At 42.9% G+C, this 288,358-nt stretch overlaps 1 protein-coding gene across 2 annotated transcripts; it reads right to left on the bottom strand.

Annotated features, from left to right (window-relative positions):
- Nucleotides 1–77,477: 77,477 nt before the first annotated feature.
- Nucleotides 77,478–243,132, bottom strand: PIP4K2A (phosphatidylinositol-5-phosphate 4-kinase type 2 alpha). 2 transcript variants are annotated; one of them, XM_079770645.1, is made up of 10 exons: nucleotides 242,729–243,128; nucleotides 147,874–147,971; nucleotides 145,568–145,664; nucleotides 128,146–128,298; nucleotides 111,697–111,843; nucleotides 106,043–106,081; nucleotides 91,332–91,445; nucleotides 83,958–84,201; nucleotides 82,518–82,621; nucleotides 77,482–80,296 (listed from the first exon to the last, which is right to left on the bottom strand). In XM_079770645.1, the coding sequence occupies exons 1-10, from the start codon at nucleotides 242,870–242,872 to the stop codon at nucleotides 80,216–80,218; spliced, it is 1,221 nt and encodes a 406-aa protein (XP_079626771.1). In that variant the 5' UTR covers nucleotides 242,873–243,128; the 3' UTR covers nucleotides 77,482–80,215. The 2 variants fall into 2 exon arrangements, with proteins under 2 accessions (XP_079626772.1, XP_079626771.1); XM_079770646.1 differs by lacking the exon at nucleotides 91,332–91,445 and having other exon boundaries at nucleotides 77,478–80,296; nucleotides 242,729–243,132.
- Between the last annotated feature and the right edge of the window lie 45,226 nt (nucleotides 243,133–288,358).

Genomic DNA, 288,358 nt, shown 5'->3' with positions numbered 1-288,358 from the left:
TTTACAGAGATGAAGGGAGAGAGATAGTTAGAAACATTGATGAGAGAGAAACATCCATCAGCTGCCTCCTGCATGCCCCCCACTGGGGATGTGCTAGCAACCCGTACGTGCCCTTGACTGGAATCCAACCCAGGACCCTTCAGTCCACAGGCCGACACTCTATCTACTGAGCCAAACCGGTTTCGGCCAGATAAAACATTTTTAAATGCAAAGGTTAAATATTGTTTACATGATAGGATATCAAAGTTTTCTCTGCAAAAATCAATTCACTATGATGTAGGCAGAACATGCTTTTAAAAATAATTTTTGAATGCTCTGATAGGCCAAATTATAAAAAGTATTGTGACAATAGAAAGGTAGATTTGCAGGTGTGACCTTTGCCAACATATGTCTCAGAAGATCATCAGATCCATGTGTTTGTAGATTATGTAACAGTATTTAAGTGGCCAGGAAAGGGAGGATTTTGTAGCCTAGAAAGTGGAAATGTCCTATTTAACATATGACCCTGTCCAGTCCCATCTGAAATTATTGTTGATCAAGTTACAGATGGCTAACAAGGTGGGAGCAGAGGGGTGGGGGGAAAGTCTGACAAACTTGGCAATAAACAGGAGGCCACAAAGCCAGTGGCTATGGTTAAAAATACAAACTTACTGAGGTCTTCAGTATGTAAAATAACATAAAGAAAAAATTGTTTTGCAAAGCATTCTGAACCAGGAGTCAAGCTTTAGCATAGCCTTCCCCGATAAGATTTTATGAAAGATAAGAACATGACTTTATGAATGAACCAAAAACATAATTAGACCCCTACCCCGGACTAACAGCTTTATGATCATTATTGAAAAGCATGTTCTTTATTTGACACCCACATGCATCTCAAATTTTTCAAGTTTCCAAATATTTAAAACATGTGCTAGTAAGTGCCTGTGATCTAGGAATTTATTCTTGAGAGGAAACACTACGAGGCACCGATAAGAGGAAAACTAAACTTTTATCTGTACTAATTTCAACAGAGACATGTATGTCGAAATGTGTGTATTTAGTAGTGGTCTCAACTGGATGCCTTTGACAGTCGTGGTTTAGGGCTAATAGGACAGTAAGCCAGAGCCCCAAATAACCTTAGTTTTGTGACTGTGGCTGTGAAATGGTTAGTAAAGAAGAGAGCTAAAGCCCAAATGCTGCTGAAGGATTACCTGGAAAGCAGAGCTTGAGGCCAAAGTTTGTAAGTGCTAAGATTTTATTGGGAGGGGCGATCCCAGGGCAGTAAGAGTGCGGGGAAATGCAAAGGAGAGCAAAAATATATCTATCGAGCTGCAAACAACTTCACAAGAAAGTAAACTCTTCGCTTAGTCCCAAGGACAGCTTCCAGACAAGCCGTGCGGAACCATCATAACGTGAGACCTTCTGGCCGTGGAGCGGGAGAGGAGTCTATATGCTGGCCGCTTCTTGCTTTCTACACTCTTGGATGCAAGTCTGTCTCGTGGGGCCCCCGTGCCCCAACTCTTCTGGGTGTGGCAGCTCTTCTGGGTGTGGCAACAGACCCCTCTCAACTGCCGGGGAAGCCCGAGGTTTTTCACCCGCGGTTAGGATGGCGAGCGGAGCCTGCGCTTCCACCCGAGCCACGGTGTGCAGGGCCGGGCCGGAGCCTGAGCCCCCTCCCCAGGGGGAGGCTGCCCCGGGCGGGAAGCCAAAGCCGCGGAGGCCCGACCTGAGCGCTGGACGGGAGGCTGCAATGGGGGCGCGGGGGTGGAATTCGCCAAATCTTGGGAGCGGCGGAAACGGGGTGCGGCGTAGTGCATCCTTCGGGGGCCCCAGCTGCTCCTGTGCTGGTGTCCACGGAGTCTCAGCAAACAGGGAGCCACTCCTTAGGAGAGAGCGCTCGTTTGGCACTCGGATGTTGTACATCGTGGAATTTCCTCACCAACCTGCCCTTTATTCCTCAACTACCCGTGGCCGCTATTTACCCCCCCCCCCCCACACACACACTTTTTTGAGGTATAATTGGAGTCTCTTAAAATTCATCTCTCTGAGCACTGCAGTGTGATGCACTTTGCCAACTGTCTTTGTCCTGTAACTACCACTCCTCTCAAAACGTGGAAATGTTTTAGCCCCAAAGTTCCCTCTCGCTCCTCGCATTCCATCCTCTTCCCTGTCACCCCTCCCAGGCAGCTGCCCCGTGTAACCCGTTTTGCCTCTTCCAGAATTTCACGGAAACGGAACGCCTGTGGCTGTTTGCGTTTACCTTTTCCCTACCGTGATGCTTTGAGATACACGCCTGTTGCCGCGTGTGTGAATGCTGTGTCCTCGTTTACCCCTCTGTCTTGGAGACGTTGCTGTGTATGCTGCACGGGGGGCACGTTCACCGGCACCGTCCCGCTTGGACCCTCACCACCATCCCGGGGCGCGAGGCTGCGGCGCCGGGCCGAGTCCTGCCGGTCAGCCCGGCCGCCAAGCCCGCCAGGTCCGGGCCCGACCCTGGTGTCAAGCTTCAGGGGCAGACGGGGCCTGGCCCCGGGCCGGCTCTGGCCCAACGCGCCGGAGCCGCCGCCCCGGTTCCACCGCCGGCGTCTCGGACCGCCCGCTCCTGCCGAGCGGCCCGCGGCTGCTCCCGCGTCACAGGCCGGGCGGCCGCGCTCCCCAGGCGGGCGAGGGCCGCCGCGTGACACTCCGTGGACGCGTCACCTAGCGAGAGGGGAGCGCGCCGCGCGTCGGCATTTCCCTCCGTCCGCATTTCCCTCCGCGCGGACGGCACTTCCCTCCGCGCGGACGGCACTACTTCCCGCGGAGCCGGGTCCTGGGAGCGGCGCAGCGCAGAACGTGCCGCCTCCGCCGCGGCCGAGGGAACGAGCCGGCGAGGCGCGGGCGCGGGCCGTCTTCTCGCCGCGTCCTCCTCGGTGCAGCAGTTACGGCAATGTTGGCCGACGTCATTTTAAGGACGCGGCGGAGACCCTGTGGCGGGGAGCGGCCTGCTCGCCGCTTTTGTCTGGCCGCCTGGCGGGCTGCGGCAGCTCCATTTTTCTTATTCCGGTCGTGGCTATCGGGACGGCGGAGGGACTTACAGGGAGGCTTTGTCTGAGGAAAAAGCCGTTGCCCAACGGTCTCTCCGGAATGGCGGCCACACGCCGCCAGCGGGGAGCGCCCCGGGAACCGCTGGCAGCCTTTCCCCGTGCCAATTAAAAAAAAAAGGAAAAAATCTGCCCTTTTCCCTCACATTTTCCTTCCGATTTGGGTCTTAGTGTCTGCAGGAGTAGAAAGCAGTCATTCGCCTTCACGCCATCTCCTCTAATATTGTATTCCTTCGTTGCTCTGCACATGTAAACGGAACCAGAGTCTCTGTGGCCCTTTCTACCGTCTTTCCCTCAGAAATAATGGGGTTTCGCAGAAAAGCGTGGAGGTGGGCTGTGCTCACAGACGGCGCCGCGGCGCCTCAGAACCCTGCCGGCGGGGGGAGGGGAGGGGCTGTGGGGGTCACGCGGTTCTGGGTGTGTGTGTGTGTGTGTGTGTGTGTGTGTGTGTGTGTGTGTGTGTGTGTGTGTGTGTGTGATTTTTGATTTTTATGCCCACCTGAGGGGAGGGCCTGGTCAGAGAAGGCGGGAGGCCACTGGACCTGAGCAAGGGGCTTGGGGGGAGCTGAGAGAACACGTATTGTTTGATGACATCACAACCTGCGGTGGCAGGAAAGAGGGAAGTGGAAATATTTTTTGACAACACCGCGTCAAGTTTGGGTTTAGAGCTTGTGACTGCCGATCTCCCATCCTCCTCGTTTCTCTCTCTTCACAGCCGCACGCTGTCGCCCGCTTCACACAGTCACCGATTGGCTTCTCTCCCCGCTAAACAGAAAACCCGTGGGAGCCGGGAGGGGTTTGTTCGCCATTGTTCCGGGGAACCTGGCAAAGTACTTGGGTCTTCGTAAATATTTACGGACTCCGTGAATAAAAAGCAAACACGGCACATTACTTAGGGGCGTTGTGAGAGAAGCACAGCATCGGAAACCACATGGCCCAAGGAAAACTGGTCTCTTCACACCTGTTCTTTTCATTTTGGAGCAATAATTGGTCAACACTAGCCAAGCGATAGTCACACCACCATTGCATTTTCCAATGAAGGATAATGAAAGCAATGGCCTTGCACTTCTAGGATGCTTTCCACTTCGTTCTAGGGAGTGTGTGTGTGTGTGTGTGTGTGTGTGTGTGTGGTGGTGGGGGGGGGAAGGAGGTGTGAGGATGAGGAGGTTGGGGGGGAGGAATGGGTCAAAAAGTACAACCTTTCAGTTATAAAATAAGGCATGGATGTAATGTATAGCATTGCAACTATAGTTAATACTGCATTACATTGCATTAGAAAGTTGCTAAGAGCGTAAATCTTAAAAGTTTTCCTCACAAGAAAAAATTTAACTGTCTCATGACAGATGTTAACTAGACTTATTGTGGTGATTATTTGACAATATATGCAAATATTGAATCACGACTGAAACGAATATAGGTCAATACACCTCAAGTTTAAAAGAGAAAAAGCAGTAAGAGAAGTAGAAGCGCTTTAAGGTAAAACATTTATATACCTAGCATTTTTCCTCACGACATTTTCCTTCAGATTTGAGTTTGAGTGTTTGCAGTAGTAGAAAGCTATCATTCGCCTTCACCTGAGGGAAATTCTGTCGGACCTTAAAAGAAAACAGGGCAGAAGGTTCATTATTTCAGTTACTACTGCGGTGTCACAAGCCACCCTCGAAGTTAGTGGCTTAAGCAAAGATCACTTCATCTGCTCGCGACTCTTGGGGTTAGGAATTCAGGCAGAGCTCAGGAAGGATGGCTCTTGTTTGCTCCCTGCCATCTTGGCTGGGTGCCTTCACTGGGGCTGGGGCCAGGGTGGCTGCATCTACTCGCTGAGGCCTTGGTGCTGGGGAATCTGAGTTCTGCTCCACAGGGCCAGCCCCACCCTCCACCACTCCCTCTGCCTCTCCTCCCCCTCTCTCCCCAGGTGGTCTCTCATACTGCAGTATTCTAGCTCAAGCATTTTCACGTGGTGGCTGTCTTCCAGGGGGGTGGGGTGGGGTGAAAGAGATTACAAAGCATCACTTTAATCTTATTCTGTTGGTCAGAGCAAGTCAGAAGGCTAGTGAGCCTGGATACAACAGATTGGGCAATAGATTCAACTCTTAAGAGGAGAATGGTATTGGCACATTGCAAAAGGGATGTGGCTCTGATGAGTGAAAAAAGACAGTCACAAAAGAGTATATTATGTATGATCCTATTTATATGAAATTCTATGAAAGGCAAACTAATCTGGAGGGACAGGAAGCAGATCACTGATTGTCCAGGGCTGGCGGGTAGGGATTGACAAAAGGGCATGAGAGAACTTTTGGGGGTGATAGAAATGTTCTGTACCTTGATTGTGGTGGTGTGTGCACAGGTGTATACAGTTGTCAAAATGTGTGCATTTTATTATAATTATTAGGCAAATTATACAAAAGAAGGGTAGGAAATAGGAGGTAGGAGGGACTATTGTGACCAACTTCATAAAAAAATCTACCACACATAGAACCTTATATTTGATAGAACCTGTAAAGAGCATCTGGTTCAGTGTCTTCATTTTATGGTTAAGGAAAGTGAGGCCCAAAAGGAAACTTGTCAAAGAATACTCTGCTAGTTAGTGACAAAACCAGGATTGGAACCCAGACTCCTTTCCACAGTCTTCCTGTTACTTCTCCCACCCCCTCTGAGAAGACTGGGGGAAAGGATGCCCTGGGCCCGAGTCCCCCTGAGACTCACTTAGATGTAAGCATGTCTGGGAATGAGGGCAGGGCCATGATCGCTGTCAACATCTCTGTGTACTCCGAAGTTTTCAGGGGCTCCAGTGGTCAACAGGAAAAGTACGGAGCAAGATTTCTGTGTTCTGTTTCTAGTTCTGAGAGACTATCAGCAAGTTCCTATAGCTACTCTGTAAGTTGTTGTCTATAATAAAGGTAAATGGAGCAATATTTATAAATAGAATTTAACACTGTGTGGGGGGGGGGGGAATAGAAGAGCAGCTATGCCATAGCCACCTGTTGTCTACAGTGCTATTTTGGGGTTTCCTAAGAGCTTATTGGTGGGAAAGGACAAGGAAGGATATGTGACTATTGAAACATTATTTATTTAAGCTTTACTAAGTTAATAAACCCATTTTTCAGTCTTATAAGCCAAGAATTCTTGCTAGCTTTTGTAAAGTGCTTCATATAGTAAGATAGTGTTGAAAAAATAAATAATGGTATTGCTACCTATAGAAATATACAAATGTTAGAACATTTAGGGAATTTGAAAAGGTGAATATAGTCCATTCTCTAGCTTTAGTATAATGTCTTCACTTAGAAAAAAATGACTTTGAAACATGTCCAAAGTGTCTCAGATATTTATCGGATGTATTCAACTCCTCTGGATGCCAAAGAACCTTTTAAAAATATCTGTGAGAGATGGCAGAGTGATGTGGGCTGAAATGATTTGTGGCTGGTATATCAGACAGTAATCCCTTGCTGATTTCAGGTACTCACCCAGAAACCTAGGGCCTTGAACTGTGGATGAAATCTGAACTTTTTGCTAACACAAAGCCACTTTTTAAATTTGTTACTGGAACAATAAAAATGATTCAGCAAGGGAAGTTTGTTTAAGAGAACATCACTCTGATAGATTTCTGAAGCTTGGGTTTTTCTTTAGTTTTCAGTTGTTGTTACCCCCCCCCCCCCATTTTTTCTAATATTTGTATCTTAAACATTATTATATATTTATATAGTAAGCAATTTATTAAATGAGGGGACACTGATTTGCATCTTGAAGTTGTGATTTCTGTCTCAAAACTGCTGATTGGGAGGAGCCTGTTCTTTCAAAAACTTAAAAACTCTACTGGCCTAACACTAATGTCAGGTGGACAGTGATGTATTTATGGAAATAATTCAAGCCCAAACAATCTACTCTTGTTTGGATTACCCTAGGTGGGCAGTGCTTTGGTCCTAATGGATTCCCCTTGGTGTAAGTTGGGTGAAAGAGGACAAAACAATATGGCATGTAAGGGAATCAGCCGGGGCTCTCTTGGAGTTTAATCTCAGCAATCCTACAAAACAGCTTGGTTTAGGCCAGAAATTCTCAACTAAAGACCTTTTAGAAGTTACATTTCCACTCCATGGCTGCCATGTTTTGAAATATCTGGATGACCCAACATGTATTATTATTCATAACCTTTGTAGCCTTTACTCAGGTACACACACATTTTTGTAAGGTGTTTTTTATTTTTTTTTGTGTGTGTGTTTTTTGTTTTTTTTCAATAGCATTGGGGACCATGCACAGATCACTGGTTCTACCTTAGGAACTCAGGAGCCCGTCATGACATGAAACTCAGAATAATGATGAACTAAGACTTCTAGGTCTTCTACATACATTCCTGCCAACCTGGTTCCCACTTTTTCCCTCTGGAACTGATGGTTTTAATTGCCTCCTATTCATGCCATTGGTGAGGGAGGGGTTTCTGCCTTAGAATTATGGCGATGGCCAGACACACAATGCCTGACACTGGATGGATGAGGTTAACAGCAGTTTCTTAGTCACCTTAGTCAGGGGGAGGAGCATACCGAACACACGGCTACCTGGAGGTTGCACACTGTGATAGAATGAACAACCAGGAGCTTGTGGGGAGGGGTGTGACAGGCTTCTTTGTGGAATCAAAAGAATGGGGTGCTCCCTGGTTCCATGGGAGGATTTGAATTCTGAGGGCTGACAGGAAACTGAAACCCACTACTCGGGGACAAGCAGGAATGATACCTGGTCTATTTGATAAGAAGGGTTGTTTGGTTAAAGGACCTATCCGCTGGAGCAGAGCAGGGAAGGGAACTTGTGATAGGCTATTGGAGGTCTCCAAGTTTTCCCCAGATGTCAAGGTGTACATAATAGTGGACCTTAATTTTTAGCCTTTACACCACAATAACAAGGTCAGGACATTACTTCTTGACTGCCATATACAATAATCTATAACTGGGAGGGGAAAAAGGTAAAGTGAGGCAAAGAGTGCAGGCCAAACCTTTCTAATTTATACCTTCAAGTATATAGTCACAAGCAAATGTTTACTGAATGTCTTCATGTGCCAGCCCTAGACTAGGCACAAAGACTTAAGAGTGAGTGGAACATAGTCCCTATTTTGAAGGAGTCAATGGAAGAGAAATAGAGAACATAAGCAGATAATCACAATACAGAGTGATGGATACAGGAGCAAAGATCTGTGCATGTCTGAGAGCACAGTAATGGGAGCAGTTCATTGAGCTGGGGCACAATGAAAGCTTCCACAGGGACAAGGGACAATGACCCTTGAGCTGGCCTTGAAGGACCAGTGGAAGTTGGTCAATCAGAGAAGGGAGGTTGGGAGCATCAAATAAAAGGGACCAGCATTTCTACCATTTCCAAAGGTGGAAATGATTACATGTTAAAAATAAGTGTCAAATTGCTCTGGCTGGTGTTGCTAAATGGTTAGAGCATTGGCCCCACACACACCTAGGGTCCAGGGTTTGATTCCCAGTCAAGGGCATGTACCTGGGTTGCAGGTTTGATCCCTGGCCCTGGTTGGGAGCATGTGATAGACTATCAATCTCTCACATCATTCCTCCCTCTCTCTCTCTCCCTCCCTCCCTCCTCCCCTATTTACCTCCCTTTCATTTTCTCTTTAAAAAACAACGGAAAAAATATCCTTAGGTGAGCGAGGATTAACAACAGTAACAAAAAGGTGACAAATCCTCATGTGAGGGTTATGGGGGTGTTGTTAGCTTTGAGATGCAGGGAGAGGATTGACACTGTCTCAGAGAGGGAAACCTGGGATATTTGGGAGCATCACACCAGGAGGGCTGCCCAGGAACTCTGCTTCTCTCCCAGTCCTCCCTCGACATTTCCATCTATTCCTTCTTTCTCAACCCCAGGCATCTTTTTGTATTTGCAGAATCAGACTCTGCCCTTACATTAATGGTGGTGGGTGGTGGTGGTGAGGGAGGGAGCAGGGAAAGATGAGAGGAAAGGAGAAGGGAGAGGAGAAGGGGAGGGGAGGGAGGAGGGGAGGAGGTGGGAGCATGCTCAGGGGGCTGAGGATAAACTTCACTTGCCTGAGTATCCTACCAAAGGATGCCTCTGAATACATTGTAAAATGCTATGTCAATCACTGAATGTGCCCAAGTGTCCTGCCCAAAGCTTTGTCACAGTGCTCAGATTCTCTGCCGATCCATCCCCTTTTATTCCTTCTCTGCTGCTCCTGGAATCTTCTCCATACTTTGCGTCTACTCCCTTTGGCCAAGATGGTCAACTCTGTAAAAGCCACAAAATTCTCTAAATACTGAGGAGGCAGGAATTATGCAACTGATTTTCCTGGAGTAGAAATAGGGAAATGGAAATTAAAGATATTTTTATCCAGTTCAGGAACACTGTCATAGGTGTTCCTACCTAAAATGAATAGATCTTTAAGCTGTGTTTATGTTCTTACACAATTTTTGTCTTCACATGTGCTGATCCCTTGGATTGAAAATTACCTGCCCTTCCTCTCTCCCTATGTTCCTGAGGCAGAAAAGTTAGAAAAGCGAACAAAGGCCTCAAGCTCTAGTCCTCTCCTTTTCCATTTAGGCTGGAATTTCCTGAACTTGACTTTTATTGACCACCTATTCCCCCCAGTTTTTTCTCCCCAATTCCTGTAGTTGAGACAAAAACATATCACAACTAGATTGGGCAGCTATCCTACCTTATAATAGACAAATATGCAAATTGACCGCACCTTCGCTACGCCCAAGCCACGCCCACCAACCAATCAGGACGAGTATGCAAATTACCCCAACAAAGATGGCGGCTAATTTGCATATCAAGACAGCATAGCAAAAAGCCAAGAGATGCTGAAGGGAGCAAAGCTGCAGAGAAGCAAGCAAACCGGGGGGAGGAGAAGGGAGGAGCGGAGGCGGGGCCGGGGGCGAAGGAAGGAGAATGGGGCGGGCTGGTAGAGAAGGCGGGCCGGGGGACAAGGGAGGAGCAGAGGCGGGGCGGGGTAGAGTGCAGCAGGAAACCCTATTGCAGGATTTTTCCTGCAACGGGAACGCTAGTAATGACATAAAAGTGACCAACAGGGCCATTATAATATCTTTATAATAAATTTGCATTGAGATTTCAGGACCGCTTTGCCCTGAATCGCCATGACAGACCCAAATAAGCAATTGCTATCTGGAGAGGAGGGACAAGGACAATCTGAATCAGCAGTCACCCCACCAGTGTTAGATGCCAGGACCACCCTATCGCTGCCCCTCTTGCCTATTCTATATAATAAAAGCCTAATATGCTAAGTGTCTGGTCATCCGTTCAACCAATCAATGCGTAATATGCTAATGATATGCTAAGGCTGCTCAACCGCTCACTATGACGTGCACTGACCACCAGGAGGCAGATGCTCCAACCAGTAGGTTAGCTTGCTGCTGGGGTCCGGCCGATCAGGACTGAGAGAGATGGGCCAGACACGCCCTGGAGCCCTCCCACAGTCACTCCCCAGCTGGCCAACCTCCTACATCCCTCCCTGACCCCGATCGTGCACCGGTGGGGTCCCTAGGCCTGGCCTGGGCCCTCTCGCAATCCAGGACCCCTCGGAGGATGTTGGAGAGCCAGTTTCAGCCCAATCCCACAGGTCAGGCCGAGGGACCCCACTAGTGCATGAATTCATGCACCGGGCCTCTAGTGTTTAATAAAAACTTCCACTCAGACTCCATCAGAGCCACCTGCTCTCACTTCTTGACTGCATACTTTTGATTTAATAAATCTACTGTGCTTTGTTAAACCTTTTCATCCATTCTCAAATCCTTTCTTGTGTGGTGACAAGAACCAGGACTCCAGTATAGGTATCAGGTGGAGGCCACCTGGCATCATTCTCATCTGGAAAAATCCTACTCATCTTTCAAAATGTAGTTCAAAAGCCACCTCTTTAATGAAATCTCCACCAGACAATGTAGTTGCTCCCTTAGCAGCTATTTTAAGCTTTCTTTTAACACTGAATACTTGATTATAATTCTGTTGCCATGCATTTCCTCCCCTCATCTAAATTCCTGAGGTATCTTTCCATAGCAACCAGCAGTAACAGACACATAGTAGGTATTCAGTAAAACTTGAATGAATAAAAGGGAATGAAAGCCAAAGAAAACACTTAAAACTAAGGAGGGAACATAAGGAAGATTACATGGAGGTGTGGGGAAAGCAAGGTGGGGATTGGGTTACAGGATAGTTTACAAGATTATGTGCTCTCTTGACAGTGGTTATTTCAAAGGTGCTTTAACCTAGATGCACAGAAACAATGAACATGGCTTGCTTAAAGCAAATACAAGGTTTTTATAAGGAAGTTATATGTCTGGGACATGACCATCCACCGTCACCTGTCCAGTTAGGAATTTATGATTAGATCACCCTGTGAGGTTACTTTCTTTCATAGAATCCCCCTTTTCATCCACATTTCCCCTTTTGGTCATAAATCAATCCAAATGAGCAACCTTTTGGACTAACAGTGTGGTCTCACAGAGCTACAAAGGCTCATTCCTAGGAAGTCCTCACTATCAACATGTTCTTTTGCCCATTGGGGAGGGGGTAATACTGCAACCATGGGATCTTAGTTGAGGCTGAATTTTCCCAAAATGCAAAGGTCAGGTAAATGTAAGGCAGTTAGGTCTTATGGCCTTCATTGTGAAAAAAAACGGAGTCATTTCTATCCAGTGAACTGATGCACAAATTCCTGAGTTTGGCCTCCTGTCTCATTTTTTCTGTATTTGGCATCTAGTATAACTTTTACATAAGCTATGAAGAGTATTAATTATCTTATACGAGTTCAGTAATCATAAACCATTTAACTATATAGAAAAAGTCAAAGTACAAGTGTATCTATCATTATGACTAATATCACTAGTAGACAGGCGAGAAAAACCAAACAAAATGAATTCTGAGTTCATTATCAATCCATAGGTATACAGACCTTGTCAATGTCTTAAGATAGTTGTCTATCTCTGATATCAACGGCTTCATATGATATATGCACCCCTATGTTCATAGCAGCACAATTTACTATAGCTAAGATTTGGAAATAGCCTAAGTGCCCATCAGCAGATGAGTGGATTAAAAAACTGTTGTACATCTACACAATGGAATACCATGCTGCTGTAAAAAGGAAGGAATTCCTACCATTTGCAACAGCATGGATGGAGCTGGAGAGCATTATGCTAAGAGAAATAAGTCAGTCAGAGAAAGATAATATCACATGATCTCACTCATTTGTGGATTATAATGAACAACATAAACTGATTAACAAAAACAGATCCAGAGACAGAGAAGCATCTATCAGATCCTCAAACCTCAGAGGGTAGGTAGGGGAGGGTGGGGGTAAGGGGAAGAGATCAACCAAAGGACTTGTATGCATGCATATAAAGCATAACTAATGGTCGCAGACACCAGGGAGGTGAGGACATGAAAGGGTTTGGGGTGGCGGGGGGGCAATGTAAGGACACATATGTAATACCTTCATCAATAAAGAAAAAAGAAAGAGAAAATAGTTCAGCAGCCCAATGACTTGCTGCTGGCCCTCTGGAGGCAATTACCAGTAAGATAGCAATTCCAGAAGCTGCAGAAGAAAGGCAGTTCCCCTAGACCAGTGGTCAGCAAACTCATTAGTCAACAGAGCCAAATATCAGCAGTACAACGATTGAAATTTCTTTTGAGAGCCAATTTTTTAGAACTTAAACTTCTTCTAATGCCACTTCTTCAAAATAGACTCACCCAGGCCATGGTATTTTGTGGAAGAGCCACACTCAAGGGGCCAAAGAGCCGCATGTGGCTCTCGAGCCGAAGTTTGCCTAGACCAGTATGCCTCCAGGACTTTTTAGACTCCCCTGGAAAGGAGGACTTTGATCTCCTAAACTGAGGAACAGGCTGAGGCACCTGGTTAAGGGGGGACCCCAGAGGACTGGAGGCTGCATGTAGAACTCATTATATATTGGTCTCCCCCCCCCCCCCAAGCAACATGCAACATGTGTTGACATTGGTACACACCAGTGCAGACTGCAGTTTGCTCTAAGGTAACCTGGACAGACATAAGGGCCTGGTAGTTCATATAGACAGGTACAGAGGGTGATGTTAGGTCTGATCAAATAATTGAATTGATACCCCTCCTCCAGGAACTGGCTTTTCAGGTCATTTCACTAAGGACATTCCCTTTGCTGAGACCACATTTCACTTGTGGTGACCACATTCCATTATCTCCCCTCTGGGTATGCATAAGAAGTCTCCGCCCAGAAAAAGCCCGCCAAAAGTCCTTTAAAAGCTGCTGACTCCAGTCACAGGATGCTGGAGTCATCCAGGCTCAGCCACCTGGTGTGCAGATGATTGAATAAATTTGTAATCCCTCACACACACACACACACACACACACACAAAAGCTTTTTCTGTATTGATAATGATCACATGATTTTCATCTTTTATTTTGTTTATGTGACGTATCACATTTATTGAGGTGATTATTGTACCATCCTTGCTTCCCAGGATAAAACCCACTTGGTTATGGTGAATAGTTTTGTTTTGTTTTAATATATTGCTGGATCTGTTTACTAATATTTTGTTGAAGATTTGGGCATCTATATTCATCAGGCCTGTAATTTTTGTTCTTTGTCATTGTCATTATCTGGTTTTGGAATTAGGATAATGCTGGCCTCATAAAAAAGAGCTTGGAAGTCTTCCTTCCTCTTGAATTCTTTCTTGAATGGTTTGAGGAGAATAGATGTTAGTTCTTCTTTGACTGTCTGGTAAAACTCCACTGGGAAGCTGTCCAGAAGGACAGCCATTATTAATACCTCAAAGAATTGGGTTGATACCTAAACAACATCATAGGCTGATCCATTTATCTAAATACTCCCTCTCTCTCTTTGTAAATCCTTTACATAGTTCACTTTAGCTTAGGGGGAAAAGCCTATTTTAAGTTCTGAGATAGTCTCTAAACACCTCCCCCCCCCGCCCTCACTTTCATTCTGCCTAATTTTGTACCTAGCTTTTTCTAATTGTGTGCACAAAAGATTAGAAGTATAATAGGATCCTAATTTTGGCTATCTTAGTATTAATAGGAAACTGTTGGTGGGGCTTGTTGGCCTCAGAGTCATGATTTCCTGTGTTAATATTGAGATTTGTACAGTCTGAATAAACTTCTACGAAAACCAGCCTTTACATTCACCTTTCAGAAGGGCCAAAATTCTGTGGTTATCCCTATAGGGCTGATATGTGCCTTGGAAGAAAATTCTTCCTCAGGCAACCCACTAAGTTTCTTAGTCACCTAACAATACCTGAGCAAAGACCAGCAAGAGCTTATTAGACACTGCTGGAGCCGAGGCTCTTTCCAGTGCACAGGCCCCTCTCTTTGGATGAACTCATTCCAGGGCACCCTGCCCTTCTCTCAGGGGTTTCCGTGAGCTGCTTCACAATCACACTGGACACCTTGTGGCACCCATCTCCACCACTCTGGATTTGGGAATCTGAACAATTGTCATCACCCCTTTGTTTATTCCAGTTGGGAAAACAAGTGTCCTTTCTCTTTCAGACTAAAGAAAGTTCAGTTTTTCTTTTGACCACCAAAGAGTTTGTTCAGACTCTCAGTAAACAACCTGGAGAGTATTATGCTAAGTGAAATAAGCCAATCAAGTATCACATGATCTCACTCATGTGTAATCTAGTGAGCAAAATAAACTGATGAACAAAATAGATCCAGAGACATAGAAGTATGAAACAAACTGATGGATTTCAGAGGGAAGGCAAAGGTGGGGGTGGGAAGAGATTAACCAAAGAATTTATATGCATATATACATAACCCATGGACTCAGACAATAGTTCAATGAAGGCCTGAGGGCAGGGGGAGGAGTCAGTGGGGGGAAAAAAGGAGACATCTGTTATACCTTCAACAACAGAGATAAATTTTTTAAAACTTAAAATTAAAAGCAGTAACCGTTTTTTCTTCTCCTGAGTTTTCTTAACCCTAATCCACCTCGAGGATTTTCTAATAAAAGAAAATTAAAGAAAGGAGGCCCAAAATTCCAAGAGAAACTTACCCAAGTTCACCCAATGTAAAGCAGGGAGCTGGTGGGGTACCATGGGCCCATGCTTATACCTACCTCCGATCTGGGTGGTCTTGGGTGAGCTACCTCAGAATCCTGCTGACGATACCTAGTAAATGTCAATGTAAGACTATCTAAACCTGTAGAGAATTTTTATAAGAGTTTATTTGAGCCCAATTGATGCTATATGCTTGGGAGCAAGATCTCAAATGCTCTGCTGTGTACTTGAAATTTTTGTTGCATTGTTTAAAAAATTTTTTTTAATTCCTTAATTTGCATTCAGATTTTTTGGTACAATAACTTTAAATAACAAAATGATTACTGCTCACCTCAATGTGAAAAAGTTTATTGTATGCATATGTATGATTTTATTATGTATTTGTGCTAGATTTTTTTCCAAAGGAACATCTTTATTTTTTAAAAAAGTAAAGCCACCCTGGCTGATGTGGTCACTTGGTTGGAGTGTCCTCCCATACACCAAAAGGTCACCGGCATGTACCTGGGTTGTGGGTTCGATTTCCAGTCCTAGTGCCTCCTAGGCAGCCAATCATTGTTTCTCTCTCACATCAATGTTTCTCTTTTCCTCTCTCTCTAAAAAATCAGTAGAGACATATCCTGGGTGATGATTAAAAAATAAATAAAATAAAATAAAAAAGTAAAACCAATTAGAAAATAGATTCTATATTTAAAAATTAACTTTCTTAGACTATTTTTAGGAACACACCTGTTTTTTCAAAGGGATAATCTATAGTGATATCTAGTTGAATTTGTCAACTAGTAAGCTATAGTATTTTAATATTACCAGTTACAGACAGTTCTTAGGTGCAAAGCAAATTTGGAAAAATGGTTTCTAAGCTCAATCACCAACAACATTAATAAGTAGATTTTGAAGTTTGTTCACTTCACAGAGTCCAAAGTTCTATAAGTTAAACAGTGAGTTTTCAGGGGTGCTTATCGGTGTGGATAAACAAGGTGTGGTGATTCTCACACAGGTAGTGCTTTTGAAAAAATAAAAACTTCATTGAATCATTTTGCACAATATTGGTTACTTAGAACATTTTATTAATCTGTATTTTCAACTTGACACTGCCTTTGATTTTTTTTATGGTAAATATATTCTAAAACTTAAAGATTATGTATCAAAACTTGTATTTACTTTTGTCAGACTTGCTCAACATAATCTGAGGATGAGGGTTCATTAACCTGCACTCCCCTACCCCTGAACTCTTACCATGTGACTTATGGACACCGAGTCAGTTAGTCCTTGGAATTGAGGTTGCTAAATGTGTGGGTTTAATTAATATAGCAGTGTTACATGTAAATTTAATTAAAATAGTTATTTAATTAAAATATTTCTCAGTTTTAAATGCATGTTTTAAGATTTTTTTTAAAGGTGTGTGTGATTGTTGCTGTAAAAATGGGAAGTAGGGGTAGAGGGTAAGAACTATTGAATGTGTACTATGCCAGCTAACATGCTTAAGTAAGTGCTTCTCAAGTATTGTTTATTTAATTCTCCCAATATACAGTCAAGAAAAGTTTTACTATTTCCACTTACAGATGGGGAGTGTAAGGCTCAGAGAAACAAATAAACTTGCCCAAAGTCACACAGCTTTTAAGGGGTAGAGCAGGTCAAGTGTTGGTTACCCTGGTTTATACTCTTTTCCCCTTGTGCCCTGTTTAATTATTTTCTCAAGATTATGAGCCCCTCAAGAGCAGTTTTTCCTTAGTCTTTGGGACCTTCATGGCTTCCTAATCCCAGTGGATGTTTAATAATTGTTAGATAATCTCAGGAAATTATTTGAGTGTCAGTGTCCTACAGCTGTAGCTTCTTTTGGTCAAGAGCTGAAGGTCTTTTGCCCACATTTTCCAAGCTCACCTTTGGAGTGAACCATGTATGATTACCCAATAACCACTTAAGAAAAATGTTTGAGAACATATCTGTAAGCATAAAATTATATAAAGAAAAGGTGGGAAAATGAATGATGCCAAAGACAAGGGTCATGGCTGAGAAAAATTGAGATTTAAATTTGGAAAATGACAAATCAACCAGAAATATTGATGTAGTGTAGGCTTCACTATTTAGTCTTGCTTCAGGACAGGTAGAGAAATCTTGTAGCATTTATAATATACAAACATTATAATGTTATTAGAAATGCTTAGTCTAAAATTTTTTCTATAAAATAGTCGTGTTCTATTTAGAAAGAACCTTATTTGCTAAGATTTTTGTAAGGAGCATTTCATGAGAAGCATGTGAGTTTCATATAGCCTGAAACTGCTTTTACTGGTACATTATGTCTGCTTCCTTAGAACAAAACTGATAGTCACTTTGTTAAGGACAGTAAATAAGCCAATTTCGAATAATTTCTAACCCAACAGTTTGCTAATAAAATACAACATGGGAAAGCAAAATATTTTTGTCATCAGAGTGAAATTATAATATAAAATTTCTTAAAAACACAAGTAAACTGATATCACTACCACTCTGGGCCTAGAGAAACAAAACATATTTTGACATTCATCTCAATGTGAGGTGCATCTCAGCTGCTCAAAGGGAGCTGTGAGTATAATGTAATATAGGATTATTAATGCCTTAAATTCAGACTCTGACAGTATACTGTCACATAATTAAAATCAGTATGGTAAATGCTAAGTGAACAATGGCCAAATACTATGGTAATAGACCTAAAATGCAACCCACGAAAGAGCTCTTTTTCCACCAACTTGAATGGTGAACCTGTTTTCAGGAGTTGATATATCTCTTCTCAGCACCTACAATGAAATCCCCCTCCTTGGATATTTTGTTGAGTGGACAAGTCAACTTAAATTTCAAGGTCACAAGTCAACTTTTCAAAAGAGGTCCCTGTTTAGACCAATGTTTCCAGAAGTACCCTCAGCATGTTCCTTCTTCTGTAAGGTCTCATATAATAGTAATAGTAGTAGTCACAGTGGTAATAACAATAATATGTAAGATCTCATAATCATAATAGTAGCAGTGGTAGTGGTAGTAACAACAACAACAACAATAATAACAGGTAATGTTTATATAATGTGTTTTAGTCCATTCAGGCTGCTATCACAGAATGCCATAGACTTGGTGGCTTAAACAACAAAAATTATATTTCACATTCTGGAGGCTGATAAATCCAAGATCAAGGTACTGGCAGATCTGGTGTCTGGTGAAAGCTTGTGTCCTGGTTTGCCAATGGCTGACTTTTCATTGTATCCTCTCATGGCAGAGAGTAGAGAGAGGGAAAGCAAGCTCTTTTCTTGCAAGAGCACTAATCCCATACATGAGGGCTCCAGCCTCATGACCTAATAGGTTACATTCCAAAGGCCCCACCTCCCAAAACAGAATTGTTGTTAGTGTTTTCTGTATATTCAACCATTTAATCCTGTCAACAACTTAGCAAGGCAACTATTAAACTACTAGAGGCCCGGTGCACGAAATTTGTGCACGGATAGGGTCCCTAGGCCTGGCTGGCTATCAGGGCCGATCTGCAGGGGCAACTAATGGGGCAATCAGGAGGCCCCCACTGGCACCCGCCTTGGCTGGCCTGGCGCCGCCCGCTCACCCTCCCCACCCCCGACCACCGGTCAGGGCCTGCAGGCTGGGGGCAGCTCTGTGTTGAGCGTCTGCCCCCTGGTGGTCAATGCACATCATAGCAACTGGTTGTTCTGCCAGTCATTCCATTGTTTGGTTGATTTGCATATTAGGCTTTTATTATATACTAAAGGCCTGGTGCATGAATTTGTGCACAGGTGGGGTCCAGCCAGCCCACCCTGATGGGGGCCTATCGGGCCAGGTCGGGGGGGTTGAGGGGCTGTGAGTGGTTGGCTGGCTGGCCCCACATCTAGTCGGGGTGGGGGGGCAATCAGGGGTGTGGCCGGCAGGGGGAAGGGGCCACAGGAGGTTGGCCAGCCGGCCCTGCCCTCGATCAGGGTGTTGGGGGCCTATTGGGGGCTGCGCTGGCTGGGGGGGGGGCTATTGGGGGCTTTTATATATATAGATAGATCATCACCATTCCCTTTTATAGGGGATAAAAATTGAGGCACAGAGAGGTAAGGAGATTTGGCCATGGTTATGTAGCTAGTAGGGAAAAAAGTCAGGATTCTGACTCTGGGCAGTGATTCTCAACCTTGACTGCATTTTGGTTTCACCTGGAGAGCTTTTTAAGCTCTGGTGCCTGGGTCTCGCCTGCAGTATCCTCCACTCCACCCTCTAGCTGCAATTCCAGATGCTAATTTAATTGTTAAGGATTTTTTTTTTTTTAATGTTTCTCGGGCAATTCTAATGAGCTTCCATAGTTGAGATCTTTGGTCTGGGGCATCTTAGTATTATGCTATGCAGTCCATGAGAAATTCTTATGACTTTCCCCATTGGGCACAACTGGTTAAAGTATCAGTCAATGGAAGGAAAAGTCTTGTGAATAAAATAAAGACAACCCATGGTCATTTAGCTGGCCACAGGGTTTCAGGCAAGTGCCACTGCTATTCAAGCTTCCTTCCAGTGTTATGTGTTTATGAAATCAATATATTAAACCCTTGATTATCCATGAGAGGGTGATACACAGGAAATGTTTAATCTGGGAACTGGCTTCCTTCAGTCAACTTTCTTATCAATTGTGTATGCCCAAGGAGTGCACATCAATTTTATTTTTGGCCTAAGAGAAACTTAACGAGGAAGGAAAGAATCCTGTATGTTTGTGTGTGTGTGTGTACATGTGAAAACCATTCAAAAGATAAATTTTTGATTTGGAGGAGTTATCTGCTGTTTTGGATTACTCACATCACTGCCCCCTCCAATAGTGTTGATAATTGAAAGTTGCCTGTAGTCTGATTGCTGACAGCTGAAGGATCCATGTTGCCAAGGAAGCTATGGCTGTATGCCAAGTAATGGCCTGATTAATTATCCTTCTTTTTGTGCTACTCAAGCTCTCCATACTTTTCCCTCACCAGAGTGGTATCCAGTTTCAAGAGTATGGAAGGGAACAGGAAGTCCCCCAAATGAACAGTCCCTATTTTCTGAGGCAGAAAATACACCAGAGTGGCTTTTTTTGTATCCCCTCAGGTCCTTTGCTTACTGCCCTACTTGTTGAGTTTACCACAGACAATAATTAAATCAAGGAGGGTCAGTCTAGACTCAATGGCTTTCCACAGGGAGGGGTTTGGCAAAATGCTTTCTCTCCTGCAATCGGATGCGTATGGAGGTCACCCAAAATAGTTCCTCAGAGATTCCCAGATAAGAACAAACTATTATGGTCAAGAGGCTACATGAGGCTAATTCTTAATCTTGTTGGCTTTATGCTGACTGGGCTAAAATGAGTAATTATCCTCAGTATTTTAGTTTGGAGTATCATATAGAATTCTGACAGCCTTTTCTAAAACCAGTTTCAAAGGATTGGCATTTAGAAGGGTATTAAATGGGCATTGAACTTATGACTGCAGGGGAAATGCATTGATAGCAGAGAGTGCAGTTTCTGGACTACACCACCTGCAGGAGTGCCTGGCAATGGAGAAGACCCCCATATTTCTCCATAGCCTGGGTTAATATCATAGCCTTGGGTACTTGATGCAATGGCAGTTGTGGACTCTGAAGGCTTTCCCTGTCCATGACTCAGTCAGTGGCCTTAGCACAGAGTCCCCGGTTCCTGAGAAACCATGTCCTGCTTTTTACTGGGGGTGCCTGTCAGGGCCAGCTCTGCACTGGTCTGCTGGGCTTGCAATGCTGGCGCTCCAGGGCTGGCCTCTGGAATGTGTCACCTCAGCTCTGGGAAACAACCTCAGGAAGAGGGTGCTCTGCTCACCTCCAGAACTTTTCTCCATCAACAAGGTCTGACTGTCTGTTTGGTAGAGTCAGCCAGACCTTAGGCATCTGGCCATCTGAGTCATGGCTTTGGTTCAGTGGTGGTGATTATTTCACTGAGAACCAGTCTGATTTTACGTAAATTTCAAACAAATCTTTTAAGAGGGCGTCCTTCCTATCCTGGAGGCAGCTGGAAGGGGAGAGTTTTTCTTCTTCGAATTTGGCCTGTGAAGTGGAATCCGACAGCTCTCTTGCTCTGAGCTTCTCATGAATACTGTTGTAAACCGAGTTGGGAGTTTGTCCTGAGAGGCTGGCAAACAGCTTTCTTGTGTCGGGGGCTCAGTGAAAACACTATTTTGAAACCACTGCAACTCTGCAAAGAGCCCCCTCCAATGAGATTGTTTCAGACCTTCCTGGGCTAATTTTTAAGTAATACTATAGCTTCAGCTCTAGCCAGTTTGACTCAGTGGATAGAGCTTCGGCCTGAGGACTGAAAGGTCCCGGGTTCGATTCTGGTCAAGGGTACATGCCCGGGTTGTGGGCTTGATCCCCACTGGGAGGCTTGCAGGAGGCAGCCAATCAATGATTCTCTCTAATCATTGGTGTTTCTATTTTTCCCTTTCCCTTCCTCTCTGAAATCAATAAAATTATATTAAAAAAATAAATGAATGATGAAAACTTAAAAAAATACTACAGCTTCATAAAAGAACTTTAGCCTGCTCTAAAATTGTTTTGCTGGTCTGCACATTCCACAGGTTTACTGGGGTGTAAAACACCAAATTAATGTTTTCTTTATCTGTTCACTAAATTACTTTATGACTTTACCTATTGTCCTAAAAATACTTGTTAAAACATATGGAGACCTATTAAATTTTATAAACTGAAACTAGAAGATAATGATTTTTCACCCATCAAATAGTCATTTTGGCAAGGAAATTAATTTACCACATATTGCTAGTGTGACATCTAGGAACATATCTTGACACAGAATGACTTGTTTTGCTATCCTTACCCGATGATATTTTTTCCATTGATTTTTAGAGAGAGTGGAAGGGAATGAGGGGAGAGAGAGAGAGACATCGATGTGAGAGAGACACATCAATTAGTTGCCTCCTGCACATGCCCAACCAGGGCCAGGGATCAAACCTGCAACCCTTTGGTGTATGGGCCAATGCTCTATCCACTGAGCAACACTGGCCAGGGCCAGAATTACTTTCAAATAGGAGGGAAAGTTTTATGTACAAGTTACTCAGCACTACTCTAATTTAAAATAAATCAGTTGAAAGAAGTCTAAATATCTGATTACAAGGATATGATTTAGTGACTGGCTATTAAAAATGGCTCTTATGAAGAACACTAAAAATGTTTATGAGCCCTGGCAGGGTAGATCAATTGGTTAGAGCATCGTCCTGATACACCAAGGTTGTGGGTTTGATCCCTGGTCAGGGCACATACAAGAATCAACCAATGAATACATAAATAAGTAGAATAACAAATCAGTGTTTCTCTTTCTCCCCCTTCCTGTCTCTCTCTAAAATCAATCAATAAATTAAAAAGCAGAAAATTTTTATGATATACAGCCAGTGGAAAAAAAGCAGGTTATAACAGAGACTATGGACAATGGCAACTACATTTTAAAAAAATCTGTATATAAAATCTCTTTCTGGAGATAACCACTACCCCCCTTTCAGTGTCTGTTCAGTGCTTTAATTGTGACAAAGCCCTAAAATTTAAGGGCTAGGCCCTGCTAGGCCCAGCTAGGCCCAGCTTCCCATCCACTCCCACACTGCTCTGCTTCTGTCAGACTAGCTTGCTCTCCAATACACTCTGCCTCTATGCCTTTGCATGTACTATTCTCTTGCCCAGAAAATGCTTCTCTCTTCTTCATCTCAGTGCACCCTCCGGTTCTCCTTCACAAGTATTTTCTGTGCTATATAGTTGACTATTTAAGGTTTTGCAATCTCTCCTAATTTTTTATATGATTTCATTTTTTTCATATCCATACAAAGCAGATTTCAGATACCCACGAAGCTGATAGCTTGTGATTGTTTTATCATATTTACTAAACCTACCCTGAAATGTATTTTATGAACAAACCAAAGAGTTATAGGTACCCAGATCCCTTGCTGCAGGTCCCAGGGAGCCTTGCAATCAGTGCTTCAGGATCCAGCCGAAAGTGGATTAAAGTTGTGTTAAAAACCTTAATTCATGTTTATAACTTAGACACAAGATTACTAGCCCTGGAAATAGCAGAACCAGTGATCTTGAGAGAGAAAAAACTTGGAAGTGATGCAGTCACCTCATAAGCCTGCACTTGGGACACTGCCCTGCTCTACCCAGGCTTGGTGCTACCCTGGAGTTGGTGCTGAGTGTTTATTCCCAGACTGGACCTTGCTCATATTAAACATTTCTAACATTGGTGGGAAGCAAAAAATAGCAAGTGTCTATCAGGCAAGCAAGATAATACATAAAAATGCAAAATAAATTTTCCGTGATCAACAGCATGTGGATCAGGAACTGGAGCAGTGACTATAGAATGTCCCTCAACATTATTTCTGACAATACAAAAATCAATGTACATTTAACACATTTAAAATAACCAATCCACCCATAATATTTGATATTACTAACAAGAGCTGAAATGGAATCTTAAGTGGTTTGTGAGCATATTCAGCAGAGGTTTAATATTTCTAAAAAACGCTTGGTATGATCACAGAACTTCATTGTTGAAATTGCCAAATTTTGTGATTCATAATAAAACGCTATTGTCTATTAATGCTACCATGACACTAGTAGATGGAAAAGTGTTTGCCAAGCAGACACTTTAAAAAATCCTATACACTTTTAAGGCTGAGTGAGCTCCTCTTTTAGGAGAGATTTTCCCTATACATGGTTTACTTATTAATATAATCAATCCAGAAAAGAATAAAGTATTGTAAGAATGAGTGCTAATGAGGCCTAAGATCACAAAATTGGAAATAGTTATGGCTTTGCCCAAACTGTGAAATAGTCCCTTTGGGCTACCCCCTCTTCTGTGGTTTTACAGTGGCATCAACTCCTAAGATTCATCAATGTGGTCAGAGTCATTAAAGAAAGCTTGTAAAAATATAATGAAAGTTTATTTAAAAGAAGGTTTCTGTATAATCAGAAGAGCTCATCCTACCCCCTACTTTATGATTTTCGGAAACGAATGGTAACCTCCTAGCAGCAGTGGTCGGCAAACTCATTAGTCAACAGAGCCAAATATCAACAGTACAACGATTGAAATTTCTTTTGAGAGCCAAATTTTTTAAACTTAAACTTCTTCTAACGCCACTTCTTCAAAATAGACTCGCCCAGGCCGTGGTATTTTGTGGAAGAGCCACACTCAAGGGGCCAAAGAGCCGCATGTGGCTCGCGAGCCGTGGTTTGCTGACAACGGGTTTAGGGGGAATAAGAAGTTTGTTGCCACAGGACTCTGGGGCAGGAGAGTGAAGCACAGTGAGAATGGCTGACAAGAGTGAGGCAGGAGTGAAACTGGACTGGAAGGGTAGTGAAAAAGGGGCTCGGGAATGTTTCTTCAGGTGTCTCTGTCCTTCACCCACAAGGCAGTCAAAACTCTAAAAGGGTTTGGAGTATGCTGCTTTTGGAAAGTAACAGTGTATTTCTGCCTTCCACCATCCTAGGCATTTGCCTAGATGCCTCCAGACTAAAATAAACCAGACTTTGGGGCTTTAGGAAAACCAGGTATTTGGCCCTTAAAGGCTAATAATACCTTCACATTCTTGAATAAACTGTCTTGTCTGCGTTGGTTGAATTTTCATGAAAATCTGCACTGGTAAAATGGAATTGACTAAAGCAGAGGCACCCAGCCTTTACCACCAAGAACTCTTATTAATACCCTCCATTGTGGAAAAAAGAAGTAGTCATTAACTAGTTTTTTACTTTTAAGTTCAGGACACCTGATCAGCAGGAGGGACAAGCTGATGGACTTCTAGCCAAATGCCATGGCTCATGCCATTTTAGTCAGGTCCATGTATGGTAGTTGTTAGACTTTTGGAAACATTTAAAATAGTCTGAGGACTCCCTTCACTGTCATGAAGACTCTTGATGGGCTGAGGCTTGCTGTGCTGAGCAGACAGAATCTGGGGGGGAGGTCAGTGTAGATGCTGGGGAGCTGAGACTTCCCACACTTCCTGTGACAGGGTGGAGATGGAAGGTGGAGCTCGAAGTACTGAGCAGGGCAGTTTCCAGGGGTGGGGGCAGCTCTCAAAGAGATGGAAAAGGGAAACAATTATTCAAGCTAGGTGCTGCAGGGGACACAAACCTTAAAGACAACAACACAAAGATATTTTTAATGCTTAAAAATAGTAAAAAGAAAAACCTAAGGGAAAAACATATAATCAACTGTGCCTTTCAGACCACAGGTAACAGATGTATTTAAAGAGGGAAGGGCCATTTCAACAGGGAAAATCAGCATTATTGAGTAGGTGTCCTGTGCCAGGCATTGTTTTGGCTGCTTTATGGGGCTGGGTTTTCTTACAATAGTGTAGTGGGGATCACACAGGTTGTCCTCTTGCCTTCACCCCATGGACTCATGGCTGAATGCCAGCATGAAGGGGACTGTAGTCAGCACAGCAACAGTAACTTCAACTACAGTAGCATGAACAGAAACAGGTAATGTTTATTAAGTGCCTGATGAAGATCAGTCACCAAGATGAGCCCTAGACATGGACCCATTAGTTTATTCCTGAGGACATCTTAATTACAGAGGTAGTATGATCATCCCATTTTACACCTGAAAAAAACTGAGGCTCAGTGACTTGCCCTAGATGGCAAAGCTAGAGAAGAGTGTCTGGGAGCCAAATCCCAAGTCTGTCTGACTTCAGAATTATTGCTTATAATAATTAAAGCAAATAGTAGGAGGGGTAAAAACTAAGAGCTGCTTCACTAAGATTTTCATGGAATATAGAGAAAAAGGAAGGCAGTGTCAGTGGCTGTGAGGTAGAGTCATACTTAATATGGAGACTCAGTGAATCCTGTGAGGACTGAGGCAGGCCCTGCAGTAACTTCCACTCCAGGCCACACAGGACAGCCTGCTGTGAGTTGGCACTGAAGAGAAGGAAAATTGAACAACTGACCTTCTAGAAGAGAGACAGCTCCCACTTTTCCCAACCATCCCGTACACCAAAGTCCTGGAAGTGTGTGGGAGGAACCTGGGAATCTGAGTGGAGAGCTGGAGCTCCTTCTGAGTGAGTGATACTGCTTTCTGAGAAATTGTGACTATTAATTGGGCACTGTTTTTAATCCCAAACTGGTGGGCCTGGGACATATCCTAATATCCTAATATATAAAAACGAAGGGTTCGTAACATTGACAATGACTGGAGGCTCAACCAATCGAAAGTCAGTGCTGGGTTGCTGCGGCGACCCAGCATTGACTGCCTCGGCTGCGGGAGCCCGGATCCAGCACTGACTGCCAAGGGGGCTGCGGATCAGGCCCGGAGAGAGGCCTGGGGAGAAAGAAGCAGAGTCTGATCCATAGCCTCCATGGAAGCTGTTGATCAGCACTTGCCTCTCTCTTTTGCTCTGGGCCTGGCCAGCAGCCACACCTCTCTTTCTCTCTGGCCTCCACTGGGGCTGCTGATCAGCCCTGCCTCTCTGATCAGGCCTGTTGATAGGCCCGGAGACACTGACTGGCATAGAAACAGACCATTCAGAACCAAATCTGGGTGAAGTGCGAGGAGCCAATGGCTGCCTAGGAGGCAGAGCTTTTGACACTGACTGGCATAGAAACCGACTAATCAGAACCTAATCTGGGTGAACTGTGAAGGCAGAACCTAAGGTGGGGGCTGAGGAGGGGTTTTAAGGGCAACAGCTATTTGGTGTAAGGTGTAAGAAAGCAGTTCAATTTTTTAATGACCGGTTTGGTAGTATAGTGCATATGGCTGGCTATCAGTCCAGATATAGGGATTATGTATTTTTGTCTGCCAAGAGCATCTCCTCCTGCTGAAAAAGGCTTCCCCTCCCCGCATTTAAGCAATCCTATCCTATATAATCTATCTATCTATACTAATAAAAGGGTAATATGCTAATTAGACCAGGTTGACTGGCCATCTTCCGGACGTCCGACTTCCTTCCGGACAAAGCCATGGTGGTGGGGGCTGAGGCAGAGGTCATTAGGGGTGATCAGGCTGGCAGGGGAGGGCAGTTGGGGGCAAGATCAGGCTGGCAGGGGAGGGCAGTTGGGGGCAACCAGGCCAGCAGGGGAGGGCAGGTGGGGGCGAGATCAGGCCAGCAGGGGAGGACAGTTGGGGGCAACCAGGCCAGCAGGGGAGGGCAGTTGGGGACAAGATCAGGCCAGCAGGGAAGGGCAGTTGGGGGTGAGATTAGGCTGGCAAGGGAGGACCATTGGGGGCGAGATCAAGCCAGCAGGGGAGGGCATTTGGGGGCAACCAGGCCAGCAGGGGAGAGCAGTTGGGGGTGAGATCAGGCTGGCAGGGGAGGGCAGGTAGGGGCGATCAGGCAGGCAGGCAGGTGAGCAGTTAGGAGTCAGTGGGATTGGGCCTAAACCGGCGGTCGGACATCCCTCAAGAGGTCCCCAATTGGAGAGGGTGCAGGCTGGGCTGAGGGAACTCCCCCTCCCCCATGCACAAATTTTGTGCACCGGGCCACTAATGGCTTATATTTTACTAGAGAACTGATGCACGAAATACATGCAAGAGTAGGCCTTCCTTTCACTGGGTGCCAGCACCGGCTTCCCTCTGGCACTTGGGACCTGGGCTTCCCTTGCAGCCCCATCTTCGTCTGGAAGGAAGTCTGGTCTAATTAGCATATTATGCTTTTATTGTTATAGATAGTAAGTGGATAGTCTGCTTGACTGATGGATCTTGCATCTTTTTCTGAGTTGGAGTTTAAGCTTCCTTTATGCAAAGACTTCACCTGCTTCTACATATAGAATTCTGCAGTGTTGCATGAATTTCAACTTTTTATCTTTTTTAAGATGATGGCAAATATTACTAAGATATAGGGCTTTTCTTCACAAAATTATTCAATTTCAGGGGGCCTGCTCCTTAACAAATCCTTGTTACCCTTTTCTTAGAAATAAGGAAACTGTTCCACTCCTATTTTTAAATCATTGGATATGTTCACAGCATGTTAGTTCCTGACACATTTTAGAGTTAGAGGGTTTGAGCCCCATCTAGATCATTTGAGGTTTGACTGCTTGGCCATCAAGTAGATTGCTTTACAATCTGATTTGATTGTTATAAGTCACCAAAAGGAACCCACAAGACAAATGGTTCCTAACGGGCTCTCATTGTGCCAATGCTCTAGGACTTTCAGTGGCTCCCCATTGCCCTTTGGAGTCAATAGATACTCCAGCTCACACTATTCCTCTCCCTCACAATGCATTTCATGCTGCAGCCCCTATCTGCTCAGGAGCCTTTATCCCCTGGGGAGCTCATGAGGAGAAACATGCCTCCCTCCTAGAGGCACGTTGTGGTAACTACTAGTAAATGAAGACATGTTCAATTTATAATTAACACTGTATTCAATGGCCTGATAAGTATCATTCTGAAAATCAAAGACAGGATTAGATATTACTATTTTCAAGAGTGTAAAAAAAAATAAAAGCTTTAAATAACGAGTTTACCTTTGTCACTATTTCTACCTGAAATAATAAAAAACTGAGAACAGAAGCAGCCTTGTGAAAAACAGCCTGTTCCAAACACTGAGATATGTTAACATATACACCAGCACAGACATTCTGTCACTTTAAAAATGTTTTGAATCCCCAATGCTAAGCAGAATGCTAGGGGGCTTCTTGCAGCCAGCACCAAGTGTTAAGAAAACATTAGAAGGAAAAAAACCAACACACACACACACACACACACACACACAAAACCAACCAATTCTTTGTGTTGACTCAGTTAAAATAAACATTTTATTACTCCCATAATAAAGACAACTTCTTGATTGAGTAGATAAAATTCCAGGTAGCCAGATTTCCAGGTTGTGCTGTGTAGGCAATTTTCAGAGATAGTAAATAGTGTGCATGAAAAAGTGTTGCATTTGATTGGCTGGAGGGAGACTAAAGGAGAGAGACAGCACGGTGAGTTAGTATAGTAGGCATTACCAGGGAATTTGATGGATGATTAAACCCAAGGACCAATGTGCAATGCACTTACTAGGTGCTTACTGACAATGACCAGAAACTTAAAAATAAACTAATTGTTGCAAATTCAAGGAGACTGCCTCCAGGAAACATGCTTAAAAAAATAAATAAATTGCAGGCTGGTTTATGGAATTTTTTTTTAAGAAGAAGAAAGGAAGGGAGAGAAGGAGGGAGGGTAGAAGAGAAGGAGGGGGGAATGGAGGAAGGAAAAGAGGGAAAAGCCATGACTTAAGTGCCTTTGTAATTTATCCCCCTATTCATAGGAGTAGCAATCACACATACATTATTCACAGTGTTTTCTCATATTTTATCTGTTTTACTCTTATCACAACCTTGAGGGAACCATTTTTTTAAGCAAGGAAATAAGCACACAATGATTAAATGACTTGCCCAGGATGATCCAGCAAAATATGTCTAATCCCTCCAATGAGCAAAGTCAAGAGGGCCTGTTCTGTATGTGGAGCGAAACTCATGCTTCTTGCCTAGGGTTCCTCGGCCCTCATATCACTGCTCAAGTCACCATATGGAATGATTTAGAGAAATAGTCTCTCTGAAGGTAGGAGCATGGACTTAATAACGCCCAGAGGTCCCCGGCCACATGATGGTTTTCTTCTGGTTCTAAAAAAACATAGTGGGCCTCCAGGGAAACAGAGTCCCATGTGCAGGAAGTCGGGGTTGGGCTTTGCTTCTTGTCATTGATCAGTTGCATATGTTGGGAAAGGGCATAAAAGGAAAGAAACAGATGTTCATTGATGGTCTGTCTTCCTTAGAGAGATCTCGTTGCTCAACCAGCGGCCCTCACCTGGCCTATGAGAACTTCACGTCAAGTCCAGTCGACAGAATTCTGAATTTAGATGTGGCTTTCTTCAGGGGCCTTTACCAGCTGCTCCTCATCCTCTCCTCTCCAGGGCTCAAAACTCTGTTGGTATCTGCACCCTTCAGTTCCCCATGGCAGGCAGGGGATGCAGGCTCTTTTAGGGTGTGGGGTGGCTGGAAGGGGTCTTTGGGATGGATTTTTCTCTCTGTTACTCAGATCATCTCCTGGAGAAAAAATGTTGCCGTTTTTGTTCTACAGTCATTTAGTGTGGTGAAGAGTTTCCATAGCAACATGATTTCTGCATCAGGTTTACATAAATTCATGCTTTCCTTGTTTGAAAAGAAAATTTGGACATTCAATCCCCACCAGAGAATGTGTATATAGGAGCAGAGAATAGCTATAAATCCTGACTTTATTATTATTTTTTAACTTTTTAGTATGGGTTTGAACACATACAAAAATAGAGACTAGTCTAATAAAGCTTCATGTGTTGTTAGCTTCAACAATTATCAATATATGGCCACCCACTGTGTTATTTTGAAACAAGTTCCAGATATCATCTAATTTCATCCACAAATACTTCAGTATGAATCTCTAAAAGGCAAGGACTCTTATTTTTAATGATTTTCACATGAATAATAAATAAAAATAAAGAGCCTTGGCCTAGTAGCTCAGTTGGTTGGAGCACTGTCCAGATGCTCCAGGGTTTCGGGTTTGATCCCCTTGAGGGATGTCCGACTGCCCGGTGGGATCGGGCCTAAAAGGGCAGTCGGACATCCCTCTCACAATCCAGGACTGCTGGCTCCCAACTGCTTGCCTGCCTGCCTTCCTGATCACCCCCTAACCACTCCCCTGCCAGCCTGATTGATGTCTAACTGCTCCCCTGCCAGCCTCATTGCCCCTAACTGCCCTCCCCTGCAGGCCTAGTCACCCCTAACTGCCCTCCCCTGCAAGCCTGGTCCCCCCCCCCCCCCCCAACTTCTCTCCACTACAGGCCTGGGTCCCCCCCAACTGCCCTTCCCTGCAGGCCCGGACACCTCCAACTTCCCTCCTCTGCCGGCCTGGTGATCCCTAACATGCCCTCCCCTGCAGGCCTGGTCTCCCCAAACTGCTCTCCACTGCAGGCCTGGGTCCCCCCCAACTGCTCTTCCCTGCATGCCTGGTCACCCCCAACTTCCCTCCTCTGCCCGCCTGGTCCCTCCCAACTGCCCTTCCCTGCTGGCCATCTTGTGGGTGAGCATCTTGTGTCCACATGGGGGAAGGATCTTTGACCACATGGGGACAGCCATATTGTGTGTTGGAGTGATGGTCAATCTGCATATTACTCTTTTATTAGATAGGATGATTTGTGCTGCGATTATATTAAAAATGATTTTTAAAATGTAACTGTGTAGTCTATGTAGTTCAAGCTGTTTCTTGAGAAATAAAAATAATCCTAGCAATCACTATGTAAAATATAAAAAGTCTGGTAATTTACTCTACCCTTTCATTTATTATTAAAATATAGGAAACAATTTTTTAAATGTGTTTTTTTATTTTAGAGAGGAAGGGAGAGGGAGAGAGAGATAGAAACATCAATGATGAGAGAGAATCATTGACCAGCTGCCTCCTACACACCCGCTACTGGGGATCGAGCCTGCAACCCAGGCATGTGCTCCAACCTTGAATCAAACTGTGACCTCCTGATTCTTGGGTCGGTGCTCAACCACTGAGTCACATTGGCTAGGCTAAATTATAGGAAACAACTTAACATTTAGCATATATGTCGTCCATCACCTATTTTCTTCATTTTTGTCAAAGATTCTAAAAATGGTAGTTTTGATATTCAAGGGTGTGTATGTGTTGGTGCAGTCATAATTAAGGGATCTGAAATTCCAGTTACACTGACTTCTTTGCCACCATAGAGAAATTGCTTAATTTGTGGTGGTTACTTTAATCTGCCAAAAAATGGGATATATGTGTCTTCCTTATGAGGTTGTTGTAAAAGACAGTGAAACATCACTATAGTAAATTCTTAGGAAATATAGTCATATGTCTGTGCAGTGATTTAACATTCAACAAAGATTTATTTGATAAATATTTACTCTTTTGCCAAAGCAATAGTCATGGATGTTGTTCCAGGTTCTTGAACTCTTCACTTCCTAACTCCACCCCTCTTGATTCATCTGAAGTTCTTTATTTTTTATTGATTTCAGAGAGGGAGAAATAGAATCAATGATGAGAGAAACTTATTGATTAGCTGCCTCCTGCACGCCCCCTACTGGGGATTGAGCCCGTAACCCAGGCATGTGCCCTTGACAGTAATCAAACCTGGGACCCTTCAGTCCCGACACTCTATCCACTGAGCCAAATCAGCTAGGGCCATCTGAAGTTCTTTATTCAGTCAAGAAAAACACAGGAGCAACTGATAATATGTACATTGAGTGCATAAGAAAGGTTTGGACCTACAGAAGTCATGGTGACAGTCTCATGAGTGGGCAGGAGGGGCAGTTTGTCTGCAACACTTCCCTGGATCCCCTGAACCCTCAAGGCGCCCTCCTGAGACCATCCCATGCTGGAAAGGCTCTGGCTCTCCATGCAGAATGGCGGCATTCCCACAGAGCAACCTGTTTCTGACTTTTACCTCTTTCCTGAATGCGGAGCAGGCAGGGATGTTGACCAAATGTAACTTTCTGCTAAATTAAATGTGACTCCTTGACAAAAACAACATTTAAAATTGTACTTCCTTTTGCAGTGGAGTTGTAGTGCGCCAATTTCAGAGCTCTCAGAGAAGCAGCATTCACACTGTGTTCATCAAAGCTCATGGTGCTAGAGCAAGTCATTGACACAAAGGCTGGCCTCACTTTCCAGGCTGCAGAGTTCACTCTTCATGGCTCCTTCAGAAACATTTGAAGAACTGATGGAAAGTCAACTAAACTAAGAATCAGAAAGTGTTGCCTTCATCATTACAGTTTAGGAGAAAGCATAGTGCAGGTCTCAATTTTACCTAAGAAATGACACCTAAAACTTTGTATTTGTTTTTATTGATGTAAAATGATAGTCCCTGAAATATGTAAGGCCATTCCTTCTATTATAATTTTGTTCAATGCAGGCGGAATTCTATGGACAATAGAAAACCCTGAAATAGCTTGTTGGAAGAACCCGATTTTAAGAAGTAAATTACTCAAGAGATACCAACTTACTCAGAACAAAAGTTGGCCCCAAGATAGTTAAGTAGACTGTCAGTAATAGCTAAATTTATTGAGATTTACTATGTAGCAAGTGTTGTGCTAAGGATATTACATGGTTTACTTGATTGAATCTTCATATCACAAGAAAAGTACTAGTATGATATCCAGTATTCTAGGAGAGGAAACTGAGATTTGGAGGAAAGAATTTGCCCAAGGTCATATAGTTAGCAAGTGGTAAAGCCTGGCTCACTCTAATGCCCATGCTCTCAACTTCAATGCCACACCATCTCTCCTAAATTATGGATTATGATCTCCCTCAACACCCACACCCACCAGGCCATTTGAGTCAGTAAGAGTGATTTCTTTGTTTATAAGTCTTAGAACTTCTTATTTTTTTTTGTTATTAGTGTGCCCCAAAAAATAAGCAAAGGAGTTGGCAGAAGTGAAATGTATTTATTATAAATCATTTTCACAATTCCTAAAACCTCTTGAGAAATTTTATAAAAAAATTTTAGCTATATAAGGGAACTAACTCTAATTCTGTACATTTATCATTGTAATGTGTTTAATTTAGTTATAAAGTGACTTTCTACAGAGTGAATGCCATTTTCCTATTGAGTTTTTCCACTGATGAGAACTGTTAAATCTATATATTTTTTACAAGAAATTATCTGACCTAAAAGGGTTAAGGTTATAGAAATTATAATGTTGGATACCCTAGAAAACCTTGTAGCAAGCTTTCATGTTTCCAAATCAGATATAACCCCCTAAATTCCCATTTTTCTATTCTTATGTCTTTTCCCCTTCCTAGACCATAGGGATTTCTCCCAGGAGACAAGTTGGTTTCTCACAAAATTCTTGGTGCTCTCCTTTCGATTAACTATCTTTCCTTCTATATCTGGGAATTGCATAAGACAGTGACATCCATTAGCATATCTTCTGCTTCACCCCTTCCTTGGGCAGATTGCCCCTCATTAGTTTGGCCACAGGGATGGGCTTTTAACTCATGTAAATGTTATAGTCCCTCCTACCTTCCCTCACACCTTTACAACCTTGCATCCATCTGTAGACTGGATAGCTCCATTTGCCTGTCCCCTGGACACCTCAAACTTGGTGAGATCAAATAAGACATCTTCTTCCAAACCTGCTCTTTTTACAGGATTCCCCCCTTGGTCAATGGGTCCATCATCCATCCAGTGTGCCAAACAAAAACCTGGGTCTTCCTTCATTCCCTCTTTTCCCTTACTCCCCACATCCACTTCGTGGCCAGGCTTTGCCTCTTCTTCTTCTAGAACCTAATCCCTTCTCTTCATCCACAGACCATTCTCAGCTCACCCTCCTTATTTCTCACCTTGATCAATGCCATGATTTTTCCTCAACACATCAGGCATTTCTCTAGGAGGCTTTACTTGCCTACCTGCACCCCTCAGTCTGGGCTCAATGTCCCATGTTCACACTGCATCTTGTGTGTATCTTTATCACAATACTTATCTGTGTACCCTAATTGTGTGTTTCCTTTTGTGTCTTGCCCCAATGCACCATAAGTTTCTTGAGGGCTGGGACTGTGTCTTAACTATGAACAGCTAGCTCTGAGCAGTGCCTGGCACTTGGCAATTACTCATTAACGTTTGTTGAGTAAATGGGGGAGACTTTGCAGTTGGTCCCGGCTTCTGTATTCCTGGGGAATCTTGTCAGGATCTGTGTGTGATTACACAGCTTATCGACCTGGGACTTTGGGCAGGCTCACCGGGAGTTACATTTTCTTTTCGTTTGTATCTCGTTTGTGATAATGAACAAGAACACAGCAAACTCAACAGCAATTACCCCAATGTTACATTATAGGCCAGAAATAACTGTTTGTGAAATTAAAATGGACAGGTCAAACAGGGCTCAAAGCTAGAGATTCAGTTTTTAGGCTCCAGGCAGTAACACATCTGTTTTCTATATCACTAAAAACGCAGCATATAATATACTACCTGGCTACAGTAGCTATTTAAAAATTAGTAAAAACAATAATGATAATATTTATTACTAAATACTTCCTATTCTGAGTGTTATGTGCATATGTTATTTACTATAATCCTCACAACAATTTTATAAAGCTGGTATTATGATCCCCTTTTTACAGTTAAGGGCACAGATTTTAAGTGACATGCTTGAAATAACCTGCAAGTCAGTGGTGGCCAGATATGGAGCCGGCTGTCTAATTTCAAAGGCCGCGTTCATTAGTCACTATTGCCTGAACCAGTGCACACACGACTCTGCCGTGCTGTACCAGCTGGACACTCAGCCTGTGAGTGACAGTTGCTGACATGTGAATTGTAAGCACGTAGAAAACACAGATTTTTGTTCCTGACATCCTTTCTGAGTTTCTTTTTTTAAATGGGCAGAAAATGTATTTATGCTAATTACACAGATTTTTGAATCTTCTTTGGCCATGGTAAAAGAATGAAAATCATCTGCTTGCTGCTACCCACACCTTTTGAACAGTCTTCTACTCTAGTTGGGTTAGTTTTTGCTTGTGGATTGGGAAAGATATCATGGGCCAGAATTATATTGGCACAAAATGGCCTGACTCTGAAAGCTATGTTACCCAAAGATTTCTTCTGAAAGGCAGCTCCTGAAATTACTGATAGAAGCATCCTCTGACATGACAGCTTCAATTAAATGTTGTTAGAAGGTCTATATTTCACTGAGCGGATTTGTGGGTTTCTTTAAAAGTTTTGCATGAATGGTGAATGGCAAGGAGGAGAAATTCGGATTTAAATTTTATATTTTCTCTCTGATATCCACTACTCTATGTTACCAACCATAAAAATGTGGTCCACTGGGCCTGATAACATGAAACACCACAGAAATAAAGAGGAAATTAGATTATATTAAGTGATTTCTTCATCTATTTAAATGTGTCTGCATCAAGTTCTGGGTTATAGTATAAGTGTTAAAAATGGTGTAAGACCTGTTTTCTTTTTCCTCACAGTGAAACACCAGTTCTAAAGCTGTTAACATCACTTACAAACACATCTTTGGGGTTATAACATGTTGCAAATTCTTAAAGACAAATGTGTGTGGGGTTTTTTTTGTTTTGTTTTGTTTTGTTTTTTATAATTAGGAAAATCAGTGATCTATGACAAAATCCCTGAAATATATTTTAAAAAACAATTCCCCCAAGAGCTGTGCATAAAACTGTTTTTAAAATTGCTAACTATCCCAGTAAGTGTCCCAGACTGATACATCCCCTAGTTTCCTGGTTTCTTAAGAGCATGCCTAGACTAGACTCTCCACAAAGAAAATGTTCTAGAATGGAGAACAGTTGTGTAGCTTAAATGTGTCCAAAAGAAGATTAGTGAAGTAAATGATCAACAACTCATTAAGATAACATGAGGTTAATAGTTCTTTAACATGCTTTGGAACTGAAAATTTTAAAATATTAAGTTGGAATAGAAAGGTTGTGAAGAAATTTGTAATAGTGTGCATGTGTGAGAAACTCTACCAATTTTCTGCAACATTTGTGTGACAATATTTCAAATATAAGATTTGGTGTTTTCTATGAAAAACTGGGTTATATTAGATGTATGCAATTGTCAAAACTCATAAAACTGTAACTTGAGGTCTCTGCATTCTACTACATGTAAATTATACCCCAATTTAAACAAATCTTCAAACTCTCAAGGTCATCAAAAACAAGGAAAGTCTGAGAAACTATCGCTGCCTAGGGAGACATGAGGATTGTATCTAAGAGCAGAAAAAGAAAAATGTTTAAAATAAAATCCAAATAAAGTATGAAGTTTAGTAAGTAATAGTGTATCAGAATTGGTTCATTAGTGGTGACAAATGTACCACACTAATGTAAAATGTTAACAATAGGAGAAGCTGTGGACTGAGCATAGAAAAAACTCTCTGCCACCTTTCTACAAGCCTAAAACTATTCTAAAACTTAAAAAGCTTAAAAAAATAGAAACAAGCAGGAAAAGGGGGTGAGTGGGAGTTAATATGGCAGTTACCAAGACACCACTAGAAAGTCAAGAAAATGAAAATAGCAGTATAATCTATTTCAAGCAATCAGTGTAAATAAGCAATAAAGAGCAAATGTTTTTATCTACTGGACATTAGCATAAAATAGATTACTTTTCTATCAGATTTACTTTCCCATGATAAAACTGAAGACTGCCATCCTTACCACATTATTTTTTTAGTTGGCTAACATTAGAAAGAGCTGTACACATACAATGGACAGAATGGATGGTATAGTTTTCACATAGCATATTCCTCATTGTAAATCATCTAGTCCCACCGTTCTGTCCTGTTAAATGCCAGCATCCGGGAGTAGTTACACACATCCTTTATATGGACACATAGAAAAACTCATTTCATGCCTGCCAAAAGGTTTTCTCATCAGGTGTGAGCGTGTGTATAGAGATGTGTTAAAAAACCTCCTGCAATACCATCTACTTCTCTTTGTTAAGTATGCCACTGTCCTACAATCCATAATCATATTTAAATCCTGTGGATCCCCCTTGTAATAAGCAGGGAGTCTTCCTCATCATTTATTGGTGTCGGGGTTGACCAGCCCTCAGAGCGGCTCAGACGGGTCAAGTACAAAGCAGTGCCTGATGTTGCCACATTTGGGCCCGGCTGCCAGAGGCAGGGTACCCACAGGATGTAGCCGGATCCTTCCCTTGTGGGGCGCAGCTCCAACGGGAATACCTCTTGCGACAGACAAATCCCGCTTCAGTTAACAGTTCTGCGGCAGAGGCTGGTGGACAGGCCCAGAGCCCACGTAGACAGACGCGAAGATGATGAAGATCAAGAGTAGGAAAAGGGTGGCTGCTGCGGCGACCGCAGCGACGAGCTCCATCTGCAGCGCAAGCTCTCGCAGCCCACGCTCGCGGGTCCACGCCGCCGGCCGCTGCGTTGCCATGGCAACCGGCCCCCGCGAAACCCCGCGCGTGTGACGAGAAAATCCACCCGCGCGGACCCCGCCCACACGGCGGGGCGGAGGGCCGCGCTTCCTCCCCGCCCCCATCACCCCCGCAGGAAAAGCAGGAACCAGACCGCCGAGCGAAGAGCACACTGGAAGCGCTCCGGGAGCGTCACCTGGAGCCGGCCGCTCCGAGCCCCACGCAGAGGCGGGTGCGGGACCGGCCAGCCAGCTCCTCCTTCCCCGCCGCTCCCGCGCGTCCGCTGGTCAGGGGCTCCACGTGGGCCGCAGAGAGACGCGCTGGCCGGTCGGGGCTCCCCGGACACCCTCGGGCCGCGCGGGGACGGCAGCCCGCGGTGGAGGATGTCAGAGGAGCCGGGTGGGCGGTTTTGGCAGAACCGCCCCAAATCGAGGCGGCGTTTATCCTCCTCGCCCTTGCCCACAGGCTCTCACAGGGAAGGCGGAAGCATAAGAAGATATTTACCCACAGTCCTACTCATGGAAACATTTCCTGAGCACGCCGTCGGTCCCGGGGTAGAAGGCTGTCTGGGTGACAGATAAAGAGCCTCACGGGGCTCCCGAACGCCGGCTGCCAGGAGCCGGGCCTGCGCGGTGGCCCTCAGCCGCCCTGGGGACGAGCAGACCGCGTTCGGCGGGCGCGTCCACACCTCGTGGGCCTGATCCGGCCCCGCATTGAGCAGAAACACAGAAGGCGGGCGATGCCCCTTTTACCCACCAAACCTTCTCCTCCCGGGTCACTGACGAGGCCCCCGGGCTCCCCGCCCCCGCGCCTCGGCCTGAAAAATCCTCCTCCAGGGAGCGAAGGTCTTGTCGCTTTGGGCTATAAATATTAATAAGCTGAGCTGCTGGGGCATAATTATTTTCTTTAATTGCAACTCAAATATTCAGACCCTGCCACTCAGGCCCTCCTAAATAGGGATTGCTGGGTGTAGGCATCAGCAGACTCCGCGTAAGTCGTTCTTTGCATGCGCCGCCCACGGAAACCTAGGCGTGTTGAAATCGCCCTCCGAGAGATCCCAGCGGAGCCCCTTCGCCTTTCATTCGGTCGCCTGCATCCCCGGGGCGACCAGGGGACCCCGTCTCTACCCACCCAGACTTCATGCTACTAAAGCCATAGTCTGGCGGGTTTGACAATCAGGGTGGCCCCTGCAGGAGGTGGGATTCCCCCTGGGTTTGACCAGGAGGCCCCCGTATGGACCCAGCCCGGACGAGGTCTGCGGGCAGTGGAAGGGCCTCACCCCGCTGCGCCCAGGCTAGCAGCCCTCGCGGCTCCCCAGCGGCCGGGGCGCTTCGGTCCGCAGGCCTGGGTGCCCAGGGTCGGCTGCGCCGGGGGCCCTCTGCCCGCCACCCTGCTTGCCCACTCGCTTCCATAGAGAAGGGCGGCAAAGGGGCTCAGCACTCTCTTCCCGGGGTCGAAGGTTGGGATGGTGCGGGGCGTGGGCTGGTGCAATTGGCCGCGCGCTCTCTCCAATGCTAAGAGCCGAGGTGTAGGCGCGACCCTGGGAACACCGAGCCTCGGTCTGGCTGCGCTCCTTTTCCAGGCCTCCAAGCCATCGGGCTTCCACATTGCAGCCCCAAATTTCCCACTCCTTGTTCCCAGGGTTTGTGTGGCCAAAAGGAGGCCCCCCTCTCGCCTCCCCAGGTGCGGAACCAGCAGCGGGAGCAGGCTTAGGGTAACCCAGTCTTCCAGGCGCGGGAGGGAGCCCAGCCACGCTCCCTCTGGAAAAGCGGCAGAGGCCAGGAGCCCTTCAGGGAGGGCACACCGCCCGCCCAAGAAGGCCCAGCTTCTGCGCACGGATTCACCATTGGAACTGCCCACTTATTTTGGTTTGAGGAGTTGTGTGCCAACAAACAGTGGATCACATCCCCGAGGCAGAGGGCTGTGATCCACTCCCTAGAGATGATTACGATTTAAAAATATGCATGCCCATGTATCCTGTGCATCCCCATTTAAATTGCATCAAGAAGAAAGTTCAAAATGCAAAATAAAGATATAGGTAAAACACCCGCGGTAGTGAAATTAGTATCCATTTTTATTTCAGTTAGGAAATGCAGACCCATCTGAGGCCCAATTAAAAATACAATGTGCTCGACAAGCTCAAGTGTCAGTGATCAGATTCGGTGGTCACTGAGTTTCATGAATGTTAACTGTCCACTGAAATAACAAAAGTCCATCTGGGAGGTCAGATGCTTGGACCATAACTATGTGAATTGTAGGCAGTTTCTGCAAATCACTCCAGGGGCAAAATCAGCTTTTGGGCTCATCAAATCAGTTTCCTGCAAAATTAGTCTAGGCTCAAGGCTCTGGCAGCAAATGGTTAACTGAGGTCCACAGGTGGGGGAACCCGTTTTGATGGCCAGGGCAGGATGTCAGTGCTACCAGCATTAGCACTGTGGGGTCCCATCTTCCCCTCTTTGTTCCCACCATTCAGCACTCAGTACGGTGGCTTGGGAGGACATGAGGGTATGAAGGCATCAGGTGCAAGACAAGCGGAGGTGACAGCAGTGGGCGTTCAGACAGACATTTTATTTATTATTATTCCTACACCCAGCAGGTGTTGACTAATTGTTAAAAGACCCAGAGCTACACGAAGACAATGTGGGACTGGCCTTCTCTAAAGGGAAAGTTAGCTCCAAGGGCGTGGCTCAGAACCAGGCCTAAGCCTGCATGGAGTAAGGTGTTGGATCCCACTTTTCTTTCCCACGGTGGGCAGAGGCAGGCAGTGTTGGAGGGGGTCATCTGCCAAGGCCGCCTGCCACTTAGAGCACAGGAAGGCATCTGGAGACCTGCTAATGAAAACAGTGCTCTGATCATCTTGGAAACGCTTTCATATTGACCAAGAAGGGTTTCACAAGGCTGAAGCCGTGTTTAGAAACTGTTGTTTACTGATAACAGTCTTGGGATCTCTCTCTCCACCCGCCCCCACCCCAAATCTACTTTTTTTTAAACCCTCACCTAAGGATATATATTTATTGATCTTAGAGAGGAAGTGTGTGTGTGTGTATGTGTGTGTGTAGAGGAAGGTAGTGAGGAAGGGGGGGGGGAGAGAGAGAGAGAGAGAGAGAGAGAGAGAGAGAGAGAGAGAGAGAGAGAGAAACATCAATTCGGTTGCCTCCCATACGTGGCCTAACCGGGGATCAAACCCGCAACCTAGGTATGTATGTCCTATGACTAGTAATCAAACCTGCAACCCTTTGGTGCATGGGACAATACTCCAACCAACTCAGCTACCCCCAAAAGCACAAACTGCCCTTTTATATTTTGTGTTAAACTTTTTTGCTTGATAAAGATCAAAGTCATGTACCAACTTGTCTCTCCAAAACCCTACTCCCAACTCCAAGTCAAAGCTGTTTTTGAATTCTGCTAGTTCAGCCTCCCCGCTCCTCCCCAGATGATGCAATACTAGAACAGGACCCAGAGAGCTGCTGGGTCTGTCACCAGCTGGCTGAGTCTGCCCTCGAGGTGCCAGACTGGACCAAACAGGAGTTTGTTGAGTGATCCCTCAACCCCTGGAGCTGTGACAGAAATCAAAACATAGCACTTTCCAAACATTAGAACTGACAAAATTCTTGCTAGCTCCTTACAACATCTTCCTGTGATTTGTATTTATAGTTGAAGAACCTGAGTCCAGAGAAGTGAAGTGATTAGACCAAGGCCATAAGGAAAGATGGGTTTTGTGACTCTGTCCTTGGGCTCTTTCTACCACACTTGTCACTTTAAAGTTGGCAGTAAACACTGTGACTGCTAACCGGGGTTTTCCCCTGGAATTCACGTTGCATCTCTGCTGTTTGGCAGGAGGTGGGTGCAGCACATCTCTTGGCAGCAGAGACTAGTGGGTTCCTAACAAAAAACTGGGTGCAGTCCAGGCAAGAGAGCCAAAGACACAAGTGTGAGTGAGACCTTTCCACAGGACAAGGCCTTCCAGCTGGAGGATGTTATGCCAGTAAACAAAAGCCCCTCTTTCCAAAGGTAGCAGCAGGATGGGGGGTTTCCTCTGTGGAAGGGATGGGTCCCGCCCCCCCCCCCCCCCCGCCCTGTCTTTCTCCTCTTCCCTCCACCTTGCCTGACTCACTGGACACAGGCCCAGGCAGCTGGCCTTGATTAGTAGTGCAGGCCATGGACAGGGACAGTTTTTCCCTTCTCAGAAGCTGCAGATGTGACATTTATTAGCACTAGATATTAAACAATTTCAGACCGGTAATGCCTCCTGAATTTTATAGAGCATAGACACCCAGATACATCCACCATTCGTGGTCATGAACACCCACTCTAATCTACACCTCTCACCTGGTTAGGTCTTGAGATACTGAGACTGGGATCTAAAAGAATTGACTGTAGTCTTTCTTTTGCTTGGATTTTCATATTTGCTACTTAGAGATATTCATGTCTTTAGCCTGGTGGCATAGAAAATATTGGAAAGAGGTAGGAAGTTGTATTAGAAGAGAGAAGATGGCATATTTGTGATGGATCCTCCCTTCCCCCAACTGATGGACAGAGTATGATGTAAACTCCACCTGCAGCCCAGCCGGACATTCCTGAACACCTTATATGGACTGTACATTGAACCACCAATCAGCACCTGCCAAATACCCTAAGCCCCCGATTCCTAAGTCCCTCGGTGCCTAATCATGTGCCTTACATGAAACCACCAATCAGCGTGTGCTGAGTGCCCTAAGCCCCGTCCCCTCTTTTCCTCCCCTTAAAAGGCACTCTCACCCCGGCAAGCTCTCTCTCTCTCTCTCTCTCTTCCCTTTCCCCCTCTGGAAGGCGGCCAGGCAGGGTGATCGCCAATAAAGCCTGTGTCCTGGTATCCCATGGTCTCCGGCCCTCTGTTTCATCTTTCAATTTGATGGTTAGGTCTGGGGCTAACATGCTTTTGAGGATTTGAAGATTTTGTAAATTGCTTATAAATGTATGAAAATGAGTGCTAGACTGCTGTTTGCCAAAGCAGTGAGTCTGGTTGACAATAATAGCTGACAAGTATGAGCACTTACTATGTGCCTGGCACTGTGCTGAGCATTTAACATGTATTGTCTCATTTCACCTTCATGACAACCCTATGCAGCAGTGACTATGACTATATGCATTTTACAGGTGAGAAGACCGAGGCATAGCAATGTTCTGTAACAGTGCTGGTAAGAAGCAGAGTTAGGATTGACTAAATTTTGTTCACCTGTGAATTAGTACCAGCCATCAATCAAACAGGTAAAGCTGGTTTCACCAAAGTTGTGGTCACTAATGCTTGGTGACTTCATTTGGAAAGTTAAGTCTTCACTACCCTTGCAAGAACATATTTCAAGTTTGTTCTCCTCCTTCCTCCCCCGACCCCCCACCCCCAGTTGAGATTCCTGTGGTCAGGCCTGGAGTGGTTAAAAATGGAATGATTTGTTGCCATGAGTTCCCCTTGCCACCTATGTCCCACACAGCTCCTAGTTAGCAGCACCTCAGGCCAAGTCCAGCTGGGCTGAGGTGTATGAAGTATATACCTGTTACCAGTTACTCAACATTCAATGTGTCATAGGCCAATGGCAATAGTGCTTTTTACACATTTTGCACTTTCTGAGTATTTACAGATTTACAGTCTCTGAGACATATTCATCCTGGTCTCATTTTAAATGTTTCCTCTTTGCACTTGGGGCCTTATCTATAATTGTGGAATGGAAGGCTGCGTCCCTGTGAAAAAGACCCCAGGCTAGGCCGGCCCGCTCCAGATAGAACTCACTGAAGGAGCAAAGTGCAAATGCAGCCCTCAGGGTCAAAGGGAGGCAGCCTTTCCCACACACAGTCCCTCAGTGGTCTCCCTTCATTACATTTTGTACTATTGGCTCACACTTCAACTTGTTTTTCCTAAATTGTTCTTATCCTGTCCCCCAAATCAGAGTTTGGAAACCCTACCATCCATGGGCCAGTCTGTACCATGATGCAGAGCAGCTATTGGGTCTCTCCTGCCTTAGCAATTCATTTTGCTCTTGGGAGACAGACAAGAGACCAAATCCAGGGTGTGGTCAGAGTAATGTCTCCAGAAAGGGGATGTGTGTTAAAGGAATTCCAGGCATCTTTTTCCTCCCCATCCTTTTTTCCTGGCTTTGGCAAGACAGAAAGGGGGATGATCCACATGTAGGTCTCTTCATGAGTGGAAGAATCAAGTCAGGGTCACGTGAGCATGTGCCCTTTGCTGCTGCATCTGCTTCTGTCACTCTGTTATGAACACTCCAACTTTCTGTGTGAGTTCCTCCCCTTTTCACAGGGCTAGGATTAGGGAAAATGGAGTATTTGTCTTATGCACAAAATTTAAGGAGGTGCCAGAAAACACATCATCAAAACAAACATTTTAACATAATATTTTTAAAAAATCAAAATCGACACAAAGAAATTCATGGTGAAGAAATAATCAAAAATTAAAAAACAACAACAACGCAGTATTACTGACATTTTCTTTTCCCTCAAAAGGAAATGTCAGTCTGGCTTGTAACAACACTGATTTCTTATTTATCTTTCTCTTAAATCAGAAGAAATGAGGAAGTGGCAGCAGGATAAAGCTAACTGAAATCAGTGTAATAAACCAGAGAAACTAGATGTGAACAAAACAAAACCAAAAGTAAAATAATGTGTTGAAAATAAGAGAGAATGAGAGGGAGTGACTAGGTTAATATATAAATAACTTTTTATCATTGACAAAAATTTTTACAGAGAAAAATCATAAAAATCTGCTTCTCAGGAGTGAAGGGTCTTGTCGCTCTGGGCTCTAAATATTAATCAGTTGAGTAACTATTAAAAATCTTTCTATAGTTTAAAGTGTTTTTAGACAGGTGTATTTCCCCTAGTTCTCCAAACATACACTTTTAGTAACAATACTCTGTGCTTTTAGATCGCTTCTTTATTTTTCAAAGCACCTTTTTGGGGGGGACATGTTATTTCATTCATTTTTCTCACATTGAGAGACTTAGATAGGACATGTTACCCTTTCTCAGAAAATGGTTAGGTGGGATTTTGGAAGAAAAGAAAAAGTCATATTCCCAGTGATAGGCACTGAGCTAACTGCTTTACATATGTTTTCTCATTTATTTCCTAAATAACCTTGAATTATGGATGATCAGCTCTTTTTACAGATCCAGGGGATTGATTAACTAGGTGGTAATATTCTCATATATTTAGCTTATAAAAAGTACATTGCATCATTGTTCTCGTGATTTCGGTTGTTATTAAAACTAAATAAGCCAAATGGGCTAAGAAGTTATATTCTAGCATTAAAAGATGTTGTATGCCTCCATATCTAGTCAAAGTAACTCTAAGCTTTTCCTTTTAATTCTTCTGAATTGACTACATGTACTTACACCAGAATGTGTCAACTTCTAAAGTGCTAGTTTGATAGAAGTAAAGGATCTCTTACCTGGAAATATTTTGAATTAAGTAGATATATATGATTGGTCAGAAAGTGATTCATGCACAAGGGGTCTCCTCAGCCCCACCTGCACACTCTCCAATCCGGGACTCCTGGGGGGATGTCCAATCCCGGGGATTGGGCCTAAACCAGCAGTCAGACATCCCTCTCACAATCCTGGACCACTGGCTCCTAATCACTCATCTGCCTGCCTGCCTGCCTGGTCGCCCCTAACTGCCCCCACTGCCAGCCTGATCACCCCTAACTGCCTCAGCCTGATCACCCCTCACTGCCTCTGCGTGCTGGCCTGATCGCTCCTAACTGCCCCTGCCCCTGCTGGCCTGGTCACCCCTAACTGCCCCCCCGCTGCTGGCCAGGTTGCCCCCAATCGCCCCCTCCCTGCCAGCCTGGTTGCCCCTAACTGCCCCCCCACTGGCCTGGTTGCCCCCAACTGCCCCCCCTGCCGGCCTGGTAGCCCCTCCACCGGCCTGGTCGCCCCACGCAGCCTGCTGTTCAGTCGTTTGATCATCCCTCACTAACCCCCCAGCCAGCCTGGTTGTAGGCAGCCATCTTGTGAGGGTGTGATGGTCAATTTGCATATTATCTCTTTATTATATAGAATGTCTCTGAAAATGAAAAATTAAGTGTTTCAATTTTATTGTTTTGGTCTTAATTGATAAAAATAATGTAGTCTGCCATTTATTAAGCACTTACTCTGTTCCATGCACTATGTTTAGCACTTTAAAAGCATATATGATTGCACTTAAGGCTTATAGAAGGATCAGAACATAGTTTTTATTAATCTCATTTTACTTGGAAACTGAAGCTTGGAATGGGAGTGGCAGATACAGGAAGGGGCTAGGCAGGGATTTGGAGTCAGCTAAGGTTATCTTCCGCCATGTGCTTTCAGTCACTCTGTGGCAATTAAGGCTCATGCCCTCACTTGTAGACTTTTATTGATCAATTTCCAGGGGAGAAAAATATTTTTGCCTGCTCATCTGCTCTGCCATATTGCTTTTTGATGGTGTTGCAATAGTGTATAGTCCTTCTAGTAAGGAAGAAGAGAAATAGTCTCTCCTTTACCTTGATAACATTGGATGTTATCTATATACTAGAGGCACAGTACACAAAATTCATGCACGGGGGGGGGGGCCCTCAGCCCAGCCTGCACCCTCTCCAATCTGGGACCCCTCGGGGGATCGAGCCTAAACCAGCAGTCAGACATCCCTCTCACAATCTGGACCGCTGGCTCCTAACCGCTTGCCTGCCTGCCTGCCTGCCTGATCGCCCCTAACCCCTCTGCCTGCCTGCCTGATCACCCCCACCTTGCCCCTCTGCCAGCCTGATTGCCCCCACCTTGCCCCCTGCCAGCCTGATCACCCCTACCTTGCCCCCCTGCTGGCCTGATTGACCCTAACTTGCTCCCCTGACAGCCTCATTGCCCCTAACTGCCTCTGCCTTGGCCCCCAGCCTAAGCCGCAGTCTGGCCTCCCTCTGTGGGAGGTTACCTGGCAGATCAGGGAAAGGCGCCACCCCCATTCCCCCGCTGCTGCCGCCACTGCCGGTCTGAGCCTTGGCCCTTTACAGCCACCTGAGGCTGCTTGAGCCTCAGCCCTTGCAGCAGATGCAGCTTTGTCCTGAAGGTCGTCCAGAAGACATTTGCCCTAATTAGCATATTATACTTTTATTAGTATAGATATGTAAAAGCCTAAGTGACTGAACGACCAAACGACTGGTCGACCGGTCTCTATGACGTGCACTGACTACCAGGGAATGCACAGGATCGGGCTCCTTCCTATCTGGATCGGGCCTGCAAGGATGGGGCTGAAACTGGCTCTACGACATCCCCCGAGGGGTCCCAGATTGCAAGAGGGTGCAGGCCAGACTGAGGGACCCCACCAGTGCACGAATTTGTGCATCGGGCCTCTAGTTATTTTATAAAGATGCTACCTGGGCAGGTGTAAAATCGAAGCTTGGGTTTGCTCTGTGTATTTTTTTTTATTACAAATGAAGACATATATACTTTTTATATGTTTGCTAATTTGTCTTTCCTCTTACATGTGAATTGTGGTTAATATACTTTGCCCACTTATCTATTGGTGTCAATGTTTTTCTTATGAATTTGAATGCTCTGTTTATATTTTACACATAAAAATCCTTTTCTTTTATAGTGGATTCAAATATTGTCCTACTCTGTGGTTGACCTTGTAATTTTTTTTGTAGACTACACTTTAAAAAATAGCTTCATGATTAAAATGATCAATTTTGCAGTACTGCCGGATGACTCAGTGGTAATTTGATTATACAGTATTATTTATCAAAACTAATTGAAGCTGACTATTTGAAATTAAGGGTGAACTTCCTCAAATCTAACAAGTCAAGTTCAAGCTTGGATGGAATAGGGAACATATTTCTGCCATTTTTTATCATCAAAGTCAGAGACACTTAAATAGAATCATGTAAGCTTATGTAACCTTTATGTTTATCTTTTAAAATAACAACTGACATTTATATTAACAAAAACTGGCATGGATATCTCTGATTTTATGTTTTTAGCTATAAAAACATTTTAAAGCAAAGAATAGGGTCAATATTTTATTTGCGTTAACCTGAGTAACCTGAAAGGATTGATTTAACTCAGATTTAGTCTTCATTTTCCTCTTCCTGTACTTTCCCAAAACAAAAAATAAAAAATTTCTAAAATCTTTCTAGGTAGTCTGCCAGACAGTCTCTGGGGACTATTCTCCCCTAATTATAAAGGCTTTCTGAGGTGGAAATATCATGTGTATCAGAGTTATTTTTTCCTAATTTATGGTATAACCTCTGACTATATGCCTTAAAGTTGTGCGTTTTAGCAAACACACAACACACACACATAAACAATGAATCTTTTAAAATTCATTCACAGAGATTTTTTTTATTTTTTATTTTTAAAAAGAATTTGTTCTTGGGTAGTTACCAATGCTAAGAAACACCCATTATGTGGAGAGAAGTGGTAGGATTATGTGTTCCTCTCCCCTACCACTTTTTCACTCCCTCCCTGCCCCACTACAAACACGGTTTTTTAAAGGTCTAACCCCCCAGATTGCCCTCAGTTCTCCAGGGTCCCTAAGAGCAACACCAGCAGCTGGGCTATAACCAGAGGCCACATATGCCTTTGGGCAAAGTTACACAACCCCTCACTTTTTTATGTAGGAGAATGTTGTCTTTGTCTTTGGCCTTCTTGAAAGTTTCTTTGCTGCAAATATGCAGATAACAGATCTGAATATAAAAATAAGTCAGGAAAATAAGACGTTTACAGAGCAGCACCTGGCCTTTGTGAAGAGAGAGGCAATCATGGCCCATCGTCTTGAAGGCCATGGTTGGTATTTGCCCAACCACTCTTTTTTCCAGAAAAGTGGCAAGAAGCAGGGGCCTCCTGTTTCTCTTGGAGACCATCAACTTTTACACCAAGCTCTGCCACCAAAAATGGTTATGTACTCTTAGAACATCTGAGGGGCTTGCTGAGGCAAAGTTCAAAAACTGCAAGTGAGATTGGATAGGTTATATTTTACTTCCAACAGATGCTGCAAAATTGTTCAAAGTACAAAGTAGCTTCAGAAAACAGTATATCCCTGAACCATGGAGTTAATTTGACCCATGTGGTGTTCAGGGTACCAAGGAATCAGTACTGAGACAAGTTTATTGCCAATGTTCGTTTCTCTTCTCTCTTTTTCTTTCTCATATTCTGATAACTTATGCTATATAAGCTATCCTTTGGCCTTCCTTCTCCAATTCTGACATCTTTACAGGTGTTTTTCTTCCTGAACCAGTCCAACGAGCTGAGCTGATTGTATGCTTGGGGCTTGAAATGTCTCTAAAGTTAATCTCAATATTTACATATAAAAGCAACTTACAAAGTCCTTTATTGAAAAAGAGGAGTCAGAAATTGTCCTCTGCTGGGTTGTACTTTGTCCTTTTTTAGAAGCCAATTATTTTAAACAAATTTGCTTTTTTTTTAATCATCATAGAAGAAGTGAGGATATATTTTCCATTGATTTTTTTTTTTTCAGAGAGAGTAGAAGGGAGGAGGGAGAGGGGAGAGAAAGAGAAACATGGATAGGAGAGAAACACATCAATCAGCTGCCTCCCAAACGTTCACCAACCAAGGGTGGGGAACAAACTGGCAACCAAGGTACATGCCCGGGAATCAAACCAGAGACCCTCTGGTCCAAGGGCCGATGCCTCAACCACTAAGCAAAACCGGCCAGGGCGAAATTTATTTACATTTTTTAAAGTGTACCTGATCTTCATACATGAAGAGAGGGGAGTAACTTATTGTAAAGACCCAAATGAATCTCATTGGAGGAAAAAGGGAGGTAACTCATAATTCTTCAAATTTGAATTCAGCAGTTACTATTTGTTATGTAAAATAGTTGCATTCTTATGATTACACTAGAGGCCCGGTGCACAAAATTTGTGCACAGGGGGGGTGGGTGGGGTGTGTGTGTCCCTCAGCCCAGCCTGCACCCTCTCCAATCTGGTACCCGTGCCAGGCAGTCGGACATTCCTCTCACAATCCAGGACTGCTGGCTCCCAACCGCTCGCCTGCCTGCCTGATTGCCCCTAACTGCTTCTGCCTGCCAGCCTGATCACCCCCTAACCACTTTCCTGCCAGCCTGATTGACACCCAACTGCTCATCTGCTGGCCCAATTGCCCCTAATTGCCCTCCCCCGCAGGCCTGGTCGCTCCCAACTGTCCTCCCCTGCAGGCCTGGTCCCCCCAAACTGCCCTCCCCTGCAGGCCTGGTTACCCCCAATTGCCCTCCCCTGCTGGCCTGGTCACCCCTAACTGCTGTCCCCTGCAGGCCTGGGTCCCTGTAACTGCCCTCCCTTGCTGGCCTGGTCACCCCCAACTGCCCTCCTCTGATGGCCTGGTCACCCCTAACTGCTGTCCCCTGCTGGCCTGGGTGCCCCTAACTGCCCCCCCCTTGCCAGCCTGATTGCCCCCAACTGCCATCCCTTTCAGGCCTGGTCCCTCCCAACTGCCCTCCCCTGCCGGCCATCTTGTGGCAGCCATCTTGTGTCCACATGGGGGCAGCCATCTTGTGTGTTGGAGTGATGGTCAATTTGCATATTACTGCTTTATTATGTAGGACTAGGGACCTGTTGCAGGAATATTCCTGCAAGACTTCTGGCGGGTTTCCCTCCCGCCACGGCCACCTCTCCCAGCCCCCCACCTCTCCTGCTGCGGCGGGCGGGGCGGGGCAAGGCGGGTGGAATGGGTGGGGAGGGCGGAACGGGCAGGGCACCCCCAGCCCGTCCCTCCCACCCCACTCAGCCCTCGGCCACCTCTGCCTCCGAGGCCACGTGGAGAACACAGCCTCTGCCGCTGCATGCCTCGCCCCGCACTCCTGACCCTCCGCGCCCGCTGATGCAGCTGCCTCTGTGGCCGCGCGCTGCCGCCTCCTCTGAGCACCCTGACCTGCCGCGCATGCTGCCGCCGCCTCCTCTGCCATGCGCGCTGCTGCTGCACGCCCCACCCCACCCACCCGCCCTGCCACGCCCCACCCGCCTCGCCACGCCCTGCCCGGAACCACCACCACCTCCGAGGCCACCATGGCCTCGCACACCGACTGCCACTCCCTGCCCACCGCCACCGCCGCTGCCACCGCCTCTGAGGCCATCATGGCCACGTGCTCAATAGCTGTGCTGCCGCCCGCCCCCACAGGCACCTTGCTTTCTGCTTTCTTCACTCCTCCCTCCCTCAGCATATGCAAATTAACCGCCATCTTGTTCACTCTGATTGGCTGTGGGCGTAGCGAAGGTACGGCCAATTTGCATATTACTCTTTTATTAGTGTAGATTTTAGCTTCCGATAATTTTGGAACACCTCATAAGTAGTTCTTGACAATTTTTTAAAATTGAATTTGTTCAGGTGACATTGGTTCACAAAACCATACAGGTTTCAAGTGTACAATTTAGCAAAACATCATCTGAGTCCTAGCCAGTTTGTTCAATGGATAGAGCGTCAGCCTGCAGAATGAAGGGTCCCAGGTTTGTTTCCAGTCAAGGGCACATGCCTGGGTTGTGGGCTCGATCCCCAGTGGGGGGTGTGTAGGAGGCAGCTGATCAATGATTATCTCTCATCATTGATGTTTCTATCTCTCTCTCTCTCCCTCTCCATTTCTCTCTGAAGTCAATAAAAATACATTAAAAAAAACACACACACACAAAAAACCCCCAAACATCATCTGAACACTGCATTGTGCACCCATCGCTTAAAGCAAGGTCTCTTTCTGTCCCTATTTATCCCCCATTGCCCACCTCTGTCTACCTCTACCCCTCTTTCCCTCTGGCTATCACCACACTGTTATATATATATTTAATCCCTTCACCTTCTTTCATCCAGCCCCCAACACTCCTCCCCTCTGGCAGCTGTCAATCTGTTCCATGAATTCATGCCTCTGTTTCTATTTTATTCGTTAGTTTATTTTGTTCATTAGATTCCACATATAAATGAGATTATATGGTATTTGTCCTTCTCTGACTGGCTTATTTCACTTAGCATAATAATCTCCAGGTTGATCCACAAAACTTTTGTAGACCATAATATAGTCACTTATTTTCTCTGAGGTCTAGTAGATAGGAACATTTTCTGTCACAGGTTTTCTTCAAAACAATAAAGCTCGAGTAACACTGGAATATAAAACAAATGCCACATTGATTTAATAGTAGCTTTTAAATGAAGTGGAAGGATCTTTGTTTAATTACATTTATTACATGCCTGTCACATGCCCCAACTGGGAGAAACATCTGCCTGTCACTCTGTCATGCCATCGTGGCTGCCATTCTCTTGAGCTTGCACAACATGTCAAGCTTTGTGTTCAGGATCTACACATAATTTTATCTAATCTTCTGAACAATCTGTCCAGGTAGGTATCATTCCTCTCCTTTTAAACACCAGGAAGCGGAGTCTTACATGGCTTATCTCTCTCAGCTGGTAGCAGCGGAGCAGGGTTGGCCCCACTTGGCCTAACTCCAAGTTTGGGCCTGGAATCACTTTAGGTCCCTGACAAGTTCTCCTTCAAAAGAATACTGCGAATGGAGTAAAGATAAGAGGGTTGAAACTAAGGTAATCATGAAAAGAGTACACTAAGGTCACTTTATGGCCTTATTGTTGGTTTCACTGTGGCTGCTGATTGACTTTTAGACCATGTTATTGCACCCTGTTGTCACCTGTTAATTTACAAAGCCGGCACTCCTCAATTTAAAACTGTATAAATGTATTGTTCTAGGCCTCTGCACTCAGTCCCCACTGGTCTCTAATACCTGCGTTTCCCAGGGCTTACGTAAATCTGACTGACCTCCTCCGAGACCTCCCTGACCGCTCAGGCTATGCTTCTCTCTCCGTCTTAGATTTCCCATCACAGCCACGTACGCCTTTCACTGCATGCTGCTCCAGAACTATGTTCCTTTGGATGACCAGAGCAGGGCCTCTCTCATACACTTCCTTTGAATCCTCCGTGGTACCTTGCATGTGGTATGTTCCTAGTACACACTAGTATGTGCTAAATGTAGTCACACCACTTACTGCTTCTGAGCAATCACGGAGGGGAAAGGGCTGGATAGTTTCATGATATGCTCAGCTCTCTGAGAATAGCAAGACTGCGGCAGGGGGAAAGGCTCTACTGAAAACCTCTGTCAGTTTGTTAATTTCCAAAGAGGCCAGCCTGAAAGAAATGCAGTCCACGGCTCATAAAGACCAGATAAATGTTGTATATGGAAAGTAAGTTAGCAAATTCACTGTCAAATTCCAAATGGCAAGGAAGCATGGAAAGTCACAGCTTAACTTCCTGAGCAAACCTGTCACCGAGAGCCAGATGACAGAGCCTGTCAGAGCAACCGTGTGTCACTTCAGAGACAGATTGCTCTCTGACATACAGCACTCATTCCCAGGACCATCCCTTAAGACTAGAAGAAGGGTGAAATCTCACAAAACCAATTGCCATTTGACTGTACAGAAGTTTCCCTTCAATTTTAAGGGTATTTTTAAGCTGTGTGGATTCCCACCTATGAAAAAGAGTGCTTGTCATTGGAGTCTTTTATGGGAAGTAAAATATATTAAAAATCTACTCCAATTACATCATTTCATGTAATTTGGGGGTTTGCTCATGGCAGACATATTATGAGTCAGATAGGGCGTACCCAATTCATTTATTTGTCATAAAGACTTCCCAAATCTGGCCTTGGCTGCTAAGTATACCCATATTTAATCAATGTAATGGGGAAGTAAGAATTACCATACTATGTATATGCCAAAATATTCCAAGAGGGTCAGAGAGATAATGAGCTAAGGACAACAGTATACTGATGGATTGAAACTCTAAGTGGAATAAATAAACTCATTCATGACCTATGTGTTCAACAAACATTTATCGAGCACCTACTGTTTGCCAAGTGCTGTGTTAGGTGCTGAAGAAACAATATGAAGTCAGACACACCCCGTGTGGTGAAAAGGGCTGTGATGGACTTAGGTGCCTCACAACCCTTGAAGAGTTCCATGAATTCATTTCTGGAAAATCAACTTCATTAAGTCCTTGATTCATGACATCCCACACTGAAAACTCACATGCAAATAGAATATTGATCTTTTTATTGATAACTGAGGAAATGGCACCTGGTGTCTCTGAGCAGCCCTATTTACTAAACAAAGCCTTAAATTTTATTTTTCTTGCTAAAATGAAACATTAGTTTACTGTGGGTCTTAGATGAAACTTAAGCAGGACAAAACTGAAACTTAAAAATAAAACCTTACTACTACAAAAGAAAGCATGGCATACTAAAAGGAATAATAGGTAATAATAATAATAATTATAAAGCTTTTAGAGGTAGACAGAACTAGACCCAGCTGAGTGACACAGGCGGAATTTCTCAGGTTGGTCATCTGGGAGCTCTCAGGGAAGCAGTAATAGGAGTGATTGGAATAAAGGGTTTATACGGATTAGATTATTGCATGCTACTGCTGCCTCTGAGCTTGGGGCCATCCTCTACCCACATTAGGTCAGCAGAGCTGGCAGTTGTGGGGCGGGGGTGGGGGGTGGGGATCTGGATGCAAATATGAGAGAGTGAGAACAAACGAACCCACAGGGACAACCTGGAACCTGCATTTTCTCATTGGGTCACAGGAGACCTACAGAGGAGCTGGCATCCTTTGCCTTGGAGCTGCATGCACACCTAGTCCAGGTCTCAGAGAAGCTGAGTGGAGATTTGGTGGGAGCTGAAGGAGCTGCTGGCCACATGCTGCTCGTGACCCACAAGGCAGGCCAGCAGGTCACGGGCATACACTACAGTGGCACCTGGTGTCCTACACTAACCATCTGAGTGTCATGGCTGTTGCTTCGCTTCTGTCTTCCAAATCCAGTGCAAATTTCTCCTGGCCAAGTCTCACCTGGAATCATACTGGGAGGAGAATTCTGAGGAACAGTTTTAGCTTAGCTCAGCCTCTGATGGGAAACATGCATTGCATCGCAGCCCCAGAGCAGGTTCTTTCATCTTTCTTTAGTTTTCTGTCCCTCCTCCCCCTCCCCCATTCCCACCCCCCTGCCCTTTCACACTTTCACAAATATCTGTTGAGTACTGACTGTTCTTGCCCATGGATATCATGTTCTTTCACAGGATCTCAAGGAAAGCATTCTGAGAGACTCACGGGTGGGGATTGTGGCATGGTAAGGTTATAAGGCTGCCCCCAGGTTTCCCATGTCCCATCTCTGTCCATCCTACCATGGAAAAAGTCCAGTCTCATTTTCATAAAGGCCAAAACAAAGGCCAGTGTCCAAAGACTCTGTGCCATTGGTCTGGCATCAGCAGTCTCAGCCCCCATCCAGGTAGCTTAACGCTGTTCCTGGCTGCAATCTGTTGCTCTGCTGCTGTGCCCAGACTCCCACCTGGACCCTGTGTTTGGAGTCTATTCAGCTGCTGACTGGATGGCTGCTAAGGCCATATGGTTGTTAAGGAAAGAGAACATGTGAATGAAAGGGGCAAGTGCATGTAACCCAGCAAGAGGGAGCAAAGTTCTTTGTTAGTTAGGATTATATTATTTTGGGCTTGGGAAGGACCAGGTGCTTTTTCAAACTAACCAATGAACTCCCTAAGCTTTTCTGAGCTTTTGATGGGTCCACCCCCTAACCAGTTTATTTCCTAGATCTTCCTGGGTTGTGTCTTTTGTCCAATCTGATTCTTCTCTCAGGCTAGACTGACAGGCCTCTATGTTGCCATCTTGGCTTCCATTGCCCATGTGCTTACCTCCCCTTTTATTGTTCTATCCCTCCCCCCAGTAATCTGCAAGAAAGACCAGGGGCTCCCTGAGGAGTGTGTGAAGTTGTGACTTCCTGGTAAAGCAAGCAGGCTTCTGCTCCCTAGTTTATTATGCTTAATAATATCCAATTCCCTTTGCTCTCTTCCTTTATTAATACTTAGCTACCTATGCTAACACTATGTTCCAGATACTATATTGGAAAAAAATGGGTTATATTGGGTTCTTTGGAAAAAAATTGTGGGATGAAACAGACATGGTACTTACCCTCATGACTCTTATAGTCTAATGGGTGGGAGAGTTAATTAAATAATCACACACATCAGTGTAAAATTTCAACTATGGTTAGTGCCATGAGGGAGGTGGTATGTGGTACTTTTGAGAATGCACAAAAGGAGGATTTCACCTAAACTAATAAAAACACCTGAAACTTGATGATTAAAGTATCACTTCTCTAAAAGCTACAGATTTATTTAAAAGCACTGATGATACTGATTCTCATTGTCTCCTAAGGGCACTCTCAGACCATCATCATCATGAATACAAAATCATCATAGCAACCAGAAGGAGGAAATTTTACATCAGCCAAAAATTACATCAAAATCTGAGTTGTGTTATCTGACAAGTTAGCTTTTTAGGGAATTCCAGTTCATGTACTGACAGAGAGCTGAGTCATATAGAAGGGGGAATGGAATGGAAAGGTCAAGTGGCAACACCCATGTTGCTTACCCAGTGTCCCAGTAGGACATCCCACCGAATTAATCATTTTTCAACTATAAGACCTGGTACAATTCAGATTACTATACAAAAGTGGCACCTCAGTTACAAAACAGATAATTTAAGTATCCTCCAACATTTTGTAAATGATGAACACTTTTTTTCAAGATAGCATACAAATCAAAACATAATGCATGCTACATAAAGATAGGAACTTGTTTTCTATCTGTAGCCCTGCCATGGGGTAGGTGCTCAGTGTGTGTCCTGTCAGATAGGGCTGCTGTAACAAAATATCACGGACTGGGTGGCTTTTAAACAGCAAAAGTGTATTTCTCACAATTCCAGAGGCTGGCAAGTCTAAGATCGAGGTGCTGGCAGTTTCAGTGTCTGGTGAATACCTGCTTTCCTGTTCATAGATGGCCATCTTCTTGTTGTGTCCTCATGGTGGAAGTACCAAAGGATCTCTCTGAGATCCCTTTTATGAGGGCACTAATCCCATTCATGTGGGCTCCACCCTTATAATCTGATAACCTCCCAAAGCATTAGATTTGAACATATGAATTTGGGGGAGAGGGGCACAAACATTCAGTCTGTAGCAGTAAGTATTAGTTGAATGAATGAATCCATCTGATGACTTGTTTGGTATCAGGACTTGCCTCATATGTCAGGTATACTGTAGCAAACATTTCATTTTCTTCCAACAGCAGGGAGAGTATAAAAGATTTCACACTTGAGATAGGATTTGCCCAAATCAAGGTTTTCCTGTACCTGGGGTCTTCCATTGCCCTGAGTGCTAAGCTGGCTCTGACCCTCGGTTCTGTAATAACCTTTAGGTTCTTTGTACTTCAGTGGGGTGAGTTGTCCAGTGTTGACTCGCCCCGCAATCACTACCTCTGAGTCTTGCACACCCCAAACTCAATTTTGTTTGTCCTGACACTCAGTTTGCAGAGATGGTTTTCTGTTTTTTGGATCTTGGCTCTATCTCTGATTTTACTCTCACTGCCCATTCCCCATGCGACTATAGTTGTCAAACCTCCAGTATATAAAGGACCAGCATGTCAACTAAGGACCGGCAGGCTAAAACAACACATGGGGAAGTTGCCTGATGACTACAAGGCAGCCACCAGCATGGTAGGTGCTGCTGAGTGATGCCATCATAGGCGACTCAGGAGTGATGTTCCAGAGCCATGTTCTCTAGATGTCGAGTGCAGGGGCTAGTCCTAGTTCCCAAAATTCTTTTGAAATTAGATGCTAGCTTAATTTTTATAAGTAATACTTTTGCTTAAAAAATAGAGAAGTTTTCTGATTATAAAAGAAAAGCATGTTTATTATAATTTGGAGAACATAAGATGTTATTGAGAAAGCACATTATCTGTTACTTAACCACCTAGAAATAATCATTGTTCACATTTAGACCCCGTTTAAAAAGCACAAGGTGGGAGCCATGACTTATGTGGTGTGTGTGGGCTTAGAAGCCATGTGGAGCACTTTCTTCCTAATCAAGGGAACTGCCAAACTTGTCTCCTTCAGGCAGCTGGCTCTAGGGCTGGACATTATAGTCCTGGTTGTGAGCCATCCTCCCTGTTGTTGTCAAAGCATCTTCCTAAAGCACAAATCCCACCTGTCTCTTCCCTGCTTAGGCTGCTTCCCATTGACTTCCTGAGCCTTCCAGATGAAGTTCATCCTTTTAGCATGACACACAAGCTTCCTTCTCTCCTCTCTTCTCCTCTCCCCTCCCCTCCCCTCCCCTCCCCTCCCCTCCCCTCCTCTCCTCTTCTCTCTCTCTCCCTTTCTTTCAGCTTCATGGAGGTATCACATACAATAAAATTCACTGATGTTACATGTACATTTCAATGAATTTAGCAGGTGTGTTTTTCCATGAAGCCACCACCACTACAATTAGGATATAGGACAATTTCCTCAGTCTCTTTGATTCTACCCCCTTCCCATATCTTCTCTCCCTAGAAACTATCTATCTGCTTCATGTCACTCTAATTTTGCCTTTAAAAAAGAATCTCTATATATAAAAGCCTAAGCAACCGGCCGACAGGTTGGTAGCTATGATGTGCACTGACCACCGGGGGCAGATGCTCAATGCAGGAGCTGCCCCCTGGTGGTCAGTGTGCTCCCACAGTGGGAATGCTGCTCAGCTGATGGTCGGGCGCCAAATGGAGAGCGCAGTGGAGCCACAGGAGTGGCAGCGGTGGCAGGCGCAGTGGGGCTGGGATGAGCAGGAGCGGCAGGCGGCATTGGACTGCTGGTTTCAGCCCGATCCCCGCAGGCCACGCTGACGAACCCCACCGGGCCTCTAGTTTTATATAAAAGGAATCATAGAGAATGTAGTATTTTATGTCGGGCTTCTTTTCACTTATCATAATGCTTTTTATATTTATCCACGATGCTTTGTGTATCAGAAGTTTGCTCTTTTTAACAGTAGACTAGTATTCCATTGGGTGGACATATCAATTAGTTTATCCATTCACCAGTTGATGGGCATTTGGGTTATTTCCAGTGTTTCCCTATACTGAATACAGCTGCTAGGAACATTTGTGTACATGTCTTTGTGTGAATGTGTGTTTGCATATCTCTCAGGTAGATTCCTAGGAGCAGGGTTGCTGCATTGCATGCTAAGTGTGTGTTCAGTTTTATAACAGTCCTTCAAGCTGTTTTCTACAGTGGCTGTACTATTTTATGTTCCCTTTACTAGCATTTGAGAATTCCAGTTCCACATCCTCACCAACATCTGGTATTGTCCATCTTTTAATTTTAGTCATTCTAGTGGGTTACCCAACCTTTTTAAGCCCACCCTCCTGCTCCAGACATACAATTCAGCTGAATACAGCTGCTCTCTCACACTGCTCCCTCAAGTGATCAGCTTTCCTAAGGGAGTTCTTTGCCCTTCTTAAGGTTGAACTGGGGTCCTAGATCTAGCACTCACAGTATCCTATGCACATCCACCTGTTCTGTGTTTGTTGTGTTTTTTTCCCCGGCCCTCTTCCTTTCTTCCTTCCTTCCTTCCTTCCTTCCTTCCTTCCTTCCTTCCTTCCTTCCTTCCTCCCTCTCTCCCTCCCTTCCTCCCCCTTTCTCTTCCTCCCTTCTTTCTTTCCTTCCTTCCTTCCTTTTTAAAATATTTTTATTGATTTCAGAGAGGAAGGAAGAGGGAGAGAGAGATAGAAACATCAATGATGAGGGAGAATCATTGATTGGCTGCCTCCTGCACACCCCCCACGGGGAATCGCGCCCACAACCCGGGCATATGCCCTTGACCGGAATCGAACCTGGGACCCTTCAGTCCACAGGCCGACACTCTATCCACCAAGCCAAACAGGCTAGGGCTCCCCCGGCCCTCTTTCAATTCAAAGTTTAGTGCAGAGTGAAGAGTGGAAAGTTTACCCAGTGTTTACCACAGAGTAAATGAACCATGTCCAGCACTGCCAGAGGTGAACCTAAGGAGGGGCGGTGAAGGATTAAAGAAGACAGACAAGAGAATACAGTTGGGGCTCGGTGGATCACTGTGCCTGGATGAGGAAACAGTGACCCTGCCTGTAAACAGGACCTTTATTTTATAGTCAGATCACACAAAGCAAAACAAGGGCAAGATGTTTACAATGTTCTTGAGAATTTCAAATCTGCTTCTTTCCTGTTGTTGCCATTCTCTGAACTCTATCAAGCTTTCTTTAGGCAGCACTTGCTGCACGCCCTGCAGCCCACATCCCCTAGCTACCTAGAACTGCAGGGCCAGACTATAAGGTCAAGCTTACAGCCATAGCCTTTTGGCTATAATTGTGCTGGGAGGGCTTTGCCCTCGAAGCTGGGATGTGTATGTGGCTTTGGCACAAATCAGTCCAAGGCTTGATCCTGTCCGAATGTTGTAGCCACTCTCTACAAGTAAAGATTATTTGTTCAGTGAAAGAATGAACAAAATAATCTTTAGACTTTAATATGTTTCTAATCGACAGGACACATCCTCCATCAAAACATGACTCAGAAGACATCTTTTAAAGAATGCATTTGTATACATCTTCTTCCCAGGGGTGTCTTGCTTTCACTTTCAAGAAAGCCAGTGAGGCATCCAGCCCCAGACTAGGAGATGCAACATGGAGTGGGCATTCGTTTTGACTTTACTTTCTCTGTCCATCAAAGCCATTCCCTCATTTAAAAGTGTTTATTAAACACTCAGCATGTGCAGGCACTTTGGCTGGGTTCTGAGGGTCCCATGGCAGAATGGCTCCAGTGGAACACTCAGGCAGAGCCGTGGGGGAGTAAATATAACTGGACAGATAGAGATAGGGGAAAGGCATTCCTGGTCGCAGAGTTTCTGCTCACAAAACTGAAAGGTAAACCTAGTCTGGCTCTGGTCAGAGCAGAGAGTCCCTAGTGAGAACTATAGCATGTTATCAGAGGGGCGCATGCCAATTGGGAGAAGCTCTAGAATGCTTAGTGGAGGGGTTTGAATTCTTTGTTACAAACAAAGGGCTGGAGGTGAGGTGGGGGCAGACTCATGTATTTATTTTTAACAGGAAAGTAACACGATGAGGTTAGTATTTTAGGAAAAGATTCTGATAACCATTTGAGGCAAAGGGCAGGGAGCCTGAGCCAGTCCAGAAGGCATCCTCAACGTTTGTGCTAACTAGCACCAGCTTTCTGGGCTCCTAACCACCCGCCCCCCCCCCCCCCCCCCCCCGCCGCCCTGAAATATTTCACATCTTTAGCAGCCGACCTGGTCTCCATTCCCCAAGTCTGTTTCCCCAGGATGTTTGCTGATACCCTAAGTCTGTTTCTGATGATACATGGTCTTCCAGTGGGATGGCTCTCTCTCTTTCCAGCCCCATCACCAAAAAAAGCAAAGCTATTGTGGAACACGTCTAGTTTTATTTAACCATACTAGTTATCCATCTGATAAGAAAAATTAACATTGGCAAAGTGATTTAGAATTTACTGTATACTTAGGAGGTCCTAGATACCCGGAATAGTGACTTTCAATAAGCACCTTGTAAAATTATGTGTATGATCACCCAAGACTATTCTCTGTAGCAGGTCACCAGGCCCTCAAGGGGAGGACCTGGACAAAGTTCTGCTTGTTGGAAGTGGGGTGAGACGCTGGCGACTAGGCACGGGGACTGGGGCAGGGGTCATACCAACTGGGAACTTAAATGGTGCCCTCTGCCCCACTGCATTTTTAATCTCTTCTCAAAGGTCACAGGCTTCCCCTTGGAACCCGCCATATTTTCAGGAAATAACCATCTTCACCTCTTATACTAGGAAATCCTCACTAGAGGGTCCCATGTGCAGAATATTCTGTGAAGATCCCCCTTAGGCAACGTGGGCCTTATTGCTTTTCAGATGGTTGGAAACAGCATCCAGCTGGTGTGTGTAGGAACGCAGAGCTGTCAGCCAGGAGAACCTGGTGGTACTCTTATTTTGATGGTCATCACCATCACCTTTTTGTTTATATGCTGTTAGAGCAAATATAAAGCTCTATACATTCAAATAAACTCAAGAGGGTACCAGTCCACGAGGCATTCAGAGTCCCTGCACAGAACCCTGGGTCTGGAGCCGCTTCATCTGGTCCTTCTGATGGGCTGGTTAGTCCCTGGTGAGGCTCCCAGAGGAGGTGGTACAGCCTCAGACCTGGACCCATGTTTCCTGATAAGCCCGTCTTCTCTCTTCAAATCACTACCTCAGCTTCCTTCTCTCTGTTCTCACTCAGAATGGAAAACAGCTGGCCAACATCCTTCCTTCTTACAGATGGTTACTGAGTTCTGCCCTTTGCATTTTCCCTCTGTAGCTTGTAGCCCCTTTGTCACTTACTGGGCAGCTGAGGTACCGTGTCAGCATGAAAACTCATAACCTTCCCATCTTGTTCCACTGCCTCAGCTCCTTCTTGGAAGCAGGTGGCCTCTCCATGATGAATATATTAAAAAGAAGGGAAAAAAAATCCTGATTTGTTGTTAGACCAGCTTATTATTAGAGATATAGTTCTCATTCTAGTTAAGTGTATTCTAAACCTCACGAAGGAGCTTCATGTGTGGAAAGTAATTTTTCTTCAGTGATTGAAAAATGCAAGTTCCCAGGTAACTCAATTGGCCAATTAAGGGAGATATAAATATTGCTTAGTTATGCAGATGCAAAGGTGTTTCCTCTTTCCAGAGTGCAATAAGTCCTGGATAGTGGCGGTAGGGGCAGAAAAAGCTGCACTTAAGAGACCTAACCCTCCCCCTGAGGCAGAACTGCTTTGGCAGTGGTGAGCTGCTCTGGGGGCAGGTGTGCCTGGAGAAGTGACATCTACCTGACTCAGGAAGAAACCATCAGCAATTAGTGATGCAGGAGTGATTATCAAAAAACAGTCAGGCCTGGCAGCAATGTCTGAGGGGAGGAGCCTTAGGGCGAACACAGAGCATTTCCAAATGTGGTCTCCAAATTAAAATATTAATTTCAATGACTTTAGATTAATTGGTATCAATTCCCATGAGGAGAGGAGAGGAATGAGGAGGAGAGAGATGGATAAGAGAACTCAGATATTTGTAAAGTAAAGGAAAAGTTATTTGTTGAAATTAGACCAGGCCTGTGAGGCCTTTGACTGCTGGAAGATGCCAGTTTGTACCAGGCCGTTAACTATTTAAATTTTGGTAGCTTGAAAGGCTTTTTACAAACCTCTTTTGCAGGGTTGATTTTAACATAAATCTTGAGTAAGCATAGCATGTAAAACACCACTCAGGGCCATTACAATTATGTTAAGGTTTTATTTTCTCTCGCCAGGGGGATTTCTCTCTCTGCTGGTATATACGTGCCTGCCAAAACCATATAAAAAGCATTCATGGAGAAAAGTTTCCAGTGGCAGCAGCCAATTCAGTTCTTTCCCCAATCCGAAGGTTAGCACAAGGCCTGGAGACTGGTAGGAACTAGCTGTTAGAAAAGATGCTGAGTGAGGAAAGCCTGAAGGGAAGATGAATGCATTCAGTGTGCAGTGGTCCCGGCTTCGGAGGGAGGACGCAGACGCTGCCATTCAGCACAGCTAACGCTGAACAGACTCAGAAGCTCCCGGTGTCTATCAGTGATGTTCATCTGCTCATCTGTCAGGAGTTGTTTTCTGTCAACAGTGAGAAGCTGCTAAAAAGCAAAACCAAATCAAACCTTGCAATTCATAAGAATCACTATGTACATTTGCACTTTATTCCACACATTTCTGCCAACACGAGTCATCCTGTTTCCCCTCCCCCTTTAAAATGAGGAATTAGAGAGGAACATATGGAAAAATGATTACTTATAGTAATGGCTTTGATGAAACACACACACACACACACACACACACACACCCTTCCTGTGGCATTTACAGTAACACAAACTTGTCCTGAGCTGACTTATATTTTTATACTATGACACAAGCCATATATTCAGGACCATTGAGACAGATAAGAATTCTGACGTCTTCTGTGACTATGCTGAGGGAAGAAGCCTTTGTTCAGCTCGTGGCAGTGTTCACAAGACAATGGACTGCGAGTGATATATGCAAATGTGTCCTTTTATCATTACTGAAAGTGACCTTTATGATTAGATTGAAATAGCAACATCAATACCTGGGTTAATATGACTTATTGGCCTAAAGGGAGGGAGCATGTTCTCTAGCAAGATTTAAAAACTAGGAAGTAGACATATCAAATTCTAACCTTCACCACAGCCCCAGAATTCTTATGTGATGCAAGAGAAAACTTTCACCTCTGTGGGACTTGTTTGCTGTCTCTGGAAATCAGAGAAAACTGCCTTTTTCAGGAATGTTATGAGCCTTTATTAAGACTTTCACAAAAAAGTCAGAAGAGATGTCTAAAGTAATATCATGACCTATCAGCTCCCCACACAGAACTCTTTTCAGATTATTCCAAGTCCCACCCAGTGCAATGGGCTGAGTCAGGTCAGATCCAGAGATGTGCATATCAATAAAAATCAATATTAAATGGGGAGGGTGGGCAGAAAATGGGGATGTAATGTATGACACAGGAGATACAGTCATTAATATCATAATAATTATGTATGGTGATGCATGGTTACTAGACTTACTGTGGGTGATCACTTAGTAAGGTATATAAATGTTGAATCACTATTTTATATGCCTGAAACTCATATAATGTTGCATGTTAAGTATAATTAAAAAATATGCATACTTAAATTTTTTTTAAAAAAAAAAGAGTTCATGTTTCCTGCAAAACAGTTCTGTTGTAGCTAAATACAGAAAACAAATAAGAAGGTGATTTTCCTGGAGTGGTGTGGCCTCACCAGCACATGCCCCCTCCAGCCATCCCCCAAGCAAGAGAGCATAAGTTGAGCTGTAGTTTAATGGCTCTTCCATATGTAGCATTGTTATTTATTTGCCCTGTGATGACATTTACATTTTTTCAATGGCTGAACATAACTTGACCAGTTTCTCCAAGTCCACACGTACTAAGAATTGGGGGAGGAAGACACAAAACGAAGTAAGCGTGTGCTGACAAGTGCCGTACAGTCACTGGCAAAGCAAGCAGAGATGAATGTGAATACATTCTTCTTTTAGTGAGGGCTGGGTTTCAAAAGAAAAAAAAATTAAAATATTATCATTTAAAGAAAGACAGCACCAGCTGCTGTTAGGGACTCCAGACACTTTTTAGTTAAAAGAAAAAAAGTGAAGACAAAATTTGCAACTGGGTGAATATCTATGCAGTTTACTCTTAACCATTTGCCAATAAAGAGGCATTTTAAAGTGCTACTGAAGTGGATTCATCAAAAGAAATTTACTTCACCTTGTTAAAATATTGTTCTATGTAAAAGAGGCATTTGGCTGGGTTTGCCATCTACAGGGTTACAATGGTTAAGTAATTGCTTAGAAAGTAATTGTTATTTCAGATTTCATGCGTAATGAATTCTTTTTCTTAATTTGGGAAACTGTGAGGAGAAGGTGAGATTCTTTGGTAAGCTGAGTTTTGAAAAAGCCCATCATCTAAGCGGCCTCGCAGGAAGAGGCTCTCGGCAGCGACTGAGGAGCAGGTACCAGGAGATGAATGTGGGAAACCCATGTGACAGTCAAGTGAGGTGATGTCTGCCCTCGGTTCCCAGCATGAAATCACCATAAAAACATGACTTTCCAGAAGCAGGGCATAAATGGATACTTTGTTCCATTAAAGCCTTTAATATTTCTCATAGGAAGTTGTGCGTTTCAGCAAATGTCTCACTCAAGTATGTAAAAGTAAATTTGTGTAACTTCCTGAAATTTGGAGGAAATGGGACCTGCCTTTATTTCAGAACTTCTGTCACAAATGACTAGACAAGAAGGTGATTAGGAACTGAGGGGAGAAAAGGACAGGTGGGTCGGGTCGGTGGAGGTACTGGCCGAATAGAGGACATGCAGGCTCCGCAGAGCTCCCAGCATGTGATGCAGACGCCAGCGAAGATTTGTTGTTTGGGTGGCTGACTGGATGGACCGAGTGAAAGGTTTTATGATCACAAAGAAAGGCCAGTCAATGCTTTTTCTTGTGGTAATCCCCCCGCCCCCCCCCCCCCCCCACACACACACACAATGATTGGGAAAGAGGGAATTCTGATTAAGTTGATTAATATGCCCTAAATGAACCACTTAATTTCAAAAAAGTGTTCAAAGGCCTTAATAGCATTCACACCACGCAGACCAATCCAACCAACCATGATTTATGTGATTCTTTGGTGAGTCATAAAGCCCTTTAGGATATTGCAGTGCCTGGGGATCATTTATCATTGCAGGGTTCAACAAAAGCATTCTGTGAACTCTGGTTTTCAGATAACTTTTATTCTTCAAAAATAAGAATTTATCTTACTTACCTTTTTAGCCTTGCTTTTAGATTATGAAACATGCTATTATCTAATCTATGCTTGAAAATTTGACAGGGGAATATTGCAGTAGGGGCTACCACAGCATTGACCTTTGTTGATGGGTTTGACCTTTGCTAAGTGGGATTCTACTCAGTGGGCTGCTGGGGGCTTGGAGAAAGGGACCCTCTGGAGGGGAGAAGAATTGGCTGATTCAAGCCACAAGCAAAAAACCAAGGTTTTGGCATTTGTGTTGTTGAATTTCTCTTTCTGACCTTGATTATATTTATAAGTTGATGGTTTAGACATCTTTTTTTTATGCTCTTAAAACTTTTTCTTTGTTCTTTAAACACATTTTGAGGAAGTTTCCATTATTATGTGTGTGTTTTTAATTTAGTAACACATCACTTACAGTATCCAAGAAGCTGGGAATGACTTTCCCTTACTTCCTCATCCCTCTGTCTCTTTCAGACAGAGAACACACTCATCAGCATGCTTTCCCTGAATTCCTGGTCCAATAAAGCTTTTTTTTTTTTTCTTTTCTCTGAGTTGCATCCAAGATCCTCCCAAGAATACTTTGCCTGAGGGTCTGCACACAGTTTATCTGTCCAGAGAAATCAGGCTGGAAGTCATTAGGCAGAGAGGAAGGCTTTAGGAAGATATTGAGCAAGGAGGCAAGGTGAAGGTGAAGGAAAACTATGTTTGACACGTTACGACACTTTCAGATGGAATTCCAGTCCCAACAGAAAACCCATCAGAGATATGCACACCAGGTACTGCAAAGCTGTTTTTCCGTCCCTGGAGGTGAGAGTCTGCATGTCATCTTCCTGGGAGAAAATTCTCATTGGAAGGTTGGTGTGTGGGGTGAGCAGTCAGCTGGACCTTTTTACCTGCTGTGTTTCCTGTTGCTTTAACCCAGAGCCTGGACTTCTGAAGTAGGCCCACCAGTTCTATACAATCATAATCTTCTCTTCATCCTATTGCTTTCTATAATGGCCTGAAAAGGCATTACTTCTTCTAGGGCACCATCTGATCCCATTTGTTCCTACTTCCTTGGAGCCTACTTTGTTGTACCTACAATCAAATTATAACCCCAAAATGTTGACCTTGCACTGACATATTAAAGTAGACATGGCTGACCTTGCTCTGAGACATCATGTGAACATATAAGATAGGAAGTTTGAAAGCATCCGTGATGTTAGATTATTGTATGGAAATGGGTTTCATGATTCCTTCTAATTAATAAATTAGGAATATCTGATGAATACCCACAGTTCTGAATGATCTGGGGGAACATATGCACTTCCTACGTGCTAAGTCCTAAAACTAGTGCATAACATATTGTTATTTCAGTTAATAACTAAAACAACCATGTGAGCTGTGTATTATCCACTTTCTATAAATGGAATCTCAGAAGCTTGTCCAGGGTCATGCTGCAGAGCTGCGATTCAACCTCAGATCTAAATGGTTTTAAAGTCAGTGCCCTTCTCACGATGGGGAGTGGAAGGAAACTTTGAAGCTTTCCACTTAGAAGGGCAGTGTGTACTCTGAAGACACGCATCTGCCTATAGGCAGCAAGCAGAGAACAGAGGCCCCGACCTTTAGCGCATGGTCCCCAGGGGATGGCCATGCCTCCTCCTGCCGTTAGTCCTTTGGTTCCGGCACGATATTACAATTACCTCTGGTTCATTTCTTTTACCTCATCAGTGGCTCAACACACAGGAGCTCAATACAGTTCTTTAAATGAGAGATTATGTTGCAGATTCTGTATAATCAAATCCTAGAGGTCTGCCTTTTCCACTTATCTAGAGATCTCGTTTCTTGGCAGCGTTTCCTGTCTCAGGCTGGCTTTATAGGCGCCTAGGACACCCACTCTTACAGCCTCTACTGCCCATGCGGCCCTCTCCCTTCCTTCGCTCATGGTTACGGCTGCTCCCTGCACCAGTATCAGGGCTGCGGGTGACATCTGATTCACATGTTTCAGTTGTTTTTGCCCGGGTGAGAATTCTGGCTGGGAACAATGAATACATGAAAATAAGTGAGGAAATAAAAATGACAAAAAAGTGGAGGGACATAAAGCTTCGACATGCTATTTTTTACAAATAAAGTTATCAATGCTGAATTGACATTCACTCAATGAGAAAGTGAATCTACATCTGGCACCATCACTGGCACTTGTGATTTAATTCAGCCAGGAGAAGGCCCACCCAATCAGCACCCAGTGTCACCAGGCTTAGGAAATCTGCTCAGTGGTGTTGAAAATGCAGAAGTAAAAATTCAACTACAGGTGAACCTACAACTTCCTCCATAAACGCAGGGCCTTAAAAGCTGCCAGGCATTACCCTGGCTGCTTAATATGCAGATGGCAATATCTAGGAGCCCAGCTACCATGAGAAAGAAGAGCGAATTTCGTGCTTAGACCACTTGGTGGACATCTGTCCCATTATTTTCTGTGAGTGCTCTTTGGAGTGCAAACATTTGGCTGCTTACCCACTCCAGGGGAGGCCCAAAGAAATCAAACCTGAAACCTTGAGAACAAGTTGTCTATACTCCCCTTGGGAGGGGTTGTAGTGAACGTAGGTGGAAGTGGCCAACCAGCCAACTTCCCAGCTCCCCTGCCTTGGAGCCTCACTCCAAGGAGCTTTTTTTTTTTTTTTTTTTTTTTTTTTTAAGGGAATGACTCCCCAGAGTAAGAGATAGTGAGTACTCTAAGAGACAACAAAGAAAATGTTGAAAGTCAAAAGCTTTTCCCTCAATTTCAAGACCATCATTCTTTTATTTATTTATTTATTTTTTAAAATATATTTTATTGATTTTTTACAGAGAGGAATAGAGAGTTAGAAACATCGATGAGAGAGAAACACCGATCAGCTGCCTCCTGCACACCTCCCACTGGGGATTTGCCCGCAACCAAGGTACATGCCCCCTGACCGGAATCGAACCTGGGACCCTTCAGTCTGCAGGCTGATGCTCTATCCACTGAGCCAAACCGGTCAGGGCAAGACCATCATTCTTTTAAAAAGTTAGAATTTATTTTGTATTTGCAAAAGATACAACAGGGCATATAATCTAGAGGAAGTGTCTCTCCCACCTCTGTCTCAAAGTCATGTACTTCCGCTCCCAGAGGCAATCACTGAAACTGGTTTCTTGTGTTTTCTCCTAAAGATTCTCCATATATCTACAAGTGAGGATATATATCTCACAAATGGAGTTATCCTCTATGTGCTGTTGGGCACCATGACTTATTTTTAAGATAAACTCTTATTTATTTACCTTCCCTTTCTACCTGACATTTCAATTTTCAATTTTTGCCACTACAAACTTCAGTGCAGAATTCTTTCACATGAGTTTCACTATTTATGTAGGATAAATTCCTATCACAAGGATTGGTGTGTCGAAGCAGTAAGTTCTAAATACCATCACTCTAAGATATAGGTATACAGTGGGTGCTACCCACCTTATCCAGCCTCCTGTTCATTCTTGGCCTCTAAATCTATACCCTGGCCTCACAAAACCACTTGTATGTGCTGTGTAGTCTCCATCCTCTTTATCCACTATTCTCTCAGTCAGAACAGTTCCTTCTCAGTCACCATTCTGTCCCCCTTTTTGGCACATGAACTTTTGGATTTCAAACTAGACAGCACCACTTCTTGGCAGCTTTCTGTCTCCCCAAGAGATGGCAGTCCTGTGGCTTTCCTGTGTGCACCCACAGCACCTGTGCCTTCTTCGTACACCAGAGAAGATACAGAAAACAAAACATAAGTTAGCAGGCAACACATAAAGAAGTACAGATTGTGAGATGGATTATAACGAAAATAAACAGAGCATGATCATAGAGAATAATGGAAGAACCTCCATTTCATAGGATGTTCAGTAGGAGAAGGAAAGAGTCGTGTAAAGAGCTCATGAAAGGGCATTTCAGGGTGTGGGAAGAGCAAGGGCAAAAGCCCCAAAGGGAAGAATTTGGCTTCTTTGAGAAAAACAAACAAACAAACACACAAAAAACAAATGAGTGGTGAACACACAGTACAATATACAGATGATGTATTATAGACTTGTACCCCTGAAACTTATATAATTTTATTAACCAATGTCACCCCAATAAATTCAATTAAAAATAAATAAAAATCAGGTATAGCTGGAGGGGAGGAAGCTACTGGAAGAGGGGCAGATAAGATTTAAGAAACAGGCAGCGGCAAGATAATTTAAGGCCTGGCAGGCCAGGTGAAGAGTTTGGATATTATTCTAAGTACCATCAGGAGCCATTGATGGGTTTCATATATGCGAGTGACATGTTTTGATTTATCTTTTAGGAAGGGGAGACTATCTTGTAGCAAGAGGGCATTCAGTGAGAGATGATGGTGGCTTGAATCAGAACGGTAGCAGTGGAAAGAGGGAGAATTGGTGGAAGGAGATATTTTAAAAGAAGAGCCCTGGCTGGTGTGGCTCAATTGAATAGAATGTCATCCCCTGCACCGAAAGGTTGAAGGTTTGATTCCTGGTCAGGGCACAAACCAGGTTTCAGGTCCTATCCCAGATGGGAGGCAACTGATCAATGTTTCATTCTCTCTCTCTCTCTCTCTCTCTCTCTCTCTCTCTCTCTCTCTCCTTCCTTCCCTCTCCCTCTCCCTCTCCCTTCCTCTCTTTCTAAAATCAACAAAAACATATCCTTAGGTGAGAATTTTTTTTTTTTTTAAAAAGAAGAGCCAGGAGTATCTGTAGGTTGATTGAATGTGGTGGGAAGGAAAGAAATAATGGAAGTTCCCAGATTTCTATCTTGAGTAACTGAATGGATGCTGGGAGCTTAAAAAAGGTGGTGGACATAAAAAGAAGTGGATGAATTTGAAGGATATTTAGGAGGAAGAATTAGGAAAGGATATTATTGGGTGTGGGGAAGGAGTGATGGAACTGAGGTTGGGGAGAAATGAACATGAGGACATGCTAAGTGAAATAAGCCAGACACACACACACACACACACACACACACAAATACTTTATGATTCCACATATATGAAGAACCCAGAGTAGTCATGTTCATAGGGACAGAAAGTGAAACGGATATTGCGAGGGGCTGAGGAAGGTGGAATATGGGAGTTGTTTAATAGATAGACAGTTTCAGTTTTGTAAAATAAAAGAAGATTGGTTGCAAAACAGTGTGAATGTACTTAATAGTACTGAACTGTATGGTTAAGACAGTAAATTTTTTATTATGTGTGTTTTTACCACAATTTTTTAAAAATCCTCACCAGAGGATATTTTCCCCATTGCTTTTCGGAGAGAGTGGGAGGGAGGGAAAGAGGAACAGAGAGAGAGAAACATCAATGTGAGAGACACATCAACTGGATGTCTCCCACATGCACCCAAACCAGGGGACAGAGAGTGAACCGGAAACCCAGGCACATGCTCTTGAGTGGGAATCGAATCAGGGACTCTTCTGGCTTATGCTCTAACCACTTAGCAACACCGGCTAGGGCGCACAATTTTTTTAAAGGAACAACCAGGCATGCTCGAAATGAACCTGGGATGATCACCTCTGAGATATCCTAGTGTATTTGCTATCTATGGTGGTGTAACAGATTAGCCCCAAATTTAGCAGCTTAAAATAGCAAACAATTATTATCTCAGTTTCTGTGGGTCAGGAATCCAGGAGCAGCTTTGCTGGGTGCCTCTGCCTAAGGGTTTCTCATGAAACTGCAATTAAGTTGTCAGCACTGGGTCCCACCTAAAGGCTCAACTAAGGCAGAAACTCACATGGCTTGGGGCAGGCTAAAGGTCCTGTTGGTGAGCGATATAGTTCCTCACCAAATGGGCTCTACAGAGGTCAGCTCACAACATGACAGCTGGATTCCAGCAGCGTGTGAGAGGGTGAGGAAGATGAAAGCCAGAGTCTTTTTGTGACCTAATCTTGGAAGTGATATCTCATCATTTTTGTCATATTCTATTTGTTAGAAGGCAATCACTGTTCCAACCTACACTTGAGGGTGGAGGATCAAACCAAGGCATGAATATCAGGAGGGGATCATTGGAGGTCTAGTGTCATGAAACTAAAGATAAAGAAGAAATCGTTAGGACCTCCAGGCAAAAAGGTGAAATAATTTCAGTGGCAACAGTAGAACAGTAATCTCAAGAAATTTAAGTAAAAAAAAAATATGAATCAGGAAAATTACTCAGCCAAGTTACCCTTCAAGTATCAAGTCTATGGATAAATAATCCCAAGTGTGCAAGAACTCTGTGTATGGACTAGCATACACAGGTGCTTTTCCTATGGGATCTATTAAAGCAGGTATATTAGTCAGGATACTCCAGAGAAACAGAACCAATGGGATAGACATAGAGAAGAGATTTAATGTAAGGAATTGGCTCACACAATTATGAAGGTTGAGAAGGCCCATTACCTGCTGTTTGCAAGCTGGAAACCCAGAGGTGTGGTTCATTCTGAGGTCAAAGGACTGAGAACCAAGAGTGCCTAGGACAGGAGAAGACCAATGTCCCCGCTCAAGCGATCAGGCAGCAAGGGCTGAATTCTTCCTCTTTCTTTCTTTCTTTCTTTCTTTCTTTCTTTCTTTCTTTCTTTCTTTCTTTCTTTCTTTCTTTCTTTCTTTCTTTCTTTCTTTTTTTTTTTTTGTCTTTTTGTTCTGATCAGAGCCTCAATAGACTGGATTGGATAGTGCTCACCTACATTGGAGAGGACAAGTTCCTTTACTGAGTCCACTGATTCAAATGCTAATTGCATCCAGAAACATCCTCACAGACACACTTAGAAATAATGTTTAGCTACATATCTGGGCACCCCGTGATATAGTCAAGTTGACTTCCCCAACCCAGGAGATCACACACCCTGGCCAGATTTATGATGCTAATGACTATAGGAAAATTTGGATTGCAGGTCATCCGCAGTAGGGGAGTGAAAACTTTGCCTTTGATCCGACAGTGCAGTAACCCCTGAGTGAAGCTGAGAGTTGAGTGGTAGCATGTGCAGGCGGTGGGGTCTCTTGTCCATGTGCAAGCGTGTACAAACTTGAACAATGAAACAAAAACTGGGGCGTGCAGTTATTGTGGATCCCAGTTCACTCAGTCAGCGCCATCGCTAGAGTGAATGGTGCAACCTCATTCTTAGGCTCCTCTGATAGCTAAGGGTTGGTTTACAGTTGTGAGGATGCGAAACACAGAGTTTATTCTTGTGTTATTACTTATTAATTATTGTATTATTTGTATTATAACCATAAATCTACTTTTGCCTGGGCCTGTTTATCAAACCCTGCTCCCTGATAATATAGAATATACCTTCGTTTTAATTACATATGAACATTCCAGAAAAGTGATCATATATTAGGACACAAAGAAAACATTGATAGGTTTCATAAAAGTGAATTTTACCAACAGTTTCTGCACACAGTACAATAAAGCTAGAAATTAAAAACAAAACTAAAAACAAAAAGGCACTTCCACCTAGAAATTAAAATAAAACAAAAACAACTCTTGGGTTAAAAGGGACATATAAACAAAAATTAGAGAATTTCTGAAAAATGATAATGAGAAGGCTATAAATCAAGAACATATTGCCTGGCTGGTATAGGTCAGTGGTTAAGTGTCAAACCCGTGAACCAAGAGGACCCCAGTTTGATTCCTGGTCATGGCACATGCCCAGGTTGCAGGCTCGATACCCAGTGGGGGGCGTGCAGGAGAGATGTCTCTCTCTCATTGATGTTTCTATCTCTCTATTCCTCTCCCTTCCTCTTTCTCTAACATCAATAAAAAACATATTAAAAAAGAACATGTTACTTCTATGTATAAGAAGCAATGATCAGAAAAAAAAATCATGGCCCTATACACCTTTATTAAGTAAAATTATAAAGGAGCATAAATGAATTAGATTCCTAATTCAATCTAGAAAAAAAAATACCCAATAGAAAGCACACAAATATAACAAAGATAAATGTGGAGTTTAATAAAATTGAAAACAGAAAAATGGTAGAGCAAATCCATTAATCAAAATTCTGGTTCTCTGGGAAAAAATGTACAAAATAGACAGACCACTAGCTAATTTAATCAAGGAGAGGAGCAGAGTCAGAGAGAAGGAGAGAGATATTTGAAGATGGAAGACTCTGGCTTTGAGGATGAAACAAGCCAAAAGCCCACAATGCAGGCAGCCTCCAAACTCTGGGGAAGGCAGGAAATGGATTCTCCTCGGGCTTCCAGGAATGCAGCTGAGTCACGGTAACCTATGTGTAACCCTCTGAGGAAGCGCCAGACTATTTTCCAATGTGACTGCACCATGTTACATTTCCAACAACAGTGTTTGAGGGTTTTAATTCCTCCACATCTTCACCAACACTTGCTGTTGTGTGTCTTTTGTACTATATCTACCCTAGTGGGCGTGCTAATTTAAAACTCCTAGAAAGGCCATGTGCAGTGGTGCTGGGGACCTTCTGAGTCCACTGATGTAAGAACTCCAGAGTTTAACTCCATGTTCAACCTCTTGGCCTTGCCTTTACTTCACTGTCTTACTTCATTCTATACATTTAGACATCATGTACATTTTTACTTATATACTAGAGGCCCAGCGCACGATTCAATCGTGCGGGTAGGGTCCCTAGGCCTAGCCTCCTGCGATCAGGGCCATCTTCTGCCTGTTCGCCAGTCCCCAGGCCCAATGCTGCCTCCGCCGCCGCCACTGAGCTGCCAGGCTGTTGGGATCACCAGCTCATCCCCAGCCGCTGCCGCTGCTGCTGGGGCTTGAGGCGCTGACGAAGGGGAGCACGGCAGGGGATCCGGGTGCGGACAACCGGCTCCACGCCTCCGATGGCAGCGGAGCTGGGTGTCCAGGGTGTCCGAGGCAGCCCCCCTCAGCGGCTGCCAATCCAGCCGTTGAGAGGCAGGGGGCGGGGGGGTGGGAGTCCCGCGCCTCTCAATGGCCGGATATGCCACCCCGAGTCCCGCCCCCCAGCCTCCCACCGCCCAATCATGGGCGTAGCGGAGTGATGGTTATTTGCATATTGCCTTTTTATTATGAAGGATAGTTCCCAATCTCTTGCATGTAACCCTTAATCACTATTTCCAAAAGTGTTGCATTAAAGATTAATGCTTCATCCCTAGCTGGTTTGGCTCGGTGGAGAGAGTGTCGGCCTGCGGACTGAAGAGTCCCAGGTTCGATTCCAGTCAAGGGCACATGCCTGGGTTGTGGGCTCGATCCCCAGTGGGGGGCATGCAGGAGGAAGCCAATCAATGATTCTCTCTCATCATTGATGTTTCTATCTGTCTCTCCCTCTTCCTTCCTCTCTGAAATCAATAAAAATATATTTTAAAAAATAAAATTAAAGATTAATGCTTCAGACCAACTTTCATCCTTCTATGAATTAGCAGTAACCAATTTTCTGAGACTAATGTGAATCCAGGAAATTAAATAACCAAAATGAAAATGAATGTCTACATTCCAACTGCCCACAAAGAAAACCGAATTAAAGCCACTGCTGACTACAGTCGGCTCTGCTGTAATGAGACATATATGCTCCTAAAAACCACACAATAAAAACCAGAGCTCCTGGGAATAACAGAACTAGGGGCACAACACCCCAACACTTTATCAGTGATACATTAAAAAAATAGGAACATAAAAACAGTAGCAGTTTCAAACATGCCAAATGATCAGGAGATACATAAATACCACAATAAATGTGACAGGTTATCTTGAAAAAAAGACCCGAGGTATTCCTGTGGTGGTGGGAGTCAGAAGGGCTGCGGCTCTTGGTTATTGTGCAGTGGAGGCAGGAGAGTGACGTGCTGTCAGATGGAAAGCTGTACCCCCAGACTTGGAGCAGTGGGACCCTAACTTGTGTTGGGCTGGGGCAGCTGGTAAATGTTTGAGGGGCGGGTGTCTTCCTATGCAGCACAGTGCAGGTGGGTGCAGCCTTCTGTGTTCATCACACGTTCCTTGTGGACCAAAATGCCCACAAGTAAACGGGAAAGGTGTTTATGCTCACACCATTCCCTCATAGACCAATTGCACTGGAATATATGCACATTTTCAAACAAGTGCTACAGCTCAACTGTGTGCTAGCCTGTCACCAGTGACAATGGGAAGCTATTTTTAAAAAGCCTTCATACATCAATGGTGTCCCAATGAAGTTTCAAAAAATGCTGACACAGAGCTATGGTTGGTAAAAATAAAAAATAAAATAACGTACTTCATAGGGTATTCACTGAAAAGATTTCTTTTCTCTGCCTGTCCAACTTGTAGCAAGTCAATTTTGTCCTGGAAGTTTCTATGATCTATATAATAAAAGCCCAGCGACCATTTCGGTGGAACGACCAGAACGACTGGTCGACCGGTCACTATGATGCGCACTGACCACCATGGGCCAGATGCTCAACGCAGGGGGAGCGGGAGGGGGGCACAGTGAGGCCTGGAGGTACACGCTATGGCCCAGGAACCACAAGCCCAGAGCTGGCTTTCCAAGAAAAACAATAAACTGAAATAAAAAGGGGCCCAACGCTGCCACCCTGGGAAGAACGGCTCCAGGAGGGAAAGGCCTCCTCAGGCCCCGCCCGACCCAGCTGTCATGCTGCGGGCTTGTGAGAACTCACCGGTGACGGTGACGTGCAGGAAGCACAGCCCCTCTGACTCCAAAGCCGGTCGCACCGACAGCTGCTCGCCATCCAGCGCCTCAGCTCCGACTTCCAGCTTCTGGCTTCTTGCCCGCCCCTTCGAATACCACGTGCTTGGGGGTGTGGCTTTGGCCTCTCTGGCCAATAGCGCTGCAGCACAGCCAGAGTGGCAGGACATAGCCACCAGGACTGGCTGGGCATTGATTTGGCTGCTGACTGACGTCCATGTGCAGTTACACTGTGTTTACAGTTGTAGGGAATCAGAGCAGCCCACTCCTGCCACTGGCCTCACCTTCTAGGCTAAGAAAGGCCCACTGATCTCCATGTTTCTCCTCCCATCCGGAATCAAAACCGCTTGGGGATGAATGATCCCAGCAATGGCCCCAACACACGCTCACTGTCACAGACATTCCCAGTCATTACAGCCCGTTCCTCAGCCGCAGTGCCCTGCTCCACCCACTGCCACTCCTTACCTGTCACCCCCTGAGGACCACCTCATGTTATCCTATCTGAAATGTGAGCAAGATCTCAAATGCCTCCCTGTCAATAGCTCCCTTGCCCTAACTTTCTTCCTCTAAAAACCTTGCATTTTAAATATATATTTGATTGATTTCGGAGAGGGAAATAGAGATAGAAACATCAATGATAGAGAATCATCGATTGGCTGCCTTCTGCATGTTCCAAACTGGGGATCAAAACCTCCCCCAACCCTCCCCCATCCTGACCCTCCCCCGGCCATCCGGCCCCTGGTGGTGGTGCAGCACTGAGGGAAGGAGGAACGGGGGAGGCGGGGAACCGTGAGGTGGCAGGGTGCCGAGGGCAGTGTTGGTGTCTGGTGTCTGTTCCTTCCACGTCTGGACCAGTGACAGTCACCTCCTCTCCCAACCCCACCGGGGCCTTCAGGCCTGATCGGCCTGGCCCTGATCAGCCCCGATTGCCCATCAGGCCTAGGGACCCCACCTGTGCACGTATTTCATACACCAGGCCTCTAGTTTACTAATGAAATAGTTTACCAGTAGAAGGCAAAGGTCTAGTTAGTGAGATGATTCAGGATCAGCTAAAGATAATCTTAGTACTCAGTATTTAAAATTTGTTTGCAATGGAGAGAAACATAATCAAGAAAGAGGAACAAAGAATCCACCTTGTAAGTCATCAAAGTGCTTTATTCTGTAAAGCCCGGCTCATGATGAGTGTATTGTTAGCACTAGGAGATACAAGGCAAACTTCCTCACTCAGTCCAAATAGTTTATCAATAGAAATGAATGACAGAGACGGTTACAGATGAAAATAAAGCATTTTGTAAACTAAAAGCATACAGAGATTGGCCACAAAGGAAATAGTTACTCAAATAATGTATGTGTACCTTATCCTTACTTCAGGGTCTCACTTTTGTAGTTTTGGGTCAAAGAAACTACAGTATAACTTCAGAACACGGAAAGTGACTAGACTCCAGAATGAAAAGTGGGGGTGGGGGTGGGGAGGGTTTGGGGACCAGGTCCAACTTGCAGCAAGTCACTTTTGTCCTGGAAGTTCCTATTATCTATATAATAAAACGCAGGAGGAGGGGGAGGGAATACAGATTTAGACAACCATGTCACAGCAGTGTGAACATCATCTGTTGAGGAAAATAATCTACATGAAGTCAGTAGGTAACAGCAGGCTGGTGTTGCCGTGGGATTCCAGAGACACTGATTTGCTACCACCTTGTGTTTTCTGAAGTAAACCAATACCATGGGCACAGTTACAATCTTGATAAGCCCTGAAGTAAAGTTACCGGAGGAGGCAGTATGAAAGGGGGTGTTTGTTGAGTTGTCAGTAATTATTGAAGGGTGGATTTTTTTCCTTTTCTGAAACTGCCTACAAAAATCATTTCATGTTTTAAACAAAGAATTTCAAAGGCACAGCTTTAGCACAGTGTATAAGTTGATAACCTATTCTAAGCAAGGCCAGTATTTTAGCTCGACGCCTTTCAGAAAATGCTGGGAAGTTGGTACATACATGATCGATGTTGGAAATGTATAACTTGATTAAACACAATCAGCACAGTTTAGGGCAATGAACTTACATAACCAGATTTGGATTAAGCATTAAAAAAAATCATTAGGTTGATAAATGTACATCTGGAAGAAACAAAACAACCCTTTTCCTTTCACTGTAAAAGACTGCCTACCATATTCTTTGAATAAAACATTCACCCCAAAACATGACAGCAGGATACACTTCAAAATATGACAAACATTATTTCACCAACACTGTAAAATGACTTTACATGTAAACTTCAAAAATCACATGCTGTACATTAAATTTTTAGATTCAAAAATATCCCTGTTTTCCTAATAATGTAAACAGTAATATTGAGGGTTTCAGTTAAAGGGATAATTCATAACAAAATACCATTGCTTAAACAATGGCCAAACATAAATATCTTATAATTCAGATTTGTAATCAGAAAAGGAGAATTGAGAGTTCTGATGTTTTGCTCACAGTCCCACCATGGGAGATGTAGAGACCATTGCCCCAAACTATGCACTTTTCAGGTAAGCTTTATTTTTATTTTGTAGCATTAATGCCTATGTTGCAACGTAAGTGTAACAGTGAGAAGCTCCAGGCAAGAAAAAAAAAAAGTCAGCTGTTTTCCTGGATGTATTTACTGAGTGACAATGTACAGATAGGATCACTAGAGGCATCAGCTTCTTGCTGGAGGAGGGGTGTTTGTCCCGGGACGTCGGAAGTCCTGACACCGTGCGGAGCAGAGCCCCGATCCAGGACACGCAGGAGATGCCAGCACCCCTCTGTCCAGGGCCAGGGGCTTGGGGCCAACTGTTAAGGAGTGTCAGCGTGCGTGGTAGGAGTGTAACATTTGTGGTTACGTTTTTTTTCTTTAATCACCATCATTATTATTATCATTATTATTATCTTCATTATTATTATGAATACTGTCTCACATATTTCAACTCCGAAAAGTAAACTGATCCACAGTTTATCGTGTGATGCCAACGTGGTTGGTCTGACATGCATTTCCTTTTCCCCTCCCCCCTGAATCAGCTCGCTCATTCATTCATTCATTCATTCATCCATCTACAGTTGGAATCAGAAGGTTGTTGCCTAAACACACTGACTGAAGCTGATCTGGTTTTCATTAATTCATTAATTAATTTTGAAGATGCACACACACACACACACACACACACACACACACACGCACGCGCGCGCGCGCACACACACACACACAAGTCAGAAATAGCTAGAATGATGCTGGGAAATATCAGGTAGCTGTTAAAGCAAGTAGCTCCCAAATCAGTCATCTTGGCCTGAAGATGTAAACGAGGAGGTGTGCTCACTGAGTTTGGTTTTCCTTTTTCCTACACCAAAGCCACCTCTGTCCTTCCCACGCTCGTGTCCGTCTGAGATGTGCAGGAGGTTACGTCAAGATGTGGCCAATAAAGTCCAAAAAGCGCTTTGAATACTGTTCTGGGTTCACGGTTGAGATCTCCGCACCAGCCTGGGCAGTTTTAAAGGAGAGGAATATTGATATAATTACTACTCAGTAGCTAAGGCAATTTCCGATTGCAGCTGAATATAAAGCTAATAATTTTCGAACCTGTGCAGGCTCTTCTTAGGAATCTGTGTGAAAATGAGGCAGAGTGGCAGGAACAACAGATGCTATTATCACATACACGTGATTGCTGACTTAAAACAAAATCCAACTAGCCACGTTTGGGATGTTTCTGCCAAACACGGGACTCTGTGTGGCCTGCATTCAGAAGTCATGCAGACAATATTTTTGGCTTTTGAGAAAGCAGTGTAGATACCTTGAGAATGACAGAAGAAACATCAACACTTGGCTACAGAAAAACTCCAATGACAATGATGTAAGCATTGTGTTCATTTTTCTGGATCGGGTAAGCAGCCGAGTGCTCGAAAACAGAGTGGCACAGTCCTGGCTCTTTCCTCGAACCCTCACTGGGAGAGACAGCGCTGCCAACTGCGTGTCCCCCGAGGGCGGGCTGGCCGCCCTCCGCACATGGCACGGGGTGCCCTCGTTCCCCTTCAGAGACCTGCTCGGAGCAAGGATGCTGGGCCCCTGCAACACCTGGGTGGGGGTTTCCTACTTCAGAGGCAGGCAGACCCAACGTAGTCACGGGCCAGTTTCCTGAGCTGCAAAGGGGAGGACCGGGGTTTCCCTGGGTCCCCAGGTGCTGTTGTCAGACACCCAACACAATGGGGGGTGTTATTTCCTTATCTGGCCTGGGCCACTGGGATCGCCACAGAGGAGCCCAGGCATCAAAGGCAGAGAATCGTTCCCAGCCGCACTCAGCCCATCGTTCCTTTTCTAAGAGTGATGTCTTGTTTCTGCAAACTGCACACAGTTTCGGGCCATGTGGTATGCTATGGGGCTGAGCTGGTGACTTACAGGGGAGAGGAAATGGAGCTACCTTTGCTGTGGTACATTTCCAATTCCACCTGGAATAGCACAGTAGAGCAGATCTGGGGAGGGATGGGCACAAGCACAGAGCATCTCCCCAGTGTTCAGCCTGCTCAGCTCATATATCCCCCCGCCCCCAACAAAATCCACTCAGCAAGGTGCTAGGACCCCTTTATCCGTTGGGGGAACTAAAGCTCCAAAGTGTGTCCTCAAGGTCACAACAGGGAAAGGTGAACTAGGGATTCAACCCAGATCTATGACTTATTTAGTGCACCTGGTGGATCTGTAGCATAATGGATACCAACGACTTCTGAACCTCAGCCAGGCAGATGGGGTTCACTGGTGGGATGCAGGGGGGAGGGGGTGGGGGGGGCAGGGGGAGACTCCCACAGAACAGGGGGCTGGGCCAGGTCCTGGGAGCAGTCCCATCTCTGCCACTCTCTAGTGACGTCAGCCTGGCAAGTTACCACTTCAGCTCTCTCCCTCAGTTTCTCCAAATGCTAAGCAGGATACACCAGTACCCTTCCTAGGCTTGTCATGGGGATTAACAAGTTAACATATGCCTGGAATAGTGATAATTCTGAGCAAGCACAGCAAAGGTGAGGAATTAAGAAAATTAAACGTTGACCTTGCACTAGAAAGATTTCTGTAATAGAAAAAATACAATTCACTGTGTGTGTGTGGGGGAAATATATACTTCCTATTCTGGAAACGTATAAAGCAGAGAATAGTGCTTCCGTTCTGAATATTTCATATTAAAACACTTAACCATCTTCAGCACTTTTACCTTTGAGACATCTTTCAAACAAAGAAGAATTTGTATAGCATCCTAGAGATGCATGTGTCTATTGAGATCCCCGGTATGGAAGAGTCACACTAAGTTCAAGTGACCTGCCCCAAGCCTGGCTGTGAGGGGAGCGGCTTTAGCATGGTGGTGCACTCAGACCTTCTTCAGTAAACAAGAACCATCGAAGGACTTTGAGCATCAGGAGCAGCCTAGCCTGGCTAGCATGGCTCAGTGGTTGAGTGTCGACCCATGAACCAGGAGTTCAGGGTTCGATTCCCGATCAGGGCACATGCCTGGGTTGCAGGCTCTATCCCCAGTAAGGGGCGGGGGGGCGGTGCAAGAGGGAGCCGATCAACGATTCTCTCTCATCATTAACGTTTCTCTCTCTCTCTCCCTCTTCCTTCCTCTCTGAAATCAATAAAAGTATATTTAAAAACAAACAAACAAACCGAGCAGCCTGGAGGACTCAAGGGCCCAGGAGCAGGGAAAGAAACAAAGCGAGATACTTACGCCGTGTTTAACTGTTTTCGCAGCGTGGGCAGCTTTCTTCTTCGCGTCATAATGGGTCAGAATGTCAATAATCGCCATAAAGTACACCTCTTTCCTGGGCGAGTCTGTAAAGGACGAGAGCAGAGTTGGGTACAAATGGTAACGCGGGGAAAGGCACGAGCTGCAGATGGAGGGTGAGGGGCTCAGGGGCGGGAAGTGGGGAGTCCAGGCACAAAGGCATCAGAGGCTATTAAAGAGTCCCTGCAATTCCTGCATGTCCCCATTAAACAGCTAACTCTCGGCACCCACTTCCCTCTAAGCTTACAAAGTAAAAACAAAATAAAACATAACCCCAGGATATTAACAGTGGAGGGCCAAAGGCAAGAGTTTTTCTTTTTTGTTAATCTGCATTTTCCTTAATGATTGTGCATTGCACTGGTGTAAAGAAGCATTCTATTTTAAAAATACTCTATAAAACAAGTAGAAGCAATTATGCTATTTAACCCTTTTCTGCCATTATATGCTAACTAAAGGCCCAGTGCACGAATTCATGCACGGGTGGGGTCTGGCTGGCCTGCCTCAATCAGGGCCCGATCAGGGCTGTGCTGGCTGGGGGAAAGGGGCTGTGGGCGATTGGACAGCGGGCCCCACCCCCGATTGGGGTGGGGGTGCCGATTGGGGGCCAGTGACCTGGAGGAGGGGCCATGGGTGGTTGGCCAGTCGGCCCTGCCCCTGATTGGGGTGGAGGGGCCAATCTGGGTGGGGCTGGGTGGGGGGAGGGGTTGCAGGAGATTGGCTGGCCGGCACTGCCCCCTATTGGGATGGGGTGGGCAAGCAGGGCCTGGGGCCGATCAGGGTGGTAGGGGCCCATAGCGGGCGGGGCCTGCCAGGGGATGGGGCTGCGGGCTGATGAGGGTGGTGGGGGCCCATCGGGGGCATGGCCGGCTGGGGGAAGGGGCTGCAGGAGGTTGGCTGGCTAGCCCCGCCCCCTATTGGGGTGGGGGGATGCGATCAGGGGCGGGCTGGCCAGGGGGAGGGGCTGTGGGCCTATCGTGGTGGGGCTGGTTGATTGGGGGTGGGGCTGGCGGGGGTGGGGGGAAAGGGAGGTGGCGCTTGGCTGGCTGCCCTGATCTTGATGGGGTGGGAGAATCCAATCAGAGGCAGGCCAGCAAGGGGGAGGAGCTGCGAGGTTGGCTGGCCGGCCCCACTCCCTGATTGGGCCAGTTCACTGGCCACAGTGGGTGTCATAGCTACTGGTCGTTAAACTCAAGGACTTTACACTTTTCAATACTAGAGATTACAATTACCTTTAACCCATTCTTGTGCTCAAATCAATGGGTTGGGCCTCTGGAGAACAAAGCTGCAGGGCAGCATGATTTTAACTGGGTTGTAATTACCGGTGGATAATACACAAATCAAACCACTTCACAGGTAAAAAAGAGCTGATAGTACTGAGCTTACTTTCATGGCATTTAATTCCATAAACATCAATGTTTGGATCAAACTCCCCTGGAGCCAAGGGCGGGGAGCTGTTGAGGGTGTTTCCAGGACTGTCCGGCGGGGTTCCAATGGGGTGGGTGCCATCGCTTTCCCCCTCCTCGTCCCCGTCGTTCTCTTCACACTCCACCTCTTCCTGTTCGGCTCTCTCCACGTCGTGGATTCCCACCAGCAGGCTGTAGTCCATGAGCTTTAACTGGGCAAGAAACTGGAGGGTGGGAGGTGACAGGGTCAGTTAGGCCTTAAACAAAACCCTGGGTTTAAAGACAACAAGCTCAGAAAAATGCATACGGGGGGAGCTGAGTGAAGGATGGGGAGGAGGGTCTCCCCAGGGGTGGCCAGGAGCCTCCTTATGGGTTCTCAGAGTCCCAGGCTGTTTCTCTGGGCAAAAATGTAGCCTCGCACTTCAGGCTGGCTCAGTGCTGGTACTATTCTCCCAGAAATGCCAAGCGGGATGCCGAGCGGCATGCGCTTATCACGTCTAGACTGGATTATGCTAAAGAGCAGAGAGCATGGATGGCAGAAAAAGACACCGATGGAGTGAAGTGAACATTTCTCTCAGCAATTAGCACAGCTAATGGGGAAAAGCAGGGACCTCCCAAGTGGCTTGCAGCAGAGTCTCTCAGAACAGTTTGGGAGAGCACTTGGAATTCAGCACACTCCCTGAGGAGAGTGTTATGCTGTCCATCACAGTAACGGGAAGCCCAAATGTCCCAGTCAGCCGCAATGCCGTGTCCACCCTGCGACTGAGGCAGCCCCTCCTGCTCTGCTCGTCTCCTTCTCATGGAAGCAGGGAGGCCAGAGATGCTGAGGTGGTTCGCTCTCCGCGAGCCAGCACAGGCTCAGGTTCCCGGTCCCTCCCTCGCCCTTCCTCTCTCTGAAATCAATAAAAACATATTTAAAAAAAAGAAATATTCTCTAATTTCCAGGAAGTATGAAGGGCAGAATGCTCACTCGTGGCCCCGGGAACCTGGCTAGTTTGGCCCCATCACCTCTCAGGTCCACCTGAACCCTGTCCTTGTCTGCCCCCAGTTACCTCCCACTAAACCTTCAGGTCTCAGCTGCAGGGTCAGGGCACTGGCTCAGGAAGCCTGTCCTGATCCCACCCAGGCCACATCCCAAAGCCTGGGCCTGCATATAGCATTGCACATGTTTCCCTGATGGCGTGGCTCAGCTGCACTTTCATCTGGTCAGATTACTTGAGTAACTTCTGTCTTTCTCAAACACGCAGCCCATGAGGCCGGGGCTCCGGCTGTCTCTGCCCTCACTGCATTCCTACCTCCCAGGGAGTGACGGTAAGTGCTCAGGACCTGTTGAACAAGTGACTGAGATGCCTGCTTCTTCTTTCCCTGTCCTCCTTAACTCTCCCGAATCTCTCCTAACCCCTTTCTCCACAAATAACCACCCCAACCAAATAAAAAAGAACAAAGCAACAACGAAAACCTTGGTTTGAGACTCTAAGAGGTAGCACCTCGCAGAAGCAAAAGGAGACCATTTACAATTTATTTTTGCAGAACAGAATCTCTGTTTAGCATGTGGGTCTACTGTTTGATCTTCAGACAGTTGACTTTCAAATACACTTTCAAGTGTGTTTCATGTACAAAAGTAAGGGGCTGCTGTAATTAACCTGCTAAGGTTCAGACAGGGAAGGGGGGCCACCTGGGGCTGGACTGCTGCACCAGGTGGGGGTCTCCAGGCCCACGCCTTCCCCTTGCATCTGTGCTGCTCAGGCAGGTCCTGCGCTCCTTTCCTGGGCCGCCCGTCTGTGGTCAGACCACTGCGGAGGCTCCTCGTCCAGTAAGGAAACAACTGTATTTAAAAGTGAAGTTAGCTCCCAGCACCACCCACTAAACCACCAGTGAAGTGAAAAATGCTTCTCTAGATGAGAAGCTGTTCTCACATTCCCAGGAAGATCAAGGAAACCAACTGCAGGCCTAAATGGGTACTATGTAAGTTTTCAAGTCTGTGAGCTGAGACAGAAAGGGCAAAGACCAAGAACAGCCCAGGGCTTAGGAGTATAGGTTTTTCTGATAAGGGACACTCATCGATTCTTCTTTAATTATAGTATCAGATATTCTTAAAAATAAAAACTAAAAGAGTATAGATTTTGGAGTCAGATAGGAGATTAGATCTTATATCTCTCACTGTCTCAGTGCCTTGACAATGAGTTCACCTCTCTAAGCCTCAGTTATCTACACGAATAAAAGAGAAATATGCAAATTGATCGTCACTTCACGACACCCACCAGCCAATCAGGAGTGAGTATGCAAATTAACCCGACAAAGATGGCGACAGCCCCACCCCCCCAGCCGCTCCAGGCCTCTGGGCAGCACGCATGCAGGCGCGGAGTGGCCGGGTGGGGCGGGACGCCTGCTATGAGGGGAAGGCGGGGGGCGGTGGGAGCTACAGGAGCCGTGTTCTGGCCAGAGCAAAGACTGAAGGCTCCAGCTGGAGCGAAGACGGAAGGTGGCGGCCAGAGCGAAGGCCTGGGTCCTGGGTGCTGGAGGAAAACCGGTGCCGGCAGCCAGGGGAAGGAAGGCCTATTGCATGAATCTTCATGCAACGGGCCTCTAGTTGTAACTATAAAATGAGACAATACCACTCAACTCACAGGGTGTGGAAAGGATTACCAAGAGATAATGTAGCTGAGGCAATGAAACGTGTAACCATGGAAGCTGTTATCATAATTGTCCATGTTGTTATCATTATGGTGAAAGGCCTTTTTTCATCAAGTATGCAATTTAAACCACAAGTTAGGTGGGCCAGCAGGAGAAATGTGGAAACGCCTGTTGATTCACTAGCTCTTACCTTCACAAACTTTATTTTAAATGTGTTCTGAAGCAGAGTGAAATGAAATGTGGAAATAAACACGAGATTCTTATTAGGAAAGAATATCTGTTGGGTATTACAGAACTCCTGTGGACTGGAAGGTAGCAAGTTGAGAGGACAGAAAAGGGGTCAAGGGCTCCACTACTGGGGTTTGCCTTCAACTAACATAAAGAACTTAGCACATTTGCTCCGTTTCTGTTCATCCCTTTATGCTTTGCCCCAAATTTATTGATTTTTTAAAAGTACATAAGATTTCAAAGCATGAAGATTTTTAAATCTTTATAATCATTAGGTCCCCTGCTTTTCCTCCTTTCCAATTTCTTAATAATTACCTGAAGATCTTTGATCCTCCTCCTTTTCCCTCAGAATATCCCATCTAATCTGATTTCTTCATAATTATTTCTCCATTATGCCACTTCTTTGAACTAGTATCTTCCTCAGATCTTTACTAGCCCAATCACAAACTTTCCTAAAAACCCTTGTGGCAAAGAGCCATCAATAAACTTCCCTTCACAACGGATTTAAATTCACTTAATTTGTTGACTTCATGAACACATTTGCTTTACTGAATTACCTCTGCACATCTATGACATAGAATTAAAGTTCTAACCAGCTATATTTAAGAGTTATGTTTTATTACTTGTTAAAAGTTATAATAATCCTCCTTTGGAGCATTTATCAGAAAACAAAGTCTCATCTGTGCTCGCAACCATTTTTAATTTGCATTTTATATCAGAGCAGTTTAGGAGTGTGGCCTCTGTCAGCCTCAAACCCCAGACTGAATTTAGTAGTTGCCTGTGCTTGAGCAAATATACAGTGTCTCTGGACTCAGATTTCTCACCCATAAACTGGGATAATAGCAGCACTCGCCCTCAAGGAGTTGTTATAAGAGTGAAAGATAATGTGAAAGACTCAGGCTCTCCATGCTCTATAAATGTTGGCTGCCACCTCTCCCTCCCACCACTGCCAAGATTGAGAGGTCCTGTGATAGGGCCTTCCCAGACACCACAGGGAGAGCACAGTTTTGCGTTGTGTGACATCTGGATCCCAGCGTGAACCGATGAGAGGAGAGACCAGTTCTGGCTCTTCACCCGCATGATCAGAGTTGGCGACAAGCAGGTCAGAAGGCAAAAGCGATTTTCACTCTCCATAGGGCAAATTTTTTTTTTGGAGAAAAAGGCTCACACACATTTAATCATGTGCAAAGCTATCTGACCTAAAAGTACTTTTCATGGCATATGAATAAAACAGGATTTCAAGTGAAAAAAAAAAAAAAGCAGCTAGTCTCAAATGACAATTCTTTACTTTTTTCAACAAAACTAGATTATTGAGCTGTAATATATTCATCTTTTACTTTAAGCAATTAGTTAAAACCAAAAACACCCCATTCGCTGGCCTCTAAAAAACTGAACTCAAACTAACAGGGCAGTCAGCTCAATTAGAAGGCATGGAACTGATGAAAAAAATAAGCTAGATTATATTCTAGCCTCATTGTCAAGATCAGATGTCAAGCTACTTCACCATAATTACCTGCTTAAAAATTTAATGATGCTTCAGCATGAATTTGAAAACGAAAGACACTGTTATCAACCATTGAGAATTTTTTTAAATGAAAGAACGCTTTGTGCCCTGCCTCCATTTCAACAAAACAGCTAAGTGTGAGAGCCATGTAAACTATCCAAATCCTCTAATCAGCGACATTATTAGAGACAACAAAAGGACTAAGAGGACCCTTATGTAATTCAACTCTAAATCTGGACTGATTCAGTTACATTATTTCTGGAATCTACCATATAGTGATATACAGCCAACAGAACAAAAGAAGACAATTTTTTGGCAGATCACAGTTAACCCTAAGGGCAATTTACCATACATAATTGCTAAAACAATATTATTCTCAAGATCAAAGATTTGCTGATTAATAAATAAAAATCCAAGAGTGTATGTCTGCCTATGGGACTTAGTTATCAATTAGATCAAGTTGACCCCGAAGGAAGGGGGAAATGCTTAACTAATATGCATTTTAATAATAACCACTGACAAATGAGGAAAAATAAATGCTTACTTTTTTACATTTTATTTATTTATTTTTAAATTTATTACAGATGTCACCTTTTCCCCCCATTAGTCCCCTCTACTCTGCTCAATAAATGCTTATTAATGAAAGACTGGAGGAAAAATGTTATATGATGAAAACAAACACTTTCATCTACTTTTTAAAAGTAGACACTTGTATCTTTCACAAATCACCAATATTTAGGTTCTAAAAGAAGCATATACACCATGTAGGTTAAAATAATGTAAATTTTAAAATTAAAATATTTATGATCTAAAAATAATTATAAACTAACTTGGTCAGTCTGAGTGTTTTGCAATGGAAGAGATGTTAGAAGGTGAAAAGGAAATGTAATACTGCTTCTGCCTTCATGGCAACTGTGATCTAACGCATGACATTCATTCTGTGGCTCAACTCATTTCAATTGTTTTTGTTTAATGACATGAAAAAGGAAATCTTTCCACAAAACCTTTGAGTAGCAAATTTGTACTGGTATGAGGGGAACTGTATTTCAAAGTAGAAAAAAAAAGCATACACACATACATCTGAACAAAAGGAACAGATCAGAAAAACTTAGTAACTGTCTTGTAACCGAACCCATTTTAAGGAAATAGCTTTTTTCCTGAATTTATTTCTAAAACAATCAATAAGAAAGTCCAGTGGGGGAACTGCAATGCCTTTACAATAAACAGAAGAAAAGGAAAGGATATAGTATCTTTAATTCTTAAAACAATATTTAAAAAGAAAACTCCATCATAGACTTAAAGCCCATTTCCCCATACCGTTTTATTTTTCACAACCATCCCCCAAGACCTGGTGTCCAAACTGCCTTTGAGTTGTTCCTGGAATGTGTACAGCTGGCTTCATGGGCCTAATGGCACTGGTTCCAGAGAGGTTGGTGAAAATATTAAGGCATCAAGGGACTGAGGCTATATTTACTAATACTGAGATGTGGTTTTGATGAAGAAAACCCCAAATTCAAATAGTTATTAAACATTTGTTTTTGAAATGCTCTGCTGCCTGATAGAATGCAGTCATTCCCCTCCCCGCAACTCAGTCTGAATGGGCTCTAACTACAGCAGGATGTCCCCACCGACCCAGGCTGTCCCCACCGACACAGGCTGTCCCCACAGACACAGGCTGTCCCCACCGACACAGGCTGTCCCCACCGACACAGGCTGTCCCCACAGACACAGGCTGTCCCCACCGACACAGGCTGTCCCCACCGACACAGGCTGTCCCCATAGACACAGGCTGTCCCCACCGACACAGGCTGTCCCCACAGACACAGGCTGTCCCCACAGACACAGGCTGTCCCCACCGACACAGGCTGTCCCCACAGACACAGGCTGTCCCCACAGACACAGGCTGTCCCCATAGACACAGGCTGTCCCCACCGACACAGGCTGTCCCCACCGACACAGGCTGTCCCCACCGACACAGGCTGTCCCCACTGACACAGGCTGTCCCCATAGACACAGGCTGTCCCCACAGACACAGGCTGTCCCCACCGACACAGGCTGTCCCCACAGACACAGGCTGTCCCCACCGACACAGGCTGTCCCCATAGACACAGGCTGTCCCCACAGACACAGGCTGTCCCCATAGACACAGGCTGTCCCCATAGACACAGGCTGTCCCCACAGACACAGGCTGTCCCCCCAACACAGGCTGTCCCCACAGACACAGGCTGTCCCCACCGACACAGGCTGTCCCCACAGACACAGGCTGTCCCCACAGACACAGGCTGTCCCCATAGACACAGGCTGTCCCCATAGACACAGGCTGTCACCACAGACACAGGCTGTCCCCATAGACACAGGCTGTCCCCACAGACACAGGCTGTCCCCACAGACACAGGCTGTCACCACCGACACAGGCTGTCCCCACAGACACAGGCTGTCCCCACCGACACAGGCTGTCCCCACAGACACAGGCTGTCCCCACCGTCACAGGCTGTCCCCACCGACACAGGCTGTCCCCACAGACACAGGCTGTCCCCACCGACACAGGCTGTCCCCACCGACACAGGCTGTCCCCACAGACACAGGCTGTCCCCACAGACACAGGCTGTCCCCACAGACACAGGCAGTCCCCACCGACACAGGCTGTCCCCATAGACACAGGCTGTCCCCACCGACACAGGCTGTCCCCATAGACACAGGCTGTCCCCATAGACACAGAGCATGGGAACCAGAGGGTGAAGATATCAGCAGAAGACAGTAGGTACTTTCTTTTTGTTCGTCACTTAAAGGAGGGTGTTGCTGAACCAGCACACTTCTTTTCAAACCATATCACATATGAAATACACTTGTTTATATCTGATTTTGATAATGTACAATATATATTTTTGCCTTGGTTGCGGATTTACATAGATGGTTTAAAAAGCTCCTAAAACCCAACCATGTTGACATGCAGACAATGGGACTGTCCACTATATTGATTTTCCTTACCTCAACATCCTTTTTCAGTTTCTCCAGGAACACCTTTTTGTTGTCATCATCAATATAAATCTTTTGGCCCTCATTAATGAAATCATTATCCTTTAAAGTTGGCAGTTCTTTGGCCTAAAACAAATGAACAAAAGAATGAGAAAGAAGCTTGAGTGAGATCTATTCTAGAGAACACCAACACCTGCTAACCCTGGAGGTTAAGTTTCTACTCCTGGAAACAGAGTTTGTTTGCCCTGTTCACTACAGGGGTCTTACCCAAGGCACAAATGTGAGGTGGCTTGAGTACCGCAAGGGGGCACTAGTGAGCTATGGCTGCTGGAAGCATTCCCACTAGGAATGGAGGGTGAGATATACACCATATTATAAGGCTTTTGTAACAGATCTCACGGTTTCCTTAGGAATGAACATGACTGCTTTCTTAGATTCACTTTCTTACAAGAAGTCTTCTAAGTATAGAATTTGTATTCTTGGAATTGTCAGGAACCCTCAATTTTCTTACTGGTACAACCCAACTGCACATCCCCAACACGTTCTGGGTAGCCTTTGCTGGGGTCAGGTTACAAATAACATGTTATCTTGTCTCAGAAAAACACCATCCATAATCGTATCTAATTTTTGAGTCGGGGAGACTATGTACCCAGAGATTAGCCATCTGCCCTTCCAAGCCTGCCTACTCCCATGTAGAAGGAAATTGTGTTTTCATTTGTACAATTTCAAAGGGAAATGTATTATTTTAGCATAAAACATTCGGATATGAAGTTCTACCCTTTACAAATAAACAAGAGGGTGGTGAGCTGGCAACTAAAACTGGACTTAGGTTATACAACACAAAATAATGCGGCTATGAAAACATGGGTCTCAAGCAGGAAAAAATGCTAGCTTGTGCTGTAGGATAATACAGGCATATAAATTTAAAATAGTGTGGATAATTCTATTTAACTTTGTAAAACCTGCATTTTGTGAGAGTTCAAGATCATTCAAAACTCCTCCCCACTCCTTTCAGATAACCTAGCTTACTTGCACTTGAAACGAATCCAACATAATATATTCTTTCTTAATATACTAATGAATGCCTGAATGGTTCTCTTTTCCATAGTGTGAACTATATGAAAAAAAAAATCCAAGAAAAGAACATATTCTCCTTCTGTTCCCCATCCCTTCACCCCCCCTTATTCCAAACAATAAAAGAAAACTCACTGGGCATTACTACCATTTCAAACGCCTGCTCTGCTCACTTCCCCCCTGTTTTATAAGGTATACACACATGTGTAAACTACTCACATCTATGTGTACACATTATATAGTGTGTAAGTCTAAATTGGTAGCTTTGCTAATGTTGAGAAAATTTGAACAGTTTTGCGATTTTGAATTTGATATAGCTACTGTCAAAATAATTACTCTTACAAAACAGGTATAGCAAAGCTCAGAAATCCAAAGATCCAATTCATGTATAAGAATGCAAAGATGAGCAGGTCAACATTTCTAGTCTAAAGGCACAAAAGCAAGTGGGCTGAAAACCGGGCAGCTTAAGTACATAAAATGTACAGGGAAATAACACGATTCTTGGGGAGAGGGGGAGGAGACTTGCAAATACTTTTATGGCGAGTCATAGAGTCTCAAGGAAATGAAAACACAGCACCTTTCTCCACAGAAACACGAGAGGGGCCAAATCCCCTAAATTTGTCATTAATAATTTAAAAATAAAGTAATAAATGTAAAAGAAAACCCTAAACTTAAAGAGAGCACATTAATGTTAAATGTTTCAATCCATCACACTGGATCCTTCCTTCTTCTTCCATGAGAACTATAAACACAATGACGTTACACCATGAGGAGAAATGCGGGATCTGGAGTTTAACAAGCTCATTCAAGGGGCAGCGAGGCCTGCCACAAACACAAACCTGGAAGGGCCTTAGGAAAAGGGGTTGAAGACAGATGGATGCACAAAAACTGAGAGGGAGAATGATTGTGATTCTCCAGGTAGACAACCTGGGCATTTCTATGTTTTGGGGTGTGTATGTGGGGGGTGTTAAAAGCAAGATATCTGCCTTAACTCCACAACTCATTTTACATGTGTAAAAAAGAAGGGGAGAGGGCCTTTCTGTGTGAGAGAGACACCCGAAGGCAGTACACGACACCTCCGTAGGTGTCGCAACAGCAGGCGCATTCATGCAGATGAACGCAGCCCAGGTTCGCCCCAGCAGCATGACCTCCTGTGACCAGCAAAGCAACACTCTGGACACCCAGGACCACACTACTAAGTGGACGTAAGGGCTTATACGATTGAAAGGCTCAAGAGGCAAAGGTAGAGCCTCAGCAGGGCAGCTGCTAGAGGAATCCAACACTGGCCTAAAAACACCCACCCCATTGTGTCTGGGATGGCAGAGCACTTAGCAGCACCAGGGTTTTGGAGACCTAAATCCTGAGCTTCCAATCCTGGTTCCACCCCTTACTTGCCAGGAACCAGGGCTGGGTTTCTGGACCTTCTCTAGACAGTTGCCTTATATGCAGAATGGGGATGCACCAGCAGCAGCAGCAACCTTAGGCCCGTGCTAACGAGCACCTAACGTGCATCAGTTTACTTAAGTGCTTCATCTCATTTACTCCCTGCAACCACCTTAACTCTCATTCTGAAGCTCATTGTACAAGACGAGGAAACTGAGCTTACATAGATTACACAACTTAACAAGGTCTCACAGCCCAGAAGGCGAGCCTGGTCAGCCAGTTATGCGGAGATGGGAACCCAGGCTGTCTGACGCGTAGTCACTTGGCTAAAGTGGAGTTGTTCTGAAAACTCAACCAAAACCTGAGTGACAAATGTAAATAGGGAGTGGCACTTATTATCACCATCAGCTTCACCATCATCTTTATAAGCATTCACTACATTGCATGGATTTAAAACTGGTATTGCCCTGGCCCACGTGGCTCAGTTGGCTGGAGCGTTGTCCTGCACCCTGAAAGGTGGTAGGTTTGATTCCCGGTCAGGGCACATGCCCAGGTTTCAGGTTCAATCTCCAGTCAGGGCAGGTGAGGGAGGCAACCGATCGATGGTTCTCTCTTACATCGATGTTTCTCTCTCCCTCTTCACCATCCTCTCTCTAAAAATCAATAACAAACAAACAAACCCCAAAATAAAACTGGTATTAACGATTGATAGTGCATACAACATATTTTCTTTTAAAAATAACTTTAAATCAGCCATTCTTTTCTACTAAGAACTAGATGACAAAGATAAAAGAAAACCTTCCTGCTTACCTTTTAAAAAAATGTCAAGCTCCCTCTGATAGTTGCTCTCTCTGAGCAACATTTATATTTAAAACTCCATTTACAAAAAGAGATGAAAATTATTACGCTATGAATTAATAAGCTTAAAGCTGCGGTGTCACGCTGCCCACAAAGGTGGCAAAGGTGATGCCTGCAAAGCAGCCCGGAAACCACCGTGGGCAGCGATGGCGTCTGCCCTTTGCTTTGCAACACTGGATTACTTGCACTTAGGAGTGTTTTGAAAGCCTCAAAGTCACTGGTCTGGTTACTTAATGGGTGTCTTTCCTACTCTTTCTAGTTCAAAGCAGAGCCAGCCGGGAGGTGGAACAAACCATTGGAGCTAAAGACATCAGGTCAGAAACACTTCTTAACTGTGGACTCTCCAAGGCTGGTGTCCAGCCAGCAGTCAGCAACCTTTCTAAAGTGATAGCAGGTTAAGTCTTTATTTATTCACTCGGAATTAAGTTCTCCTGCCAGTTCCCTGTAGATTGGGAGCCTCCACGTGTGAGGGGGGACTTGCAGTACCACGCACGGCACATGCCAAGGAGGGCGAGGCATGGCGGGCCCTGCTGTGCCACCTCGGCAGCAGGCCCAGCCCTGGGCTGCAACTACGCCTGGGCCCCGGGAGCTGCTCCCAGGCCTGGCTGGCGGAGTGAGGCTGTGGAGTTCAGCACAGCCCCAGGTTCACGAGGCAAAGTGACTGTCCCTTTTGCATGAGGTCATTTCACGTCACATCCATCTCTACCAATGTGACGTGAAAACGCACAAACACAGCTACAAGCATAAGCAGAGAGACACCGTTCCTCCTGCCACTTAGCCGTCCTGCTTCCACTGTTTGGGTAACATTAGCAGATGAATACCCCTCACACTTTCCTGCCGGGTGATGCCAGACCACAGTCCAGGCTTCAACTTAGGACACAGACGGAAGCCTGAGGTTATGAGCACAGACTAGATCCAGCCACCTGGGTTATATCTCAGCTCCTCCAGTTATTAGCTGTGTGAGTTTGAACAAGTTACTTAACCTCTCAGTTGCCTCATCTTTAATTGGGGTTAGCAATCAGCACTGTTCATGTGTGTAAAAAGCTTAGGGCAGTGCTTGCCACATGGAGGGTTATTCTTGCTATTTGCTGGTCATGGTCCCAAGTGGGGCTTGCAGTGTTTAGAGTAAAGCTCATCAGCGCTAAATCCAGAGCAAGTCTGAAAACAAACAAACATGTTGGTATATGGAACTAGTTGTGATATACTGAACCAGCTGCTTAATGTGCCCGGGCCTCAGTTTCCTTATCTATATAATGGGAAGTTAGTAATACCTACCTAATAGGGCTAGCATATGAACTAAATGAAACAAAACATACAGTGCTTGGCAATAAGAACTCGCTCTATATTAGTTCGTGTCTTAGTTACACATAAGCCATAACCGATATTGTTAAAATAGTGTGTTTCTTACTAGTGAAGAATAGACTTATCCTTTTTTTATCCTTCCTGCTTTTTTAAAGAAATAAGCTCTTTAAACTTGGGATACCAATAACCTAGACCATATTTACCATTTCCTTTGTTTTCAGGTTTTATTGTTAGTCACAAACGTCTCACATGAATTTTCTACATATTGTCTTTACATTTTGGAGATACTTTCTTTCCCTGCTGCACACAAACCTACCACACACAAGTGCAAGGTCATTATTTCATTTCCCTGCATCAGACATGGGGACATAGAGGTGCATTAGGTGCATTAAAGGCGACACTGGCCAGAGGCTCTGACCCCCTGCCGTGCTGCTCCATCCTTGCTCTCGGAACCTCCCTGTGAACTGTCCTGGCTAGAGGAACCTCTGTGGGCCACTGCAAAGCTTCTCCAATCGGAAAACCTCACTGAAAATGCCCTTATTGAGAGTCTAATGAGAGTAAAATGTTGCTATATAATAATAAAAAGTGGGTAAATTAACTTCTTAGAGTAATAAAACATCTAAATTTCTATTTAATAATATGGAATAAAATTTAGTAATTTTAAATATATGGCCAAAGACAGAAATTTGCTGACTCTTGTCTTACCTTAATTTTCCATGGGTAGTTTTCCTCAGTGAGTACATCATAAGATGGGTAATTTAGTGAATGCTATTTTGCTGGCCTAAAGCAAACATTCACTAACTGAAATCTTGTAGCCAGAAAACATTAACCAAAGTACTATAGTGTAATAAACTCATTGGGAACATAACTTGCTATGAGGGGTAAAAAGAAAACTGTTTCAGTATAACATGTTTCTCCCTTTCTGTAACTACATTATTGGGTGAAAAGTTTTTGGTTTCTTTTAAAACACTGTGTTATAGGCTGTTCCTCAGCAAGTCTATATTCTTCAATAGAAAGAAGCACATTATGTAACAATATTGGTCATGATCAAAATGACTTATATGTCACTAAGACATGAATGAGCATCGACGACAGAGTTAAGATTTACACAACTGCCTCAGAGCTTGAAGATACCCAACGTCTGAAGATAATATTTTAAATGTATAAATGCTTCCGAATATAAGTAGTTACTTATTCCCCAGTGCTCAATAAAAATCTACATGATCTTAAAGGACAGATTTGGCCAGGATTAAGATAAAAAAGAAATATGCAGAACTAACAGCTACAAAGTTTAGAGCTCTCATTTTTAGAAATGAACATGTGCTATGTGGCCAGCTCAGCAGGCAAAGACCCAGGAGTGAAGGCGGAGAGCAGCCGCGGATTCTGGGAGGCAGAGGAGGCACGGAGCTCCACTCTTCCCAACAGAAAGGCGGAGAGGAGATAAAACAAGGCATTGGAATTCCCCCTCTAACATAAAAATATTTAGCACTTTTAATAACCACTTTCAATCACTGAAAATTTTGCAGATTCTCTGAAAACCAACCACACAAAAAATAAATGCTTATCAAAAGGATTTACATTTTCTATTTGTTTCAAATGGAAATTAATCTGTTTACTTATTTCATTAGGTTCTGTGTGTTGTGTCTGAATGCTGTCATATTCACAAAGTTTAGTAATATTGGACATTTTAAAAGTTAGTAAAACCAGAAATTACACAGAAATTTTATTTTACTGAGTTGTTAAAATCTAATTAACTTTTAGATGACTCAAACTTTTAAAAAAAATCACAGATATTTGAAACCTGTATTCACATTCAAAAACATAACTTCTAATATACATAATTCAAACTAATATGAGACTGAATTTTTATCACCATTCTACAATTACATTAAATTATACAAAAATAGCCTATTACATTTTAAATGGCCATTAACAATAGGGAAAAAATACATGTATTTGAAGTGCACAGAGCCAAAATCTATAGCCTACAGAACCAATTTTTTTTTTTTTTTAGTGTGGATGGAAACCTTAGCAGGGAGATAAACTGTACTCCTGTCACACTTGAGTGTTTAACGCAAACAGGATTTTGGTACCAGAAGGTTTCAATGCAAAGGATAATACACAGCATAGTACCCTGTGATTAAAGGACTTGTATTTCAGAAAGAAATGAATTTTTGTTCGATGTGCTCATTTGGCAACCCATTTAAAAGAAGTCTAATTGTAAGCCTTGATGTCAAAGATTGCTGCTTGGTGTCCCTTTGATGGGCCATGTTGTGACACTTGGAGCTGAATACACAACATAAAAAATATGTACTAATTACTGTCTCATGTTAGGAACTGATTTACTTGTTGCTACAAGCTCACCTAAATGAAAATAAACTTTGCAAAAAGACTAAATCCCTTTTCACCAAGCTTGCCAAAAAAACAAAACAAAACAAAAGAAAAACTTCATAAAAGTCTTAGAAACTATACTCCAGAAATATTTCTGTAAGGGAGAGAATTTTAGGTAATCCTGACATTGGAGCTAGGATAACGATAATTTGATTGAATATATGTGGTATCAATTTTGGGGTAATAAGAGATGTTAGAGATTTATAATAAAATCAGTTCTGCTTCTCAAAAATATCCAAGCCACAAATTTGATACATGAAAAGGCAAATTTGTGAACATGGGTACAAATACATACAGAAATAGTAGGGGTTACAGGTGTTTTCTCACAAAAGCACATACAACAACCTCCTTTAACAACGTAAGCAGAATGTCTGTACAAGTTCATGGCTTGGGAAACGATCCAATAGTTCAATGATAACTTATAATTTCCACAAGGAGAATGCGTACATTTGTGACTAGCACCTGAATACGAGTTCTTATTTTGAATGTGATCGTTTTATATGTAAATATAGAAAGAGAACATATCTCAACATACTTGTGAATAAACAGTGCTACAATCAAGAAGCACAAAACTGGGTGAGCCCTAACCTATTTTTGCAATTTGGAACTGTTAAGGCAGGCAGAACACAGCTGCTGGTTATTTATCGTCCCTAAAATTTCCAAACTAACATTAAAAAAGTGATATTTATTCCTCTTCTAATATTGTCACACTTTTCAGAACATAATGGCTCTTTAAGTGGCCATGCCAAAGGTGGCAGTTCGGTTTTCCTCCACAGGCTGTGCTAAAGTAGTTAAGCTGCATACAAAATCCACAAAATAGATGGTTACAATCTGATCGGAAGATTCTGCTGCATGGACATCGATGGTGATACTCTAAAAAAATCTTAGAATCTGAAAACTTAACAAGTTTGCTAAGTCCTATAGTTTCTAGGTTAATACTAACCCAGTGGACATCATAATTTTATTACTTCAACAATTATACATCTGCAGCAGCGTGGCTTAAATTCAGGCAACGTACTACATTTTGGAAGTCTTCTCTCTACTCCAAGTCTTTCTGGAACTAACCGGATAAGAGCTGTCAGCTTAAAAAAAAAAAAAATCTCACATCTGACAGCACTGCTCCATGTGTGCTTGGGATCTCTAAGTTGAGTTCATTCAAGTGAAAAAATTAATCTAAGGCAATTGAGACTTTATACAGACTGGCTTGAGGCGTTTATCGCTGTCATCAGGAAGATGCTCACGAGTCATGTGCATGTGATCTTTCTTTTTCACACACGGCTCCTTCCAGTTGGGAGAGATTCCAAATGAACTGACTCTTAAAACTCCCAGAATAACCCCTATGGTTTACATCAGAGGGCTCTGAAGGCTTGCTCAGACATCTGCTGACACAATATGATGGTTCAGAACATTTTTTCCATTAGTAACAGCAATCGCCTTAGCCTATACCTAACACAGACAGGGTTTTGGTGGCTGCCAACTCCAGGACTTCTCCAAGTCAAGCCTGCAGCTGAGGTGCACCTCGGAGGAGGGGAACATTTCATTTGAAACCAGAGATTCTTATAAACACGGAAGTACGAGGACCAATGATACGACCAAATCCTTTAATTTTACAAGTGAGGACAAAGTCAAATGATTTATCCCCAGACCCCAAACTTCCATTAATGGCAGAGCAGGGGCTGGGACTCAGTGCCCCTAACACTATGTTTGGGGTCTTTCTCCCAAAGCCCCCTTTAATAAAGCATCTGTGGGCCACAGAGCCGATGTTACCAGCGCTGCCTTTCATGTGAGGTCTGAGGAACAGGCCCTGCCTCTGCTCTGAGGGGGAACTTCCCCTGTACTTTGGGTGTCTGGGGAGGTGTTCCTCACAGTGGCTGGCAAGCAGAAGTGATTCGCTTCCACTTTGGAAGAAAAGAAATTTTACAGAAGGCTAAAGCATCCACTGGGCCAGGCCTAGAACCTGGACAACCCCCCCTTTAAATGACCATCCGCAAACAGGGGAAAGGAAGAAGCAGTTTTTAGCTGATGGCCAAAGAAAGATTCCCAGAAGGACAGGCGGCTGTGCTTTTGTGCCCCGCGCTCCGAGCCTGGCATCGCGACTCGTTCGGTTACCTTTAACTGCAGCCTGAAGAACCAGATAGAGGTAGTAATTAATTATAATGTGTAACAATTTAAAGATCACAAAAGAAATGCTGAAAACTGCTTCAGGAAAGCATTTTTCGGTGTAAGGGTATTAACAATCAATTCTCCTTGAACCTTCAGTCAGTAATAGGTAAAATGTCAGCGAGGGTGACAGTCACTTAATTGCCAGTGCAATTCACAATGCCTAAGAATCGACAAGGCGGCTTGTTGTAGCCCATTATCAAAGTGTCAACAATGATTATTGCCAATATAGTTATACAAATGCCAATTGCAGGGCAGCTGTTTTCTTTCAAATGGGTTCCAGGGAGAAGGTTATATGTTAAAAGGAATCTTCTTATTGGGACCCTCTGACTCCACTACACAGCCTTTACTTTACCTAATAAAATCAGACATGAGTTTTGAGAAGAACTGTGCAGAACGATGAACAAAATGCATATTTGTGTAAATCCCCAGGACTCGCTTTCTCAAAAACATGGGCTTTTTAAAGAGTCGGGTCAAATCCCTCAGAAATCAAGTGAGTCCAGTTATGTTTTCTTTTACTTCCCCGGATTCCCTGCTGAGTAGCTTGCTTGCTGGCAGCATGCTAAGGCTGTCATTTGGTAAAAAGCAGTTCGCTCAGCTATAATTACTAATTTGATGTCACACTGGAATTGCAGCGCAGCTGTGAAAAGATCGACCACCAGGGAGATTCGCATTTCTCTGTCTCATTTAGAGGAGGCTAAACTGCTGGAGCTGTGAATGGAAGATGCCCTTCCATTAAAAAGGAAAGAATGAAAGAATAAAACAAGTCATAGCAGCTGTCAGAATTTGAAAACGGTTTAAAAAAAAAAGAAAAGTGCCGTTCTACTTTTTTTTTTTTTAAATTCAAGACATCTGTACATGCATGTTCTGATACTTGTTGCCATGAAAGTGATCCCATTTTTTGTTGGAATATAACTTCTTTATTTCCTTCAGTTTCACCTTCATTATTATGCTAATGCAAATCATACTAATTACATGTCAAGCTGAAATCGAAGGGAAGGGGCTTGTCTGCGCTATATCACTAAGTATTTGAAATGACAGTTTTAAAACTTGTCACCAAGTTAAAAGCATAGGGAATTAAAGCAGTTATAATGAGTCAAATGAAGAAAAACAAAGAACCAGATTATGAGTTAAGCGATGTTGATGGAGATTCTCTATGAAAATTGTTCTCTGCACCAGGATAACCATTTTGTAGAGAACGTGGTTACACAATGATAGCAATGGAAATAATATTCTTACAAATCATTTGGTTTCATGTAGAAAACAAATATTTTTAGCCATCTTCCAAATATTTCTAATTAAGATAACAGTGATAAAATTTAGTTTTATTTGTGAAGACAAAAAATAGCATGTTTTCTGGACAAGTAAAAAATAGTAACTGATCATGGAGAGAAAACCTGATCATTGGTGCAAAAAAGAAGTGCAAAAATTTGGGGGGGACTTAAAAACCCAATGGGTTTATGAGTTCCGCTCCATTAATACATTTGTTTTTGTGTGTTATAGTTGAGTCAATGTTACCTCATTGTGGCTGCCATCTCCAAGAGACCTCATCTCCTATTGCAGGCACACTGTCCTCCATCCATTACCAATTTTAATTACTCTCACATTCCGTATCTTCCAGAGACTATCTCTTGGCCCTTCCCAGGAGCACTTACAACCTAGGACAGGGCGTGGTTTGAGGCACCTCTTCTTCTGGAAGAAGAGCTTTCATGAATTCCAAGCCCAGAAAGTAAAGCACAATCCTTCCCCAGGCGACTGTGTAGGTGACTGTAATGTACACAGTGTCAGCTATAGGGACGTGGGACGCAGCCACAAACATGCCTGCTTTCCACAAATGGAGGAAATAGGAATGGGCTGTTTTGCCAACAGAGTATGAAACCAAATAATTTATTTCACTACTTTTTATTGTTAAATCAAAACTCAGAATGTTCGTACCGTATTTAACTCCAAAATAATGTTTTTGTTAGTATAGTGAATATTTCCTTCTTCATCTTTATGATTTATAGGATTCATATGTATTTAAAAAAATATATATTTTTATTGATTTCAGAGAGGAAGGGAGAGGGAGAGAGACATAGAAACATCAATGATGAGAGAGAATCATTGACCAGCTGCCTCCTGCACACCTCACACTGGGGCTCAAGCCTGCAACCCGGGCATGTGCCATGCTGGCCGGGCTCATATGTATTTTTGATAATATGTCCTTTAAATAAAGGAGAGAGAACTCCCAGACATTTAGAGTAGCACATGTAGCATAGTTAGAAAGGTGAGCTCTGGGCTGGAACCCCGGCTCCAGTCACATCGTAACTATGGGACCTTGGACAAGTCACTCAACCTGATCAGTAACTTCATTTATGCAAAGGAAGTACCAGCAGTAATAGCACCGACCTCACAAGGTGGTTGTAAGGATCACATACCCAAATTCATGTAAAAGTTAAAAGTGTTTGGCACTTGGTATGCACTGAACAGATGTCAGTTGTTATTACTTACCTTTATACTTCCCAATATATTGAGATTAACATTAAAAAAAAAAATAAGCCCCAGATTAAGATAAAGTTTCTCCTCTGCCGCTAATTGTGTGAAACAGCATGGGAGCTCGATTTTCCCTCTCAAATCTGTCCCAGGTGGGAGGGGGGCACTGGACTCGGGTCTCTCAAGGCCCCTCCTGTCTCTGCCTTTCCAAGCCCCCCTCCAAAGGAGATGTTCTGAGGAATAATTGGCACAAAGTACAAAGAGGGTAAAAGCACCCTGCATTATTCTCAGGAAAGGGTTTCTGTTAAAGAAATCATATAGCCTCCTGTTTTTTCACAGAAACCTATGCCAATAAAGGGCTAAACATTTCTGGGGAGGCGGGCAGCGGAACTGTGGTGAACGCCATGGGTTTCTGGAAAGTATGGGGTCCCCCAGGTTGGGCGTGGAGGGAAAGACAGGTAAATGAAAGTTCTGCTTCTGAGGAAATATTACAGCTATGAGGACATCAAATACTTGTGGCTTTCCTTCACGCAGGTCCTTGCTTTATAACTCAGACTTCAGCAACAGCCATTCCATTAGCTGTAACTGTCTTTCTCGGCATTGGTTATTGTCAAAGCGGACCCAGTCCTTGGTGATGAGTCCTGAAGACATCCAAACGATGAAAACAGAGGAATAAAGGCCGCTAGCAAAGGTCTCAAGGGACTTGGGAATGAAGTGAAAACAGAGCAACCAACAAGGAATGCTGGATGCCGTCACATCCACAGTTCTTACTCAGGGGCTGGCTTCCTGTTACGATGCTGAAAAGTCTGGGGGGCCCTTTAAACAGTCTAGCGATTTGCTCCTAGGAGAAAACCCCAATAGTATGAAACCTCTGAGTTTCTCATGGACTAACACTTAAGTCCCTACTTGAGTGCTTTGACACCTGGAAGAAATGCTTAGTCATAGCAACAGGGAAGCCGACAGTCCACTGTTTCTGCTTCTTTGGCCAAAGCCGATGCCTTCAGAGTGATTTATGTGGAGGTTGGAAGTGTAAAAATATATTCACTACTGTACAATAAACACACAAGTGGTCAAAGAAGGACCTACCATTTCATTTTCCTCTTCTCTCTTCTTAACCCACTGCTATCTGGCTTCTGCTACACCCCCCCACCCACCCCCCATTGTCACTGACAAGGAAGGTTGCCAGTGAGTTCCCTGTTGACAAGTCCAATTGATAATAAATCACTCAGTCCTCATCCTGCCTAACCTTGCAGAAGCATCCGATACTGGGTAAGTTCTCTCCCTCTGGTTTCTGGGACAATATTAAGAGTGCAAATTTCATGAGAGAGGGGGCATTTTTCACTGAGGCACTTCTCATAATGCTTGGCAAAACGCTTGCTCATTACAGATGCTTAATAAATACTCGGAAAATGATCCAGACTTCCCTGGGTCATCTCCTATGTCTTTGGCTGATCTTTTGCAAGTCTCTCTTCCTTTATCCATCAGCCATAAATGATGATGTCCCTCTGAGCCGGCTCCAGACATGCTTCTCCTCCTGCTCCTTACACTCGTCCCGAGTGACCTCATCGACTTCCCTGTCTGCTGATCATCCTTCCCATGAGGTTTCCCAGGCCATTTCTTCCAGTCAAAACTCTCTGCAGCCTCTCATGCCTATTGGGCACCTCTGTTCTGATGCCACATGACATTTCAAACTACTCCTTCCACTCTGCTCCCTCTCCCAGACAGTGAAATCAACACCCAACTATCCAAACCAGACACTTGGGAGCCACCCTTAATCCCGCCCTCCCTCCACACACGCTCCCTGGAACCATTCACCTCCCACATTCAATCTCTGGGTTCTTTTCCTAAATTGCTCTGTAATCTATCATATTCCAATGTCCTAGCTCAGATCAACATCTCATCTGGGTTATTTCAACAGCCTCTCCACTGGTCCAGCTTCCTGGCTCCATCTCACCCTCCAGCTAAAGCACCAAGCACACCCCCCCTGTGCTCATGCGCATGCTGCTCTGATGGCCTTTGCCCTGGCTAATTCCTACTTATCCTTCAAGTTTCTACATGCCACCTCTTCCAGAAAGCCTTTCTTGGCCCCACCAAGCTGGAGTCAGGCGCTCTTGCTACGTGCTTCCTATGGAAGTACTTATCACATGACACTGTTACTTCCTATTAATACATCTCCTGCTAGATGTATCTGCATGGTTCATTATTTTAGCCCCTGAAGCTAGGATAGTAACCATAGAGACATTCACAAACCTTCTGAATGAACTAGATTTCCAGATCCATAAAACTCAAACAGAACTGAATTATATCATCCTGAAAGAATTTAATTTCAAAAACAAAAACCTGAGCCCCAGCTTTCAGATGGTTTATTTTAAAAAAAAGAAGAAAAAAAAGACACTTCTCAAGGTGAGGAATAATGACTGAGAGTATAGAGATGCCTATCATATAAGCAATGTCAATTTCAGTCAAAGCACTTCCCAAATTCTTAATCAAATTGACTGACGCTAAATCTGTCTATAATCTTGCATAATAAACTAAATGTACTTTAAATTTCCTACTGTCCAGTGACTCAGGGAAACATAAAAAGACAAAGTCTCCTGCCTAATTCTTTAAGTGAAAAATACTCGAATCAAATCTGAACATTTTATAGTTGGAAAGGAGTGTAAAGCTAATGCAAGTCAACATTTTACAGGTGAGAAACTGGGGCGCACAGAGGCAGAGAAACTTGCTAGGTCACACCCGGCTACTCAGTGGTCAAGTGTAGGGTTAGGACCCTGCTGCTGAGCTGTGCCTGCCAGTGTTGATCATAAGTTACTGCGCAGGCGGCGGCATTTTCAAGACCACATTGCACATGAACTGTTTCTTCCAACTGCACTGAAACTAATAACCACTTCATTATTCAGCCAAGAGGGATGGACAGCTGATCTGAGGAAGAGAGGTGAAGTGAAACACTCCAGTTCAAAAATGTGCTTCTCTGGTGCACACAGGAAAAAGCACAGTGGCGGAAGTCAGAGGAAGGATGAAAGGAGAGGTCCTGTTCGAGCACGCCCCTAGGATCATAGTGAGGGGTATGTCAGGGCACTTACCTTCTCTTTGTCACTAGCTTCTCTAGCCACTGTAGAGCCCTGAAACACAAAGAAACAATAAAAGCTTGCACGTGAGAGGCCCTGTATTTCATGCTTAAAATGTGCAAACGTCCCAGGGCAGAGCACGACTATAAATGAGCGCCAGCTCTGCTTTGGCGCTCGTCCTGCGTGAGCTCTGTCCCCTGCCTGGTCACTGCTCTGCCTGGTCTGCAGGTGTTCCTGTCCACTCCCTCCGAGCCTTTCCCTGTCACGTCACCTGTGCTGCCTTCTCCCTGGTCCTTGTTTCCCTGCTGGAAATCAGGCGATCACTGGGACGGTCACTTACTAAACACTGGATCAAAACCACACTCTCCTTTTTGCATCAATGGCCAGAAATGGTTGGTGTAATGATATTCAAAGGTGAAGCGGGCTACCTGCTGGCCGCAGCGACCACTGGGGCGTCAGATGCCTCTTATCCCGCATCCTGTCTTCCAGATGTGGGCCCGTCCTCGCCCTCTGACTGCCTCGCTCCCGTTTTAGTTACTGATGATCACGTTCTCCTCAGTTACTATGAGAGGGACCCCTGTGGTGCTTTCTGTCCCCCTTCCCCTTAGAGATCCCTTCACAACACCTTTACATGCACCCCTTCCGGGCCAGGGACCAGGGGTGGGCACAGAGGTATAAAGAGGAAGAAAACGCAGCGCTTGATCTCAGCAATCTCCCCTCTACTGCACTGGTTTCCAGATCGATGCCTCCGGGCTCGGGGTGGTCCCGGACGACCGAGTCCATCTCAGATGCTTACAGGGGGCTTTGGGGTGGAGTTCCAGCAGAGGAATTTTCCTTTGTTTGTGGAAGATTTTAAAGTGAAAGAAAAGTTGGGAAACAAATGGCCAGTGAATTCCTAACTATGACAGTACAAGAACTGCTTAAGCTTGGCGTTCCCCAGTGACCACTGCGGTGCCTCACACAGTTAATGCTCGGCGTTCACCAGATAATCGGCTGGAGAAGGATCACAGACCAGTTCCCTCTCTCCCTCCCCCTCAGCACTGGACACCCGAACTACACAGGGTCAGGGAGCGACTCGCTGACCTGACTACCTCCTACACAGCCACGTATTGCCCTGGAATACTTGCATTAGCCAATCATTAACAGAACTTACATATGACTGGGGGGGAATTAAAGTAGCTTCTAGATGGGCTATTCTTTAAAAAAAATCAAAATTTTTATTCCATAACCATCTCCCATTTAAGCAGCTTAGGCACTGATGAGGATGTGTGTAACTCACAGATGAGGAGATGCAGTCTGAGGAGACGCCTGTTTTGGGGAAGGGAGCGGAGACCAGGCCGGAGTCTCCCCCGGTCCATTCTCCATCCTCCTGGTGCTCAGCACTCCCCGGCCTGGTAGGTCTGAGAGACCCTGCTGCCAGCCCAGGGAAAGTGCTCGAAGTTTCTTGGGGATATGTCAGGGGGGCACTGACCCACCAAATGAAGATGGACAGTGTGAATCGTTCGTGAAGGAAAACCTGCGGCCTGTTCCACACCGCAGCGCAGGCTCTCCGCACGGCGGAGTCAGCAGCCATCACTTAACAACGGTCTGTATTCGTTCCTTTAGGGATCCTTGAATACAGACCACAAATATCTTCCTTTGTTCACTGATTTCTAACAAAGAATGTCCCCAAATGGAAAAGAAAGGGGGGGGGGGCACTGCTTATGCTACTGGGTAGAGGAAAAAACGATTTATTCCTTTTTGTATCTTTAACCAAGTTTTTGGTCAGTGCTTTTTCTTTTTTTTTTTCCTACAGGATATCCCTGTTTAGGATTCTCTGTGAGGCTTCATCTCTGTGTAAATGCAGATCATTAGCCTGTAAAAATCTCACCCAAGTTTAAATGAACTCAGAATAAAAAAACTAAAACAAAAAATAGAAAAGTAAGGTCAGTAAGTTAAGGTCAAGAGTTAGAGCCATGAAATGATGCCAGATGTCCAGGTTCCATCACAACTGAAAGTACTGGCAAAACAGAACCATCTATTCCGTAAGCTAAAAAGGGAGATGAAACCATAAAGTCCAAAGCAAGTTAAAACTACAATATCCAGTCTACAAGTATAATTTACGTCAAGATATATTTACTAGATACACTATCTTAGACATGTCAGGGGGATAAAAAAGTAAATAGGATAAAAAATTTGGCTTTAAGGCACTTACTGACTAGCAGAATGGGTAAGATAACCAAAATGCATTGGCCAATTCTGTATGCTATCCATCATGCTGCACTTGACATGTACATATTTCATTTAATCCTCACAACAACCCATCAAAGGTAGGTAAAATTATCCCCATCTTACAGATGAAGAAATTGAGGCTTATAAAGGCTCAACAACTTGCACACAGCTGACAAGTGATAAAACCAGGACATGTGGCTTTAGAGGTCACTCTGGCATCTCCCGTGGGAGAGTCAGACCAGTGAACAGAGCTTTGTGACAGAGCTGGTGTCAAAGAGCCCTGTGTGGCGGCTGGAATTTCCACCAGGGGCAATTGCAGTGAACAAAGTGGCTTTGGCTTGAAGACAGCACAGACCAAGGCTGTATTTGGAAAGCCTGGACAGTTCATGTGAACTCCAGAAGGTAGGAGATAAACCTAGACAATGTTCCCTTCCTTAGACCAACATTTCTCAAAGTGTGTGGGTCAGCACTCTGGGGTCCCAAGACCCTCTCGGGGGTCTGCAAAGTCAAAACTACCTTTATGATAATAATGAGATGTTATTTGCCTTGCTCACTGTCTTGATATTTGTGTGAATATTGCAAAAACAATGGTGGGTGAAACTGCTGGCAGCTTAGGACAAATCCAGCAGTGGTACCAAATGGCACTAGTAGAGTTTGTCATAATATATCTGTATCTGTATCTGTATCTGTATCTGTATCTGTATCTGTATCTGTATCTAAATACACAAATGTGCCCTGGCCGGCTTGGCTCAGTGGATAGAGCATCAGCCTGCGGACTGAAGGGTCCCAGGTTCGATTCCGGCCAAGGGCACATGCCTGGGTTGCGGGCTTGATCCCCAGTAGGGGGCGTGCAGGAGGCAGCCGATCAATGATTCTCTCTCATCATAGATGTTTCTATCTCTCTCTCCTTCTCCCTTCCTCTCTGAAATCAATAAAGAAATATTATATATATATATATATATATATATATATATATATATATATATATAAATAAAATAAATACACAAATGTCCTGAGGAAGCAATGAAATTCGTTTTTGTTAAATCTTGACCCTGGGGTAGACATCTTTTCAATATTCTGTGTGGGAAGTATGCATAAAGCACTTCTGCTTAAAAAAAGAAATGGTTTAAGAACAGTCATTTTTGTGATGGTTTGAGTTATGAGTTGAACTAGCTAGTTTTTTATGAAACAACATTTTTACTTGAAAGAACAACTGACAATCTATATTTATTTATATCTGGGCTTTTGTCAGATATTTGTTCTAAGATAACTGAAGCTTCTGGGCTATAGGCCATGTGCAGGGGGACTGTGTGCTGCCGCTTCACGGAAAACAACTAATAGGACTTTGTAGCCAGTGGTAAAATCTCAGCTTTTAGGTAAAAACTAGAGGCCCGGTGCATGGATTAGTGCACCGGTGGGGTCCCTCAGCCTGGCCTGCGTGGATAGGGCCAAAACCGGCTCCCCAACATCCCCCGAGGTGTCCTGGATTGCAAGAGGGTGCAGGCCAGGCCGAGGGACGAATCCGTGCACTGGGCCTCTAGTATGCATATAAGATCTTCGGTTAATCTCTTCCCGCCCTTCCCCCCTCCCCCTTTCCCTCTGAGATTCATCAGTCTGTTCCATGTTTCCATACCTGTGGTTTCTGCTCCTACGTTGAGCATCTGCCCCCTGGTGGTCAGTGCATGTCATAGCTACCGGCCATTGGCTGGTCAGCTGGTCACTTAGGCTTTTATATTTATAGATTAGAAATTTTAAAATACTGATAATGGGAAGAGCATGTAACTCAGTGACCCCATCCGTTCCAAATGACCAAAGCATGATGTATTCAGACCAATGCATGCAAACAGACCAATGGCTTCAAATGAAGAGAGTACAAATGTGACTGCAGATTCCACATTCCACACAAGCTTTGACAAACTGCCATTTGTCAGGTGTTTGAATATCAAAAAACAATACACAAATTTCTGAAAAAGTTATTAAAACTCATGTTTCTCCTTTTCCTATTACATATTTGCGTAAGGTCTGACTTTCTTCATACACTTCAATAACAATAGACTGACAACAGAACCAGGTAAGACATTTAACCATCTCATATTTAATAAAAGTCAGACATTACAGAGATTTGCAAAAATGTAAAACAATGCCACGTGTCTCAATAATGTTTTTATTTGAAAGATACTGTATTTTTCATAAAAATAAGCTAACATGCAACTATTTCATTATTTTAAATAAATTGAGTATTTAAAAATTTCTCATATTAATTTCTAACCCTGCAAATATCAATAGACATAACCTACATAAGCACATTTTTGGGGGGATCCTCTTTTAAGAGTGTGAAGGAGTCTAAGATAAAAACTGTGGGATCCAGTGATGAAGGCCAACGTTTGGCAAACGTTTTCTGAAAAGGGTAAGAGGGTAAATGTTTCAGGCTGTGTGGTCCCAAACAATCTCTGAGATAACTACTCAATTCTGCCATTACAGCACTCAGGCAACCACACACAACACAGAAACAATGGGCATGGCGATATTCCAATAAAACTTTATTTACAAAAATGGCCAAGTTGGATTTGCCATGCAAGCAGATCACAGTGGCCGAATCCTAACTTGGACATTCTGCCTCTAAGTCAGTGATCCGAGAAGTCGGATCATCTTACTCCCCTCAAAATTTCCAGTGGTCGCCACTCACTCTCAATGTCTTTGAAATAGCTTGTCTCAGGGTTGTTCCCTCTGCCAGGAATGTTCTCCCTCAGCTCATTCCCTCGCCTCCTTCAGGTCTGCTCCACGCAGCTTCTCAGTGAAACCTTACCTGACACCCTATTTAGAACTGCCTCCCTTCTCCCTCTTCCCTGTCTTTACTTCTATCCATAGCTCTTACTACTACTTCCTAACATACTATGTAATGTACTCACTACTTTCACTTTTTGTCTGTCTTTACCCACCAGAAAGTCAGCTCCTTGAGTGAAGTTTTGCTTTGTATTGTTCATCACTATTCCTAGCATCTAAAAACAGTGCCTGGCATGTGGCTGGAGTTCAATAAATACATGTTGAATAAACTAGACATGGTATCTCTAATATGTACAGTGTCTTCCGGTAAACCCAGCGAGTGATCCTTGGTTAACATGAGGAAGTGCACTGCTGGTTGCCTGGTGGCTTTGAGCTCTGAGCTCCTCCACCGGTGGAGAACGTCCAGCTCAAGGGCCGTAAAAGGCCTGAGAAATCATCTGGTCTGGCCCTGCCAAGGCATTAGGGGTGAGTTAATTAAATGTTTGACCAACTATAGCAGGCTAAGCTTTAAGTTGTTAATTTTGTATGGCCCGAGAATAATGTTATAAATATACAAATGGCCCTCGGCAGAAAAAAGGTTCCCCATCCCGGTGTTTAGCATGATCATTTCCAACATTTACAATGTGGATGAGTAAGCTTAATTACTTAAGAAGAATTAATAAAATGAATCTCACCTTTAAGTCGTATTTCCTATATACAGATAAACGGTGGCTGAACACATTTCTTGTAACAATCACATATATTTCAACTCCATCAACATTAAGCCGGTACATGCCCAAGAATTGGGGAAGAAGGGTAATTCCATGACATTCCACTATATACTGCATAGGAGAGAAAGAAAAAGGGAAAAAAATTGTCCAATCAAAAGATGGGCTTTCAGATGTAAAATGTAACTCTTCTGCCTCTGGTGTTTATACAAAGTGACCCTCCAATCATGAAGGTCCTATTTATAGAAAATAACCATGTTTATACTGCTTAATACAGGATCTGTGTTATATATATATTAGAGGCCTGGTGCACAAAATTCATGCATGGGGGGTGGGGGGGTAGTTCCCTCAGCTTGGCCTGGACCCTCTCGCAATCTGGGACCCCCTCGGACGTCCCTCTTGCAACCCGGGACTGCTGGCTCCTAACCGCTCGCCTGCCTGCCTCATTGCCCCTAACCACCTCTGCCTGCCTGCCTGATTGCCCCTAACCTCTCTGCCTGCCTGCCTGCCTGATCACCCCTAACTGCTTGCCTGCCAGCCTGATTGCCCCTAACCACTCTGCCTGCCTGCCTGATCACCCCTAACTGTGTCTGCCTTGGCCCCACCGCCATGGCTTCGTCCGGAAGGATGTCCAGAATGACGTCTGGAAGGTCGTTCGGCTGTCTGGTCTAATTAGCATATTATGCTTTTATTATTACAGATATATATGAAAATTTGAACTTTGTATCCAAAGATATATTTTTTGCCTAACATTTTATACTAGTTTGCAAAGCCAAAACTTGGATATAACAGTGATTGGTTCTTTCTGTGAGTCCTTTAAAGTGAAATTAATTACACTCTACTGAGGGCCTCCATCTTCCTTCCCTAAAGCTTTGATAATGACTTATGGGTTATCTTTGCTTTTTTCCTTTTTATAAAATAATTACATTGCTTGAATTTCTCTCTTTTCAATGAACATTTTAAGAATTAGAATGCCCTTTCAAACTTTCTAGTGCTAAACACTGTCTATCATCAACTCTTGATAATATTAACCATCTTAAGAGGTATTTTTTTGTTTTGTTTTGTTTTTTGAGTCTTAGTTTTTATTATTAAAGAAAAGATGAACAGCATCAGTATGGTTAGCTCTTTGCCACCTAGAGTTTGGCACATTTTAAAGATGCTCCTGCCCTTTTTCTTTTTTTAATCTTACTAACCATAATTGAGCTACATTTAAATGTTTTTTCCTTTTTATTAGATTTATCAGGGTGATACTGCTTAACAAAATTATGCAGGTTTCAGGTCCACAATTCCACAACACATCATCTGTATACTGTATAGTGTGTTCACCACCCCAAGTCAAGTCTCCTTCCATCACCATTTATACCCCCATTCCCTCCTCTACCTCCCCCCATCCCCTCTCCCCCAGCAATCCTTACACTGTTGTCTGTGCCCATGAGTTTTTTCCTCTCTCTTTTTTCTTGAGCTACATATTTTAATTTGATGTATTTTCTGAGTATACTTTCATCTCAAGTTGTTCTTAATTTGAAGTCAGATCAGTGGAATATTTTCCACTTCTTTCCTTTTAAAAAAAAGTAAATTAACTTCAGTTTTGTTAACACGAAATAGGTGGTAAAGAGGTCCTGGCTGAAGAGGAAATGCCTCCACTCTGCTCTAAAGAACTCAACGAGGTTGTTGTCCCTCAGCTCTGAATCTGTAGATGGCTGGATGGGCCTTAGGAACAGGGAGACCATGGGAGCCTACGTTGTGCTACATTGCATAATAAGCCCAGTGGAAAGAACACAGGTTTGTGAGCCAGAGAGATGTGTCCTGGTGCCTCCATTTGCCAGCTGTGGGATCTCGGGCAAGTTACTAAATCACTCATCACTTTAGTTTCATTTTCTGAAAGTGGACACCATAATATTTACTTCGAGGTTATTGTGAGGGTTGCAGATAATAGTGGGTCAAAATATGCCACTCGGTGCCCGTGGACTCTACTATATTCTTCCTCCTACTGCAGATGACAATGATAACTATTATTTTTATTCAAAACTCTGGTAAGAAACTTTAGTGCTATACCTACCTGTTGCTTTATGCTCCAAGCCGACTCATAGACATGTACTTGTGTCTACTCTGAGGGGAACCCTGTTTAGGTGTTTTGGGGGCCCTGAGGGGCCCACACCAGATTCAGTTTGGCCACTTAACCCCGCTTTGTGCTCTTCTGCTCAGATTATTCTCATCAGGGCCTATCTTTGAAAAGTCCTGCCAGTAGAAGATGTCTCTTTGACCAAAATCTCTGTGCATACTAACCATAATTCCTGTTGATGAGTATGTTAAAGGGCCCTCTGAATGCTATACAGGAAATCACTGACAAGCTTTTTTTTTTTTCCCAAGGAAAAACACACATACAGATTACATTCTACAACTCCTCTACCTTTAAGATTAAATAAATTACTACATATAATAAATAGACAAATATGAACTACTGTGTCAGCAAATTTCTACGTGTACTCATTCTCAAAGGCATGGCTCTTTTATGAGACTTTGATGACCACCTTGAAAAAATAGATTTAATAACCTTGTAACTCCTGAGTATATAAATATGTACAAAACCACAAACCATATCAAAGCCTACCATATTAGATTCCTGTAGTGCCAAGCTGTAGTTGGTGCCAAAGGTTTAGTAAACATTTACAGGTCAAAACTTTACAGAAGAAAATTCTACCCAGTGATTGAATTTCTGGGTGGGGGCCCTGGGAAAAGGGTGCACTTTCATTGCAGGGAGGCCATTTCATTGGGTCTGTGAACATCGGGGGTGGGGGGATCACTGTATGACATGTCCTTGCTTGTTGTTGATACAAAGGGGCCTGAATGTTAATCCTCTCAGATTCTTCCACAGCTGACCCAGGAAATGCTGTGCACAAACCCTAATTCCATGGGCAAATCCATAAGAATTTCCACAAGAAGGGAGTTGGAGGCAATTCTGCAGCCAGGGAGATTTGAGAGTCACAGCCACAGCTTTAGCTGGGCTCTCGACATGACTCAGCCACATCTCGCTGCAGGGAGCTCTCTGGGTCCAGTCACGGGCTGTGTGACCTGGGTGACTCAGTCAACCTCCCGTGTCTCCGTATTTGTAGGAGAGGGGTGATAATAGTACGGGGTACCTAGGGTTTTTGTAAAGAATGTGAAGAGCAAGAAAACGAGACTGGGGGACTGCCAATGACTCAAGAAGGAGCAAGAGGGAACCAAGGCCGAGGAGTGAGGGGCGGAGAAGGAAAGGGGTGAGGAAGGGAGACAGCCAAGGACGGCCTATGCATGCCTACAATGCTCTCTGAGAAATGGACTCCATTTTAAATGCATAATGTAAACTCCCAATCTCAAGGACTTTCATAAAACAAAGACTTTCCAAAAATCAACAATGTTGCATAGTATGTATTTGTTTATAAAGTGAGGCAATCTTTTGTAAATATTATAAAAACACTGAAAAATTATAGTTCTCACTCTTGTTGCTTTTAGGATCAAAACTCTGAGCACTTTCCCTTCAATAACTTAAACACTATTGATTCATTAATTAACTTGTAAATAAATACTTCAAAAATAAATAGTAAGGTGGAATCGAGGGCACTATCATATTGTGCCTTTCTTAAAATAATCAATAATTTGGCACAAGCATCTTCTTTTTTGGAGAGTTACAAAACATCCTCAGCATCTATTAATTTCTTTGTAACATTTTTTCATTTGATCACAAGACAATCTAAGGAATCTTGGCTCCCTCCCTTCTGCATGCTTAATTTCCAGATTGCAAGAATGGAGAACTACCCACTTAATCCTGAAGGCCACTCTTTAAGAAAGGTAAACATATTTCTTTCACTTTCAACCACTGCCTTGATGTAGTCACAAGGCAGTGCTTCTCCACTGGCAAGGGACAAGATTAACACGAGTGTGAGTGGTGCCCGCTACCTGCTATATTAATGTCTTCTGTTTACAGACTTGACAGGTGCAGCGCTTCAGTGTGTCCTGTCAGACTGCTTTCTAGAAGTCAGATGAATCTGAGGTCCCAAGGGAGATATAGCCACAAGGGGACCAAACTCGACTCTGGTCATCCATGTGTGGCTCAGAAACTGAGCCCACATTAGACATGAAAGATGGCTCATTTGCGAGAGCTCGGGCTGAGTATGTACAATTCTAAGAAGTGTTGCTCTCAGTGACCCCTCAAAATGTGGCATTTCCCCCAAGGCGTTCCCATCTGTGGCACGGTGAGGCTGATATGTCCACCCTTCTGGGCTCCCTAGGTGACCTGCAACCACTTTCTTCTCTCACCTCAAACGGAGCAGCTCTGTCTAGTCCCTGGGGTGGTGGCTTACAGAAGCTTGCAATTCAGAGATGTCACTGAGCTTTCATCTGAACAGGCACTGAATATTTACTCCCAAATTTTTAAAAAGTGAACTTGTTAATCATCAATTCTTATACTTACTATATGGAGTTAAATGAGTCACAATTTTTCTTGGGGTCAGTGTCCATATTCTCAGTGTAAGCTCATGAATCACCTACATTTGCATTTTAAAATATTGTTCTCATTACTTTTAGCTTTGGCGTTTTTGGAGCTGGAAACCTCACATCTTCTCACTCTGTTATTTATTGTGTAACTAGAGGCCCAGTGCACAGATTCGTGGGCCGGTGGGGTCCCTCGGCCTGGCCTGCGCACTCTCACAATCCAGGACCGCTCGGGGGATGTTGGACTTCTAGTATGCATATAAGATCTTTGGTTAATCTCTTCCTGCCCTCCCCTGGCCCCCTTCGCTCTGAGATTCATCAGTCTGTTCCATGTTTCCATGCCTGTGCGTTGAGCGTCTGCCCCCTGGTGGTCAGTGTGCATCATAACTACTGGTCAAACGGTCGGATGGTCACTTAGACTTTTATATATATATAGACTAGAGGCCCAGAGAATGAAAATTTGTGCACTTGGGGGGTCCCTCAGCCTGGTCTGCACCCTCTCACAATCCAGGACCTCTCAGGTAGGGTCCCTAGGCCTGGCCTGAGATCAGGGCCTATCGGGGCTTTCCTTCCCCGGGCTGCAGGCAGCTGACCCCACCCCCGTCGCTGCCAATGCTTGCCATCTCTGAAGCGCTGCCCCCCCTCCCCTGCCACTGGTGGTCTCCCTCTGCAGGTGATGATGACTTGGCTGGCCTGGGCCTCCCTCTTTCTTTGCTGGGAGGTGGGGCCAGCCCTGCGAGGGGCTGTCTGCCTACCTGATCACCCCTAACTGCTGGCCTGCCTACCTGATTGCCCCTAACCGCTGGCCTGCCTACCTGATCACTCCTAACCACTCTGCCTGCCTGCCTGATCACCCCTAACCACTCTGCCTGCCTACCTGATCTCCCCTAACTGCTGGCCTGCCTACCTGATCGCCCCTAACCACTTGCCTGCCTGCCTGATCACCCCTAACTGCTGGCCTGCCTACCTGATCACTCCTAACCACTCTGCCTGCCTGCCTGATCACCCCTAACCACTCTGCCTGCCTACCTGATCTCCCTTAACTGCTGGCCTGCCTACCTGATCACCCCTAACCACTCTGCCTGCCTGCCTGATTGCCCCTAACCACTTCCTTGGGGGTGGGGCCAGCCAGGCAAGGGGCTGTGGTGGTCTGGTCTCTGGTCATTTCGGTCGTGATGTCTCTGGCCTTTTATTATATAGGATGGCTTCTGTTTTGTTCAAAGTGCTCTCAAATGTTGGCAATGTTTTGTCTGTAACCTGTGTTCCAACACTACCAATTTTTAATTCTTTCTGTCTTTTCAAAAATCTATGTGTAAATGATTCCATGGTGTCATCAATAAATGCAAATTCAATCTCTTCATGAATCTTCCTGAGTACTTTTTCCTGTATAACCATGGCTTGTTATAATTGTAATAAAATGGTAAATGGATGTGGTGAAATCAGAATTTAAAAAAAACCACATAAAATACAACAGTCACAAGATCTGTTTCCTTTGTAAGCACTGAACAAGAATAACAAATATTATGAATCCCCAATTTGTTGCTCTTCTCATGCAAAATGAAATGCCATTAAAAGATTCACAGCTGACTGAAGATTTCAGCAGAGAGGACTCTAAGTGATGTACTGCATCAGATAAATATTTATATCTCCACATGACAGTGTGAACCTGGGCTCTGGCTTTTGGAAATTGCTGTTATTATCATGTTTCACTCATTTTTTAGGGGCTTGAAGTGACAATTTAATATAGCATTGAATTAATACTTCAATGTAAAGTTTCACTTAAGTGTTTTTGAAGGATTAAATAATCTCTAATCCTTATTGTGTCTGGCTGTGTTTATACATCATTACAACATGCTTTACATGAAATAAAGAAAGGAAAAAAGAAAGAAAAGAACGAAGGAAAGAGAGAAAAAGCAAGTCAGCTAGCCTGAAATTAAGGATTGCTTTGCTTTACAATGACCAAATAAATAAATAACCCGAATTTTATTTGAATTGATATTTTGGGATAATGGTCTATAAGTATCAGTTAATAAAATTTATTTTGGCTTCAAATAGTTTTGAAGTAAAAAAAGAGGTAAAGATGACTACATTTAAGCTAACATAAATACTAAACTTTACTGCTTTTCTTAAATGTAATAAAATTAGACTTAAAAGAAACATTCTTCTGCAGTGTTTACAAACATTCTTAATATTGAGATAATGCAGAATATACCCAAAATGTAAACATTGATGCCCCTAATTCTATTTGTTATACTATAATAAAAATCCATAAATAACACCATCATTAAAGATGAAATGACTTTGTAAAAAAATACTCCATCATAAGTACGCAAGGCATTTACCCGTTACCTACATTGAAATGCAGAATGGCTGCTGCCACATCAGCCCGGTGAAGAGCTGCGCGGGGCCTGCTGCCCAGCTGTGGAGCAGTGAGCTAGCTGCCTGTCACTGCCCAGCAGGGGGGCTTCTGGATGGAGTTCTCCAGAGTGCCCCGCCAGGTTGGCCGCAGCCTGGTTGGGCCTGCTTGGCGGTGCTTTCTCCCTCTGCCCAACGCTCTTCTTCCCCTCATAGGCTTGGATCCCTAATCAATGTCTTGACCCCAAACTCCGTGTGGGCTTCTGCCTAGGCAAGTCACTCTGACCGAGAGTCAGCAGACACAAGGGGCAACAAATTCAGGCCCAGGAATTTCACAGTGAGAACTTTCGGGAATAGAATTTGAACAGTCAGGCATAAAGTGTTTAAAGAAATAAAGGATACGATTTCAGAGAGGTGCATATAACAAGAAACTATCAGGAATGAACAGGCAGATTTTCAAAAATGGAATGTTTAGAGGCAAAATTATGATTATTGAAATAAAAAAAAATCACTGGACAGGTAAGACAACAAATGAGAACAGTTGAAGAGAGAATTGGGACTGGGAGACACCATAGCTGAGGAATTTACCCAGAGTCAGGCAGAGGTGTTTGGAGATAGAAAACGGAAAAGGAAAATTAAGAGGTGGAGGCCAGAATGAGAATGTCAAATACTAGGTGTACCGGTTAATAATGTGGATTTTTTTCCAATAGATGGAGTTACACACATGTTGATATATATGCGATTTGATATGTATGCTATTTTGTTGTATTGACAACAAGCTTCAAAACTTCATATGTCAAATTTTCTGAAGGTGCTAACATCATAGATATTTTTACGCTTAAAAATGTTGAATTTCATGCCAAAAAATGAGCCTTTGCGGGAAGTTTTAATTCATTACTTTATTTGAAGAAAAAGTGCTGCTGAAAGTTATCATATACTTTGGGAAGCTTATGGTGAACATGTTCCATCTGAAGATACTTGTGAACGCTGGTTTAAACCCTTTAAAAGTGATGATTTCTATGTGAAACAACAAAGAATGTCCAGGTCAACCGAAAAAGTTTGAAGACCAACAGTTATAAGCATTATTGGATGAAGATGCATGTCAAACTCAAAAACAACTTACAGAAAGATTAAACGTTGCTCAGCAAACAATTTCCGATCATTTACAAGCAATGGGAAAGATTTTAGAGGAAGGAAAATGGGTGCCACATCAACTGAATGAAATACAAATGGAAAACCGAAAAGTAATCAGTAAAATGTTGCTTCAACAGCACGAAAGAAAGTCTCTTTTTCATTGAATTGTGACTGGCGATGAAAAGTGGATTTATTTTGAGAATCCCAAATGCACAAAATCATGGGTTGATCCAGGTCAACCATCAACATCGACTGCAAGGCCAAATCGCTTCGGAAAGAAGACAATGCTCTGCGTTTGGTGGGATCAGGAAGGTGTGGTGCATTATGAGCTTCTAAAACCAGGTGAAACCGTTAATACTGATCGATACCGACAACAAGTAATCAATTTGAATCACGCTTTGATCGTGAAACGACCAGAATGTGCCAGAAGACACGGCAAAGTAATTTTGCTTCATGATGATGCACCATCACGCACTTCAAAACCAGTGAAAGACACGTTAAAAGATCTTGCCTGGGAAGTATTAACCCACCCGCTGTATTCACCAGACCTTGCTCCTTCAGATTACCTCTTGTTCCGATGGATGGCACACGCACTTTCTGAGCAGCACTTGAAAATGTACGAAGAAGTGGAAAATTGGGTCTTTGAATGGTCTGCCTCAAAACAAGAAAAGTTCTATTGGGCCACAAATTACCTGAAAGACGGGGGAAATGCGTAGCTAGCGATGGACATTACTTTAAATAAAGCACTTTTGATGCTTCTCTTGAAATTATCGTGTTTTCTTTGATTACAAAATCCACCATAATTAACCGGTTAATCGTTAATCCACATTATTAACCGGTTAATAATTAATCCGTATATTAACCAGTTATGAGTTAATCCACATAATTAACTGGTTAATAATTAATCTGTATTATTAACTGGTTAAGAGTTAATCCATATTATTAACCGATTAATAATTAATCTGCATTGTTAACCAGTTAATAATTAATCCGTATTATTAACAGGTTAATAATTAATCTGTATTATTAACCAGTCAATAATCCACATTATTAACAGGTTAACAGTTCATCTGCATTTTTAACTGGTTAATAATGCGGATTTTGTAATAAAAGAAAACATGATAATTTCAAGAGAAACATCAAAAGTGCTTTATTCAAAGTAATGTCCATTGCTAGCTACACATTTCCCCTGTCTTTCAGGTAATTTGTGGATCCGTCCATATAGAACTTTTCTTGTTTTGAGGCAGACCATTCAGAGACCCAATTTTTCCACTTCTTCGTACATTTTCAAGTGCTGCTCAGAAAGTGCGTGTGCCATAGATCGGAACAAGTGGTCATCTGAAGGAGCAAGGTCTGGTGAATACAGCGGGTGGGTTAATACTTCCCAGGCAAGATCTTTTAACGTGTCTTTCACTGGTTTTGAAGTGCGTGATGGTGCATCATCATGAAGCAAAATTACTTTGCCGTGTCTTCTGGCACATTCTGGTCGTTTCACGATCAAAGCGTGATTCAAATTGATTACTTGTTGTCGGTATCGATCAGTATTAACGGTTTCACCTGGTTTTAGAAGCTCATAATGCACCACACCTTCCTGATCCCACCAAACGCAGAGCATTGTCTTCTTTCCGAAGCGATTTGGCCTTGCAGTCGATGTTGATGGTTGACCTGGATCAACCCATGATTTTGTGCATTTGGGATTCTCAAAATAAATCCACTTTTCATCGCCAGTCACAATTCAATGAAAAAGAGACTTTCTTTCGTGCTGTTGAAGCAACATTTTACTGATTACTTTTCGGTTTTCCATTTGTATTTCATTCAGTTGATGTGGCACCCATTTTCCTTCCTCTAAAATCTTTCCCATTGCTTGTACATGATCGGAAATTGTTTGCTGAGCAACATTTAATCTTTCTGCAAGTTGTTTTTGAGTTTGACATGCATCTTCATCCAATAATGCTTATAACTGTTGGTCTTCAAACTTTTTCGGTTGACCTGGACATTCTTTGTTGTTTCACATTGAAATAATCACTTTTTAAACCAGCGTTCACAAGTATCTTGAGATGGAGCATGTTCACCATAAGCTTCCCGAAGTATTCAGCAGCACTTTTCTTCAAAATAAAGTAATGGATTAAAACTGGTATACCTAGTACATTGCTGTTGTAGAGATAGAAGGAGCGAATAAAGGAGCTTGGTGATGGATGGAGAGAAAAGAACGACAGAATTTCCAGAAGCAGGAGCCAATCTGCTGCAGGAAGAGCATTCTGTGAATGTGGGGGGCCACTCTGCTCCCAGGAACCCGGGAGCGAAAGCAGGACCTGGGAACAGAGGGCTCCTACTGCCTCCATCAGCCAGCAGCGACTCCTGGTCTGCAAAGGGGAGCTCCCAGGGGCACTCCCCATGCCACAGGGACTGAGATGGCAGACACCTTCCCGGCATTTCCAAGAGGAAAGCAAGAAAGGCACCTGCAGCTTCGGATGGCCCAGCGGCTCTGCGGGGAGCCTGCCTTTGGTCACCTAGTTCTTGGAGCTTATAGGACTTAAAATGTTAATGGACTTTTCACATTTCAGTTGACCTCTCCTTCAGGTGGGGAACTAAAAAGCTATAGAGCAACCCCAGAATGTTTCTCCTGTTCTAGAAAGCAGGTACGGCCTTGCCACGTACTGGCAGCTTCATCGGCGTCACCGGGGAGTGTGTGAGACAGAATCTGGTTTTCACAGAATGTGTGGTGTTCTGTCTTTGATCAGTTTAAGAAGCTCTGATATAGAGTGTAAGTTTTTCTCTTTCACACCTCCAAATTTCTTATTTTAATTTTTGACTTTTATGGTGCCTTTTTTCTTAGTTTTCCTCTATTCGTGGCTACTTCTGCTAATGATAACACCAACACGATGGTCCTTCACAGCAGGATAAAAAGATGTACTCCTGCCCTAGCTGGTTTGGCTCAATGGATAGAGCATCAGCCTGCGGACTGAAGGGTCCCAGGTTCGATTCTGGCCAAGGGCACATGCCTGGGTTTTGGGCTCAGTCCCCAGTATGGGGCGTGCAGGAGGCAGCCAATCAATGATTCTCTCTCATCACTGATGTTTCTATCTCTCTCTCCTTCTTCCGTCTTCTCTAAAAATCAATAAAAATATATTTAAAAAAAAGAAAAAAGATGTACTCCCAGGAGGGTTAGAAAAGTCAAGGACTCACCCTAAAATCCTTTACTGAAATCTGAGGCACTAGCTAGCTTATTTAATAAGGAGTTCAGATTTTTTAGGCATACCAACGTCTAGATTCGGCTCATTACTAATCGTTTCCCAAATACAAAGAATAAGAAAAGATTTTTAGGTTATTTATCAATTTGATCATTTTACAAGAAGCAAATAAATTTAACCCCTGCATTTCAAAAACTTAAAAGTTATTAATGATATTTTCATCATCTATACTGTAATTTGTTCCTGCCCATAAAAATTTCTAAAATATTATTGATATTGATTCTTTTTAAAAAATATATATTTTATTGATTTTTCAGAGAGGAAGAGAGAGGGATAGAGAGCTAGAAACATCGATGATAGAGAAACATCGATCAGCTGCCTCTTGCACAACCCCCTCTGGGGATGCGCCCGCAACCAAGGCACATGCCCCCGACCAGAATTGAACCTGGGACCCTTCAGTCCGCAGGCCGACGCTCTATCCACTGAGCCAAACCGGCTTTGGCTGATATTGATTCTTAATTTTAATTAAAGTAAAAACTACATGACACCAAAACTCCCAATGAGTTCAGGTCAGTGGAAAAAAAAAATCTGTCAGTTTAGAAGAAATCAGACATCCAAGTAGGTTCTTGATTAATTTTTCCTTTTTGAATGCTCTCTGACATTACTTAACTAATCAGTTGAAAGAAAAACATCACCATTTATAAGACCTGAGTTTGTTCTAGCCTGAGAGAAATTTGAAAAAAATGGGTATTTACACATGAACATTAAGTTATTTTCCCAACTATAAAAAAGGAAACCTAATCAAGGAAAAGAGACAGAAAAGTCTGCTCTGCTTTATGTAAAATTTTTGATTGGTCTCAGAGATGGTGCGTCCTTTCTTAGAACAGAGTAGAAATTAGGATAGGATTTGGGAGCAGATAAATACTAAGGCAGGATGCTGGAGCTCAGGGGGGGAAAATCTAACCCCTTGTGGTTCAAATCTTCTAATTGTGCCTCAGGGTCACACTCTACCAGAAACCAGGCCCCCTAGTGGACTGAAAGAATGAATGAAAGAGTTAAAGCGTTGGACACTGGGCTGTGGGAGACCGAGTAGGTATTTAAATCTCTTATTCAGTCATTTATATAGCACTTCCCATGTCAGGCACTGTTCCGAGCAGGTTACAGATGTCAATGCACCTAAGCAGCACAACACAAAATGAAGGAGGCATCATTATCCAAATTTACAGACAGAGAAGCAGGTGGAGAGAGGTCACGCAGCTAGTTAAGGGCAAAGCTGGGTGTGAAGGCAGCCGCCAGCTCCAGAGTCTGCACTCTGAGCCACCCACTCCTCACTGCTGGGGAGGTTGGCTTGTCAGAAAATTAACCCGAGGAAGAATTTATTTAAATATCTAGTAATGTTCCACTCCTCCAGAAGCTGGACTTATAGTAGTTTTAATCACCCAGAATACAGTTGCAACTCTGGGTATCTTTCATTAAAACAAAAAACAAGAAAAGAAGAATAAAGAGAAGTGAAGGGCCATCAAGTGTCCAGAGTTTTCAATTTGCCCCACAGGAGACACCCTCGCTGGGAGCCGGTCCCCTCTACTGACATGCACTTGGAGCACGCCTAATCACCTGTCCAGATCGGTTCAGAAGCACAGCAAATTAGAAGGTAAGCGCAAACAAAAAACCAAGAAGAAATAAAAGAATTGACAGTTACCACTGAAGCAAGAGACAGAAAACTTCTGCGACTCAATATAAATCCTAAAAGTAGTCCAGGCCGACTTAAAGTAGCAAGAAAAGGTCTAATCCCCATCTCAAATGTCCCCGAGCATCACCGAACAGAATCGAGAACAAAGCGTGGAAGGACCTCTCCTGGATGACAGATGGCGGGGCCTGTGTCTGATCGCACGGAACAGCTACTCCGGAGAACGCACCAGGCGGAGCTCACCCCATGTAATATTCATCAACACCTTGTCCGAGAGTGGCCCGGGAGCAGGGCAGCTTGAAGAACAGTCAGATCCTGCCTGGGACAGGCCGGCAGAGCGCTGCATCCTCCCTCTGTGCAACTGCGCTGACTACATGTAAATTATATGCTGGCGTGGGTCCAGCAGCCTACACTGACGGTTTTTTCCAAGCTCTATGACATTCCTGTGTGTTGCATGGCTGGCTGCAAGGATGATGCGTATCTTGTCACCGGTCCTCTCTGTGGGGAATGTCTTGGGAATAACCCTGTCTGACCTCAGTACCAAGAACAGTTATATGTGTCCTTAGTACCTGATCCTTCTGTGTCTTCAGGCGCAGCAGCTGTGTAACTGATTTACGCAGGTTTCACTTTCCACTTTGGCTTCTAGGAAACTAGGGTCAAACGAGTGGCCCTCAAGGTAGGAAACATGCTGGTCATTGTGGCAGGAGTCTTCAACCTCTCCTTTCCTATCTTTTTTTTTTCTTTCTTTTTACTATTTCTTATATTTCAAAGTTCTTGAAGGCCACCTTATATCCTATCTGGAATTGGGTTGAGAGTAAATACATAACCAATGAATGAATGAATGAAATGTAGATGAGCAGACGGAGGTTCAGAGATGGCCTACGTAACCAGTTCATAACAAGTGAGGATCTGTGTCTCCTGACTTTCAAGTTACTATACTTTAAGTAAATTATATTCATGATGGTGATTTTTCAATCACTAAGACCCTTGAAGTTACATTTAAAATGATATTTTTAAAAAGAAAGAAAAATGCAAATGTTAGATAAATCAGACTATTCTGGTTAAAGAACACATCAAGAAAATAACTATTTTGTCATAGTGAAATGAAAGAAACTCTTCAGCACTTGAAAGGCCCTGGAGCATGTTAACACTTTTTTTGATCCCCAGTGTATTTCAAGTAACACTTACGATATGTCAAACCTGCATGTGAGCTCACAGTAACTACCCCAGAGAAAATGTTTCAAATTGTGATGTCTGTAAAGTCAAAAAATTCTGATTCAAAGCTGTCATCAAGAAGTTGCTGTTTGAACTACGTGTCATTTTATTAGAATGGATCCAGACATTTATCAGAATATGTTTTCATCAGCCATTGAGGTATCTCTTTGCTTTGAAAGTTCTGAGACAATTTTAAAAAGTGTAAAAATAATGCACTATGCTTCAGAGGAGGAGAAATGAAACATTGGACAGTTTAAAAGGTCACTAATTAAAAGCGGCATCCTGTAATTCAACTTATTCAGAAGCCAGTTAGTTCCCTAGTGTTTTCTCCCTCACAGGTACTATCCTGGCGCTTTCAAACTTCCTTCATAACAGGCAACAGCATGAGCGCCATAGAACAAATTTCAAAAGGAGCAGATGTTATAAATGCTTTGTGACATGTTAAATGAATTTAGAGGCTGACTAATGTTTTTAGAAGACAAATTAGGGGTGGCTCTAAGTGTCCGGAAACAAAATATAGCTCAAGGGTATTTATAGACTTTACTGCAAGCAAAACGCAACTGATCACATTTGCAAAGACTGGAAGAATAAGCAACTGCCAAGAAATACTCATGATGTTAGAGCAGCGATTTTCAACTGCTGTGCCACAAGACCTTTTAAAACATGCAGTACCTGACTATTTAGTCAGGAGCAGTGACCTCTTCTCAGATTGTTAAATTAAAAAAAAAAAAAAATGACAACAGCCAACACAACAGTAGCCATCCAGTGTGAATGGATCAAAATTATACCTATTTTTTGTCAGATTGGCAAAAAATACATTTTTGGGTGTGCCGCAGACTTTTAGTAATTAGTTTATGTGTGCCATGAGATGAAAAAGGTTGAAAACTCACTGGGTTACACAGTCAGGGCCCATAGCACTTTATTTTCAGTACCCTCTGTGATAACCAGTCTTTATCTTTGAGGGGGATTGAAGCTGTTTAGGTAGAAAGAAACCGAAGCAGGACTCTAAAAGCACGTGCGAGCGTGTGTGTTCAAACACCAGTTCTGAAGGTGATTGCTGCCATGTGGCAAGCGACGGTCATAGTCATGCCATAAGACTGCAATTTCTCGAGATGACATAGTTGTTACTGGTTATTGTCGTATGACTTGGTAACAACTACCATCAGCATGTACTGAGCACCTTGTGTATGGCAGACGCTGTGCTAAGTACCTGAGGTACAGCCACCCCCCCCCCCCCCCCCCCGTTTAATCTTTAGGACTCATTTTCGTTGTTGTTGTTATTATCTCCACTGTATAAATGGAAACACGGAGGCTGCAAAGACCAGAAGTCCTATGGTTAGTATGTGGCAGAGCTGGGATTTGAACCTGGGTTTGTCTGACACTGGACTTCACGCTCTTACTACATAGTCAGTAAGGCATCTCACAGCTCCACTAGGACCTGGGAACATGTGCTCCACCAGGCAACTTGCAGTGCAAGTTATTCATTCTTGAGTGGGAGGAACAGAAGGAAGGAAGGGAGGGAGGGAGGGAGGGAGGGAGGGAGGGAGGGAGGGAGGGAGGGAGGGAGGGAGGGAGGGAGAAAGGGTGGGAAGGAGGAAGGGACTGCTGCTCCCAAGAGTGATTTCATTCTTTCCCCAGGTGGTTATGAAGGACTAATGCTGAAGGGTGAAAATGAAAGAATTGTCTAGGGTGTGAGTGAGTGGGGGTGGGCCTATTGGAGGCCAGGAAAGCAGGATAGGATTTGGAGGTGTAAATGGATAAATACTCACAGGTCAACACCTAACTTCTGACGTGTGCAAAAAACTTTTGAAATGCTGCCAGATCTTAAGCTGAGCGATTTTAAAATCAGGATGGCAAACATCGAAACTATTATACAGAAGAGTATTTAGATTAAAAGCATTATATTAATAACTAATCATCTTCAGAGGATAAGCATTCCTAAATGTTAACTGTGAGTAATCTGGCCACCGTACTTTTTAAAAAGCCCAGCTAGCCTGACCTGCGTGGCTTAGTGGTTGATTGTCAACCTATGAACCAGGAAGTCACGGTTTGATTCCTGGTCAGGGCACATGCCAGGGTTGCAGGCTCAGTCCCCAGTAGGGGGCGTGCAGGAGGCAACCGATCAATGATTCTCTCTCATCATTGGTTGTTTCTATCTCTCCCTCTCCCTTCCTCACTGAAATCAATAAAAATATTTTTTAAAAAACAAAATAAATAAATAAAAAGCCCAGCTAGAGGCAATTTGATGCCAAATGTGTTCTCATCACTTGCTGACGATGTATTTAATATTTAAATCTTTGGCCTTGATAATCAGAAGTCATGAATGTTAACCTTTTCAGAGTTTCAAATATAAAGAAAAATTACCTGGTGGTATTTTTTCAGGATGTTGTGCATTTCGGCCACATCTTCACTCGTAATGGTCTTGATGATGTATCTTTTGTCGTAGGATGTGTGGAACCGGGCTCCACTGCGTGCCTGGGAATCGTTGGGAAGGGGTGCGCTTCTGGTCAAGGAGTTCTTCCCGATGGGATAAGTGGGGAGGAGAAAAGAGAACCAGTTAAAAACATGGCTTTCTGATTTCCAAACATCTGTTGTCATCACAAATTTTCCAAAACATTTGTGTTTGGAAGAAATTGGTACGTAGGATGACAACATTTTATATGCATCATAAATTAAAATGCTAGTCTTTCAAATGGAATGAAAACAGGGTGGGTCTGCATTGTAATTCTAATGTCCTGAAAATAGGCTAATGTCTAGAATTACAATCAAAGTTATTTTGCTCACCTTGCAATTTCCGAGTTGGGCAAAAGCCCAAATTTTCTTCTGAATAAAATTAGGTCCCAGTCATGAAAGAAAATTTTACATCACTGAGCGTTTCCTTAATGACAGGGATTCTGCCAGACATTAAGCGCAGAGTACTTCTCCCAATTCTGATCTCATCCCCATGAAACGGCTTCTATTAATATCACCATCACTTTATAGATGAGGAGATGGAGATCAGAAAGGTTTAACAACTTGGCAAAGGTCACAGCGCTAATAAGGGGAGAGCTAGAATTCCCTCTCTAGTGCGCTGGCTCAGAACCCAAGCTCTCAACTAGTAAACGACTCAATTAGTATACTCTGCTGCCTGCCGCGTGCCCTGGGAGGAGGCCGGGCAGCGGTATTCTAAAATAGCTCCTCAGGAGATTCTGCTTTGGCCCATCTTCCACCCCTTGCCATGTTTGGGAATGACTATCTTCTGAAGAGTAGGACAAGGAGGGGCTCTGAGCAGGGTTTCTTCCAGTACCATTTCATCCCAGTATCTGCCTCAGGCTGTTGACACTCCAGCTAGTAAGTCTCTACCCTTTCCTCCCATGTAACTCTCCTGGTTGAATCTCCTGTTTTCTTAGAGACTCCAGGCCCTCCCCAACCTTCTTACACTGGCTGCCCAGACTCCTGGGATGAGCAAAGCCCTGGCATCTGAGGAGTCTGGTCTTCTCTGCTGACTGCGCTTCAGAACTGACTCTCCTTCCCTGCCTGGCCCCACTGGGTTGCATTTGAGGGATTCAAAGGCAAAGACTCCTTCCTCTTCAGCTTCCTCTCTAAACGCGGGCATTCAAAAGCCCCAGTAACCAAACGCTATCTACTTAAGGGGACACAGTTATCGTTAGAGAGGCAGCAATATCACGGCGTCATGGGTTTTCAATGAAAGAGCTCCCTTTCTGTCTAGCAGATTCTGTCTCTTTCACCTGTCCTTCCTTCCTAGATGAAACCCAGCAGTATCCAGTCATATGAGGTGTGATTATACTGCAGTGGCACAGCTGTGCAAGCGGGTCCTTTGTGAGCCGAGGGACGCTGGCCATGAGCTCGCTCTCCTTTTCAAGGATGGGCCCTGGACTGCCTGGTACTAACTGCTCCCTGAGATAGCACCGCGTGATCAATGCAAGCAGGCACAGCTATAAAGTGCAGAGCCAATACTGCGAATTTCACTGGATTTGCTTTCCTTAGCTTATTAGAAAACTGGAGAGAAGAAACAAAGAATCAGTGTAACTACCAATGACTTTAAATAGCAGGATGTGGCAGAGTTAAATTATTCTTAAGATAACCGGCCCTAACCGGTTTGGCTCAGTGAGCGTCGGCCTGCGGACTGAAGGGTCCCAGGTTCGATTCTGGTCAAGGGCATGTACCTTGGTTGCGGGCACATCCCAGTAGGAGGTGCGCAGGAGGCAGCTGATCAATGTTTCTCTCTCATTGATGTTTCTAACTCTCTATCCCTCTCCCTTCCTATCTGTAAAAAAATCAATAAAATATATTTTTTTAAAAAAAAGATAACCGGAATTCATTAGACAGGATGGTGAAAATAATTTTCAGGATGAAAATGGCTGTATTAACAGGAGTTTAATTATCAATTACACTGCTTTTTCTAAAAAAAATAAAATAAACCTCCTTTATACTAATTTCTCCGATTAAGATTCAAAGTGAATGCTCCTTTAACACTAGAAACAAGCAATCATTGCTCTTGGCTAATAGCCTTACTTTTTCCTCCCAAACATTAATTTGCAAAAGGCATTCCAGATAAAATAAGAACATTAGGAATCGTAAGATTACAAGTTACTTTCAGGCATAAAATCAAAGCAGGAACAATCAACTTTATGACAGTCAAGCAAACAGGTTATAAATTTTATACAATTGATAATACCTGTAAAATAACTTATGGGAGGGTGGGAAATAGTAAGGGATAACTGGATTCAGCAAAGGACAGAATTACAGCAGCATCTGTTGCATAGGTTGCTTTCTTAGGCATCCTTCATAATAAAAAGGCAATATGCAAATAACCATCACTCCGCTACGCCCACGATTGGGCGGTGGGAGGCTGGGGGGCGGGACTCGGGGTGGCATATCCGGCCATTGAGAGGCGCGGGACTCCCGCCCCCCCCCCCCCCCCCCCCCCGCCTCTCAACGGCTGGATTGGCGGCCACTGAGGGGGGCTGCCTCGGACACCCTGGACACCCAGCTCCGCTGCCATCGGAGGCGGGGAGCCGGTTGTCCGCACCCAGATCCCCTGCCGTGCTCCCCTTCGTCAGCGCCTCAAGCCCCAGCAGCAGCGGCAGCGGCTGGAGATGAGCTGGTGATCCCAACAGCCTGGCAGCTCAGTGGCAGCGGCGGAGGCAGCATTGGGCCTGGGGACTGGCGAACAGGCAGAAGATGGCCCTGATCGCAGGAGGCTAGGCCTAGGGACCCTACCCGCACGATTGAATCGTGCGCTGGGCCTCTAGTATTAGATATGAAAGTATAATGTTCTGTCACGGACCAATGGGATAGAGTAAAACTGAAAGCTGCACAATCAGTGCTTCTCAGACTTTAATGAGTAACCAAATCACCTGTGGGTCATGTTAAATTGCAGAGTCTGATCCAGCAGCTATGGGGTGTGGCATCTGAAGAGGCAGATGATGCCGATAGACTGTCTTCGGACCACATGTGAGAACCAAGAGTGCCTGGATTGTGGCTACGATGTGTTTCATCTGGTGCAGCGTGTGCAGTCTCTGCATTAAGTGTGCTATAATTACAGACTTACCTGAATAAACGCCTTTCCTATTCTATCCTGTCCAACTCTTGTTTCATTAAAGTAAGAAACTTTAAAGTGAAGAATAATTCATTGTATTAATTCACTAAAGAAATGTCTCATAATACTGATTATGCTGAAGGCAATGCGTGGATTTAAAAAGGGCTAGAATGCATACTAACATAATGTCATAATTCCTCAGCTTACATGCTACCTCCTTCCAAATCCTTTGCCTTTCCGTTCAGTTTCAAAGACATTGATAATTATTCATTATAGATTTTCCATATGGATATTGGCCATATCTTGACCTTGGGATATTAACAACTTATAAATGCTAATCTTGATTTTGCTTCAAATCAATTTTTCAATAATCACATTAGTCCCATCCCACAATTATCTACTTACAGTGTGTGGAGGAATGGTTTTAAGGCTTTTAGTTTTAAAATAATCTGTCGTGTCAGGAACAGATATTTTGTTAAATTTAGAATGCACGTTTTACAATCACTATGAATAACAAAATATATGAATCAAATTTACTGAAAGCCCCAGACAAGCAGAAAATCAGAAGCGTAAGCACAGTTGCACACAAAATGCATGGTCCTTGGAATGATTCTAAGGCCTGGAAGAATGCAACTCATTATTTCCTACTTATGTTCACATTCCTGTGAGACAGAAAACGCCAGGTGCGTTTTCCTACTTGAAGGCAACGAAAATGGAGTATAGCGGAGTCCAATCATATCATGTGCCTACGGCTCCTGCCTAAAGCTTCCTCTGAGGTAACCAAAGAGGGCAATTTATAAGACAAGACTAAACTTTTGCCATTACGTAACATCATAATCATAGACTTTTTGTAGCCTTTGAAGTAAGGCAGAAGTGTTGGCTTGTCTGTGTTCAAGGCAGCGCTCGGTAACGGCAGGGTGCGGCCCAGCACCTAGCACATGCTTCGCCACTCATCTCCCCTGGGTGGTGTCATGGTCTCCTTGGGCCTCCGTTTCTGGGTTTGAAAAGTGATGGAATAAAGCCCAGGGGAGAGGGTGGGCTAAATTAGATCTCTACTTCAAGCTTTTTATCACTCTAAAAATGGAGCCCCTCGGAGACACAGCACACTGCTCTGGGGCTGCTGGGGAGTGCAGACCTCAGAAAGCGATTCGATGTTTCCCAAGGAAAGTCCAGTCAGAAGGGAGCACAGCCATCCTCTCCGCGGGGCATAGTAACGGTTCAGGACATCTGGGCCAAGACTGGAGAGAGGACGACAACAGTTCTCAGAGCAGCATGAAAATAACACTTCATAGGTTCCAGATGTACGCAGGGCAAGAATGAGAAAACGAGCTAAGGCAAGGGGGTCATGGGTATGTACGAAAATAGTCACGGCGTGGCCTCAAAACAGTCCGCTATCGAATGAAACTGAATATTGAAACTCATCAGTGTGCTTTGTTCGGTCACAAAGGGAAAATGAACCATAGCATCATTCAGGTTGGGCAAGTTTGGGAGGCCAAGAGGAGGAAGCCCTGAGAAGAAACAGAGCTTGAGAGTGATCTTTGGGAGCCCCCAAGGGGTCCCTCTACGTGTAAATAAATCTCATAATCCAAGAGCATGACAGTTGAAAGCAACCATGGAGATGATTCCAAACCACTCAGTTTACAGATCAGAAACCAGAAACCAGAAACCAGAGTGGAAATGACTTGCCGTCTGAGTTTGTTAACGTGGAGTGCGACAGAGCCGCCGGCCTCCCCCCACCCACCACTGCTGCCTCCCTGCCCGGCCCGAGAGTGTGCTGGGCATTCTGATGGGACTGTCGATATAGATTTCTGTGTGGAGACAAATACCCTCTAATCACAATTCAGTGCCTGAGCCAGCTGGCAAAACCACCAAACTTGTCTTTATGTTTTCAATTTTGCCAAATAAAACGTGAAAAATACCATCAAGAACAGCCTCAGTGCTAATGCAGTCAGAGTCCTTAATTTACGCTTTTATTGCCATGTGTACAAATCTACCTTGACTGGTTCTAGGACTGTTCATTACCTGCCTTTACCTGAGGCGAGCAGGGTCAGGAGCCACCTTCTCTTGAGACAAGAGCTGAGGCAGATGGGTGTTTGAGGGGCAAGGCTTCCGAAGAGGAAAACGGGGCGCTACTGAGCTCAGGGCTAGAGTCAGACAATTCACAGGGCACAAGGCAGGGCTGAAAGATGCCTCGTCCTCGGGATTTCCTGCAGTCCTGTGCTGTGGTGACAATCCTACGAACCCTTCCTCTCTCTCACCACGGGGCCCAGTTCACCATGTCTGGTGTAATTCATTCACACGCCTAAGCATAACTGGAGGTTTTCATTTTCTTTTGGTCACTGGATTTTATCTTTAGAAGACTGTCTCACCTTCTGTCTTTCCCCTGTTAAGACTGTGTGGGTTTTCTTGGCAAAGAATGCCAAGGTTGAAAGGAGTGATCGTTTATATTGGGAATGCTGAAGTGGTTGGGGGTGAGGGTTGGGGGAGGGAAGCAACATTAAAAAAAAAAAGACAAAATTTGCAAGTTAGAACAAGATCTGCATGGACGAAAGAAGCACCATTTAAAGGACTGGTTTAGTCGTCTTCAAGATAACTCCCATTTCCAAAATCTAATGTTCACTTTTGCTTTTTGTGTGTGTGTTTTTAATGTTAATTTTCAAGAACCCTTACCCCTATTTACCTGTCTGTCTTTATGAGGAAGCTACCAGGTAAAATTACCCAGTGAGATCTATCTAGGGTGTGGAGAGGTCTACTCTCTTTAGAAAACGAACTCCTTGTCAGAGGCCACGCTTAGAGAGCTATATGTTCTGTAACACGGTGACATTTTAAACCTTCAAAACCTGGGATTCTGAACTTCTCAGTTTGAGAAGTGTGAATGCACAAAAACATCCAGTGCTCTGTGGATATTTGGGGTCAAAGTCACAACACAACAAAGGCAATCCAGGGCTTATTCAATGTGTGAAATTTTACTGGCCTGAAATGTCCTAATATACCTTCCCAAGTCTAGAAGCCCTCAGAAGAGAACACATTCACAAACCCACTAAGTGTACACTCATCAGCACGTCCTGGACTCGTGCTGAACATCAGAACCATCTCGCCACATTAAGTGTCGTTTATTCATACTTTTATTTACTTTATTCATGTGTTCTCAGGCTCATATTGCCCTAAGCAGAGGCCTGGTGACCTTTCAAGTTTCAGAGTCCTGATGATGAAGACAGAGACAGCAGAGCATGGATCAGGCATAGGAGCCTTAGACGTCAGGACTGCGACTTTGGGTAAGTCATTTAAGCTCTTTGTGCCTCAGTTTCCACATCTGTAGAAAGGTAATAATAATGAGAATAATAATAATAATCAAAAGTTTGTCTGGGGGTTAAATGAGATAATATACTAAGTTTTTATAATAGTGCCTGGAATACAGTAGTACTCAATAAATTATAGCTGCTATTATAAAAAGCAAATTTTAACTTGGAAGATAATAAGAGATGCAGATCAAGATTAATGAGTTATTCTGTTAGTGGTAAGTTAAAAATAAAGAAAAACTTGTAGAATGAGTTCTTCCAATTAGCTCTGGGTTCCTTTCCCCGACCCTGGCCAAACCTCAGTCTGTACTCAGTGAAAACGCAGAGCGACACACTTTCCCCCCATTCACCTTTACAGGCTATTTTCTACAGCCCTCAATAATAACCATTTACGGTTTTAAAAGACTATTTAAAATGTGGGGGGGGGGGGGGCGGGGGGGCAGTGAGCAGGAGCAGGTTTGGGCTAAATGAGACAGAGGGCTTGAGGAGAGAGTCCAGGCTTTGGAAAAGCCCCTGGAAACTGATAGTCTAAGTCATTTGTTTAACCTGTTGGGCTACCACAAAATCCATAATCCCTTTAATGCAGAGCCGTAAAAGACTTTGATCAACCTTTAAATTATAGATGCAATGGAAATCTGAGAGTGTTTTATTGCCTCCACTGCCCACAATAGTCACTCCTGGCCCGCCTTTACCACCTTTCTTGTCTTTTCAGGATTTCGGACCTCAGCAAACATGGCGGAAACAGGTTGAGTTAGAGGTCAAGTCAAGGGAATGAGAACTCTCAAGGATCCCTGCCCCCACCCCTTACTCTGTTATCTGATCATCTGCAAACAAAGACAGTTGGACATAATGGTCTCTAAGCTTTCTTCTTGCTCTAACATTCAGGAATAGTTACTGCTGTCAGTCTGTAGAGACTTAGCAAATGGACAATGATCTGCTATTAGTTTGAAGAAAAAATCTAATGATAAATGTAAACACTGCAATAAAACATGCTCTATTCACTGGCTACCCTTTTCTTCTATACATTTGACTGTCTCATATTATCAAATATGTAATTCTTTAAATTCACATGTTCTAAATGGAAAAACTTTTATCATAACTCTGTACCTTCAGAAAAAGGTATCCAAGTCAATGGTGGAGGAAAAAGAAAGTTTCATATTGAATATAAATTAATCTTAAACTCTATGCATTCTTCTTCCAAAGGCTTTACTGAGATATAATTCACATACCATACAACCCACCCATTTAAAGTGTATAAATCAATAGCTTTTAGTGTATTTACAAAGTTATACAGCCAGTACCACAGTGAATTTTAGAACATTTTATCACCTCAAAAAAGAAATCTGACAAAACAAATGAACAAAACAATACAGAAATGGCCGCATAGAAACAGAGAACAAACTGATGGTTGCCAAAGGGGAAAGGGTTGGGGGGATGGATGAAAAAGGCAATAAGAAGTACAAACTTGCAGTTATAAAATATATAAGCTATAGGGACATAGTGTTCAGTACAGGGAATGTGTCAATATTGTAATAACTTTGTACAGTGATAGATGGTTACTAGACTTATCAGGGTAATCACACTGTAAGGTATACAAATGTCAAATCACTATGTTGTACACCTGAAAATAATAAAATATTGTTTGTCAACTATCCTATCTAATAAAAGAGTAATATGCAGATTGATCATCACTCCAATACACAAGATGGCTACCCCCATGTGGACACAAGATGGCCGCCACAAGATGGCCAGCAGGGGAGGGCACTTGGGAGGGACCAGGCCTGCAAGGGAGGGCAGTTAGGGGCAATCAAGCCGGCAGAGGAGGGAAGTTGGGGGCGACCAGGCCTGCAGGGAAGGGCAGTTGGGAGGGACCCAGGCCTGTAGGGGAGAGCAGTTGGGGGGGACCAGGCCTGCAGGGGAGGGCAGTTAGGGGTGACCAGGCCTGCAGGGGGGGGCAGTTAGGGGCAAACAGGCTGGCAGGGGAGTAGTTAGGCATCAATCAGTCTGGCAGGGGAGTGGTTAGGGGGTGATCAGGCTGGCAGGCAGAAGCGGTTAGGGGCAATCAGGAAGCCAGGCAGGCGAGCAGTTGGGAGCCAGCAGTCCTGGATTGTGAGAGGGATGTCTGACTGCCCGTTTAGGCCTGATCCTACCGGACCCAGATTGGAGAGGGTGCAGGTTGGGCTGAGGGACACCCCCCTCCCCGTGCACGAATTTTGTGCACCGGGCCTCTAGTACTTCAATAAAAAAGAAAGAATAAAAAGAAAATTGTACCCATTAGCAGTCACTCCCATTCCTCCCCACAGCCCCATAACTAGTAAATCACTACTTTCTGTCTTACATGTATTGCCTATTCTGGACATCCTATCTAATAATAGAGTAATATGCAAATTACCATCACTCCGCTACGCCCACGATTGGGCGGCGGGAGGCTGGGGGGCGGGACTCGGGGTGGCCTATCCGGCCATTGAGAGGCACGGATCTGCTGCCACTGAGGGGGCCACCCTGCTGTTGAGAGGCGCAGGGGGCGGGACTCCCGCCCCCTGTGCCTCTCCACGGCCAGATCCGCGGCCGCTGAGGGGGCCTGCCGCGGACACCCAGCTGCGCCTCTCAACGGCAGGGTAGCCAGGTGTCCGCGGCAGCCCCCCTCAGCGGCCGTTGAGAGGCGCAGGGTAGCCCCCCTCAGTGGCCGCGGACCATCAAAAGTGGGGGAGCTGGGTGCCTGTCTGTTCCGGCACCAGGCCTTGCAGAAGCCTCCGCCGAGCCGGAGGCTTCTGAAAGGCCTGGTGCACCAGCGGACAGGCACCCAGCTCCACCGCGAAAAGCGAAAGCGTGTAGGGGACCCTACACGTGCATGATTCAATCATGCACTGGGCCTCTAGTTTCATATAAATGCAATCATACAGTACACAGGTATTTGCGATTGGACCAAACATTCTTCTTGCAAGTCCCCTGACCCACGGTGACATCACGGGGTGTCTCTGGCGAGTGTGGTGACAACGTGGGTGCTCTCTACTCAATCCAGTGCAGTGGACACACTACAGCCCCCAGATACGGCTTCTTAGGATGCGCCTAGGCTTGCTGGGGTATTGGGGATAAAATAAACTGTTTGACAAAAAAATAGAAGTCCTAGGGCAAAGCTACTAGATGAAGGGCAGGTAAGAACATCACAATTAGTCCATTTTTGCCTATCCTGCCACTTGGTAAGTAAACTTACTTTTCACCACTTCTACCTTCTACAGCCAAACCCATTACTGATCTTACAATGTACCCTGTTTCAAATCTCAACAGCTCTGTTTGAACGCTGTTGCCATGTCAGCCCTCAATGGGAAATAAAGGAAATAATGAGAGATGAAGCTCACTCTTCAATGGCCTTCCCACGTTTATAATTGGTATTGTCCTTTCCCGTGATAAAGGGACTAATGGTGCTATCCTTCCTCCCCACTCCTCTAAAAGTCTGCCCTGAAGATGTTTGTTTTTGCAGTGGGGCGTCCAGGATTAGTGAGGCCCCCAGAAGGGTGGGGGAAATTTAAAGGTCAATTTAATTAGCTCATTCTTACCACCAATCTTCCGTACTGTAGCTCATAAAAATGTCACGATTTAGTAACCATAACGGTCCCCTGTACATTTTTTAAATACTCAAGCATTTTGAATGTTTAATTCTCTCAAACTACTCATATACTGTTATATACATTTTTCTCTTTTTTTTCCATTTTGATATGAATGTGTGTATCTGCCAAAAATCATGTACAAAAAACTTTTTATTTTTAGTCAACAGAAAGGCCACTTAAAATCAATGCTGCCGTGCTCGACTGTATAAAAGCCACCGCCTTAAAAAGGAACATGTCAATATTGTGTGCAAGAACCTAAGCGGCAGGCATCTACTCGAGGTGACTTAATAACAGATTCCGAGATTCACAGCTGAGGGCCTCCCTCATTTCACAGATGAGGAAATGGAGACCTACCAGGGCTACGTGACTGAATTAAGTCACAGCATCAGTCACTGAAGATCCCGGATCAAACCAGCCTCCCAACTCCCAGGAAAACGTTCTTCTTCCTGACGGCGGCCACCTATTTCATGGACTTGAAATCTGGAAGCCAATCGCTGCCCTGCTGACCACTCAGGAGTAGGATTACATGCCTCACATCACGCGGCCCAGGAGCCGAGCTGCCCAGACAAGGCTGCTTTCTGGGTTTGCATTGGATAGACTTTATCTGAATGAGCACAGAGGGTCCTCTGACCCCGTCAGAGAGGTAAAGACCAACATGCTAACTTGAACATTATCATCAAGAATTGATTAAATGCCCACTGTGTTCAAAGACCTGTGTTAAGCTCTTGGGGAATTTCAGAGAAAGCCTGGCTGTGACGCCAGCATAGAACGGCTTCCGTTGTGCAGGGGAGCAAGACGCAGCGATTTAACACTTACCAATAATGAAACAACCTAGGAAAGAGGAACACAAAAGTGAGAGGCAGTGGCCAGCAGAGCAAGAAGCAGAGCTGCCAGGACTTCACAGAGCACTGAGACCACCTTTAAAAACCTCAGGTTGGTACCTGACTGAGGTTACAATGCCGGAGACCTGGCTCAGGCTCATGACGAACAAATGTGATATCTAACCCGGACAGGGGCTCCCTGTGCTGGCTCTTTGTTGAAAATCACAAGTCACAATCCAAAGTGGGTTCAGGGGCAAGAAATGCAGGCAAACAGAAAGTCTGAGTTCCATGTGGGGTGGGAGCGGGGACAGTCTGTGGTGGGGACAGTCACTGGTTAAACTCATAAGAAGGAGAAGCCCAGCCCCAGCTGGTTTGGCTCAATGGATAGAGCGTCTGCCTGCGAACTGAAAGGTCCCAGGTCCGATTCCGGTCAAGGGCACATGCCTGGGTTGCAGGCTCGATCCCCAATAGGGGGCGTGCAGGAGGCAGCTGGTCAATGATTATCTCTCATCATTGATGTTTCTAACTCTCTCTCCCTCACCCTTCCTCTCTGAAATCAATAAAAATATTTTTATTTTTTTTTTAAAAAAGAAGCCCTGACTGGGTGGCTCAGGTGGATCAGTTGGTTGGCATGTTGTCCCATATACCAAAAGGTTGTGGGTTCGATTTCGATCCCTGGTAGGGGCCTGGACAGGAGGCAACCTATCGATATTTCTCTCACATGGATGTTTTGTGTGCTCTCTCCCTTTCTCCCCCTTCCTCTCTCAATAAAAAAAGCAATAAAAACATATTCTCAAGTGAGGATTAAAAAATAAAAAAAGCATAAAAAGAACAAGAAAAACCTGATGGTGCTGATGGGTTGTGATAGCATTTTCCCAAAGGTCTATCAAGAGACTTGTCTAGCCTTGGCCAGTGTGACTCAGTGGTTAGAGTGTCCACCTACAACCTAAAGGGTTGCAGGTTTGATTCCCAGTCAAGGGCACTTACCTGGGCTGCCCATCCCCCTTCTTCCTTCCTCCAGTGACCTGCTCTCTCAATGTCTCAGGCTCCAACACCTCTGGCTCCTGCCCTTTGCTCTGGTGACCCATCAACCACCACTCCTGTCACTTTACTCTCTCCCTGTCTTGTGGAGATGCTCTCTGCTCGACCCTGTCAGCACCAAGTGTCTCTTCTTCACTTGTTGGGGTATTGCATAGCCTCCTAATTTCTGTATCTCCCTTCTATATATAACCACCTCAATTATGTGTTTTTATTATTGACTAGAGGCCCGGTGCATGAATTCGTGCACTGGTAGGGTCCCTCTGGGTGGCCTGCAGGGATCCGGCCGAAACCCGCAGTCCAATGCTGCCTGCAGCTCCTACCTGCCACTCCTGCTCATCCCGCCAGCCATGAGCCCTGCATCTGGCATCCTCCCAAGGGGAGTAGCCTGCGGGATCAGGCTGAAACCGGCTCTCCGACATCCCCCGAGGGGTCCCGGACTGCGAGAGGGTGCAGGCCAGGCTGAGGGACACCACTGGTGCCGGGGATCCGGCTGGGAGGGTCCACCGGAGGGCTCCAGGGCATGTCCGGCCCATTTCACTCAGTCCCGATCTGCCGGACCCCAGCAGCAAGCTAACCTACCAGTCAGAGCATCTGCTCCCTGGTGGTCAGTGCACATCATAGTGAGCGGTTGAGCAGCCTTAGCATATCATTAGCATATTACGCTTTGATTGGGTGTTCGATTTTTCTGCTGTTTGGTCTATTTGCATATTACCCTTTTATTATATAGTATTTCTGAGAATGATGAAGGGCAGGAGAGAGAGAGAGAGAGAGAGAGAGAGAGAGAGAGAGAGAGAGAGAGAAACACTGATGTGAGAGAGATACATCAGTCAGTTGTCTCCTGCAACCTAGGAATGTGCCCTGACTAGGAATCAAACCCTTAACTTTCGGCTGCATGGGACGATGCTCCAGCTGAGCCACACTGGCCGGGGCCCGCCACAATTATCTTTATAGAAAATCCAGATGACATCACATCAAGCCCTGTGTAAACCGCAGGACTGCTCACACGCTTTAGAATCTGGTTGAGGTCTTCGGCCCAGTTTCCACATTCTCTACTCTTCCCTCTTTATCTCCACAATCCACCACCATCCAGTGGCTTCATTTTCCCGAGCACCGTGGCCTCCATGTTTTGGCCCAGAAAGCTCGCTTCCCTTCGTGTGCCCACTCCAGCCCGCACTCCCGTTCTCCCACGAGTGTTTCTTAAGTGTCCACCCAGAGCACTTACTACAGTGCCCAGACCCACTTCCTCTGAGCCTGCAGCCCAGTAAACCAGCTGGACTCAATTCCTGTCCTCAGTTTAAATTATATTTGGGAAAGCTGTATTGGAAAACATGGTGATAGACTTTATATTATAGAGATACTGATAGAATTTTTTTTTCAAAGTTTAGTATATTCTGAAGGCCTTGACATTTTAGAATTTTATTTTTAAACCTGAAACAAGAGCATCAATAGTCTAAAACTTTACCTCTTAAAATTATTTTAAAATTAGAATTCTCTGTTACAAATAAAAAAAAAGAAATGCATCAATTGAGAATAATAAGGGATTCTTTTTTTAATTCTCACCCAAGGATATGTTTATTGATTTTTAATTTTTTTTTTTTTTTTAGAGAGAGGGGAAATAGGGGAGGGAGGGAGGGAGGGAGGGAGGGAGGGAGGGAGAGAGAGAGAGAGAGAGAGAGAGAGAGAGAGAGAGAGAAACATTGATTGGTTGCCTCCCGCACACACTTCCACGGGGGATCGAACCCACAGCCAACTGAGCCACATGGGCCAGGGCAGTAATGCGGGATTCTCATTCAGGAGATGCAGGAGGGGAAAAGTAAACCTGATATTCTCCTCTACAAAGAATAAGAAGGCTCGGTTTCCAGTGCATTTAGGTTTAATTCATCATCTCCATCCTGTATAACTTTTTGGGTTCTGGTGGGCAATCCTCTCCCATAGTTCAGAAAGCCCCCATTTAACTTCCTAGAACTGTTATAAGGGGGTCTGATTCTCTGAGAGGCAAGAAAGCAGATTTTCTTGAAAAACATTAAAAGTCAGGATGTCTGGGTTTCTGTAAACCTTATTAGCATCTAATATGGAATCTGGCATATAAGAGTTAACAAAAAAGAAAAAGGAATTCCTTCACCCTTTCTTCCCTTCTGCATTTCCTACAACATCTAGCAGAGCCTGACATGTAGTCGCGCAAATAAACACACACTGAGTTGGTAATTGTGCATGAAATCACGTAAGGGGACTGGAGCTTACGGTGGCAATGGTGACGGCAGAAACAGCACTGAGGCAGCAGTAACAGTGGAGGCCTCCGTGGGAGCAGTCATTTTGAAAGATCTTATCTTAAAAGTATGGTAAGGGCGAGTCGCATTGGCCCAACACTGATCAGAAGAACACAATTCAACTTTGAGCATATTACAAACCAATGAAATAATTTTGTGAAGCACTAATAAATTGAACCAAGTTCTGATCTGGAAGCACTGAGCACATGCACCCCCACCCACACACACACACACACACACACACAGGTTTACATATATATGTTAAGTGAAACTGTTATTAATGGTGAATATTCTAGAACTGTTGCTTGAATTAGTCTTTAACAGCAAGAAAACAAAGTTTTCTTTTTAAAAGACAGGAAAGAAATCAAAACCGGAGGAAAGATACAAATGTTTATAGGGACAGCAAGCATGCTTTTTAATTCCTTTAAGTTCACTGATAAGAGGTCGATGAGGTAGGCTAATTACTAGGTTCTGCTTTTATCAGAGTGATCAATAATGACTTTTTCAGGTGCAGGAAAAAGGCATTCACACACACAAGGCAGGTCAAGAACATTTATTCATTGGCTTTAATAGGAAGGTTTGAACATTAAATGAACCAGACAATGGAGCTCCTTGTGGCCACATCTATTGAAAGCTGCTACACGCAAGCACTTCAGAAAAATAAACACAGCAAGGCAATGGCCTGGCCCCCATCAGCAGTGCCTCCAATAGGTGATGAGACCCCAGGTCACTGGTCCTACTTGTCAAACCAGATTGGGAATTTGGTCCTACAGGTGTCACCTGGTACCTGTTACTAGTTCTGGCCGTGATGAATGAAATGCCTGGCCAACAGTGAGTCCAAGTGCCAAGCAGCTGGGATGATGGGCCCCTCTGGTCACAGCCGAGCGCCTCTGTCGCCTTCACCCCTGCCCCGCGCAGGGCCCTCGGACACACAGCCACAGCCACACACAGGCACAACCTCTTCCTTTTTCCAGACCAAGTAGCCTACAAAGTGTGTTGAGCCCTACTGCTGACAAATTTTTAAGAGGTGCAGATATTGGAAAAGGAACACAGGATTGGGGAGGGAACCAGTATATCTCTGGTTTTACTAAAGATACTTTGAACTCTGATACTTTGTTCTTGTTTTTTCCTTAATAAAAATACAGTTGCCAAAGAGAAAGCAGCAATTTAAATGCCAAAAGCACCAGGCACAGCCGAGGAAAGGAGTGGTGTTCAAATGATTAATTATCCTCACACTGGCTCTCCTCTATCCCGCTCTCAGGCTAAGAGCTTAACAGACTTTGCCAATTAGTTAGTGTGAATCACCCTCCACTTGCCTAATTTGCCTTCAAAGTTTGTACTCAGCAATTTGCACTTACTTAACTATCAGCTTACATGGTTTTGGTTTTAGGTGGGGGGAGGGAAGGGAAGGAAAATTGCTCATTCCTTAGTATTTCAGTAACTAAATCGGTCATTTTAGGAAATTTTAAAAATTACTTCTATCTGCTGCAGTCAGAACTCAGGATGTAATGGGCCCATTTTGGATCTCATTTAACAGGACTGATGCGGAGAAGAAATGTAAAGACTTCATGTTGGTAATGAATTAAGGAATCTAACAAGATCTTGTTGCTTAGGCCCTCAGAAGTTAGTTTCTGTGAAATGCGAGTATAAATGTTTTTTGGTGGTTTTTTTTTTTTTAATAAAAAAGGAGGGGACAAAGGGAGAACACACCTGCGTTTCCCACGGGAGAGCAGCCACAGGAGACCTCGGTCACCAGCTGGCCACTCCTTTTTAAAGTGCTCACTTTATTTTCAGACGGCCTCTCCAGATGTAGGAACAGTTCTTAAATAATGTGGAATTATTCCCTTTTATTTCACACAAACCCTTTTTACGATTCCAGATTTGTTCTTGGAAAGTGACTTACTTTTTCAGCAGTAAATTTCAAGTCTAAGTTTGATCTAAGTTCTTTCTCTTAACACATGGAGGTCAAACCTGAGCGATGTTGGCTCCTCTGCAGTTTTTCAAAGCAAACCAGGTGCCCACATCCGCCCTGCCACCTCCCCTCGGCCCTCGGGGCGCACGGAGCCTCTGCTCAGGACCCCAGCCCTGGCCCACCTGCAGCCCGGCCAGCGGTGCTTTGCCACAGCACGGCAGCCGGAGGCTCCTCTGCCTGAGTGAGCAAGTGAGAGAGAAAGGCAGGGCAGGGCGGGGAGGCCCACAACGCCTTAGGGAAGTGTAGTAACTCAGTTCGAATTGCCTTCGAGGCCGGATTCTTCAAGGGAAAATACGGGGTAAGCTGTGCTAACGTGTGAGGTCATCCAGGGTGGCAATGTGGCCCTTAATGCAGGATAAATTAGGCTTTCCCACTTAGGGCAAATGAGAGGAAGTGATTGCTAGACTTACAGGACTTAAGTAAGTCCGTACTCTCACAGTACAACGAACAGACTGTCGTAGAAGACCAGGAAGTAACCCTTGCATCTCCTAACATAGGCTTCTGCTCCTAGAGAAAATCCTTGGCTTTTCCGAATCCAGCTGGCTAAGCGTTAGGACAGATGACCGTGGGTCAGCAGATATGACAACACCAGGAGGACCAGGCAAATACGGGGAGAAAAGCAGCAGTGTGCTTCTGTCTGCGGGGGCACGAAGAGCGAAGGGCGTGTTCCCCAGGGCCAGGCCTGGGACAGGTGGGCTCCTGATGGGGACGGCAGTGCGCGGGCACGGTGCCAGGCTGCGCTGCAGGGCTCCAAGTGCGGCCTCTGACAAAAATGCCGCGGGCTAGAGGCAGCCCTGGCCAATCTGAAAAGCAGCAAATCAGCACAAACAAGAACACATTTCTCAGATTCCCAAGTGGCCTCTACCCATGTAGGAAATGCGAGCTCAATGCACACATACACACTTGCCCAGGCTGGTGACACATATGATGGCAGAAATGAAAAGGAGTTTCTGCTGGCAGAACCCCTTCCTCTGGAAACGAGAGCATGGGTAAGACCCTCACGTGCCTGCTCTCTCCCCAAAGAATAGTTTCTTTTCCTACTGACTACTGAAAATATATCATATAGGGGTTCCTAACTGAAAGAACCCTTTATTTCAGAAAAAAAAATCAGTGAACGTTAATATATAAACTAAAAATTACTATTCATAATTACTCATAATGATAAAAATTCAGTCCCATTTCACAGAGCGTGGAACAAGGAAGCCTATTTGAAGCAACATTACAAAAGCAACTCACCTGGAAATCCTGATCGTCGATTCCAAACCTCTCCCGCAGGTTTCGGAAGACCATCGGGCAGTATTCCTTAAACTTGAAGTGGCTCGGCATGTTTTCTCTGAAACGGCATGTTGCGAGAGAAAGCTCAGGTACACAGAGTGAACCAGACCTGAATCTCCCACCAGCTAGTTCCATGAGCAGCCAAGGAAGTGCCGGAGTTCCCTTCCCACAGAGGCGCTTCCCAGAACAACCAAGTGGGCCCTTGAACAACATGAGGTTAGGGGTGCTGACCCCCCCCCCCCATACAGCTGAAAAGTCACGTGTCACTTTTGACTCCCCCAGAACTTAACAAATAGCCTTACTGCTGACTAGGAGCCTTACCGATAACACAGTCAATTCACACATATTTTATGTTTTATGTCTATTATATAGTGTATTTTTACAAAAAAAGTAAGCCAGAAAAAGAAGTTATTAAAATTATAAGGAAGAGAAAATACATTTACAGTACGATACATACTTATTTTTTTAATCTACATGTAAGTGGACCTGATGTTCAAGGGTCAACAGTACAAGCTACAGTAAGACCCGGGGGACAGAAGGTCAGACTGATAACATGTGTGTCCTCTCACCACCTAGGAGCACTTGGCCTATATGACCTTTTAATCCTGACCACATGCTACAGCTGCTTCCTCAAGGAAGAGGAGGTTGCCAAGGGGAGGGGCCGTCCTGCAGAACATGGTGAAGAGAAAGCCAAGAATGTGGACAGAGGGAAGGGCATTGAGTAAGCCACACTCATCCTCAGTCAGTAGGGGATGCAAGCTTACAAAACAAGACTGCTCTCACTCCCTGAATGACCTATCCTATATAATAAAAGGGTAATAAGCAAATTGACCTTAACAGTGGAACAACTGGTCGCTATGACACGCACTGACCACCAGGGGGCAGACGCTTAATATAGGAGCTGCCCCTTGGTGGTCAGTGCACTTCCACAGGGGGAGCACTGCTCAGCCAGAAGCCGGCTCATGGCTGGCCAGCGCAGTGGCGGTGGTGGGAGCCTCTCCCGCCTCCACAACAGCACTAAGGATGTCCGACTAACAGCTTAGGCCTGATCCCCCGGGGAGCGGGCCTAAACCAGCAGGTGGACATCCCTCAAGGGGTCCCGGACTGTGAGAGGATGCAGGCCGGGCTGAGGGACACACCACCCCCCTGAGTGCACGAATTTTCGTGCACTGGGCCTCTAGTTTTATATAAATACCACAACCTAAATTCACATAGAAAATTCTCTCAATGGTTAGCCTCTAAACAGTATTATGAGGAGAATTAACCCCTGAGCTTCCCACCAGCACAATGGCCCCAGGAAGAAATTTCAGAACTAATCTTTTGAGTAGGATTTGAAGTTTATACTACCCATTCAGAAAATTGCCTCTTTCTTTGTGTTCACATACACACACTCCTCTGTTGTGGTACTCTGCACACCAACTTATAGTATGTAATTTGTATATATGTCAGTGTTCAACCACCCACCTGACTGTGAGCCCTTGAGGGAAGGGCTGTTTCTTATACATCCTTGTATCTCCAGCTCTCAGTGAACTGCCTAACATATAAGGGGCTCCAGAGTGACATCTAAAATGACATCCCGCCTGGGCCAGTGTGACTCAGTGGTTGAGCGTTGACCTATGAACCAGGAGGTCACGGTTCGATTCCTGGTCAGGGCACATGCCCAGGTTGTGGGCTCAATCCCCAGTGTGGGGCATGCACAAGGCAGCAGATCAATGATTCTCTCTCATCATTGATGTTTCTATCTCTCTCTCCCTCTCCCTTCCTCTCTGGAATCAATAAAAATATATTTAAAAAAATAAAAATAACATAAAATAAAATGACATTCCAATGAAGGAGAAATAGTCTCAATACACAACATGGTGTCCAATTATGTTCTATAAAAATGCACCTTAATTCTTTATTGTTCACTGAAGTCATCATTTCTGTTCATAAAGTAATCATTGTGAGAGTTTTGTGTAAGATAGCTGAGGTCCATAGCTGCTAAAAAAATCCAAGCAATTTACAGCTTGAAACATCTGAAGTGTAATGAGAATATCACTTTTAACATATAAGCTATTCATAGAGAACAATATGCCATATGGCAAAAGGATATTACCCAAGAGGCCTGCTGTTGCTTTTGTGAAAATGACAGATGGTTCTGTTTATCACAGGATTAACTTCATCAGAAAAACTTTACACCCACCCATTGAAAACGTGATTATAGAATTCACAGAAATCATACTCCTGGCAGCCACATCAGTTCTAGAAAAGTTCGTACTTGTACTTACTTGTTAAAAAGGTGATTGTCCACCTTTATCTTTGAATAGGCTTTGAAGTCATCTGGCATCAACATAACAGGGATTTGAACATGGCTCAGTTCATTGATCTAGAAAAACATAAAATAAATGGCACAGGTTACCACTAACTAGGTGGGAAGCGTGTGGGACTTTCAGCTCACCCACTGGAAGGGGAGGTGGGTACTGCAGCAGATGAAGCGCGATAAAAACTCCTGAACAACAAGAGCCGAGGAGCTCCCGGGTGGGGGAAGGCATTCACATGCCAGAAGGGTGGAGCCGCCCAGTGCCGGGGGACAGAGCGCCTGCCCCCTGGACCCTTCTGGGCCTCGCCCTCTGCACCGCTTCATCTGGGCTCTTGATAACGTGCTTCAGGATAAACTGGTAAATGCACGTAAACGTTCTCCAGGAGCTGCTCTAGCAAACGGAACCTGAGGAGACAGTCTTGGGAACATTCAATTCACAGGCAGCCGGTGAGCAGCACAAGTGACAACCGGCACGTGCCATTGGCCTCTGGAAAGGGAGCAGTCTGTGGGACGAGCCCTGAACCTGGGGGTCTGCTGCTGTCTCCGGGTAGACAGGGTCAGGATGGAGTCCACTGCTTCCTGGTGTTAGAAAAACTGCACATGAAAGACAGACAGAGCGCTGGCCGTTGTGGTTCAGTTGGTTGGAGCGTGTCCTGTACACCGCAAGGCCGCAGGTTCATCCGGTCAGGGAACACACCCAGGTTGCGGGTTCGATGTCTGGTAGTGTGCGTGCAGGAGACAACCGGTCAGTGTATCTCTCTCACATCGATGTTTCTCTCGCTCTCTCTCCTTTGCCTTCCCTCCCTTTCTAAAATAAAAAAATAAATAAAAAATACACAGAGAGTGTATGTGTATCCATCAAATCAAAACTATCTTTCAAAAAAAATAAAAGCAAAATAAAGCCTTTTTTATACAAACAAAAACTGACAAGTTACCTACAACAAAATTTAAAGAAAATAGTAAGATTTAGAAACATGATTTAGAGGCTAAGGACATATACTTCAGAAAAAAGTGTGTGGACGATCTGAGATACCAAAAGAATAGTAAGCAAATAAATAAGGTAAATGTGTGGAGAAATGTGAGTAAACATTGCCTATATGAAGCAGTAATGCTTCATTCACGGGGTTACAAGGACGGATATAAGCACTGGAAAGCAACGCGTGGAAGCGGGAAGCGGGTGGTGGGAGCTGCAGTGCCTCCTGTATTGTTCAGGAGGAGAGTTAAGATGTTAACTTTAGACTAAGAATGAAGGTACAATTCTAAACGTTAAAAGAACAGAAACAGAGTATATAACCTCTACGCTAGTGGAAAAAACCAAACAGTAAGAATACAAATAAAACTCATTAAAAAAAAAAAGAACACAAGAAGAAAAAAATAAGCACTGCAAAAGTAGGACAAACAGAAAGTAAATGAAAGAAACAAATCTGGATCTATACAGAATCACAATAGGCAAAAGTAGGCTAGAAGTTAAAATAAAGATTGTTAAAATGAAGTAAAAACAACTATAAACTACATGTAAGGGACATAACTAAAACATAAGAACTCAAAAAGGTTAAAAGTTAAGGAACAAAAAATACATATTAAATAGTACTAAAATTATTGAAAGCTAGTTTACCTTTACTGATATTAGATAAACTAATAACTTAAAGACAGAAGCATTGCTAAGAATAAAGAAGGTCTGTACATAATGATAAAATGGTCAAATAGTCAGAAAGATAAAATTCATATTTTATAAGTACCTAATTAGCCTGAAAGTATAGAGCAAAAACTCTTCAGACCTCCGGGAGAATGGACCATCCATTGTTAAAGAGAACGATTTGAATATGCTTTGATAGTTCAAACAGACAAAAAAATTAAATTGAATATTATTCATTCAGTATTTGCTACACACCTATTACTGCCAAGTGTTCATCTAGTTGCTTTGAATAGGTTGTTGAACAAAACACATTAACGTGCCTGTCCTCCTAGAACTTATATTGTAGCGGGGAGAGTCAGAAAATAAAACAATAAACTTAGTAAATTACAACGTGGGCAGTAAATTATCTACTACGTTAGAAATATATATATATGGCAGGATAAAAGAACTAGGATATGGCCATCAGTACATGGGTGGGGATCACTGATACATTAAAAATAGGGTAGGTTAGGGTGGGCCAAGGTTTGAAAGAGATTAGGGATTCAGCGTCCCAGTGCAAAGGCTCTGGGGATGTGCCTGGTATGCTTGGGAAGAGGGGACCAGCCTGGCTGGAGCAGGTTACGTGTGGAATAGGGAGAGCTGAGATCAGAGAAGTGAAGGGAAGCTGGGCCTATAGGACTCTGGAGATCACTGAAAGGACTCTGGCTTTTACTCTACGTTCTGGGTGGTAGAGTGATGATATCACTTGACTAACTTAGGGTTTCAAAAGACTACTGGGTGGGGGAAGAGTCTGGGGTGGGGGAAGCACAAGTGCAGAAGTAGCAAGCCCAGTTATGAGTAACCGTAACAACAGTCTGCTTTGACTAAGGTGACCATATATTTTGAAAGCAGAGCCAGCATGATTTCCTGTGGTCCCCAATGTGTTGTGTGAGAAAGACCGGAGCCAAGTCCTGCTCAGAGGCTTTAGCCTGAGCAATCAGAGGGAGCTGCCATCAACCCAGACGGGGGACTTCTCAGTCTTCATTTTTATGCTTTTGATTTTTAAATCATGGTAAAGAATTACCTGTTCTGAAAATTAAGTACTTTAATAATTTTTTTAAACTATGAAGAAAAGAAAAAACATATGTGCAAGCCACCACATTTTCTAAAAGAAATATTATGTTAACATTTTAATAAATGTTATAGTAATAGTTTAATAGAATACATATACTAATTAGTATATAATTATGTTCTACTGAGCTCTGCACAAATACTCAAACCTTATGATCAAACCACCCTCATTTCCTGATCCACCTTGACTTTCCCATTTGTACACATCAGCTGAGAATCCAACTTCCCAAAGATACATGTCATTGAAAGGAAAGAGCACACTTTACGTTAAAATTGTGAACTCCCTCCAGCTGGTGGTTTGCATCTGTCCTACAGATACTGTGTATGCCCATGTTGCCATTGAAATTTTAAAATATCCCCTGGCACTCCTCTGCATTTGCTGCAATGCCCTAGGGCACTTCCCACAATTTGGGAAGCACAGATATAAAAAGTAGCAGATGCTTAAAACAGCAAATGATATAATCTAATTATGAACTAAAATAATCAGAATAATACCTTAAAATTCATTGTATTATATTATAACCTATCACCACTTTATAATGACCCAAACAACCTTAATTACAACCATCAGTTAATCCTTACCTCATAAAAACTGATCCATATCACCTTTTCATGCAAGTGGTTTTCTTGGGATAATTCTGTACCAGATGCATTTGTATAAGGCCAACTCACAATTCTCCTATCAAATTAATGTGATAACTTAACCAGACATCACATTTAGCCTGTTCTATACTAATTAAAATTTCCTTCATTTTGTGGTGAGTAAAAATGTCTGAAAATGCCACTTAACAAAACTCTAGACTAATTTAAAATCACATAATCTCTCCTATTTAGTTGACTCAAGTATCTTACAATATTAAACAACTAGAGGGCCAGTGCACAAAATCGTGCACTCGGGGGGGGGGGGACCCTCAGCCCAGCCTGCGCCCTCTCGCAGTCTGGGAGCCCTTGGGGAATGTCTGACTGACGGCTTAGGCCCGCTCTCCACAGGGAGCGGGCCTAAGCCAGCAGTCGGACATCATTAGTGCTGCTGCCGAGGCGGGAGAGGCTCCCACCACCGCCGCTGCGCTCGCCAGCTGTGAGCCCGGCTTCTGACTGAGCAGCACTCCCCCTGTGGGAGTGCACTGACCACTAGGGGGCAGCTCCTGCATTGAGCGTCTGCCCCCTGGTGGTCAGCGCGTGTCATAGCGACCAGTCGTTCCACTGTTCGGTTGATTTGCATATTAGCCTTTTATTATATTAGATTATCAGAGTATATTTGTAAAAAATTTAAATTTACATCTTTATACTAGCACTGGAATACAAAGTTTAAAAAGAGAGAGAGAATCAGAACTAAAGGTCAAGTCTTATGACAATAAGAACAATTAGAATGAAACTGATGCCAATCAATTTTTCAATATTTTGTGGAAATAAAAGTGTAAATAAAAACAATGGAAGTTTACAGGATGGCCAGGAAAATTAAGGAGTAATCAATTTCATATTGCTTTCACTAAATTATACAGAAAATGTTGGAGAGAACATAAATGATTTCTTCTATCACATCTATGCTTCAAGTGATTACTGAGAAAGCAAAACCCAATTTGGAAGTAGGAAAAGAAATACTTTTTGCTTTATAGTTCCTGCTCTGAAAAATGTTTCATGGAAAAAATTATGAGAAGCTTTCAGCCAAGATGGAATGTGTAATCTGAGCATTTCCCATATCGATTCCTTTCATGAGTATAATGCGTGAGCGTCCACTCTGGGTTGGGCAGCGCCCAAACACCAGTGCTCATCCCCACGGTGCTTTCAAGAGGGGCACATGCATTAACGGAAGAATTGCACAAATGTAACACTTCAACAATGACAAGCATCCGGAGACAGGACTTCAGGCTATGAGCAAGCATGGCAGGTGTGGATCAGGGTGGTGATCACTGAAGGAGGGGCTGGCTGGACTGGAGCAGAGGGCAGGTGGAGAGGGGTGCCAGGAAGTAGGGGTGCAGTGACAAAAGGGGGCACAGTTAACTGGAGAAATGACAGGTTAACGTGGTAGGAGTGCAGACATTGAGAGGACACGTGATGGGATGGGGCGGAACAGCACGCCTAGGAGGACTGGAAGAGGTTGGTAGCCTGGCAAAGGGCGGAGGCAGCCGAGATGAGGGAAGCAGATCCCAGTGATACTGAGGGGGTAAAACACCGGCTGAGTGACAGCAAAGACTGTGAAGCCATTTAGAGACAGAGTATTATAAAAAGAGTTTAGTTTTGAACTTGTTAAATTTGATGTGCTCCTGAGACATGGGAAGTGTTGATGACCAGGAGGCAGGTGGACACATGGACCTGATGTTCTCAGGGGAAGCCTGGCGCGGAGATAAAAACAGAAGCCTCTGTGTCTAGGACAGTGTTCTTCCTCAGGAGTGAATGAGATAATCCCGAGAGCAGACAGAATGAGAGGACAGGAAGCCGTCTTGAACATCAATGGTTAACAGTTCGAAGAAGAGGATGATCCTGCAAAGGAGAAAGGGAAGAACGGAGGTAGGCAGAGTCACCTCATGGACATGAAGGAAAGAGTAAGTCAAGAACAAGATGAAACAAAGAGTGTTGAATGCTTCTTAGAAGTCAAGTGGGATGAGGATTGGAAATGTCTGCTGGACTGAACAACATGGAGTTTTTGGTGACCTTGGTGGGAGGGGTTTGATGGAGCAGAGCAATGGAACCAGACTGGAGTCAGTTGGTGAGAGGATGCGGACACTGAATCTGGCTAGTTTTTAAGAAGTCTGGACGTGAAGGAGAGGGGAGAGATGAGGAAGATGAGGGATGGAGGAAGGGCAGAGAAGGTGGGGAGGGAGGGGATCCAAGCATACATGAAAGAAATGGCTCTGGGAGGCAAGTCCTCTATCAACAAGAGAGAACAGGACAGGAGTTGTAAGCAAGGGGCAGAATCTGGCTGAGGGAAGACAGTAGTTCCCATCCACGGGCTCCAATTTTCTCTGGGAAGTAGGAGCCGTGGCCATGTGCTGGGAGTGGGAGGCAGGCTAGGGGGCTCAGAGGCTTAGCGAGAACACAGAGAAAGTGACCACAGAACGTGGGAGAACAAGTTGGAAGAAATAGGGCTGGGCTTTGGGGCAGAGCGGGGATGGTCAATCTGTAGGGAGCCAATCAAACGCATGGAATGACATTCCAACAGGGTCCCTCAAAGGGTGCAGGTGCAGGTGAGGATGCACATTCAGGTGCAGGTGCAGGTGCAGGTGCAGGTGCAGGTGCAAAGGTGAGGGTGCCCGGTCAGGTATGAGGTCTTTGCTGGTTGAATGTGCCAGAAAGAGGACACAAAATGTGCCATAAAGAGCAATGGAATGAATTCCAGGATAACCAATTAGAAATGGAAAGTCAATATAAAGCACTATCCCTGACTACAGAGAGTTTTCCCTTGATGGGGCAGCACAAACACAAACAGTGAGATACAAAGCAGCAGCAGCAGAAGGGCTGGTGCCCAGACAGCAAGTGCCGCAGGAGCTCAGCAAGGAACCGCTGCAGCAGGGCTGGGCGAGGACTTCGGGAGGGTGCAGCTGCTGTGACTTTTGACAGATGAAGAGACGTGACCCGTGTTTCATAAAAATGTTTGGAAAACGCACACGTTTAGTTATTTCTGCAAGCCCCATAGTCACAAATCAGAGTGTCCCAGAAAGTAGAGAATGTTTGGCCCTCGTTACTAGAGGAGAAAAGAGATAAGAATAAAAGATGATTACACTTCCACTTTGGTTTATGGAGAATCATAAAAAGGTGAAATTAAGAGAATCTTAGAGATTCTACTGTCTACTCTCTCATTTTGCAGATTATAATGCATCCTGGTATGTCATCCTGTTATCATCAAGAAGTAGTTTGGCACTAAATTTTATTAGCTACTTCAGGGGCATTTTATCTTTCTTCTGGATTGTCTTTCATTCACGATGGCTTCACATTTCCTTTGGGTTTCTCTTTCCCCCCTAAAATTCTCCCCCCAAACCTTCTGGTCAGGTGAGTAGCTAGACTCAATGACCTATGAAAGAATACTTCACCAACTAGAGGATTTACCACTTAAAAAGAGCTTTTATTTAGTAAACAATATTTTCAACAGTGTACTCCTGAGCCCCTATATTTTTTTCTATAAACATGTGTGGGGTTTTTTTTTTGAACTTGTTAAATTTGATGTGCTCCTGAGACATGGTAAGTGTTGCTGTCAAGAAGGCAGGTCATTCATCAGTTTTAGCAAAATGCTTTAATTATAGCACTGCCCAATAATTGAAAGGCCATTTATCTTCCTGGATAACTCTCTCCTGTAGCCTACTACTTTGACATTGCACAAACTGAAATCCTTGTCTGCCGTTCACATTCATTAGTGATACAGGCAAGGACAATGACCTATTATCTTGAATACAGTTGAGTTAATCCTATTTGTTAATTTCTATATTCCACATAGAGCTATGGGTTGTGAACTTTCAAATGTCAGGACAAATTTCTTGGGTTTCAAAGTCTTCAGTTTAAGAAAATTTTAATTTATTAGTCTGTCTACCTAGCCCAATCTTTCTATGTGGCCCACCTCAAAATTGGCAGCTAAACTAATAATGCTTTATCATCACACTAGAGGCCTGGTGCACGAAATTCATGCACTGGAGGGGAAGTCCCTCAGCCCGGCCTGAGCCCTCTTGCAGTCTGGGAGCTCTCAGGGGATGTCCAACTGCCATGGCGGCAGGAAAGGCTATTGCCGCTGTGGCAGCTGTGCTTGCCAGCCGTGAGCCCGGCTTCTGGCTGGGTGGCGCTCCCCCTGTGGGAGTGCACTGACCACCAGGGGGCAGCTCCTGCGTTGAGCATCTGCCCCCTGGTGGTCAGTGCGCGTCATAGCGACTGGTCGTTCTGCAGTTTGGTCGATTTGCATATTAGCCTTTTATTATATAGGATTAACAAAGCATTTACACTTTTATTTCCTTATAGATACTTACATAGACAATACATATATAATTATATTTATATACACTATTGAAAACTCATAAGAAAGAAGACAATTTGTGCTAACCATTACTATTTTGAGGGGGAAAATAAAACATACTCACCACATAGAAATAAAGCATGTATTATGAAATGCAACTATTTTTAATTTATGAAGGTGAAAGTGCTTTTGGAGATTATTAAACTTTTATTTGGTTAATTAATAAACTAAAAGCACTAGTTCTATTATTAAGGCCACATTTAAGCTTCCTTCAGGTTACAAATATTTAATAAACTCTCACAACAAAAGTGCGATACCACTTCACACTTATGAAGTACTAGTTGGCAAACCACTTTGGCAAATATTTTTTCATTTTCTATTTGTACTGACAGTTGTATTCACAGTCCTAGAGAGCTCGTGACCATAAAAGTAGATTTTAAATACCCCCATGCAGAGAGGCTGTGGGCTGGGTCTCTAGTGCCCTGGGAAGGGTTTCTTATTTCTGTCATACGGCACTCGTCACCCCCAAAACAGACAAGTGTGATCCAGCTGTGCCTTTCTGCTTAGTCACTGGGTGTTAACGTGGAAGCACAGAGGCCCAACATAAGACATAAAATAAAGAAGCTTTGTTGTCAACATCAATAGACCCAATGGCAAAGGGGGGCTGGGAGGGTGACTAAAAGGTTTACTGCAAAGTGCCCAAATGTTCCTGGTTGTATTATAATTCAAGAGTGGAGGGAAATGGGGAGGGGGAGAGTGTGGGTGGAGAAAAAAATATTAGTTGACCCTGTGGGTGGTGAAGGGAGAAGGATGGGGAGAGCCATTGAGATCTGGGTGCAGCTTGGCCTGCACTCACATTAATACTTGTCACTAGTCTTACTGCAATACTGGGTGAACACCTGCTAAGCACACACTGAACACTTTGGACATAGCATCTGATCTGATCTTTATAACCAAATGGGAGTAGGGACTATTATCCCCATTTTCCAGATAAGGAAGTCGAGGCTTGGTGAGATTCGGTAAACTAATCCAGGCTAAGTCTTCCTCAGTCAGGCAACTCACTTGAGTTTCCTTAAATATAAAATTCAGGGGGCGGAACTGGCTGACCAAAGATCATCTGGAGCTGCCGAAAGCCTGTGAGGTAAGAAGCACAGCAACTTCGTAAGACATACACCTGAAATTTTAGGATCCATTGCATTAAAAGCTTCTACAGAATTCCTCCTTTAAAAGAGCAATAATTAACTAGATGCTTAGAATAAATGATTAAAAACATGTTTAACTGAATATGCACCATGACCTGCTGCCATCATCTCAGCTGTGAAGACCTTATTACTGGAAAGCTGTCATTTCTCTGACATCCCTTGTCATTTCAAAAAAGGGAAAATAAATATTCCTCAAAGGTCCATTAAATCTTAATGAACCGCAAAAAGAATGCTTGAAGGATACAAAATCGATTTCCAAACAATTATTTATTAAAGCAAATTGTCTGAGTTTTCCTTTATGAAAATTATGATTCACACACAGAACAGTAAAATTTATGTGGACTTTTCCTTTTAAAATGCTAAATGGCCCAACTCAGAAAAAGTGTCTTGGTTCCTCTCTTCAGCAAAATATTCAAATTTCTATCCCACTCAAGTTATCTCCAACACTGTAAAATGTAGGTGTGTGTGTGTGTGTGTGTGTGTGTGTGTGTGTGTGTGTGTGTGTTTTCTCCAGATCTGCTGATTGGAATGAGTGTCATTCCTGCAGATGTAACACTGAATTCACACTGGCAAGAAAACAGAGTTTGCAATTAAGCTGCAAAAAAGGGCATAATAAATAGCTACTGGACAAGGAATAAATGAGAGCCAGCTGGTAATGGTTCTGAAATTAAGACATACAGAGGTATACCCACAAAGCCATTTCACACTGAGACATTTAAAAAATAAATTCACTAATGTATATAATTTTAAGTCAAGTAAAGAATATGTTCATAAATTGTGAGATATTATCAATGGTGCTTGATTAATTCAGATATATTCACCCTGAATACTACAGTTTCAGACTAACACATAATTAGTAACCGGTTTTCATTCAGCCAAGCATACACAAAAAGGAGCAAAAAAAAAAAATGCTTAAAAAATAAAACAGGGAAAAAGAAAACTCGCAAATGTAGTAGTCAGAGATAGTTAATCTAATTAGAATAGACAAATCACGGCTTACTGAGATGAAATAGGAGGCATCCAGCAGGGTGTGCTGCTGGGTAGAAAGGCTGAGTGAGAGCAGGCGGAGGCATGGTTTCCTGGCAGCTTGTCCATCTGAGGTGGGGGCAGAACAGGAGATGGCAAGAGTGGGAATTATCTTAAAAGACCCATTTATCCCACCTCAATATCTCAAGATGCAGATTGAAGAGGGCTTATTTTATCTCCCAAACAACATTCCTACCACTTAAATATGAGTGTATATTTTAAAACACAATTCAATAATAAAAAAAAAAAAAGTAGGAGGACTATGGAGTTATAAATCCAGGCAAGATTAGCACAAAGAATTCAAGACCTTTGGGGGAACAACTGTAATGCATAACTCGACATGTCTACTATTTTGGGTACTATTTCAACTTTAATTAATTTCTTAGGGAAATCAAATAAGAAATGCCATACCAGATTCCCCAGACTTTACAAGTTTTTTAATCGCTTCTGGCTTCTATGAAAGGATCCTGACTTGAAGTGATAATAAAAAACAAAAAGTGATATAAATTCACCATTAATGTTGAAGATATCTCCCCGCCCCCTCCATATCCCTTCATCATATCAGTATCTGAAAATAGCACTTATTGGAATCATCCTAAAAAGCAAAATTCCTTTGTGGATTCTATGGTTGATAAGCATAGAAGGATTCCTCCCACCAAACAGTTTACTTTGAACATTTCTGCTCTAGGGTTCATTGGCTTTAGGAAGTGAAGACCTGAGAGTTGAGGGCATTCCAGAGCTACTGAGAGGTATCAGCTGGAAGTCCTGGCACCCGTCTGTTTGTCCCTGTGGCACAAACAGCGGGGGCCATTTAAATGTGAATTAAACTTTCCCTGATTCTCCCCAGAGGCATACAATGACCGCAGGTGCATTTCTAAGAAAATATTTTCCATGGTGTGACTGAGATAAGTCAAGATTGTACATGTCCTTCCCCAGGGTTTTCTCCAGATTCAGCTACGCTATTTCGGGAGGGGGTGGGGAGCAGGAGCAGGGAAACAGACATAATAACTTTAAGAAATTTTAACCAATTAGTTAGACTGCTGGTGTACACAGAATTGTCCAAATTGGGTGCAATACCTATAACCACCCCTTCCAGAAGTCTGGGAGCAAACATCTACAACATTTTTGCAATACAATTGTTTGTAAAATGGGGATAGCACCACTGATTTATATACCGAAGTCATACTTTATGTGGCTATAGTAACCATAATGTCCTTAGAACAAAGAATATCATAAAGGCAACATTTTCTCTTTTTTTCTACTAAGTTTCTTAGCAAATTTGAAGCAGGAGGAGGAGGAGGAAAGATTATCTAAAATTTTTAACCTAATGTCTATCATGTATTTGATTCCTATTTGCAATTTCTTATTCCATATTTTTTTTTAATTAACTTGATCATAAGCTCTCATTTGGAAATGTATAGTAGTGTGCTGAATATATGCTGAAATAATTTTAAAAATTCAAGTCTCACTCACTATGACTCAAGCCTGCAGCCCGCACTTGGAATGGTGTGTGGCTCTCATTACAACTTAGGCTGCTAATTGAATAGCAATTTAAAAGTTCTGAGGTTTCAGAGGGGCAGGCAGAGCAAATTAGAGTCAATTATAGAGGTAAGAGAAACAGGCAGCTGAAAATGTTTGTGAAATGTATTTTTATTTGTCTTCAGGCAGGAGCTCAATTTCTACAGCTGCTCCATCGCAACTCATTTTCTAAGACCATTTTTAAAAGAGTTCATGTCTTTGCATTTGCAGATAAGATAAAATCAACGGTGCAAGTTTATTTTAATTAAAGCCTTCTTTTGAAATGTGAGCTACCTTCAAATGTCTAGAAAAACAATGCTTTATTTCAATGAGCCAACTAAAACTGTTCTGATCGCAAAGCGAAGTAGAGCTGTGAATCAATCCGGCACAGAGGCCTGTCACGCCGGCACCTACTAAACTAAAAAGCCCAAATTATTACACTTAAGGGGATTTTTCTGTTGAACAAGGATCATTAAGTCAATCTTTTGATTAATGGCTACTTGACTGAAATTAAAATGTCACCAGAAATATTTAAACTCTTGCTAAGAATCTTTAATTTATGACACACACACACCCTACCATAGACCATCTGTCAGCGTGGTATCTGCGCGCTCAATCAGACTTCTGGTGGGTGTTCCTCACCGGCTGGCCCTCATCCGAAAGAATGAAGTCATGTTAACATTTTACCTTTCACGAACCAAAGAATCTGATATTAAACTTGAAATACGGCCAACAATTTACAGGCTCTAACAGAGGTAATACAGGCTTTTAAAAATGCAAGAAAAATTTTGCCAATGAAAACAAGATCTTACAATGTGAGCATAGTCCACGCATCAGGCCCCCAGGCTTGGAGTCAGGAGACAAACGTGGTCCCGCCACTTCACCACCACATCACCTTGAACACATTGCTGCAGCTCTCTTGATCTTGCTTTATACTTTTTCGAATGAGTTCCAGAAGACAAGAGATTGCAAGTGATGTATTGTTTGGCCCAGACAGTGATTGAGAAAATGCTTGAATTAATTACCAAATTTTTTCAGCCTTGAGAAAATTTACATACAGATTGGGATTTCTGGCCTCTTTGAAAAGCAGGGCGATCTGGCATCTAGCCTGGAACCACTCATCTGGTGCTGAGCAGCAGCGGGAAAGCACCCTCTAGCTGGGCACAGGTCCCACCACTTCCTAGAACCTTTGGCCCGGATGACTTGGCTCATTCCAGGATTTCAGCCACCACCGGGCTCCAGGGCCTGGCACTTGGAAGGCGGTCTCACAGATACCAATGAACCGCAAAGCAACTTTCCAGAGTTCATTTTAGAAGGAACAAATGACCTGTTTTGTTTAAACGGGTGTAGGGCTTTGCACAAAAATAGGATAAGAAGTCACAGCTCCCCAATATCATAATCAAGGACATTGCGTGATCTTGGTCCTTTGTTGACATCAACATATAGACTTGGAAGGGATGCTCAACTCAGATGATATGCCTGCAGCTGCCTGTAACCAGGTCTTTAGCCCGTCTCCAGAAGGGCATCGAGGCTGGCATGCAGGAAAGTCAAGAGAAGAGAGACAAGAGCCATGGTGGAGATGACATCATTTGAGCCTCTGAGCCCACTGGATCCTGAGGCCAGCCTGTCTCCTGCCATCCTTCCCAGATACACAAACCAATAAACCCTGCAAGCTAATGGAAGTTAGGTTTCTGACACTTGCAATTGAAGATACCCAAATATAACACTCAACTCCTTAGTGGAGGTTGAATGAATACAAGCTTTATTCACCTGCAGGGAGGGGGGACAGGAATGCTCACAATGACGCACCCTCCAAGAAACGGATCTTGAGAGCTTCAGCTGAACAGAGTTTACTTTTTATATTCAGATATCTAACATGCCAACATGATTGAAGACTTCCTGATGTCTTTCTGTACATTCATCCAGTGACAAGGACACCCTGAAAGTGCAGTGCCCCAAGTAGACTGTGAAAGAGCAGCGCCCAGAAGGTACTGGAAGACGCCAGGCTCATAGCAATCCTCACACACCCTCTGGCTCCGGAGAAGACGAGGTGGAGCTGGCCTGTACAGCAGCTGCCTCCCTGACACACCGCGGCGGGACCACGTCCGTGAAAAGGCGCGGAGAGACAGCCATGCGCTTAGGAGGCCAATCATTCACACACGGTCGACAAGACCTACAACGTGATGGAGAAGGGAGTGGGCACGTCTAGTTCAGCATTTAAAAAATAAAACAGCCGAAACCGGTTTGGCTCAGTGGATAGAGCGTCGGCCTGCGGACTCAAGGGTCCCAGGTTCGATTCCGGTCCAGGGCATGTACCGTGGTTGCGGGCACATCCCCAGTGGGGGGTGTGCAAGAGGCAGCTGATCGATGTTTCTCTCTCATCGATGTTTCTAACTCTCTATCCCTCTCTCTTCCTCTCTGTAAAAAATCAATAAAAAAAATAAAAATAAAAAATAAAAAATAAAACCGGTTTCCTCAGCAAACGTCAGAGTTGGGACCTATGTTAAGATTCCAGAAGGGAAGCACTGAATTCCTGCTGTGGTTCGGGTTGGACTTTTGTTTTTCTTTCCAGGAACAGGGCAGAGGGGCAGCTTGTTTCACTGCAGAAGAGAGAACAGTAAGAGGAAGGCTACCACCGTGCAGCCCATACCGTATTCCTGGTACCTGCTTTAGGGGATGAGTGGACCACGCATTTTTATCTCCTTCCCTTGCAGAAACCCTGCTAAAATGACAATAAGGGAGACAGAGATGGAAGAAACCAACATGGCAAAGAAAATTGGTGAGCAGACAACAGAAGAGGAGAAATTTCAAAAGAATTTTTAAAAGAGAAAAAACAGAGATTGTTAATGGATATGAGGAGAGAAGGCTGCCGCCTAATGCCCATGGCCACTTTGCTCTCACGGGTGCAGAACACGCACCTGGAGTTCAGGCAGCCACGCGGCCTGTTGCCAACCACTGCACCCCCGCAGGCAGGGAACTGATTCCTTACAGGACTGAACCCAAAGGCTTCCGAGCTGGGAGCGCCAGGCACAGAGCAGGGCTGGGCTGGGCCACGGGAGGTGCGCAAGTCTCTGCTCTCACCTCGGGACCCCGCACCTATCCTCCGCTCTGCTGCAGGCACGCCTGTGGCCACTTCCTGAGGGGACGCAGGCAGATTCCGCTCAGGAGAAAAGGCCCCAGAACTCCCCACCAGTGGGCAACACGAGAAAAGCGGGTCCGCTCCCCAGCCACCCTCACGTAGAAGCCCACGGGGTCAATGAGCATCCCCTCTCCATGTCCCCGGAACTTGCGAGCTGTGTTCCAGCATCTCATTCTAAAATGTGAATGGAGCCCTAACCGGTTTGGCTCAGTGGATAAAGTGTCCACCTGCGGACTCAAGGGTCCCAGGTTCGATTCCGGTCAAAGGCATGTACCTTGGTTGCGGGCACATCCCCAGTAGGGGGTGTGCAGGAGGCAGCTGATCCATGTTTCTCTCTCATCGATGTTTCTAACTCTCCTTCTCCCTTCCTCTATGTAAAAAATCAATAAAATATATTTTTTTAAAAATGTGAATGGATAGCAATGAGAGGCTAGACACGTGAGGGAAGCCCCTAATACAAAGGAGAAGAACTGAAACAAATCTATTGTTTTTTCTGTGATATTTAATATCACACAATAATAAGTTACCAAATTCAATACTTCACAAAGTACTAAAAATCCTTGAGACATAGTAAGGTCAATACTACTACTTTAACCAAAAGCTGTGTATTATTCAACTAAAAGGAGAAATAAGAGGAGAAATGAAAAGGAGTAGGAGAGCTGTAGCATTACCTATCACTGCAGAAAATCCACAGGTAATACCAACAACGGACATTCACAACAGTGTAAGCGCATTACCTAGAAATATAGGGTAAATACCAGGCAAAATGACTGTATATTTGTGTGCTAATATGGAAAGTTCTCCAAGAAATAGTATGAAGTGTTAAATATGCTCCCATTTATGTTTTAGAGAAAAATTGTACCTTCATATATTTGTGTATGAAACTTGCAGAGAGTACATAAAAGCTGGAGGACCAGGTTTGGCAGTCTGGGTGGGTGTGAAGTTCCTCACATGTTATTTCCGTAATAATAATAGAGAGAAAAATTAAAGCATTCATGAAGCAATTAACTTGGGGAGACATCCCATAACTCTAAAGCAATGGCCCCCAACATGGGTACATGCTCTCCAGTAAGGAGATAAAATTTCTATTTCTATTTAGTTTATATCTAAGAACATTAACCATTGAACAATCTACACTAATAAAAGAGAAAGATGCAAATTGACCATACCTTCACGATACCCACCAGCCAATCAGGAGTGAGTATGCAAATTAACCCAACAAAGATGGTGGGTTAATTTGCATACACAGGCGCTGAGCTGCCGGGGGTGGGACACAGGTGTTCCGCACCACCCCAGCCATTCTAGGCAGAAAGGGGACGCAGAAAGGCGGCAGAAAGGCGGCTCCGGCTGGAGCGAAAGGCGGTGCTGGAAGCCAGGGGAAGGAAGGCAGAAAGGCGGCTCTAGGCAGAAAGGCGGTGCCGGCAGCCAGGGGAAGAAAGGCAGAAAGGCGGCTCTAGGCAGAAAGGCGGCTCCGGCTGGAGCGAAGGCGATGCCGGCAGCCAGGGGAAGGAAGGCCCGTTCTTGCACGAATCTTCATGCATCGGGCCTCTAGTATTATACAGCTTCACATACGGCCTCATTAGTCCATATGTCAAAGCCATGAGCTGTGTATTGTAAAGGAGGTAACCTGAAGAAACTGTAGGAATCCCACAACCTGGAGGGGTTGGTGGTGGAAACACCATGCCTTTGTCCATGTTCAGTGTATCGCAATGGATTGCAGCTTACATGTGCCCAGCTGAGTGGATTTACAGAACATACCATCTGGTTTTAACATCTGGTCTTAATTAACCCTCACAAAACAGACACGTGTTTCAAAGGATGCCTGAAAGAAACCACTGAATGAAGCTAATGCTAAAAACACAAGCACGTTAACAAGAATACGGCCGAGCTAACAGAGAGCTGGGCTCCTGGTGTGTTCTCTCTACTGACCATATTATGAGGTTAAAGCATTGATGATTTAACCAAAAAAATGACAAAAACGGTTCAAAAATAACTGAAGTTATTGAGGTTATTTGAAATGTGGGCTCCCGTCCATATTGGTTAACTGATATACATGCATTTCCCTACGTGTGTGCTGTGCCTTGAGATATTGGTTGATGATAGTAGGGAGCTATCAAAGTAGGCCGGTCACTTAAAAACTAAGCACTCCCCTGGCTGGTGTGGCTCAGTGGATGAGCATCGACCCAGGAAACAAGAGGTCATGCATGGGTTCGATTCCAGGTCAGGGCACATGGCCAGGTTGTATGCTCGATCCCCAGTAGGGGGCATGCAGGAGGCAGCCAATTGATGACGTTTGTCTCAACGATGCTTCTATCTCTCCATCTCTCCCCCTTCCTCTCTCTCTCTCAAAAAAATAAATAAAAACATATATACAAAACAAAACTTTTAAGCACTCAACTGGAACACAAACATCTATAATTTTTTCAATGATGTTTTAACATCATGTAATACTAAACTATCAAACTTAACACACCATGAAATTTTACTAATTGAATGATTAGTGTACAGAAACATCTTTCCAGGTTCCTTTAAAAGCAAAAGACTAAAAATCACATACCACTCATTATTCCTACCAAGGTAAAAATGCTAAAAGTATATAAAAACCATTATCACATCAAATTCAATAAATTCCTTTGTCAGCAAATACTACTGGCAGATACATAAAAAATACTGTTCAATATTTGAGGACTTACGGTTTAGAAGACATTGCACAGCCTCTGAAATTTGCTTTATAGTTGCATCTAAGTGACAACATTTTTCTCCTGGGTGGGGGTTGTGCAGAAAAGGGGAAGGGAATTAAGTACAAACTTCCATTTACAAAATGAGTCATGGGATATAATGTACAGCACAGACTATAGAGTCAATAATATCATAACTATGTACAGTGGTTATTAGACTGGTTGTTGATCAATGTATAAGGTAGGCAAATGTTGAATCACTATGTTGAAACTAATATAATATTGTATGTTGTATGTCTGATGCCGTTGTAATAACCTGGTTATTATTTATCAGGAAAGGAGGAAAGGGAAGACCAGACAGACACTTGCCCAGTAAGGTCTGAGTCACCTGGGAAGGTGCTTGCTCATCAATCACACGTGAAAGTGAGTCAGTGACCAGAATAGGTGTGGCCACTGCAAGCATGTGGAATCTGATATATAAACCTCTAAGCAAAGGAGCCACGCTCTCTTGGCTCCAGGGCCCAGGCTCCCATGACTTCTGTGACAGGGGCACGCTCCCCTGCACCCACGTGGCTCATGGCCTTGTGGGGCTCCACATATGGACTAATGGACTTTAACCAGCGTGGATGCTGACCTACATACACCCAGCTGCAACATGGAAGGGAAGCTCTGGACACTGGCCGCGCTTTGGGCTGAACCCACAGCTGCCCCCTTTTCAGGTCCAGCCTAAGGGGCAGGGGACTTTGGAACCAAGGAATGTAACTTCATGCCAATACAGCCTTTCTCCACATCCCATCCTCTGTGGGGGCTTCTGAAAATTCTTATTTCAGTGGCATCCCAACAACCTCATTCCCACTCGTGTCTGGGAAATCTGGCCTATTAATTCCTCCTGCAACATGTCAACTACAATGAAAAATAATTTTAAAAAACACACCAAAAAAAAAAACAAAGAACTACCGTATCTACTCTGTATGGTTGAGAGGAAAGCAGAGCAATATAATGAATAACATGAAGTGATGAACAAAAACAGATCCAGAGACAGAGAAGCATCGATCAGACCTTCAAACCTCAGAGGGAAGGTAGGGGAGGGTGGAGGTGAGGGGGAGAGATCAACCAAAGGACTTGTATGCATGCATATAAGCCTAACCAATGGACACAGACACCAGGGAGGTGAGGGCATGAGTGGGGGGCGGGGGCAATGGGGGATAAGGACACATATGTAATACTTTAATCAATAAAGAAAAAAATTATGTATATGAAAAAAAAGTAGTGAAATTTGAAAGATGAGTCATGCGCGTTTCCTTTGCAAAAGCACAAGTGCTCCAAATTTGTGAACCTCTGCCGGGGTCAGAGGTGCCTGCCGGTAGTGTGCTCGTCAGCAGCAAGGAAATAAACACACTTTAAGTTTCCTTTCCAAGTAAAGGTAAGACTCAGCATCAACTAAGAAAGTAACTGCTTTTCAAGAGAAACTAAAGCTTTGAAAAGAGAGAATTCTAAAAACAGATGTTTGGACATGTTTCCACTGTTTTGTGATCTTGTGGCCAAAAACAATGAAACTGTGTCACCTATGAAAACGCAAAAACTGGGAAACAGAATATTCTAGCTTATTAGAAATCTTGCAGAGTTTTAAGCCTATTTGTTAATGGGCGTTGAACCCATTTGTTAATACCCTATAAACAATAATACCTTCCAATAACTTCAGTTGTTTTCAGGGAAAATGAAATTTAACAGTTGGAAGTCAACTAAAAGCTTTGTCAAGTGAACTAAAACTCTCAGGATGGGCTGAGACAAGGAGTAAGATAGTTGGCCAGTGATACAGTTCTTCCATTTGTATTTATAAATCTTTGTCTTTTTTTTTTTTTTCTTTTCAGCAACAACGGCTATTAAAAGAAAGAATCAAAATATACAGAACCTTAGATGTAGGCTTAAAAAAATCAATATTAAAATAAAATTTTCATTTAAAATCTCCACAAATTAATTATACTGTTTTCACTAAAAATGATTATTATAATGAGGGCAAAAGATTTTTATAGTGTTAAAATTACTTAAAAATATTCAGTCTTATAATTTTTAGTTTTTGGTATGCTGTAAAATATATATAACATTAATTTTGCACATGAATATAATGTATAAATAAGTACACGTTTGCATGCTTAGATTTCACACACATAGTATGTGATAAAAAATATTAGGAGTCTATTGTTCTATGGGGGATGGGGGTTCAAAATACAGGACATTCAGCTGTGTGTTTTGGGGAATAAACAGCCCAGGTATTTTTGGCAGAATCCTCTGCATGCTCTGAGAGCAAGCACCGCTGAGATAGAAACTCAATCCCCTTTACGTCCACGCTGGCCAGGGGCAGGCTTGCTAGGCAGCATTCACACAGCCATCGGTACATCTCATTTTAAAGCAGTCCAAAAGAACTTCCATGTGTACTAGCTGCTTTTCCCCTCATAACGATGATGTAGGATTATTCTCATTGAATAGATGAGAAATAAAGTGAAATAACTCAGAAGAGAGGGTAATTGGCCTCCTTTAGATCATGGGAAGAAAAGGTACAATTAGACTCCTCTATGGTGAGCCCTATGCTGGTGTCAACCTCAGTACACATTTCTGACACTGGACCCTAAAGTCCTGGACATGGTGCCCCACGGAAAGAGATGACATTACAGCCAACGCTGTGGTCCTGTACCTGACAAGGAAGCAGGGGTCCAGCTGAGTCCCCTCTGTGGGTTTGTGGGATGATGCCCCTGGTAATCACAGGTAGAGCATGCGAGGAATTTGCAAAAACTTTGAAAGTTTGGCATATAAATTTATATCAAATGCCTGCAAGGGATTAACAGCACGTTTGGTATCTAAATACTTAAATTGCCTTCTTGTAAGTTAATTTCTACTCACCCCCATTTCTAAAATATATTCGTTCAAAACTTCAGAATAACTTGCTTCCGAGCTCAGAGCTTCTCTATCCGATATGCTGAATTAGTCATGTTTTCCTGGGGAGTTACATTCTTTAGCCTAAAAGACTATTTCAAGCATGTGTAAGTGCATTTTTCTAACAAGTGAAACCCAACAGGCAACTTAAGTTTTGTCTAAAAAAGAAATAATTGTTGAGCAAACAATAGTCCAAAGCTATTTTATTCAGAACAAGAGGAGATTGTTTCTCAGACATACCAGGATACATTTCTTACATAATTTTCTTATGTCAGGAAAATGTTTCCAAAAGTTGAGGATAAGCTCAACTTAGTTTCAGTTTAGGTCTTCCATCATACAGAAATGCAGAAAAATCACTTTTTTTGTACAGATCTGAATTTACTTTATATTTTAATGTAAAGCTCAGCTAATATTTTTTTCATGGCTGAAAATAGGATGCTTTAACCCTTTCCTTAGATGCATATATACTCACAAATAAATGTGTTCAAGTGTTTTACAAATAATAAAAATAACGAGCACTTTTTGAAAACTTGTCATCATTTCATGATTCATGAATTTTCAAAACTGAATTATATATCTTCTATCAACAAATACTCCTAATTCACAAAATGGCAAAATAACAAAAATTCTACTGTTTTCATTATTTTAGGAAAAAGAGTACTTGTAATCACATGAGTTTTGCATAAATAATTCTTTCCTTTTCCCACCTCCTCTCACTACATTCTAGGTATTTATTCTACCAACAATAAAAATAGATAAGCCCAGCTGGTGTGGCTCAGTGGTTGAGCGTTGACCCCTGCACCAAGAGGTCAGCAGTTGGATTCCTAGTCAGGGAGCATGCCTGGGTTGCATGCAGGAGGCAGCCAGCCAATTGATGATGTTTCTCTCTCATTGATATTGATGTTTCTCTCTCTCTCTCTCTCCATCAATAAAAGCATATTAAAAAATAGATAAGCAACCCCCCCCCAGAAAATTAGATAACAGAGAGCCTTAATTCCTCATTAGATCAACTGACATTAATTTCTCATTTTCCATATGCTATGATCATGAATTAAGGATCCACACACCAGATTTAATCTATGCAGTTCTCACTGGATTTTAAATCTGGAAACTTCTAGAAGGTTGGTCAGGGAACTGTACTCTTAGCTCTTATAAAAGACTCAATTTTTTTTTTCTTTCATCCTTATATTTCAATTATCTCTCTTCTGAATCATTTGAGGCTAACAGTTTTCATTAAGATAAAGAGCAGACTGCAGGTGAGTATATGACCTACTCCCACCCCAGCACTACAAATATTATATGTCCAGGAACATAGGACTACTCTAAAATGGTCTCTCCAAAGTCAGATCTGAGGTATTATGATACAGATCTTAAATAGTGCATAATTTCTTTAATAGTACTTTTTCCACAAATGTCTTTTTTTATTCAGGAGTCAATTTTGCATTCAGATGTATTTTCCTCTTTGATCTTATAGGTTCAGAGTCTTAAGTTTGTTTGCCTTTGAAAAACATGGTTCAAAGAACCTAACACAGCTTCTCAGTCACACTCAGTTAGATATGTGATTTAGATAACTCCAAATTCATGTTTTGTCAACTCTAAGTTAATTCTAGCTTATTTATTTATTTTTTTGCCTCTAAACCTATTGACAGTAAAATCAAGGGATTGCTGTATGAAATTCCATGGGAATCATGCTTTATTTTTAAATCATAGCAGAGGAAAATCAAAATTTTCTTGTTTCAATGTATTGAAGAGAAACAACCAAAAAGGAGGCATTTTTGCTAAGCCCCACATTACCAAACCAAGGCTTAAGAGCTAGCCTAACTGCAGTTTCATGCTTTCCTGGGAATGTAGTCATAAGTGGTCAGTCTGGAATTTTCTGGACAGCACCAATGAGGTCATCTACCACACAGGCCTTGCCATCCCCAAAAAGAAGATGCGGTCATCTGCTCTCCCCTTACCCCACCTCCTCTGCCTTCCATTTTACTGCTCCTTGGAGCTCCTTTCTACTTGCGAGGTGGGATGCTGCCCTCTTTATGAAACTATAAAGCCAATCAGATCTTTAAAATTTGCTCAGTTGAATTTTTGTTATTAAACAATCGTTAATTATGAATTTCTTATGCTCTCTGTTTTTTTCCTTCGTCACATGTTATCACATACGTCTCAGGAGAGGCCAGAGGATTTGAATTTATTTATGCCCCTCAGCGGTGGGAAAGGACCCTTGGGCCATGCCAAGTCACTGCTGCCTGATGGAAATGTCCCCTGACGATAAGCAGGATGCACACAGACGTTTGAGAGTGAAGAAAGAGCTTTGCCGTGGCTGGTTTCCTCAGTGGTTAGAGCATCGGCCGTGGGACCTAAAAGGCTTGCCCACTAGGTAAGTTTCCAACCACAGGCCACAGCATGAATAGAGCATACAGGACACACTGCCTTTTTGTTTAACGTGAAGCTGTTAGGGATACCATGCCGTTTCCTTGACCCAACTTGCTAATTTTAATAAGGACTTACAGAGCCCCGATTATCAGGATAACAGTTTAGTTATGTGTTTTCATTCTTTCCTCTAACCCTATGATGCAGAACACTAAAACTGAGAGCCCTGGCGGTGTTTATTATATATTATGATGCTATAAAGCTTGTTTCAATGGCCTACTTTGTTGCTATTCCGAATATATGTTGCTACTTAGATATTAAAGTGCAGAATTACCAAACGACTGTTAAAACTATAACTGGAAAAAAACGATCTTCATCACATATGAAATGGAAATTTGGCAATGAAATCTGCTTTACCTGTAAATGTGTGTCCACCAAGTCAGCAGCTTCTAGAACTGTTGTCTTTGTTCTGTTTTTAGATATGACCAAGTGTAAGATGATCAGCAAAACATTAGAGTGAGCCATAGGATAGCACAAAACCCAAAAACAACAACAAAAAAACCCTCAGGTTACAGAAGCTTGGTTTAAAGAACCACAACACCCACCTAAAGCTCAGACAGGATGTGCAAACTTCAGGTCTGACTCATCTATCAATTACTGCAATGTATCTGGATTCAGAGTCCTCTCACCTTCCTTTGTCACCCATCCCAATTAAGCTAGCAGACTCAGGCAGTTTGACACATCAATTCTCTTCGTCTTTATTTTTCTTTTTATCAAGAGGAAATAATAAGATGGAGACAGGGGTTGATAGGAACCAAGATAACAACCTCTCATGGATCAGAAGCTAAGTCACATCTGCTGCCCAGAAAGCAGCACAGTCAGACCATAGCATACCACTGCATTAATGACATGCACTTGCACTTGGTATTGACAGTCAATAAAAAGTTTCTTGGCTTAGTAATAATCCCTCCTCCAAATATTTTTTATATAACCTTTTTGTAAATTATAGACTGTAACCCATAGAATAAGAACCTATGAGTTCATGCTAAGATAGATAGGTAGATAAACAGAAAGATGAGAAGCTATTCCTTATTTTGAAAAAAAAATTATTGGTTTTTTAAAGAGAGAGAGAGAGAGGAATGGAGAGAGAGAAACATTGATGTGAGAGCAGAACATCAACTGACTGCATCCTATCCAACCTCTACTGGGGATCAAGCTCAATACAGGGAATTGAACCAGCAACCTTTCAATGCACAGGACGATGCACAACTAACTGAGCCACACTGGCCAGGGCAAGAAGCTATTCTTTACAGTAGAATCCCAACTAATAAATGTAGAAGAAATTATACAAATTTTAAAATCACCAACTGGCAAATACTACAGTAATAACTGCTTCAGGTAAGAATCATCAATGAATGTTACAATCAATGAGAAAATGTACAGTTAGAAATAGGGTGCTTACATGGTATAGTCTTCAGGTATCTCTCCACAAAATACTTATTGAGAACAAAGAGAAAATAGTAATTTTACAGTGGAAAAAGCTTATACCACTATAACCAAGAGAACACAGTTAACAGCATCAGTAAGGAGATTAAATCAACATCATGCATCTTCTGAGATGATCCATTGAAATGAATGAAAAATCAATAATCTAGTATGCTGATGAAAACTGCATAATCTGAACCAGATCATTAGGAAATAAACCCTATTGGAGATCCATTCTACCACATAACTGCTCCGTATTCTTCATCAAATGTCTAGAGATCCAGAGAAACACTTTGGAACTCCTCCAGGTTAAAGGAGATACAACCAAATACAGCTCGTGATCCTGGATCAGAGAGGACACAACAATGAGACAACCGGAGAAATGTGACTAAGATCTGTCATTTATATAACAACTAGAGGCCTGGTGCAGGAGATTTGTGCACTGGGGGAGGGTCCCTCAGCCCAGCCTGCGCCCTCTCGTAGTCTGGGACCCCTCAGGGGATGTCTGCCTACCGACTTAGGCCCGATTCCCCCGGGGATCAGGCCTAAGCTGGCAGTCAGACATCCCTCTCACAGTTCGGGGCTCTTGCAGTCCAGGACCACTCACTCCTTATGGGCTGCCTGCAGCGGAGGCGGGAGAGGCTCCCACCACCACCACTGGGCTCACCAGCTGTGAGCCCGGCTTCTGGCTGAGCAGCACTCCCCCTGTGGGAGCTCCCTGACCACCAGGGGGCAGATTCTGCATTGAGCACCTGCCCCCTGGTGGTCAGCGTGCATCATAGTGACCAGTCATTCTGCCATTCGGTTGATTTGCATATTACGCTTTTATTATATAGGAGGATATTGTATTAATTTTCTGATCTTCATTAGCAGTACTACTCTTGATTATATAAAACTAGAGGCCCCGGTGCATGAAATTCGTGCATAGAGGGTCCCCTCAACCCCACCTGCACCCTCTCCAATCTGGGAGCCCTCAGGGAATGTCCTACTGACAGCTGGAAGGCCCTGTTCTCTACGGGCCTGCACCATCCGTGGCTTGTCTCACCACGCATGCAGTCCCCTCCCACCCACCTGCGCGTGCAGCCTCCTCCTGAGCGGTCGTGACGTTATGGCGTCCCGGCTAATTTACATATTACCTCTTTATTTATATATATATATATATATATATATATATATATATATATATATATAGAGAGAGAGAGAGAGAGAGAGAGAGAGAGAGAGAGAGATGTTAACATCTGGAGGAAGGGCATATGGAAATTCTTTGTACTATTTTTTGCCTCATTTTTATATGTTTGAAATTATCTCAAAATGAAAAGTTTAAAAAAAAAGCATTAATACCAACTGTGCTTTCAGGCTAGTACCTCCACCTTTGTTTCTCTCTCTAATAGTCTGCACCTGCTTACTGAAATTAACAACTTGGTCTTACCTCAATGTTCAGTTCTTAAGCCACATATGCATCTTACATAGTATTAACTGGAACATTTATCTCATATCCCATCGGGATAAGAGTATTATTTGTTCTATTCGCCGAACAATGTTCTATTCGCCGAACAAGAAGCACGTTGCTCACGGGTAAAATATGCACTTACATCCCAGGCAACCAGCTCAGTGTTGAATGAATAAGTGAATAAAGAAATCCTTGAGGCTTATTTTTAAAAAATAAAAATTATGGTGAAAAGATAAGGGGAATAGGACATTGAATATTCTTAATTGTGTTACAGTATCAAGTTTTAGGATAAAAAGGGGAAAAAGAAGCCTGACTTTTAGGAAGTAGTTTTCATTTTTGTTTTATGTTCTTTGGTTTTCTTTTTGTATAGCACCCTTCCATCCTCAGCATTCATCATTTCTAAAAATTAACGGTAACACCACATCCTTCCTCAAGGAGAACATTTACTTAGGGCTCACCACGTGTCTGGTGTGTCTGGTATCTGCTCACTGCTTTATGGTCTTTCTTATGCCATCATCTTAACAACAGTGTGAAGGAGATAGGACTATTACACTCCCGCCCCTTTACAGATAAGCACACTGAAGCTAAGAGCAATTAAGTGACTGGCTTAAGGTCATGACGACCTCTTCACAATTCCGTCTGATCTGATCACCTGGTCTGTGCAACTCCAGAACCTGGGCTCTCGGCCACAGCACTCAAATGCCTTATCTCATATACACATAAATAAATAAAAAGGGCATACACTTTAAAAAGAAAAAAAAAAAAAACCCTGTTTAATTACTTAAAGTAACCAGAGGAAAACTGCTTCAGGGTAGATGGCAACTGAATAAAACAAACACAAAGGCTCTGAATAAAATACACTCTATCTGTTCTATTTAAGTCCACAACTTTCTGCTCTTTTTATTTTACCAAGACACCCTCCTGAAAAGCCTCCAGTTTTGCCTCACCTACTAATAAAGGGAAGATAAAAGAATGTTATCACCCTGCCTGGTGTGGCTCAGTGCGTGTTCTCTCTCTCTCTCTCTCTCTCTCTCTCTCTCTCAGAAGAGGTCCTACATGTAGGTGCTGATTCTTTCCTAACTGAGCTGTCATTCCTTAATGCCGCACCCAAAAGTTGTTCATAATTTTATGCGCTAAAAACACTTCATAACACTCACCACCAAAGAAGGGAGACAACAAATATGAAACACATCGGTGTAGTTTTGTTTTCTCAAATCCTTGCCCCAGTATGGGGGCCACTGGGCATAAGGAAGTGCGAGTCATAGGTAGACAAAGGGAGTGTGAGTCTTTTCAAGGCACCTCAGATGCCGTGTCAGGAATGTAGATTTCGAGCCCATGTGCCCTGAGGTGGCTGTGAGGACAACCTAAGTCTACAACCTCGCCTGCCACTTGATGAGCATGCCTTACTGTCATGTCATCAATATCCCCACCTGCTGCTCCAAACTAGACCTTTACTAAATCTTTACTGGGTTTCATTTAAAACAGAATGTGGTTAAATCGAAATATGATTATTTGGATTAGAGTCATGATGAGCCTGTGACTACGGTGAGAAAAGCAGCTGACAGTCCGTGGAGTCCACGCGACCCGAGTACCTGTACAACGCCTGCCCACAGTCACAGCACAGACGAAAGAACTCAGCCCGAGGAGATGGGGAGAAGTACACACCACCACGGGTTTTGTTCCGGAAGTGGTGTGCCTGTTTCCCTTCATCGCCAGGAGGAAATCTAAGACAAGCACAGCTCACACCTTGGTTCCGAGAAACTGTAACGTCTTCCTCCGGTGCATCACCTTCCTTTCCTCTAATCCTTGTTGCCTGCTCACACTCGTTCTCCTGGTGCCTGCAGATCCAGGGAACATTCAGACCCTCGCTGACAGTGCTGCTTAACAACCTGATGAGTCTGTACACTTTTTTGTTCAGCTCTTTGCAGCAGTCCCATATCCTGCACGCATTACTGTTAACCTGCTGATATTTACTTCCTTATTTATTTTAGTTCAATAGCATCTTTAAAAAGTCCGAATTCAGAAAACTAATTAAGAGGTGGTTATTTCCGTTATAAAAGGAGATTGCTTTAAAGAAGGATTCACTGAAATCTTCTTCTCCAAGGCCTAATTCTCTACCTCTGTTTCTCAATTTAGCAGAGTAGAAAGTTTTTTAGGAAGCATAGATTTTTTAAAATCTATAGATTAGGAAGGCAGGCACACAACTATTACATAGTAAAAATCACCTCTAATTTCCCCCAATACTCCTGACCTGTCCCAAGCTGAAGAATATTTCCCTGAACCATCAAGTCCCATTGCTCTCTTACAAAAGCAACCTCTAAACTTGGTGTATCCCCCAAAATTTCCAATTTGTGAAAAACCTGGGCCATCCATAGGCGATGATTACTGCTCTTTACTTGAGATTATAAAGATGTAACCTATATATCCACGTTTTTTAGAGAACTATGTAGGGAAGGGAGGCTAGGATAAGGGGTGTTCAAAACCAAGCGACAGAAACAGACACTTGTGAGATGAGTGAAAAGTGTGAGCAGCTTTGAGGGGAGAGAGGGATGAATACGTGGAGCTCAGATGATTAGTAAGGCAGTGAAAATACTGTGTGTGATTCTATAATGGTGCACATGTTATTATACATTTGTCTAAGCCCATAAAATGTACAACACAGCCCTAATCCGTTTGGCTCAGTGGATAGAGCGTCGGCCTGCAGACTGAAGGGTCCCAGGTTCGATTCCGGTCAAGGGCATGTACCTTGGTTGCGGGCACATCCCCGGTAGGGGGTGTGCAGGAGGCAGCTGATCAATGTTTCTCTCTTATCGATGTTTCTAACTCTCCCTCCCTCTCCCTTCCTCTCTGTAAAAAATCAATAAAATATATTTGAAAAGTAAATAAATAAATAAAATGTACAACACAGAGTGAACCCTAATGCAAGCTATGAACTCGGGTTGGCAATGAGGTGTCCGTGTTGATTCAATGACTGCAACAAATGCACCTCCTGGTGCCCTAGGCTGATGCTGGGGGAGGCTGGGTTGGGGGGAAGGGAAATGTGGGAACTCTGCACTTTTCCCTCAATTTTGTTGTGAACCTAAAACTTCTCTAAAATATAACCTATCCAATTTTTAAAAAAGTGTCAGCGGCATAAAATGCTTTAACAGGAAGAGACTGTTACTCACTGAGTTTGCCTGAGGAAATACTGGAGTCAGCTCTTGAAGGAGGGAAAGGACTCGGGTTTGGGGAAGACAGCGGGTCTTCCCCAAACACGGAAATGACAGTGAAGGACTTCAAGGGACCAAACTGACAGAACTTTCCAGGTCAGGCTGAGAAGGCTGATTTCTGTTCTGTGGGCAGGAAGGAGTCAAGGAAGGTTTGGAGCCTGGGAGTCACAAAACGAGGGCAGTCTAAGGATTTAGCTCCTTACTTTGTGGAATGCAATTTGGAGTAAGAATGAAGCCCGGAGGCCAGGAATCGCAGGGCAGGCCCTGGGCAATGAGCCAAGGCACAGATGCAGTGGCTGGGACGCAGGAGAGGTAGGGCATAGGAAGGGGGAAAGGAGGAGCTAAGAATGTGCCAAAGGTTTTGAGCCTTTGAAACTAGAACAGTGAAGCCAATACCGAAAGCAGGAAATGCAGGAAGAGAAGTAAACTTAGGGTGTGTAGAAGGTGAACTATGTTGGGTGTGCAGATTATTCATATGGAGATATCGAACACATGTGGTTCTGAGGCCAAAAATATTCAGAAGTAATCTGCCAAAGAGACACTAATTAAGGCTTTAAGAAGAGATGCAGCTATTGGAATTGATAATGTTGCTAAGGGGTTCATTCAGATAAAAAAAGAAAACGGCCAGAATCTTCACGAAGAAGACTTGGCAAAAGAGCCTGAAAAAGAGTCTTTAGAAGAACCTGACGGGAATAGGCAATGTTCCCTCTGGATCACACTCAGGGAAGTATAGACACTTAACCTCTATCATCACAAATAATTTCTTGTGCCCCAAGCCCTTGCATGGCAGGACATACACTGTTAAGCAAAAACTGAAATGTTACTTTGTGTACGTTTACAATCTAGGGTAGGGAATACAGACTTCGAAATTACAAGTTCAGGGTATAAACAGGTGGTAGACTGCACATGAATGGTCCCCAGTGAATCACATCTCCCCGTATCCATTGACTCTGGACTTGGCCAGGAGGCTGGTCTTGGCCATGGAACATCACAAGCCAGATAAGTGCCTGGGCCTTGGGCTTGCCCTTCTGGGAGGCTGCTGCTGTGACAGCCTCAGCTGAACACCAGACACTTGAGGGGGGCCATCAGGGGCCATCCAGCCCCAGTGGATCATCAGGTGACGGCAGCCATGTGAGAGAACCAGAAGGACTGCTCAAGAGCCTACTTCCAAAGTGCAGAATCATGAGCAAATAAAGAGTTGTTTTTAAGTCCTGGGGTGTTTATTGTACAATAATAACTCTACTGCAGAATATTTTAAAGATAGAGGTAAAGCACATATATGAGGGGAGATGTGGAAGAAGTTTTAGATTTAGAATGGCAGAATCTCTCTCTCTCTCTCTCTACCTACCTACCTACCCATCCATCTATCCATCCACCCACCCACCCACCCATCCATCCACAGTAGATTAAAAATGTCATCATGATTGGAAACCTGGGTTGGTTCCACTAGTGCTAACTAACCATCTTTCACAGATAGCTCTTTTTAAACTGCCATATTCTCACCTGTTGATTCCATTCATAATCATCTACAAATATAGATTTCAGAATCTAAGAGCAGAAAGGATCTAGAAATGACCAAAAGATGAGGAAATTAAAACCAAAGAAGTGACTCATTCCTAAAGCACCATCAATTGCTTAATTTTTGTTAGGTCTGATCAAATAATTGAATCGAATACCCCCTCCCTTGGGAACTGACCTTTAGACCACTTCACAACTGATATTACCTTTCACTTAGACCACATTCCATTTGCTAAGACCACATTCCACTTGCTAAAACCATTTCCCCTCCGGACTTTCCCAGGATCCGACCCTCCCAGAAAGTTCCCTGCTGAAAAAATCCGCCTGGAGTCCTTTCAAATTCCTGACTCCCCGTCCCTGGGTGCGGGCGCCATTTTGGGGCTCAGCCCATCTGGTCTCCAGATGACCTAATAAATTTATAATCCCTTACCACTATGGTCTCAGGCATTCCTCCTTCGATGACCCTAACACTTTTAGCATCAAAACCAGAATCCAGAGCTGCTATGACTCAGCATGATGTGCTCTGGGCTGAACGAACCTGCCCCGTCATAACCACACATTCTGCCTAATGTAGCCTTTACAGATTCTGTTCACAGACTTGCTGTCCTCAAGAGAGCAGGCCTTTTCATGCCCTAGTACTCATGGGGTACATGGTCTCTTGGTGCAGTCAGGCTCAATGGTTGGATGAAATTGTCCAGCTGGTATTCAAAAGAGCAACACAGAGCAAAGTGAGCAGCATGACCTGCACTGGCTCCAAGGTCACAGTAGCCATGCTCCTGAAACAAGACCAGAACTCAGGCCATCACCACCAAAGGGGCCGCAGGAACAAAGAGCATGCCCCCATAGAACCCCACAAAACATACTCATTCAGCATCGAGCCTCAGGATGTACAGCGTTGGTTCACCACGAAAGAGAGGGTCTCACAAGTGCACTTCCTAACAGATGCTCCATCTCTGGAAACCTTGCCCTTTGGAGAGACCCAGCACTCCGCAATTTGGTGGGCTCATTCTCTCATCCCTCTCCTCCTGAACAGTCCCTGGGACCAAGCCCCTATGCTGAAATGTGCAGTAATGATCTCCAGTGGGGCTCCAGGAGACCTGCACTTTGAATAATACCCTGCATTTTGAAGCAGGTTTCATTCATCCTTCTATATTCTTCCATTGTAAGAATAAATTAAGATAATTAAAATTAGGTTTTAGGTGATTTTAAAAAGCACCCCTATATGATATAAAATTAGGGGCTGGGACATTAAAAGTCATCATACTGCCCAGCTGGCATGGCTCAGTGGTTGAGCATTGACCTATGAACCGGGAGGTGGAAGTTCGATTCCCAGTCAGGGCATATATTCCCCAGTAGGGGGTGTGCAGGAGGCAGCCGATCAATGACTCTCTCTATCATTGATGTTTCTATCTCTCTCTCCCTCTCCCTTCCTCTCAGAAATCAATAAAATCCTATATAAAAAAAGGGTAATATGCAAATCGACCCTAATGGTAGAACAACAGGTCACTATGATGCACACTGACCACCAGGGGGCAGACGCTCAATGCAGGAGCTGCCCCCTGGTGGTCAGTGCGCTTCCACAGGGGGAGTGCTGCTCAGCCAGCTCAGCCAGAAGCCGGCTCATGGCTGGCCAGCACAGCGGGGGGGGGGGGGGGTGGGAGCCTCTCTGCAGCAGTGCTAAGGATGTCCAACTAACGGTTTAGGTGGGCCTAAGCCGTTAGTCGGACATCTCCCGAGGGCTCCCGGGCTGCCAGGGGGATGTCTGACTGCCAGCTTCAGTCAGACATCCCCCAAGGGGTCCGGGAGGCGAGAAGGCGCAGGCCGGGCTGAGGGACCCTCCTCCCGCCCCCACCCCAGTACACGAATTTTCATGCACCAGGCCTCTAGTACACATATAAAAAAACAAACAAGAACAATACCAACCAATGAAAACTGCATGATTCAAACCAATTAGAGTTGTAAGAATCTGGAAACCTCATTTGCATAAAATTGGACCAATAGGGAACTTGAGCAGGAAGTTTCTCTATAAAAGGCAGCCTCCCTTTGTCTTGGTGCAGTGCACTTTCAGTTTCTACTGGCACTGTATTTCCAAGGTTTGCAAACTGTTCCACCTGAATAAAGTCTCTCCTCTCAGCACCTCTTTGGGAATTTTGGTTTACATACACCTCCTTCCCTTTTTTTCTGCTTCTCTTAATCTCACTAAACATTTTTCAAAATAAACATTTTATCCAGAAATTGTCTCTTACCATTTGCCTAGTGAACAGGGATCAATTTTTTAAAGGGAAGGGGAAAAACCCACTTTTCTACTGTTATTCTATGTTCAATCACCAAAAAATTCTGATTTTTTTTTCTTTTGTTTTGAAAAATTCTGCAGGACACTGCAGTTCAATGAAGGAAGCCTAAAAATTGCGGTGCCTTGGAATGGTTATTACAGTCTCAGTTTTTCTAAAAGATTAGAAATCGTACACCCAAGTAAGAATCTTTCTCCTAACTATCCACATTCTTTAATCTTCACAGAACTCCAGCACTTGTTTAAAATAAGTAAAAATATGTTTGTTAATACTACCCTGAGGGTGTGCTGTGACTAAGCTGGAAGGTATATTCCTGAGGCAAGAGCCTGAAGCATTATCTTCAACTGTGGCAGCAAAATCTAATTACTTTGATAACACTGATAGGAAAAACAATTACTCATGGTTAAACACACAGTCAGGAGAAGGGAGGAAATCCTCAATGCAGGGCATCCACCAAATCCAAGACATCAAAGAAAAAAAATGTAAAGCATGTACATTTGTCAATAAAAGGCCAATACAGGTAACCCATTGAAGACAAGAAAGAATACCTGATACACATTTAGACAACTGTCAATCTTCCTCAGGAAAGTAAGCAAACCAAAAAGTGCTCACAGAAACCAGAGCTCAGCTCGCAGAAAACATTCTCTAGGTTCCCTGCTGATCTTATACATAGGAGAAATCAAAGGAAGTTTTTTAAAAATAACATTTTAATTAGTTGAGATACACAAAATAAATTTATTTCTCTTGATTTCTCCATTCCAGAGTCAGGATTAAGAGCTTTTAAATGTATGCACATCCTGAACTTTTATGAGGCCCAAATTGACTTGGAAATAACCACAGGGAAAAAGTGGATGATACACCCAAGAACATAAATTGGTGAAAACATTGAGCATACACACCCCAGAAGAATACTCTCCTCTAAAATTTCTTTAAAATTAAAGCACAATTTCTCATAACACAAATGCCTCTAATTTTCCTAATTAAAATCCCGCAATGGACTAGTTGCTATAGCTAATTAAAAAAAGTAGCCATAGTTTGAAATTAAACATCTTTTTTAGAGACCTCTTCCCTTCAATTGGCATTAAAGCATTTTTTATGAACACCAACAAAACTAGAAAGTTGTATTTAATTCACAGAAGCAGGAACATGTATGTCTTCATCTACAAAAATTTACAATCCCTTCCTCAGAACACGTAAAATAAATTATTATATTGGATTTCATCCAACTCCCAGGCGTATTTCAATTTTCAAACGTAATTAAAACTGGCAGTTTTACTAAGAAGAATCAAATTTTAATCAAATGGGTGTGTCATTCTTAAAAAAAGAAAATGCAAAGGGAAAATCAGGATGTCCCAAGCAAAGGATTAACAGAGCCTTGATTAGAATGAAAGCCCGAGTTAAACAAGTGTTTTGAATTACCACTTTTATTAAAACACAATCCTTTACATGAAGCTCACTGGATTTTTTATTAGCTCTAGAATATTGAAAGAAAATGTTTGTTTTGCTTAGCATAATAAAGACTCATAAATCACGGGAGAATGATGACAGAATTACATCTGGGAAAGTCACTCCGCCAGTATCCCCCTTCGTAGCATCAGGTATTTTAGAACCAAAAGCAACAATCCATGTTTTTCTACAGAAGAGGACTCCCAGTTATGGGGCGGGGCGGCATGAGAAAGAGACATCCTAGCCGCATCAGCCTGTTTACTAATACAAGGTCTTTTTCATGGGAATGATGCATTACATGAAAGAGTTTAAGGAGCAGCAGCATCGGCTAGCCTGCCCAGACCTACTGCCCAGCAAAGGCCCTGGGGAGTGGATTATGCTGACACTGTGTAAAAGGTGGGGTTCCCAGTGACCTGGGCACTGCCCACCAGGATTTGCCTGCCCTCTTCATGAAGTTCTATTGAAAAAGACAAGTATGGGTACATCCTAATATTCAAGCTCCTTGCTAGAGCCAATCTATATAGCTTCTCATCCTGTGGGAAAAAAAATGGAATCTAGACTCAAGTGATTGACACGGAGTTGCTTAAACATGGCTCAGTTTTGTATTTCCTAATGCAAATTGAATACAACGTGCACGTGAAAGAGAGAAGCAGTTGCAGTTTGATGTAAGAGGATAATATTTAATATCCTATATAGTAAAACCCTAATATGCAAATCGACCAAATGACAGAACAACTGGTTGCCATGACGTGCACTGACCACCAGGGGGCAGACGCTCAATGCAGGAGCTGCCCCCTGGTGGTCAGTGCACTCCCACAGGGGGAGTGCTGCTCAGCCAGAAGCCGGGCTCAAGCCTGGTGAGCACAGCAGCGGTGGTGGGAGCCTCTCCCGCCTCTGCTGCAGGCGGGTGGTAAGGAGCCAGGGGCCCCGGACTGCGAGAGGGATATCTGACTGCTGGCTTAGGTGATTCCCCCGGGGGGATTGGGCCTAAACTGGCAGGCGGACATCCCCCAAGGGGTCCTGGACTGCGAGAGGGCGCAGGCCGGGCTGAGGGACACCCACGAATTTTGTGCACTGGGCCTCTAGTTCTATATAAACATATAGCAAGGAAATTATCTAAGGGATAATGAGACCTAGGGGAAATTATCAAGCAAAAAAGCAATACACAGTTCTGGAAACCAAGAAAAAGAGTGGACATAAACAGACACAAACAGCAGCATGGTGATTACCAGAAGGAAGGGGTATGGGAGGAGACAGAAGAGGGTACAGAGGGGATAAATGATGATGGAAGGAGACTTGACTTGGGGTGGTGAACACAATGCAATATACAGATGACATATTATAGAATTGTACACCTGAAATCTATATAATTCTATTAACCAATGAATGTCATCCCAATAAATTTTAAAAAAGAGTTGGGGGAAAGTATAATTTTATTCACATTCCATTTTGGGGGGAAAATGTAATGCCTCTATCTTATATACTCAAGCCTTATCAAATTAGCAACTGCCATATATGCTGCAAAGCAGTTGTGGTTTTAAATTTTATCATCATAAATCTTACTGTAATTTTATTATATTCTACTAGAGGCCTGGTGCACGAAATTCGTGCATGAGGGTCGGGGGGGGTGTCCCCTCAGCCCAGCCTGCACCCTCTCCAATCCAGGACCCCTCGGAATTAGGCCTAAACTGGCAGTCGGACATCCCTCTCACAATCCGGGACCACTGGCTCCTAACTGCTCACCTGTCTGCCTGATTGCACCTAACTGCCCCCCCTGCTGGCCTGGTCATTCCCAACTGCCCCCTTGCAGGCGTAGTGGCCCCCAACTGACCCCCCCTCCAGCCTGGTAGCCCCTTAGTGCCTCCCCCCGCCGGCCTGATAGCCCCTTACTGCACCCCCTGCTGGCGTGGTCACCCCCAACTTCCCTCCCCCCCCTCGCCAACCTGGTTGCCCCTCACTGCCCCCTCTGCCATCCTGGTTGCCCCTCACTGCCCCCCACTGCCAGTCTGGTTGCCCCCAACTGCCCCCCCTGCGGGCCTGGTAGCCCCACGCAGCCTGCTGCTCAGTCATTTGGTCACCCCTCACTAACCCCCTGCCGGCCTGGTTGCCCCATGCAGCCTGCTGCTTGGTCATTTGGTCGCCCCTCACAAACCCCGCTGCCGACCTGGTCACCCCACGCAGCCTGCTGCTCAGTCATTTGGTCGCCCCTCACTAACCCCTCTGCCAGCCTGGTCACCCCACACAGCCTGTTCGGTTGTCCATTTGCTTGTTTTGGATGCGATGGTCACTTAGCCTTTTATATATATAGATGACAAATGATGCTGTAGACAGAAACAATAGTTTTAGACTTAGAGGCACTCTGCAGAGCACTTACTCTAGCCACCCCCTCATTGTATACGTTAAAAAACTGAGCCAAGGGCATTCATGGAAAAGCTGGGCGAAGCCCCAGGACTCCTGCCTGCCCAGCCAATCTCTGCCTTTACCCACAGCCTGTGACATGGTCCTGAGCTTGCCAAGGCCGCTCTGTCACTACAACACAGTCAGTCTCAGAAAATGGATCCTCAGTAGTTCACATTAAGGCACTTACCTTAACATAAGAGGCAAATTTTTGTTCTATGCAAGAGACCTCGTGTTTTCTCACTTAATTCATACTCAACCCTCCGTCCTGAAGGCTCCCCACCTGGTTACCACAGGAGTGAAGATTCTATACACTGTGACCCTACACCCTGGCCACCAGAGTTCCCTAGTCCCCCCATAACTGCTTGGTCCAGGACTGGCCCCAGCCCCAAGCAGGTGCAATGCATCTTCTTGCTAGGGTTGGGCTCTCCCCATCGCTGAATCATTTCAAAAATGGAGGCAGTCACTGACCTCCACCATTCTGCCTGGAGGAGGCAGAAGTGCTGATGGAGCAGAGAGGAGAAACAGAGAGGTCCTGGCAGAGACCCCACCATGCTTCAGGCTTTGGCCTCCAGAATGCACTCCAGAATCCTGGAGACAAAGCCCTCTTTCTGCTCAGCTAGAATGGGCATAATATTTAATAATATAACTAATCCAGGCAAAACACTTTTAATTTCAGGATCAACTTCTCCAGGAAACTGACACTCCACAGAGGGCGCTGCAACAGATCAATAAATAGGATTACATCTGAGAGCCAACTTTCGAGGCACAGAGGAAGAAACAACTTCTCTGTTTCCTGTAGCTCTTTGCTCATGAAGGCCCACCTCTGGGGAGGTGACGGGCCTGTCAATGAAGACAGCGCTTGTCCCCAAATGTAGCTGGAGCGAGAGCCAGAGGAGAGGGAGAGAAGGAAGATGAAGGTTTCCTCAGACCTTACACTATATTCTTCGTTGAAAAAGTAATTCAGATAGTCTGACACCGGTTTTCTGTTCTTCTTTTATATCATATAAAAGAAGTTAAATCAGTGCTAACAATTAGTATTTTGTTTGCATTCTGCATCTAGGTATATGGTACTCATCTAATAGGTAGTGGTTTTAAGGACACATATTTTTTTATAAGCAGCCTTGAGACAGGAAGCAGATGAGTTCAGATGGCAAAAAATCAAGACCACCCTTACTTCTGCTGCGAACAACTGTTTAAAGTGCCTTCTGTTTATCGGAGAGTAAAAGCTACGGTATATACACCGAGTTTCTAACTTATGAGGGACACGCTTTCTTCCCCTTCTGAACCCAAGCAGGGATGGGAGCCAAGGTGGTCCCTCCGGAACCTCCAGTGAGGAGCACGCTCTGCTTTATCCCGCCTGCGGAGGAGAAGAGTTAGCTCTGAGCCAAGGTGTCCAGCACACTTATAAAGACCAAGATGATCTAGTTAGATCATTCTTGAGAGAAGCCGGCTGATATATATTCTTTTTACTTACTGTCTTCTTTGTACGTAGATTGAGGAGAACTCCCACGATTCTTACAGAAAAGAATCAGCAGAAGAAAAAGGCAAAAACAGGATGAAGGCTGACTAGGCTCTAAACTCAGCTGACACACGGATGTTTTTCTCCTTAAAATAAATAAACGATATTGTTTACTTACACTACAAAGTTTTTTCCAACAAGGATTGGAACCACTTTCTAAAAGAGGCTTTATTGCTCTCCAGCAAGAGCCTACTAGGAAACACCAGCCCCCCTCACTCCTGGCGTCACTGCTCTTCTCGCTGCCTCCTGAGCTCTGAGGAGCCAAATAAGAGGAGGTTTGCCCACATGCAAATGCTGTATCCTGGAATATACGGAGAGAAGTAAAAGGAAAAAAATAGGTACCATATAATGAGTGACACTGTGTAGAGAAAATATTCACAGGGAAGGGGTATAACACTCTAAGCCTTTCCAGATACCTCAGCATCTAAATTCTCTCTCTCTCTCTCTCTCTCCTCTCTCTCTCTCTCTCTCTCTCTCTCTCTCTCTCTCTCTCTCTCTCTGTGTGTGTGTGTGTGTGTGTGTGTGTGTTTCCTACTTTGTCTTACCACAGATGTGTCATTATTTTGTGGAAGGATTTGGGGACAGAGTTAGAGACAGGGACACAGATAAGAAAATGAAAGGAGGCAGGAGTGACATAAACATGCACTCCTGGGATTTGCTGGCTAACACATCCCATCTTAAAGCCCATCTGAGACCCATCTGATCCATAGAACGTGAAAGACAATAACAGAAAATGACAATAATTCAGTGTACCTTCAACTGAATGGAAAAAACAAAGGGACTGGTGAGATGGATGCCAGGGAACACTTCTTCCCACAACTGGCCACCTCACCTTTGTCCCAAGTAACAAGGGAATTGTCCCTGAAAGGCCACAGAGGACAAGATTATGGGGACTTCAGATGGCAAGTTAAGCCACAGTCAATGACCCAAGGAAAATATGCTACTGACAATATGTATATGCAAGGTGACTCTTTAGGGTTTTAGCCAATAAAATCTCCAGGAACCTGCAGGAAAATTCAGTCTTGGCCCTGGAAGCAGAGCGCTGAGAACAACAAAACAAAAACAGTGTGTGAAAAAGATACGAGAATTATGTGCCAAGAAAAGCATTTAGAATATAAAAATTAAATAGTAAAAAGAGCATCTCAGACGTATTATCTAAAGCCCTTCCTGAATCCGTTCCTACATCTACCCATCCTTCAAGGCCGTTCAAATTTGATCTCTTTCCTCCTCAAAGCCATCCTGGAATATTCCAGCCCAGACTGATCATCCTTCCACTCTCTGGGCCTCTGGAGGACATTTAACAGACCATCCAGGGTGCTTATATGCATTGTTTTCTCTCTCTACTTCTGCAAATGTTGTATCCTAGAATATACTAGAAAAGTAAAAAGGAAAAAAAATAGGTACCATATAATGAGTGACATTATGTATAGAAAGTATTCAGGCAACTAAAATACTACCACTCACCTAAAAAGAGGTGGCAGTGAATTCTTCAAATCTGCATAATGCAGCCATTCTGTTAATATTCTGTTAGCTAGCTTTAAATGGCCCTCAGCTTATTACTGCATCAAGGAAGAGGAAATGTTATGTAACATAAATTTATTCCACAGAACAGCTTCTTTTCATTATTCCTCTTATTCAATTTTTATGAATATCTGAAAATCTTTAACCCTGTTCCAGACAATGAACTTTCTGCCTCTTCTTAAGTATTTTTCCTTAGAGTGAAAAACACTCATTAATATTTGATTACTTCCTGTCATTTCCGACATCTCTCTGATTTTATGGGAGGGACCCTGAAACACTTGATCTTTTTTAAGACAGCTTATCTCCAGAAAGAACAAAAAACCGATTAAACACCATCAAACATAAAAATATTCCCTTGTTCTTGTGGTCTGAAACAGGCACATTTTCTCCACATGCTTCAAGGCAACAAATACAATTAAATGTATAACTATTTAAAACATACTCCAAGCCGAACAAGCAAGAAGGGGCTTTGCCAGACCACATGTCTGAGAGATCAATTTGGCCAACAAAGGCTGGAGACTACATATGTCCCTGAAATAAGAAAGGGAGATGTTTGTGATCATCCGCACGCAGCCCAAAGACATTTGCTTGAGGGCAATAAGCACAAATCAGTATCTTACCTTCAAGAATTCATCCTCTGACTTCCCTCAAAATCTCCATTTTACAAGTCAGACAGCCTTGATAAAAATAATTCACTAATGCAGGCACTGGAATATTTTCATTCACGGTTCTAATTGGAATCTAGTAGCTACATGTCATTCAATTTTTCAGAATAAAAATTTCTCCAGAAATTCTTGCAGATGCTGTAAGACTGTACGTGCATTGGTTTAATGGATTCTCCAGAAGGCTCTGCCAAATTCTGAACGTTCCATCATGCATTTATTCACCAGTTACCAAGCAACTTGTGAATTATTTAACATTTTCCCGTATCCCACTATCGGATGGGTCTATAATGTCTCCAAGTTTCTTTCTCCTTTGACTATAATTCTTCTATTAAAAAAAAAAGTTCACATTTTAAAATATTACCTTGGCTATCAAATGAATCACCTCCCATATAAAAAGAGCCGAGTGACTGGAGTTACTGTTGAATGTGAGGGAGCACCCTGGGCCAAAATACATGTCAAATTGCCACTTCTTTTCTAAATAAGTGCTATGTAGCATCCAGTAACGGGAAACACGTCTCGCCTCCATATTACGATGAAACATGCTCCCTTCCTCCAGGAGTTGACAAGGTGACTAGACAGGTGACACTACACACACAAGGAAGCAAGAAATTTGAAAGCAAGGAATGGACCATCCATTTTCCAAGGACTGTGCACGGGCTAATGGTTAACCCGAGAACACTGACCTACTCCCCTCTGGAGTGTAAACATGCATGAGCGGCTGTAATACCAGGACCCAGGGCCATGGCTACCTCAGGTAATAGACGAATGAACAAAACATGACCGCAGCAGACCCCATGGTGCAGGCACAGGGCATGAGGAAGGCTGGCCTAGGCAAAATGCTCAAGTCGATTTATTCTTCAGCAAACTACCACCAGCCTTCCTTCTCTTCTGTATTTCCCTTCCGGTCATTCATGCAGAAGGTCCCCTGTCTGCTGTAGGAGACAGGCAAGAGCACCCACGGACCCACTGTTAACATGGCACCTGTTCTTATCCCTCCTCTGTCCTCCACTGGCCTGTAAGCTCATTGGGGACACAGGCTCATTTTCACCTCAGCACCCACCCAGGAGATGTGGTTCAATAAACATTCGTTCAACCAACAAGCTGCCAAAATGTGCCCCCAGTTTTCCCCCCATTAACGTAACCTGTCCTCTGCCCTTAGGGAATTCTCAGGTGACAGGGGATGACAATCCAATGGAGGGATGTATTAGTGATTGTAAATGCTTTGTTATCAAATCACTTGCTGGTTTTTAGCCCCCGTTTTCTCAGCTATCAAATGCAAGTAACATTTGCCCCACACACTTGACTAAAATTCCAGGGCACCCTCTAACAGCATTACATAAATGTGGACATATTTTACCTAGATTTCATTGATAATCTGGATGTCTGGTCTCAAAAGCATAGTTTGTCATTTAGGTATCACACATGACATGCCAAGACAGTAAATAGAGAAACCAATATAATCAAAACAGCTAACAGAGACAATGTTTAGAAGTGGCCTATTTTCAAAAATAAAAATATTCCCCACTAAACTGGATGGAAAGTTTCCTCTTTTTGGAAACACGCTGATTTTACTTGAATTTTTCATTTTACTTTTACTGGCTGGCCCTGCTCTGGCGGGCCTCTACCTGTCCGAGTCGCCAGGGCTTGACCCTCCCCCAAGCCTCCCCCTTCCACTGCTGGCTGTGCAGCTCATCTAGATGTGACGGCTCCCAGGTCCTAACCTCAGCTCAAACCTTCCTGTGACTCCAGACTCTCTATCCCATGCTTCTCTGACATCTCCATGGAGCACTCTCTATCCAGCTAATCATGCCAGAAACCAGGAAACTGTGTTCTTCACTCTGTCACTCTTAGAGCCCATCCCCCAAATATGCGCCCAGACCTGTTTCTCACCCTCTCCACTGACGCGGACACCTCACCCGGTCTTCCCAGGGCCCTCTGTCTCCTGGCTTTCACCCCCTCGCTCCTTCAGGCCACTCTCCAAACTGCAGCTGCTGAGATCATTCAACACACTCAGCGGCTTCCCCTTTGAACTCAGAAGATGACTTCTGATTGCTTTTAGGGGAAATCCTTCTTGTGACCTCAAAGCCCTGATCGGACCCAACCCAACCTGCAGCTCATCACCTCTCACTTTCTCACACTGACCTTCTCTCCTTCTTCAGGGAGCCTCACTGTGCTTCCTTGGCCGGGAATTCTCTTTCCCCAGCCTCCTGCTTCACCTGGCAAACCCTACCCCACCTGCAAGCCTCCGTTCAAATGCCTCATCTTCCTTAAGAGGCCTTCCTAGCACCCGCCACCATCCCAGGTTAGAATAAGTCTCCTTGTTATTTATTTCTAAGCGTCGTGCACTTGTCCTTTTCAGCTTCATCACGATTGTCATTATTGCTATTTGTGTGATGTGTTTAGTGTGGACAACAAACCCCATGAGAGCAGACCCGGTCCCACTGCTGGCTGGGTGCAGCCCTCCTAATGTGCTTGGTGCTCCCCTGGAGTCAGCTCAGTAACGCACAGGGGAGCAGAGAGCCGGGGAGCATTCATTTCCCATTCCTGCCTCCTTCCCGTGCTGGGCCTGGGGGGCTAAAATTACATTTCTCAGACTTCCTCACCAGTGGCCATCTGGCTAACATCACAATGCCACCTTCCAGGTCACCCTAGAACTGCATCTGCAGTGTTTGCAAAGATTCTTCAAGCCATTCTTAATACCCACAGATACATTAATTCCTTATTATGTAAATCAGCTCCAGCAGCTTCTGTTTTCTGTAATTGAACCCCGACTGATACAGTGCCCCATGTGAGTTGAATGACCACTTAATATTCATGAGCACATTTATAACCTACACACACGACAATGTTAAACCATCCTCTTTAGCATATGTCTTCTAAACCACTGAAATGTGCTATTTTGTGAAGTGATCCCTTTGGCAAAGCATCTACCCTGTTCTCCCCACCCAGTCACGTTAAGGGAGCCCCTAAGAACCCGAGCTGATAAAAAAAAACACACACACACAAAAGAAACCTACTCCTCATCTTCTCTGCACAGGCCACTGTCACCGGGGAAGTGAACGGTTAGCATCGTTGGCTAACAGCCTCCATCCACTCATCTTCATCTTTCTCTGAATGACTCAGTTCAGCAGATACACAGAGGTGCAGCTACACAGCCTTTTCGGGGCCTAAAGAATCACGGGGTGAGACGGCCCTCAGGGAGTTTCCATAACGCACCCTCACTTCAACACTCCGAAGGTGAGGTGGTCAAGGTCTGCAATCTGAATAACGGGCAAGCTGTAGGTCAGTGTCAATGCCAAGACCAAGCCGCTGTAGCTGGTTCTGATGAATGTAGCTGTGTCCCTGCTTGCTGCGGGCACCAGTCTGATGCTGTGGAAGAAAGGAACCGCCGTGCCTGGGGGTCCCGGGATGGTAAATGACTTTCTGCTGGGTACAGATGCCCAAGGCCATTCATATTTCCAATCTAATTTTGGAAAACAGTTGTTTCAGTAAATTTCTCAGGAAAATTTAATCTCATAATTACTTCCAGAAATGCTATGAAACCATTCCTGAAGGATGAATGATTCTATTTCCTCCAGGTCGGCCGGTCAATCACTCAGCACTATTGAACTTCCCCCCTAGGAGAAAAGTCAACTATTAAGGAAATGGAAAACACAGCTCTCACTTTCCAAGAATTTTCCGTGTGAGGAGAGGAATAAAAAAGGAGAAACACAGGTACTTACAATTGACACATGATTCAAATCACCGCGTACAAAAAAAAATGACAAATTAGAGAATCCTATTAATAACTACACCTATGACCATAGGTTTCAGAATTTTAAAAAGGAGGTGGAAGGGAAGGTGGTTAACCAGACTGAACAGTGTTAGCTTAGTTGTCTCTGAGAAGCAACGTCTTCAGAGGAAGGTAAGTTTTAAAAAGATGCAAGGGTGGTGGGTCACCTGTGTAACTCCCAGAAAGGACCCGGTCCCACTGCTGGCTGGGTGCAGCCCTCCTAATTCTGGGGCAACCAAGTGCCACAGAAAGCAAACTGCTCTGGAGCCAGGAGGCCTGGTGATGTCATTCCAGGCGAGTCAATACCTCTGAACCCTCTCCTGGCTCCTGAACTAGGGATGATAACCTCATCCGGCTACACCACAAGGTGTCAAATGACATATGTCAGTGCTTTGAAAACTGTGAGAGGTTATGTCTGTGAAATCTCAATCTAAAGAAGGACAGAGAAAAGCCATGGCAAACACGGGGCCTGGAGTTTCAATAGAGAAAAATGCAGGGGGAAGAAACGAGTGAACAAAAGAAATAGTGTCTCATGAGAAGGAGGTGATGGGGTGCATGCAGGAAAGAGAAGCTGACAGAGGTCCTGGGCCACTTGGTGTAAAAATGATGATTTGACCCAACCCCAAGCAGGCAGAGTTCTGTAGCTTTTTAAGAACAGGTGAATCTTTTCTTGTAATCTATAATTCTTTTTTCAAAATATATTTTTATTGATTTCAGAGAGGCAGGGAGAGGGAGAAATAGAAACATCAATGCTAAGAATCATTGATTGGCTGCCTCCTGCACGCCTCCTAGTGGGGATTGAACCCCCAACCTGGGCATGTGCCCTGACCGGGAATTGAACCGGTGACCTCTTGGTTCCTGGGTTGATGTTCAACTGCTGAGTCACACCCCGCTGGGCAGAAAAGGTGAATCGTAAACCAATGAGGTACGCACTGTGGAAAGTGCCCCCATCACCACTCCGGTGTCTGCGACATGGACATCTTCTGGGCCGAAGCCCTTTGCAGCCCTCTGTCTCTGGCTGCTGCTGTGCCTCCCAGAACGGTGATAGTTCATGTTCTGCCTCTTGCTGAAGCCCGATGTCCCATGTTTCAAATGCTTTTATTTAGCCAGGTCACAGCTGTGTGTGTTTTAAAATTTGTTTTGAAAATACAGTTCCGTCAAAAGAACAGAGGCAATCACATATCATTTTGGTGTGTTTCCTTCTAGGCTTTTGGGTTCTTAGTAGTTTGCAGATGGCTGAGCTTATACATTAACCATCCTGTAGCCTAGCTTTTCTCATTTAAGCATTCTTCAAAATACCTTAATGAGTAGGTGCTCAATAACTATTTATGCAAACATGACTAAATGGCTAGAAATTACTCAAACATGCATCTGTACCATAATTCATCTTTGCTTTTTTAAGGTTGTTGAACTGGTCCCTGGTATTTCATCACAGCCAGGATTTGTTCAGGTCGAGAACAGTTTATCGGTTCGGCATCAGGCTAAGGGCTGGGTCTACGAGCGCTGCACTGTTCCACTGAAGAATCACAAAGGGCTGGAGTGGACCCTTCAGTTCAGACAACATAAACTTCACTGTCATCAGCCTCATTAGCCTCTTGGGAGAGTCAAACCCAAAATCCTCTCCATCCTTAAAGGCCAAGTTCATATCCATCTGCCCTATGAAGCTTTAATACCTCAATGACTCTCATCCTTGCTTATGTCCTTCTCTTAACTCCTATAGCACACTTAATGAAATAATTATATAATCACCCTCTAACTGTTTGATGTCATTTTTCTCTCTTGGATTTTTTTCTCTTGTCCTCCCTGCAATGGGCACCAGCTGTACTTGCTGTCGGCATCTATTCAGCTCCCCTGGCACCAGGCTCTCTCTGACTCCCAGCCCATTTCCAGGAGTGGAACATGTGAACTGTGCCCAAGCAATGAGCACTTTCCGTCCCCCTGTATGTGGTGACTGCTTCAGGGACAGGCACACAATGCAACACAGATCAATGGCAGGTCCGAGACTGTTACTCCTTCAGGGAAGACACTTTCTGACTGGACTCAAAGATGAAAAATGTAGAACGGAGACTATGGAGGCCATCTTACTAGCACAAGGGCGAAGATGAAGCAAACATGAAGAAAGTGGAGTTGAGACATAAAGAATCAGGTCCAGGTAAATTCTGGGGGCCTCTAGGTCAAACAACTCCTGAAATTTTGTATACATAGGTCAGTAAGTCTCTTCGTGACTGAGCCAGCATGAGTTATTTTCTGTCGCTTGCAAAGTCAGTGAGAAAAACAGAATCCTAAATAGATTTGCCAATTAGATTTTGAGCTCTCTCAGCCTCACATTAGCTTCCTCTGGTTCCCAACAGCACTGAGAATTGTGCTCAATGTCTTGTGTACACCTTGGGTCCAGGGCCATGTTTTATTTTGCTTTGTCTCGGTCCCAACACCTAATACTGTGAAGGACATGGCAAACATCTATTTGTTACTTCTCAAAACTCACTTCCAACTAGAATTAAACACTCTCATAAGCACCAATCCCTTCTCCCCTGCTGGGGAAGACAGTCACTAGCAATGCAGGCCTTCCTGTCCTGGGCACAGGAAATGCATTCACCTCTGGGCATCCGGGGAGAACAGCTGGGAATAACCCCAAGCACTTAGGGCAACAAATGACTTTTAGGAACACAGTTGACAATCTTCTGTCAACACCTCCAAATTTCAAGGGTCTAATATTTGCCTTTTCAAGTCACACCTTAAATTTTACTTTTTACTTTTGTGGATCTATAAACATTCTTTCAAGAGCAATGTCACATTTTTCTCTTCACCTGAAGAATCTTCAAAAAGGATGACTTTCATCTCCCCACTCCATAGCAAAGAAAAAGACCTGTTTCATTGAAAGACTAAATTTATAAAAACCAAAACTATTCCACAGTGGCAAATGCTGTGTCTTTATTCTTTATATATATATATATATATATATATATATATATATATATATATATATATATATATTGTGGAAAGAACACTTAACATGTGGAAAGAACCCTCTTAACACCTTTTTAATAGTACAATATAGTATTGTTAACTATAGGCAGAGTGTTGTACAGCAGATCTCTGGAACTAAATCATCTTATTCTTTGCTTTTAATATCATGTCTGCTAAAAGAATATGCCCACAGAAAACATAAACAAACAAACAAATAGAAAAACACACACCAAAAGTACCCCAAAGACCTGATGACAGCTCAGAATTTGGAAATGTGTTCTCTACCACGTGACTCTTTGAAAGGCATAGAGGATACCAGGCCTATCCATCAAAAAAGCCCAGGCAGGGGTGAGAGAGAATAGTTGGGAATATTGTTATTAATACTATGATTTTTGAAATAGATGCAATCATGCTAAATTTCAGATCCAGTTATCTTTTTGTGTGTGACAGATATAGGCTAGCATTATTGCGAAATCATTTTCAACTGGGCTGACAAATGGGACCTACCTATTTTCAGGGGCTACAAACCCTACTGAGGTCACTACTACAGAAATATGTGGCGCCAGAAGTACAGACAGGAAAAGAAACGTGTAATTTTTTCTAGGCAATTAGCTATGAATAAAATACAAAAATACTTTACTCATCCCGGAAATTGTTTTTTAAAAACTTCTTTTGTTGATCTTTTCAGAATTAGACTTTCAAGGCTGTGTGTACTCTTGAATGTGTGGCAGCAAAATGTCATGCCACAATATAAATCATTTTAGAAAAATATCGCCAATTAGGAAATATGTTATAAAAAAATGTCTCAAAGTGTTGAATGCCACAGAAACTGCAATAGAAGAGATTTATTCCTGAAAAGAATTACAATACTTTGCAATATAATAGCATCTTTAACACTTGAAGGACAGGCCCTGGTGGAGAAATCACCGTGGCACATTCATGATATATAAAACTTTTAAAAAAATGCATGTTAAGCTAATGCAAATATATTAAAAAGAAACACAAGAATGATAGTAGGCTTGAAGTACCAAAAAGACAAAATACAGTGACAGTGAAAATGAACTCAAATTCAAGAACCATAATTCTTAAAGAAATTCCATACCTATCCATTAAAATAAGAAAAAAACACACACATAAATGAGAAACCTTTTCAACTAGATGTTTACCAAATCTCCTCTACTTTATCAACCCAGTGGGATTATGTAGCTGCTATGTAGCAAAAGATCCCATAGGAATGAGAATGAGGACTCCCGCTTTTTATTTATTTTATTTTTTATTTTCATTAAATTTACGAAGAAGACATTGGTTAATGAAATTACATAGATTTCAGGTGTACAATTCTATAATACATCATCTGTACACTGTATTGTGTGTTCACCACGCAAGTCAAGTCTCCATCACCATTTATACCTGTACCTTCTTGTACACCCCAACCTTCTACCTTTCCCTCTGGTCTGTGTCTATCAGTTTCACCAAGCCCCAGAACCCCTCTCCCCTCTGACAGCTGTCAGTCTATTCTCTGTATCTATGACTCTGTTTCTATTTTGTTTGTTAGTTTATTTTGTACATTAGATGCCACATGTAAGTGAAATCATATGGTCCTTGTCTTTCTCTGACTGGCTTATTTCACTTAGTATAATACTCTCCAAGTCCATCCACGCTGTCGCAAAAGGTAAGTTGTCTTTCTTTTTTACTGCTGAATAGTATTTCCTTGCATAAATGTACCACAGCTTTTTTATCCACTCATTTACTAATGTGCTCTTGGCCTGTTTCCAGATCTTGGCTATTATAAATAATACTGCAATGAACATAGGGGTGTATATATTCTTTTGAATTAGTATTTCGGTTTCTTCGGATATATTTCTAGAAATGGAATCACTGGGTTATAAAGCAGTTCCATTTTTAATTTTTTGAGGAAACTCCACACTGTTTTCCACAGTTGCTGCACCAGTCTGCAATTTCCACAACAGTGCACAAGGGTTCCCTTTTCTCTACATCCACACCAACACTTGTTGTTTGTTCATTTATTGATGATAGCCATTCTGGCAGGTGTGAGGTGATATTTCATTGTGGTTTTAATTTGCATCTCTCTGATGATTAGTGACGCTGAGAATCTTTGCATATGACTATTGGTCACTTGTATGTCCTCTTTGGAGAAGTGTCTATTCAGGTCCCTTGCCCATTGTTTAATTGTATTGTTTGTTTTTCTGGTGATGAGTTGTATAAGTTCTTTATAAATTTTGGATATTAACCCCTTATCAGATGTAACACTGGCAAATATTCTTCTATTCAGTGGGCTGTATTTTCATTTTGTTGATGGTTCCTTAGCTGTGCAAAAACTTTTTAGTTTGATGTAGTGCCATTTGTTTATTTTTTGTTGTTGTTACCCTTGCCTGAGGAAATATATCAGAAAAAAATATTGCTACAAGAAATGCCTTCTTTTTTTATATTGATTTTACAGAGACAGAAACATCCAACGGCTGTCTTCTGCATACCCTCTACTGGGGATTGAGCCTGCATCCTGGACATGTACCCTAACCAGGAATCAAACTTCTTGGTTCATGGGTCGATGCTCAACCACTGAGCCACACCAACTAGGCAGAAAGGCCCTCTTTTTTAATTGGCTCTAAACTGCTATCCTAAACCCAGTAAAATCCTAGGCATTTTAAAGCCTGCCAAACAATTCCATTATATTTAAATTTTATCTCCATTTTAAAGAAGAGAGAACTTCATTCCGAAAAATTAAATAACTTGTCCAAGATCACAAGGTCATGCTTAATTCCACAACAAAACCCACAGCTTTTCTCGTCCTTTTGATAGGAGCTCTGTAAGGCCAGTAAGACCTCCAGGCTCCTCCAGGCTACATGGGACCACACAGCGCCAACCAGGATCCAAGAGATCTGGAGTTGGTCCTGGCTCCCACATGACCAGACTAACCACCACCACCCTGGCCTCACCTCAGGAGGAAGCTGGACTGGGTGGGTCCTGGTTCCTTCTGATTCTAACAGTTGAATTCATTTGAAAAATGAGCTGTAACCAGGTTTCAATGATTATCTTTCTCTTTTCTCAAGCATATGCCACCCAACAGTTCATAATACATATATTACTATAGCCTTTTTAGCCACAAAATGACTCAATTACCCTGAGGACTCTCTGGATAAAAGGCCTTCATTTAATGGCCATAAGGAATGGATCTACTAGGCAATCTCTTTCTAGAGCCATTTTCAGGGCAATAAGGCTGTGGTAGAGCTGGCTATCTTTAGTGTAGCTTCAACGTAACGTCTTCTGATATAGCTTCCCTGTCAGCCCACATACTTCCCTCCCACAGCGGAACTCTCAGTCCTCCCGGCTGCAAGGAACAGAAACTGTGTCCCTAACACACTACACAAGCTCTGATGATAGTTTCCATGACTCTGCCTAGCTAGATGTGAGCTCCTTGAGGACAAGACACAATCTTATCCCTGTATCCCCAGCACTTACTCCTTGGGCAATGTAGCAAGTGTTCAATAAATGTTTACTTGAATATTATCTTTTATTTTTTTAAAGGCAGGCAGATGAGAGAAAAAAATCTAGGTGATCTATATACTTTATGATTAACAGGATCCCATTAAGCCCCTACCAAGGACAGGACTCTCATTTTGCATAAAAAAATCTATTCCTGAAAGGTAAGGAGCTTTATAAACTGATTCATAATTTAACATGTAGTATTTCCTTGGAGTTTTCTATAATAATCTATATATCCCCCATCTCTGACAACAATAATACTTACGCCCTGGCTGGTGTGGCTCAGTTGGAAAGATGTTTTCCCGTGCAGCGAAAGGTTGCTGGTTTGATTCCTGGTCAGGGCACATGCCCAAGTTTCGAGCTTGACCCCTGATAGGGGTATGTCTCTCTCACTGTCCCTCATTCTCTCAAAATCAGTGAAAATCTTTTAAAATAAACAACTATTTAAATACACTAGAAAGCCTCTATAACTCAAGAAAGTTTGCAGGATTTTTTTTTAAAGCAAAAAAAGTATGTCATAGAACATGATCACCATTTTAATCTATGCTTTCAAGACTTGAGTGTTTTAACTTAGACCATTTATCTAGCCTTACAGCTGCAAACCATAACATGACAAAAACATTTATCTGCAAGAGTCTAAAATGAATCAGATGGTATTTTCCCTTAAAAGATAAGGTATCTATCCTCCAAACTCATCTTGTTTTAAATTGAAGCTTGCGTAGATTACACTATACCTATCTGTATGAATGTTTTTGCTGTATGAGAACCAAGACAGGCCATGGAACCCTGTCAATCAAGGATACCCTCCTCACTCAATGTCCTGTCTGCAAGCTGGGGCCAATCCAGAAGGCTTCAAAGGAGGGAGGTATTTTAAACCAAGTTTGAAGGGAAAGGAAAGAAGGGACAGACTATGGGAACGATGTTTTCTAATTACGGAAGAGCAGGGCAGACAACATAAAGGAGGAAGCAGAAAAGCAGTGTGCCTGGACAGCAAAGGGACTCCTTGCCAGACCTGGGAAATCCTACCACAAGGTAATGAGATCACCAGATAATGAGGTCATTGTTGGACAGCAGCTCCGGGCTCACAGATGCCCTGGAGCCACTCAGCCCTTTCCCTCTTCCAGCTGAGCTCTGCTCCCGCTCTGGCTAGAAAGCAGCTAGCCCCCTGCCTTGTATTCTGCAGCCCTTGCTAATCACCTCATTCTAATTCTGTGGTCTAAGTCAGTGTGAGCTTTTAATTTAAACCATAAGCTCCTCGAGGACAAGGAAGTTGCCTTTTACGGATGTCCTTCTCCTTCCTTGCTACCTGGTATATGTAGTAAGTACTCAACAAATGCTGTCTGAATGATCAATCGGTAAGTGAATACATTATTTCCAGTGTTTTGATGCACAGTGTTATAGATACCAAAGGCAGATTCTAGGGCTGCGGACCAGAAAGAGGCTGAAAATGAGAAAACTAGATACAGGAGAAAAAGCACAAATACTGGGGACGATGAGGAAAGGGAATGGCATGTGGAAAGAACCCTGTGAATTCAGTCAGAGGCAGATGAACCAACGATGTGTAAGTGTAAAATTCCTTAGCCACTAGAAATGATCGCCCGGCAATTTATTATGAAGCCAACTCTGGCAAGCGGGGTGCAAGCATGACAAGAGGAAAACACAAGTTAGTGGCCACCATGTATGCTGCAGGAAGCAGGAAAGACAAGCTGTCTCCAGTCTCTCCCTTCAATGCAGGGTCTGGCACTGCTCACTTAGGACATTCTCCACTTTCCTATTCCACTTTGAGAAATGGACTAAAATTCATTAACCTAGCATCTCCATTGTTCTAGGAGACTGCATTCTTCCATCAGTCTCTCTCCTGTCTTCCCACACTCCAAATCCTTTCCTTTGCCCTTTGCTAAATATAATTCAAAGAACCAAGAGCCTTTTACAAGATCAGAAGAGTTTTTTCTCTGGTTTGGGTCCAACATTTCCGTGAGATTCTGCTGACTGCTGAAGAGGATTTCTGAAATGTTATGCTATGAGATTTCCAAAAGGCAACCTCAATTTGATACTTGTCAGCATGCTAATAGATTCGATTGAAAACATTCTACAGGTAATTAAGGGTTCTTGCCTTCAGTATTGAGCTCTGCCCATTAATATGCAAGGTACATCATTGTTTGCCTGGGGAGGGGGGCATACATTCCTGAGCTAGATTACAAACTCAGTGGACAAGATACAAAGTGATGTAAAAGGAACCATTAGCCTGACGACCACTGAGAAAAGTGAGGGCCTCCGCCAGGAAATGGAGAAATTATACTCCAGGGAGAAGGTATCTGGACACAGACAGGCGAGGAAAGGCATAGTCTGCTAATCGTACCAACAGTCCGGTGACCATTAGTAATTCGAGCTTCATATCAGCAGTAAATTGAGAACATCCTCGCAATTCTAGCTAGATTTAAATTCCTGGCTTCCCAATCAACGATCTGTGTGATCTCAAAGGACATGTTTGGGAGCCTATTTCCTTTTCTGTGTACATGTAACCACAGTAGGTGTTTAATATATATTTGCTAAATTAGTAACTAAAGACTTAACTAAAATAACACCTGCAAAGAATTGGCACATAATTGGTGATTAATAAATATTCACTCCTTTGACCCTTTGCTTCCTCTCTTTTTTGTGTGCTTTTTAATTTATTTTTTTTTATTGATTTCAGAGAAGAAGGGAGAGGGAGAGAGAGATAGAAGCATCAATGATGAGAGAGAATCATTGATTGGTTGCCACCTGCATGCCCCCTACTAGGGATCAAGCCCGCAACCCGGGCATGTGCCCTTGACCGGAATTGAACCTGGGACCCTTCAGTCCGCTGGCCGATACTCTATCCACTGAGCCAAACTGGCTAGGGCCCCTCTAACTTTTAAGAAATGCTTTGTGTGTATTTTCCATGTGGTTTTCTGTTTGGCTTTTTCTTAATGTATCAAATTATTAGTCATTTTTTCTAATTATAAAGGTAAAAAGTGAACCTGTTACATATTACATTTGTGAACTGAAAAAAGTACCAAATTATTGTCCAGAAAGACTTGATTATATTCTTATCAACAATGTATAACTGTTGTTTTAATTTATATTGATTACTATTGTGGTTGAACATTTTCATATTTATTGATCATTTATATTTATCTGTGGTTTTTCTTATTCATGTTTTTTACCCATTTTCTACTGAATTGATTTTTCTTCATTATACACACACACCGTTACAGTTGCCAGGGTTTCTCCACATTATTCTTTTGATTTTACTTATGATAAGCATTGATGATAAGAAGTTTTCAGTTGTATGTGGTTAAATCTGTCAGTCTTTCCCTTTAGGTTTTAAGTTTGATGTTCACTTGTTTTTTAAACAAATTATCTACAATTTTTGAAATGATTTACTCTTTAATTTTAATTACTAATAAATCTTTAACAGATTTAACACAAAAGGAACAGCTTTATGATATCAATACAAATTACTATCCCAGAGCTACAAATACTTGCATTCGTAAACTAAAATATATTTGTGTGTAGGTAGCACATTTCATTAAAGGTTTGAGGTTTAAATCAGAATTCTAAAAACACAAAATTGAATATTAGATATCAATGTTCTTTTGTTTCCCAATATATGAAGTTTCATTTTTGTTCACAAAATATAGATGTGGGGTTATTGGGGGGAAAATTAGGAAAAAACATAAAAACATTCTGTAACACTGATACCTAAAATAACCATTATTAATATTTTGAACATTTTTATATATATACACATATATATCTTTATGTATATATTCAATACATTCATAGAGACACATATACATATGTACACATGCATATGTGTACATAAACAATTGCCTCTATATGTGTCTTATCAATTGTTGAGGTATAATGACTTTAAAACATATCAAAACCTATCAACCACAGTTTTTAGGTTGGCCATATTCACTAAAGAGGGTGGGGGAGGAACTAGGGATATACAAAAGTCTCAAGAGAAACCTTTCAACGCCTCTTTTCCTAATTTACCGAAGGACAGCTTCTTATGCAGCAGAAAAGCATGAATTTAGGAAGGCTGTTTTGAAAATTTATCAATCCCAAAAGATATAACCAAGTATTTAGAAAGAACCAAGGAACAACTCTAAAACTCTACTGAGAAGGCAACTGCAAGCCCCAAGGAGAACAGAGCCACGCTGTCAACATCGTGCAGATGGCTTATCAGCAAACGCCCGCTTCAGCCTGCCCAACCCACGGCGGCTCTCCTGGGCCAGCACGCACGCCCGGTTTCCGGGCGCCCACTCTTCCACAGGCCCCGTCTGAAACAGACAAGCATCACTGCATTGGACAGCCCTCCCCCTGCTCCCATATACACATTTTCCGATTGTATTTGTAAAAAGTCTTTAATAATTTTATGGTGATAAGAGTCATATGCCAGGAGAGCATCAGAATAACCAACATTTGCATTTCTGCAAGTAAGTTAGTCACTGGCTGATGCCATTCTATGGGCTGCATGTATAAAGGGGAGGGGGAACCCATCCACTGTACTTGCTTTGGTAAAACTACTTGAGTAAAATACAATACTAACAAGTATACCAAATAAAGCCAAAAGAAAAAAAAAATACTCATGTTTTAACCCATAGACTGTAATTCTGTAACAATAATAGTGTGTTGACTAGCACAGAAATTGTTCATCAGCTTCAGAGTAATATTTTCCACAATCTGTAAAATACCTTATTTTACCATGTAAGAGTGGGTACCAATGACTTCATATAATGGTTAAAAGAGCAAGATGTTGATCAAGTAGCAAAGAAATTAAAATAACTAGTATTCAATTATATCCCATTAAATAGCCTTAAATTAATATATCATGTAGGAAAAAGAAAGTAACCAGCAAATTTTGATGTGTGTTTTCAAATATAGTCTACGATTCTTTAAATACTACATGATTATTTCATAGAATACCAATTATAATTATGGCAGCAAGTACCTTAAGATCTTACTATAAACTCCTTGACTTTCATCCCAAAGTTTAGAGTGGGAAAGACATCTATGTGGTTTTAATAATTCTTCAACAAACAAAGGATGATTTGTAAAATGAATGGTCATAAAAACAACACGTAAAAAATGAAATATTTCTCATATTACTTTCCATGGACATACTTTTCACACCAAAACTTTAACATGTGAGGTTATAAAATTGAAATTCTCTTGAAAAGTGAATCCTTTACTTCTATTTCTTGACTAGAAAATGTTTGTCTTTCAGGCAGTTTTTCTTAGAGACTATTACCTGTAAAAGAACATTAAAAAAATAACTTTGAACAGCAGTTGTTAAACCCCTCCAAAATATTTGAGAAGTGGGTCATGCTTTCATGATTGTTATGACTCTTAGCCATGGAAAATCCTGAAGTTTTCAGTGAACTTATAAGTAATATTTTTTAATTGGTCTTTAAATTTTTCTGCAGTAAATTTTCAAAAGATTCTCTAAAAGTTTCTCAGGTGTTTTCATCACTGACTATCAGTAACTATAAGACAATGGGTTGATTACAAAGCAAAAGTAAGGCTTTTCTTGTCTAATTATAAGAAAGATTTCTTCTTTTCTTGGATGCTGGATGGACGAGATGCTTTGGATTGCATCAATATGGTACGAAGTAAAAAGCCCTTTGTTGGTTTACAAGTTAATTGGGCAGCTCCCAACTCAGAATGTATTTTCTCTAGAATTCAATGTTACAGATAGAAGTTCATTTTCTAAACTAGTCCACAAAATTCTGTATGACCCATATGTAAATGAAATACCATTGCATGTGTTTTAATGCAGAAAAATACCAGAAGATAATCAACATTAACCATTCAACAAAAAACAAAATACTAATGGAAATTATATAGAAAAATATTTACTTCTCTTGAAGCCTGGTCCTTGAAGCAAAACACAAAACATAGTTTGGACTGTTTTTGTAAAAAAACAAAGGAGATAATTTACTAACCAAGTCTGGGGATGTATCCTCATGTCTGGCTTCTGTTAGCTGTTATGTTTTATTTGTTTCATTTTTAATAGAACACTCGTGGTTTCAATACCTGTTCTTTTGTCGCTAGTTGATAATAACACACTCATTATATGGAAAATTACTGGTGTAAATTTAAGACAAGCTTGTTTAACTGGAGAGAAAGGTCACTGTACGTTCCCGGAGCTTTCGTGAGCTCTGGAGACTGAAGACATTGTCCTTAAGCTTTATTCCACTGCAAAATGTATGGTTCTGAAATTCTTTGATAGGTGAATGTTCCAAGTGCCGACCATATGTTTTCAAGTAAAATCAGGGGAGATTTTATATATATTAGAGGCCTGGTGCATGAATTCATGCATGGGTGGGGTCTGACCAGCCTGGTCGGGGGATGGGACATGGGCGGTTGGCCAGCCTGCCTGCTGGTCGAACTCCTGGTCGAGGGGACAATTTGCATATTAGCCTTTTATTATATAGGATATACACTGAGTGGCCAGGTTATTATGCGTTCAGAGATCATAATCATGTGTGTGTGTGAGTGTGTGTGTGTGTGTGTGTGTGTGTGTAAAGAGAAAGAGGAAAGTAAGAGACTGAAGATCAAAAGAGAAGTCAGAAAAGATGTGTGTGTACAAGTGAAAAACCAACAACAAACAAACACCATGCCTGAAGTGGAAAGTAAGTTATGAAAGAAAGAGGAAGAAGGAAAAAGGAAGAAGGAAGAAGGAAGAAGGAAGAAGGACAACTCTGGCTACATACGTCACCTCCCCCGCGAGAAGAGAGCAACCTGTGTGTCAGGAGAGCAGAGCAGCTCAGACCGGGGGCTGCTGGGAAGGCGGCTCCCACCAGAGCACACTAGGATGCAGGAGGGTTCTCAGCCCCCAAAGCTCCAGGGGCAAGTACCGGCAGGGTAAGGGTAGTCGTAGAGAATTCAGAACACTTACCTTTTAAGAATAATCATCACTATCAGAAAATATGAATAGCTTTCTAATTTGCACATCTGTTTGTTTGTAAGCTCGGTGTACATGAATGAATACAGGATGGGGAAAAAGTAGGCTTACAGTTGTGAATACACGAAAAGGAGTTTATGCTTGTTATTACTTATTAATTATCGTATTATTTTCCATATGAAAACTACCTTTGTCCCACCCTGTTTTGATCTGCTCACTGACCCGGTTACAGCAGGGAGGCCTGGCGGCCACAGAAGCAGAGTGCTTCACCTCAGCGCTGTTCCTGGGGCATCAGCGGTCATCCAGGTATAAATTACTGTCCAACGTTCCAGTGACCTACATAGGCTATCTCTCAGTGCTCCCATCAACTGCAGTCTTTCAACAGAGTAATTATAACAACACGTGTAATTTAAAACTTCTTTTGGCAACTAAAAAGATTGCATACCTATTCTTCAAGTTCTATCTGATTCATTTCTTCCAGAGAAAAATGGATAAAGAAATTCCTTATGCATAGTGATTTAACCTTAAAATACAATCACTTCAGCGTCTTATATATGCATATTTCTCACTAACACAAATACTTGAAAATACAAAGCATGTCTGTTAAAGGTGCACCTGAGAATATGCACAGCAACAAGTCCAGCCAAATGTGTAGGATGTCCACACATTAAGGGGGGTGAGGGGGGGGAAGAGCCAGAAAAACGGAAATGAACACTCAAGTCCAGAGGAGAGAGACGCAGAGGAAAATTCCAGGGCAGATTAAGAAGAGGCAGAAGGAGAGACACAGAGGCCTACACAACGAGACAGACACCGAGATAGGGAAGCATATGGAAGAGTCTGGTAATTCAGAACATGAGTCATGCCAACCTTGACTCAGGACAGCCTTGTTCAAGATGTTAGCAAACTCCAGACAGCTAATTCCAGCCCTGGGCTGGCGGGCTGATTTTTTTTAAATAGGAAGTAGCAAAGGGGATCAGAATAGGCCACCCCAAAATATGCCGCTTTGACATAAAAATTATTTTGAGCTGAAGGCATTTGAGTTCCTGAAACCAGCTATTTGCCTAAAAGCAGAACTTCTCAGAAGAACTCAAATGTCATAAATGCTGTCACTGGGACCAACTCTTGAGAGGAGAGGTCAGTACCACATCCAGATAGACTTTGTCACAAAACATCCTACCTCCCATCCAGTCTCCTAAGGGCCCCTTTGTCTTTCCAAAAAGTCATTTGCTTTTCCGAAAGTCCCCTCTCTCCCTCCCTTTCCCTAATAAACTAGGTATACAGCCACCAAATTCCAGCCACTCCACTGTTACTCCTCGCCGGTACCTGGGCCGTGCCCATGTTAATAAACGTGTTTTTCTCTTGTTAATCTGTCTTTCGTCAGTCTAATTTACAGGGCCCCAGCCAATGAACCTAAGATGGGGATGGGTAAATGGGGGGGGGGGGGGGGGAAGATGAGTTTTTCCTCCCCTACAGTAGCAATGTGAAATTTTTCAAGAAAACGAGTGAAATCCACAGAAGCCTTCTAATATTAACACAGCCTCATTTTCAGAGGCGGGAACCGGTCCATAGATCACTTTCCTGCAGCCTCACCTCCTGCCTCCCTCCCCGTCCAGGACCAAGAGAGTGAGCACTGTCCCCAGTCCTCTGAGCACACTGGTACCCAACTGCGGTGCCGCGGCGTCTGGCCCGAAAGCCCTGCAGAGCCCGGATCTCCCAGGGGCACCTTCTAGGAGTTCAGCTCTTACCTCCTCCTCCAGGCGTGCTCCCCACTGCTCCCCACCAGAGGTGTTCTGGGTTCCTTCCCTCTGTCACAAACACATTATCATTAAGCTTATATGGAAAAGCCTCCAACTATACTGACTTCTTAAGGGAAAGACCTGGGGTTTATTCCTTTTTGTTTTTCCAGAACTTAATGCAGGAAAATGCAATCAATGTTTATGAATTAATTCATTAAAATGACCACAACGGTCAAAGGTAGACCTAGAACTAGAACCAGGTAGCCCATTTCTGGTTCAAGGGTCTAGTTTCAAGTCAAGGGCATATTAAGCTCAACGTAGCATGCAATAACCAGAAATAAATGTTTAAAGGTATACAAATCATTTTAACAGCATTTAAACATATATCAAACACATTTCCAAACCAACTGTAACTGCACCAGACCCTTCAAGGCAAAATAAATCCCACTATTCATCTAATCGTGGACTATTACACAATAGAAAGAGAGCAAGCACTGTTCCCAACCCAACCCATAATAACCTAGGCCAGTGGTCGGCAAACTCATTAGTCAACAGAGCCAAATATCAGCAGTACAACAATTGAAATTTCTTTTGAGAGCCAAATTTTTTAAACTTAAACTTCTTCTAACGCCACTTCTTCAAAACAGACTCGCCCAGGCCGTGGTATTTTGTGGAAGAGCCACACTCAAGGGGCCAAAGAGCCACATGTGGCTCGCGAGCCGCAGTTTGCCGACCACTGACCTAGGCCCTTAGGCAGGATGACTGACAATCCTTATACGTTTATCCCAGGGAGAACAATAACAGATACTATTTTTATTCATACCGGTATTTAATCCTCTTCCTGAGTAATATACTGGATGGCACTAATTTCTATGGGTTAGTTATATATTCCCGCCAACAGGTTTTTCTTTAACTTTGTTTTATTGAATCCATAGAGCCATCCCAGAGGGATATTGCAGCCAAATCAAAAGTCATTTCATCAACTGAGAGACCAACTTATTTTATGCAGAAATGTGCTGTGCAAGCAGGGCGTGTGGCCTCCACCCTCTTGGTTCTACACAGAGCCTTTGTTTTTCTTCTGCTTCTTCCTGTTTCTAATATGGTGTCAAATCTGCTTCAGTTAACCACAGGGACACAAACTTTCACTTTCCTTAACATCTCGGACTTAGAGCAGCTAGTAGACACTGTCTCCCATATGGTATGTATTTATAAAACATTAACTACACTGACACTGTTGACTATATACACTGTATCAACACTATTCTCCACTAGTAATACCTTCTGTCTTACAACACTTTCTTCAGGTGAAAGGCCAGTTTCCATACTTATCCGACACCTCTACTCCTAAAAACCATGTTGCAGTGATTAGAGAGAGAGAGGAAGGAAGAGACTTGGGGGCAAAGAAGGAGAGGTTTGCTGTTTTTACTACTCAACTTTTGTTCCTTCAACATCCAGTTACAGTATGCATTTACCAAATGTTAACTGAGCATCTACTTTATGCCAGTCACTAAGCTAGGTACAGTTCTCTACTCTTAGCTCCTGCTGACAATGGATGGAAGTATTTTCTGAAAACGAATTTCATATAGATTCCGTATAGTATTAAACATTTTTATTTGAACTACGAGCCAGTTTTGTCATACTAAGAGATTTCCAGCTATAGTTCACTTGGGCAGCTAAAAGGTAGCCAAAGTAACCATTATTCAAAGAAAATTTATTTACTTGCTTTAGGAGACCATAGCTCAGGGTGGTCATCACTGTATGTGCCAACTTTCGGGTCCTTCATTCTTACAATTTACACTGTTTGTTGTTCAAATAACATTGATCAGTACACTGATTATTTGCAACATTTTAAAAATTACTTTAAATATATATATATATGTATATACATATATATATATATATATATATATATATATATATATATATATATATTATTTCTGAGAGGAAAGGAGAGAGAGAGAGATAGAACATCAATGATGAGCGAGAATCATTGATCTGCAGCCTCTTGCACACTCCACAGTGGGGAATCAAGCCCACAACCCAGGCATGTGCCCTGACTGGGAATCAAACTGGGACTTCCTGGTTCATAGGTCAACGTTCAACCACTGAGCCACGCCAGCTGGGCAAGGCACCATTTGTGTTAATGTGAGAGTGGAGAAAGTAACAAGCAAATGAAATTCTCCCATCATAGCCACCATTACAGTAACAGGAAAGTAAACAAGCCATTGTAAGTTAGGAAAAGCGTCTCCTTAACAAACAGGATGATTCTCTTACGTGATCACTGTAGCATATTCCTTATGACATGAGAATTACAAGTATGCTGTAAATTACAACTGATTTACATGTCCACTCTACATGGTGACGAGAAGAGAAACAAGGCCAGGAAGTGTTAAAGCCTCACTAAACCTCAGGCGTCATTCTTGAATGCTATTTCTTTGAAATTCCCGAACTTGGAAGAAGAAAACTGATTTACATGTTGGTAAAAGAACAATTTATTGCACATGATCTATTACTTAAATACTCTAGGGATGCTGATGGTACTTCCCAAGTACCATTCGTGGGCAAATTAGCAAACTCCCTCTCCGTGCTCTACAGTGGCAGCCTGCTGCGCACTCCTGCTCTTCCCCATGCCTCTCCTCCTTTGTCTCCTCCTAAGGGTCAATGGAGAGTATTTTTAAAATGTACTATATTCCACTGGTCCCGATAATATGTGCTTTCACTTCCCAAAAGTTTATTCTACTTGTAGGACTCTTTACCAAGTTGCATTAAATAGCAAATAAAGTTAAGACTTCATCTAAATTAACCAAATTATATTCCCTCTTTTTAGGAATTAGCACCACCATCCCAGCCGGCAATGTGTCCGCTCCAAGATGCTCCAGGAGGTCAAGTTCCAGTCAGTCCTAGATCAGACTCTACTGTTTGTCCTTCAAACTGATCACCTCTCAGCTTCCTGCCTCTCCGCCTGAACCAAGTGGCATTTATTTCATGTCTGTATTGCCAGTCAAAGGTGACATTCTGAAAGTCTGCATGTGACGGGGAAACGTTACAGGCGGTGAGTCTCTTCACCTCCTACCATCTCACTCTAAGAGACTTCCCACTGTGGAGGAGCACGGGTGAGACCCACGGAGGGACTGGCTGGGTTCAATGATGAGCCGATGAGGGAGGCTTTTTTATTTTGACAGCTGCCCACAACCCAGTTAGTCATAGGTCCTTTTTTGCTGAAGAATCATAGAAGACAGGGCAAGAAGTACAAAATTCATTTGTGGATTGACAATTTGCTGAGCACCCGTTACATTCCGGCACTGATGGAGGTGCGGAGGGAACAGTGGGGAATGAAAACCCCTCGCCCTCAGGGAGCTTCTTAGTGTGAGGAGACAATTTGAAAAACACAGAGAAAGTCGGTGGTACTAAGTGCTGTGGTTGCGGGGGAAGGGGGGGGGAAGCAGGCTGAGGGATGGGAAGATGGGGGTTGCGGTGTTGTACTAGGGTCCAGGCAGGATGGGCCTCTCTGGTAACTTTAGGGGAGACCTGAAGTAACTGAGGGACCACGCAGTGCAGGACTGTCATTGCCGTGTGTGTGTGTGTGTGTGTGTGTCTTTTAAAGACATTAACCAGAGTTTAAAACTATATATGGCAGAAGGTTAATCTGATACAAGTCACACTGCCATTACCAAGAAACAGGGGGGGAAAAAGAGCACATTATTTTATGGCAAATTCCCTGTATTTCTCTTTGATATTATAGTTAGGGCATTAAAAAGAATTGTAATTGTAAATAATTTCTGGTATTCTACGAGTTTCACATCAAGACAGTAAAGGAGGCCACAATGCATGTACTGTGGAAGAGGAAGTACTGGGCCCGCGGGGGTTGAGTATTCCTGCGGTGGTGTGTTCATTCACAGGGAGTCCATGCTGTGCCCCCTCCCAAGGTTACAGTGCAGGGGGTCAGACCGAAACGTAACAGGCAAGTCAAATAATTAAACAACTACCAGTTGTAAAAATGTTGTAAAAGAGACAAACAAGAGGCTTACAGAGAATAGGGTTGGGGGAAGGTTTGTTTAAATATGAGGGTCACAGAAGAATTCTCGGAGGAGTCCCAGGAGGGAGAGCAGAATGTCCCCAAAGACTGTGAGGTACCATTTTATACGTGGGGCACATCTCAGTTTGGACTGGCCACAGTTCAAGTGTCCCATGGCCACAGCCCTGTGGCTGCCATGCGGGACCGCAGAGAACGCTGAGACAGAACTGGCTCTGAGATTAGATAAATGCTGAAGACGAGTCACAGGTTCATGGTTGTTCAGGACACTATTCTCTTGACTTGAAATTTATTAAAGTTTCCATTAATAAAAAAAGTTATATCTAGTTGTCAGTTTTCTACAAACGATTTGCTTAGTTTAACTCATACCTAGCAATGACAGATCCTAAAACCATCAGAAAAAAAAAAGTTAATGCATCTAAAATATAACTTAGAATCTTACTCAGTCACTAAGGCACTCAAGTGGCCCTCTGGCTGAATTTCTAAATAACAGCACCAATTTGAAGGTTTATTAAAAGGAGGTCCGGTAAGGTCCAATGAAGAGTCAATATGATAGGTCACTAAGAGCTCTTAAAGGACTCTAAAAATACTAAAATACTCATCTGCTACTCTGGTTCTTCTAAATGAAAAGCTGGCCATTAATTATGTTAATACAGATGTTATGAGGCCAGGACATCAGTTAAAGCCCCTGTAAGTTTTTCACTCCTTTTAAACCAATAGGAATAAATGATATAAAAATTGTATTCAACTTTTTAACTTTTTTTTATTGAATAAACTAGAGGCCCAATGCACGAAATTTGTGCAAGAGTAGGCCTTCCTTCCCCCGGCTGCCAGCACCGGCTTCCCTCTGGCCGACGGCAGGCACCTGGGACCCAGGCTTCCCCTGCAGCCCCGGCTTCATCAGGAAGGTCGTCTGGAAGGATGTCCGGTCTAATTAGCATATTATGCTTTTATTATTATAGATTTGACAATGTAACATTGTGTAAGTTTAAGGTATACAGTGTGTTACTTTGATACATTTATGTACTTTGTTCATTTATCTTATATCTATTTATTGATTTCAGAGGAGAAGAGGGAGAGAGAAACAGAAACATCAATGAGAGAGAATCATTGAATGGCTGCCTCCTGCATGCCCCACACTGGGGAGTGAGCCCACAACCTGGGCATGTGCCCTGACCAGTAATCGAACCATGACCTCCTGGCTCATAGGCTGACGCTCAACCATTGGACCTTGACAGTTGGGCAGTTCACTTTTCTTTTGAAAATGTCTTTATTTTGTTACAAGTGCCTAGTAAATGTGGGTTGTTAGGCTTGCCCAATCTCCCTTTCAACAATCTGTAAGCATTTAAATCCCAGTTACAGGACTTCAGCAAAGGGCTGGCACAAGCTCCTTTCCCCAGAGTGATTCCAGCAGTTTACACAGCGACATACTAAATGTGTGTGTGTGTGTGTGTGTGTGTGTGTGTGTGTGTGTGTGTCTTATGTGGCCCCTAAATTCTGTTTCAGCAGTGTATGGCAAGACAAAAACAAAGCCCACAAACAAAAAATGCAAGGCATCCTGGCCTGCTTTCCTTAGTGACTGGTTCCAAACCTTTCTGCATTTCTCTCCCTCTGCTGCTCTATGGAAAGCAGTCTATTCTCCCGCCTTAAAGAAGGTGAAGGAAACTGTCTAAAGAGCCATAGATCATGAGGTCGGCCCAGTTTTCTGAAATGAATTTGCTCTTTTACAAAAAGCTCCTTGACAGCACATTCATAATCTTTTTTCCTAACCAGCTGACTAGAGTGTTCAAATTCCCGTTCAGGATAAATCTTAGCAACTTAGATTTTGAAGGAAGCATCCCATTCCATCCTAGGTGATGTATCCTGCAGGACTAAAGGCACCAGAACAAAATAGTAAATATTTTGCAGTCTTGTTTGTGACAAAAAAAACACACAACACAACAAAAACACCCCTCACACACAAAACAAACAAACAAAACCTGGAAATAAGACTATGCCTATCAATAGATAGTGGTTGAATAAATTAGGATATATTTATACCATTGAATGTTATGCAGACCTTTAAAAAAAAGCTACACATGTATTGTCCTGAAAGGGTCTGTACTTTTTAAAAAACCACACAAACCTGACAGTACTAGCTATGGAATTATAAATAAACAAAAACATACATAAATAAATAAAATGACATACTTAATAATTCTCTAAAATCTTTGTTAGCTTGGTTTAGACCATCATTTCTTAGATATGACATCAGGGGCAGAAGTGACAACAAAAATAATAGATAAACTGAGCTACATCAAAATTGAAAATATCAATGCTGCAGACAACACTATCAAGTAGGTGGGGGAAAAACCCACAAAATGGGAGACAAGATTTGCAAATCACATCTCTACTAAGAGACTTGTATCCTAAAAGATTCTTACAATTCAGTAATAAAAAGGTAACTTAACTAAAAAAAAATGGGCAAAATATTTGAATATATTTCTCCCAAAAAGATAAAAAAATGTCCGATAAGCATATGAAAAGATGCCCCACATCATTAGCCATTAGGAAAATGTGAGTCAAAACCACAATGAGACACTGCCCCACACCCACTAGGATGGTTATAATCAGGAAGACGCTATCAAGCGTTGGCAAGGATGTAGTGATATTAGAAACTATGTACATTGGTGGTAGGAATGCAAAATTATACAACTGCTTAGGAAAACAGTTTGGAAATTCCTCAGAAAGTTAGACCTAGAGTTACCATGTGACTCAAGAATTTTACTCTCAGGTATATATTTAAGAAAAATGAAAACATATGTCTACAGAAAAGCTTGTACATGAATGTCCATAGCAGTATCATTCATAAGAGCCAAAAAGTAGAAACAACCCAAATATCTATCAATTGATGAATGGATAAATAAAATATGGTTACATAAAAAATATTTAACCATAGAAAGGAATGAAGTATTACTACATGCTACAACCCAGATGAAACTTGAAACCATTATGCTAAGCAAAAAAAGCCAGTCACAAAATACCATATACAAATCTAGAGACAGGAAGTAGATTTGTGGTTGCCTAGAGCAGGGGTTGGGGTTGGGAGAAAGATGAAGTTTGGTTTCTTTTAGAGGGGACAAATATGTTCTAAAATTAGATAGTGACAATCATATAGAATCCTGTGAATATACTAAAAAACTGAATTGCATACTTTTTTTTTTTGTTTTCTTTTCTGCCACTGTTTTAAATCTCCTGAAATGCACACTTTAAATTGTACATTTGTATGGTAAGTGAATTATAGCTCATTAAAGGTGTTTTTTCAAAAAAAGCTTTGCTTTAAAAAATTCTCTAACTAGGAAACCTGGAAATAGAAAATGAAGACCTTTGAATTATGTGAATGTATTATAACTCACTTAAATAGGCCTCTGTGGTCATTAAAAATTATTGTTTTGAAATATACTTAATAATAGTATAATATCCAAATGAAACAGAGTACAAAACTATATATATTTATAATTTTATAAAATAAAAAATGTATGAAAAGGCTAGAATAGCGATTCTTCTCTAAATGGCAGAATTGTAATTTAAATATTATGCATTAGAATTTTCTATCCTTTTCTACATTTTCTCCATAAGCATACATTATGCTTTATAATCATAAAAATAACTATTAAATTTTTCAGATGAACCATATGTCCCAGGAACTCAAGCATGTGACTGTAGTGTTATTTGACTTCAGTTCTTTAACATCCTATGTCAGATATTTTTCTCTTTCATCTTTCATAATAAAAAGTCACATATCTCCCTAAGCCTTTTTAGTTAGGTAATACTACATAACAAAGTACTCCAAAACTTAGTGACTTAAAACCACCACCATTTCACTGGCTCACAATTCAGAGGGTTAAGAATTCGAGTAGGTAATTATCTAACCACTATGCTGTACACCTGAAACTAATATAAACTAATGAACGTCAACTGTAATTGAAAAATAAAATTTAACCCTTTGCACTCGCTTGCTTTTTTCTCGATTCCTTCATTCTACTCGGGATTAAATTTTTTAAATACCCCAGATTTTACAAAGCGCGGCAGTAGAATAAAAAACTGGAGTTTCTTTTCATACAAACTTACTTATTTGGATTTTTTTATATTTCAAATTATTGATACATTCAAAGAGTATAAAAAGAGCTGCTACCAATGCTAACCGTGTCGAGTCACACTCGACATCCGAGTGCAAAAGGTTAAAAAAAAGAATTCGAGTAGGGCTTAGCCCTGTGTCAGCTGAGCTAGGCGGGTTGACTCCCCGGTTACTTCTGGCCGTGGTGACTGCCAGCTGTCCTGCCTTCCTTCCCCATGGCACCTGTCATCCTGCGCGAGTCCAGCTGGAGCCTCTTTTACCTGGTGGCTGGTTGCCAAGAAGACGAAACTGAAGCCTCAAAACTTCTAAAGGCCAATACCTGGGAGTCACACCGTATCACAATCAGCAGATTCTATGGGTCAAGGTAAGTGGGAGGGCCAGCCGTGACTCGGGACCGACCTCTTCCGGAGAAGAAATGCGCACACGAGGGAGGAAGTGCTGGTGAGCCAGTTTGCAGACCATCATCGGGAGACACAGACCCGGACGAAACCAATTTCCAGGAGAGGGAGCCTCTGGCCGTTCAGATACACAATAGAGAAACTTGATGTTTGGCCCCTATTTTCTACTGTCCTTATAAAATGAGAGATGCACTCTACCACTCTACTGAAAATGCTAGCCATCTCATTTGATAAAAGAAACAAATCGCATTCCATTTGCCAAAATTTTACTTTTTTTTTTTTAAATCACAGGAAAACTCTAATTTGTGACATTAGTCATATTTTGCCAGAGCAGGGCTATACAGTAATTATTCCAGGCTTTGGGGCCGTATGGTCTTTGAACTAGACAGCTCTGCCTAACTGTAGCATAAAAGCAGCGATAGGCTGTACTCAAACAAGTATGGCTGTGTTCCTATAAAAGTTACTTATGGACATTGAAATTTGGATGTCAAAAAATTTTCACATGTCATAAAACATTCTTTTAATTTTTCTTAGCTATTCTGATACATGTATGCAAAAACCATGCTCAGATCAAAGGCCACACAAAACAGGCAGTGGGGCCAGATTTGGCTCACAGGCCACAGTTTGCCACTTCCTGTGCTACAGTTAATTCAAAAGAGATAATAAAAATGCCATACAAGGAAATACTCTCCTGAGTACCTTATACACACATTACACACATTCCCTGTGTAAAATAACCTTTAGCTGCTGAAGGTTAATTCAACTTTTACCGTTTACCTTTAATTCAACTTTTCTCATTACTTCAACTATTACTTTAACATGTTTTGTTAGTGAAAACTGTTTACTTTGTTGTCAGGAAACAATAAGAGCCTTCAAACCTCAGTGAAAACATTTTGCCTTTATTTACTAGAAAATTCCTAAAAATTAGAAAACATCCCTATTCAGATCATTTAGTCCTAGTGTAGTGTTTAACTTAGCTTTTTAAAAAATATCTACACTAATAAAAGAGAAACATGCAAATTGACTGTACCTTCGTGACGCCCACCAGCCAGTCAGGAGTGAGTGTGCAAATTAACCTCATCACCTCTGACAGCAGGGAGGCAGCAGCTCCCAGCATGGCCTGCTTGGCAGTTGCCATGGTGGGGAGCAGACAGGCCCTGCAGAGAGCAGAGAACCATGGGGAGCGGGCCTAAGCCATCAGTAGGACATCCCCTGAGGGCTCCTGGATTGGAGAGGGTGCAGGTCAGGCTGAGGGACACCACCACCCCCACACACGAATTTTGTGCACCGGGCCTCTAGCATATATATATATATATATATATATATATATATATATGTATATGTATATGTATATGTATATGTATATGTATATGTATGTATGTATATGTATATGTATATATGTATATGTATATATATGTGTATATACATATATACATATATATATATTTTTATATATATATATATATATATATATATATAAAATTGATTTTTTACAGAGAGGAAGGGAGAGGAATAGAGAGTTAGAACATTGATGAGAGAGAAACATCGATCAGCTGCCTCCTGCACACCCCCTACTGGGGCTACGCCCACAACCAAGGTACATGACCAGAATCAAACCTGGGACCCTTCAGTCCGCAGGCCGATGCTCTATCCACTGAGCCAAACCGGTTAGGGCTTATTTAGCTTTTGATTTAAAAAATGGTTGGTGATCACATTAAGTGTCCATGAACCTAAAAAAAGTACAAGTAGACACTTCTCAGTTTAGCTAACATACAAAAGGAACAAGCACCACTGTTGGCGGTGGTGATGGCAGCCTGAAAAGCACAAGTGCTACCACAGGGCCTTCAGTGACATCCAAACACGAAGAAGCCCTGTTCTTACATTAAATCTGTCTAATCTGTGAATCCCTCCAGATCTGAGTTTGGCTCCCAGAGTCTCTATCAGGAGGGACAGCCAAACCTGATGTCAGCTGGGGTTAACAGATCACATTAACCCTTGTTGGGAACACTTGGTTTTCTCAGCAGGCATCTGAAGAGACACAGATGGTCCGGTAATCTTTAAATATGCATCATCTGAGTCTGAAAATCCTGTCATTACCGACGACCCAGGAAACGAACAATGTGCAATCGTCTACCACATCACCTGCCGTCCTTTTTTCACACTAGACTGATCTTTTGGATCCTTCTGCTTTTGCCTAGCAGAGGCTATCTCTGATACAAAACAAAACAAAACAAACAAACAAACATAAAAACCCTTCGTTTACAGAATAAAAATGAGGGAACTTTACATTGGATCAAGCCAATAAACTTATATTGGTCAACCCTCAGCCTCTAAGAAGGGGAACTACGAGATGATAGATTACACTCTATGATCTCAAGTCTTCAAAATTAAAGTTATGCTACTACTGCAAAGAATCGGGCTTTCCTTTAAGATCTTAACAGTGTTCACGTTTTACATTTTCCCTTCATCACATAGTTTGCCGCCCCATTTTAAGTCAGGCAGACTTGACACACCAGTGCATACTGTTCCTGAATTTTCCATACACACCCCCTTACAGTGTCAACTTAGCCCGGTCACTTACTCTCTGAGCTGCTTTCTCGTCTGTCAGATGCAAATAAGGAGCTTCTTCTCCTCTCTCTTGAGTAAAGGTCATTTGAATGACAAAGGTGCAACTGCTTTGTGAATATTAAAACAAGTTATTTTCTTTTATCATAAACCTTCCTCCTCAAGTATCAACAACCACCTTTTTTTCAGTTTTGCAGGATCTAATAAAGAAGTCTGTTTAGCCTACATATGTATATGTGTACATATATATATATATATATACACACATATATACATATATATATATATACAGTGAACATATACACATATATGCATATGTATATATTTTTTTAAAATCATAGCTTCATTTCTCAAGACTAAAGAATCCTGTTTATTTTAATTTCTTCTCCTAGTTTGATACCTCTTTTAGTTGTCTTAGCCCTACCAGCTCCCTGATAGCTTTCCTACCAAACAGTGAATAAAAACACACACAGGATTCAAAGTGTAAGATCTTAAAGTATTTTCTTCTTCTTTTTTAATACTTTTTTATTATTATTATTGATTTCAAAGAGGAAGGGAGAGGGAGAGATAGAAACATCAATGATGAGAGAGAATCATTGATCGGATGCCTCCTACATGCCCCACACTGGGGATCGAGCCTGAAACCCGGGCATGTGCCCCGACTGGAATCGAACTCTGACCTCCTGGCTCATAAGTTGACGCTAAACCACCAAGCCGTGCCCAGCCAGGCTTGAAGTCTTTTCTTTATACCTCTCCTGGAGCTGCTCAGCATTTCCCAGTCGTCACTGGCTACAACAGGCAGCACATCAGCCCAACATCCACTGGAAACAGTCTGAATGGTCCTGTTCTGAAGTACCAACAAGAAGCTTAAAGCCAGATATATTTCACACATAGACTCTTCTCTGTTGTTCCAAATGCACTGCCTTACTTTCCGTACAAAATTTAGTATGCTGACTCCTCACTCCTGCAGTTCCCAATCTGTAAATCTGTTTACTTTCCTCATGGGTTTCCTATTCAAGTATCTATAAATGCTTAATATTAAAATGTAAATTTAGGCAACTTCAAAGATATTACTATTAACAGCTGTGGTACTGTCAGTCAACAGTAACTATCCTCTATCCCTACCCCTTGTTCTCCCACAGCCAGTCCCTCTAATTTTTGCCAAAGGAAAATGTCCAAAACTTTCAAAGCTTCTGTGTCCCCCACACCCAAAGCTTCCAGCCAGTGTGTTTTATAATTATTCTTTGAACTGTAATTGTTTGACATTATACTCTTTTGGGTACATGTGGCATATTCATAACAGAAATTGTACCCACTGGCTCTCCTTGTCATCTTAAAGATTATTTAAAAAATGACAACTATATGAATGAAACATAATTTACGTCTACCAGAAAACCTCAAGCTCCCTCCCAATATACAGTGTCAACGCAAGCTCCCTGTTATCCAAAGGATCCCTGGTCTACAGGATGCCAGTCTCCTCGGCGTCATTCCTGGAAGTTGAGTCCCCTACTAAAAACTGTTACCATGTCACAGCGTGTGGCAAAGTGACCATTTATAAAATACCCATGAGTTTTTCTGAAACTGCTGGGAAAAAGCCCAGGCTATGACTGCTGCTTCCCAGCGTTTCACCACCCACCAAATCATCTCAAGTTGTGCTGTGCCGTGTCCCTATAGCATTTCTTCTGCCCATCTTGCTCGCAGCTGTCCCACTTCAGCTCACCACACACAGCTGCTTAATGTTTGGTATTGTCGGCTATTTCGGCAAGTGTCCAGCCTCGTAAAACAGTGGCTTAGTGAGGATTATTTTCATGCTTGTGAAACAGATGCAAAGAAAGAAACCTCATTATTGGTGACAATCTTGTCATTGAATGTCAACTAAGGCAGATGACAGGCCATGTGTATTTCTAAGAATTCTAAGGCTTACGTTTTCAATAGAATTTTGATTCTCAAAATGGTTCTTTTTTGAGTTTAAAATTCTGGAATGAAAATTATAACGTACAATTACATAGTATAAGAGATTATATGCATATGATATTTAAAAGGAGTTTATTATGTACCTGTGGGTACTCTTCAACTGCTTTACTTTTTTTACCTAATGTTTTTCATATTTAGTATGAGGTCAAGCTAAATAGGCAGAATAGGCTAGGACAGTGGTCGGCAAACAGCGGCTCGCGAGCCACCTGCGGCTCTTTGGCCCCTTGAGTGTTCTAACGCCACTTCTTTAAAATAGACTCGCCCAGGCCGAAAACCGACTTCTGCGCATGGGCCACGAAGTTTCAATCGCACTGTACATGCACGCCCGCACGTGGTATTTTGTGGAAGAGCCACACTCAAGGGGCCAAAGAGCCGCCTGTAGCTCGCGAGCCGCGGTTTGCCGACCACTGGGCTAGGACATGAGAATCAAAGTCTCTACTTCTCTGAACCATATTATCAATTGTAACAAATTTCAGAAGAAAGATGAATCATTAAAAAGAACATTTTCTCTGTGAAATTTTGGTCATGGCACAGAATCAACGTCTCAGGGTTAAGAAAGTTAAAAGCTGCCTAATCCTATCACCCGCCTGGGTGTTGGCATCCCTGCACGACTCCTCACACACACTGGTAACTGGGCAATACTCAGTTAGCAACTGTGTTCTTGGTCACTTGATACCAATAACAACTATAGTGTGTTTTTTCTAATATATGACTGTGGGTAGATTCAACGCCTTAGTATCCCTTTCCCTCTGGTTTCAATATTCATTCTTGAGTGACGGGGCGGGGTGGCGTGTCAGGAATGCTGCCCAAACCCCGCTCTGCCCATGGGAGTGTGCACTGCTCATGAATGTTCATCCATCTCGTCTACCACTGTGGAAAAAAGCTCTGAAACTTGCTGACCCAGCACATACTCGGGTAATTTCAGGGACAGTAAACTCATTATTCCCAAAGGCAGCCAACTGCATCCTTGGACAACCTGAACTCCTAGAGAGCTGTTCTTATCTACCAAAGGAAATCTAATCTCCCAACTGTTTCCACATATCACATCTTAATCAAACCCCACAAATGAACTAAGGGAGAGGACTCGGAACCCCTGGGTTCCTTTCAAAGACCTGAAAAGTATTATCAGTAGGTGTAAAAAAAAAAACAAACCCGTTTTTCCCCAGAGTGAGGAGCCAATGGATAATGAAGAAAACAAGCTGTTCTTTCTTTTGTAATGTATGAATAAAAGAGAATATGTAACAACTCGGTTAGTAACATTCGAATATTTTAAATTTGAAAATGAATACAGTTCACATTTTATTAAAGATGGGTAAAAGGCCCACCAAAATAAAAATAATTTTAAACAATTTTTTAAAAGAAAATTCTCTGAATACTTTAAGAAAACAAAATGAATGGAAAACTTTGAAAATGATAACACAAAAATCATTAAAATACAGTATCAGTAGAGAACAGGTTTCTAAACAGACTTAAAATGAAGGATATTATCTAATAGACCTATGCAGAGTCTCAGATATGAAGCATAAATTTAAGAACCACCTATATAGAATTAACATCTATTTCTTGAGTAGTAGTGATGGCCTGGTGGAAAATTAGTATCTGAACGCATGACACGTTTTACTCACAAAAGTTGAGGCATTCCTACTCCCATTAGGTTCCTCACCAAGAGCAAAAGACCTGGGCTTGTTATAATTGATCACATATGTCAAAGTAATACACTGTAATCAAAAATTAAATTCAAGAAAGGAATCAATCACGCCCAGCCGGTGTGGCTCAGGGGGTGAGCGTCCACCTATGCACCAGGAGGTCACAGTTCGAGTCCCAGTCAGGGCATATATCCGGGTTGCAGGCTTGATCCCCAGTGTGGGGCATGCAGGAGGCAGCCGATCAATGATTCTCAGTCGTCACTGATGTTTCTCTCTTTCTCTCTCCTGCTCCCCTCCTCTCTGAAATCAATAAAAGTATTTTAAAAAAGAAAGGAATCACTTAAAGGTACATCAGTCTGTCTATAACTTTAAAGGCACTGTCCCTCTTTTTCTCCTTTCTTGGCAGGTGTTTCTTCTGAGAAGTTTCACAAAACTGGAACCTCTCCAGGGGCTGCTAGGTCCAGGCCCAGCCTTGAGCCCTCAACCTTCCCTGCCTCCTTCCCTTCCTTCCCTTCCTCCCCTCCAGGCTGCCCCTTTCACATGATTGTATCACATACTGAGCCTTCCGTTAGCAAAGGCCCCCACATCTAAACACATTAACAAACTGGTCTGCAGGGTCACTACTCCCTCAGAGGAAACAGATCCATGCATCTCTCCATGAACAGCACTAAAAGCACAGATATCTTCAATTTGGAAGTGCAAACTATGCATAAAGGTGTAGCACTGGCAAAAGTGGAACCAAACAAGAGCCACCAAACAAGCAGCTGGGTGTCGGTACATTATTCTGCAGTCTCTTCAACTGCTCAAGCTTTTCTTTAGCAACACTCTCAGGTCAAAAAAAGACAGATTACTCCAAGTACATCACTGAATAAAGCCAGAATTTATTTATTACTGTTTTCAAACAGTTGAGCCCTGCAGAAAGAAAGAAAAAAGTCTTGTAATCGCTGACCAAGAAAATATTTTATTGTAATTGTTTCTATAAACTTGCATCCATCTTGACCTTATTAGCATTACATCAACAGCAGCATTAGAATCATAACAATAATATAATAGCAGTTAACAGGGTCAGATACTCTCCTAGATGTTTTATGTATATTAATACATTTAATCATCAAATCTACCCTATTGCGGGGAGGGGGTAACTCTATGAGCCAGGTGCTCAAACTAACCCATTGTACAAATGAAGACATTCAGGCACAGGGAGGTTAATTAACATTCCCAAGATCACACAGCTGTTAAGTGGTGAGGCCAGGATTTGAACCCAGTCATCTGGCTCCTAAGTCTGAACTCTTGGGCACTATGCTTGCGGCCTCTCATAAATCTTCAACACAGCATCAGGTCACATTTAAATCATAGGGTTCCCCCTCTTTGGAAATCATTTAACTCCACTGATTTCTTTAAGATTATTTACCATTTAAAAAAAAAAAAAAGATTCTTTACCATTTTAATGTGTTTAATCCCCTTCAGAGCAAATTTCCCTCAGAACCAGCGGGGTGAAAATAGACTAGTATTTGTCCTCCCATGAGACAAAGACAGTTATGTAACAGGCTATCATTAGACAGACCTGAGCAGAGCAAGCACGTGGGGCCAGGTACAGGTCGCCAGGGTGGAAAGCCCCAGGTGCCCAGCAAGGGGCAAAACTGGGAAAACAAAGACCTTGCCCCAAGAGTGCCTTTCCTTCCCCTCGCGTATCACTCAGGGAGGCCCCCTGCCCTTTTCCGTCCTAAGTATAACATGGAGGCCTCCGTGGTATTTCAGCTCCAGGCCCAGAAAGGCAGCAAACCAGACAAGTGATGCCGCGGCTGCCTCAGGACGCCCTGGCCTGGCACCCGCCAATCAGTGGAGACCATAACCCTGAAAGGAGCACACTTGCAAAGCTGATGAATGTTCTACTGAGACCTCCCCAAGGCTTCCACCTGTGACAGGGAGATAAACGCCCCCAAGGCAAAGGACCCAGCGCTCCCTCTCCCCCGGGGAAGCATGCCCCTGCCGTTCCCTTCCCCCCTTCTTCTCTCTCGGGGACCCCAGGAAACTTGCAATCAGAGGAGGAATGGCAGCAGCCGCTCCTCCGGGGCTCACCCCCTGAACCTGTCCCCACGGCCCCCTTTTCTCTGACTTCCCAGTGAGCCCAAGCAGCCCGGCCCCGGCTCCTGCGCATCTTCATGCCCCTCCTGGTTGGTTGCACTGCCCTGTGTGTGTTTTGCTGCAGCCAGTAAATGCTCACTTTGCTGCACTTTGTCTCTTGACCGAAACTTTCCCTCAGGAAGACAAGAACCGAGTTTGTGTCATCTCGCTGGTACCAGTGACATCACAGCTTCGTCACGGTTTCTATGAAATTCACACCTAAGTCTCAAGTTCAAATATCATAGTGTCTTTAACTAGAATTGTGCAAAATGTTATGGTAGATATATATTTCCCTTTCCTTTACAACTTAATACTTACACCGTTTTTGGTTTTGTTTCATTTTACCTACACTGTTTTACCGAGGTTTTCAGTGTTAAGCGTCTCCAAGGCTACTGGAGAGAAGACAACATACAGATTGCATCTTCATCACTAAAAACGTCCAAAAATAATCTACACCAATTCTTGATTCATCGGGACACAAGACTCCAAGGGTTAGTACCCTTCACATTTCAATAATGCAGGGGTGGGCAAAAGTAGGTTTACAGTTGTGAGTATACGAAACAGTCTGTTCTTGTATGATTATTTATTAATTATGGAGTGTGGGGTTTTTTTCCACATGAACAATTGTAAACCTACTTTTGCCCACCCTTGTATGTAGAGAAAGCACATGTCTACGACAAAAAGGAAGGACAAAAGAAAAATAAAGAGGATTCTTCAAGGCCATATTCTCACAGAAAAAGAACAGAGCAGAGAGATTTGAGAAGAAAATCAGTGTTTAGGAAGTCGGTCATCCACAGGCCTCCACTAGTCTGCATCTGGGAGCTGCTGGTCACCTCCACACTGCCCAGAGATGAACTGCAGAGGAGGAGCCTGGTGCTGACAGGAAACCGGAATTCTAGTCCTCACTCTGCCTCTGAGGGCTGTCTCTTTATTTCTCTGTGTCTGTTTTCTCGTCTGTAAAACAAAGGGATTGGGGGGAACACAAAGACCATCTGGCTCTAATGTTTTATGATTTCTGAGATGGCACCTAAGAAACAAAAGAGGTGCGAGTCTAGAGTCACGCCTTCATCCACATATACTTACAGAATCTCCTCAGGGGTGTGTTAGGGGGAAGAGGAAGCAAGACAGTCTGCTGGGAGCAAGAGGAAACTATCAGAATGTCCATTTACAGTTATTTTTACCTTAAGAGAGAAGAAGTGTAACTTAGGTCAACACCAGCCCCCTCATTTGGGCTCACAAGTTAAATGGCCCCTCTGTCGTGCGTTCAGTTTATTTATAGTAGAGTGTCATCTATGTGGTATAAAAAACAAAACCTTTCATTAATGAGGTGGGAAGTGACCACAAAAGTATTTTGCACAGGACAGAGGTGTTAGTTATGTCATGGCAGAATACATAGAATAATTGCCTTAGGGATGATTAAAACATTTTTCTTTTATATACATACTATTTGTTCTAAATTTCCTGACCTGTGATCACAAGTGGCTGCTAGCAGTATGTTACCTGGCAGATCTTTTTTTTTTTTTTTTTTTTAAATAAGCTTACTTACTCAGACCCTTCAAGGTAAAGATGAGGTTTTAAGAAGTGCAAGAAAATAACTGCTTTTTGGAAAGAAGCTCATATTATGGAGAAAGCTATTGTCCTTTTGTAATTACAGAGAACTTAGAAATAACTTTCTAATCTATTTTAAAATTTTCAATGAATGTAAAGAGTCTTTTATTTCAACACTCCCATCCTTATTTATACAAACTGTGTAACACATTTTCTGAGAACTTAACAATATCAGGGAACAGACATTTTACCAGAAATTTTAATCGAAACTTTCGTATAACTGGTAGACATTTTGAAATGGGAATTGCTAGTTAATAAATTTAGTCAATTATGTCCTTTTAGCCATTCAGATCAATATATCTTTGTGAGGCAACTATTTTTTTTTTAGCTATTTTGAAATATAAAGCCAAATAGAAAAATAATTGAATGTAGGACCAGACTTTTCTTTCTTTCTTTTTTTTTGTTAATCCTCACCTGAGGATATTTTTTCATTGATTTTTAGGGAGAGTGGGAAAGACAGAGAGAAACATCAATGTGAAACACATTGACTGGTTGCCTCCAGCACAAGCCCCAACCAGCAACCAAGGTACCTGCCCTTGACTGGAATCGAACCCAGGACCCTCTGGTCCTCAAGCTGATGCTCTATCCACTGAGCCAAACCAGCTAGGGCTAGGACCAGACTTTCAAAGTGCTTTATCCCCGAGTGTTCAGCAAGATTTTTTTAAATGATGATACAAATTCATCTACACATAGTCCATGCATGATATATTTAAATAAAAATTCATGTATGGAGGGCATATGCTCAATAAGAACTTGGATACCTATAGGTAAATCAGTGGTAATCACTGCAGTTTATCTTTGTTTTTTCCCCAAGTCTACAAAAAGTAACAGCTTTTATAATCATTTTTTATTTAATCACTGCTTCCAATATAATCAATAATGTTTTTAAATCAAAGGATTTCCTGGATGGCTACACCAAAAAAATAATAATAATAATCCCTTATATCTAGCAACTATATCTAGTTTACAAGCAGAAATTTACAAGTTATTTGTGCCTCATCAATTCAACATGTGAATTGAAAATTCTTCCCAACCATCATACATAAGAACATGCCTTGTTTTCCTAGTTATAGAAGTACACTGCATGCTCAATATTTTAAAAAAACTATAAAAGGATATAAATAGAAAGTAAAAAAATCATCTATAATCCTCAGAGAGACATGTACTATTTTTGAAACACACAGCTACATATCACAGTCGCTTCTCCACAGAACACCAACTGCACAAACATGTTTCATGGCCACAAAGTACTTCAATATACAAATATACCGAATTTTATTTAGTCCAAATATCACGCTAGCGGATATTTATATTATTTCCAATTTGTTTATTATTATAAAAGGTCTGTATTTGGGTTTTTGTTTCTTAGGGAAACACGGGATAAAAGGGACTATCCGTCTTCAGCTGGTGTATCCAACAGATAGAAGTAAATCATGATGGCTTACCTCAGTGTTTAGGTCTACTCCACACCATCAGAACAGTCTTCTCTTCTTATAAATACCCAAACTGAAATGAATTCTTAAAGAGTCTCTTGTTTTGGGAGTCCAGAAATGGGACTAAATCAGTGCTGAAATAGTATTTGGCCACTCTGGTTAAGTGAAAAACAATTAATTCCATTCAAAATACTACTCTATCCTGAAGCTTTTTTGAGCTCTTGCATAAATTTTTCACATAAGGAAACAAGGTACTTTCTTAAAAACAGAGCATAAATATTTATATTCATAATTCTAAAAATTCCAATTTAGAAATGAATAAAAAACTGCATATATTTTATTAATGCTAAAAAAATCATACTGGCTATGTTTTCACTAACTTCCCCAAGCCTTTCAGAATGGTCTGTGACTTATAAAATATGAATTAAAGAGAGTTCATCAACAAGATAGAATATTTTCTGCTTTTTGTGTCAAACACTTAATATTTAAAAATAATAATAGGGTATAAATAATTCTCTATTAGGTAATCATCCAAGTTAAATATATAATACCATCTTTAATTTTAAAAAGCCCTTAATTTTCTACTTAATTCAAGCTTTGAAAAATAAAAATCAATTAAGGTTCAATTTTAAAAGAAATGTACTATCCAGGGGCCAATTTAAAACCTGCATCCATCTGAAATAGTACTTTAGGTCTCCTGAAAACTGGCAACTGTAGTTCCCACTGTCACAATAAAAGACATCCCGTGGGTGAAACAACTGTGTCTGGCTGGCTCTGCTTCAGAAGCTCGGCCTTTCCTTTCTTCCTCAGAGAGCTCTGCCTCTGTCCTTTCACGTGTCTTCAATGTTCTCAGGAGTTTTTCTTCAGCAAAAGGAAAATGTTAATTTTTAATATATATATATATTAAAAAGTTCAATATTAAAGTAGGGGATTTTTGTTATATTATGAAAATACGCAATATACTCATTCACTTCTGCTGAAAGTACAATTGCATCGCTTTCTCCTTTTTGAATACCAGTTATCCAAACAGAAGGAGCCAGGTAGTCACAGTTACCTCCTCCCCTACCTGGCTACAACCTCCCTACCTGGCACTGCCAGGCTGCAGACTGCTGTAAAGTCAGCACAGGTGACCGGCATGTTTGCAGCAGATAATGCGGAGCAGAGCGGACAGCACGCAGAATCAAGCTCCAAGCCCACGCCAGGACTACAGCGGGTGAGGCACTCAGCCTGTGACGCCGGTGGATGTCACATTGCATTTTCTGAACAGTTTCATCTGAATTATCCATAGGTCAAGTCAGATGAGAAGTGGTAAGACTGTATAACCAACTGCTCATTCTTGATTAGCAATCAACCCGGCAACATGTACCAAGAGCCTTAACATATTTGTACCCTTGGACCAAGTCATTCCCCAAATAAAAAATAAAAAAATTTATACAGGGAGATGTTGCTAGCAGCATTATTTACAGTAGCAAAAACCTGGAACCATATAGAGGTTATTAAAACTTCCCTAGACTATTGCACAGTACTTAAAAATTATCATGATGAAGAATACAGGATATGGGGAAATATACAGATATGAGGAAATTATAGATATTATCATCTCAGAAAGACTTTTTAAAAAGATATTGGCAAGATACACACCAAAATATTAATATATATTGTTCCTGAATAGAATGATTATGGTAATTTTTCACTATATTTGTCACTATTTTTCAAGTTTTTCATACAGGAAATTTACTATGCACACACACACACACACATACAAATATATACTAGTACATATACACATCTCTCCTCTGTACTTAGAATTTAAATTCACTGAAACCATGAATGTTTCTAGTTCATCTAAATAAACATAAGAAAGAAGTTTCATATAATACAGAATAAAAATATTCACTATGAGCTAGCTACTGGGTCAAATCTTGATTGTCATGTTTTAAATGTATAAATATCTGATGTCAAAACTGCAAGATAAAAAAGAAAAGACAAAGGGATACACTAGCTTTTCCTCATCTTTATTACTATTATTATTATTATTATTAAAATATCTCTTAACTTTGCTCCTACCCTCCTACTTTGGCTCATATGCAAAAAAAAAAAAGTGCTTTATGGGCTTATCATAATTGTTTCTGGACAATCTTTCCATGCCAAAGCATTCACCTATGTGCAAGCAGAATCTACTTTATGAATAGGTTGTGTTCCAAATGTTCATTTGTAAGTTGGCTAGTTTCTATGGGGAAACATATTCCAAGTTGAGTTCTATGAAGGAGAAGTCAATTGAAAAGGAGGATTTTTCTCAGGTTTCTGGGCATAGAAGGAAGCTAGGACAAATTTTCAAAAAGATAAAGCTGATTAGTAGCGCAGTGAGACAGGTAATTTGGGAGCTTGGAAACTTAAGAAGTCTGGACCAACTTGTGAAAGATACATGAGCAAACCAGACGCCTGAGAGTGTGAGAGAGGGGGAGGGCAGCACGGTCAGGTAGCAGGAGGGTTACTAAAGAAATTCTAGAGGCCCATAAAGAAATTAAGTTTCTGCTTGTTTACCAGTAGATCAGTGTCTTCAAATTTTTTAAGCGTAGGGATGTCTCAGTCAGCAAGGCTTCTATCACTTTTATGCCTGGTTACCTCTGGAAACAAAGCAATGACAATGGCTGTGTGTTTTGGGGGCAGTTGGGGAATTCCATATAGTTACGCAACATAAACTGTGAATACAAATGTTTCTATTTATAATATTATACGTAAACTAAGTTCTGAATACATACTAAAAACAGATTTTAAGCAGACTACTCAAAACCTATGGAACAACACTTAAAAAATACTAAAAATACATATTTCAGTCTTTAAAATTATGTAATTCCTAATAAATACAAAATGAACTTTATCTTTAAACATACATTGTGAAGATCACTCAATGGAAAGGAATGATTGTAAGAAATGACTGAGCTCCCAAGTTATACAGACTAGGACAAAACACACACAGATTGGAGAGACCATGAAATGAGTACTTCCAAGACCAAGCACCTGGCCCCGGAGTCAAGAGGAAGAACCAAGGTGAGTGAGCAAGGTACAGGCCTGCTGTCAGACCCGGTCTGCCGCCTTCGGCCATGCTGTGTACTGTACCCGCATATCCAGCCGCCGCTACTTGTTCAGTGACATGTTCAAGGAAAATTGTGCCTGGACCAATTTCCACATCATATATCACCAGTCCCTATTTACCAATCTTAGTATAAACTAATTTGCATTATAGAAGCATGCATGTAGCAGAAAAGACAACATAATCATGCAATTTCTAGAGCAGATTCAAATTTGTAAGGGGACTTTATAAACCACGATTTTTTCCTTTTATCCAACTTAAACACCACCTGAAAGCTTCCTTAAGGATACCAACGTGTAGGAATCTGACAGGAGACATTCTGGATGCAGAGCAAAGCAGGGTGGCTGCTCGTACAGAGGGCACCCCTATGTGTATCTTAAAATGAGCTTCCTCTGTGCTGGCGAATGACAAAAAGGGTACACGTTTCTGGCTAATGCAGCCGTCGCCATAGTGTGCAGGTGGCAATACTGATTTCAGTCCCCACCCACCCCTCCTCCCGGCACCTTTGTGCAGGTTATGTGGTATGGCGTGTTACAGAGGTCATTCTCGGGTTGATTAACATAGAACACCTTTCTCAAAGTTGAGGGTGACCAACAAAACCAATGTACGTTTATTACAATGACAAGTAACAGTAAGCTCTGCATGTTCGGATGGTGCAACTTGCAGATAGGATTCTAATCCTAAATAACCAAGCCTACAGAAAATAAAGCAAACAGAAGTAATTTCAACAGGAATATCTGCAAAAGGGTAACACATACAACCATAAAAATACGAGGGAAAGCGTAATGGCACCTGAAGGAAGATTGGCTGGTTCCCTGAAAATGCCACAGGCACTTTAACAGGAAACCCTTTCCCCATGAGGGTAGGACCCAGGATGGTCACACCTTCAGGGTAAGGGCAGACCAAAAATAAACCATTCCACCCCCAGGAAACTGCTGCTCAAATTTATATTACCAGGAGGTTCAAAAAAATCTCAAGCTGTGAGTTTAGTTTAAAAAAGGCCTTGGTCTCTAGCAGCCCTAGCCACCTGACAACAAACAGTCCTCTAGAGAAACACACTTTCACATCCAGACTCAAAGAATCCTCCCCAAATAATTGTCCAAGGGAAATGAGCAGCTCTCAGCCAAAAATTACCAAATAAGTATAGAAATGAGGCCCCATATAAGAACCAGCAAAAACATAACAGGGTAAAAAGAGATCCATATAGATTTGAGATACTGGAATTATCACTGTTCTTACAATGTTTAAAACATCTGAAATTTAACTTCTGAATATTAGAATTTGTAGAGGCGTAACTGAAGCCACTGCAGCACACTCTCCTATGTAATGTCTCCGACTCTTTAGAGGTGTGTCCGTAGTCTTCACATGATTTACTTGGTGACTTTCTATGACAAGCTGTTTCCTCTCTGACCCTTCTCTGCTATATTCACAAGGCAAAGGTCTTGTATGTTGCTGTAAACATAGCTCTTTCTCTGATGTCAGCTCACCGTTACCCCACACCTCTTATCACCAACTTGCAGCACCGTTTCCCCCACTCTAATGCATTGCACAAGCTGCTCAGCAAAACGCTCTTAAATTCTCAGCTCATTCTTAGCAAAAATGAGTTTCACATGGTGATGACGGGAGGGCTCCAGGGCCACCAGTTGAGCACTAATGGCCTATAGTTCATAGACTCCCAGCTCCATTGACTCATTCAACACTGACTGGGCGCCTACTACATATGTGTACTGTTCTAAGTACAAGGATTAGGCAGCAAATAAGACAGTCTCAGCTGCTGTGGAACGAAACACCCTCGCTGGGGAGATCAACAATAAACATGCAAACAACCCAGTTTCCAAGTATTAAGTATCACAGAGAAAATAAAAGAAAGTGACAGTGAAGGGACTATTCTAGATGAGGAGGTCAGAAAGGCCATAGAAGGCAACCCTTTTAGCTGAGAGACTGAAATGACAAGCAGCGGCCAGCCCCTCCAGACAAAGAGGAAAATAAAGGCAGAAGCTCTGTGGCTGCTCTGAGTGTGGCTTGTTTAAGGAACAGAAAAAGAAGAAGTCATGAAGAGAGTGGTAAGGGCTGAGGGCAAAGAGGGAAACAGAGGCCAGGCCATAAGACCTTACAAACCATCGACGGAGCCTGGGTTTTACTGGCAGTGGAACGGACGCCTCTGGAAGGGTCACTGAAGTGACATGATATTTCCATTTCAGAAAGATCATTCTGCAATCGCTGTAGAGGATTTTGATTGAAACAGGGCACGGGTGCGTACAGGGAGACCCGCGGACTACTGCAGAGTTCTAGAGAAAGAGAATGTAAATGAGAGGAGTATGGAAATTGGGAGCTCAAAAATAAAAGTGCTGATGAAAAGGGAGGAATCAAGGTTGGTTCCCAGGTTTCTGGCTGTTTACTGGAGATGGGGAAGAAACTGGTTTAGGGCAGGACAGGAGGTGAGGTAGAGTAGGGGGAGGAAATTGAGAGTCCTGTTTGGGACACACATTAGAGATGCCTGTTAGGTACTCAAGCGAAGATATGTGGTGAGAAACTGACTATGGGGCCTGTCAGGGAAGTCAGAGTTGAAGAAGACAAAAATGTCTCAATCATCAGCCTAAAGCCATGAGACTAAATAAAAATAAGACCAGGCAGATAAAATGTATACATTATAGAAGAAGACCCTGGCCAGAATCCTGGGGCATTCCAACATTTTGAACTGTACAAAGAAGAGAAACCTGATAAGGCACCTAAGACAGAGTGGCTGGTGAGGCAGAAGGAAAACAAGAAAAGACAATACAGCGCCACTCCTGGGCTTAACAGCATGAACACCAGCGTAGCTGGCGACACTGACAAGAGCAGTTTCCTGGCAGCGGTGAGGATGAGAGCCCGGCTGGCGGACGGTACAGATAGAGTGTCCGGTGAAGGGGGACAGCAACTATAGACACAAGCGGCGACAGCTTTGGACGAGACTTCTCAATGCTTGCCACAAAAAGGAACACAGAAACAGAATGGACAAGGCTGCAGTGAGAGATGTGACATCCAAGGCACGTTTTTGTTGCTGTGGCTGTTTGTTTTGTTTCCGAGATGGGAGGCCCCGGAGCAGCAAGTGCCGTCCAACCGAGTGCTGCCAAGATGGAGAGTCTCTATCCACACATCTGATACAACAGCCGTCACCCTCATTACCCTGCTGAGCACTTGATATGAGACCGACTCTTAAGATTTCATTTTAATTAAATGAGATTTAAATAGCCATGTGTGACTAGAAGCTCCCAAACCACAGTGGAGCCCTCCAGCCTGTCTGGAGGCTGAGGGACTCAGCTGTCCACAAGTCAGCAGACTGGGAGATAGGAAGAACGGAAGTGGATGGCTTCTCTGGTCAATGTTTTCTAAAGATTACCAGCTGTGGGAGGGCGAAGACACAAAACGTTAGATGGAAGTTGGGGGGCCGGGGGGGAGGGAGTAAGAAATAGTTTCAAAGAGCACAGAACATGCCAAGTGGGAATAATAAAAATTTCAGGGTTGAGTACCACTTGAGAGTTATGGCAAATTTTAAAGTGGCCCTTGTCAAAACTGTTTTTACATTTTCCTCTGGCAAACATCAGTTATGGGGCCCTTTCAAATCTGGCCTCAAAATACCTTCTCAACCATCCTCTAACATTTCCCATCATTTACCTCCGTGGTTTTCAGTCTTCTTGGATGCAGAAACTTTTTGTCCCTGTACATATTTCCCCTGGGTGTAAAACAGTCTGTATTCAGTGAGAAAAGGAAGCGGGAAGAAGGGGTAGGAAGAAGAGGAGGAGGAGGAGGAAGAGGGGATCTGGGAGGAGGGGAAGGGGAAGGGAAAGAGGAAGGGGGAAGAGGAAGAGGAGGAGGAGGAGGAGGAGGAGGCGGAAAAGAAGAAGGAGTAGGAGGTGAAGGGGAGGAGGGCAAAAGGAGCTCCCTGGATGAAGCTGAGGTAGAGGCTCACTTCCCCCACCAGCTCAGCCCCCTGCCCACAGCCTCTTAGGCACCTCCAAGGAACCCCAGGGTTTGAAACCAAAGATTTACCCTAGCCAGTGCCTCTCAAAACTGGAACATGTTTACAGATTACATACCTGTCTTGTTAAAATGAACATCCTGCTCCAGAATGTGTGCAGGGTCCACCATCCTGCATTCCTAATCGGCTCCAGGCAATAGCGGATGCCACTGTTCTGTGAGTTACACTCTGGGTGAATAGCCATACAGACCACCTACATTTTCCACTCAGTCTGCTTACTTTTGCCAGTGTGGACCGCTTGGCCATATAAGAACATTTTAACAAAACAGATGCAGAAACTGGGCACAAAGCAAGGGCACAAAGATCATTCTAAAATGATTAATATATGACTCAAAGATGCACAAGGATGTCCAGTGCAATGGTGACTTTACATATATGAACGAGCTTAAGATAACAATTAAAATGTCAAGTGCAATGGTGACTTTACATATACGAACCCGCTTAAGATAACAATTAAAATGTCAAGTGCAATGGTGACTTTACATATACGAACGAGCTTAAGATAACAATTAAAATGTCAAGTGCAATGGTGACTTTACATATATGAACCATCTTAAGATAACAATTAATTTAACATGTTTTATCACTTAAAATATTTTTAAATAATAATGACAGCTAACGTTGACTAAGAACTTAGCATATGCCAGCAACTCTTTCGATATTTCACAAGTATTAACTTATTTAATCCACATATCAACCCTCCATAATAGGTACTATTATTATCTCCTTTTATTTAAAAAAAAAAAAAAAAGTAGCCCTGGCCAGTGTGGCTACAAAGACTGAATGTAAAGCCTTATCTTTAGGTAGGTTACTGTTTTAAAACTCCCTACAACACTTTTCTGAATATTTCTCTCTCTCTCTCTCTCTCTCTCTCTCTCTCTCTCTCTCTCTCTCTCTCTCTCTCTCCCTACATGCTTTCTGTAAAGGAAAAGCAGTGTTTTCAAACAGTTTTCCTCCATATTAATAGCTAACAGAGTAGTCACTCCTGAGCCCTGGTTCTGCTTTCCCCAGTTTCAGTACCTGTGGTCAACAGCGGCCCAGAAATAAAGAATCTGTAAGTTCTCAATTGCACTCTTCTGAGTAATGTGATTGTCTCTCACCTTCCTGCTGATCCCACCCAGGATGTGAATCATCCCTTTGACGAGCATATCCACTACGCCAGTTAGTCACTTCATACCCACCTCAGTTATCAGGTCAGGAGAGAGAGAGACAGAGACAGAGAGAGGGACAGAGACAGAGGGAGAAAGACCACATTCATGTAACTTTTATTACAGTATATTGTTATAATTGTTCTATTTTGTTATTAGTTACTGTTGTTAATCTTTGTCTGACTAATTTATAAATTAAATAGTACTTTTGGGGCTTGGTATTATCCGTGGCTTCAGGCATCCACTGGGGGTCGTGAAATGTATCTCTTGTGGAGACGGGGGCGGGGGGGGGTGGAGCGGGGGGGGACCACTGTACCCTGTCTGTCAAAGATTTTAAGACTAAGGAAAGGAAAGATCTCCAAGAAATGAATAATTCACAGGCAGGCCCAGGCAGCACAGCTCAATGGTTAGGGGTATAAGTTTGAACCACACCACCTGCTTACTAGCACTGTGGTCTCAGCAGGCAATTAATCAGACTGTGTTACGTTCCTACTATGTAGGACCCTTCCGGGGTACTGTGTGCTCTCCCCCATTTCCCACCCATAACACCCCTCCTTATTCCTAACTGGTCCATGGATGGAGCTCAGGAGATCTGTGAACTTGATAGCACATGTCCTATGTACTATTTCATTTAGTCATTCAAAAGCATTGTTTAAGAAGGGGTCCATAGCCTTCACCAGACTGTCACAGGGGTCCATGGTGAAAAAGGAAATGTGGGCGAAAACAGGGAAATAGGCTAGATCCGTGGTCGGCAAACTGCGGCTCGCGAGCCACATGCGGCTCTTTGGCCCCTTGAGTGTGGCTCTTCCACAAAATACCACGTCCTGGGCGAGTCTATTTTGAAGAAGTGGCATTAGAAGAAGTTTAAGTTTAAAAAATTTGGCTCTCAAAAGAAATTTCAATCGTTGTACTGTTGATATTTGGCTCTGTTGACTAATGAGTTTGCCGACCACTGGGCTAGAAGGTATTTTTAACAGAAAGAGGGAAATAAATCTGGTTAGAATTGGTAGAGGTGACAATGGAAAGGAAGAAATGGAGTCAAGGAAAATATCTAGGTATTCCTAAATAAAATAGCATCTTTCACCTACCCCCCCCCCCCGCCCCCGCCATATACACACACACACAAACACACACACACACACACACACACACACACACACACTAAACCACTATCTCAAAACGAACGATATGATCTCTGGAGCATCCGATTCCACTGGCCCTCTTGCTGAGTTTTCTCTTGGGTTCTGTTTCTTCTCCCTCATTCCTTCCCTCAAAGCAAGTGTTCCAGGACTCCAGCTTCTCCCTCAGAGACCCATTCACCCCTTGGACAATTCTCAACCTCCATCCCCACCCCACCCTTGCTCCTGAGTTCCAATGCCACCTTCCAACACCCCACGGGTGGGCACTGTCACTACAATATCCACTCGACATCACCTGCAATTCAACATTTCTTAAGTCAAAAAAAAAATTTTTAGCCTTTTTCAACACACAATTTCTTCTCCTAATTTTAGTAACTCTAATATGGTGACACCTTTGTTCCAAGGATTCATCACATGCAATCAGGTGACAAAGCTTGAATATTTCTCCTTATTTTAACACTAGTGGCCCAGTGCATGAAATTCATGCATGGGGGGGGGGGGGGAAGGGTGTCCCTCAGCCTGGCCTGCACCTTCTCCAATCTGGGACCCCTCAGGGGATGTCCAACTACCGGCAGTTGGACATCCCTCTCACAATCCGGGACTGCTGGCTCCTAACCACTCACCTGCCTGCCTGCCTGATCGCCCCTAAACACTCTGCCTGCCAGCCTGATTGTCCCCAACTGCTCCCCGCCCCCCCCCCCCCCCGCCAGCCTGATCGCCCGCAACTTCCCCCCCAACCAGCCTGCTCGCCCCCAACTGGCCCCCCCCTGCTGGCCTGATCACCCCCAACTGCCCTCCCCTCCTGGCCTGATTGCCCCTAACTACCTCTGCTTTGGCCCTGCCACTATGGCTTTGTCCAGAAGGATGTCCAAAAGGTCTCCCGGTCTAATTAGCATATTACCCTTTTATTAGTATAGATTAGTATAGATGATTTCTTTTGTCTTGCTACTTCAAGTATGGCCCGTGGACCAGCAGCATCAATATCACCTAAGAACATGATAAATACCACTAAGAACAGGACTTACCCCAGACCTGAGTCAGAATCTGCATTTCTTAAGTGTCCCCAAGGGATGAATACACACGTTATATTTTGAGAAACACGTGTCTAGTGACTATTAATATGCTACCAGCCTAAATGCATCTGAAATTGATAATTTCTACGTATCAATTACTGAATCCTCAAAATGTGCTCATTACAGGCCACCTTTTATTTTATTTTATTCTATTTTATTGATTTCAGAGAGAAAGGGAGAAGGAGAGAGAGACAGAAACATCAATGATGAGAGTGAATCATTGATCCGCTGCCTCCTGCATTCCCCACACTGGGGATCGAGCCCGCAACTGGAGCATGTGTTGTGACAGAGAATCAAACCGTGATCTCCTAGTTCATACAGGTCAACGCTCAACCACTGAGCTATGGCGGCTGGGCCAGTGCCAGGGTTTAAATATATAATCTTACTTGACCCTGAAAATAATCCTGTGAGGCAACCACCATCATCTCCATGTTCAGAATGAGTACACTGGCGCTCAAATGGAGAAGCCATCTATCTGCCCAAAGCGCCCAGAGGGCAGGATTTGAACCGAACCTGTTTGACCACAAACCATTTTGTCAAACTACACCAATGCCCTTCAGTTCCAAAATTTACATTTCCAAGGGTATGTCGGCAGAATTAATTACTCTGGTTGACTGCATTTTTTAATCAACTTAAGGTAGATTTTGTTTATTTATTACGATGCTTGCCGAAAATCTTCCGAAAGGCATGGCAGACAATCCTGCGGTAGAAAGAGAAATCATTGTCCTGCCATGTGCATCATTCTAAATACTCAGGTTCACTCTAAGGTATTTGAGAAGAAATGTATTCTGTTCTCAGCTATCACCCCATATTTTAGGGATTCTGAAACTATTTCCCTGACGATAAACTTGGTGTGTGTCTGCTTGGCATTCTTCTCTCCTCTAAAAGGGGAAGGAAAATAGTGTGAGATCGTTCTTAAGTGAATGATTAGTTGGGTTCCATTTACTCAATGAGTTTCATCTAATGTCCAGCTAGTTATTATTTTAATCGCCTTATTGTGTTCTATTCCGTTAATATTTCATAGTCATATATTTCATTTTAAAAATCTGGTTTTCTTTTGCCTTTTCCAGTGCTCAAATATAAGCTCACAAACCTAAAAGACATCACTATTTCTCCAAATCAGTTATGTACCTATTTCAAGTCCCAGACTCATTGAGAATATAACGAAAGCTGCGAATATTCTACCCAGAAAACCGCATATTCACCAAAACACACAGAATGTGGCACACAGCACCAAGATGAACAACCCCGCTCTGTCATGAGGACAGACACCTGCCTGATACGCCTGTCCAGGCCCTCTCCCTTCTTTGGGGAACTGTTCTTCCCCCAACGCCACCAGGCAGGAGCTGCCCCCTTTTACCACTGCTCAGGCCGGGGGTGGCCGAGAATGACCGAAGTCAACCCAGGCGAAATCCTTCCATGGGACTTTTATAACGGAACCAGAGACAGAAAGTCCCTTTAGGGGGCAGAAAGTACAAAATGTAATTCAGGAACCATCAGTTCCCTGCCCTGTCAGCTATGAGAAAGAATTAAGCCAAAAGGACAGAAAGCCCTGGCTGGGTAGCTCAGTTGGTTAGAGCATCGGGGCGATAAGCCAAGGTTATCGGTTCCATCCCCGGCCAGGCATGCAGGCACATACAAGAGTCAACTAATGAATGCATAAACAAGTGGAACAACAAAACTTGATGTTCTCGCTCTCTCTCTCTCTCTCTCTCTCTCTCTCTCTCTCTCCCCCTCCCTCCCCGCCCCCCCATTTCTTAAAAAAAAAAAAAAGACAGAAACGTCCCAGCAGCACTCAAGCACTGATTCCCATGATTCTGGAAGCCCAGCACCATTCCTGGCCTTCTCCTGGTTTGGTTACTAATCCTTCCCTCCCCAGGTAGCCCTCCAAAACTCCTGAATATTTTAAATTTTTGCCTAAATTCATTTGTGTTCCTATGGCTTGCAGCCAAAAGACTCTAATATTCATAATGGCTACTTTTAAATACTACATTTGTTTTAAACAAGTTTTATATCCTTCAAAATTTTTCTATACGGATAATGTCTTCCTCTAGATATTTAAATAGGTTTTTAAATATAATTTCTAAAAGGCTCACATTTCACTCTGCATAAATATCTTTTAGAATATGTTTAAAACAAGTCTTAGCTCAGATCATTCTTCATGCTCCACACACTATTAAAATATAATTTTAAGAAGCTGTCTGATCATTTTTAGTTTAATTCCAAATATAATAAGACAAAATTGCCTTCTTAAATTGTCTTTTCCTTAATGTATTCAATTATATTCTCTGCTTAAAATACTTAAAAATTGGCAGTGATCCATTCACTGATGGGTATTTTAAATTGGAAAGCAGTAACATATCAAATTAACCACACAAAGTCAGTATTATTCTGATTGAGAATTATAGCCACGATGGATTTGAAAATTCCTACCTTGGTTGCAAATTTTTTACATTTCAATCAAGTAGACTTTGACTTAATAGACTGCAATGTAGTCCAACTACAGTCACTCCAGCAAGCTCTTAGTTCACACATCTCTCCCAGGCACTACCGATTTCCCTCCCTCTAGGCATGGCCTTGAAAATTCCCTGAATGCTGTTGCCAGGTTCTAAGAGCAATGACTCTTGTATTGAATACCATTATTATCCGTAGTCTGTGCATCCTAATATATAATGCTTTAAACCTAGTGGACTCTAAAAATAGTTGAATCTTGAAGTTAGAAAAAAAACTTGGAAATCACCCAGTCCAATCACCTTACTTCACAGATGCAAACATTGATGCAAAAATTAGTCAACATGCCCAAGGTCAACAGAATTACAGAAGTAGTACACAGATCCAATGGGCATATTACCATAGGATGCAGAAGTTCACAACTCCTGAGAAGATGCATACGTGATAAAATACAGATACAATTCCCCTTTACTGCTCCAAAAGTATGGTCATTTCTAAATATCCTTAAGACAAGTCCAAATGAATTTTAAAAGCATAAAATTGCTCTATTGCTGGCAATCCTTTCCTATTAATCGGATCACATTAGAAATGTAGGAAAAGACTCTGGATTTGAATGATCTGTTTCTTCTCAGCTGTGCTTTCTCAAATATCCCATTCATATACAACACTGTGCTTGCTCCTTAATAACGCTGACCTATTTATTCTCATATTATAATATGGACTTAGGCACACACAAGGTCATATAAAAATATTTACCTAATATTAAACTTTGTTGCCTAAACTAAAATCAACCAGAAACACATGGCATCTAAATGCTTAGATTTCATTTTTATATACACTTCATTTCTTTTTGTTCAAAAACAACAAAGAAAATAGATATTTTGAAAAAGAAGGCTGTGAAATAAACTTTTCTTATGTCAGCTGAATGCCCTCAAAAATACTTGGACAAAAATATGAGTGGCATTTTTACCAATCTTTGCACGGTGGTTGGTGCTTTTTTGTTCCTAATATGCATTTGCTGAATGAATAACACGGTTGCATTACATGCTATAGAAACTTGACTCTCTGGATGACTAAACTTAGAACTACTAACTTTTCTGGAAAGCAAAAAATAATTAAGTAACATAAAATGTACTACCTGCAAATCCTACTTTTATAAGCCTTAAGTAGTTTCAAAGTATTTCCAAATAACAAAAAACTAAAACAAATGTAGCAATTCATAAATATAAAGTAGCAACATAAGTGGTTACAGTAAAACATGCACAATTTAACATTTTTCTAAAGTAAACTGGAATTCAGACTAATTCCCAGAGGTCACACTCTGTTTTAACAGCATATTGTTGACACTAATTTACTAGATTAAACCCTCAGACATACGCACTCTCCTAAACAAAGTATCAGAACTCCGCAGGAGATAAAGGCACCCCTAAATATGGAACTAACATTTTTTTAAAAGAAACTGACATAAATAATTTTAAAATTATTAACAGAATTAAACCTAACTCTTAAGTCGCAGACATAGGAAACTTTTCATTTTATTTTCTGTGATAAAACTTAAAGTATGCTGTTGTGAAAGCTTACATTTCTAATTGCTTTAAAAAAAAGTTCTCCGGAAGTTAAAATGAACTTCAATGGACCAGGCATTAGGCTGATAGAAGTAATCATTTCTCAGCCTTCTTAAAAACAGTCAGTCACTCCATGCAAACACAGCCAATCTGATGCTGTTTCAACTTTTCCCCAGCTTGGAAAAGAAAAATACAATGCTTGGAGCCATTTTAAACAACTTCATTAAATTCAGAATTTTCTTTTAAAAATCAACACGGTTTTCTGTCATTTCTATTACGCTGAAAAGGGCGCACAGACATACGTCTAATCAAACGTAAGGAAAGCAAGCTTACACTTTCCCCCAGATGCTAACTGACCGCAAAGGGTAAGGTCATGGTCAAAATTCACAGGCTCATTTAAACTTTCATGGCTCAGCCAACAGCTCCTATCATGTTTCCTGATCCTAAGGAGATTAAAACCGCAGGAGTTTCTGGCCATGGAGATCAGCAGGAGGCTGTTTCAAACCCTCAACCTGCAGTCCGCAGAGCCCGCAGCGGCGCATCTTCCACCGCCTCCGGCGGCCCGTGAAGCTAACCTTTCCAAGCGCTCTCCTACAGCCTTTCCAAGACACCCCAAAACCGGTGCATTCCACTCAAGCCAGCCTTCCCTTGCGCCCGCCGAGACCCCCTCCTGCGGTCATCCCCCGGCCGCCCTTCCGCAGTGGGTGACTCCGGCCTGGTTCCCAGGGTGGGGGAGGGTGGGGAGGGTGGGGAGGATGCCTCCCGCGGAACACTCCTCAGCCCGCACAGCGGCACCGCAGCAGGGCGATGCGGGAGAGATGCTACCCCCCCCGTGCCATATTTACACTGGCTTTTCCTTTGTCAAAAAAGAATCCTTATCTCCAATTATATAGTTTTCAAAGGAGAGGGGGGAAAGGACCTAAGCACTAAAGCTGCTGCCCAGATCTCCCCGACCTCCGGTGCTCTCACCCCGTTACCCCGCGGGGAGGCTCCGGGCGCTCCCACCTCGGACAGGTACACCTGCCGGCCGGCGGGGCACCGCGCATCCCCGCCGCGCTCCGCGGGAGAGCGCGACAGCCCGGACCCCGGCCCCAGCAGCCCCGCCGAGGCTGACAGCCCCGCGAGCCGCGCCCGCACAAACTTCCCAGTTCCCGGGCTGCGGAGACAGGACGGGATGACACCGGTGCGGTCCGCAGAGCTCAAATGCAGAAGGGATTCCCCCCACCCTGCATCCGGCCGGACCTAGGTCCAAGCGAGGTCCCAGGGGCACGCGGGCGGCCCGGAGGAGCGGGCGTGCGCCCGAGGATGGGGGCGCCGAGGCGCCGCGGCGGGAGGGCAGCTCCGGAGCGCGAGCACCCGGAGGGCCAGGGCCCCGCTCGAGCTCCACGCGTGGCAGCAGCTGCAGGAGGAGGGGAGCGAGGAGGAAGAGGAGGAGGAGGAAAGAGACCGCTGCCGCAGCCCGAGCCCTTACCGAGTGGTTTACCCCCCACATCAGGACGCTGAGCAGCGGATCGCTGGCCCGAAACAGCTTCACTTTCTGCGCGACGAAGTGCTTCTTCTTCGTCTTGGTCTTGCTTGCCAGCACGGAGGACCCCAGGTTGCCGGGGGTCGCCATGGCCGCCGCCTCTGTCCCCTCCACCGTCGCGCTCCCAGGCCGGGGACCCGCCCTCTCTACTCGCCGGCCCGGGGAGGCAGCCGCATCCCACCGCGGGGCCCCTGCGCGCCGTGCCCCGCTCCGCCCGCTCCGCCCGCTCCGCCCGCTCCGCCCGCTCCGCCCGCTCGGCCCGCTCGGCCCGCTCGGCGTGGCTGGGTAGGAGGCTGCGCTCCGCTCGCGCCGGCCGGGATCTTGCGCCCCGCGGCTCCGCGCTCAGCCCGCGGCTGGACCGGGCGCGCCGCGAGGGCTTCCGCGTTGGGCGCCCGCGTCATCACGCAGGGGGCGGGCCGGCAGCAGCTGCGGCGCCGCCGGGCGGGGCGCGGGGCTCGGGGTGCGGCCGCGGGACCGTTAAGCTGAGCCCTCCCGCTCCGGTTCCACTGCCCGGCCCGGCCCCTGCGCGCCACCGAGCGCGGGAAGGCCGCGGGGAGGACGCGGGATGGGCGTGCAGCGCGCGGGGGCGTTGGGGGCGGGGGGCTCCCGCAAGGCATTCCCTTTAGCTCCCCAGGGAGAAAAGAGGGAAAGATGGGGAGTATGGGGGCGTCGGAAGCGAGGAGGCCCCAGAGGCGGAGGTCTGGAGAAGGAAGGAGGCTCATAGGATCGCCGCTGATCGGTGCCAAGACTCAGGAGAGCTAGCGAGACCTGAAATGCTGCGTGCAGACCAGCGCTCTCCTAGGAAAGGACCTGGGAACATCGTTGGCTACCTCCCCAAGTGGCCCTGAAATGAACTTCTTAATCCCTTTGTGCCTTTACCCATCCGGCCTTTGGGGCCCTGGACTTGGGCCTTCCCACGCTTTCCAATTCATGCTGCAGGGAGACTCTCACCTCACAGTCTGAGCTGTCCTTCCCACCACCAGTCCCTCCCGAGACAGGACCCTGGATTCCTTGGTTTGGCTACAAAAATGATGCCCTGACCTGCACCTTCTACTTCAAATCCTCCACCGGGTTCCTTACATCCCTTCCTTTTTTCCATTCTGTGCACCTTCTTCCACAGAAATCTGTTTATTATCTTCATCCATGTACACCTTGATTTAGCCCTTCTTAATGCTGGCAATACTTGGCCCATCTCAGGAAAGCTGCCCAAGTCATCCCGTTCTATGTATTTACCCTAACTCAGCCCACTAGGCAAGCATGTTTACCCATTATCATTATTACTCCACCCAAATATAGTGGAGACCTACTGTGCGTTTGATAATCTGCTTAGTTCTGTCATGGAGACAAGGGATGACAGACCCTTATCCCTTAAGTACCTTATTCTCATGGAGGTAGGGAGTCAAAGGTCATGTGGTCACCTTCATTTGCTCTTCTTTTTTTCTTTGTTCTTAAAACAAAAGGGTTGCCCCAAAGTCCTCTTGTTCTTTCCCAATTCATAGTATTGTCCAAAACGATGTCTGCTCCCCCCAGCGTCAACCATCACCACTCTTAGAAGTTAAAAATAACAAAACCTACATTTGTAGTGAGAAAATGGGGTTGTACAGTTCTCCCACTAATTTGAACAAATCAGTTAAGCTCTCTGAGCTGCAGGTTTTGTTAACAGCAGGGACAGTCAGACATTGATGCCACTGTAGGGATTACTCTGGGCCTGGTCATTATAATTCTGCCCTGCCTACTTTATAGGATGTTTGTTAGAATCAAAGTTATCAGTAGACAATGGCTATGAGAAGCCCTTTATAAATAACTAGTAGCCCATTTGCAGGAAGAATCCTGCAAGCGGCCGTTGGGGCTGCGTGCGCTGCTGCTGCCGCTGCCTTTGCAGGCCGCTGCGCCTGCACCCGCTTGCCACTGCCGCCTGCCCAGCTCCATCCCGCTCCGCACCGCCCCGCACCGCCCCGCCCCGCTCCGCTCTGCCCCGCCCAGGCTTTCCCTCTGGCAGCCACCTTGCTTTCCGCTTTTCCTCCTTCTTCCTTCTAAGTTGTCTTCAGTCTTCACTCCTCCCTCCCTCAGTGTATGCAAATTAGCCATCATCTTTGTTGGGTAATTTGCATACTCACCCTGATTGGCTGGTGGGCGTGGTTTGGTGAAGCAAAGGTGCGGTCAATTTGCATATTACTATTTTATTAGGTAGGATGCAGCGCTACATACAAACAAGATAAAATGTGGAGTACTTGTAGGTGACACATACATTCTCCCCTGTGAAGTGCCTGGTTGAACATCTCTACAGTTATTCACAAGCACCTTTAAAAAGTGTCTAAAATCCTTCTCCACCCCATGTTGCTTTATTTTTCTATTATCTTAGAAATGGCATTCATATCACTCAGCTATCTCAACCAGAAGTTCATTTATTTAACAAAGTTTCATAGACCCAGGTCTAAAAATTTTGAATCATCATTGATTACACCTCTCATTATCACTGCACATGAACCCCTCTACCAGGTCCTGCCCTTGAAAACAATTGTGCTCAAATATTACCTCTTCCCTGCTGCTTTCGAAGGCCTCCTAGTTGAAATTGATTAGTTCACCTCAGTGTTTCCATAGCACTTTATTTGTTCTACTAGAGGCCCGGTGCACGAAATTCATGCAACCAGGGGGGAGGGGCAGCCCCTCAGCCCGGCCTGCACCCTCTTGTAATCCGGGACCGCTGGCTTCTAACCGCTCACCTGCCTGCCTGCCTGATTGCCCCTAACCACTCTGCCTGCCTGCCTGATCACCTCTAACAGCCTCTGCCTGGGCCCCTGCCACTGTGGCTTTGTCCGGAAGGATGTCCAAAAGACATCTGGTCAATCCGGTCTAATTAGCATATTACCCTTTTATTAGTATAGATAACAGTTCTATTGTACTTAATTGTATGTTAATAATGCAAGACAATGGGTTTGCTGTGAATGGTAAAAACCTGAATTTAGGGATGACAAAGTGTTGACTGAACCTACAGGCAAGGGTGATGGACTGTCAGATGAGGAGCAAGCTATGGATGAGCAGCAAGCTATGGATGGTTGTACAAGGTGTCACGTCTGTTTAGAGTAAACAGAGGCATAGGCATGAAGATGAAAATCCATGTGATATTCAGTTGCGAAGACATGTGGCTTTTAAAGGTAGACTTTTCCCCTAGCAGTATTGAGATATAATTGACATTTAAGTTTGAGTAAGTTAACCCTTTGCACTCGCTTGCTTTTTTCTCGATTCCTTTATTCTACTCGGGATTTAATTTTTTAAATACCCCAGATTTTACAAAGCGTGGCAGTAGAATAAAAAACTGGAGTTTCTTTTCATACAAACTTATTTATTTGGATTTTTTTATATTTCAAATTATTGATACATTCAAAGAGTAATTTTAATCTCTATAATTTTTCATGGTGTGATATTTATTGAAACATTCACCCACATGAAGACCTGGTTTACATTCACATGTTTCGCAAATATAAATCTTCTCTCGAGTGGGGGCGGGGGAAGGGGGGGGGGGGAAATCTTCTCTCTTCTTCCTCCTTTGATTTTTCTGTTAGAACAAACAACACAATCTTTGTGTTTTTTGTTAGGGTGAGGTGTGATTATATGGAGCTTTCCATCTAAACGTTGCTCTAAGTTAGTGGATAATAATCTACCCCTGGAAGTTAGTGTACCATCTCTGAATTCTCCAACAAGATCATGTACTAGTTTCCTAATAAATTTCACATGCGTTACCGGTTTTTCATTTTTTCTTTTTTGGCATCAGTTGAGACGGCATTTACATTTTACTTGTTCTTTCATGCTAATGAAAACAAGAAAAGATACTGGAAAAATAGACAAAAATCCCCCTTCCCCCCCGCAGTGAAACTACGTGTCGAGTGTGGCTCGACTTACGAGCTGCTACCGATGCTAACCGTGTCGAGTCACACTCGACATCCGAGTGCAAATGGTTAAAGGTGTGCAACTTGGTTATTTGATGAAGTCTAGAGTGTGAAATGATTACCACAATAAGGTTAGTTAACACCTCCATCACACATAATTCCCATTTGTGTGTGTAGGTGTGTGTGTTCCTGTGTAATGAGATCATTTAAGATTTACTCTCTTAGCAACTTTCAAGAATATAATACAGTATTGTTAAGGGACAGAATTTTTGGTGGTTTAACCTGTTTTGAATGACATTTAATATAATAGGTCATTAAATGATTTTGCTAATTACCTTTCACACTAACTTTGTATTCTGCACAGGGTGTGTATGATGCAGGACTGCTAGAGTCACAAAAATGATCTCAGAAAGTACCTAATCCAGTTCTCAAATTATATACATAAGACAACTGAGATCTAGAGAAATTTAAGTGATTTCCTGCTTGTTGGGAGATAAACTCTTAGAAGGCAGGATCCGTTTTGTACTTACTCTCTGTCTGCCCATGAACCTGTCATAGTCCCTTTCCCATTGCAACTGTGGCAAAGTTTTGATAAATGAAATAAAAAAGGAGGCCCTGGTCGCACAGCTTAAGTGGTTGGAGCGTTGTTAGGATACACCAAGGTTTCAGGTTCCATCCCCTGTCAGGGCACATACTAGTACAAGTATCAACCAATGAGTGCATAAATAAGTGGAACAACAAATTGATATTTCTCTCTCGCCCCACTCCCGCCTTTCCTCTCTCTTTCTAAAAATAAATTTTTAGAAATAAAAATAAAACCACAAAACTTTTTTTTAAAGGAAGAAAAAAAAAAAGGAATTTTTCTCTCACACAACAAAGTTACAAATAAAGATTCCACACCAGGACATGCTTGTGCAAAGTTCCATTCAGAAACACTATACTGAGAAATTAAGTTAGCTTAGACGTGGTATTTAAACTTGAGGGTTAAATACTATGTGGATTTAGCAACCTAGCAGTTTGATCACTGTTTTCCTTCCGAGTTTGTATGATAGTAAAACAATGCACATGTCCTTAGCTCAGTGCCTGATTCAGGCTACTTACATTGTCAATGGTTGAGGCACTCCAACCACCAGCATTCCACAAGGGTCTTGACCAGAGGCCTGGCTGGAGGAAGAAAAGCAAGGGAGTCCCATTTCGGGATGAGCAAGTAGTCATGCCAAGCAAGGAGAGTGCTGCGCTCCCTTTTCGTCCAGCCAGTGGGGCGTCATCCAGGTGTCAGAGAGCCATCTCAGCGGCAGGAAATGCCCCCACAGCCAAGTTCACGAGGGAGGAGGAAGTAATGTTGGCAAGATTGAAAGGTTTCCAATACTGATTTGTTTCTGTTTGAGTTCACTTTTTTTTAACTTACTTTTACTGTAACCAACTTTATTTACTATCCTGGAAGGAATGGTAAAAGTGTTATGGTGACTAAGGTATGCAGTACCAGAAATGGATGTTAAAATAGGGTGGATTCCCTGTTTTGTTTTTAGTTTTTTTTCCCATAAAAAAAAAAATACTTCTTCAATTGAATAATTCCAATTAGAATTCTTCCTTGAGAAGAGGAATTCAGTAATCTTCTTAGTGCTGTTTGGAAGCTCTTATACTTTTCACTGCTCTGTGAGGAGATCAGAGCAAGATATGGGACATTCAGTCTTTTGTAGTATTTCCAGAGCCTTGCCTCGAAAATGGCATTATTGTAGAAGACTAATATTAAAGTGCATATGCAGTCAAACCCAGTCAAAATGCAATAAATGGGATCCAAGAATTCCAACTGTGACATGTGAGTTACTTTGGGGGGGGCGGTGGACTTTGTAGACATGCTGGAGCACAGCTTGCCATCTGGGAGCTCTGAGGGTCTGTGCTGTCCAAACCCCTCCTGGACAGGCTGGTAGGGGTTATCCACTCATCTGAAACACGGGTGATAATTCTTTTGGCTTCTGCAGCTGGCTGGGACCTCCAGGACAGTGGCAGCAATCCAAGAACCTACCACTTAGTTGGCAGCTGTTTTGTTGGCCTGACTTGAGGAGATCAGACTGGGAGAAGAATGGGAGTAAAGCAGCTCACACAGGATGACCATGTCCCAGCCTGCCCGCCTTCCCCTCCACTCCCCACACAGAGGATGAGAACGTTAGCAGCTCCCTTGGAAGACAGGAAGCTGAGTGGAGGACAGGAGTCAATCTCCATGGCATCATATATTTATATATATATACCTTTATAATAGAAACTAGAGGCCCAGTGCACGAAATTCATGCACGGGGGGGGGGGGGGGGGCGGCTCAACCCATCTTGCACCCTCTCCAATCTGGGACCCCTTGGGGGATGTCCGACTGCCGGTTTAGGCTCGATCCTGGGATCTGGCCTAAACCGGCAGTTGGGCATCCCTCTCACAATCCAGGACTGCTGGCTCCTAACCGCTCACCTGCCTGCCTGCCTGATTGCCCCTAACCGCTTCTGCCTGCCATGCTGATCGCCCCCTAACCGCTCCCCTGCCAACATGATTGACGCCTAACTGCTCCCCTGCCAGCCCGATCTCCCCCTACTGCCCTCTCCTGCTGGCCCGATGGCCCCGAACTGCCTTCCCCTGCTGGCCTGATTGCCCACAACTGCCCTCCCCTGCCAGCCCGATCGCCCACAACTGCCCTCCCCTGCCGCAACCTGCCTCCTCTGCCAGGACTCACCTCCTCCATGCGAGGCAGTGGAGATGCCAGGACCAGCCTCCTCTGCCCATGTATTTACACAGACATGTAAAAGGCTAAAGGAAAATACATCATACTTTTAATTGGGATATAACAGGGGTGCACTTGGGATTATGGATGATTTTAAAAATGTATGTTTTTTGCATTTTCATTATTTTTATAATAATTTTTTAAATGCAGCCATTTTCCCTGCTTAAAAATTAGCACCGTAATGGCACTTAGCACACTAGCCAGGTTACTATGAAAGAACAGCCTTTTAAGTTGCTTCTTGCTGTTTATTATAATTACTATCGAACTCAGTTGTCAGCTCCCCGAGTTCACAGCATCCTTAAGTAAAAGGAAGGCTGGGCTACAAATATGAAGAAAATAGGAATAGTGTTGTTCTGTCTAGTAGGCAACATATCCCGAATGCTTAGGGCCTATGATTTCTTCTTCCTTTTTTTGTTTTGTCTTGTTTAGTTTAGGAAAAAAAAAAATTGAGATCAGAAAAACAAAAACTGCAAAAGAAAACTGCAAAATTAATATTAACATTTTATTAAATGTCTATAAAAGATAACATAATACTGTCAGGGTTGCTTAATTTAAATTTAGTATCAAAAATTTCATTACATTCACAAGCAATTTTAGTTAGCTTTTTTAAAATGCTTACCCGAGGATATTTTTCCATTGGTTTTTAGAGAGAGTGGGAGGGAGAGAGACAGGAAGGGAAACTCTGATGTGAGAGAGATACATCGATTGATTGCCTTCACACAAGCCCCAACAAGGGCTGGGGATCAAGCCTGCAACCTAGGTACGTGCCCTTGACAGCAATTGAACCCAGGACCCTTCAGTCCCCAGGCCGACACTCTTTCCGCTGAGTCAAACCAGCTAGAGCGAGTTAACTTTTCTTATTTGCAAGTATACATAATAATGATTGATAAAAAGATAATAGCCAATCAAAAATTAAATGTTAGTCATAGACAAAAATTCCAACAGCAAAATCATAAAAAAAATCTTTTCTAATTTACAGTAAGAGTATTGTATTAAATAGGCTCTGAATTCCTTCTTAATGTGTGTGGCACGCTGAGGTGGGTGGAGCCTCCAGCACTAGGCATGCCCAGCGCTGAAGGGAGTCTTTCAAATGCTGAGGACGAAGGGAGGTTTTATTCTTTGTTGGTCAACAATGTCCGTACAAATCGCGGTGACCTTCAGAAGGCAAAGCTGAATGAGAAGACCAGATGAACCAGAAGATTTTAGCCTGAGCCTTTTGGTCCTGGCAAAGGAAAAAAGCAAGATGTCCTGAGCAGGAAGCCAGGGGCCACAGCTATGTGGAGGCTGGGGCGGGTCCTCTGGGAGGAAACCCAGAGAGGTGCCTGGGAATTTGCCCCAAACCCTTATGGCTGCTGCGAGAGTTAAGTCTGGCTATTGTTAAAGGGGTTTGTAGTTTCCTCAGGTATTTGTTTTCACGGACACTTCAGAAGAAATGCATTCACGCCACTACTTATTGCTTGCACCTACTATGTGCCAAATAACATGCTAGATACTGGATTTCTAGGAAAGATTTCTGCCCTCAGATAGCTTACAGTCTGAGAAGACAGAGAGTAGAAGAGTGTAAACAGATATTCCTATAATTACAGAGTGTGGTAAGGGATCTGAAGACTAATAAACTCAGTGCAGTAATAGAAAATAGTCAGAGTGTGAGAAAAAAACCTCTCCAAGGAGGAGACACATAAGCCCGCAAAATGGGAAGCAGCAGCCAAGAAAAGAAGGGGGCCAACCGTGACCTGGAGAGAGGGCCGATCCAGCGTGAGAACTTCTGTTCTAGAACTCAGAGGACGGCCTCGTTGGCAAAACAGGCAGAGGCCGGGCCACCGAGACCCTGAAAGGACCTGCATTTTATTCTAAGTGCAATGGGAAACTTGGAAGCTGAGAATTTGCTCATAAAAAAATCTTTCTACAATGCACATAGTATGTGCTCATAAAAAATCTCAGTGGCTCCTATGGCTCATAGGAGCAGATCAAAGAAACAGAACTGTCAACGTTGGGAAGACAAAGAAATGTTTACAGGAATCCAGGTAAGACATGATGGTGGCTTCAACTACAGTCTTGATAATAAAGACAAGGGGTGAAGGAGAAGGAGTAATTCATCTTTAAGGAGCGGTAATGTTTTAGTGTAGCTGGGAGTGGAGAAAGGACCAACTTGGCCTCATTGCCCAAGGGGCACAGAGTGGAAGCTCTCAGTCACTCTTTCATTTGTCCTTTTTAACATTCCTGTAATCAAGGGGCACCCTGTTGCTCTTAATGAGGAGGCACCTAAAGAGAAATGTCCCCCAAAATATGCTTTCATGGAGGTGTTTTCATTCTAAAATACAGCGTATGCTTTATTGATGCTACAGTAAAGCGCTAGAGAAATAACTGCTGTGTGTATCTGAGACACATCCAAAGAAATGTAACTGGAGGCCAGCATAAGGCAAAGGATCACAGCTGTGTCTGAGAGTCGGCGGAGGGATGCTTCTGAGGGTCTCCACTGCCCGGAAAAGAACCAAACAATAACCTTGAGAGCTATCAAAGGGCAAAGGCTTTGTGTCCTGGTACTAACCAGTGTCTGAGCTGGTTAACCCCAGTCCATCTGCCTGCGGGAAGAACTGAAGTGGAAGAGGAACAAGGGGCCCGGAGAGCATCCCATTCCTACCCAGGCTGCTTCTACTTCCCCCACACCTCTCTCAGTTCCTGAAAGGGGGGAGGGGTTCGGCATCCTGTGTCAGCAGAAGTAGCCCCAGCGCGATCGGTCAGGAGGTGTGCAGTAAAGGCATCCCTCAGACATGTCTGTGTTCCTCAATCCCCTTCTCCCAAACCTGGGGGCCTGCACTTTAGCATACTGATTTTACCCCAGAGAGTTATACAGAAACCTGCAAATCCACTGAACTGTCTATGTCCTTTGTACAAAGCCCTCAAAGCCCTCTGCCAGAGTTTTCTCTCAGGTGTGAGTTTGGGTGCTGCTTAACTTTCAGTCATAATGATCTGGTGTCCATTCTATCACCCCAGACATCCCTTAGTCACTTTCTTGTATCTTCAGTATTATATAGTACACATGCTGCAGCAAGACTATAGGGGTGCATGGAGGAAGACCACCCACTCAGCCTGTGTGGGGGGTGTGGTCCTGCAATGACGGTGCTTGAGTTAAAAAAAAATTTATGCAGCGTGATCACAGCCTCTTTTAATGTCATTGTTATCTTTACACAAAAAGTCGTTAAATATATTCCTATAAAAATTTCAAACAGCAAGAAGGGCATGGACCGCAAAGGGCAAGTCTGCCCTCCCTTTCCTCTCTGCTCCCATTTGCATAGATGGGAATGTGCTGTACACATCGTTGTGTGACTTGCTTCCTTCTGCTTTGCATTGGATTTCCTTCCATGCTGGAGTAGCAGGACTGACCTCACAATTACAGATCTCGTGTATACAACACTGCCATTTTCTCAATTCATCCTGCACTTCATTTAGCTCTGAGCTCCGTGCTTAGCTGAATAGTAGAGAACTTGAGTCCTTCCTTGATAAACACAGTCAATTCTGAGTTTTTTCTCAGTTTCTGATAGGTAAATACTCAGTGAAAGTAACTTCTCCTCTCCCTGGGGGTAACCAGGGCTGGGGCAGGAGGTTTGCATGTTGGGGCTTGGGATGGAGACTACTGAAGGATTGTGGGCATCCTCATCTCCTGGGATGCACGGAGATGACCTCCATTACTCCACGGTCTCTTCTAGTCGAGCCCCATGCTCTAGAAACTTCTCTGCCCAACTCCCGTTCCCTTCAGGTCTGCTCTTCCCCCCTCAGTCCCCTCTGCCTCCCTAAGTGTCCCCAGTGGCTTTGGGCTGCCCTGGCCCTGCCACCTGGAACGTCAGTCAGTACTACTCCATGCCCTGGTCCCGCCTGGTTCTTCTCTGTGAGGATTTCAGGGACACACCTGGTAATTGAAGCCGAGATCTTTCTGATCTGGGACATCTCCCGACCCACACCAGGGGCCTATTCTGAAGCTCTCCTACTCTGAGAAAGTCTCCCAGTTACATCTTCTTCTAAAAAACATGTGTTCATCCCAAACTATTATTTAAGGGCTAAACCTTATGCTCAAATCCATTGAGTACTTGGCTTTGGCTACACAAAAACCTTCTTTTATTTTTTTTATTTTTTTTTTTTTTACAGTTCAGCTCTTGAAAGCAAATGCTTGCTTTCAAGATTATTATCTTCACTATGGTTTTCAAGGACCTTTTTTGGAAGCAAAAGCCAAAGATTTTCGCTTTACATTTTCTGTCGTTTGGCCTTTCTCTGGGCAATTAGCATCAGCATTGTCTTTGACAAGACTTATATCAAACAGAGATCATAGTGGAACCCACTCTAAATAGTTGTTGTGAAGATTAATGTAATTAAAACACATAATACATTGTGGTGCTTTCTACAATGCCCAATAGTTGTAGTGCACATAGTATGTGCTCAATAAATGTTACCATTGTTAGTCATTTATCTAACAAATATTTATTGAGCAACTACTATGTGACAGACCCAGGATAAATGAATAAAACAGATTAAAATACCTGTCCTTGTAGAGATTTCAAAGTACAAAAATATAAAGCATGTTAGATGTGGGGAAAAACGAAGGAGAAACATAATGCAGGAGAGGGGAAAGGTAGTGTTGGAGAGAACTTGCAATTTAGAGGAGACACTTGAGTATTAGCCTGAAGGAGGAAGGGAACCTGCAAGGCAGGTACCTGTAGGAAGAGTGTTCTAGGCAAGTACAAAGTCTCCAATGCAGAAAGGTTGAAAGGAATTACTGAGATTGAAAAGCCATGGGTTTGAGACAGCATAGAGACCTAGGCCCTGGGACAGTGGATAAGAGAAACCACAGAGCTGGGCCACCTCACCACACCCTGCCGGGATACCAGGTGGCCAGAAAAAAACACACTGATAAGTCAACTACAAGAATGCAAATGCCCCTCCATTTCCTATGAAAAATACCTTATCTCCCTTCTAGCCACTTTCTAGCAGATGTCAAAACCACTGTTCTGCATGTGCTATACAACCTTCCTGCGGTGCTCGTAATGAGACACACTGCCATCGTGCCCCCACAGCAAAGGCATGGAAATAGTTGCCAAGCAACCTAACAGAGGAGGAAGTAACCTAACCCTGGCATGGAAAATTCCACTCGCGCACTCTTCTCAAGCCCACCGTTTCCTATAAGATGGCTTTGTCCCCAGCTTATGAAAGCAGCCAAGCTGAGTCAGCCCCAGAGCCAGTTCAGAGGACCTTCCTTTCCTCTATGCTGCCGCCCCTGTGCTCAAGCATAAGCTTAATAAAATCTGTCTGAAAATTTCTCTGGGGATTTCTCTTGATTTCTACCTTGGGGAACCCAAGACCCTAATGCCAGTAACGGGGTTATGTTGCAAAATATTACCCCACAACTTATCTATAGACCATCACTTTTTAATTGCTTCAAGATTCCATGGCATAGCCTAGGGTATGGCTCAGTGGTTGAGCGTCACCTATGAACCAGGAGGTCACGGTTCAATTCCTGGTTGGGGCATATGCCTAGGTTGTAGGCTCGATCCCCAGTGTGGGGCATGCAGGAGGCAGCCTATCAATGACCATCTCTCATCACTGATGCTTCTATCTCTCTCACCCGCTTCATTCCTCTCTGAAATCAATAAAAAAATATATATATATTTTTTTAAAAAGAGAGAGAGAGAGAATCCATGGTATATTACTGGTTGGCAAACTATTTCCTGAGGAACAAATATGGCTGGTCACCTGTTTTTGAGAATAAAGTTTCATGGAAACACATCCATACTCATCAATTACATGTTGTCTATGGCTGCTTCATGCCACAACAGCAAAGTCAAATAGCTATACCGTATGACCTACAGAACCTAAAATAACTACTATCTGGCTCTTTACTGAAAAATGTTTGCTGACTCCTGGTACAGAGATATTATTGCTTATTCAACTAGTGCCCTATGCTCACCAAATTATGCTTTACTAGAGGCCTAATGCACGAAATTCGTGCAAAGGGCTCGGCCCCAGCCACTGCAGCAGCCACCTCTGCCTTGGCCCCCGCCCACCTCGGTGGCTGCCTCTGCCTCGGCCCCCACAGCCAGGGCTTTGTCCAGAAGGTTGTCCGGGAGGATGTCCGGATGGACATCTGGTCTAAATGGCATATTATGCTTTTATTATTATAGATTCTTTTGGTTGCAAGATTTACAAATTTGTTTTAAACTAGTTGTAGCAAAATAAAGGAAATTAATGGCTTATTGAAGTGGAAGATTCAGGCCTAAGCTGGACGTGGAGACCGAATGATTGCTTCACAGATCAATATTTTCATTTCTTGATCAGCCTTTGTATGTGTTTTGGTTTTATTCCACTGACTAGCCCCTTCCATATACTAGTGTCTATCTATGTATCACTTCCATGGCAGGTCTCTAATATATAGACATATATAGAAACACTAGAGGCCTGTTGCATGAAGATTCATGCAATAGGCCTTCCTTCCCCTGGCTGTCGGCACCAGTTTTCCTCTGGCACTGGTTTTCCTTTGCTCTGGCTGCCTCCTTCCGTCTTTGCTCTGGCCGGAGTCTTTGCTCCAGCCAGCTGGAGTCTTCACTCCGGCCGGAGCATTCATTCTTCTCTGCTCCTGCCGGAGAGCCGCTCCTGTAGCTCCCTCTGCCTCCGCCCTCCCTCTCATAGCAGGTGTCCTGCCCCGCCCGGCTGCTCCGTGCCTGCGTATACAAATTAACCTGCCATCTTTGTTGGGTTAATTTGTATACTCACTCCTGATTGGCTGTGGGTGTCGTGGAGGTATGGTCAATTTGCATATTTCTCTTTTATTAGTGTAGATTTGTTTTGAGGGGTTGGCTCACAAGATTATGGAGGCTGAGAAATCCCATGACCAGCCCAGGAAAGCTGGTGGTGTAGTTCCAGGCTAACGCAGAAGGCCTGAGAACCCAGACACCATTGGTCTAACTCCCAGTATGAGTCTGAAGGCCTGTGAACCAGGAGCACTGATGTCCAAGGGCAGGAGAAGATGGTTGTCCTAGCTCAAACAGAAAACAAATTCTCCCTTCCTCAGCCTTTTTGTTTTATTCAGGATGCCTACCCACATTGGTGAGGTAATCTTCTTTATTCAGTTTATTGATTCAAATGCTAATGTCTTCTGGAAACACCCTCACAGACAGTCCAGGAAATAATGTTTTACCAGCGAACTGGCCATTCCTTAGTCCAGTCAAATTGACACATAAAATTAACCATCTCAGGGCAACTGTGATTGACAGCCCCACATGCGCAGAGATGGAAAGAGGTGATTTCCCAAGGGAAGATAAGCAGATTACAAGACATTGTATGTACTGTTGTTTGCAGTTTTTCCACATTAAAAACATTTCAATGAACTGCTTCATATATCTTTTTATACAAATGTCCTACTATTTTTCGAAGGCGGGTACATAGCCGTGGAATTGATAGGTTATGGCAAATTGCTTTCCAAAAATGCTTTACCAATTTATGTTTTGACAATGTATGAAAACCCTATTTTCCCACACCCTCATTAACCCCGGATGCTTTCAGTCTTTAAAAATATTGCCAATCCAATGAACAAAAGAGAACCTTTGATTTTTTAAAAATTATATTTCCCTAATTAGGACTGGGGTAAGGCATCTTTTTATGTTCAGTGACTATTGCAGGTGCTGAGATAGGGATTAGGATGCAGGAAATTATTAGGGAATGCTCTTTTGATTAACACATAGTTCTCTGGAGTTATGATGGCCTTTGGAATTGTCCTGAGTTCGGGCGAAGTGGCCAGGCCCTTATACCTTGCTTCCCAAAGTCATTGGATGAGAGCTGCCCTGGGGATGTACATGTCCTTGGGTGAGGCAACTCTTTTCCACTGAGAGTAATTCCCAGAGAGGGCTGACAGCTGAGGGCAGTCAGCAACCCTCTCAGCAGCTGGGGGGATAAGTCCTTCAGGACAGGAGCACAGCACAGCATGCAGCACACTGTATTTATTAATTTGTGAATTGCCTGTTCATAGTCTTTCTGTTTTCTTTTCATCTGTAGTGATGCTTTATTCTGAGTATTAATCATTTTTACATTATATGTGTTGCAAATATTTTATCTCAGTCTATCACTGGTGTTTTCAACATCATTAAAGGGTCATTTATTTTAAAGACCTATTGCATTTTTTTGATTGTCAAATTTGTCTATTTCTTTCTCTAAGGTTAAAAAATATATTTTATATTTTCTTTGAATACTTTTATGGTTCTTTTTTAAAATATGTTTTTATTGAATTTTTAGAGAAAGAAGAAGGGAGAGGGATAGAGAAATAGAAACATCATGGAGAGAATCAACATGGATTCATTGCCTCCTGCAGGCCCCCTACAGGGGATTGAACCTGCAACCAGGGCATGTGCCCTGACCAGGAATCCAACTGGTGACCTCTTGGTGCATGGGTTGACACTCAACCACCGAGCCACACAGGCCAAGCTATGCTTCTTTTTTTTTAACATCTAGCTTTTCAATTCCTCTGAAGTTTATTTGTTCATGGTAAGAGGTAGTGTCCGAGCAACATATATTTAATAGAGTATTCTTTACAGACAGATGTAAAAGGGTATGCATACTAGAATTTAAATTTTTATATAGATGGGAAAATTTTTAACTCTGCAATTCTAGTGATCTATTATCTATCTTTCTTTTAATACCTCATTTTAAAATCACTGTATTTTTATATTTTGATATCTTATTAGTTATATTTCCATCATGACTCAATTTTTAAAATGTTTTTTTGACTATACTTAATTATTTTCTCTTCTTTATGAACTTGTCTTATTGAGATTGTATTAAATTTATAGACTAAATTGAAATATTGTCACTTTAGAGCATTGAGACTTCTCATCTAAGAACATATATGTCTAGATCTATTATGCAGTACTAATTTGGTTACTAGCATTTTATTGTATCTGTTCATAGTGAGATTAGTTTAAAATGAGATTCTTATTAATAAAATTTCCATGGTTTTGGTAACAGATGAGTTTGAAAACTTTACATGTTTTTTTCTATCATATTTAAATAAAACATGATTCATTTGTTCTTTAAAGGAAGCCACTCATAAACCTTTCAGCATGCTTCAGGTTTTGGGGGGTGATTATCTGTTCAGTGTTCTATCTTTTGGACTCAATTTTGAGAACATACATGTTTCTAGGAACTACTTAGGTTTATAAATTATTGATATAAATTTCTACATAATATTCAGTAAATTAATATCTTTTATACCTGCAGGTTACATACATTTTCAAATTGTATTTTCTCTGCTGACTTTTTCTTGATCTTATTTGACAAAATTCTAGCTGTTTTATTTTTCATTTCAAGAAAAGTTTTGTTTTTATTGATTAAATTAGTTCTTCCAATTTGTTTTATTATGTATTCAATTTCAGCTTTTAAATTTCTTAATTCCTGCCCAGCCAGTGTGGCTCAGTAGTTAAGTGTCAACCTATGAACCAGGAGGTCACAGTTTGATTCCTGCTCAGGGCACATGCCCAGATTTCGGGCTTGATTCCAAGTATAGGGTGCGCAGGAGGCAGAAAATCAATATTCTTTCTCATTGTTGATGTTTCTATCTCTCTCTCCCTCTTCCTTCCTCTCTGAAATCAATAAAAATATATTTTAAAAAATTTAATTAAATTTCTTAATTCATTTCTTTGGATTTTTTCTTGTTTTTCTAGATTCTTGAGTTGAATGATTTATTTATTTGTTTGTTTGTTTGTTTGCTTTTACTCTCCCATTTTTTTCTAATTATGTTTTTAAGTCTATACATTTTTCTGATTACCAACCACTCTGCTTGCCTCTCACAGATTTAATGTTTTCTTATTTTTGCTCTTTTCTATGTAGTTCATAATTTTATTTTGAATGTTGTTTTGAACCTAACAGTTATCCTATTTAATAAAGCGCTAATATGCTAATTAGATCAGATGGCGGAACAACGACCAGTGTGTGTGTGGAGGGGGGCAATGGGCTGTGGGGCCATGAGGCAGCCGGGGCTGCGAGGGCTGAGCCCCTTGCATGAATTTCGTGCATTGGGCCTCTAGTTGGGAAATAAAAGACAAAATATAACAAAATATTTTTAGTAAATAGCTCAGCCAAATGAAAAAGCAGTCTCTAGAAGCCAAAAAAAGAGAATGAAATGCCATAAGTGAGATTGATGCCAGGTTTGCCATGTTTCCTATAGCTGATGTTAAAAAGGCCGAAGGGCAGTCTGCCAAGGCTTTTAAAGCCCAGGAGTGCTGGGTCTACACAGATTTGAAAGCTGGAACTGAGCTATGTGCATAAAGCCTGACCTCAAAAGCCTGCCACGCATGAAAACAATAACAGAATTCTGCCTATTTGCCTGGTGAAAGGGCAAAGAAATGCCACTTACCCCGATAAGTGGTCAGGGAGGCTACCTTCTGCAAATCGAAGTCCATGGGGAAAATGGAAGCATTTTTGCCAGACAATTCATTTCCTATTAATACTATTACAAATTGTAGTAAATTTGACAGGACACTGTAGCATGTCACGGTCTTCTTCTCCTTTTATTAGATCAAGTGAGGGGTTTGGCATGAGAATTTGTGTGTGTGTATGTGTGAAAATTAGTGGCTTAAAACAACATAAATTTACCATTTTACAGTTCTGGGAGTCAGAAATCTGAAATGGATTTCAGAGGGCTAAACTCATGATATTAAAAGAGCTATGTGCTTGGAGCTTTCTATTTTGACATGCTTTGAGGTCGATACTTAAAGCATGTTCCTCTAGAGAAGATCCCAGCTTGGGCTTCTTTGCCATACAAACAGTGTGAATCTGGGTCCCCAAGCTGGGTGAGGGAATACTTGGCTACAAATGCTCAAGAGACTTTAACCCTCTTGTTACTCTACCCTGAGCCAAGAACAAAACAAATATTTTTTTTCAAGGTGTACCTTTTCTAGTCCACCACATATCATCTTTAGGCGAATGTTTAGGCTTTTGTGGGCATCATCTAGTCTGACCCTGTCCTTCAGACTCTGCGCTATCTGCAAATGCCCTCAAGTTAAATACTGGCTTGAGTGATTGTGAAATTATACTTTCTAGTGTTTAGTGGCCTCTGATTGCTTTCCCTTAGTTTCTCAAAAGCTGAGAAACGTATTTCTGAAATATATTTTTCCTATTTTTATCCGCCATTTAAAAATGGCTCTGTACCTGCATGGGTATACCAAATTTACCAAATTGCTGAAACAGAAGTCTGTAGGCAAGGTTGTAAAGGCAACGACTGAGAATTTTTCAGAAAGTTCTAAAGGCTCTAATTTAAGGATACTTAGTCTAGCGCAGAATGAATTAAAATATCAACACCTAATCGCATTACAGTAAACTGTATAATGTCAAAGACAAAAGAAAAGAACATTACAGATAGAGAAATAAGTCATCTAAAAAGAGTAAAAGCTACACTGATAGTATACTTTTCATTTGCAACATTAGATGTCATATGAAAGGGGCTACTGAGGGAAAGTCACTATCAGCCTAGGAATTGATTCTGAATTAAACTATACTACACCTCTTCCATTAGATTGCATAGATTTTTTTTAAAAATGTATTTTATTGATTTTTTACAGAGAGGAAGGGAGAGGGATAGAGAGTTAGAAATATCGATCAGCTGCCTTCTGCACACCCCCTACTGGGGATGTGCCTACAACCAAGGTACATGCCCTTCACCGGAATCGAATCTGGGACCCTTCAGTCCACAGGCCGACGCTCTATCCACTGAACCAAACCGGTTACGGCACTACTTTCTGTATCTATGAATTTTACTCTGTGTACCTCGTATAAGTTGAATCATACAATCTTTGTCATTTTTGTGACTTATTTACTCATTTAGCACAATGCCTCACAATTGTGGTATGTACCAGAATAATATTCCTTTGTATGTATATTTTATTCATCCATTCATCTGTTCATTGGGTTGCTTTCGCTTTTTGGCTATTTTTTAAAAAATCTTTATTGTTCAGATTATTACAGTTGCTTCTCTTCTTTTCCCCTCAAAGCTCCCCTCCATCCGGTTCCCACCCCACCCCATGCCCTTACCCCCCACCCACTGTCCTCATCCATAGGTATATGATTTTTGTTCAGTCTCTTCCCGCACCCCCCCCCACCCCTTTTCCCCTGAAAATTGTCAGTCCACTCCCTTTCTATGCCCCTGATTCTATTCACTAGATTATTCTGTTCATCAGATTTTTTATTCACTTAATTTTTAGATTCACTTGTTGATAGATATGTACTTGTTGTTCATAATTTTTACCTTTTTCTTCTTCTTCCTCTTCTTAAAGAATACCTTTCAGCATTTCATATAATACTGGTTTGGCAGTGATGAACTCCTTTAGGTTTTTCTTATCTGTGAAGCTCTTTATCTGACCTTCAATTCTGAATGAGAACTTTGCTGGGTAGAATAATCTTGGTTGTAGGTTCTTGCTATGCATCACTTTGAATATTTCTTGCCACTCCCTTCTGGCCTGCATAGTTTCTGTTGAGAAATCAGCTGACAGTCATATGGGTACTCCCTTGTAGGTAACTAACTGTTTTTCTCTTGCTGCTTTTAATATTCTCTTTTTGTCTTTTGCTCTTGGCATTTTAATTATGATGTGTCTTGGTGTGGTTCTCTTTGGATTCCTCTTGTTTGTGGTTCTCTGCACTTCCTGGACTTGTAAATCTATTTCTTTCACCAGGTGGGGGAAGTTTTCAGTCATTCTTTCTTCAAATAGGTTTTCAGTATCTTACTCTCTCTCTTCTTCTGGCACCCAATAATTCGGATATTGGTATGCTTGAAGTTGTCCCAGAGGCTCCTTACACTATCTTCATATTTTTGGATTCTTTTTACTTTTTGCTTTTCTGGTTGGGTGTTTTTTTCTTCTTTGTATTTCAAATCTTTGATTTGATTCTTGTGATCCTCTATTCTGCTGTTGGATCTCTTGTATATTATTTTTTATTTCAGTCAGTGTATGCTTAATTTCTAGTTGGTCCTTTTTCATATCCTTGAGGGTCTCGCTAAATTTATCGGCCTTTTCTAGAAAATTCTTGAAAAACCTTATAATCGTGGTTTTGAACTCTATATCCAGTCGTTTGCTTTCCTCCATTTCTTTCATTTGTGACCTGTTTCTTTGTCTCTGCATTTTGGCTGCTTCCCTGAGTTGATAGAGTGGCTTTGTGTGCTGGGTGTCCTATAGGGCCCAGTGGCTCAGCCTCCCCAACTACCTGGACACTCTTGGTGCACCCCTTTGTGGGCTGTGTGCACCGTCTTGTTGTAGTTAAGCCTTGATTGTTGTTGGTATCACTGGGAGGAATTGACCTCCAGGCCAATTGGCTATGAGGATCAGTTGTGTCTACGCTGGGAGAACTTCTGTGCTGGAGACACTCTTATGGGGCAAGACTTGCTTCAGTGGGGCTTTGGTGCTCACTGAGTCTGCCCCCTGAGTGTGTCCCTTATGGATCTGAGGAGTTGTAATCTGGACAGTCCTACGCTGACCCCTGGGTACACTGGCTCTTGGATCTCCAAGGAGGTGCTAATTTAGCCTCTGCCTAATGCCACCTAGCAGGAGCTACAGAGAGATCTGCAGATTCCTCTTCTTTGTTTGAGTTTTGGAGGTGCCCAGATCAGGCCCAGCTGTGAAGCAGTGAAAGCTGCTTTGGGGCATTGGGCCTTCTTTTGGATGTTCTGGGTCTCTCTGACTCAGCTGCAGTTTGTTAGGTAAGTTTAGAATTCAAAGGACCAGGCCATTCATATGCAAAAGCCTCTGTGCTCAGCTTGGATGGGGCGGAGTCTCAGGGCAGAGCAAACAGCAATGGCTTCCCGTCAGCCCTGCCCTTAGAGGCCCCCAGGTCTCAGTGTCCCTTGGTAATCACTGCAAGCACCTCTGAGAGAAAGCTGCCCTCGAGTTCCGCCTGTTGCCAGACAGTCCAGTTTCTCCCCGTATGAGTCTGGGTCCCCAGAGTCGTGTCCAGAACTAGAGTTCAGAGCAGTCAGGAGCTTTTGTCTCCCTCTGGCTTGAACAAGCCAGCCGCGTACTCAGTTGCCAGCCCTCTCCACGCGTGCGCACCTCTGTACCTCTGCCTTTACTTCCACAGCTTCTCTGAGTCTCAGTGTGCTTTTCTCTTCCCTTCTAGTTGTAGAATTTCCACTTAGCCAGCCTTCCTGTGGTTCTGGATGATGTCTGTTTTGTCTTTTAGTTGTAGTTTTGAAGTCATGGTGCGAGGCGGCAAGTTCAGGTGTTTACCTATGCCGCCATCTTGGTTTCTCCAGATTGCATAGATTTAAAAAAATCTAACTATACAAAGTATTGGTCAAGATGTGAGAAACAGAAATCTCAGCTACTGCTGGTGAAATGTAAATTAGTGCATATTTCTTAGCACAATTTGGTAATTCCCTGCCCCCCCCCCCCCTAAAAAAAGGCTGAAGGTGTAATTTCCTATGACTCAGCAATCCACTTATCTGGGAAATGCTTTTACATATATAGACAAGAGTGCATACTAGTACAAAGGGGTCCCTTGCAGAATTGTTGCAGTGGCAGAAAATGAGAAGCAACCTAAATATTCAACAGGAAGAGAATGATCACTGACTTAGGGCTTGATAGTGTTAACGTAAAAATAGTCAAACCTGTAAAGAATTTTTGTGAGTTTATTTGAACCAAACTGTCAACAATTGCTGGGAAGCAGAATCTCAACGTATTGGGATAATCCTCCGGAGAATGGCAGTTTTTAATCTATTTTTATACATTACAATCAAAGGAGGAGACATAGGTGGGTTACATAAAATCCATTGGTGATAGATTAGAGAGGTGGGAGAAAGCAAAGCAGGGAAACCTCTGGGATTGGATAAAAAGTAAAATGATAGCCTTAAGTGGATGCAGGATAGTTAACAGTCAACAATTAACATGATAACAATAACAATGAAGGATTATAGTCTCCTGTCCTGGAGCCCAGGAAATTTGGTTGTGGCCTGAGGGGTCTGGAAAAAAGAGAAATTACAAGTTACTCTGACATTTCAAGGCTATGTTATCATAGATGCAAAAAGACAGGCTCAGTTATGTAAAGGTTGACCTCGTCAGTGAAGATACTAGGTGACTACCCACCATAAATGCTTTTAGTTAAAGTTTAATTTCAGACCATCCTTTGTGGTTACTTTGAGTCTTTGAGTTTGCAAGACTGCCATGCAGGCCTTCCCTGAGCTTGTCAGGTTAGCATGTGGCCTCTTTCGTCCACCATAGAATCTAAAATAAGTGAACTTGATCTTAGGTTTTTAAATGGATACAATATGTACATTATGACAAATATATCTTTAAAGCTGAAAAAAAGTAGATATAGCTTGGCTACTTTATTTTGAATTTTAAAATATCACAGAAAGATATACACTTAGATGAATTAAGAAACAGTAGACACAGAAAAAAAAAGAAAGAAAGGAAGAAAGGAAAGGAAACTTCGTTCCCTCTCTAATCTGGCTAAAAATAGGGCACATTTTCATTTATAAAGACAGGTCTTTCTTCTGTACCAGGAAGAGGAGAATAACACCTTTTTGTTGCTGATGGTTTATTTTTTTTTTTTAAATTTCCCCCCAGCTTTCTTGAGATATAATTGACGTATAATATTGTATGGGTTTCAGGTGTATGGCATAGTGACTCAACACTTACATACCTTACAATGTAATCACCTCACTAAGTCCAGAAATCATCTGTCACCAGGCAAATTTTTCACACTATGAGAACAACTCTTAATCACCTAATCATTGGGACTTACTCACTACAGTGACACTAGAGAGAGAAATCTGCATGACAAATCTTACTAAACAGCCCTAATCTTCCACTTATTTAACTTCCCATGGCACACCGCTCTGAAAGTCTACACCCCCTTTCCTTTGACTTGTCACTTCTCTACAAATTCATTGTTAAGATACCATATGAGCCCCAAGTTCCAACTGCCCTTCGAGTTACTCATCACTGGTTTCCACCATGTGTGTTAAGAAACTCTGTATTTCTCTTGTTAATCTGTCTTTTGTCAGTTTAATTTCCAGGGCCCCAGGCACAGAACAGGGGAGGATAGATGAAAAGTTTTTTCCTTCCCTACAGTGTATCATTAAAAATACATAAAACAATCCCATATATTATTTATGGAGCCATATATACATGATAAAAGTATAAAAACAAAGGGGAAATTCACCATTTTAGTTAGGATAATCATTGTCTCCGTGTAGGGACAGAGCTAACGGGATAAAAGGGGATTGCTGTTCTCTGACATTTTATTTCTTAGAAACAAATACTGGTACGTCTAAACAAATACATTTAAAAGTTAACCTTCAAAAAAGTGTCACTGGCAGGTACATGCTGTTATATTATTCTTTATACTTTTTATGTGGAAATAATATGTAAAAATGAGGATAAATATAACTATTTAATGCATTTCCCCATACGTTTGGTACAGATGTTCTTAAAATATAACTCTTTAGTAAAATTTATTAATTATGTATGTTTTTACTTTTTTAAAAACAGCTTTGTTGTTTTCTTTTGTTTTTTGTTAATCCTCACCCAAGGATATTTTTCCATTGACTTTTTTTTTTTAGAGAGAGAGTGAAGGGAGGGGGAGAGACAGAGAGAAATGGGCCAGGGATCAGGGATTGAGCCTGCAACCTAGGTACATGCCCTTGACTAAAATCGAACCTGGGACCCTTCAGTCCGTGAACCGATGATCTATCCACTGAGCCAAACCAGCCAGGACTGTTTTTACTTATTTTTAATCTATTTACTTGTAAGTTATTTTAACCATTTTTCTTTAAAGGAGTTCTTTATATACTTTGAAATTCATCATTAGGTGTATAAAGGTTCATGACTTTTGATATTTCTGATAAGATTACCTTATTAGTGTGAAATAGCCATTATTTTAAAAATAGTTTTTACCTTTTCTATGTTTTTGCTCTTAACATTACTTTTTGGATAGCATGTTGTTTCTTGTCCCTTTATTTTCAAACAGCAATGCTGGATTTGTTTTCTGCTCACCATTCAAACATACTTTTAGTTTACTCATTACTTATATGTTGCAGTATGAGAAATCACTGCAAAACTCCAAACAACTACCATTTTATTTGTTTAATATTCAGTGGGTCCGCACCTTAGGCTGAGCTCAGCTGGGGGTTTCTTCTGCTGGTCCTGCCGAGAAACTCAGGTGCAGTGGCTCAAGGGGACCTCAGTCACATGTGCAGCTCAGTCACATGTGCTGACTCTCAGCTGGGCTGGACCTCTCTCTTCACATGGCCTCTTATCTTCCAGGAGTTGAGAACCTGGGCCTCCTTACCTACAGCAGTGTTCTAGGATGAGGATGGGGGAAGCCAGAAAGCAGCTTGAGGACTAAGCTCGGAAGACCCATCACATTGCTTCATCATGCTGCTGGTTAAAGCCAGGCACACGGCCAGCCTGGATTTGGAGGGTAGAGAAGGAAATGCCACTGCTTGATGGGAGGAATGGCAAAGTATCACTGTAAAGGGTTATGTGAATAGGCTTTGAGGAACTCTTGCACCATCATTGAAGACAACGTACCATATGTTGGATTGATCAAGTGTGTGCTTTATTTTATTTTTTGGTTTTAGTGGTTTGGAAATCAGTCTCATAAAGTCATAACCTGTGCATTTGATTCACTTGCTCTATCCACATCTGCTCTTCACCCTTAGCCACTGGACTCTTCCCTGAGAGGCTGACCTAGCTGGGCCCCACCAGTGGGCTTCTTGCTTGGGTTTGGCAAGAAGGAAGGACAGTGAAGTTGGACACTGGCTCTCCCAGCTCCCTCCCTTTGTCACTGATCACTCACGTTCACCTGTAGATGCCAGTTCTGCTTATACGAACTTATCCCTAGTGATGGTGGAAAAGGACAGTAGGATGATCTGTGAAGTGTGCCAGCTTGCCATATGGCTGTAGCTTTTCGGTTTCTCTGGAGCATTACCATTTATCTTCCAGTGCTGCTTTTCACTCAGGCCCAACACACATTCTCTGCTTTAACCTAAGCTTAAAGCAATGCTGCCCATTGCTAAGAAAAATAAGAAAACTGCAAAGGAAGAACTTAATTGTGAGGATTATTCCTAATGCAATTTTCAAATCAATCACCCTCTCGGTCACTCAGGACTCCTTCCCTTTTGCTTGATGTGCTCATTTCCTCTGAGCTTGGTGCACCTCTGGAACCACTCCCATCCAGGACATTGGATGTCTCACCTTGAAAGGTTCAACTTCTCATCCAGGGACCACAATAGTGCACCTTGTTTGTTAATATAGGACGTGCTGAAAGAAATACTAATTCAGCTTCAAAGCATGCGTTCACCCAGTGCTGCTCTCATGAACATCTCATTGTTAAATTGTGCTATCAGAATTTCTGGTTGAGTACAAATATTAAATTTTCTTCTAATGAACTCCTTGGAAATACAAATACTATTAGTTATCTTTTACTAATGTGCCTAGTTAAAACAAATAAACAATACACAACCTCAAAATGACAACTACTAACATTATAAAAGGCTTCATTGTTTTAAAAGTCATCCTTCTTAGATAATGTTAGCCTATCAATTTATTAAATTCATGTTATTATACATACTTATGTGGTATGGTAGGAAAAATGGGACAAAAGAAGAGAGCTAGTCTCAGTTTTGCCTCTAATCCTTTGTAATTAATCACTTAATCTCTTGAAGGCTCAGTTTCTTCATTTATATAATAGATGGTATGAAGAACAAAATCTCTGTTTCATATCAGTGGTAAAATTATGGATTCTTTTTTTTAAGAATACATTTATGGCAAAAACCAAACCAAACCCAGGTATATATAAGAATAGAAATATCAAAGTCTGGAGTCACAGTCTCAATTATTGGCAAAATTGCCCATGTAGCTTCCTTATTATGGGTAGAAGTCAGACTATTCTCTTTTACTATATATATCTTATTTTCTTATAGTTCAATTCTATTTGAAAATACAATAAAATAAAAAAAAATAGATTGGAAGCTTTTTAATAAAACATTTTTAAAGCCTTTAGAAATTGCTGAACAATTGTGCTTGTGAATATCTCAACATTAGAAAACTGTAAAGGGAGACACGAGCATCCTTAACAGTTGGTACATGCAGTATTTCTTATTCAATATTTTCTCATTGTTCATTGTTCCTATAATTTTATTATGTTTTAATATTCTCTGAAAAGATAGAACCCAGAGAAAATTCTATACACTTTTCAGTTGGTAGCTCAATAGTCAACCTTTATTTAGCAAATGAATTAAGCCGTACCAGGCTTGGCAGCAGCATCCTCACTTGGTAAAAGAAATTCAACATATCCTATTTGCTTTATTAGATTGTCTTACTTTTTTAAAAGTTTTTTTTTTCTTGGAGGTATTTTGACACAATGACATTTAATTGAGTTAAGTGGAGTAAATTATACTTAAGCTATACTGGTATGTTTTTACTGATACAAGTGGCAGTGAAAAATGCCCCAAAAAACTAATTTCACATATGCATATAAATGAGAGTCCAAACAGCACAGGGGGTAAGGGAACAGGAATTTGAACAGGGCTTTTCTCATCATTCAAATAGAAGTTCATTCCCAAGATGAGCAACATGTGGATTGCAGTACTTGTAAGTTGCCTCCTTGCAATTTAGGGAATATTAAAGTTAAGACTTTTAGAATATACCATCAATAGAAATAATCCTTTGAGGGGAAAAATTTATAACAGTAACAGCATATGCCATTTTGAAATGTCTTTTTTGTGCCTTATCTGACTGAACTCTCACCTCAGCTGCATTTGGTGCTACCAGCCACTTCCTCCTTCCTGAAGCTCTTTCCTCCTTTAACGGCTGAGGCTGACTGCTTCTTCTGCTTTCATTTCTGTGAGCATTCCTCACTGCACCTCACCTCACTTGTTCCCCTTGCCTCTTAAATATTATTGTCCTTGGCTTCTGTCCTCAGCTTCCTCTTCTTTTCCTGCCCACTCTCATCTACTTCTATGGCTGAAATTATTATCATTGTTAACTCCCAAATCTCCTCCTCCAATATCTCTCAAGTGTCAGATTCAGGGATGTTCTCAAGGACCTGCAATTCAACACGTCTACTATAGAACCTATTGTCCTCATCTTTTCCCAATAACCTGCTAGGGTGTGTGTGTGTGTGTGTGTGTGTGTGTGTGTGTGTGTGTGTGTTTCCTCAGTTAATGAAAAGACTTCACCTGAATCTTTATATATTAAGAACTAACGCTATTTTCCAGGCCCCAGTGGCTCCCCATGCAATTCTTTCTTTCTTTGTCACATGTCCCAAGTTGGTGGTCTCTTTAGCACTTGGGGGGTTTTGCTGTGGACAGGACTCAATATCCTCTCGCTGCCTCCCCCAAATAAACAAAGGTTACTTTTAAAAAAGCATTTTATTAGGAAACAGGGAATATATTTGGAAAATAGCACAATGGGAAATAAAATAACTCATTAAACAAGTATTTACTGAGTACCCACTCTGTACCAGAGGCTGGGAACAGCATAGTGAGAACAAATGGACACTGGCTTCTTGTTGACCTCCAAGTCTGGGAAGAAGGGGTGTGAGGAGGGGAGAAATAGACCGTGAGCAAATAATCACACAAATACATGGGAAATTCCAATTGCAATGAAGAAGTGGCTCCTAGAGCAAGTTTATAATAGTGTGAATTAGTCTAGGCAGGGAGCCTGATGACAGTCTTCCTCTGAGGAAGCTTATCTGGGGCCAATATCTCAAAGACAATGTGGTAGATTGAACTCGAAATTGTCCCAATTATTTCTGTCCCTTTACAAGGTGACTTTGCAATTCCTCCCATCAGGAGAATCTATTTTATGATCCTTTTGATTTGGGCTGACTTTGTGACTTACCTTGGCCAACAGACTGTGAAAGAAGTGATGTTAAGTCAATTCTGAACATAGGCCTTAAGAGGCTTTGTACATGACCATTCACTCTCTGAAAATCTTGACACTATTATATGAACAAGCTGGGCTAGTCCATTAAATGATAAGAAACACACGGACAAGTTGCCCCTGACACATTCACTAACTAGCTAACTACCAGACATGTGAGTGAGGCCATCCAAGACCAGACAGGCTTTGCCCAACTCCAGGAAGCTCCACTATTCACTCTGTAGTTTTGGAGAGTGGCTGTCCATGGATTTGTGCAATGCAATCTTTGGAAGCAGGAGTGGGGAGAATTGAATGAATTCAAGAGATAGTGAGGGGCTCTGGCCAGGTAGCTCAGTTGGGTAGAGCATAGTCCCAATATGCCAAAGTTGTGGGTTCAATCCCTGGTCAGGGCACACACCATAAACAATCAATGAATGCATCATTAAGTGGAAAACAAAATCGATGCCTCTCTCTCTCCCCACCTTCTCTAAAAATCAATTTAAAAAATTGAAAAAAGATATAGTGCGGAAGATAACAGTTGTTGGTGGTTGACAAGACATTACAAATGGCAGGTTTTTAGGGACGTGTCGAGGGTGACTCCAAATGAATGGTACGGATCATTGAGATAGAGAACAATGAAGAAGATCAGATTTAAAGAGGATGAGCATAAGTTTGCATTTAGACATGTTGATTTTGAAGTACCTTTGAGATTTCAGAGAGGATAGCTCAATAAGCAGTTGGGTAGATGGGGCTGGAGCTCAGATGAGAGGTCTGGTTGGAAACATATTTTGAGTCATCTGTGTATATGGTGTCGAAAGGCTTGGAAGACATATAACCAAGAGAGAATCTCAGCAGGTTTAGGTTTCTTGTTCAAAGTTCCTAAATGCCTTCAGAGATGGCCACTGAGCTCTTTCTGAATGTGAGGCTCACACATCATCTCTTCTTTCTGACCCATGGTGAGCCACTATCTCCTTTGTATATTATTTAATATCAAAGAAACAATAAAAATGTGTATTGTTTTTTGAAACCACCAGACTGAATGTCATTCACCTAAGTGGGAGTCTGGGGTACACCACAACAATTTTGTGCCTTTCCTTACAATGATTCACTTAAACACTCAGGAATTATTTCTTTAGTTTAAATCTCCAATCCAGTGTCATAGATCCTAATAGTTGCACTTCTGTTGGATATATCCATTTCCTCATCATATTATTCTTGGTCAATTTCTAGTCTCCTCATTTGCTTCTTAGTTTTATTTTCCCCCAATACATTTTTTTAGACAGCTGCTAGGCTGGATTTTCAAATGTCAAACTGACCATATCACTATCCTAAAGTAATCTCAGGAAGAAGTGCAAACTCCTGGGGACAGCTTTCAAAAGCTTTCTGGCTTATAGCTATGAACTTTTCCAACCTTGTGTCTTGCCACTGATTCACCAACTCTTCCCAAATCTACTTCTAGCCTTATAGAACTGCTTTCATTCCTTGATTGTACAGTGATGCTTTAAAATAGGTTTATAGGGGGGGAAAGCAGTAAGTAATAGCTCTGATCAGGCACAAAAGCAGTGCCAGAAAGATCAACTATATATATATATATATATATATATATATATATATATATATATATATATATATAAAATAGAGGAATATGCAAATTGTCCATTACAGCATCACGTTATGACTGGATAAGCAGGCTGCATCCCCACCCTTTGCTCAGGCAGCTGCAAGGCATGGGGTAGGGTAGGATACGATAGGAGGGGATAAAAAAGGAGAGGAAGAGAGAACCAAGATGGTGGCATAGGTAAACACCTGTACTTGTTGCCTCTCACAACCACATCAAAGCTACAGCTAAAGAACAAAACAGATGTCATCCAGAACCATGGGAAGGCTGGCTAAGTGGAAGTTCTACAACTAGAAGGAAAGAAAAAAGTACATTGAGACTGGTAGGAGGTGCGGAGGTACGGAGGCATGTGTGAAACGGGATGGCAACTGGGTGCACTGTTGTTGTTTTTCAATTGGGAGGAAGATATAAGCTCCCGATTGCTCTGAACTCCAGTTCTGGGCGAGACTCTGAGGACCCAAACTCATATGGGGAGAAACTGGACTGTCTGGCATCGGGCTGGAACGAGAGGGTGGCTTTCTCTCAGAGGTGCTCACAGTGATCATTGTTCCTGCGTTGGGGTGCGGGACACAGAGGCACAGACACGTGAGAACCTCCCCTGTGCAGGGCTGACTGGCAGCCATTGCTGTTTGCTCCACCCTGGTGATTCCCTAAGACCCTGCCTCACCCAATTTACAACCCCACCCAAGCTGTGTGCAGAGGCTTTTGCATATGAATGGCCTGTCCTTTTGCGATCTAAAACCTAACAAACTGCAGCTGGGTCAGAGAGCTCCAAAGCTTCCAAAAAAAAGACCTAAGGCTGGGCAGTGCAGCCTGCATTGCTTCACAGGTGGGCCTCGTCTGGGCACTTCCAAACCCCAAACAAAGAGGAGGGATCTGCAGATCTCTCTGTAGCTCCTCTTGGTGGCCTTAGGCAGTGGCTGACTTTGCACCTCCTTGGAGATCCAAGAGCCAGTGTACCCAGTGGTCAGTGTGAGACCATACCAGATTAAAACTCTTCACATCCATAAGCGACACACTCAAGGGGCAGACTCAGTGAGCACCAAAGTACCACTGAAGCACGTCCTTCCCCATAAGGGTGTCTCCAGCACAGCAATTTTTCCATTGTAGACACAGCTGGTCCTCACAGCCAATTGGCCTGGAGTCAATTCCTCCCAGTGATACCAACAGCAACCAAGGCTTAACTACAACAAGACTGTGCACCCAGCCCACAAAGGGGTTCACCAAGAGTATCCATCTCAGGTGATTGGGGAGGCTGAACCACTGGGCCCTATAGGACACCTAGCATACAAAGCCATTCTATCAACACAGGGAAGCAGCCAAAATGTGGAGACAAAGAAACATGTCACAAATAAAAGAAATGGAGGAAAGCAAACTACTGAATATAGAGTTCAAAACAAGTTATAAGGTTACTCAAGAATCTTCTAGAAACCTCTGAATTACTTAGTGAGACCTTCAAGGATCTTAGTGAGAATACCAAAAAAAAAAAAAAAAAAAAAAAAAAAAAAAGGAAAAGGACCAGTCAGAAAATAAGCATACACTGACTGAAATAAAGAATAATATACAGAGATCCAACAGTAGACTAGAGGATACCAAGAATCAAGTCAAAGATTTGAAATACGGAGTAGCAAAAACACCCAATCAGAAAAGAAAAAAGAAAAAATAATAAAAAAATATGAAGATAGTGTAAGGAGACTCTGGGACAACATCAAACGTACCAACATCTGAATTATGGGGGTACCAGAAGAAGAGAGAGAGCAAGATATTGAAAATCTATTTGAAGAAATAATGACAGAAAACGTCCCCCACCTGGTGAAAGAAATAGACTTACAAGTCCAGGAAGCACACAGAACCCCAAACAAGAGCAATCCAAAGAGGACCACACCAAGACACATCATAATTAAAATGCCAAAGGCAAAAGACAAAGAGAGAATCTTGAAAGCAGCACGAGAAAAACAGTTAGTTACCTACAAGGGAATACCCATATGGCTGTCAGCTGATTTCTCAACAGAACTATGCAGGCCAGAAGGGCGTGGCAAGAAATATTCAAAGTGATGAATAGCAAGAACCTACAGCCAAGATTACTCTACCCAGCAAAGCTATCATTCAGAATTGAAGGTCAGATAAAGAGCTTCACAGACAAGAAAAAGCTAAAGGAGTTCATCATCACCAAACCAGCATTACATGAAATGCTGAAGGGTATTCTTTAAGAAGAGGAAGAAGAAGAAAAAGGTAAAGATAAAAATTATGAACAACAAAGTGACAACAAATACTTGTCTGTCAACAAATGAATCTAAAAATCAAGTGAATAAAAAATCTGATGAACAGAATGGACTGATGAATATAATAGAATCAGGGGCATGGAAAGGGAGTGGACTGACAATTCTCGGGGGGAAGCGCTTGTGGGGGGTGTGGGAAGAGACTGGACAAAAATCGTAAACCTATGGACGAGGACAGTGGGGGGGGGGGGGGGTAAGGGCATGGGGTGGGGTGGGAACCGGGTGGAGGGGAGCTATGGGGGGGAAAAAAGAGGAACATCTGTAATAATCTGAACAATGAAGATTTATTTAAAAAAAAAAAAAAAGAAGAAGAAGAAAGAAAGGAGAGGAAGAGGAAGGCAGGCCTGCATGCAGACAGGCCAAGAGGAGAAACAGAAATACAGAAAGGGAACAAGAAAAAAACTGTAGGAATGGAAAAGGGAAGGAAACACGGGGCTGCATGTGGAAGGGGGTGGTGACCACGGAGGGGCGGAGCAGGTGTGCCAGGTGAGGGGTGGGGCGCAGGTGGTGCGGAGTGGGGAGCCCTGCACAGATGCGGGAGGAGGGTGGTGGTGTCTGTTGGTGGGAGGCGCCCATGGGTCCAGGTCAGAGTGGAGGATGGTCTGAGGCCTTCTGGCGGAACTGCTTCTGCTTCTTGGCCGTAGCACCCAGGCCACGCAGGTCTCGGCCACCCTCGCTGGGCCAGGTGTCCCAGGCAGAGAATGGGAGCAGGACGGCAGCAGGGAGGCTGGGGAAGGGGGGATGGTCGGGGCTGAGCCCTGGACTGGGGGTTAATGCCCCCCACAATGGAAGCTTTAAGAAGGGAAAGAGGGAGGGAAGAACTTTATAAAGGAGTTAGCAGAGGGCAGAGTTAAAGAAGGAAAGAGGATGTATGAATGAACTGTAGGAGCTATAATGAAAATCAAGTATAGTTGTGTACTGCGGACAGATTTTAAAAGTAGGAGTCAGAAAAGAAAAAAAGATAAATGATAGTGAATAATTAGACAGGTAGGTAGATAAATATTAAAACGGTGGAAGTAAGTGGAGAAGAATGTATGGAAAAGGTAGGATGAGAGAGAAAGAGGGAGGGAAGAAAAGTTTTTTGTGTTTTTTTTAAAAATATATTTTATTGAGTTTTTACAGAGAGGAAGAGAGAGGGAGAGAGAGTCAGAAACATCAATGAGAGAGAAACATCGACCAGCTGCCTCTTGCACACCCCCCACCAGGGATGTGCTTGCAACCAAGGCACATGCCCTTTGACCGGAATCGAACCCGGGACCTTTGAGTCCGCAGGCCGACGCTCTATCCACTGAGCCAAACCGGTTTCGGCAAGAAAAGTTTTAAAGAGGAGCTGGTAGAGCTTAAAAGGAGAATAGGAAGAAGGAAGAAATGGGGGAGGGAGCGAAGCAGGTCTGAGGGAGGAAGTGAAGAAAAAAATTAAGGTGGGAAGGAAGGAAAAGGGGAGGGAGGGGATGGGGTAAAGATAAAGGAAAGAAGGAATGTGGGGAGGGAGGGATGATAGGAGAAAGATGGGAAGAAGGATGATGGAACAGAAGTAGAAAATAAGGAGGAAAGAAAAGTTTATAAATGATGAGTCAGTAGGAAAAAGTTTTACATAAAGGAGAGAGAAAAATTGTGTGAGAGGGAGAAGCCAATAAGGAAGTCAAATACAATTGTGTGTGAAGGGGATAAGATTAAAAAAAAAAAAAGAGTTAAAAGGGGTGACCAGGTTGGCAGGGGAGGGCAGTTAGGGGGATCAGAAAGGCAGGGCAGGGCAGTTAGGGTGATCAGGCAGGCAGGCAGGTGAGCGGTTAGGAGCCAGAGGTCCCAGATTGGAGAGGGTGCAGGTTGGGCTGAGGGACCCCTCCCCCCGTGCATGAATTTTGTGCACCAGGCCTCTAGTGTTACATAAATAGCTAGGGTTGCTTAGCTTGATATAATGTTGGCTGAAATTGAGCTTTTGGTGGCTTGTGTTGAAATTAAAATTCTAGGGTTGCATTTGTCTCATGCTTATAAAATCATTATTCATTTTTGGTTATTGTTATATTTCATGGCTCATTCCATTGAAATAGTGAACCTAGAATTTGTCTCATGTTGCTATAATTGCTCTCTAAAAATATTTAAATTCCATATTATAATGTTCAATTCTTAGTTACAATTACTCATTTTATTCCATTTTCTTATTAAAGAACATTTTTTATACAAATAGCCATTATCTATTTTTTCTTGAAATTCTTTTTATTTGAAAATAAGTTTGTTTTTGATTTTTACTTTGAAAATTTTCAAGAGGAATTTGGCATTATTCATCTGTTCTGTTTCAAATGATTTAAAAATATTCATCATTTACAAAATACTGCTTTAGGTTTAGAAGACAAAATATGTCTTTGTTTTTTATTTTTAAGTTCTTTAGAAGGAATTTCTATTAACATTAGCACGTAATAAAAATTTGGAAACAAAGTATAAATTCAAATCTGGAAGGTAATTATCAGCAAACCACTAGATTCACCACACACCTGTGTGACGAACTGCATGACAGTTCCTAGTATTTTAAGACTCTCCAGAAACTTCTCAATCACAGGTAATAAAATATAATAGCATGGTGTCTGATATGTTTTTGCAAAAGCAAACAGCAAAATATGTTCCCATATTTCACATATAATTATTTTTAAAATTTGATAAAATTTGTGAGCAAATATTGTTATATATAGAATTAATAATATTGACAGTATTTTTAAGTTTTAACATAGTCTCACAAATCCTTTTCATCATTAGATTCAAAGTGTGTGCTTGACAGTGTTTATTTAAAATTCTTGGCTCTTTGCCCAGCTGGTGTGGCTCAGTTGTTGAGTGTCGACCTATGAACCAGGAGGTTGTGGTTCGATTTCCGGTCAGGGCACATGCCTGGGTTGCGGGCTTGATCCCGAGTGGGGGGAGGGCAGGAGGCAGCCAATCAATGATTCTCTCTCATCATTGATGTTTCTATCTCTCTCTCCCTCTCTCTTCCTCTCTGAAATCAATAAAAATATAAAAAATAAAATAAAAGTTTTGACTTTTCCTTTCATCTAATTTTTAAAAGATTCTCTCCTGTTGGTAATTGGCCTTTATTAGACTGGTCCTCTGTGGTAATTCAAATCAAGTTTGATTTGCTCTAAGTAGATGAGTTCAAGTCCTGTGAGGCAGCCATATTGGGATGCATCTAAGGGCCCAGCTTTGTTGAATGTGGCCTGGGATATTTTGTGGGTGTGCATTACATATGCGAGGGCTGTTCTTCCATTCTGCCATTCCTTGTCTCATCACATTTCTTTGAGTAAGCTCAGGAACACTGAGTTCATTGACAGTGCACTGCAATATTTCTGTCTGTATTATTCTAAATATTTTATTTCAAAAATTCCTACATTTCAACATGCATATATATTTTACTTGCTTCATTATTTTCAAATCTCCAGCCTATTACTTACTAATTTTATTTGTAGTAAAACACTATTTCAAAATATATTTAAAAATTTCAACTCTGAGTTTCAGGTACTCTCATCTCCAAATTTATGTCATGTTTCATCACTATCTTCAGGCCAACATTGCAGTAATTTCAGATAAAATTCACTGCTTTCATGGTCTCTGAATTTTTCTGTATCTTAAAGCCATAACTGATCAACAGTGCCATGGGGTTAGGAGTGTGGATGCTGGAACCAGGCTGCATAGGTTTTAACCCCAGCTCTATGCTTATTGGCTGTGTGCCCTTAGGCAGGTCACTTAACGTCTCTGTGCTTCAATTTCCTCATCTACAAAATGGGGATAATAACAGTACATGCATCTTAGGACTTAATCTTAGCATTCATATTGAGGATAAAATGAGAAGAGCACTTAGAACATTCTTGGCACGTGGCAAACACTAGGTGCTGGTTTCATTTACAATGTTGTATTCCAAACATAAAAACGTCACCTCCAAAGCTTTAAAAAAAACTGTTTGAGTTGCAGAAACCCTTTTGTACGCTTGTTACTGCAAAAGGGACCCGGCCTTCGGTGGGTCTGGGTAGGACCAGCGGTAGCGTGTGGATTCTTGACTTCGTGCAGGAAAAATTTCCTCCTAGTCCAGGCGACTAGGAGGAAGCATTTATTAAAGCTGGAGACAGCAAAACAAGAAAGGCTTGGCAGAGAGGAAGCAACAGGAGAGCCGAGGCTGGGCTGCCCCAGCTCCCTGGGAAGTCACAGAAAAGGGGGCCTTGGGAATAGGTTCAAGGTTAGCCTGGGACAAGCTGCCACGGCCCTGGCTCCCCAGGTTGCAAGTCTCCTGGGGTCCCTTAGAGCTTAGGGGATGCATGCCTGTGGGGGAAGAAGAGGGGAAAAGGGCGGGGGCAGCTCCCCAGAGGGAGAGCAGGTGCTGTGTCCTTCGTCCTGTGGCTTTTCTTTCTCACAGGTGGGGATCTTAGGGCCGGTCTCAGGGGAGGGTTTCACAGAATGTTAATCAGTGTTCTAGGTGTGCTCCGCCAGGGCCGTGGTCTCCCCTGATTGGCCAGTGTCAGGGCAGGGGGGTAAGGCACTGCAGCTGGTGCTAGTGTCACACACCTAGTTTTGTAGCTTTTCTGAGTCTGGAGCTGAAATTCAGCTGAAGTCCAGATCTCATTTCTAGGGAGGTGACCTTCTGTACCTGTTGTAAATCGCTCTGCCGGTTTGTTCAGCTCTCTGTTTCCCCATTACTTGTCCTGGCTTACTGGCCTGTCTCACTCTAAAGGTTATTTTTGTTTGATATTATCCATCACTTATTTTAATGAATTTGAAACCATGGACAGGAGCCTCTAAATTGCATAGTTCTCTATTCTCTATTGATAATAGATGTCCAATGATTAGTTATTAAGGTTATTGGATAGTGGGGTGAGATAGAGAAAAAATATTTAGCATTGTTTCGTGGAAAATGGGTAGAATGATTTGTTTTAAAAATGTATTTTTTAATTGCAGCTACCATAAAAGAAATCATAAGAACCACCAAAGAAGAGTAAGAAATTTGTGAGCCAAATAGTGCCCACATGAACCAACAGGTGTCCTTGGGTTGGCAGGACACCCTCTGGCCAGAGTGGATGCAACTGAAATGTCTTCAGCAGTTGAGTTACAACAAAGGGATCAGAGCTTTTCCTTGCTTTGTCTACTGTTTGATGAAAACGAGCGACGTAAATTGTCATAGGGAATACAGAAACTTGCCTCACGTCTCACATATAACTGATTTCCCATATAGCTGTGGAAGTTCGCTCTGCTTCTGTCTGCCACTTTTTCTACTTGGGAAGCTGGAGTGATTCACGCCACACTCCCTGAAACTCCCAATTCTGTTTGTAAATAATCCCATGGATTGTGTGTGTGTGTGTGTGTGTGTGTGTGTGTGTACGCACACACACACACCTCTATACTTCAAAAGGAAAGAAATAGAGTTTAAAATAAAAGACTAGAGCTCTTAGAAAGTAATTAAATATTTAAAGTGATGTTTTATAATTAGACATTCATTTATTCAACACACTTTAACATTGTTTTTTGAGTGCCTACAATGTGAGAAGTGCCAGGTGGTGGGCCAATCATAATAAGAAACAAAACAAAAACCTCTTCCCCAAAAGGGTCGTATAATGGAGAAACAGGTGTCAAGAAACTGTTGTAAATGAAGGACTGAGGTGCCCCTAGGGTGGTGTGCAGGACACAGGAAGAGGATAGAGGAAGGAGCAATCACATGCTTATTTCTAATTAGAAAAATGATTTCTTTTTAGCATGACATAATAAAGGCCTAAACATGCTGTCAAAATATTTTTAAAAGAATATCAGAGAGAATGGTGGAGGTGGGGAGGGGAGATATTAACCAAAGAATTCATATGTATATATGCAAAACCTATGGACACAGACAATACTGTGGTTAAGGTGAAGGGGGTCAGTGGTGGTGGTGGTGGGGGGGGGGCATCTGTAATACTTGCAATAATAAAGACAAATTTAAAAAATATTTTTAAAGGCAACCATTATTTTGGTAATATTCTAGCAAAGTCCAAAAGAAATTCCAAAGAAAGAGTAACAAGGCAGAACTTGCTGTGCTCCTATATGAAATTTTATGATGAAGTTAAAATAATTTAACCAGGTACAGTACTACCAGAAAGCTAGATTAAACAGAATAAGATGGCATAGAAATCCAAGAAAAACAAAGATCTTTCCATTGACCACAAAAGGATAATTTTAAAAAAAATCAATATCTTACAGCAACTGGCTAGCTATTAAAAAAAAAAAAAAAAGAAGAAGAATTCTGAGGCTCACACTAGATGCCAAATTGATTCCAGGTGGGTAAGGAGCTAACTGTAAGAAGAAAATAACAAAAAAGAAAATTGCATCAGATGTGGAAGGCCCTTTTAAGTATGACACAAAAGGTAAAAGTCTAAAAGGACAGATTTAAGTAATGAAAATAAAAACTTAATGCACATCAAACTACAACTTGAACACAATTTAAAGGATTTAAAAAAAAACAGAAAAAACTTTACAACATGGTTTTTGTAAAAGAGCTTTTACAAATTCATCAGAAAGATAAATACATGAAAGATAAAAAACAACATACAAATTAAAATACAAATGTACATATACATACTTATAAAAACTGAAAAGATATAAAGCAAACAGCTAACAATGGTTAATTATCTAGTGAGATTATGGGAAAATTTATTTTTTTTTCTGTTTGCTTATGCTTTTTGAGCATACTTCAATCAGTATGTTCTAAGAAAAAGTACAATAATTGTAAAAAAAGTAATAGAAATAAATATGTACTTTAAATAATAAGCATCATTTGGAATATCCCCTCTGAAGGGGAATTTCCCAATATTTATCAGAAGCCATATTATTTCACATACCCTTTGAATTAGTAATTCCCTTTCCACATACTTCTTCTAAGGAAATAATCAGTAATATGTAAAAAAAAAAAAAAAAAAAAGGTAGCTGCAAAAATGTCCATGACATTGTTTCACACAGAACGAAATGGAGATAAACAAAACATCTCAGTAAAGATGAGGTTAGATAACTGTGGAAAGTGTCCTCAATGGAATATTACAAAGCCATAAATGTTACTGCAACGGCATGGAAATATTGGGGCTGTATTATTGAACAAAAAAGACATATTATGAAACAATAAAGTTCAGATACAATTTTTTAAACTTTATAATTGAGATCTATATTTCTATTTCTCTTTCTATATATTTATATATATTATAAAACCTGAGGTTGTAACCTAAAATATTAATAATGGTTATCTCTAGGTGAGATTCCAAGTGACTTTTATTTTGTTCTTGCTTATTGTATTTTATGAAGTTTTTTTCATAAACATATATATAAAATATACATATGTATGTATATATGTGTGTGAATACATATATGTATATATATCTTTTTAAAAACAACAAAAATCATTTTTAAAAAGGCAATTATTTTAACTAACAATGATATTCAGTGAGTTCATTATTGGGTTTGTAGTAATTATTTTTAAAATGCAAACATGGGCCCTAGCCGGATTGGCTCAGTGGATAGAGTGTCGGCCTGCGGACTGAAGGGTCCCAGGTTCGATTCCAGTCAAGGGCATGTACCTTGGTTGTGGGCACATCCCCAGTAGGTAGTGTGCAGGACGCAGCTGAATTGATGTTTCTCTTTCATTGATGTTTCTAATTCTCTATGTCTCTCCCTCTTCCTTCCTCTCTATAAAAAATCAATAAAATATATTTTAAAAAATAAAAATAAAATGCAAACATGGAAAAAGACTTCTATCCTGGCACGGTAAGAACCCTGGCGCCTTCCTACCCAGTGGCCCTCATCCATGTTCCACATTCATTTAAAATGATGTCAATGATATATTTGTTTACATAAATCATCTTTGATGAGTTCTCAGTAAGATCTGTCTTATATTAAATGCTGTGATTAGGAAGTAATTTTATAGCAAGATTTGAATATCACTGCTGATGGCTATTTAATTTTTGTAACAAATATAATTATATTTGTCTACAATTGTACAGTTTATACTGCTTTTATAGTAATTAGGTTATTTTAATGTTCATAACAGCCCTGAAATATAAGTAAAATATTTTTACTGACGAAACAAGTTTCAAATTGTAAGTGAACTAGGGTCACCCAGCTAATAACTGGAACTGTACTTCAACCCAGGTCTTCTAATGGGAGACAATTAAGAGAGAGAAAAGCCTATATTCTTTTCAAAACACCACTTTGCAAACATAGAACAATATTAACTTGTTAAATAAAGTTCAAACCCAAAATTACATTGTCCCATTTCTACTCGGAATGCTGCTTGTTTGAAGAGAGTATACGGGGCACCTCAGTTGTTCCATCATATGACGCTTTACCAGAAGAATAGTCCTAGGCACAGAACCCATGAAATCCTCAGATTACCGACTAGAGTAGACTAGAGCTCTTGGGTTATCATGTCACGACCATTCCAACAGAAACACCGTCACCCTGACTGCTATATGCTAGGTGCCTCACGAACATGGACACACTACGGGGAGGAACAAACTTTCTTGTGCCTTCAAGGTTCTTCTGGCTGTTTTAACAATCACATAGACATGAGACAGATTAGCAAGAGAAAATTGCCAAGTTTAATATCTACATATGTTTGGGAACTCCACATACATGAGAGAGTCAGAGACCCCACATGCACGAGAGAGTCAGATATAGAAAGAGAAAATGGGTGTATAAGACATCTTCAGTGAAAGGTAAGGCCAGGTGCCTGGGGGTCTTCAAAGGGTCCCTGCAGGATACAAAGAGCAGATGTTTAGTAAATAGAAGTTTGTCCTGCCATATAGATGGATCGCTGATAAGGGTAATGGGTAAGGGCCCTAATTCAACTATTTCTAGGTAGTTAAAGGGAGGGGTAGAAGTTTCTCTTGAGCCTGAAGCTAACAGTGCGTGTGGCTCAAAATAATCTGCAGACCATTGAGGCGCATCGTGGGGTGGCTTGTTTTGAACCCCCACAGCACCAGCACCTAAGAAATAGGCTCTATTATCTCCATTACACAGATGAGAAAATGGAGGCCTAGAAAAGTGCCCTTGATCACACAGCTAATGAATTGCAAAAGTGAGAGAGGAATTCAGCTATGGACTCTTTTTACTACCCAACTCTGTCTCCCTTGATTCAACCTGTATTTGGATTGTGTGTGTCTTCCTGGTGCTGACCGAGCATGTGGTTCTGTTAGAGAGAACTCTGTGTTTACTAAGTGGTTATCTAGCTCAATGCCAAGGGGAAGATTACATCACAAGAGAAAAACAGATTTCATAGACAAATGGAAGCCTTGGGACCTTTTATATTTTTCTTTCCCCTTGAATACACTTTGCCTTACTATTAATAATTGTCTAAATCTCCTTACAGTAGCTTGCATTATTGAGGATGGGGTCCTACCAAAAAAAAAAAAAAAAAAAGATTATCAAGAAAATGTTATAGTGTCTCCTCTCAAGTTTCTGTTGAGGTCTCAACCACCTAAACAGTTTCCTGTCTAGCAACTTGACCTTTTGTGGATCCAGTAAAGAAGGACCCTTTAATGGTTCAGATGAGGACAATTCTAAATATTTAGAAACAATATATGTATTTGGTATTCTGCTTATTGCTCCTGTGACCCATCACAGAAATAACTTGTTAAAACACAGATAGAATCACATCTCAAATCTGGTCATGAGAAACAGCAATTGTATATTTTATTTCTGTTGATGGTTATTTACATAATAGTTTAAAAACCCTGTATGGTATAGGATGAAGCTGTAACTTCCAGTTTCAGCACAGTGCTAATCATATTTGCTGTTTTTGATCTTCTGTGACCAATAGCATTAAAAATGTTAGTAGCCTAATGCAAAGGATTACAAAATGATCTTATCAATTAATGTAAGAGTGAGTAAGCTGATGATAAAGTATATAGATTTAGAATAAGATCCATATATTTATGCATATACACAATATAAATGTATTCACACACACATATATACTTTCCATATATGTGTGTATATATGTTCATGTGTATATATAACTTTTCAAGATCGAACAATTTTTAGAAAATTGCAGCACCTGTTTTCATTACTTTCAAATGGCTTTTTAAAAAGTTCAAAGGGACATGGAAACATTACAGTATGGATGATTTTCCAGATTGTGTGCTTGTCAATTCTTAACTAATCAGGCATTAGGAGTCTCTTTTAATTCTTGCTTCCTCCCTTTCCCTTACAGCTTTCTTAGACTTAGCAGAGACAATGTAAGAGCAAAGGGGTTGATGCTTTGCATTTCTTGTTTTGCTTTTTAAATATTAACTTGATATTTAAGGAAAGAGTTACTAGTCACAATTTTAGAAGTGGAATTTTAGAACTCATAAATATAAACAGTTCCTGGCTTATAAATAGCAGACAGTTACAAATGTTTATCCCTTATCTCCACTGCTTGGAACCTCAGTATTCCCAGAAAAGCTGTCCTGCTGGCAGGGCGGGGTCAGGAAGGCGCTTTCAGAGTTTCCCCAGATTCGGAAAAGAGGAAGGAAAGGGACTGTGCAAAGCAGGTTGTAATCCGACTTCAGCAGATTTGGTGCCTCCACGTGCTCAGACATCTCTCAAACTAAAGGCTTTTTTTTTTTTTTTTTAAGCTCATTTTACTTTCCCCAACCCATTTAAAAAGCACCCCCTCCCCTCTCTCACTCATTGTTTAAAAATGCAAATACCTTTTGGATGTTAATGGTCTCTCAGTCATTCACATCTTAGTGTAAATTGGCTCAATAAGGTTGCTTTTCTTCAAGCACCTGAAAGAGAGGCCGTGGGAGAATTTTGAGAGGATTGGGAACGCCAAGCGCGCCCAGGCAAAGCCGCAGCCAGAATTCTTTCTGGGAGGACGGAGGACTGGAGGAAGATACAGTCTTCAGGCTCCAAAGTCGGGACAGAAAAGCAGAGAGCAGAGTGGTGCCAGGAATAAACTGTCTACTTTGAGAGTTTGTGTCCATCTGTCCTGTCTCAAGGCTTTAATTTTTAGTGTAGAAGGGAAAAAGTTATCCACTGAAACATCCAATTCTTTCCCCCCCCTGGCCGACAGCCTTCTACTTATCCCCTTACTCCAGGCAGGGAGGGGCGGAGATAATCCTCATCTTAATTAGTGCAGAAGTTTCCTATTTCCTGCTTTTGTTGTACCACTGGGAAAATTTCCTTATGGATCTGCAGAGCCTGACAGACGCCGAGAACATCAGAAAAACGTGCAGTCCTGCCTGCTAGGTCCCTTCCCGTGCGGGCCGCGTCCAAGACGGTCCTGGGTTTTCAGAGCACATTAGCGGCGAGCCCAGGATAAACACCACCTTGCTGGTGCTGATAGTACATAAGAGTGCTTTGCAGAAAAACATGAGAAGATCAGTAATAACAACAGGCAAAAGTAACCTTCTTTAACTCGCCGGTTTCACTTTCCTGAAGTGCTGTGTTTTTAAACCCATTTTTGGTCAAGTTTTCCTGACCCAAGAATGTGTACAAATGCCTGTTGAGCGGGTTAACAAGCTCCACCTTATTCACCACCGTCCCCTCCTCTCTCCCTTTTTAAATTATTCTGGTGGCTGTCTTGCTGCCTCAGTCTGCAGCCTCACTCTTCTCCTGTGCCTTTTCTGCTGCCGTTCACTTTCCGGGGAAGGGAGGAGGTGGTGGTGGTTGGTGAACTTACTATTCCTCTTACAATCTCCCTCTCTTTCAGGAAGAGACCAGCGAGTGTCTTCAATGCCTGAGGGCTATCATGCTTTGGACTCTAGGGTTCTGGCCAGCCCTGTCATGCACCAATTTACGTGAAATAGTTAAGATACTTTATCTGGCAGATGAAAGTGAAATTAACAATGGAATTTGCATTTACCCTTGGCTATATCCCTCCCCCCCAACTTTGAGGGGCATGATACTGTTACTGATTTTACTTGCCAACAACTTTCTTATATGGCCCACTTCCATGTGCTTTCCTTTAAAATGGATGGGTTTATGATCCAAGGCCCCAGGTAACTTTTGACATTGATGGGTCAAAATTATGCAGATCACCAATGGTCCATTCAAAAGTGATACAATAACCAATGGTCAGGCTTAGGGAATTTATGTTACCGAGTACATATAGGTATCTGAGAAGTCCTTAACTTATACACTTAATGTTTTCATATTTAAGTGGATTTTACACTCCACATAATAGAGAACAGGGTTTATTAGCCCAAACAAATTTAAGTGGTGGTCCTTAAGCCCTCTGAAAGGTTGTGCAAACAACCTTTTTATCAGAATCTTAAAGGGTCCCATGATCCAAACATAGATAAAGATCCATTAAAACCATCTCACCAAATTCATTGATTTTTGTCTCTGTCCCTTTTGGATGCATTTCCTCATTGATTTTCTTTAATTTATGCCTTAAAAGACTTCTATTCATGGGATTTTTTTTTACATCAGTTTCCTTTATATGTTGTTGATTGACTTGCAATCACAATCGAGTAAAAGGCAGGCCATCCAGAGAGTAGGACTTTGATGTTATAGCAAGATGACTTCTGTTTTGTGAGAATCATAAGCATAATAAATAGATTGGAGTTCAGCTGTGCCATAATCATCACTTAAGATCTATTTTATAATTTCTTTGAGTCTCAGTCTCTGATCTGTATAGTGAGAAAGGGGCATCTGTTTCATGGGGTTGCCATGAGGATGACATAAGATAAACATGTCAAGAACCTACCAACCACAGTTCATGACACCTGAGAGACATCCACTAAATATGACTTCTCCTCCCTTCTCTAGTATGAAACAGACTGTTGGACTTGGTTTGATTTAGTGAAGTTACACTAATGCGAGGACCATGTCCTCATTGATATTTGTGATATTTACCTGTGGGTTGACCTATTTTTAGGCCCAGAAGGCAAGTCATTTAGACTACAGCCATCAAACCAGCAAAATTTTATCTCCCTCTTTCCCCATTCTTGATCTTCTCCCTTGCATTCTGTGGCCTTCTCACTTTCTGCTAATCCTGCCACCTTCCCCAGGATCCACAGGAGGAGTCAATTCATTGTGATTTCAATGTTTCTAAGGACCTCAGAGAAAAAGAGTATCAAAGGGGAGAAAAAATATAATATGTTTAAAGCATGACAATAAATTACACAACTTCATCTCAAATTTTGCTCTGGGGAAAGGTTGACATGAAACGTTTGAAGAAACATGAAAAGGATCCTAAAGACAGACAGTTTTTCACAGTGAAAGGCAATTTTTTTTTCAAACTTCAAAGCAAGGGTTCCTTTAGTCATCTTCTTGATAGGTTGTGTTTGACAGGATTTAACTTATGAAATTGTTCCAACGCCCTTTAAAGGGCCTGGGCACATGAGTGTGCCAGTGAAAATGATGAATGTTAGTTTTTAATTGAAAATTTTAAATATCCATGTGGCAAAGCACAGTAAATACACTCGCTCTTTTGTAAAGTTTCAAAAAATGAGTTCTTTCTCTAGTGCCACATTTACATTCAATAATTGACAAAAGGATGACCTGAGAAATAAGCCAGGGAAGAACATGCCTTCTGGATCAGTATTTTTCTCCAACTATCTCTTGCAGCTTTGATTCATCAAATCTTCTAAAAATTTTCCTCTAATTTAGACATATTTCTTTTGTATTTCATTAAGAACCTTAACATACTATACTAATAAAATGAATGAATATGCCTAATAAAAATTATTAATAATTAGGTATAGTAATAGATGAACCTATATTTTTTTGCTATAGAAAAATAGCCAAATTTCAAGAGTTCCATTAAATTGTATTAAATTAAGAAGAAATTTGAACAACTTAATTGTTATGTAGGCTAAAGGATTTTGCCAGTGCTATATAATAAGCTATACTTTAGATTCATAAACATTCATGAATAATATAGTTATAAAAACTTTAAAGAACTTTGAAGGGATTCAGAATTTATCAATTTGTAACATTTGTATAACCACCATGTCAAATGACCATTATTTCCTGCTCCAACTAAAGCTCATTTGCACAATTTATGTTTCTAAAGAGCTGTTCTTATGATTAGTTTTTGTAAATTGAATCAGACAGTTGCACTAGAGAAGTTTGTAATTTTTAAGACTCCATAGTATCTCCTTAGGCTGCTACCTAAGTATCATTCTATGATTCCAAATTTGTGTATATTGTGGAAGAGGGA

This window comes from Cnephaeus nilssonii (genome assembly GCF_951640355.1).
Source record: "Cnephaeus nilssonii genome assembly, chromosome: 1".
In the NCBI taxonomy this organism is placed as follows: Eukaryota; Metazoa; Chordata; class Mammalia; order Chiroptera; family Vespertilionidae; genus Cnephaeus; species Cnephaeus nilssonii.
Note: the sequence above shows the minus strand (reverse complement) of the source record. Positions and strands in the feature narration are given on the sequence as shown.

What these genes read in the sequence shown, in the direction of transcription:
- PIP4K2A (XM_079770645.1), bottom strand. Translation starts at nt 242,872, where the DNA reads ATGGCGACCCCCGGCAACCTGGGGTCCTCCGTGCTGGCAAGCAAGACC. An exon ending in TGTGGGGGGTAAACCACTCG is followed by an intron (nt 147,972 to 242,728) that starts GTAAGGGCTCGG and finishes ATGTTTTTCTAG; the next exon opens with ATCAATGAACTGAGCCATGT. An exon ending in CGAAAACAGTTAAACACGGC is followed by an intron (nt 80,297 to 82,517) that starts GTAAGTATCTCG and finishes AAAACTGCCCAG; the next exon opens with GCTGGTGCGGAGATCTCAAC.